General features: G+C 45.9%; 3 protein-coding genes and 1 non-coding gene across 4 annotated transcripts in view; 2 read left to right on the top strand and 2 right to left on the bottom strand.

Annotated features, from left to right (window-relative positions):
* Positions 1-3793: 3793 nt before the first annotated feature.
* myd88 (MYD88 innate immune signal transduction adaptor) lies at positions 3794-26503 on the bottom strand. Its single transcript, XM_041881311.1, has 5 exons — positions 25955-26503; positions 25486-25608; positions 6314-6494; positions 5678-5769; positions 3794-5056 (listed from the first exon to the last, which is right to left on the bottom strand). Exons 1-5 carry the CDS (start codon positions 26265-26267, stop codon positions 4902-4904), a joined length of 864 nt encoding a protein of 287 aa, XP_041737245.1. The 5' UTR covers positions 26268-26503; the 3' UTR covers positions 3794-4901.
* trnaa-agc lies at positions 5240-5315 on the top strand. The gene has a single exon. It is a non-coding gene; the product is annotated as a tRNA-Ala (tRNA).
* A 44270-nt stretch (positions 26504-70773) lies between the features above and the next one.
* LOC121556447 (mitogen-activated protein kinase kinase kinase 3-like) lies at positions 70774-255064 on the bottom strand. Its single transcript, XM_045221430.1, has 17 exons — positions 254749-255064; positions 229868-230145; positions 199084-199202; positions 189368-189405; positions 180704-180803; positions 177392-177496; positions 167169-167283; positions 166249-166382; positions 164843-164916; positions 160854-160918; positions 147422-147493; positions 133869-134036; positions 116263-116411; positions 114535-114666; positions 79902-80031; positions 72710-72887; positions 70774-72485 (listed from the first exon to the last, which is right to left on the bottom strand). Exons 2-17 carry the CDS (start codon positions 229884-229886, stop codon positions 72257-72259), a joined length of 1827 nt encoding a protein of 608 aa, XP_045077365.1. The 5' UTR covers positions 229887-230145; positions 254749-255064; the 3' UTR covers positions 70774-72256.
* Positions 255065-282456: 27392 nt separating this feature from the next.
* Positions 282457-288358, top strand: part of LOC121556450 (1-phosphatidylinositol 4,5-bisphosphate phosphodiesterase delta-1) — a 112655-nt gene continuing 106753 nt past the window's right edge. Inside the window, exon 1 of the mRNA XM_041870348.2 lies at positions 282457-282627. Within this exon, the coding sequence (XP_041726282.1) occupies positions 282597-282627 (31 nt within the window). The 5' untranslated portion in view covers positions 282457-282596. The remainder of the gene's footprint in view (positions 282628-288358) is intronic.

The raw sequence follows: 288358 nt of genomic DNA, 5'->3' as shown, positions 1-288358 counted from the left end.
GGATACTCAGTTATGTATAGAGCCATGTCATCATGGAATGCTCTGCCACCAGAGGATACTCAGTTATGTATAGAGCCATGTCATCATGGAATGCTCTGCCACCAGAGGATACTCAGTTATGTATAGATTCATGTCATCCTGGAATGCTCTGCCACCAGAGGATACTCAGTTATGTATAGAGCCATGTCATCCTGGAATGCTCTGCCACCAGAGGATACTCAGTTATGTATAGAGCCATGTCATCCTGGAATGCTCTGCCACCAGAGGATACTCAGTTATGTACAGAGCCATGTCATCCTGGAATGCTCTGCCACCAGAGGATACTCAGTTATGTATAGAGCCATGTCATCCTGGAATGCTCTGCCACCAGAGGATACTCAGTCATGTATAGAGCCATGTCATCCTGGAATGCTCTGCCACCAGAGGATACTCAGTTATGTATAGAGCCATGTCATCCTGGAATGCTCTGCCACCAGAGGATACTCAGTTATGTATAGAGCCATGTCATCGTGGAATGCTCTGCCACCAGAGGATACTCAGTTATGTATAGAGCCATGTCATCATGGAATGCTCTGCCACCAGAGGATACTCAGTTATGTATAGAGCCATGTCATCCTGGAATGCTCTGCCACCAGAGGATACTCAGTTATGTATAGAGCCATGTCATCATGGAATGCTCTGCCACCAGAGGACACTCAGTTATGTATAGAGCCATGTCATCCTGGAATGCTCTGCCACCAGAGGATACTCAGTTATGTATAGAGCCATGTCATCGTGGAATGCTCTGCCACCAGAGGATACTCAGTTATGTATAGAGCCATGTCATCATGGAATGCTCTGCCACCAGAGGACACTCAGTTATGTATAGAGCCATGTCATCGTGGAATGCTCTGCCACCAGAGGACACTCAGTTATGTATAGAGCCATGTCATCGTGGAATGCTCTGCCACCAGAGGTTATTCCGGCAAAAAGCAGGTTTAGCTTTAAAAAACATGTTGTATCGCAGCGCCTCTCCTCTTTCTAAAGATTTAATTTAACTGTACTGTATATAACATAATATATATTAATAATAATATATATTAATATGTATATATGAATAGTGTGTAAATAGTATTTTAGTTGTCTCTTGGTGTCTTTCCTATTTATAACTCTTATTTTATTTATATATTTTTTATTTTTAATGTATTGTAATATCATATGTTGTTATTGTCTATAACTGTTCTGTGCTTTGTCATGTATTTGTACGTTTTACGTGGACCCCGGGAAGAGTAGCTGCTGCATGTGCAGTATCTAATGGGGATCCATTATAAACCCCAGGAAGAGTAGCTGCTGCCTTGGCAGGAACTAATGGGGATCCATAATAAACCCCAGGAAGAGTAGCTGCTGCCTTGGCAGGAACTAATGGGGATCCATAATAAACCCCAGGAAGAGTAGCTGCTGCCTTGGCAGGAACTAATGGGGATCCATAATAAACCCCAGGAAGAGTAGCTGCTGCCTTGGCAGGAACTAATGGGGATCCATAATAAACCCCAGGAAGAGTAGCTGCTGCCTTGGCAGGAACTAATGGGGATCCATAATAAACCCCAGGAAGAGTACCTGCTGCCTTGACAGGAACTAATGGGGATCCATAATAAACCCCAGGAAGAGTACCTGCTGCCTTGACAGGAACTAATGGGGATCCATAATAAACCCCAGGAAGAGTAGCTGCTGCCTTGGCAGGAACTAATGGGGATCCATAATAAACCCAGGGAAGAGTAGCTGCTGCCTTGACAGGAACTAATGGGGATCCATAATAAACCCCGGGAAGAGTAGCTGCTGCCTTGGCAGGAACTAATGGGGATCCATAATAAACCCCAGGAAGAGTAGCTGCTGCCTTGGCAGGAACTAATGGGGATCCATAATAAACCCAGGGAAGAGTAGCTGCTGCCTTGACAGGAACTAATGGGGATCCATAATAAACCCCGGGAAGAGTAGCTGCTGCCTTGGCAGGAACTAATGGGGATCCATAATAAACCCCCAGGAAGAGTAGCTGCTGCCTTGGCAGGAACTAATGGGGATCCATAATAAACCCTGGGAAGAGTAGCTGCTACCTTGGCAGGAACTAATGGGGATCCATAATAAACCCCAGGAAGAGTACCTGCTGCCTTGACAGGAACTAATGGGGATCCATAATAAACCCTGGGAAGAGTAGCTGCTGCCTTGACAGGAACTAATGGGGATCCATAATAAACCCTGGGAAGAGTAGCTGCTACCTTGGCAGGAACTAATGGGGATCCATAATAAACCCCAGGAAGAGTACCTGCTGCCTTGACAGGAACTAATGGGGATCCATAATAAACCCTGGGAAGAGTAGCTGCTGCCTTGGCAGGAACTAATGGGGATCCATAATAAACCCCAGGAAGAGTAGCTGCTGCCTTGGCAGGAACTAATGGGGATCCATAATAAACCCCAGGAAGAGTAGCTGCTGCCTTGGCAGGAACTAATGGGGATCCATAATAAACCCCAGGAAGAGTACCTGCAGCCTTGACAGGAACTAATGGGGATCCATAATAAACCCCAGGAAGAGTACCTGCTGCCTTGACAGGAACTAATGGGGATCCATAATTAAACCCCAGGAAGAGTAGCTGCTGCCTTGGCAGGAACTAATGGGGATCCATAATAAACCCAGGGAAGAGTAGCTGCTGCCTTGACAGGAACTAATGGGGATCCATAATAAACCCCAGGAAGAGTACCTGCTGCCTTGACAGGAACTAATGGGGATCCATAATTAAACCCCAGGAAGAGTAGCTGCTGCCTTGGCAGGAACTAATGGGGATCCATAATAAACCCAGGGAAGAGTAGCTGCTGCCTTGACAGGAACTAATGGGGATCCATAATAAACCCCAGGGAAGAGTAGCTGCTGCCTTGGCAGGAACTAATGGGGATCCATAATAAACCCCGGGAAGAGTAGCTGCTGCCTTGGCAGGAACTAATGGGGATCCATAATAAACCCCAGGAAGAGTAGCTGCTGCCTTGGCAGGAACTAATGGGGATCCATAATAAACCCTGGGAAGAGTAGCTGCTACCTTGGCAGGAACTAATGGGGATCCATAATAAACCCCAGGAAGAGTACCTGCTGCCTTGACAGGAACTAATGGGGATCCATAATAAACCCTGGGAAGAGTAGCTGCTGCCTTGACAGGAACTAATGGGGATCCATAATAAACCCTGGGAAGAGTAGCTGCTACCTTGGCAGGAACTAATGGGGATCCATAATAAACCCCAGGAAGAGTACCTGCTGCCTTGACAGGAACTAATGGGGATCCATAATAAACCCCAGGAAGAGTAGCTGCTGCCTTGGCAGGAACTTGTGCAGTAGCTACTGTGGATCCATTATAAACTAAAACATGCAGCTCATGTCAAGACAAAATTGGTTACTTGAGCGCAGATTATATTTTCTAATACAGTTTTGAATCCGCATGTGTGAGCGATGAGATTCCTGACTCTGCTATAGTAGGCCTCCATGTCCAAATACTGGGACATCTGCTGCCACCTTGTAGTACTGCTGCATTGACATTCTGTGTGACTCACTAGCTACAATACTGAAAGTAATTGTAATGATAATAATAATAATATGCCATTTAGCAGACGCTTTTATCCAAAGCGACTTACAGTCATGTGTGCATACATTTTTACGTATGGGTGGTCCCGGGGATCGATCCCACTACCCTGGCGTTACAAGCGCCATGCTCTACCAGCTGAGCTACAGAGGACCATTGTCATGCCATATAGGAAGCAAGCTGGTAGACATTAGGAAGCTTAATAAAGATTTTTTAAAATATAAAATCACACAGTGCAGATGAAATGAAGACCAAATATACATACAGTAGTTACGAGAGAGACAGTCACAGTATGCATGAGTAACGCAGTATGCATGAGTAACGCAGTATGAGTCCATTTGGAAATGTCCAGAGTTACATTACTGACAAAGTCCCCTTTTCACTTCCCGTCCTTCTCCAATTTCTTTAAATTTTTTACAGTATTGATAGATTTAGGTTTTGGTGGATTTATACAGCTTCATAAAGTTACACATCAGGGTGAGAAGTGGCTGGTGGCAGTCAGTCTCTCTGCTCCGTACTGAAGGAGACAACATGGCCGCCATGACAGGAGGAAGTCACAGGCCGATATCTCTCATCTGAAGGAGACAACATGGCCGCCATGACAGGAGGAAGTCACAGGCCGATATCTCTCATCTGAAGGAGACAACATGGCCGCCATGACAGGAGGAAGGAGGATGTTGAAACTAAAGAGCTGACACGTCGGATAGGATGAGATTGTAACAGTTTTACATGCTTTGTGCACAGACAACATTTTTCAAAATCACCTCCACCTCAGAGAGATGATGGCTCCACAAACAAATAGCTAAATTATTGTAAAATGTGTTGCCAACCATTTGATATATACAATATTCCTTCCGCTGTTGATATTTGGTCCATATGAGCGATGGGGCTCAGAATAAAATATCATATTAAAAACATATTAAACGCTTACAGTGGAATAAAATATCATATTAAAACCAAATCAATGTATCAGTAATGAGTGAAACAGCCGTCAGTCTCTCAGTGCTGAGGATGAGAGAGGGAGAGTCCCCCAGGAACAATGTCCTCCATCTGTGGTTTCAGAACACTGCAACAAGTCTCATCTTGTCTATTCAAAGTAGTATGTACAATACAGAAACTGTTCTAACCAAGAAATTAATCAATATAAAATATGTCAACTAAACTAAACTCCCACACTGTAGCTATTAGCGGTCCCCCAGCAGAGTACCAGTACCACCAAGCTGAGACTTCCTCTTCCTGTTCCCCGCTGTAGAGGGGCAGGCCCCCTGTGATGATTGGTTGCTGTGAGTCTGTACGATCCAATCAGGGCAGGGAGAGAGCCCTGGCCAGCCGGACCCAGAACCAGGACTGTGTACAGGGTCGTGTGTAGTCGCACACAGTCAGGAACCTCAGGATACTGGGGAAAGGTTTCTTCATAGACCGGTACACCACAGGGATCAGCCGCTTGCTCCGCGCACCTGGGAGGGGTTTCAGAGAGGAGATGGATGCTAAATGGTACTGAGCTACAGATAACACTACAACAACCTGCCATGACATTAAGGAGCTACAGATAACACTACAACAACCTGCCATGACATTAAGGAGCTACAGATAACATGACACTACAACAACAACCTGCCATGACATTCATGACATTTGTAGGCCTCCTGTAGCTCAGTTGGTAGAGCATGGCGCTAGCAACGCCAGGGTTGTGGGTTCGATTCCCACGGGGGGCCAGTATGAAAAATGTATGCACTCACTACATGTAAGTCGCTCTGGATAAGAGCGTCTGCTAAATGAGTAAAATGTAAAATGAGAAAAACCAATACCACAGGAAATGGAAATAGGTCACAGAAAAGTCAGTGGAAGCAGATCTGATCTATCACAAGATTGTAAAACACCTACAGAGCAACAATATGTTACTGAGTGATAGACTTACCAGGACAAAGACTTACCAGGACAGGCTCTTACCAGGGCAGAGACTTACCAGGACAGAGACTTACCAGGGCAGAGACTTACCAGGGCAGAGACTTACCAGGACAGACTCTTACCAGGGCAGAGACTTACCAGGACAGACTCTTACCAGGGCAGAGACTTACCAGGGCAGAGACTGAGGGCGAACTTGGTCTGGAAGTCACAGGCATCACTGTCCAGGTACTCATCAGATATCACCACCACCATCCTCTTACACCTACAGATCAACAACATACAGTTTGATCCAGTCATGACCACCATCCTCTAACACCTACAGATCAACAACATACAGTTTGATCCAGTCATAACCACCATCCTCTAACACCTACAAGATAACAATAAACACATCCAGACATTAGCTGCAGCACGTTTTTGCATAGCAGAACCCATGGCATTAGCATAGCAGAACCCATGGCATTAGCATAGCAGAACCCATGGCATTAGCATAGCAGAACCCATGGCATTAGCATAGCAGAACCCATGGCATTAGCATAGCAGAACCCATGGCATTAGCATAGCAGAACCCATGGCATTAGCATAGCAGAACCCATGGCATTAGCATAGCAGAACCCATGGCATTAGCATAGCAGAACCCATGGCATTAGCATAGCAGAACCCATGGCATTAGCATAGCAGAACCCATGGCTTGAGCTAATAAAATGCGGAAAACATGAGTATGAACAATTATAACAGAAACAGAACACAGCCAATAAGTGGCTGTGGATCTTGAAGATGCCAAAGGGAGCAGGGCCTCAACTTGCCTCTTCTCGATGAGTTCGCTGGTGATGGTCCAAACACAGGATCCAGGCAGGACGTCCCGGTCAAACACACACAGCTTCAACTTGTGGTCCGTCTGCTCCAACTGCTGGATCATCTCATGGACAAAGTCAAAGTCACTTAGACAGTAGCAGATGAAGGCATCAAACAGCTCCGGTACACCCCCTGGAGAGAGGAGGGAGAGGAGAGAGGAGACTCAACATCAGGAGACAGAGGAGAGGGGGGACTCAACATCAGGAGAGAGAGGAGAGAGGAGACTCAACATCAGGAGACAGAGGAGAGAGGAGACTCAACATCAGGAGACAGAGGAGAGAGGAGACTCAACATCAGGAGACAGAGGAGAGAGGAGAGAGGAGAGAGGAGACTCAACATCAGGAGACAGAGGAGAGAGGGGACTCAACATCAGGAGACAGAGGAGAGAGGGAGAGAGGGGGACTCAACATCAGGAGACAGAGGAGAGGGAGGGGGACTCAACATCAGGAGACAGAGGAGAGAGGAGACTCAACATCAGGAGACAGAGGAGAGAGGAGAGAGGGGACTCAACATCAGGAGACAGAGGAGAGAGGAGAGAGGAGAGAGGAGACTCAACATCAGGAGACAGAGGAGAGAGGAGACTCAACATCAGGAGACAGAGGAGAGAGGAGACTCAACATCAGGAGACAGAGGAGAGAGGAGACTCAACATCAGGAGAGAGAGGAGAGAGGAGAGGGGGACTCAACATCAGGAGACAGAGGAGAGAGGAGACTCAACATCAGGAGACAGAGGAGAGAGGGGACTCAACATCAGGAGACAGAGGAGAGAGGAGACTCAACATCAGGAGACAGAGGAGAGAGGGAGACTCCAACATCAGGAGACAGAGGAGAGAGGAGACTCAACATCAGGAGACAGAGGAGAGAGGAGACTCAACATCAGGAGACAGAGGAGAGAGGGGACTCAACATCAGGAGACAGAGGAGAGAGGAGAGAAGGGACTCAACATCAGGAGACAGAGGAGAGGGGGGACTCAACATCAGGAGACAGAGGAGAGAGGAGACTCAACATCAGGAGACAGAGGAGAGAGGAGAGAGGGGACTCAACATCAGGAGACAGAGGAGAGAGGAGACTCAACATCAGGAGACAGAGGAGAGAGGAGAGAGGGGACTCAACATCAGGAGACAGAGGAGAGAGGAGACTCAACATCAGAGACAGAGGAGAGAGGAGAGAGAGGGACTCAACATCAGGAGACAGAGGAGAGGGGGACTCAACATCAGGAGACAGAGGAGAGAGGAGACTCAACATCAGGAGACAGAGGAGAGAGGAGAGAGGGACTCAACATCAGGAGACAGAGGAGAGAGGGAGACTCAACATCAGGAGACAGAGGAGAGAGGAGAGAGGGGACTCAACATCAGGAGACAGAGGAGAGAGGAGAGAGGGGACTCAACATCAGGAGACAGAGGAGAGAGGAGACTCAACATCAGGAGACAGAGGAGAGAGGAGAGAGGGGACTCAACATCAGGAGACAGAGGAGAGAGGAGAGAGAGGGGGACTCAACATCAGGAGACAGAGGAGAGAGGAGACTCAACATCAGGAGACAGAGGAGAGAGGAGACTCAACATCAGGAGACAGAGGAGAGAGGAGAGAGGAGACTCAACATCAGGAGACAGAGGAGAGAGGAGAGAGGAGAGGGGGGACTCAACATCAGGAGACAGAGGAGAGAGGAGACTCAACATCAGGAGACAGAGGAGAGAGGGGACTCAACATCAGGAGACAGAGGAGAGAGGAGAGAAGGGACTCAACATCAGGAGACAGAGGAGAGGGGGGACTCAACATCAGGAGACAGAGGAGAGAGGAGACTCAACATCAGGAGACAGAGGAGAGAGGAGAGAGGGGACTCAACATCAGGAGACAGAGGAGAGAGGAGACTCAACATCAGGAGACAGAGGAGAGAGGAGACTCAACATCAGGAGACAGAGGAGAGAGGAGAGAGGGGACTCAACATCAGGAGACAGAGGAGAGAGGAGAGAGGGGACTCAACATCAGGAGACAGAGGAGAGAGGAGAGAGGGGACTCAACATCAGGAGAGAGAGGAGAGAGGAGAGAGGGGACTCAACATCAGGAGACAGAGGACAGAGGGGACTCAACATCAGGAGACAGAGGAGAGAGGAGAGAGGGGACTCAACATCAGGAGACAGAGGAGAGAGGGAGACTCAACATCAGGAGACAGAGGAGAGAGGAGAGAGGGGACTCAACATCAGGAGAGAGAGGAGAGAGGGACTCAACATCAGGAGACAGAGGAGAGAGGGGACTCAACATCAGGAGACAGAGGAGAGAGGAGAGGGACTCAACATCAGGAGACAGAGGAGAGAGGGAGAGAGGGGACTCAACATCAGGAGACAGAGGAGAGAGGAGACTCAACATCAAGAGACAGAGGAGAGAGGAGAGAGGGGACTCAACATCAGGAGACAGAGGAGAGAGGAGACTCAACATCAGGAGACAGAGGAGAGAGGAGACTCAACATCAAGAGACAGAGGAGAGAGGAGAGAGGGGACTCAACATCAGGAGACAGAGGAGAGAGGGGACTCAACATCAGGAGACAGAGGAGAGAGGGGACTCAACATCAGGAGACAGAGGAGAGAGGGGGGACTCAACATCAGGAGACAGCGGAGAGAGGAGAGAGGGGACTCAACATCAGGAGACAGAGGAGAGAGGGGGGACTCAACATCAGGAGAGAGGAGAGAGGGGACTCAACATCAGGAGACAGAGGAGAGAGGGGACTCAACATCAGGAGAGAAAGGAGAGGGGGGACTCAACATCAGGAGACAGAGGAGAGAGGAGACTCAACATCAGGAGAGAGAGGAGAGAGGAGACTCAACATCAGGAGACAGAGGAGAGAGGAGACTCAACATCAGGAGACAGAGGAGAGAGGAGACTCAACATCAGGAGACAGAGGAGAGAGGAGAGAGGGGACTCAACATCAGGAGACAGAGGAGAGAGGGGGGACTCAACATCAGGAGAGAGGAGAGAGGGGACTCAACATCAGGAGACAGAGGAGAGAGGAGACTCAACATCAGGAGACAGAGGAGAGAGGAGACTCAACATCAGGAGAGAGAGGAGAGAGGAGACTCAACATCAGGAGACAGAGGAGAGAGGAGAGAGGGGACTCAACATCAGGAGACAGAGGAGAGAGGGGACTCAACATCAGGAGACAGAGGAGAGAGGAGAGAGGGGACTCAACATCAGGAGACAGAGGAGAGAGGAGACTCAACATCAGGAGACAGAGGAGAGAGGAGAGAGGGGACTCAACATCAGGAGAGAGAGGAGAGAGGGGACTCAACATCAGGAGACAGAGGAGAGAGGGGGGACTCAACATCAGGAGAGAGGAGAGAGGGGACTCAACATCAGGAGACAGAGGAGAGAGGGGACTCAACATCAGGAGACAGAGGAGAGAGGGGACTCAACATCAGGAGAGAGAGGAGAGAGGGGACTCAACATCAGGAGACAGAGGAGAGAGGAGACTCAACATCAAGAGACAGAGGAGAGAGGAGAGAGGGGACTCAACATCAGGAGACAGAGGAGAGGGGGGACTCAACATCAGGAGACAGAGGAGAGAGGGGACTCAACATCAGGAGACAGAGGAGAGAGGGGACTCAACATCAGGAGACAGAGGAGAGAGGAGAGAGGGGACTCAACATCAGGAGACAGAGGAGAGAGGAGACTCAACATCAGGAGACATAGGAGAGAGGAGAGAGGGACTCAACATCAGGAGACAGAGGAGAGAGGGGACTCAACATCAGGAGACAGAGGAGAGAGGAGACTCAACATCAGGAGACAGAGGAGAGAGGAGACTCAACATCAGGAGACAGAGGAGAGAGGAGACTCAACATCAGGAGACAGAGGAGAGAGGAGAGAGGGACTCAACATCAGGAGACAGAGGAGAGAGGGACTCAACATCAGGAGACAGAGGAGAGAGGAGAGAGGGACTCAACATCAGGAGACAGAGGAGAGAGGGGACTCAACATCAGGAGACAGAGGAGAGAGGAGAGAGGGGACTCAACATCAGGAGACAGAGGAGAGAGGAGAGAGGGGACTCAACATCAGGAGACAGAGGAGAGAGGAGACTCAACATCAGGAGACAGAGGAGAGAGGGGACTCAACATCAGGAGACAGAGGAGAGAGGAGACTCAACATCAGGAGACAGAGGAGAGAGGAGACTCAACATCAGGAGAGAGAGGAGAGAGGGGACTCAACATCAGGAGAGAGAGGAGAGAGGGGACTCAACATCAGGAGACAGAGGAGGGGGGACTCAACATCAGGAGAGAGGAGAGAGGGGACTCAACATCAGGAGACAGAGGAGAGAGGGGACTCAACATCAGGAGACAGAGGAGAGAGGGGACTCAACATCAGGAGAGAGAGGAGAGAGGGGACTCAACATCAGGAGACAGAGGAGAGAGGAGACTCAACATCAAGAGACAGAGGAGAGAGGAGAGAGGGGACTCAACATCAGGAGACAGAGGAGAGGGGGACTCAACATCAGGAGACAGAGGAGAGAGGGGACTCAACATCAGGAGACAGAGGAGAGAGGGGACTCAACATCAGGAGACAGAGGAGAGAGGAGAGAGGGGACTCAACATCAGGAGACAGAGGAGAGAGGAGACTCAACATCAGGAGACAGAGGAGAGAGGAGAGAGGGGACTCAACATCAGGAGACAGAGGAGAGAGGGGACTCAACATCAGGAGACAGAGGAGAGAGGAGACTCAACATCAGGAGACAGAGGAGAGAGGAGACTCAACATCAGGAGACAGAGGAGAGAGGAGACTCAACATCAGGAGACAGAGGAGAGAGAAGAGAGGGGACTCAACATCAGGAGACAGAGGAGAGAGGGGGACTCAACATCAGGAGACAGAGGAGAGAGGAGAGAGAGGGACTCAACATCAGGAGACAGAGGAGAGAGGGGACTCAACATCAGGAGACAGAGGAGAGAGGAGAGAGGGGACTCAACATCAGGAGACAGAGGAGAGAGGAGACTCAACATCAGAAGACAGAGGAGAGAGGGGACTCAACATCAGGAGACAGAGGAGAGAGGAGACTCAACATCAGGAGACAGAGGAGAGAGGAGACTCAACATCAGGAGAGAGAGGAGAGAGGAGACTCAACATCAGGAGACAGAGGAGAGAGGAGAGAGGGGACTCAACATCAGGAGACAGAGGAGAGAGGAGAGAGGGGACTCAACATCATGAGACAGAGGAGAGAGGAGAGAGGGGACTCAACATCAGGAGACAGAGGAGAGAGGAGACTCAACATCAGGAGACAGAGGAGAGAGGGGACTCAACATCAGGAGACAGAGGAGAGAGGAGAGAGGAGACTCAACATCAGGAGACAGAGGAGAGAGGAGACTCAACATCAGAGACAGAGGAGAGAGGAGAGAGGGGACTCAACATCAGGAGACAGAGGAGAGAGGGGACTCAACATCAGGAGAGAGAGGAGAGAGGGGACTCAACATCAGGAGAGAGAGGAGAGAGGAGACTCAACATCAGGAGAAAGAGGAGAGAGAGAGACTCAACATCAGGAGACAGAGGAGAGAGGAGAGAGGGGACTCAACATCAGGAGACAGAGGAGAGAGGAGACTCAACATCAGGAGACAGAGGAGAGAGGGGACTCAACATCAGGAGAAAGAGGAGAGAGGAGACTCAACATCAGGAGACAGAGGAGAGAGGAGACTCAACATCAGGAGAAAGAGGAGAGAGGAGACTCAACATCAGGAGACAGAGGAGAGAGGAGAGAGGGGACTCAACATCAGGAGAGAGAGGAGAGGGGGGACTCAACATCAGGAGAGAGAGGAGAGAGGGGACTCAACATCAGGAGACAGAGGAGAGAGGAGACTCAACATCAGGAGACAGAGGAGAGAGGAGACTCAACATCAGGAGACAGAGGAGAGGGGGGACTCAACATCAGGAGACAGAGGAGAGAGGGAGACTCAACATCAGGAGACAGAGGAGAGAGGAGAGAGGGGACTCAACATCAGGAGACAGAGGAGAGGGGGGACTCAACATCAGGAGACAGAGGAGAGAGGAGACTCAACATCAGGAGAGAGAGGAGAGAGGGGACTCAACATCAGGAGACAGAGGAGAGAGGGAGACTCAACATCAGGAGAGAGGAGAGAGGGGACTCAACATCAGAGACAGAGGAGAGAGGGGGACTCAACATCAGGAGACAGAGGAGAGAGGGGACTCAACATCAGGAGAGAGAGGAGAGAGGGGACTCAACATCAGGAGACAGAGGAGAGAGGAGACTCAACATCAAGAGACAGAGGAGAGAGGAGAGAGGGGACTCAACATCAGGAGACAGAGGAGAGAGGGGGACTCAACATCAGGAGACAGAGGAGAGAGGGGACTCAACATCAGGAGACAGAGGAGAGAGGGGACTCAACATCAGGAGACAGAGGAGAGAGGAGAGAGGGACTCAACATCAGAGACAGAGGAGAGAGGAGACTCAACATCAGAGACAGAGGAGAGAGAGAGAGGGGACTCAACATCAGGAGACAGAGGAGAGAGAGGGGACTCAACATCAGGAGACAGAGGAGAGAGGAGACTCAACATCAGGAGACAGAGGAGAGAGGAGAGAAGGGACTCAACATCAGGAGACAGCGGAGAGAGGAGACTCAACATCAGAGACAGAGGACAGAGGAGAGAGGGGACTCAACATCAGGAGACAGAGGAGAGAGGAGACTCAACATCAGGAGACAGAGGAGAGAGGAGACTCAACATCAGAGACAGAGGAGAGAGGAGACTCAACATCAGAGACAGAGGAGAGAGGAGAGAGGAGACTCAACATCAGAGACAGAGAGAGAGGAGAGAGGAGACTCAACATCAGGAGACAGAGGAGAGAGGAGACTCAACATCAGGAGACAGAGGACAGAGGGGACTCAACATCAGGAGACAGAGGAGAGAGGAGAGAGGGGACTCAACATCAGGAGACAGAGGAGAGAGGAGAGAGGGGACTCAACATCAGGAGACAGAGGAGAGAGGAGAGAGGGGACTCAACATCAGGAGACAGAGGAGAGAGGAGACTCAACATCAGGAGACAGAGGAGAGAGGAGACTCAACATCAGGAGACAGAGGAGAGAGGAGACTCAACATCAGGAGACAGAGGAGAGAGGGGACTCAACATCAGGAGAGAGAGGAGAGAGGGGACTCAACATCAGGAGACAGAGGAGAGAGGAGAGAGGGGACTCAACATCATGAGACAGAGGAGAGAGGAGAGAGGGGACTCAACATCAGGAGACAGAGGAGAGAGGAGACTCAACATCAGGAGACAGAGGAGAGAGGGGACTCAACATCAGGAGAGAGAGGAGAGAGGAGACTCAACATCAGGAGACAGAGGAGAGAGGGGACTCAACATCAGGAGAGAGAGGAGAGAGGGGACTCAACATCAGGAGAGAGAGGAGAGAGGGGACTCAACATCAGGAGAGAGAGGAGAGAGGAGACTCAACATCAGGAGACAGAGGAGAGAGGAGACTCAACATCAGGAGAAAGAGGAGAGAGGAGACTCAACATCAGGAGAAAGAGGAGAGAGGAGACTCAACATCAGGAGAAAGAGGAGAGAGGGGACTCAACATCAGGAGAGAGAGGAGAGAGGGGACTCAACATCAGGAGAGAGAGGAGAGAGGAGACTCAACATCAGGAGACAGAGGAGAGAGGAGACTCAACATCAGGAGAAAGAGGAGAGAGGAGACTCAACATCAGGAGACAGAGGAGAGAGGAGAGAGGGGACTCAACATCAGGAGAGAGAGGAGAGAGGGGACTCAACATCAGGAGACAGAGGAGAGGGGGGACTCAACATCAGGAGACAGAGGAGAGAGGAGAGAGGAGAGAGGAGAGAGGAGAGAGGGGACTCAACATCAGGAGACAGAGGAGAGGGGGGACTCAACATCAGGAGACAGAGGAGAGGGGGGACTCAACATCAGGAGAGAGAGGAGAGGGGGGACTCAACATCAGGAGACAGAGGAGAGAGGAGAGAGGGGACTCAACATCAGGAGACAGAGGAGAGAGGAGACTCAACATCAGGAGACAGAGGAGAGAGGAGACTCAACATCAGGAGACAGAGGAGAGAGGAGACTCAACATCAGGAGACAGAGGAGAGAGGAGAGAGGGGACTCAACATCAGGAGACAGAGGAGAGAGGAGACTCAACATCAGGAGACAGAGGAGAGAGGAGAGAGGGGACTCAACATCAGGAGACAGAGGAGAGGGGGACTCAACATCAGGAGACAGAGGAGAGAGGAGAGAGGGACTCAACATCAGGAGACAGAGGAGAGGGGGACTCAACATCAGGAGACAGAGGAGAGAGGGGACTCAACATCAGGAGACAGAGGAGAGAGGAGAGAGGGGACTCAACATCAGGAGACAGAGGAGAGAGGAGACTCAACATCAGGAGACAGAGGAGAGAGGAGACTCAACATCAGGAGACAGAGGAGAGAGGAGACTCAACATCAGGAGACAGAGGAGAGAGGGGACTCAACATCAGGAGACAGAGGAGAGAGGGACTCAACATCAGGAGACAGAGGAGAGAGGAGACTCAACATCAGAGACAGAGGAGAGAGGAGACTCAACATCAGGAGACAGAGGAGAGAGGGGACTCAACATCAGGAGACAGAGGAGAGAGGAGACTCAACATCAGGAGACAGAGGAGAGAGGGGACTCAACATCAGGAGACAGAGGAGAGAGGAGAGAGGGGACTCAACATCAGGAGACAGAGGAGAGAGGGGACTCAACATCAGGAGACAGAGGAGAGAGGAGACTCAACATCAGGAGACAGAGGAGAGAGGAGCCTCAACATCAGGAGACAGAGGAGAGAGGGGACTCAACATCAGGAGACAGAGGAGAGAGGGGACTCAACATCAGGAGACAGAGGAGACTCAACATCAGGAGACAGAGGAGAGAGGAGACTCAACATCAGGAGACAGAGGAGAGAGGAGACTCAACATCAGGAGACAGAGGAGAGAGGGGACTCAACATCAGGAGACAGAGGAGAGAGGGGACTCAACATCAGGAGACAGAGGAGACTCAACATCAGGAGACAGAGGAGAGAGGAGACTCAACATCAGGAGACAGAGGAGAGAGGAGACTCAACATCAGGAGACAGAGGAGAGAGGAGACTCAACATCAGGAGACAGAGGAGAGAGGGGACTCAACATCAGGAGACAGAGGAGAGAGGAGACTCAACATCAGGAGACAGAGGAGAGAGGAGACTCAACATCAGGAGACAGAGGAGAGAGGGGACTCAACATCAGGAGACAGAGGAGAGAGGAGAGAGGGGACTCAACATCAGGAGACAGAGGAGAGAGGGGACTCAACATCAGGAGACAGAGGAGAGAGGAGAGAAGGGACTCAACATCAGGAGACAGAGGAGAGGGGGGACTCAACATCAGGAGACAGAGGAGAGAGGAGACTCAACATCAGGAGACAGAGGAGAGAGGAGAGAGGGGACTCAACATCAGGAGACAGAGGAGAGAGGAGACTCAACATCAGGAGACAGAGGAGAGAGGAGACTCAACATCAGGAGACAGAGGAGAGAGGAGAGAGGGGACTCAACATCAGGAGACAGAGGAGAGAGGAGAGAGGAGAGAGGGGACTCAACATCAGGAGAGAGAGGAGAGAGGAGAGAGGGGACTCAACATCAGGAGACAGCGGAGAGAGGAGAGAGGGGACTCAACATCAGGAGACAGAGGAGAGAGGAGACTCAACATCAAGAGACAGAGGAGAGAGGAGAGAGGGGACTCAACATCAGGAGACAGAGGAGAGAGGAGACTCAACATCAGGAGACAGAGGAGAGAGGAGACTCAACATCAAGAGACAGAGGAGAGAGGAGAGAGGGGACTCAACATCAGGAGACAGAGGAGAGAGGGGACTCAACATCAGGAGACAGAGGAGAGAGGGGACTCAACATCAGGAGACAGAGGAGAGAGGGGGACTCAACATCAGAGACAGCGGAGAGAGGAGAGAGGGGACTCAACATCAGGAGACAGAGGAGAGAGGGGGGACTCAACATCAGGAGAGAGGAGAGAGGGGACTCAACATCAGGAGACAGAGGAGAGAGGGGACTCAACATCAGGAGAGAAAGGAGAGGGGGGACTCAACATCAGGAGACAGAGGAGAGAGGAGACTCAACATCAGGAGAGAGAGGAGAGAGGAGACTCAACATCAGGAGACAGAGGAGAGAGGAGACTCAACATCAGGAGACAGAGGAGAGAGGAGACTCAACATCAGGAGACAGAGGAGAGAGGAGAGAGGGGACTCAACATCAGGAGACAGAGGAGAGAGGGGGGACTCAACATCAGGAGAGAGGAGAGAGGGGACTCAACATCAGGAGACAGAGGAGAGAGGGGACTCAACATCAGGAGAGAGAGGAGAGGGGGGACTCAACATCAGGAGACAGAGGAGAGAGGAGACTCAACATCAGGAGAGAGAGGAGAGAGGAGACTCAACATCAGAAGACAGAGGAGAGAGGAGACTCAACATCAGGAGACAGAGGAGAGAGGAGACTCAACATCAGGAGACAGAGGAGAGAGGAGACTCAACATCAGGAGACAGAGGAGAGAGGGGACTCAACATCAGGAGACAGAGGAGAGAGGAGAGAGGGGACTCAACATCAGGAGAGAGAGGAGAGAGGAGACTCAACATCAGGAGACAGAGGAGAGAGGAGAGAGGGGACTCAACATCAGGAGACAGAGGAGAGAGGGGACTCAACATCAGGAGACAGAGGAGAGAGGAGAGAGGGGACTCAACATCAGGAGACAGAGGAGAGAGGAGACTCAACATCAGGAGACAGAGGAGAGAGGAGAGAGGGGACTCAACATCAGGAGAGAGAGGAGAGAGGGGACTCAACATCAGGAGACAGAGGAGAGAGGGGGGACTCAACATCAGGAGAGAGGAGAGAGGGGACTCAACATCAGAGACAGAGGAGAGAGGGACTCAACATCAGGAGACAGAGGAGAGAGGGGACTCAACATCAGGAGAGAGAGGAGAGAGGGGACTCAACATCAGGAGACAGAGGAGAGAGGAGACTCAACATCAAGAGACAGAGGAGAGAGGAGAGAGGGGACTCAACATCAGGAGACAGAGGAGAGGGGGACTCAACATCAGGAGACAGAGGAGAGAGGGGACTCAACATCAGGAGACAGAGGAGAGAGGGGACTCAACATCAGGAGACAGAGGAGAGAGGAGAGAGGGGACTCAACATCAGGAGACAGAGGAGAGAGGAGACTCAACATCAGGAGACATAGGAGAGAGGAGAGAGGGGACTCAACATCAGGAGACAGAGGAGAGAGGGGACTCAACATCAGGAGACAGAGGAGAGAGGAGACTCAACATCAGGAGACAGAGGAGAGAGGAGACTCAACATCAGGAGACAGAGGAGAGAGGAGACTCAACATCAGGAGACAGAGGAGAGAGGAGAGAGGGGACTCAACATCAGGAGACAGAGGAGAGAGGGGACTCAACATCAGGAGACAGAGGAGAGAGGAGAGAGGGGACTCAACATCAGGAGACAGAGGAGAGAGGGGACTCAACATCAGGAGACAGAGGAGAGAGGAGAGAGGGGACTCAACATCAGGAGACAGAGGAGAGAGGAGAGAGGGGACTCAACATCAGGAGACAGAGGAGAGAGGAGACTCAACATCAGGAGACAGAGGAGAGAGGGGACTCAACATCAGGAGACAGAGGAGAGAGGAGACTCAACATCAGGAGACAGAGGAGAGAGGAGACTCAACATCAGGAGACAGAGGAGAGAGGGGACTCAACATCAGAGACAGAGGAGAGAGAGACTCAACATCAGGAGAGAGAGGAGAGAGGGGACTCAACATCAGGAGACAGAGGAGGGGGACTCAACATCAGGAGAGAGAGAGAGGGGACTCAACATCAGGAGACAGAGGAGAGAGGGGACTCAACATCAGGAGACAGAGGAGAGAGGGGACTCAACATCAGGAGAGAGAGGAGAGAGGGGACTCAACATCAGGAGACAGAGGAGAGAGGAGACTCAACATCAAGAGACAGAGGAGAGAGGAGAGAGGGGACTCAACATCAGGAGACAGAGGAGAGGGGGACTCAACATCAGGAGACAGAGGAGAGAGGGGACTCAACATCAGGAGACAGAGGAGAGAGGGGACTCAACATCAGGAGACAGAGGAGAGAGGAGAGAGGGGACTCAACATCAGGAGACAGAGGAGAGAGGAGACTCAACATCAGGAGACAGAGGAGAGAGGAGAGAGGGGACTCAACATCAGGAGACAGAGGAGAGAGGGGACTCAACATCAGGAGACAGAGGAGAGAGGAGACTCAACATCAGGAGACAGAGGAGAGAGGAGACTCAACATCAGGAGACAGAGGAGAGAGGAGACTCAACATCAGGAGACAGAGGAGAGAGAAGAGAGGGGACTCAACATCAGGAGACAGAGGAGAGAGGGGACTCAACATCAGGAGACAGAGGAGAGAGGAGAGAGGGGACTCAACATCAGGAGACAGAGGAGAGAGGGGACTCAACATCAGGAGACAGAGGAGAGAGGAGAGAGGGGACTCAACATCAGGAGACAGAGGAGAGAGGAGACTCAACATCAGAAGACAGAGGAGAGAGGGGACTCAACATCAGGAGACAGAGGAGAGAGGAGACTCAACATCAGGAGACAGAGGAGAGAGGAGACTCAACATCAGGAGAGAGAGGAGAGAGGAGACTCAACATCAGGAGACAGAGGAGAGAGGAGAGAGGGGACTCAACATCAGGAGACAGAGGAGAGAGGAGAGAGGGGACTCAACATCATGAGACAGAGGAGAGAGGAGAGAGGGGACTCAACATCAGGAGACAGAGGAGAGAGGAGACTCAACATCAGGAGACAGAGGAGAGAGGGGACTCAACATCAGGAGACAGAGGAGAGAGGGGACTCAACATCAGGAGACAGAGGAGAGAGGGGACTCAACATCAGGAGACAGAGGAGAGAGGAGACTCAACATCAGGAGACAGAGGAGAGAGGAGAGAGGGGACTCAACATCAGGAGAGAGAGGAGAGAGGGGACTCAACATCAGGAGAGAGAGGAGAGAGGGGACTCAACATCAGGAGAGAGAGGAGAGAGGAGACTCAACATCAGGAGAAAGAGGAGAGAGGAGACTCAACATCAGGAGACAGAGGAGAGAGGAGAGAGGGGACTCAACATCAGGAGACAGAGGAGAGAGGAGACTCAACATCAGGAGACAGAGGAGAGAGGGGACTCAACATCAGGAGAAAGAGGAGAGAGGAGACTCAACATCAGGAGACAGAGGAGAGAGGAGACTCAACATCAGGAGAAAGAGGAGAGAGGAGACTCAACATCAGGAGACAGAGGAGAGAGGAGAGAGGGGACTCAACATCAGGAGACAGAGAGAAGGAGACTCAACATCAGGAGAAAGAGGAGAGAGGAGACTCAACATCAGGAGACAGAGGAGAGGAGAGAGGAGACTCAACATCAGGAGACAGAGGAGAGAGAGACTCAACATCAGGAGACAGAGGAGAGAGGAGACTCAACATCAGGAGACAGAGGAGAGGGGGGACTCAACATCAGGAGACAGAGGAGAGAGGAGACTCAACATCAGGAGACAGAGGAGAGAGGAGAGAGGGGACTCAACATCAGGAGACAGAGGAGAGGGGGACTCAACATCAGGAGACAGAGGAGAGAGGAGACTCAACATCAGGAGAGAGAGGAGAGAGGGGACTCAACATCAGGAGACAGAGGAGAGAGGGGGGACTCAACATCAGGAGAGAGGAGAGAGGGGACTCAACATCAGGAGACAGAGGAGAGAGGGGACTCAACATCAGGAGACAGAGGAGAGAGGGGACTCAACATCAGGAGAGAGAGGAGAGAGGGGACTCAACATCAGGAGACAGAGGAGAGAGGAGACTCAACATCAAGAGACAGAGGAGAGAGGAGAGAGGGGACTCAACATCAGGAGACAGAGGAGAGGGGGGACTCAACATCAGGAGACAGAGGAGAGAGGGGACTCAACATCAGGAGACAGAGGAGAGAGGGGACTCAACATCAGGAGACAGAGGAGAGAGGAGAGAGGGGACTCAACATCAGGAGACAGAGGAGAGAGGAGACTCAACATCAGGAGACAGAGGAGAGAGGAGAGAGGGGACTCAACATCAGGAGACAGAGGAGAGAGGGGACTCAACATCAGGAGACAGAGGAGAGAGGAGACTCAACATCAGGAGACAGAGGAGAGAGGAGAGAAGGGACTCAACATCAGGAGACAGCGGAGAGAGGAGACTCAACATCAGGAGACAGAGGACAGAGGGGACTCAACATCAGGAGACAGAGGAGAGAGGAGAGAGGACTCAACATCAGGAGACAGAGGAGAGAGGAGACTCAACATCAGGAGACAGAGGAGAGAGGAGACTCAACATCAGGAGACAGAGGAGAGAGGGGACTCAACATCAGGAGACAGAGGAGAGAGGGGACTCAACATCAGGAGAGAGAGGAGAGAGGGGACTCAACATCAGGAGACAGAGGAGAGAGGAGAGAGGGGACTCAACATCATGAGACAGAGGAGAGAGGAGAGAGGGGACTCAACATCAGGAGACAGAGGAGAGAGGAGACTCAACATCAGGAGACAGAGGGAGAGAGGGACTCAACATCAGGAGAGAGAGGAGAGAGGGGACTCAACATCAGGAGAGAGAGGAGAGAGGGGACTCAACATCAGGAGAGAGAGGAGAGAGGAGACTCAACATCAGGAGACAGAGGAGAGAGGAGAGAACTCAACATCAGGAGACAGAGGAGAGAGGAGACTCAACATCAGGAGAAAGAGGAGAGAGGGGACTCAACATCAGGAGAGAGAGGAGAGAGGGGACTCAACATCAGGAGAGAGAGGAGAGAGGGGACTCAACATCAGGAGACAGAGGAGAGAGGAGAGAGGGGACTCAACATCAGGAGAGAGAGGAGAGAGGGGACTCAACATCAGGAGACAGAGGAGAGAGGAGAGAGGGGACTCAACATCAGGAGAGAGAGGAGAGAGGGGACTCAACATCAGGAGACAGAGGAGAGAGGAGACTCAACATCAGGAGAAAGAGGAGAGAGGGGACTCAACATCAGGAGACAGAGGAGAGAGGAGAGAGGGGACTCAACATCAGGAGACAGAGGAGAGGGGGACTCAACATCAGGAGACAGAGGAGAGAGGAGAGAGGAGAGAGGAGAGAGGAGAGAGGGGACTCAACATCAGGAGACAGAGGAGAGAGGGGACTCAACATCAGGAGACAGAGGAGAGAGGGGGGACTCAACATCAGGAGACAGAGGAGAGAGGAGAGAGGGGACTCAACATCAGGAGACAGAGGAGAGAGGAGACTCAACATCAGGAGACAGAGGAGAGAGGAGACTCAACATCAGGAGACAGAGGAGAGAGGAGACTCAACATCAGGAGACAGAGGAGAGAGAGAGAGGGGACTCAACATCAGGAGACAGAGGAGAGAGGGAGACTCAACATCAGGAGACAGAGGAGAGAGGAGAGAGGGGACTCAACATCAGGAGACAGAGGAGAGGGGGGACTCAACATCAGGAGACAGAGGAGAGAGGGGACTCAACATCAGGAGACAGAGGAGAGAGGAGAGAGGGGACTCAACATCAGGAGACAGAGGAGAGAGGAGACTCAACATCAGGAGACAGAGGAGAGAGGAGACTCAACATCAGGAGACAGAGGAGAGAGGAGACTCAACATCAGGAGACAGAGGAGAGAGGGGACTCAACATCAGGAGACAGAGGAGAGAGGGGACTCAACATCAGGAGACAGAGGAGAGAGGAGACTCAACATCAGGAGACAGAGGAGAGAGGAGACTCAACATCAGGAGACAGAGGAGAGAGGGGACTCAACATCAGGAGACAGAGGAGAGAGGAGACTCAACATCAGGAGACAGAGGAGAGAGGGGACTCAACATCAGGAGACAGAGGAGAGAGGAGAGAGGGGACTCAACATCAGGAGACAGAGGAGAGAGGGGACTCAACATCAGGAGACAGAGGAGAGAGGAGACTCAACATCAGGAGACAGAGGAGAGAGGAGCCTCAACATCAGGAGACAGAGGAGAGAGGAGACTCAACATCAGGAGACAGAGGAGAGAGGGGACTCAACATCAGGAGACAGAGGAGAGAGAGACTCAACATCAGGAGAGAGAGGAGAGAGGAGACTCAACATCAGGAGACAGAGGAGAGAGGAGCCTCAACATCAGGAGACAGAGGAGAGAGGGGACTCAACATCAGGAGACAGAGGAGAGAGGGGACTCAACATCAGGAGACAGAGGAGACTCAACATCAGGAGACAGAGGAGAGAGGAGACTCAACATCAGGAGACAGAGGAGAGAGGGGACTCAACATCAGGAGAGAGAGGAGAGAGGAGACTCAACATCAGGAGACAGAGGAGAGAGGAGACTCAACATCAGGAGACAGAGGAGAGAGGAGACTCAACATCAGGAGACAGAGGAGAGAGGAGACTCAACATCAGGAGACAGAGGAGAGAGGGGACTCAACATCAGGAGACAGAGGAGAGAGGAGACTCAACATCAGGAGACAGAGGAGAGAGGAGACTCAACATCAGGAGACAGAGGAGAGAGGGGACTCAACATCAGGAGAGAGAGGAGAGAGGAGACTCAACATCAGGAGACAGAGGAGAGGGGGACTCAACATCAGGAGACAGAGGAGAGAGGGGACTCAACATCAGGAGACAGAGGAGACTCAACATCAGGAGACAGAGGAGAGAGGAGACTCAACATCAGGAGACAGAGGAGAGAGGAGACTCAACATCAGGAGACAGAGGAGAGAGGAGACTCAACATCAGGAGACAGAGGAGAGAGGGGACTCAACATCAGGAGAGAGAGGAGAGAGGAGACTCAACATCAGGAGAGAGGAGAGAGGGGACTCAACATCAGGAGACAGAGGAGAGAGGAGAGAGGAGACTCAACATCAGGAGACAGAGGAGAGAGGAGACTCAACATCAGGAGACAGAGGATGCCTTTCAGAGGGGGTTGGCATGAAGTGGAAGTCAAATTTCGATTGGACCGTGTGTACATTTGGCAAATAAAGTAATCTCAACTACAGACCAACAGTATGTAACACTAGTGTTATTATTGGATAACAGTGTACTACAGACCAACGGTATGTAACACTAGTGTTATTATTGGATAACAGTGTTCTACAGAATGTAACACTAGTGTTATTATTGGATAACAGTGTTCTACAGACCAACAGTATGTAACACTAGTGTTATTATTGGATAACAGTGTTCTACAGACCAACAGTATGTAACACTAGTGTTATTATTGGATAACAGTGTTCTACAGACCAACAGTATGTAACACTAGTGTTATTATTGGATAACAGTGTTCTACAGACCAACAGTATGTAACACTAGTGTTATTATTGGATAACAGTGTTCTACAGACCAACAGTATGTAACACTAGTGTTATTATTGGATAACAGTGTTCTACAGACCAACAGTATGTAACACTAGTGTTATTATTGGATAACAGTGTACTACAGACCAACAGTATGTAACACTAGTGTTATTATTGGATAACAGTGTTCTACAGACCAACAGTATGTAACACTAGTGTTATTATTGGATAACAGTGTTCTACAGACCAACAGTATGTAACACTAGTGTTATTATTGGATAACAGTGTACTACAGACCAACAGTATGTAACACTAGTGTTATTATTGGATAACAGTGTACTACAGACCAACAGTATGTAACACTAGTGTTATTATTGGATAACAGTGTTCTACAGACCAACAGTATGTAACACTAGTGTTATTATTGGATAACAGTGTACTACAGACCAACAGTATGTAACACTAGTGTTATTATTGGATAACAGTGTTCTACAGACCAACAGTATGTAACACTAGTGTTATTATTGGATAACAGTGTACTACAGACCAACAGTATGTAACACTAGTGTTATTATTGGATAACAGTGTACTACAGACCAACAGTATGTAACACTAGTGTTATTATTGGATAACAGTGTTCTACAGACCAACAGTATGTAACACTAGTGTTATTATTGGATAACAGTGTACTACAGACCAACAGTATGTAACACTAGTGTTATTATTGGATAACAGTGTTCTACAGACCAACAGTATGTAACACTAGTGTTATTATTGGATAACAGTGTACTACAGACCAACAGTATGTAACACTAGTGTTATTATTGGATAACAGTGTTCTACAGACCAACAGTATGTAACACTAGTGTTATTATTGGATAACAGTGTTCTACAGACCAACAGTATGTAACACTAGTGTTATTATTGGATAACAGTGTACTACAGACCAACAGTATGTAACACTAGTGTTATTATTGGATAACAGTGTTCTACAGACCAACAGTATGTAACACTAGTGTTATTATTGGATAACAGTGTACTACAGACCAACAGTATGTAACACTAGTGTTATTATTGGATAACAGTGTACTACAGACCAACAGTATGTAACACTAGTGTTATTATTGGATAACAGTGTTCTACAGACCAACAGTATGTAACACTAGTGTTATTATTGGATAACAGTGTTCTACAGACCAACAGTATGTAACACTAGTGTTATTATTGGATAACAGTGTTCTACAGACCAACAGTATGTAACACTAGTGTTATTATTGGATAACAGTGTACTACAGACCAACAGTATGTAACACTAGTGTTATTATTGGATAACAGTGTTCTACAGACCAACAGTATGTAACACTAGTGTTATTATTGGATAACAGTGTACTACAGACCAACAGTATGTAACACTAGTGTTATTATTGGATAACAGTGTTCTACAGACCAACAGTATGTAACACTAGTGTTATTATTGGATAACAGTGTACTACAGACCAACAGTATGTAACACTAGTGTTATTATTGGATAACAGTGTTCTACAGACCAACAGTATGTAACACTAGTGTTATTATTGGATAACAGTGTACTACAGACCAACAGTATGTAACACTAGTGTTATTATTGGATAACAGTGTTCTACAGACCAACAGTATGTAACACTAGTGTTATTATTGGATAACAGTGTACTACAGACCAACAGTATGTAACACTAGTGTTATTATTGGATAACAGTGTACTACAGACCTATCAGGTGTGACATTATTTGCATTATATTACCTTGTGGGTCATCCTCCAGGGTGATACCTTGTCGCTCTGGGGTTCTGGGGACACAGCTGTCCACCTCAGGCACCTGGACTGGGGGCTCATTCTGTCTCTCTATGTACCTCCTACAGTCCTCCTCTATGCACACAGAGATGTGCATACACCCAGACATACCCAGAAATACACACATAAGCGCGCACGCACGCCCACAAACAAACACACACACAAACACACACACACACACACACACACACACACACAGAGACATTCACACACACACAAACGGGTCAAGTTTCTCAGCAATTATTTCAATATTAGGTCATCATAATTAATGACACTTCAACTAAAGGTTACTTTGTAATTAATGTATAACATGTCTGTAATAACACATTTCAGAATACAAATACAGGTTTCACTCATAATTTATAGATGATTACATGTCATATTATTTATCAATAAAAAGCAGAGTTGACAGTTCACCTACCAATGAGATCTCGAAGATCCTCCACAACATCTTTTCTGTCCACGTTATCCAGAATTGAAACTAACTTTCCAACTTTAGCTCCGGGACAACGTGATTGCCAGTCCTCTAGAATCTTCCGTGTCGGGTCCTGGCAATCCTCGTAATTCTTGATCTCTAAATAAGAGAAGCCCATGTTCTCTGCGACAGACATCCAGTCTGATGCCACAGTGTTTCTCGGATTTAAAAACAGTCCCAATCTTTTTCTCACGTTGATATTCAGCGCTCTCAATGGAATATTCCACAGGTCTAAACTAGACTTCCACAAAGCTGACATATTGAAGGAAATAGTAGTTTCTAGTTCTTAGAAATGCGTAAAATTATACAAACCGAAACCGCTCCTTATTCGAGTCAAATCAAGACATTTGATTTGTCATTCAAGCCGCCAGAAATAGATCTGTCCAAACTAAAATTACTGTTAAATTTCTGAGGTCTTCGGTTGTTGTGAAAGTTTTTGAATGCATGTACTAAAAACGACTGAGACTTCTGTTGAGGCGTGACCAGGGGGGATGGTCCAGGGAGAGACCGCATGGCCCGGTGCCCCGGGGTGAGTGGAGATTTCACTTAAGGACCAATGGAATGTTCTAAAATGAACATACTCCGTAACCGGGATACCCGGCCATGCAAAACGAATTTCCCATTGCCAGAGCATGAGGAAATGATTGATCAAGACCTGCCTGCGTCACACAGGGAAGAGACGTGGTTTATTTACCCAGATTAGAAAAAGACAAATCTAATTTTCGGCACAGGTAATGTGCTAGCCCCACAATTTTAGAGTTGTTTCAGGCCCTGTTACAGCCATTCCCCATCACCTCAGTCGCTAAACTGGTGGCATGGGTGCGATAGTCCCCACTAGTCTATCTAATAATAATAATAATAATAATATGCCATTTAGCAGACGCTTTTATCCAAAGCGATTCACAGTCATGTGTGCATACATTTTTACGTATGGGTGGTCCAGGGGCCATATCTGGTCTTTATTAGAAGTGTTCCCTGTTGCATTTAGTTTGAGCATGGGGTGCTTTTTACCAGTTTAGAAAGTGCTAGAGATACATTAAACTGCATGTATTACAGTGGAAAGGTTTCGCTTCCCTATTCTGATAAACAGCCCTGAAATACAGAGATGGCAGTGGGCCCAGCTGCTGTGCTCCACTTCCTTCCTCCACGACAGGAAACATCAAGACACCTAAGAACACGTTTATTATGAACCGTGATAATGACATGGCTGCTTTTGTAGAGAGTGATATTGGTTTAGTGGTTCTTCCTGCTGTAACAGACACAACAAGATGGCGTGTATAAAACAGTTATACAACACCAAATACAAATAGTCTTGTGAGTATCTTGTTGTGAAGGCTGGTCATTCAGCATGTCTATATCACCACATGACACATTCAGCAGTATATGGTCAACACATTCAGCAGTATATGGTCAACACATTCAGCAGTACATGGTCAACACATTCAGCAGTATATGGTCAACACATTCAGCAGTACATGGTCAACACATTCAGCAGGACATGGTCAACACATTCAGCAGGACATGGTCAACACATTCAGCAGGACATGGTCAACACATTCAGCAGTACATGGTCAACACATTCAGCAGGACATGGTCAACACATTCAGCAGTATATGGTCAACACATTCAGCAGTACATGGTCAACACATTCAGCAGGACATGGTCAACACATTCAGCAGGACATGGTCAACACATTCAGCAGTACATGGTCAACACATTCAGCAGTACATGGCCAACACATTCAGCAGTACATGGTCAACACATTCAGCAGTACATGGTCAACACATTCAGCAGTACATGGTCAACACATTCAGCAGGACATGGTCAACACATTCAGCAGTACATGGTCAACACATTCAGCAGTACACGGTCAACACATTCAGCAGGACATGGTCAACACATTCAGCAGGACATGGTCAACACATTCAGCAGTACATGGTCAACACATTCAGCAGTACATGGCCAACACATTCAGCAGTACATGGTCAACACATTCAGCAGTACATGGTCAACACATTCAGCAGTACATGGTCAACACATTCAGCAGGACATGGTCAACACATTCAGCAGTACATGGTCAACACATTCAGCAGTACATGGCCAACACATTCAGCAGTACATGGCCAACACATTCAGCAGTACATGGTCAACACATTCAGCAGTACATGGTCAACACATTCAGCAGTACATGGTCAACACATTCAGCAGTACTTGGTCAACACGTTCAGCAGTACATGGTCAACACATTCAGCAGGACATGGTCAACACATTCAGCAGTACATGGTCAACACATTCAGCAGTACATGGTCAACACATTCAGCAGTACATGGTCAACACATTCAGCAGTACATGGTCAACACATTCAGCAGTACATGGTCAACACGTTCAGCAGCACATGGTCAACACATTCAGCAGTATATGGTCAACACATTCAGCAGTACATGGTCAACACATTCAGCAGTATATGATCAACACATTCAGCAGTACATGGTCAACACATTCAGCAGTACATGGTCAACACGTTCAGCAGCACATGGTCAACACGTTCAGCAGTACATGGTCAACACGTTCAGCAGTACATGGTCAACACGTTCAGCAGTACATGGTCAACACGTTCAGCAGTACATGGTCAACACGTTCAGCAGTATATGGTCAACACGTTCAGCAGTACATGGTCAACACATTCAGCAGTATATGGTCAACACATTCAGCAGTATATGGTCAACACATTCAGCAGTATATGGTCAACACATTCAGCAGTTTATGGTCAACACATTCAGCAGTATATGGTCAACACATTCAGCAGTACATGGTCAACACATTCAGCAGTATATGGTCAACACATTCAGCAGTATATGGTCAACACATTCAGCAGTATATGGTCAACACATTCAGCAGTATATGGTCAACACATTCAGCAGTATATGGTCAACACATTCAGCAGGACATGGTCAACACATTCAGCAGTATATGGTCAACACATTCAGCAGTACATGGTCAACACATTCAGCAGGACATGGTCAACACATTCAGCAGGACATGGTCAACACATTCAGCAGGACATGGTCAACACATTCAGCAGTACATGGTCAACACATTCAGCAGTACATGGTCAACACATTCAGCAGGACATGGTCAACACATTCAGCAGTACATGGTCAACACATTCAGCAGGACATGGTCAACACATTCAGCAGTACATGGTCAACACATTCAGCAGGACATGGTCAACACATTCAGCAGTATATGGTCAACACATTCAGCAGGACATGGTCAACACATTCAGCAGTATATGGTCAACACATTCAGCAGTACATGGTCAACACATTCAGCAGTACATGGTCAACACATTCAGCAGGACATGGTCAACACATTCAGCAGGACATGGTCAACACATTCAGCAGTACATGGTCAACACATTCAGCAGTACATGGTCAACACATTCAGCAGGACATGGTCAACACATTCAGCAGTATATGGTCAACACATTCAGCAGTACATGGTCAACACATTCAGCAGTACATGGTCAACACATTCAGCAGTACATGGTCAACACATTCAGCAGGACATGGTCAACACATTCAGCAGTACATGGTCAACACATTCAGCAGGACATGGTCAACACATTCAGCAGTATATGGTCAACACATTCAGCAGTACATGGTCAACACATTCAGCAGTACATGGTCAACACATTCAGCAGGACATGGTCAACACATTCAGCAGTACATGGTCAACACATTCAGCAGTACATGGTCAACACATTCAGCAGGACATGGTCAACACATTCAGCAGTACATGTTCAACACATTCAGCAGGACATGGTCAACACATTCAGCAGTACATGGTCAACACATTCAGCAGTACATGGTCAACACATTCAGCAGGACATGGTCAACACATTCAGCAGTACATGGTCAACACATTCAGCAGGACATGGTCAACACATTCAGCAGTACATGGTCAACACATTCAGCAGGACATGGTCAACACATTCAGCAGTACATGGTCAACACATTCAGCAGTATATGGTCAACACATTCAGCAGTACATGGTCAACACATTCAGCAGTATATGGTCAACACATTCAGCAGGACATGGTCAACACATTCAGCAGTACATGGTCAACACATTCAGCAGTACATGGTCAACACATTCAGCAGGACATGGTCAACACATTCAGCAGTACATGGTCAACACATTCAGCAGTATATGGTCAACACGTTCAGCAGTATATGGTCAACACATTCAGCAGGACATGGTCAACACATTCAGCAGTATATGGTCAACACATTCAGCAGTATATGGTCAACACATTCAGCAGTATATGGTCAACACATTCAGCAGTACATGGTCAACACATTCAGCAGTATATATGTGTAGAAACAAAAAGCCAGCCAGTGAATAACCAGTTATCTAATAAAGGGGAAGTTGACCCTCATACAAGGCCCCTTCTAGTGTCAACTCAACTCTTAGACCTAAAATACATGTGTGAAAAGTATTTCATAGAGAATTATCCACATAGTCCCTCAAACGCTTCATCAAACAAACACCTCCAAACACACATCACTCCATCCACCCATCCCTCCATCCACCCATCCCTCCATCCACCCATCCCTCCATCCACCCATCCCTCCATCCACCCATCCCTTCATACTATATGTGTCACCCAGATGGGCAAACTGTCACCCTGTGCCCGCCCAACAGTTCTTTCTGTCCTGTCTTGTCAGTCAGTCAGCCTGCTCTGTCAGAAGTAGAAGTATGTTTCCTTGTCCTTGTTTCCTCTGGCCGAGGGCCCTGCACCAGCCCCAGCACTAATCTTCCTCTGTGTATTGGTTAATACAGACAAGCTCCCTCCCCTTTTTATTGACCTCCTCCTTGTCTGCATGTACAGTACGTGTACATCCTATTCAGAATATTGTTAATGAAGATAATACAATTTTTAAACAATCTGCCCATTCTTAGTTTTTGTTGGCATATAAGTATTCGTATTGCTCATACCAACTGAGCCATATGTTTAAAATTGTCAGCTCTGTCATCCATGGTCCAGATAGAATGACATTTACTCTAATCGTTAATTATAATCTTATAATTCTGGAAGCAGTAGGCATTATTTTTTTTAACCTTTATTTAACTAGGCAAGTCAGTTAAGAACAAATTCTTATTTACAATAACGGCCTACACCGGCCAAACCCGGACGACGCTGGGCCAATTGTGCACCGCCCTGTGGGACTCCCAATCAAGGCCGGTTGTGATACAGCCTGGAATCGAACCAGGGGGTCTGTAGTGACGCCTCAAGCACTGAGATGCAGTGCCTTAGACCGCTGCGCCAATCGGGAGCACACACATGCAATACTACCTTTACTCTGGTCACTGTCCTTATTGTCATTACTCAAAGGGCTGTGAAAACAATGAAAATGTTACAATATATTTAGGGTTAAAACCCAGACACGAATCATGTGTTGATTTATTGCCATGGATGTAGCATCTTCCTTTCCAAATGGCAAATGACTTTAAACTGCATGTTTCTCACATGATGATTTAGGATGTTAGATGAAGATTTACAATATCTGACATCAGATAAAGGGTGAGGTGGAGTGTGATAAAGGGAGAGGTGGAGTGTGATAAAGGGAGAGGTGGAGTGTGATAAAGGGAGAGGTGGAGTGTGATAAAGGGTGAGGTGGAGTGTGATAAAGGGTGAGGTGGAGTGTGATAAAGGGTGAGGTGGAGTGTGCTTCAGTCAATGCCAGAACGGCTCATAGAAGCAGCAGGAAAAATGCCTCTCACTAAATAGTAGAAGCAGATGATTCAGTCAACTTTCCTTCTGGTCCTAGACTATGGAGACATCATCCACATTATAAATATATATACAGTGTGTGCAAATGTAGTAAGTTATGGAGGTAAGGCAACAAATAGGCCCATAGTGCAAAATAATTACAATTTAGTATTAACACTGGAGTGATAGATGTGCAGAAGATGATGTGCAAATAGAGATACTGGGGTGCAAATGAGCAAAATAAATAACAGTATGGGGATGAGGTAGTTGGGTGGACTAATTACAGATGGGCTGTGGACAGGTGCAGTGATCGGTAAGGTGCTCTGACAACTGATGCTTAAAGTTAGTGAGGGAGATAAGAGTCTCCAGCTTCAGAGATTGTTGCAGTTCGTTCCAGTCATTGGCAGCAGAGAACTGGAAGGAATGGCGGCCAAAGGAGGTGTTGGCTTTGGGGATGACCAGTGAGATATACCTGCTGGAGCGCATACTACGGGTGGGTGTTGCTATGGTGACCAATGAGCTAAGATAAGGCGGGGATATGCCTAGCAGTGATTTATAGATGGCCTGGAGCCAGTGGGTTTGACGACGAACATGTAGTGAGGACCAGCCAACAAGAGCGTACAGGTCACAGTGGTGGGTAGTGTATGGGGCTTTGGAGACAAAACGGATGGCACTGTGATAGACTACATCCAATTTGCAGAGTAGAGTGTTGGAGGCTATTTTGTAAATGACATCGCCGAAGTCAAGGATCGGTAGGATAGTCAGTTTTACGAGGGCATGTTTGGCAGCATGAGTGAAGGAGGCTTTTGTTGCGAAATAGGAAGCCGATTCTAGATCTAACTTTTGATTGGAGATGCTTAATGTGAGTCTGGAAGGAGAGTTTACAGTCTAACCAGACACCTAGGTATTTGTAGTTGTCCACATACTCTAGGTCAGACCCGTCGAGAGTGGTGATTCTAGTCAGGTGGGCGGGTGCCAGCAGCGTTCGATTGAAGAGCATGCATTTAGTTTTACTAGTGTTTAAGAGCAGTTGGAGGCTACTGAAGGAGTGTTGTATGGCGTTGAAGCTCGTTTGGAGTTTTGTTAAGCAAGTGTGTATGAATTATTTTGCTGTCTAAAGACATTTCTGCCCATTGCAACACTTTACAATAACACCTTTCTAATACGAGACTTTCCAAATCCAACACTAGTAAGGCCTATCCAACTGTTTCACTCCTATTTACATTTTAGTCATTTTAGCAGATGCTCTTATCCAGAGCAACTTATAGTTAGTGAATACATTTTTATTTAATTTTTTATACTGGCCCCACCGTGGGAATCGAACCCACAACCTGGTGTTGCAAACGCCATACTCTACCAACTGAGCTACATCCCTGCCGGCCATTCCCTCCCCAACCCTGGATGACGCTGGGCCAATTGTGCGCCGCCCCATGGGTCTCCCGGCCCCAGAGCCTATTGAGTGGAATGTTACCCAACATTTACATTTAAGCAGTGCAATGTAGGTACACTTCGCTACACCACCATTTGGAATGGTAGGACATACAGTAGGTATTATAATAATATAATATGGCATTTAGCAGACGCTTTTATCCAAAGCTACTTACAGTCATGCGTGCATACATTTTTGTGTATGGGTGGTCCCGGGGATCGAACCCACTACCCTGGCGTTACAAGCGCCGTGCTCTACCAGCTGAGCTACAGAGGACCACCTCTTTCCATTTGTCCTATTGAAGCTCCCAGAATACAATAGTATTTAGCCTAAAGCAGCATATGATTTTACAGCAGACTACAGATGTAGGCTACTGTATAGGCACATGGTACAATGTTAATTTTAACCACACTTTTGTAAATCATGAATAAATGGACATATCATAACGTAGCTGCACATTAAGGTTCACCAAGGGACAATTACTAAATAATGTCAGCCCCACATTTCAAGCTTGAATTTTCATGTCCGAAAAACACATTTAAAAAAAGTGCACCACTTAAAACATTGAAATGGCATGTGCTGATGTAGTACAGCTTTATTTCGGTATTAATAATATAATAATATGCCATTTAGCAGACGCTTTTATCCAAAGAGACTTACAGTCATGTGTGCATAAATTTTTTCGTATGGGTGGTCCCGGGGATCGAACCCACTACCCTGGCGTTACAAGCGCCATGCTCTACCAATTGAGCTACAGAGGACCACAATGAAGGTGCATGTCATGTTACACGTCAATTGGAATGACATTGGTGAAAATATTGATAAAGAAGATATTTGTAGTTCACAACGCTTCTGGTTTCTGTAACAATGTCAGTTGGGAGCAACAAGATAATTCCGAAAGAATCACAGCTGAGACATAGGCGATAGAAATGTAAAGGTAATTTCAGATTGAGCCGACATATGCAGCATTTACCGTGAATGCAGTCTCTGCGAAAAGCGGTAACATTTGCTTTCGATTTCAATCACGCTGGAAAACCGAACCTCAGTGACACGGTTGAATAGAGCCCTTTAAACCTGTTTCATCCGCAGCAGAGAGGTCAGAGTTCAGAGTTCAGATGGTCATACAGAACTCCCTTCTATCTCAGGCACGCAGCAGTTAGCTTCACGCCTCTGACCTAAAACCTAAAACTCGTATGACATACAACTTGTAGGCCTATGTATGCTGTATGCCGTATATGTGTAGCCTGGCCTATGATGAGTATATTGAACCCTAGCCCATGTAGTGATAACCCCTCTGATCAATCAAATGTGTGCTTATTCTTATCATTAAAAGTCTCTAGTAGTACAATCAAGCTGTTTCCAAAGTTTACTGATGAGTATATTCAACCATAGCTAAAAGCCTGTAGGCCTATTTATAAAAAATAAAGTTCACCACTGTACGAGTCCTAAATTGTAGTGAGAACATTGTGTAATATGTTTAAGGGGTGTTTCATGATTGTGATAACTAAACAAAAACGGCAAAACGTTTCAGTGCTCAGGAACTATAATGTTTAGAATACATCTACACTTTCTGTGAAGAACGACAACTCCCAGTGGCGGCGACCAGCAATGTCAATTTATCAGAAATTCAGAGCCTACAAGGCTTGATCTCTGTAGGCTACTTACTTAACCCTTAAAGCTTGAATCCTTCGTTGCTAAACCCATTTTGGACAGTTAAATGTTGCAGGAGGCAAGAGTTATTCTTTTATCTAAAGATAACAATGGTGATCTAGATGTTCAAATGACAATATTTACAAAATAATCTAAATGTATACTTACAGACTCCACGACTAACCGGTCAATGAAAAGACAACACTTTGGAGGAAGCAAACCTGTCTATTCCATTAGACTCAGGTTGGGGTAAAACATGCAACAATGGCCTGTATCGCATGAAATAATTAAACAGAAATGTCCACAGGTGCTTAGAGTTCTTTTAACCCCAAAAGAGCAATAACACATTTTAAACAAAGGGCAGGAATACAATGACATCCATTACAACAGAATGTAAAAAAAAAACAAGAAACAAACAACAATAAATAGACAAGGCGAACAATTTTTACTATTTTCTACATTGTAGAATAATAGTGAAGACATCAAAACTATGAAATAACACATATGGAATCATGTAGTAACCAAAAAAGTGTTAAACAAATCAAAATATATTTTATATTTTAGATTCTTCAAAGTAGTCACCCTTTGCCTTGATGAAAAAGTATTCCATGTGAAGCTGGTTGAGAGAATGCCAAGAGTGTGCAAAGCTGTCAACAGTCTTGAAGGAGTTCCCACATATGCTGAGCACTTGTTGGCTGCTTTTCCTTCACTCTGCGATCCGACTCATCCCAAACCATCTCAATTGGGTTGAGGTCGGGTGATTGTGGAGGCCAGGTCATCTGATGCAGCACTCCATCACTCTCCTTCTTGGTCAAATAGCCCTTACACAGCCTGGAGGTGTGTTTTGGGTCATTGTCCTGTCGAAAAACAAATGATAGTCCCACATGATTCCATGTGTGTTATTTCATAGTTTTGATGTCTTCACTATTATTCTACAATGTAGAAAATAGTAAAAATAAAGAAAAACCCTTGAATGAGTATGTGTGTCCAAACTTTTGACTGGTACTGTATGTTAGCTCAAAGTTCACTGTAATATACAGGAAACGTGTTTTTCCAATATTTTAGCTGGCAAAATATGAGCATGTTAGTGATCTACTCTTGGCAGACGTGAGAAAATGTTTACCATCCAAGGCAGCATGGTGCATCGTCCAGAAAATCTATTTTCCATAAAACATATGTTCACATTTTCAAACTAGTTGTCTTCGGGAAGGTAGATTTTTATCAAAAGCAATCACTTTTGCGTGTGAAAACACAGAATCCTTCTTTACTCCACGTGCTTAATCTAGCCTAGGCTACGTCACTTTTGTTTTGAGCTGACTTTGCGTTGGGCTTTGAACGGGGCTCATGACCGGGAGGCTGTTCCAAAACGAATGCAATCACTTTTCACCCAGTGCAAACTCCTCCCACCAGGGTTACCCGGGCCAAATAATCTAATCCCCTCAATTCCTGCCTGCATTTTAAGCCCCGCCCATCCAAACTGGTGATTTGTTGGGAGAGTTGTCTTTCTAGAGAGGACCCTCCCCGGATGTCTTGTATTAAGTTGCCAATAGAGTCTCTGCTGTTGCCTTGGTCTGGGTGTCGGAGACTACCAGTTTCAATACTTTAACATTCATTAATAAATTAATTGCTACAAAGCAATAAGTTCCTTTACATCTCAGATTCATAACAAATACCATAGCGAAGCCATTTCCCTCATTAAAATGCAAATCAATTTATAACATTTATGACATGCGTTTTTCTGGATTTCTTTGTTGTTATTCTGTCTCTCACTGTTCAAATAAACCTACCATTAAAATTATAGACTGATCATTTCTTTGTCAGTGGGCAAACGTACAAAATCAAATACTTTTTTCCCTCACTGTATGTAGGGAGAGTGCCAGAACTGAGTTGAACTTTATAATAATCAAATCAAATGTTATTTGTCACGTGCCAAATACAACAGGTGTAGACCTTACCGTGAAATGTGTACTTACAAACCCTTAACCAACAATGCAGTTTTAAGAAAAATAAGAGTTAAGAAAAATATTTACTAAATAAACTAAAGTAAAATATAAAAGAGAGACAATAAAATAACAATAACGAGGCTATATACAGGGGGTACCGGTACCGAGTCAATGTGCGGGGGTACAGGTTAGTCCAGGTAATAATGAGGCTATATACAGGGGGTACCGGTACCGAGTCAATATGCAGGGGGGTACAGGTTAGTCCAGGTAATAATGAGGCTATATACAGGGGGTACCAGTACCGAGTCAATGTAGGGGGTACAGGTTACTAGAGGTAATTGAGGTAATATGTACATGTAGGTAGGGATAAAGGGACTGTGCAGGGGGGGGTCAATGCAAATAGTCCGGGTAGGCATTTGATTAGCTGTTCAGCAGTCTTATGGCTTGGGGGTAGAAGCTGTTAAGAAGCCTTATTGACCTAGACTTGGTGCTCCGGTAAAAGTCTATGACTAGGGTGACAGGAGTCTGACAATTTTTAGGGCCTTCCTCTGACACCGCCTTGTATAGAGGTCCTGGATGGCAGGAAGCTTGGTCCCAGTGATGTACTGGGCCGTACGCATTACCTTCTGTAGTGCCTTGTGGTCGGAGGCCAAGCAGTTGCCATACCAGGCGGTGATGCAACCAGTCAGGATGCTCTCGAAGGTGCAGCTGTAAAACTTTTTGAGGATCTGAGGACCCATGCCAAATCTTTTCAGTCTCCTGAGGGGGAATAGGCGTTGTCGTGCCCTCTTCACGACGGTCTTGGTGTGTTTGGATCATGATAGTTTGTTGGTGATGTGGACACCAAGGAACTTGAAGCTCTCAACCTGCTCCACTACAGCCCCGTCGATGAGAATGGGGGCGTGCTCAGTCCTCTTTTGTCTTGATCACTTTGAGGGAGTTAATGATGGTGTTGGAGTCATGGGTGAACAGGGAGTACAGGAGGGGACTGAGCACGCACCCCTGAGGGGCCCCAGTGTTGAGGATCAGCGTGGCAGATGTGTTGTTACCTACCCTTACCAACTGGGGGCAGCTCGTCAGGAAGTCCAGGATCCAGTTGCAGAGGGAGGTGTTTAGTCCCAGGGTCCTTAGATTAGGTGATGAGCTTTGAGGGTACTATGGTGTTGAATGCTGAGCTGTAGTCAATGAATAGCATTCTCACGTAGGTGTTCCTCTTGTCCAGGTGGGAAAGGGCAGTGTGGAGTGCGATAGAGATTGCATCATCTGTGGATCTGTTGGGGTGGTATGCAAATTGGAGTGGGTCTAGGGTTTCTGGGATGATGGTGTTGATGTGAGCCATGACCAGCCTTTCAAAGCACTTCATGGCTACAGACGTGAGTGCTACAGGTTGGTAGTCATTTAGACAGGTTACCTTGGTGTTCTTGGGCACAGGGACTATGGTGGTCTGCTTGAAACATGTTGGTATTACAGACTCAGACAGGGAGAGGTTGAACATGTCAGTGAAGACACTTGCCAGTTGGTCAGCGCATGCTCGGAGTACACGTCCTGGTAATTCGTCTGGCCCAGCGGCCTTGTGAATGTTGACCTGTTTAAAAGGTCTTGCTCACATTGGCTACGGCGAGAGTGATCACACAGTTGTCAGCTTAATGCACTAAGATTTTCAGGGGTAAATTCAACTTTGGAGAAAGGAAGCGCTCCCCAGGCAACAACAGCCATTCACGCTTGGCTCTGTTCACCTCCTTGCTTGTTCTGCCCACTATGATTAATTTGCTCCAATTGGAAACGACAGGCTGTGGTCTATCTTGGGTTAGTTATACAAATCTTTGGTTATATTGCATCTAAAGTCAATCTGGCAACATCAAAATGATGACTAAAGGTTTTCCTACAAATTATTTGACTCCTTTGGCAATGCCGTATTTCCAAGCCACTGTAATGTACTTTGGATGAAATCAGCGCTCATTGCGTACGCTCGATCAGTCGGACATGCTTCTCAGATAGGGGCTTGCTTGTTCTTGAGAATAGCCATAACTAGCTACCATAGTGATCCCCTCGAGAGTAGATCATTTCAGATATATCATCCAGATATGGCTTGCTAGCTAGCTAGTTGGTTGTGGTAGAAATGATATAATCACGCTAGCTAATTGTTTCAATGCACAAGGACACGTAGGACACTTACCTAAGCTTTAATATACAGTATATTAATATCTATATATATTATATATATTAATATCTCCCAAATCCTCAAACCTAAGAGAAAATAAATGTTGATTAACTCAAGCAAACCTGCCATAATGTCAACCTGTGCATGAGAGGAAGCCAAGCTATGCTAACATTTCAGGATAATGAAGACTATCTCTCATAATAACCTGTAACCAGATAATTTCATAATAATGACATATTTCTCGTCATAATATCTGTCTCGTCATAACATTATCTTTCTTGTTATAACATTATCTTTCTCGTCATAACATTATCTGTCTCGTCATAACATTATCTTTCTCGTTATAACATTATCTTTCTCGTCATAACATTATCTTTCTCGTCATAACATTATCTTTCTCGTCATAACATTATCTTTCTCGTCATAACATAATCTTTCTCGTTATAACATTATCTTTCTCGTCATAACATTATCTTTCTCGTCATAACATTATCTTTCTCGTCATAACATCTTTCTTGTCATAACATTATCTTTCTCGTTATAACATTATCTTTCTCGTCATAACATCTTTCTCGTTATAACATTATCTTTCTCGTCATAACATTATCTTTCTCGTCATAACATTATCTTTCTCGTCATAACATTATCTTTCTCGTTATAACATTATCATTCTCGTTATAACATGATTTTTCTCGTAATAACGACATAATGGATTATTTCCTTATAACCAGTTATTTAATTATTTAGTAATAACGTGATCTTATCAATACCCCACCATAGTAAAGAAACATAGGCTATTAGAGTTTTTAAATAGTGAATAGCCCTAATGATTAAAAACAAAATGTAGAATGGAGCCAAGTGACAAAACAAAATGGTTAATGTGTAAAAACAACTACGCAACAATGTAAGACAGACAGACAGACAGACATCTTGCTCTTAGACATTTGATTTATTAACTTACATGTAAAATGTACAAAATATCGATAACAGGACACATGTTTAATTCCAGGCTTCATCATCAAGGCTAGAAGAATTCCATTCTAAAGAAGCCCCAATCATAAGCCCCGTAAGTCATTACCAACCTCTTACTGCATTCATATAGTCCATACTGCTCCTTGTCATGAGCCACTCCGTCTGGATCACTACAATCTCTATAGCATGGGCATCGAACAGGTATAATGTCATTTCATTTAAAAGTGCAATACAATATGTATTTACAGTACAATCATTTCTTTATTACAAATAATTTATTTATTACAGGAGAATTCCAGCAAAGCCCACATTGTGCTCTCTCTCTACAACACAGCATCTAGACTCTGGCATTCTGCTGTCTGTCTCTCTACAACACAGCATCTAGACTCTGGCATTCTGCTGTCTGTCTCTCTACACCACAGCATCTAGACTCTGGCATTCTGCTGTCTGTCTCTCTACACCACAGCATCTAGACTCTGGCATTCTGCTGTCTGTCTCTCTACACCACAGCATCTAGACTCTGGCATTCTGCTGTCTGTCTCTCTACAACACAGCATCTAGACTCTGGCATTCTGCTGTCTGTCTCTCTACAACACAGCATCTAGACTCTGGCATTCTGCTGTCTGTCTCTCTACAACACAGCATCTAGACTCTGGCATTCTGCTGTCTGTCTCTCTACAACACAGCATCTAGACTCTGGCATTCTGCTGTCTGTCTCTCTACACCACAGCATCTAGACTCTGGCATTCTGCTGTCTGTCTCTCTACAACACAGCATCTAAACTCTGGCATTCTGCTGTCTGTCTCTCTACAACACAGCATCTAGACTCTGGCATTCTGCTGTCTGTCTCTCTACAACACAGCATCTAGACTCTGGCATTCTGCTGTCTGTCTCTCTACAACACAGCATCTAGACTCTGGCATTCTGCTGTCTGTCTCTCTACAACACAGCATCTAGACTCTGGCATTCTGCTGTCTGTCTCTCTACAACACAGCATCTAGACTCTGGCATTCTGCTGTCTGTCTCTCTACAACACAGCATCTAGACTCTGGCATTCTGCTGTCTGTCTCTCTACAACACAGCATCTAGACTCTGGCATTCTGCTGTCTGTCTCTCTACACCACAGCATCTAGACTCTGGCATTCTGCTGTCTGTCTCTCTATAACACAGCATCTAGACTCTGGCATTCTGCTGTCTGTCTCTCTACAACACAGCATCTAGACTCTGGTATTCTGCTGTCTGTCTCTCTACAACACAGCATCTAGACTCTGGCATTCTGCTGTCTGTCTCTCTACAACACAGCATCTAGACTCTGGCATTCTGCTGTCTGTCTCTCTACAACACAGCATCTAGACTCTGGCATTCTGCTGTCTGTCTCTCTACAACACAGCATCTAGACTTTGGCATTCTGCTGTCTGTCTCTCTACAACACAGCATCTAGACTCTGGCATTCTGCTGTCTGTCTCTCTACAACACAGCATCTAGACTCTGGCATTCTGCTGTCTGTCTCTCTACAACACAGCATCTAGACTCTGGCATTCTGCTGTCTGTCTCTCTAAAACACAGCATCTAGACTTTGGCATTCTGCTGTCTGTCTCTCTACAACACAGCATCTAGACTCTGGCATTCTGCTGTCTGTCTCTCTACAACACAGCATCTAGACTCTGGCATTCTGCTTTCTGTCTCTCTACAACACAGCATCTAGACTCTGGCATTCTGCTGTCTGTCTCTCTACAACACAGCATCTAGACTCTGGCATTCTGCTGTCTGTCTCTCTACAACAAAGCATCTAGACTCTGGCATTCTGCTGTCTGTCTCTCTACAACACAGCATCTAGACTCTGGCATTCTGCTGTCTGTCTCTCTACAACACAGCATCTAGACTCTGGCATTCTGCTGTCTGTCTCTCTACAACACAGCATCTAGACTCTGGCATTCTGCTGTCTGTCTCTCTACAACACAGCATCTAGACTCTGGCATTCTGCTGTCTGTCTCTCTACAACACAGCATCTAGACTCTGGCATTCTGCTGTCTGTCTCTCTACAACACAGCATCTAGACTCTGGCATTCTGCTGTCTGTCTCTCTACAACACAGTATCTAGACTCTGGCATTCTGCTGTCTGTCTCTCTACACCACAGCATCTAGACTCTGGCATTCTGCTGTCTGTCTCTCTACACCACAGCATCTAGACTCTGGCATTCTGCTGTCTGTCTCTCTACACCACAGCATCTAGACTCTGGCATTCTGCTGTCTGTCTCTACAACACAGCATCTAGACTCTGGCATTCTGCTGTCTGTCTCTCTACAACACAGCATCTAGACTCTGGCATTCTGCTGTCTGTCTCTCTACAACACAGCATCTAGACTCTGGCATTCTGCTGTCTGTCTCTCTACAACACAGCATCTAGTCTCTGGCATTCTGCTGTCTGTCTCTCTACAACACAGCATCTAGACTCTGGCATTCTGCTGTCTGTCTCTCTACAACACAGCATCTAGACTCTGGCATTCTGCTGTCTGTCTCTCTACAACACAGCATCTAGACTCTGGCATTCTGCTGTCTGTCTCTCTAAAACACAGCATCTAGACTTTGGCATTCTGCTGTCTGTCTCTCTACAACACAGCATCTAGACTCTGGCATTCTGCTGTCTGTCTCTCTACAACACAGCATCTAGACTCTGGCATTCTGCTTTCTGTCTCTCTACAACACAGCATCTAGACTCTGGCATTCTGCTGTCTGTCTCTCTACAACACAGCATCTAGACTCTGGCATTCTGCTGTCTGTCTCTCTACAACACAGCATCTAGACTCTGGCATTCTGCTGTCTGTCTCTCTACAACACAGCATCTAGACTCTGGCATTCTGCTGTCTGTCTCTCTACAACACAGCATCTAGACTCTGGCATTCTGCTGTCTGTCTCTCTACACCACAGCATCTAGACTCTGGCATTCTGCTGTCTGTCTCTCTACACCACAGCATCTAGACTCTGGCATTCTGCTGTCTGTCTCTCTACACCACAGCATCTAGACTCTGGCATTCTGCTGTCTGTCTCTCTACACCACAGCATCTAGACTCTGGCATTCTGCTGTCTGTCTCTCTACAACACAGCATCTTGACTCTGGCATTCTGCTGTCTGTCTCTCTACAACACAGCATCTAGACTCTGGCATTCTGCTGTCTGTCTCTCTACAACACAGCATCTAGACTCTGGCATTCTGCTGTCTGTCTCTCTACAACACAGCATCTAGACTCTGGCATTCTGCTGTCTGTCTCTCTACAACACAGCATCTAGACTCTGGCATTCTGCTGTCTGTCTCTCTACAACACAGCATCTAGACTCTGGCATTCTGCTGTCTGTCTCTCTACACCACAGCATCTAGACTCTGGCATTCTGCTGTCTGTCTCTCTACAACACAGCATCTAGACTCTGGCATTCTGCTGTCTGTCTCTCTACACCACAGCATCTAGACTCTGGCATTCTGCTGTCTGTCTCTCTACAACACAGCATCTAGACTCTGGCATTCTGCTGTCTGTCTCTCTACAACACAGCATCTAGACTCTGGCATTCTGCTGTCTGTCTCTCTACAACACAGCATCTAGACTCTGGCATTCTGCTGTCTGTCTCTCTACAACACAGCATCTAGACTCTGGCATTCTGCTGTCTGTCTCTCTACAACACAGCATCTAGACTCTGGCATTCTGCTGTCTGTCTCTCTACAACACAGCATCTAGACTCTGGCATTCTGCTGTCTGTCTCTCTACAACACAGCATCTAGACTCTGGCATTCTGCTGTCTGTCTCTCTACAACACAGCATCTAGACTCTGGCATTCTGCTGTCTGTCTCTCTACAACACAGCATCTAGACTCTGGCATTCTGCTGTCTGTCTCTCTACAACACAGCATCTAGACTCTGGCATTCTGCTGTCTGTCTCTCTACAACACAGCATCTAGACTCTGGCATTCTGCTGTCTGTCTCTCTACAACACAGCATCTAGACTCTGGCATTCTGCTGTCTGTCTCTCTACAACACAGCATCTAGACTCTGGCATTCTGCTGTCTGTCTCTCTACAACACAGCATCTAGACTCTGGCATTCTGCTGTCTGTCTCTCTACAACACAGCATCTAGACTCTGGCATTCTGCTGTCTGTCTCTCTACACCACAGCATCTAGACTCTGGCATTCTGCTGTCTGTCTCTCTACAACACAGCATCTAGACTCTGGCATTCTGCTGTCTGTCTCTCTACACCACAGCATCTAGACTCTGGCATTCTGCTGTCTGTCTCTCTACAACACAGCATCTTGACTCTGGCATTCTGCTGTCTGTCTCTCTACAACACAGCATCTAGACTCTGGCATTCTGCTGTCTGTCTCTCTACAACACAGCATCTAGACTCTGGCATTCTGCTGTCTGTCTCTCTACAACACAGCATCTAGACTCTGGCATTCTGCTGTCTGTCTCTCTACAACACAGCATCTAGACTCTGGCATTCTGCTGTCTGTCTCTCTACAACACAGCATCTAGACTCTGGCATTCTGCTGTCTGTCTCTCTACAACACAGCATCTAGACTCTGGCATTCTGCTGTCTGTCTCTCTACAACACAGCATCTAGACTCTGGCATTCTGCTGTCTGTCTCTCTACAACACAGCATCTAGACTCTGGCATTCTGCTGTCTGTCTCTCTACAACACAGCATCTAGACTCTGGCATTCTGCTGTCTGTCTCTCTACAACACAGCATCTAGACTCTGGCATTCTGCTGTCTGTCTCTCTACAACACAGCATCTAGACTCTGGCATTCTGCTGTCTGTCTCTCTACAACACAGCATCTAGACTCTGGCATTCTGCTGTCTGTCTCTCTACAACACAGCATCTAGACTCTGGCATTCTGCTGTCTGTCTCTCTACACCACAGCATCTAGACTCTGGCATTCTGCTGTCTGTCTCTCTACAACACAGCATCTTGACTCTGGCATTCTGCTGTCTGTCTCTCTACAACACAGCATCTAGACTCTGGCATTCTGCTGTCTGTCTCTCTACAACACAGCATCTAGACTCTGGCATTCTGCTGTCTGTCTCTCTACAACACAGCATCTAGACTCTGGCATTCTGCTGTCTGTCTCTCTACAACACAGCATCTAGACTCTGGCATTCTGCTGTCTGTCTCTCTACAACACAGCATCTAGACTCTGGCATTCTGCTGTCTGTCTCTCTACAACACAGCATCTAGACTCTGGCATTCTGCTGTCTGTCTCTCTACAACACAGCATCTAGACTCTGGCATTCTGCTGTCTGTCTCTCTACAACACAGCATCTAGACTCTGGCATTCTGCTGTCTGTCTCTCTACAACACAGCATCTAGACTCTGGCATTCTGCTGTCTGTCTCTCTACAACACAGCATCTAGACTCTGGCATTCTGCTGTCTGTCTCTCTACAACACAGCATCTAGACTCTGGCATTCTGCTGTCTGTCTCTCTACAACACAGCATCTAGACTCTGGCATTCTGCTGTCTGTCTCTCTACAACACAGCATCTAGACTCTGGCATTCTGCTGTCTGTCTCTCTACAACACAGCATCTAGACTCTGGCATTCTGCTGTCTGTCTCTCTACAACACAGCATCTAGACTCTGGCATTCTGCTGTCTGTCTCTCTACAACACAGCATCTAGACTCTGGCATTCTGCTGTCTGTCTCTCTACAACACAGCATCTAGACTCTGGCATTCTGCTGTCTGTCTCTCTACACCACAGCATCTAGACTCTGGCATTCTGCTGTCTGTCTCTCTACAACACAGCATCTAGACTCTGGCATTCTGCTGTCTGTCTCTCTACACCACAGCATCTAGACTCTGGCATTCTGCTGTCTGTCTCTCTACAACACAGCATCTTGACTCTGGCATTCTGCTGTCTGTCTCTCTACAACACAGCATCTAGACTCTGGCATTCTGCTGTCTGTCTCTCTACAACACAGCATCTAGACTCTGGCATTCTGCTGTCTGTCTCTCTACAACACAGCATCTAGACTCTGGCATTCTGCTGTCTGTCTCTCTACAACACAGCATCTAGACTCTGGCATTCTGCTGTCTGTCTCTCTACAACACAGCATCTAGACTCTGGCATTCTGCTGTCTGTCTCTCTACAACACAGCATCTAGACTCTGGCATTCTGCTGTCTGTCTCTCTACAACACAGCATCTAGACTCTGGCATTCTGCTGTCTGTCTCTCTACAACACAGCATCTAGACTCTGGCATTCTGCTGTCTGTCTCTCTACAACACAGCATCTAGACTCTGGCATTCTGCTGTCTGTCTCTCTACAACACAGCATCTAGACTCTGGCATTCTGCTGTCTGTCTCTCTACAACACAGCATCTAGACTCTGGCATTCTGCTGTCTGTCTCTCTACAACACAGCATCTAGACTCTGGCATTCTGCTGTCTGTCTCTCTACAACACAGCATCTAGACTCTGGCATTCTGCTGTCTGTCTCTCTACAACACAGCATCTAGACTCTGGCATTCTGCTGTCTGTCTCTCTACAACACAGCATCTAGACTCTGGCATTCTGCTGTCTGTCTCTCTACAACACAGCATCTAGACTCTGGCATTGGGGTAGTACAGGCCTACATTACAATGCACATTCACCACCCGTTTAAATGTGTTCCACCACCAGGTAAAGTTGATTAACTTAATGTGTTCCACCAGGGAGGACAGGGAGGACAGGGTTATAGTTACATGGTTATAAGGACAGGGAGGACATGGAGGACAGGGTTATAGTTACATGGTTATAAGGACAGGGAGGACAGGGAGGACAGGGTTATAGTTACATGGTTATAAGGACAGGGAGGACATGGAGGAGAGGGTTATAGTTACATGGTTATAAGGACAGGGAGGACATGGAGGACAGGGGGGACAGGGTTATAGTTACATGGTTGGGAGGACAGGGAGGACAGGGAGGACAGGGTTATAGTTACATGGTTATAAGGACAGGGAGGACAGGGTTATAGTTACATGGTTATAAGGACAGGGAGGACAGGGTTATAGTTACATGGTTATAAGGACAGGGAGGACAGGGTTATAGTTACATGGTTATAAGGACAGGGAGGACAGGGTTATAGTTACATGGTTATAAGGACAGGGAGGACAGGGAGGACAGGGTTATAGTTACATGGTTATAAGGACAGGGAGGACAGGGAGGACAGGGTTATAGTTACATGGTTATAAGGACAGGGTTATAGTTACATGGTTATAAGGACAGGGAGGACAGGGTTATAGTTACATGGTTATAAGGACAGGGAGGACAGGGTTATAGTTACATGGTTATAAGGACAGGGAGGACAGGGTTATAGTTACATGGTTATAAGGACAGGGAGGACAGGGTTATAGTTACATGGTTATAAGGACAGGGAGGACAGGGTTATAGTTACATGGTTATAAGCAGACAGGGAGGACAGGGTTATAGTTACATGGTTATAAGGACAGGGAGGACAGGGTTATAGTTACATGGATATAAGGACAGGGATTATAGTTACATGGTTATAAGGACAGGGAGGACAGGGTTATAGTTACATGGTTATAAGGACAGGGATGACAGGGGTTATAGTTACATGGTTATAAGGACAGGGGGGACAGGGTTATAGTTACATGGTTATAAGGACAGGGAGGACAGGGTTATAGTTACATGGTTATAAGGACAGGGAGGACAGGGTTATAGTTACATGGTTATAAGGACAGGGAGGACAGGGTTATAGTTACATGGTTATAAGGACAGGGAGGACAGGGGTTATAGTTACATGGTTATAAGGACAGGGAGGACAGGGTTATAGTTACATGGTTATAAGGACAGGGAGGACAGGGTTATAGTTACATGGTTATAAGGACAGGGAGGACAGGGCTTATAGTTACATGGTTATAAGGACAGGGAGGACAGGGTTATAGTTACATGGTTATAAGGACAGGGAGGACAGGGAGACAGTTATAGTTACATGGTTATAAGGACAGGGAGGACAGGGTTATAGTTACATGGTTATAGGACAGGGAGGACAGGGTTATAGTTACATGGTTATAAGGACAGGGAGGACAGGGTTATAGTTACATGGTTATAAGGACAGGGAGGACAGGGTTATAGTTACATGGTTATAAGGACAGGGAGGACAGGGTTATAGTTACATGGTTATAAGGACAGGGAGGACAGGGTTATAGTTACATGGTTATAAGGACAGGGAGGACAGGGAGGACAGGGTTATAGTTACATGGTTATAAGGACAGGGAGGACAGGGTTATAGTTACATGGTTATAAGGACAGGGAGGACAGGGTTATAGTTACATGGTTATAAGGACAGGGAGGACAGGGAGGCAGGTTATAGTTACATGGTTATAAGGACAGGGAGGACAGGGTTATAGTTACATGGTTATAAGGACAGGGAGGACAGGGTTATAGTTACATGGTTATAAGGACAGGGAGGACAGGGTTATAGTTACATGGTTATAAGGACAGGGAGGACAGGGAGGACAGGGTTATAGTTACATGGTTATAAGGACAGGGAGGACAGGGGGACAGGGTTATAGTTACATGGTTATAAGGACAGGGAGGACAGGGTTATAGTTACATGGTTATAAGGACAGGGAGGACAGGGAGGACAGGGTTATAGTTACATGGTTATAAGGACAGGGAGGACAGGGTTATAGTTACATGGTTATAAGGACAGGGAGGACAGGGTTATAGTTACATGGTTATAAGGACAGGGAGGACAGGGTTATAGTTACATGGTTATAAGGACAGGGAGGACAGGGTTATAGTTACATGGTTATAAGGACAGGGAGGACAGGATTATAGTTACATGGTTATAAGGACAGGGAGGACAGGGTTATAGTTACATGGTTATAAGGACAGGGAGGACATGGAGGACAGGGTTATAGTTACATGGTTATAAGGACAGGGAGGACAGGGTTATAGTTACATGGTTATAAGGACAGGGAGGGCAGGGAGGACAGGGTTATAGTTACATGGTTATAAGGACAGGGAGGACAGGGTTATAGTTACATGGTTATAAGGACAGGGAGGACAGGGTTATAGTTACATGGTTATAAGGACAGGGAGGACAGGGAGGACAGGGTTATAGTTACATGGTTATAAGGACAGGGAGGACAGGGTTATAGTTACATGGTTATAAGGACAGGGAGGACAGGGAGGACAGGGTTATAGTTACATGGTTATAAGGACAGGGAGGACAGGGTTATAGTTACATGGTTATAAGGACAGGGAGGACAGGGAGGACAGGGTTATAGTTACATGGTTATAAAGAGGACAGGGAGGACAGGGTTATAGTTACATGGTTATAAGGACAGGGAGGACAGGGTTATAGTTACATGGTTATAAGGACAGGGAGGACAGGGAGGACAGGGTTATAGTTACATGGTTATAAGGACAGGGAGGACAGGGACGGGTTATAGTTACATGGTTATAAGGACAGGGAGGACAGGGTTATAGTTACATGGTTATAAGGACAGGGAGGACAGGGTTATAGTTACATGGTTATAAGGACAGGGAGGACAGGGTTATAGTTACATGGTTATAAGGACAGGGAGGACAGGGTTATAGTTACATGGTTATAAGGACAGGGAGGACAGGGCAGGGTTATAGTTACATGGTTATAAGGACAGGGAGGACAGGGTTATAGTTACATGGTTATAAGGACAGGGAGGACAGGGTTATAGTTACATGGTTATAAGGACAGGGAGGACAGGAGGGGTTATAGTTACATGGTTATAAGGACAGGGAGGACAGGGTTATAGTTACATGGTTATAAGGACAGGGAGGACAGGGTTATAGTTACATGGTTATAAGGACAGGGAGGACAGGGTTATAGTTACATGGTTATAAGGACAGGGAGGACAGGGTTATAGTTACATGGTTATAAGGACAGGGAGGACAGGGTTATAGTTACATGGTTATAAGGACAGGGAGGACAGGGTTATAGTTACATGGTTATAAGGACAGGGAGGACAGGGAGGACAGGGTTATAGTTACATGGTTATAAGGACAGGGAGGACAGGGTTATAGTTACATGGTTATAAGGACAGGGAGGACAGGGTTATAGTTACATGGTTATAAGGACAGGGAGGACAGGGTTATAGTTACATGGTTATAAGGACAGGGAGGACAGGGTTATAGTTACATGGTTATAAGGACAGGGAGGACAGAGGACAGGGTTATAGTTACATGGTTATAAGGACAGGGAGGACAGGGTTATAGTTACATGGTTATAAGGACAGGGAGGACAGGGTTATAGTTACATGGTTATAAGGACAGGGAGGACAGGGTTATAGTTACATGGTTATAAGGACAGGGAGGACAGGGTTATAGTTACATGGTTATAAGGACAGGGAGGACAGGGAGGACAGGGTTATAGTTACATGGTTATAAGGACAGGGAGGACAGGGAGGACAGGGTTATAGTTACATGGTTATAAGGACAGGGAGGACAGGGAGGACAGGGTTATAGTTACATGGTTATAAGGACAGGGAGGACAGGGTTATAGTTACATGGTTATAAGGACAGGGAGGACAGGGTTATAGTTACATGGTTATAAGGACAGGGAGGACAGGGAGGACAGGGTTATAGTTACATGGTTATAAGGACAGGGAGGACAGGGTTATAGTTACATGGTTATAAGGACAGGGAGGACAGGGTTATAGTTACATGGTTATAAGGACAGGGAGGACAGGGTTATAGTTACATGGTTATAAGGACAGGGAGGACAGGGTTATAGTTACATGGTTATAAGGACAGGGAGGACAGGGTTATAGTTACATGGTTATAAGGACAGGGAGGACAGGGTTATAGTTACATGGTTATAAGGACAGGGAGGACAGGGTTATAGTTACATGGTTATAAGGACAGGGAGGACAGGGGGACAGGTTATAGTTACATGGTTATAAGGACAGGGAGGACAGGGTTATAGTTACATGGTTATAAGGACAGGGAGGACAGGGGAGTTATAGTTACATGGTTATAAGGACAGGGAGGACAGGGTTATAGTTACATGGTTATAAGGACAGGGAGGACAGGGAGGACAGGGTTATAGTTACATGGTTATAAGGACAGGGAGGACAGGGTTATAGTTACATGGTTATAAGGACAGGGAGGACAGGGAGGACAGGGTTATAGTTACATGGTTATAAGGACAGGGAGGACAGGGTTATAGTTACATGGTTATAAGGACAGGGAGGACAGGGCAGGTTATAGTTACATGGTTATAAGGACAGGGAGGACAGGGTTATAGTTACATGGTTATAAGGACAGGGAGGACAGGGTTATAGTTACATGGTTATAAGGACAGGGAGGACAGGGTTATAGTTACATGGTTATAAGGACAGGGAGGACAGGGGGGACAGGGTTATAGTTACATGGTTATAAGGACAGGGAGGACAGGGTTATAGTTACATGGTTATAAGGACAGGGAGGACAGGGTTATAGTTACATGGTTATAAGGACAGGGAGGACAGGGTTATAGTTACATGGTTATAAGGACAGGGGGTTATCATGGTTATAAGGACAGGGAGGACAGGGTTATAGTTACATGGTTATAAGGACAGGGAGGACAGGGTTATAGTTACATGGTTATAAGACAGGGGGACAGGGAGGACAGGGTTATAGTTACATGGTTTATAAGGACAGGGAGGACAGGGTTATAGTTACATGGTTATAAGGGACAGGGAGGACAGGGTTATAGTTACATGGTTATAAGGACAGGGAGGACAGGGTTATAGTTACATGGTTATAAGGACAGGGAGGACAGGGTTATAGTTACATGGTTATAAGGACAGGGAGGACAGGGTTATAGTTACATGGTTATAAGGCAGGACAGGGAGGACAGGGTTATAGTTACATGGTTATAAGGACAGGGAGGACAGGGTTATAGTTACATGGTTATAAGGACAGGGAGGACAGGGTTATAGTTACATGGTTATAAGGACAGGGAGGACAGGGGTTATAGTTACATGGTTATAGAGGACAGGGAGGACAGGGTTATAGTTACATGGTTATAAGGACAGGGAGGACAGGGTTATAGTTACATGGTTATAAGGACAGGGAGGACAGGGTTATAGTTACATGGTTATAAGGACAGGGAGGACAGGGTTATAGTTACATGGTTATAAGGACAGGGAGGACAGGGTTATAGTTACATGGTTATAAGGACAGGGAGGACAGGGAGGACAGGGTTATAGTTACATGGTTATAAGGACAGGGAGGACAGGGTTATAGTTACATGGTTATAAGGACAGGGAGGACAGGGTTATAGTTACATGGTTATAAGGACAGGGAGGACAGGGAGGACAGGGTTATAGTTACATGGTTATAAGGACAGGGAGGACAGGGTTATAGTTACATGGTTATAAGGACAGGGCAGGAGGACAGGGTTATAGTTACATGGTTATAAGGACAGGGAGGACAGGGTTATAGTTACATGGTTATAAGGACAGGGAGGACAGGGTTATAGTTACATGGTTATAAGGACAGGGAGGACAGGGAGGACAGGGTTATAGTTACATGGTTATAAGGACAGGGAGGACAGGGTTATAGTTACATGGTTATAAGGACAGGGAGGACAGGGAGGACAGGGTTATAGTTACATGGTTATAAGGACAGGGAGGACAGGGTTATAGTTACATGGTTATAAGGACAGGGAGGACAGGGAGGACAGGGTTATAGTTACATGGTTATAAGGACAGGGAGGACAGGGAGGACAGGGTTATAGTTACATGGTTATAAGGACAGGGAGGACAGGGTTATAGTTACATGGTTATAAGGACAGGGAGGACAGGGTTATAGTTACATGGTTATAAGGACAGGGAGGACAGGGTTATAGTTACATGGTTATAAGGACAGGGAGGACAGGGAGGACAGGGTTATAGTTACATGGTTATAAGGACAGGGAGGACAGGGTTATAGTTACATGGTTATAAGGACAGGGAGGACAGGGTTATAGTTACATGGTTATAAGGACAGGAGGACAGGGAGGACAGGGTTATAGTTACATGGTTATAAGGACAGGGAGGACAGGGTTATAGTTACATGGTTATAAGGACAGGGAGGACAGGGTTATAGTTACATGGTTATAAGGACAGGGAGGACAGGGTTATAGTTACATGGTTATAAGGACAGGGAGGACAGGAGGACAGGGTTATAGTTACATGGTTATAAGGACAGGGAGGACATGGAACAGGGTTATAGTTACATGGTTATAAGGACAGGGAGGACAGGGAACAGGTTATAGTTACATGGTTATAAGGACAGGGAGGACAGGGTTATAGTTACATGGTTATAAGGACAGGGAGGACAGGGTTATAGTTACATGGTTATAAGGACAGGGAGGACAGGGTTATAGTTACATGGTTATAAGGACAGGGAGGACAGGGTTATAGTTACATGGTTATAAGGACAGGGAGGACAGGGTTATAGTTACATGGTTATAAGGACAGGGGGGACAGGGTTATAGTTACATGGTTATAAGGACAGGGAGGACAGGGTTATAGTTACATGGTTATAAGGACAGGGAGGACAGGGTTATAGTTACATGGTTATAAGGACAGGGAGGACAGGGTTATAGTTACATGGTTATAAGGACAGGGAGGACAGGGAGACAGGGTTATAGTTACATGGTTATAAGGACAGGGAGGACAGGGTTATAGTTACATGGTTATAAGGACAGGGAGGACAGGGTTATAGTTACATGGTTATAAGGACAGGGAGGACAGGGTTATAGTTACATGGTTATAAGGACAGGGAGGACAGGGTTATAGTTACATGGTTATAAGGACAGGAACAGGGAGGACAGGGTTATAGTTACATGGTTATAAGGACAGGGAGGACAGGGTTATAGTTACATGGTTATAAGGACAGGGAGGACAGGGTTATAGTTACATGGTTATAAGGACAGGGAGGACAGGGTTATAGTTACATGGTTATAAGGACAGGGAGGACAGGAGGACAGGAGTTATAGTTACATGGTTATAAGGACAGGGAGGACAGGGTTATAGTTACATGGTTATAAGGACAGGGAGGACAGGGCAGGGTTATAGTTACATGGTTATAAGGACAGGGAGGACAGGGTTATAGTTACATGGTTATAAGGACAGGGAGGACAGGGGGACGGTTATAGTTACATGGTTATAAGGACAGGGAGGACAGGGTTATAGTTACATGGTTATAAGGACAGGGAGGACAGGGTTATAGTTACATGGTTATAAGGACAGGGAGGACAGGGTTATAGTTACATGGTTATAAGGACAGGGAGGACAGGGTTATAGTTACATGGTTATAAGGACAGGGAGGACATGGAGGACAGGGGGGACAGGGTTATAGTTACATGGTTATAAGGACAGGGAGGACAGGGTTATAGTTACATGGTTATAAGGACAGGGGCGAAAAGGGTTATAGTTACATGGTTATAAGGACAGGGAGGACAGGGTTATAGTTACATGGTTATAAGGACAGGGAGGACAGGGTTATAGTTACATGGTTATAAGGACAGGGAGGACAGGGTTATAGTTACATGGTTATAGGACAGGGAGGACAGGGTTATAGTTACATGGTTATAAGGACAGGGAGGACAGGGTTATAGTTACATGGTTATAAGAGACAGGGAGGACAGGGTTATAGTTACATGGTTATAAGGACAGGGAGGACAGGGTTATAGTTACATGGTTATAAGGACAGGGAGGACAGGGGGACAGGGTTATAGTTACATGGTTATAAGGACAGGGAGGACAGGGTTATAGTTACATGGTTATAAGGACAGGAGGACAGGGAGGACAGGATTATAGTTACATGGTTATAAGGACAGGGGAGGACAGGGTTATAGTTACATGGTTATAAGGACAGGGAGGACAGGGTTATAGTTACATGGATTTATAAGGACAGGGAGGACAGGAGGTTATAGTTACATGGTTATAAGGACAGGAGGACAGGGAGGACAGGGTTATAGTTACATGGTTATAAGACAGGGAGGACAGGGAGGACAGGGTTATAGTTACATGGTTATAAGGACAGGGAGGACAGGGTTATAGTTACATGTTATAAGGACGGGAGGACAGGGTTATAGTTACATGAGTTATAAGGACAGGGAGGACAGGGAGGACAGGGTTATAGTTACATGGTTATAAGGACAGGAGGACAGGGTTATAGTTACATGGTTATAAGGACAGGGAGACAGGGTTATAGTTACATGGTTATAAGGACAGGGAGGACAGGGTTATAGTTACATGGTTATAAGGACAGGGAGGACAGGGTTATAGTTACATGGTTATAAGGACAGGGAGGACAGGGTTATAGTTACATGGTTATAAGGACAGGGAGGACAGGGTTATAGTTACATGGTTATAGGACAGGGAGACAGGAGGACGGGTTATAGTTACATGGTTATAAGGACAGGGAGGACAGGGTTATAGTTACATGGTTATAAGGACAGGGAGGACAGGGTTATAGTTACATGGTTATAAGGACAGGGAGGACAGGGTTATAGTTACATGGTTATAAGGACAGGGAGGACAGGGTTATAGTTACATGGTTATAAGGACAGGGAGGACAGGGTTATAGTTACATGGTTATAAGGACAGGGAGGACAGGGTTATAGTTACATGGTTATAAGGACAGGGAGGACAGGGTTATAGTTACATGGTTATAAGGACAGGGAGGACAGGGTTATAGTTACATGGTTATAAGGACAGGGAGGACAGGGTTATAGTTACATGGTTATAAGGACAGGGAGGACAGGGTTATAGTTACATGGTTATAAGGACAGGGAGGACAGGGAGGACAGGGTTATAGTTACATGGTTATAAGGACAGGGAGGACAGGGTTATAGTTACATGGTTATAAGGACAGGGAGGACAGGGTTATAGTTACATGGTTATAAGGACAGGGAGGACAGGGTTATAGTTACATGGTTATAAGGACAGGGAGGACAGGGTTATAGTTACATGGTTATAAGGACAGGGAGGACAGGGTTATAGTTACATGGTTATAAGGACAGGGAGGACAGGGTTATAGTTACATGGTTATAAGGACAGGGAGGACAGGGAGGACAGGGTTATAGTTACATGGTTTATAAGGACAGGGAGGACAGGGTTATAGTTACATGGTTATAGAGACAGGGAGGACAGGGTTATAGTTACATGGTTATAAGGACAGGGAGGACAGGGTTATAGTTACATGGTTATAAGGACAGGGAGGACAGGGTTATAGTTACATGGTTATAAGGACAGGGAGGACAGGGTTATAGTTACATGGTTATAAGGACAGGGAGGACAGGGGGCGGTTATAGTTACATGGTTATAAGGACAGGGAGGACAGGGTTATAGTTACATGGTTATAAGGACAGGGAGGACAGGGAGGACAGGGTTATAGTTACATGGTTATAAGGACAGGGAGGACAGGGTTATAGTTACATGGTTATAAGGACAGGGAGGACAGGTTATAGTTACATGGTTATAGTTACATGGTTAAGGACAGGGAGGACAGGGTTATAGTTACATGGTTATAAGGACAGGGAGGACAGGGTTATAGTTACATGGTTATAAGGACAGGGAGGACGAGCAGGGTTATAGTTACATGGTTATAAGGACAGGGAGGACAGGGTTATAGTTACATGGTTATAAGGACAGGGAGGACAGGATTATAGTTACATGGTTATAGAGGACAGGGAGGACGGACAGGGTTATAGTTACATGGTTATAAGGACAGGGAGGACAGGGTTATAGTTACATGGTTATAAGGACAGGGAGGAGACAGGGTTATAGTTACATGGTTATAAGGACAGGGAGGACAGGGTTATAGTTACATGGTTATAAGGACAGGGAGGACAGGGTTATAGTTACATGGTTATAAGGACAGGGAGGACAGGGTTATAGTTACATGGTTATAAGGACAGGGAACAGGGAGGACAGGGTTATAGTTACATGGTTATAAGGACAGGGAGGACAGGGTTATAGTTACATGGTTATAAGGACAGGGAGGACAGGGTTATAGTTACATGGTTATAAGGACAGGGAGGACAGGGAGGACAGGGTTATAGTTACATGGTTATAAGGACAGGGAGGACAGGGTTATAGTTACATGGTTATAAGGACAGGGAGGACAGGGTTATAGTTACATGGTTATAAGGACAGGGAGGACAGGGTTATAGTTACATGGTTATAAGGACAGGGAGGACAGGGTTATAGTTACATGGTTATAAGGACAGGGAGGACAGGGTTATAGTTACATGGTTTATAAGGACAGGGAGGACAGGGTTATAGTTACATGGTTATAAGGACAGGGAGGACAGGGTTATAGTTACATGGTTATAAGGACAGGGAGGACAGGGTTATAGTTACATGGTTATAAGGACAGGGAGGACAGGGTTATAGTTACATGGTTATAAGGACAGGACAGGGAGGACAGGGTTATAGTTACATGGTTATAAGGACAGGGAGGACAGGGTTATAGTTACATGGTTATAAGGACAGGGAGGACAGGGAGGACAGGGTTATAGTTACATGGTTATAAGGACAGGGAGGACAGGGTTATAGTTACATGGTTATAAGGACAGGGAGGACAGGGTTATAGTTACATGGTTATAGAGACAGGGAGGACAGGGTTATAGTTACATGGTTATAGGGACAGGGAGGACAGGGTTATAGTTACATGGTTATAAGGACAGGGAGGACAGGGTTATAGTTACATGGTTATAAGGACAGGGAGGACAGGGTTATAGTTACATGGTTATAAGGACAGGGAGGACAGGGTTATAGTTACATGGTTATAAGGACAGGGAGGACAGGGTTATAGTTACATGGTTATAAGGACAGGGAGGACAGGGTTATAGTTACATGGTTATAGGGACAGGGAGGACAGGGTTATAGTTACATGGTTATAAGGACAGGGAGGACAGGGTTATAGTTACATGGTTATAAGGACAGGGGGACAGGGAGGACAGGGTTATAGTTACATGGTTATAAGGACAGGGAGGACAGGGTTATAGTTACATGGTTATAAGGACAGGGAGGACAGGGTTATAGTTACATGGTTATAAGGACAGGGAGGACAGGGTTATAGTTACATGGTTATAAGGACAGGGGGGACAGGGTTATAGTTACATGGTTATAAGGACAGGGGACAGGAGGACAGGGTTATAGTTACATGGTTATAAGGACAGGGAGGACAGGGTTATAGTTACATGGTTATAGGCAGAGGACAGGGAGGACAGGGTTATAGTTACATGGTTATAAGGACAGGGAGGACAGGGTTATAGTTACATGGTTATAAGGACAGGGAGCAGGACAGGGTTATAGTTACATGGTTATAAGGACAGGGAGGACAGGGTTATAGTTACATGGTTATAAGGACAGGGAGACAGGACATTATAGTTACATGGTTATAAGGACAGGGAGGACAGGGTTATAGTTACATGGTTATAAGGACAGGAGGACAGGGTTATAGTTACATGGTTATAAGGAAGGGAGACAGGGAGGACAGGGTTATAGTTACATGGTTATAAGGACAGGGAGGACAGGGTTATAGTTACATGGTTATAAGGACAGGGAGGACAGGGTTATAGTTACATGGTTATAAGGACAGGGAGGACAGGTTATAGTTACATGGTTATAAGGACAGGGAGGACAGGGTTATAGTTACATGGTTATAAGGACAGGAAAAGACAGGGAGGACAGGGTTATAGTTACATGGTTATAAGGACAGGGAGGACAGGGTTATAGTTACATGGTTATAAGGACAGGGAGGACAGGGTTATAGTTACATGGATTTATAAGGACAGGGAGGACAGGGTTATAGTTACATGGTTATAAGGACGGAAGACAGGGAGGACAGGGTTATAGTTACATGGTTATAAGGACAGGGAGGACAGGGTTATAGTTACATGGTTATAAGGACAGGGAGGACAGGGAGGACAGGTTATAGTTACATGGTTATAAGGACAGGGAGGACAGGGTTATAGTTACATGGTTATAAGGACAGGGAGGACAGGGTTATAGTTACATGGTTATAAGGACAGGGAGGACAGGGTTATAGTTACATGGTTATAAGGACAGGGAGGACAGGGTTATAGTTACATGGTTATAAGGACAGGGAGGACAGGGAGTTATAGTTACATGATTATAAGGACAGGGAGGACAGGGTTATAGTTACATGGTTATAAGGACAGGGAGGACAGGGATTATAGTTACATGGTTATAAGGACGGGAGACAGGGAGGACAGGGTTATAGTTACATGAGTTTATAAGGACAGGAGGACAGGGTTATAGTTACATGGTTATAAGGACAGGGAGGACAGGGTTATAGTTACATGGTTATAAGGACAGGGAGGACAGGGTTATAGTTACATGGTTATAGGACAGGGATACGTAAGGACAGGAGGGACAGGGTTATAGTTACATGGTTATAAGGACAGGGAGGACAGGGTTATAGTTACATGGTTATAAGGACAGGGAGGACAGGGTTATAGTTACATGGTTATAAGGACAGGGAGGACAGGGTTATAGTTACATGGTTATAAACAGGGACAGGGAGGACAGGGTTATAGTTACATGGTTATAAGGACAGGGAGGACAGGGAGGACAGGGTTATAGTTACATGGTTTATAAGGACAGGGAGGACAGGGTTATAGTTACATGGTTATAAGGACAGGGAGGACAGGGTTATAGTTACATGGTTATAAGGACAGGGAGGACAGGGTTATAGTTACATGGTTATAAGGACAGGGAGGACAGGGTTATAGTTACATGGTTATAAGGACAGGGAGGACAGGGTTATAGTTACATGGTTATAAGGACAGGGAGGACAGGGTTATAGTTACATGGTTATAAGGACAGGGAGGACAGGAGTTATAGTTACATGGTTATAAGGACAGGAGGACAGGGAGGACAGGGTTATAGTTACATGGTTATAAGGACAGGGAGGACAGAGACGGGTTATAGTTACATGGTTATAAGGACAGGGAGGACAGGGTTATAGTTACATGGTTATAAGGACAGGGAGGACAGGGTTATAGTTACATGGTTATAAGGACAGGGAGGACAGGGTTATAGTTACATGGTTATAAGGACAGGGAGGACAGGGTTATAGTTACATGGTTATAAGGACAGGGAGGACATGGAGGACAGGGTTATAGTTACATGGTTATAAGGACAGGGAGGACATGGAGGACAGGGTTATAGTTACATGGTTATAAGGACAGGGAGGACAGGGTTATAGTTACATGGTTATAAGGACAGGGAGGACAGGGAGACATTATAGTTACATGGTTATAAGGACAGGGAGGACAGGGTTATAGTTACATGGTTATAAGGACAGAGAGGACAGGGTTATAGTTACATGGTTATAAGGACAGGGAGGACAGGGTTATAGTTACATGGTTATAAGGACAGGGAGGACGGGTTATAGTTACATGGTTATAAGGACAGGGAGGACAGGAACAGTTATGAATTTACATGGTTATAAGGACAGGGAGGACAGGGTTATAGTTACATGGTTATAAGGACAGGGAGGACAGGGTTATAGTTACATGGTTATAAGGACAGGGAGGACAGGGTTATAGTTACATGGTTATAAGGACAGGGAGGACAGGGTTATAGTTACATGGTTATAAGGACAGGGAGGACAGGGTTATAGTTACATGGTTATAAGGACAGGGAGGAGACAGGGTTATAGTTACATGGTTATAAGGACAGGGAGGACAGGGTTATAGTTACATGGATTATAAGGACAGGGAGGACAGGGTTATAGTTACATGGTTATAGGGACAGGGAGGACAGGGGTTATAGTTACATGGATTTATAAGGACAGGGAGGACAGGGAGGACAGGGTTATAGTTACATGGTTATAAGGACAGGGAGGACAGGGTTATAGTTACATGGTTATAAGGACAGGAAGGGCGGGTTATAGTTACATGGTTATAAGAGACAGGAGGACAGGGTTATAGTTACATGGTTATAAGGACAGGGACAGGGAGGACAGGGTTATAGTTACATGGTTATAAGGACAGGGAGGACAGGGAGTTATAGTTACATGGTTATAAGGACAGGGAGGACAGGGGTTATAGTTACATGGTTATAAGGACAGGGAGGACAGGGTTATAGTTACATGGTTATAAGGACAGGGAGGACAGGGTTATAGTTACATGGTTATAAGGACAGGGAGGACAGGGTTATAGTTACATGGTTATAAGGACAGAGACAGGGGACAGGGTTATAGTTACATGGTTATAAGGACAGGGAGGACAGGGTTATAGTTACATGGTTATAAGGACAGGGAGGACAGGGTTATAGTTACATGGTTATAAGGACAGGGAGGACAGGAGATTATAGTTACATGGTTATAAGGACAGGGAGGACAGGGTTATAGTTACATGGTTATAAGGACAGGAGGACAGGGTTATAGTTACATGGTTATAAGGACAGGGAGGACAGGAAGGACAGGGTTATAGTTACATGGATTATAAGGACAGGGAGGACAGGGTTATAGTTACATGGTTATAAGGACAGGGAGGACAGGGTTATAGTTACATGGTTATAAGGACAGGGAGGACAGGAGACAGGGTTATAGTTACATGGTTATAAGGACAGGGAGGACAGGGTTATAGTTACATGGTTATAAGGACAGGGAGGACAGGGTTATAGTTACATGGTTATAAGGACAGGGAGGACAGGGTTATAGTTACATGGTTATAAGGACAGGGAGGACGGAGGACAGGGTTATAGTTACATGGTTATAAGGACAGGAGGACAGGGTTATAGTTACATGGTTATAAGGACAGGGAGGACAGGGTTATAGTTACATGGTTATAAGGACAGGGAGGACAGGGTTATAGTTACATGGTTATAAAACAGGGGAGGACAGGGTTATAGTTACATGGTTATAAGGACAGGGAGGACAGGGTTATAGTTACATGGTTATAAGGACAGGGAGGACAGGGTTATAGTTACATGGTTATAAGGACAGGGAGGACAGGGTTATAGTTACATGGTTATAAGGACAGGGAGGACAGGGTTATAGTTACATGGTTATAAGGACAGGGAGGACAGGGTTATAGTTACATGGTTATAAGGACAGGGAGGACAGGATTATAGTTACATGGTTATAAGGACAGGAGGACAGGGAGACAGGGTTATAGTTACATGGTTATAAGGACAGGGAGGACAGGAATTATAGTTACATGGTTATAAGGACAGGGAGGACAGGGTTATAGTTACATGGTTATAAGGACAGGGAGGACAGGGTTATAGTTCTGGTTATAAGGACAGGGAGGACAGGGTTATAGTTACATGGTTATAAGGACAGGGAGGACAGGGTTATAGTTACATGGTTATAAGACAGGGAGGACAGGAGGACAGGGATTATAGTTACATGGTTATAAGGACAGGGAGGACAGGGTTATAGTTACATGGTTATAAGACAGGGAGGACAGGGATTATAGTTACATGGTTATAGAGGACAGGGAGGACAGGGTTATAGTTACATGGTTATGAGGACAGGAGGACAGGGTTATAGTTACATGGTTATAAGGACAGGGAGGACAGGGTTATAGTTACATGGTTATAAGGACAGGGAGGACAGGGTTATAGTTACATGGTTATAAGGACAGGGAGGACAGGAGGACAGGGTTATAGTTACATGGTTATAAGGACAGGGAGGCAGGGTTATAGTTACATGGTTATAAGGACAGGGAGGACAGGGTTATAGTTACATGGTTATAAGGACAGGGAGGACAGGGTTATAGTTACATGGTTATAAGGACAGGGAGACAGGGAGGACAGGGTTATAGTTACATGGTTATAAGGACAGGGAGGACAGGGTTTAGTTACTGTTATAGCATAGACAGGAGGACAGGGTTATAGTTACATGTTTATGGACAGAGGACAGGGAGGACAGGGTTATAGTTACATGGTTATAAGGACAGGGAGGACAGGGTTATAGTTACATGGTTATAAGGACAGGAGGACAGGGTTATAGTTTACATGGTTATGAGGACAGGGAGGACAGGGTTATAGTTACATGGTTATAAGGACAGGGAGGACAGGGTTATAGTTACATGGTTATAAGGACAGGAGGACAGGGAGACAGGGTTATAGTTACATGAATTTATAAGAGGACAGGGAGGACAGGGTTATAGTTACATGGTTATAAGGACAGGGAGGACAGGGTTATAGTTACATGGTTATAAGGACAGGGAGGACAGGGTTATAGTTACATGGTTATAAGGACAGGGGGACGGTTATAGTTACATGGTTATAAGGACAGGGAACAGGGTTATAGTTACATGGTTATAAGGACAGGGAGGACAGGGTTATAGTTACATGGTTATAAGGACAGGGAGGACAGGAGACAGGGTTATAATTACATGGATTTATAGGGACAGGGAGGACAGGGAGGACAGGGTTATAGTTACATGAGTTATAAGGACAGGAGGACAGGGAGTTATAGTTACATGGTTATAAGGACAGGGAGGACAGGTTATAGTTACATGAGTTATAAGGACAGGGAGGACAGGGTTATAGTTACATGGTTATAAGACAGGGAGGACAGGACAGGGTTATAGTTACATGGATTTATAAGGACAGGGAGGACAGGGTTATAGTTACATGGTTATAAGGACAGGAGGACAGGGTTATAGTTACATGGATTTATAAGGACAGGGAGGACAGGGTTATAGTTACATGGTTATAAGGACAGGGAGGACAGGGTTATAGTTACATGGTTATAAGGACAGGGAGGACAGGGTTATAGTTACATGGTTATAAGACAGGGAGGACATGGAGGACAGGGTTATAGTTACATGGTTATAAGGACAGGGAGGACAGGGTTATAGTTACATGGTTATAAGGACAGGGAGGACAGGGTTATAGTTACATGGTTATAAGGACAGGGAGGACAGGGTTATAGTTACATGGTTATAAGGACAGGGAGGACAGGGTTATAGTTACATGGTTATAAGGACAGGGAGGACAGGGTTATAGTTACATGGTTATAAGGACAGGGAGGACAGGGAGGCTAGTTACTCCCTTCTATGGGTGCTCAGGATCACATGCTCCCTCAACATTATCAGGACAGAAAAATCTGAGATGTGCTCATTGCTCACATTGAGCAGTCCATACAGAAGTCTATGAAAAAATCGACAAATCTCATAACTGATGGTTATGAAATAAACCAAAAGTTGTTTCTGACAAGTGTTCCTTTTTTAATTATTTTTTTATTTAGCAGACTCTCTTATCCAGAGCGACTTATAGTCAGTGAGTGCATATATGTCTAGTGAACCATCAGTCTAGTGAACCATCAGTCTAGTGAACCATCAGATACAGTCTAGTGAACCATCAGATACAGTCTCTTATCCAGAGCGTCTTACAGTTAGTGAATACATATTTTTTCATACTGGCCCCCCGTGGGAATCGAACCCACAACCCTGGCGTTGCAAACGCCATGCTCTATCAACTGAGCTACATCCCTGCCGGCCATTGCCTCCCCTACCCTGGACGACGCTGGGCCAATTGTGCGCCGCCCATGAGTCTCCCGGTCGCGGCCGGCTGCGACAGAGCCTGGATTCGAACCAGGATCTCTAGTGGCACAGTTAGCACTGCGATGCAGTGCCTTAGACCACTGAACCATCAGATACAGTCTATTGAACCATCAGATACATTCTAATGAACCATCAGATACAGTCTAGTGAACCATCAGTCTAGTGAACCATCAGATACAGTCTAATGAACCATCAGATACAGTCTAGTGAACCATCAGATACAGTCTAGTGAACCATCAGATACAGTCTAATGAACCATCAGATACAGTCTAGTGAACCATCAGATACAGTCTAATGAACCATCAGTCTAGCGAACCATCAGATACAGTCTAGTGAACCATCAGATACAGTCTAGTGAACCATCAGATACAGTCTAATGAACCATCAGATACAGTCTAGTGAACCATCAGATACAGTCTAGTGAACCATCAGATACAGTCTAGTGAACCATCAGATACAGTCTAGTGAACCATCAGATACAGTCTAGTGAACCATCAGATACAGTCTAGTGAACCATCAGATACATTCTAGTGAACCATCAGATACAGTCTATTGAACCATCAGTCTAGTGAACCATCAGTCTAATGAACCATCAGATACATTCTAGTGAACCATCAGATACACTCTAGTGAACCATCAGATACAGTCTCTTATCCAGAGCGTCTTACAGTTAGTGAATACATATTTTTTCATACTGGCCCCCCGTGGGGAATCGAACCCACAACCCTGGCGTTGCAAACGCCATGCTCTATCAACTGAGCTACATCCCCGCCGCCATTGCCTCCCCTACCCTGGGCACGCTGGGCCAGTATGCGCGCCCATGAGTCTCCCGGTCGCGCGCGGCTCGGCAGAGCCTGGATTCGAACCAGGATCTCTAGTGGCTACAGTTAGCACTGCGATGCAGTGCCTTAGACCACTGAACCATCAGATACATTCTAATGAACCATCAGATACAGTCTAGTGAACCATCAGTCTAGTGAACCATCAGATACAGTCTAGTGAACCATCAGTCTAGTGAACCATCAGATACAGTCTAATGAACCATCAGATACAGTCTAATGAACCATCAGATACAGTCTAATGAACCATCAGATACAGTCTAATGAACCATCAGATACAGTCTAATGAACCATCAGATACAGTCTAGTGAACCATCAAGATACAGTCTAGTGAACCATCAGATACAGTCTAATGAACCATCAGTCTAGTGAACCATCAGATACAGTCTAATGAACCATCAGATACAGTCTAATGAACCATCAGATACAGTCTAATGAACCATCAGATACAGTCTAATGAACCATCAGATACAGTCTAATGAACCATCAGATGCAGTCTAATGAACCATCAGATCAGTCTCAATGAACCATCAGATACAGTCTAATGAACCATCAGATACGAGTCTAATGAACCATCAGATACAGTCTAGTGAACCATCAGATACAGTCTAATGAACCATCAGTCTAGTGAACCATCAGATACAGTCTAGCGAACCATCAGATACAGTCTAGCGAACCATCAGATACAGTCTAGTGAACCATCAGATACAGTCTAATGAACCATCAGATACAGTCTAGTGAACCATCAGATACAGTCTAGTGAACCATCAGATACAGTCTAGTGAACCATCAGATACATTCTAGTGAACCATCAGTCTAGTGAACCATCAGATACAGTCTAGTGAACCATCAGATACAGTCTAGTGAACCATCAGATACATTCTAGTGAACCATCAGTCTAGTGAACCATCAGATACAGTCTAGTGAACCATCAGATACAGTCTAGTGAACCATCAGATACAGTCTAGTGAACCATCAGATACAGTCTAATGAACCATCAGTCTAGTGAACCATCAGATACAGTCTAGTGAACCATCAGATACATTCTAATGAACCATCAGATACAGTCTAATGAACCATCAGTCTAGTGAACCATCAGATACAGTCTAGTGAACCATCAGATACAGTCTAGTGAACCATCAGATACAGTCTAATGAACCATCAGATACAGTCTAGTGAACCATCAGATACAGTCTAATGAACCATCAGATACAGTCTAATGAACCATCAGATACAGTCTAGTGAACCATCAGATACAGTCTAATGAACCATCAGATACAGTCTAATGAACCATCAGATACAGTCTAGTGAACCATCAGATACAGTCTAATGAACCATCAGATACAGTCTAGTGAACCATCAGATACAGTCTAGTGAACCATCAGATACAGTCTAGTGAACCATCAGATACAGTCTAGTGAACCATCAGATACAGTCTAGTGAACCATCAGATACATTCCTAGTGAACCATCAGATACAGTCTATTGAACCATCAGTCTAGTGAACCATCAGTCTAATGAACCATCAGATACATTCTAGTGAACCATCAGATACACTCTAGTGAACCATCAGATACAGTCTCTTATCCAGAGCGTCTTACAGTTAGTGAATACATATTTTTTCATACTGGCCCCCCGTGGGAATCGAACCCACAACCCTGGCGTTGCAAACGCCATGCTCTATCAACTGAGCTACATCCCTGCCGGCCATTGCCTCCCCTACCCTGGACGACGCTGGGCCAATTGTGCGCCGCCCATGAGTCTCCCGGTCGCGGCCGGCTGCGACAGAGCCTGGATTCGAACCAGGATCTCTAGTGGCACAGTTAGCACTGCGATGCAGTGCCTTAGACCACTGAACCATCAGATACATTCTAATGAACCATCAGATACAGTCTAGTGAACCATCAGTCTAGTGAACCATCAGATACAGTCTAGTGAACCATCAGTCTAGTGAACCATCAGATACAGTCTAATGAACCATCAGATACAGTCTAATGAACCATCAGATACAGTCTAATGAACCATCAGATACAGTCTAATGAACCATCAGATACAGTCTAATGAACCATCAGATACAGTCTAGTGAACCATCAGATACAGTCTAGTGAACCATCAGATACAGTCTAATGAACCATCAGTCTAGTGAACCATCAGATACAGTCTAATGAACCATCAGATACAGTCTAATGAACCATCAGATACAGTCTAATGAACCATCAGATACAGTCTAATGAACCATCAGATACAGTCTAATGAACCATCAGATACAGTCTAATGAACCATCAGATACAGTCTAATGAACCATCAGATACAGTCTAATGAACCATCAGATACAGTCTAATGAACCATCAGATACAGTCTAGTGAACCATCAGATACAGTCTAATGAACCATCAGTCTAGTGAACCATCAGATACAGTCTAGCGAACCATCAGATACAGTCTAGCGAACCATCAGATACAGTCTAGTGAACCATCAGATACAGTCTAATGAACCATCAGATACAGTCTAGTGAACCATCAGATACAGTCTAGTGAACCATCAGATACAGTCTAGTGAACCATCAGATACATTCTAGTGAACCATCAGTCTAGTGAACCATCAGATACAGTCTAGTGAACCATCAGATACAGTCTAGTGAACCATCAGATACATTCTAGTGAACCATCAGTCTAGTGAACCATCAGATACAGTCTAGTGAACCATCAGATACAGTCTAGTGAACCATCAGATACAGTCTAGTGAACCATCAGATACAGTCTAATGAACCATCAGTCTAGTGAACCATCAGATACAGTCTAGTGAACCATCAGATACATTCTAATGAACCATCAGATACAGTCTAATGAACCATCAGTCTAGTGAACCATCAGATACAGTCTAGTGAACCATCAGATACAGTCTAGTGAACCATCAGATACAGTCTAATGAACCATCAGATACAGTCTAGTGAACCATCAGATACAGTCTAATGAACCATCAGATACAGTCTAATGAACCATCAGATACAGTCTAGTGAACCATCAGATACAGTCTAATGAACCATCAGATACAGTCTAATGAACCATCAGATACAGTCTAGTGAACCATCAGATACAGTCTAATGAACCATCAGATACAGTCTAGTGAACCATCAGATACAGTCTAGTGAACCATCAGTCTAGCGAACCATCAGATACAGTCTAGTGAACCATCAGATACAGTCTATTGAACCATCAGATACAGTCTAATGAACCATCAGATACAGTCTAGTGAACCATCAGATACAGTCTAATGAACCATCAGATACAGTCTAGTGAACCATCAGTCTAGTGAACCATCAGATACAGTCTAATGAACCATCAGTCTAGTGAACCATCAGATACAGTCTAGCGAACCATCAGATACAGTCTAGTGAACCATCAGATACAGTCTAGTGAACCATCAGATACAGTCTAGTGAACCATCAGATACAGTCTAGTGAACCATCAGATACATTCTAGTGAACCATCAGTCTAGTGAACCATCAGTCTAGTGAACCATCAGATACAGTCTAGTGAACCATCAGATACAGTCTAGTGAACCATCAGATACAGTCTAATGAACCATCAGATACAGTCTAATGAACCATCAGATACAGTCTAATGAACCATCAGATACAGTCTAGTGAACCATCAGATACAGTCTAATGAACCATCAGATACAGTCTAGTGAACCATCAGATACAGTCTAATGAACCATCAGTCTAGTGAACCATCAGATACAGTCTAGCGAACCATCAGATACAGTCTAGTGAACCATCAGATACAGTCTAGTGAACCATCAGATACAGTCTAGTGAACCATCAGATACATTCTAGTGAACCATCAGTCTAGTGAACCATCAGTCTAGTGAACCATCAGATACAGTCTAGTGAACCATCAGATACATTCTAGTGAACCATCAGTCTAGTGAACCATCAGTCTAGTGAACCATCAGATACAGTCTAGTGAACCATCAGATACAGTCTAGTGAACCATCAGATACAGTCTAATGAACCATCAGTCTAGTGAACCATCAGATACAGTCTAATGAACCATCAGATACAGTCTAATGAACCATCAGATACAGTCTAATGAACCATCAGATACAGTCTAGTGAACCATCAGATACAGTCTAATGAACCATCAGTCTAGTGAACCATCAGATACAGTCTAATGAACCATCAGATACAGTCTAGTGAACCATCAGATACAGTCTAATGAACCATCAGATACAGTCTAATGAACCATCAGTCTAGTGAACCATCAGATACAGTCTAGTGAACCATCAGATACAGTCTAGTGAACCATCAGATACAGTCTAATGAACCATCAGATACAGTCTAATGAACCATCAGATACAGTCTAATGAACCATCAGATACAGTCTAATGAACCATCAGATACAGTCTAATGAACCATCAGATACAGTCTAATGAACCATCAGATACAGTCTAATGAACCATCAGATACAGTCTAATGAACCATCAGATACAGTCTAATGAACCATCAGATACAGTCTAATGAACCATCAGATAGTGTCTAATGAACCATCAGATACAGTCTAATGAACCATCAGATAGTGTCTAATGAACCATCAGATACAGTCTAGTGAATCATGCTGAAGACTGAATCATGCTGAGGACTGAATCATGCTGAGGACTGAGGACTGAATCATGTTTAGGACTGAATCATGTTTAGGACTGAATAATTCTGAGGACTGATGACAATCATGCTGAGCACTGAATCATTCTGAGGACAATCATGCTGAGGACTGAATCATGCAACTCAAGGCAATATGGTGATAGTATTGATTCATGTTTGGTTTGATATGATGTAACGCCTGGACCTGTGGGATGTTGCTGTTCAATCAGACTAGTTATTAAAACATTGAGAACAGTCTTTCCATTAGATTCCCATTAGGTCCCATGCAGTAGCAAGTGTACAGGTTGCACCACGCTGCCAGTAGACGTGAGGACAGCCTACAGCAGGGCCATGTACAGATCTTTCAGGGGCAGCTGCTCAAAATGAAAAAAGCACATCAACTTGGGGGCAGTGGGTTCAGAACAACAACAGAAATTATAATTATTATACCACCAGTGAAAACGCCACTTGGCGAGTGGGAGGGCAAAGGGGCAGGTGCTCGGTACAGGTAGACCCCTATCTACAGCAGGCAAGGGCACTGGAGTGATACACTGGCTGAGAAATCCAAGTTCTATTTGTGCTAATGTAAAGGACGTCACGCTGCTTGCTTAACGAGTACCACTTCCTCCCGATTCGGCCCATACCTGGCAGGAACTCAGGACCTCTGTCTTGCTAGCACACGTGACTGCACTCCTGAAGCATCTTACCAGTCGGCGCCACGCGAAAAGCTAGCTCTTCACTGGCGCAAGCGGGGACACTTCAGGCTGAAGAGTACGTTTCACACATCCCCATGGGCTACACCAACGTTCCACTCCTTGTCATCCCAAACAGCACGGAGTACATGGAGTGGAAAGTTGTCACAGAACAGCTTCTGGATTTCAGGCTACTGGAGAGATTCACTGGCTGAGAAATCCAAGTTCTAGATGGGGGTTATTTTTGTTTCCAACTCTGGGAAGAGCAAGGAGTATTACTGAACTCTCTCTGGACAGTTCTGTGCTGATGAACAATACACTGGGATAGAACGAAACATGGCACAAACATGGATTTGAACAGACTGGTCAGCGTAGGAGTATTGCTTGCTTATACACGTTGAGTAACCATTCACAACAATACAAATGTTTGGTATTTTTCTCCAAACAGTGGAATAACCAACATTTCTCTCATTCAAATACAGTATTTATTTTTCTCTGTTGATTATCCTGCATTGGGGCACCTACTGAATACATGGTATAAAAAGTGCAATGGTCTCTTTCCGAATTAGAAGGAGTGCTATGTTGTAGAAACAGGGTCATTCTGTAAATGTACAAAAAGGCTATTTTACAACTTGTCATTGTAAGGCGTTTGGCAAAGAAAAAACTACATTTACATATCTCAGGTCAAAATATAGACATCAACTGTTAAGGTGACTGTTCATCTCGAATGTATTACAACAAATAGTTCACAATCCCCCTTTTTGAAGCAGAATATTACTCAAAGGCAACAGGGACATTAGCTGACTACCTTACAGCCCTGGGATGGATTTTCATCGTTTGCTCTTAACCTAACAGTTAGAATATAAAGGGTGATCAGTGATCACAATGCAGGTGGAATATAAAAGGTGATCAGTGTAAAAGGAAGTGTCAGACTAGTTGTGGATGCTGATTGTATTTCATGGCAGGTCTGAGACCAGAGTTCTGCCTGCAGCTCAGAGACTATAATCCTCCCTTCTGATCTGAGACCAGAGTTCTGCCTGCAGCTCAGAGACTATAATCCTCCCTTCTGATCTGAGACCAGAGTTCTGCCTGCAGCTCAGAGACTATAATCCTCCCTTCTGGTTTTGCTGCTGCCTCTTCGGACCATGTAGAAAACACACCAACACTAGCTAAGTAGCTAGCTGACACCCCCTCCAACAAGGCATTCAAAGCTGCATGGGAGAGAGTGGAGGGCTATGAGTGGTCTGCCCTCCCTTTATGGGTGGTCTGCTATTGACCAGCTTTTGATCAGGTCTGGGGTCAGTTAGCTGGTGGAGGAGAGAGACTGGGGTCAGGTTATGATCAGGTCTGGGGTCAGCTGTCTGGTGGAGGAGAGAGACTGGGCCTCAGGTTATGATCAGGCCTGGGGTCAGTTGGCTAATGAGAGAGACTAGGGCACATCATGCCCTCTGAAGGCAGAGACTGGTGAGGGTCTATGGGGCAGGACTGGAGGACTGGAGGACTGGAGCTGTGGGGGGTCCTCTGGCCCCTGGAGGCCTGGAAGGCAGGGTGGCCCTGGGGAGGGGTCAAAGGTCAAGGGTCAGGGTCAGAACCCCCCCTGGACGAAGGGGTGTGAGAGGAGGTTCTCGGCCGTGGGACGCCACTTCTCCTCTATGAACACCTGGCGCACAAAGTCCCGGGCGGACTCGGACACGCCCTCAGGGAGGAGGGGATTGGTGGGCTGCGTGGCAATCTTAAAGATGGCTGCCATGGCCTCGTATTCTGCCCAGGGAGGCTTCTGGGTAAGCATTTCCACCACCGTGCATGCCACAGACCTGACAGACAGAAAAACCTTTAAGGAGACAGACCAACTTCATCGACTACATCAGGAAACAAACAATAAATAAATCAACTTTAACATCAGTGTATATTCTTCAACAAGGCAATAAAAACAGGTATTTCTTTAACAAAAAAACATTGATATCGCAAAATGTTTTTGTAAAAGTGTGAATGGCACTAAAAAAGGTCTGACTGTATCATGAGTCCTAAGCTTCTTTACCAGACATCAGCTTTGCGTCCGTATCCTTCTCCGTTGATGACTTCTGGACTCATCCAGTAAGGTGTGCCGGTGACTGATTTGATGCCAGTTCCTGACATACAGATGGTCTGGATGCGTTTACTGGCACCAAAGTCCCCCAGCTTTATGTTGCCAGTAGAGTCTCTCAGGATGTTGGCACCTAGAGGACAACAGAGTTAGTATGAAGGGAAATACTACCACTAGTCTCTTGACACATGGACCATATAGTTCCACTTTTTCACACACAGTAGAGAAAGTAGCTACAAATAGTTATCTGCCATCGACACTGGACTTATCATGGGCTTAGAGGCCCCCCCTCCCAGTGGCAGGCAGGCAGACAGGGGACCTATCACGGGCTTAGAGGCCCCCCCTCCCAGTGACAGGCAGACAGGGGACCTATCACAGGCTTAGAGGCCCCCCTGCAGGCAGGCAGAAGGGCTTGGCTTAGAGGCCCCCCCTCCCAGTGACAGGCAGACAGGGGACCTATCACGGGCTTAGAGGCCCCCCCTCCCAGTGACAGGCAGACAGGGGACCTATCACGGGCTTAGAGGCCCCCCCTCCCAGTGACAGGCAGACAGGGGACCTATCACGGGCTTAGAGGCCCCCCTCCCAGGACAGCAGGCAGAGGCTCACGGGCTTAGAGGCCCCCCCTCCCAGTGACAGGCAGGCAGACAGGGGACCTATCACGGGCTTAGAGGCCCCCCCTCCCAGTGACCAAACAACGGGCTTAGAGGCCCCCCCTCCCAGTGACAGGCAGACAGGGGACCTATCACGGGCTCTTGTGGAAGGGTGAAGGGGGTCAGACAGTAAAGTTAGGATAGCTCTGGTGGAAGGGTGAAGGGGGTCAGACAGTAAAGTTAGGATAGCTCTGGTGGAAGGGTGAAGGGGGTCAGGACAGTAAAGTTAGGATAGCTCTGGTGGAAGGGTGAAGGGGGTCAGACAGTAAAGTTAGGATAGCTCTGGTGGAAGGGTGAAGGGGGTCGTGGAAGGGTGAAGGGGGTCAGGAGAGTAAAGTTAGGATAGCTCTGGTGGAAGGGTGAAGGGGGTCAGGACAGTAAAGTTAGGATAGCTCTTGTGGAAGGGTGAAGGGGGTCAGACAGTAAAGTTAGGATAGCTCTGGTGGAAGGGTGAAAGGGGTCAGACAGTAAAGTTAGGATAGCTCTGGTGGAAGGGTGAAGGGGGTCAGACAGAAAAATTAGGATAGCTTTGGTGGAAGGGTGAAGGGGGTCAGACAGTAAAGTTAGGATAGCTCTGGTGGAAGGGTGAAGGGGGTCAGACAGTAAAGTTAGGATAGCTCTGGTGGAAGGGTGAAGGGGTCAGACAGTAAAGTTAGGATAGCTCTGGTGGAAGGGTGAAGGGGTCAGACAGTAAAGTTATGATAGCTCTGGTGGAAGGGTGAAGGGGTCAGACAGTAAAGTTAGGATAGCTCTGGTGGAAGGGTGAAGGGGGTCAGACAGTAAAGTTAGGATACTGTAGCTCTGGTGGAAGGGTGAAGGGGTCAGACAGTAAAGTTAGGATAGCTCTGGTGGAAGGGTGAAGGGGGTCAGACAGTAAAGTTAGGATAGCTCTGGTGGAAGGGTGAAGGGGGTCAGACAGTAAAGTTAGGATACTGTAGCTCTGGTGGAAGGGTGAAGGGGGTCAGGACAGTAAAGTTAGGATACTGTAGCTCTGGTGGAAGGGTGAAGGGGGTCAGACAGTAAAGTTAGGATAGCTCTGGTGGAAGGGTGAAGGGGGTCAGACAGTAAAGTTAGGATAGCTCTGGTGGAAGGGTGAAGGGGGTCAGACAGTAAAGTAAGGATAGCTCTGGTGGAAGGGTGAAGGGGGTCAGGACAGTAAAGTTAGGATACTGTAGCTCTGGTGGAAGGGTGAAGGGGGTCAGACAGTAAAGTTAGGATAGCTCTGGTGGAAGGGTGAAGGGGGTCAGACAGTAAAGTTAGGATAGCTCTGGTGGAAGGGTGAAGGGGGTCAGGACAGTAAAGTTACGATTAGCTCTGGTGGAAGGGTGAAGGGGGTCAGACAGTAAAGTTAGGATAGCTCTGGTGGAAGGGTGAAGGGGGTCAGACAGTAAAGTTATGATAGCTCTGGTGGAAGGGTGAAGGGGGTCAGACAGTAAAGTTAGGATAGCTCTGGTGGAAGGGTGAAGGGGGTCAGACAGTAAAGTTAGGATACTGTAGCTCTGGTGGAAGGGTGAAGGGGGTCAGACAGTAAAGTTAGGATAGCTCTGGTGGACGGGTGAAGGGGGTCAGACAGTAAAGTTAGGATACTGTTGCTCTGGTGGAAGGGTGAAGGGGGTCAGACAGTAAAGTTAGGATACTGTAGCTCTTGTGGAAGGGTGAAGGGGGTCAGACAGTAAAGTTAGGATACTGTAGCTCTGGTGGAAGGGTGAAGGGGGTCAGACAGTAAAGTTAGGATAGCTCTGGTGGAAGGGTGAAGGGGGTCAGACAGTAAAGTTAGGATAGCTCTGGTGGAAGGGGTGAAGGGGGTCAGAGAGTAAAGTTAGGATAGCTCTGGTGGAAGGGTGAAGGGGGTCAGACAGTAAAGTTAGGATAGCTCTGGTGGAAGGGTGAAGGGGGTCAGACAGTAAAGTTAGGATAGCTCTGGTGGAAGGGTGAAGGGGGTCAGACAGTAAAGTTATGATAGCTCTGGTGGAAGGGTGAAGGGGGTCAGGACAGTAAAGTTAGGATACTGTAGCTCTGGTGGAAGGGTGAAGGGGGTCGGACAGTAAAGTTAGGATACTGTAGCTCTGGTGGAAGGGTGAAGGGGTCAGACAGTAAAGTTAGGATAGCTCTGGTGGAAGGGTGAAGGGGGTCAGGACAGTAAAGTTAGGATACTGTAGCTCTGGTGGAAGGGTGAAGGGGGTCAGACAGTAAAGTTAGGATAGCTCTGGTGGAAGGGTGAAGGGGGTCAGGACAGTAAAGTTAGGATAGCTCTGGTGGAAGGGTGAAGGGGGTCAGACAGTAAAGTTAGGATAGCTCTGGTGGAAGGGTGAAGGGGGTCAGGACAGTAAAGTTAGGATACTGTAGCTCTGGTGGAAGGGTGAAGGGGGTCAGACAGTAAAGTTAGGATAGCTCTGGTGGAAGGGTGAAGGGGGTCAGAGAGTAAAGTTAGGATAGCTCTGGTGGAAGGGTGAAGGGGGTCAGACAGTAAAGTTAGGATAGCTCTGGTGGAAGGGTGAAGGGGGTCAGAGAGTAAAGTTAGGATAGCTCTGGTGGAAGGGTGAAGGGGGTCAGGACAGTAAAGTTAGGATAGCTCTGTAGCTCTGGTGGAAGGGTGAAGGGGGTCAGAGAGTAAAGTTAGGATAGCTCTGGTGGAAGGGTGAAGGGGGTCAGACAGTAAAGTTAGGATAGCTCTGGTGGAAGGGTGAAGGGGGTCAGGACAGTAAAGTTAGGATAGCTCTGGTGGAAGGGTGAAGGGGGTCAGACAGTAAAGTATGCCTGACCGATGTAGTGTAGTTACCTCATGTTGCTGTACACCCCCCCAACATATTCACAGCTCAAGCAATCTCTATTGCACTCCACACTGCCCTTTCCAACCTGGACAAGAGGAACACCTATGTGAGAATGCTGTTCATTGACTACAGCTCAGCGTTCAACACCATAGTGCCCTCAAAGCTCATCACTAAGCTAAGGATCCTGGGACTAAACACCTCCCTCTGCAACTGGATCCTGGATTTCCTGACGGGCCGCCCCCAGGTGGTAAGGGTAGGTAACAACACATCTGCCACGCTGATCCTCAACACGGGGACCCCTCAGGGGTGCGTGCTCAGTCCCCTCCTGTACTCCCTGTTCACCCACGACTGCGTGGCCAGGCACGACTCCAACACCATCATCATATTTGCTGACGACACAACAGTGGCAGGCCTGATCATCGACAACGATGAGACAGCCTGTAGGGAGGAGGTCAGAGACCTGGCAGTGTGGTATCAGGACAACAACCTCTCCCTCAACGTCAGTAAGACAAAGAGATGATTGTGGACTACAGGAAACGGAGGGCCGAGCACGCCCCCATTCACATCGACGGGGCTGCAGTGGAGAAGGTTGAGAGCTTCAAGTTCCTCAATTTCCACATTACTAAGGATCTATCATGGTCCACACACACCAACACAGTCGTGAAGAGGGCACGACAATGCCTATTCCCCCTCTGGTGGCTGAAAAGATTGGGCATGGGCCCTCAGATCCTCAAAATGTTCTACAGCTGCACCAGAGAGCATCTTGACTGGCTGCATCACAGCTTGGTATCAGGGGCGGCAGGTAGCTTAGTGGTTAAGAGCGTTGTGCCAGTAACCGAAAGGTCGCTGGTTCTAATCCCCGAGCTGACTAGGTGAAAAATGTGTCGATATGCCCTTGAGCAAGGCACTTAACCCTAATTGCTCCTGTAAGTCGCTCTGGATAAGAGCGTCTGCTAAATGACTGAAATGTAAATGTAAAAATGATATGGCAACTGCTCGGCATCCGGGTAGAGGGTAGTGTGTATGGCCCAGTACATCACTGTGGCCGAGCTTCCTGCCATCCAGGACCTCTATACCAGGCGGTGTCAGAGGAAGGCCCAGAAAATAGCTACCAGGACTATCTGCATTTACCCTTTTTGCACTAACATTTTTGACTCATCACATACGCTGCTGCTACTGTATCTATCCTGTTGCCTAGTCACTTCATTCCTAGTTATATGTGCATACATTATATATACAAAAGTAAGTGGACACAACTTCAAATCGATGGATTCGGCTATTTCAGCCACACCCGTTGCTGACAGGTTTATAAAATCGAGCACACAGCCATGCAATCTCCATAGACAAACATTTGCAGTAGAATGGCCACAAAAGCTCACAGAACGGGACCGCCGAGTGCTGAAGTGCGTAGCGCGTAAAATTTGTCTGTCCTCGGTTGCAACACTCACTACTGAGTATCAAACTGCCTCTGGAAGCAACGTCAGCACAATAACTTTGTCAGGACCTTCATGAAATGCGTTTCCATGGCTGAGCAGTCGCACACAAGCCTAAGATCACCATGCACAATGCCAAGCGTTGGCTGGAGCGGTGTAAAGCTCGCCGCCATTGGACTCTGGAGCAGTGGAAATGTGTTCTCTGGAGTGATGAATCACGCTATACCATCTGACAGTCCGACGGACAAATCTGGGTTTGGCAGATGCCAGGAGAACGCTACCTGCCCCAATGCATAGTGCCAACTGTAAAGTTTGGTAGAGGAGGAATAATGGTCTGGGGCTGTTTTTCATGGTTCGGGCTAGGCCCCTTAGTTCCAGTGAAGGGAAATCTTAACACTACAGCATACAATGACATTCTAGACGACTCTGTGCTTCCAACTTTGTAGCATCCGTTTGGGGAAGGCCCTTTCCTGTTTCAGCATGACAATGCCCCTGTGCACAAAGCGAGGTCCATACAGAAATGGTTTGTCAAGATCGGTGTGGAAGAACTTGACTGGCCTGCACAGAGCCCTGACCTCAACCCCATTGAACACCTTTGGGATGAATTGGAACGCCGACTGCAAGCCTGGCCTAATCGCCCAACATCAGTGCCCGACCTCACTAATGCTCTTGTGGCTGAATGGAAGCAAGTCCCTGTAGCAATGTTCCAACATCTAGTGGAAAGCCTTCCCAGAAGAGTGGAGGCTGTTATAGCAGCAAAGGGGGGACCAACTCCATATTAATGCCCATGATTTTGGAATGAGATGTTGGACGAGGAGATGTCCACATACTGTTGGTCATGTAGCGTATTATAGATGTGACGATAGGTATTGGTTGAAGCTCAATGTTAAATTCAAATCTCCCTACCATCATACCTAATCCAATATGACACAAATCTCGATGAAAATTCGCACATCAACTTGATTGGAGGTACACAACACACTCCACGCCTCTCGTCATGAGCCGTCCGGTTATTACCGAGAACCACATACCGGATTTCTTAACATAGTTGTTAGCGATTCATTTTTAAGAGTATTTCTTGTGCCTACCTAGCTCAAATTCTAGATGTCGGATTAAAACGATACTATAGGGTCCATACAGTGACCACTGGATAAAAAAAAATTGCAACAGTTTTTATTAAATGTATTATTTATCGCTCTCACGTGCTCATGTCTTTCCTTTTAAGAACCAACGACGTGCTAACGTTACCTTCTTGTAGCATTTCTGATAATGCTAACCTATTTTTTAGCCGAAGGTCAGAGTTCTAACGCCAGGTCGGTTGTGCGGCAACTAGCTGCTTGCACTGTATATCGCTAGCTATATGGAGGTATTCAAGCCTACCTCAAATACCTCGTACCCCTGCACATCGACTCGATACTTGTACCCCATGTAGCCAAGTTATCGCTACTCATTAAAGTATTTATTATTACTTATATTATTATGTGTTTACTTTTCTACACAGAACTAAAATATAAACGCAACATGTGAAGTGTTGGTCCCAGGTTTCATGAGCTGAAATAAAAGATCCCAGAAATGTTCCATACACACAAAAAGCTTATTTCTCTCAGATTTTGTGCACAAATTTGTTTACATCCCTGTTAGTCAGCATTTCTCCTTTGTCAAGATAATCCATCCACCTGACAGGTGTGTCATATCAAGAAGCTGATTAAAAGGCATGATTAAAAGGCACGCCTTGTGCTGGGGACAATAAAAGGCCACTCTAAAATGTGCAGTTTTGTCACACAACACAATGCCACAGATGTCTCAAGTTTTGAGGAGTGTGCAATTGGCATGCTGACTGCAGCAATGTCCACCATAGCTGTTGCCAGAATATTGAATGTTCATTTCTCTACCATAAGCCACCGCCAACATTGTTTTAAAGAATTTGGCAGTACGTCCAACCGGCCTCACAACCGCAGACCACGTGTATGGCGTCGTGTGGGCGAGTGGTTTGCTGATGTCAAAGCTGTGAACAGAGTGCCTCCTGGTGGTGACGGCATAAACTACAGACAATGAACACAATTGCATTTTATCGATGGAAATTTGAATGCACAGAGATACTGTGATAAGATCCGGAGGCCCATTGTCCTGCCAGTCATTTTGTTCAATATATTGTTCCTCAGTTTTCTCTCTGCTTTGTTGGGAAGGGACCTTAAGTAATCACTTCACTTGCTGTTTAGGAATAAAATGGGATTTGACTTGACACAGAATTGATTTGACACACCATCCTGTAAGTCTGTCAGTGTGACTGGACCTTTGATATCTCTGTGTACGATCATGTTGCTGTGCAGGTAGAAGACACCCTGGAGGATCTGTCTGGTGTAACGCCGTGTCACCTTCTCTGTCAGCGCCCCGTATGCCTTCAACTGGTCCTTAATGGAGCCCTGAGATAGACAGACAGACAGAGAGAGACAGGTCAGACAGGTTAGATAGACAGACAGGTCAGACAGACAGACAGGTCAGACAGACAGGTCAGACAGACAGACAGGTCAGACAGACAGACAGGTCAGACAGACAGGTCAGACAGACAGACAGGACAGACAGACAGACAGGTCAGACAGACAGACAGGTCAGACAGACAGACAGGTCAGACAGACAGACAGGTCAACAAGCCAAAAAGGTCAACAAGCCAGGTCAGGAACTGTATGGTCCATATTTGTTTTACAGGGTCAGCCATAGTAGTATGATAGGTCCAGTGTAATGTGTTGTTTTACAGGGTCAGCCATAGTAGTATGATAGGTCCAGTGTAATGTGTTGTTTTACAGGGTCAGCCATAGTAGTATGATAGGTGCAGTGTAATGTGTTGTTTTACAGGGTCAGCCATAGTAGTATGATATGTCCAGTGTAATGTGTTGTTTTACAGGGTCAGCCATAGTAGTATGATATGTCCAATGTAATGTGTTGTTTTACAGGGTCAGCCATAGTAGTATGATATGTCCAGTGTAATGTGTTGTTTTACAGGGTCAGCCATAGTAGTATGATAGGTGCAGTGTAATGTGTTGTTTTACAGGGTCAGCCATAGTAGTATGATAGGTCCAGTGTAATGTGTTGTTTTACAGGGTCAGCCATAGTAGTATGATAGGTGCAGTGTAATGTGTTGTTTTACAGGGTCAGCCATAGTAGTATGATAGGTGCAGTGTAATGTGTTGTTTTACAGGGTCAGCCATAGTAGTATGATAGGTCCAGTGTAATGTGTTGTTTTACAGGGTCAGCCATAGTAGTATGATAGGTGCAGTGTAATGTGTTGTTTTACAGGGTCAGCCATAGTAGTATGATAGGTGCAGTGTAATGTGTTGTTTTACAGGGTCAGCCATAGTAGTATGATAGGTCCAGTGTAATGTGTTGTTTTACAGGGTCAGCCATAGTAGTATGATAGGTCCAGTGTAATGTGTTGTTTTACAGGGTCAGCCATAGTAGTATGATAGGTCCAGTGTAATGTGTTGTTTTACAGGGTCAGCCATAGTAGTATGATAGGTCCAGTGTAATGTGTTGTTTTACAGGGTCAGCCATAGTAGTATGATAGGTCCAGTGTAATGTGTTGTTTTACAGGGTCAGCCATAGTAGTATGATAGGTCCAGTGTAATGTGTTGTTTTACAGGGTCAGCCATAGTAGTATGATAGGTCCAGTGTAATGTGTTGTTTTACAGGGTCAGCCATAGTAGTATGATAGGTCCAGTGTAATGTGTTGTTTTACAGGGTCAGCCATAGTAGTATGATAGGTCCAGTGTAATGTGTTGTTTTACAGGGTCAGCCATAGTAGTATGATAGGTGCAGTGTAATGTGTTGTTTTACAGGGTCAGCCATAGTAGTATGATAGGTGCAGTGTAATGTGTTGTTTTACAGGGTCAGCCATAGTAGTATGATAGGTCCAGTGTAATGTGTTGTTTTACAGGGTCAGCCATAGTAGTATGATAGGTCCAGTGTAATGTGTTGTTTTACAGGGTCAGCCATAGTAGTATGATAGGTCCAGTGTAATGTGTTGTTTTACAGGGTCAGCCATAGTAGTATGATAGGTCCAGTGTAATGTGTTGTTTTACAGGGTCAGCCATAGTAGTATGATAGGTCCAGTGTAATGTGTTGTTTTACAGGGTCAGCCATAGTAGTATGATAGGTCCAGTGTAATGTGTTGTTTTACAGGGTCAGCCATAGTAGTATGATAGGTGCAGTGTAATGTGTTGTTTTACAGGGTCAGCCATAGTAGTATGATAGGTCCAGTGTAATGTGTTGTTTTACAGGGTCAGCCATAGTAGTATGATAGGTGCAGTGTAATGTGTTGTTTTACAGGGTCAGCCATAGTAGTATGATAGGTCCAGTGTAATGTGTTGTTTTACAGGGTCAGCCATAGTAGTATGAAAGGTCCAGTGTAATGTGTTGTTTTACAGGGTCAGCCATAGTAGTATGATAGGTGCAGTGTAATGTGTTGTTTTACAGGGTCAGCCATAGTAGTATGATAGGTCCAGTGTAATGTGTTGTTTTACAGGGTCAGCCATAGTAGTATGATAGGTCCAGTGTAATGTGTTGTTTTACAGGGTCAGCCATAGTAGTATGATAGGTGCAGTGTAATGTGTTGTTTTACAGGGTCAGCCATAGTAGTATGATAGGTGCAGTGTAATGTGTTGTTTTACAGGGTCAGCCATAGTAGTATGATAGGTCCAGTGTAATGTGTTGTTTTACAGGGTCAGCCATAGTAGTATGATAGGTCCAGTGTAATGTGTTGTTTTACAGGGTCAGCCATAGTAGTATGATAGGTGCAGTGTAATGTGTTGTTTTACAGGGTCAGCCATAGTAGTATGATAGGTCCAGTGTAATGTGTTGTTTTACAGGGTCAGCCATAGTAGTATGATAGGTGCAGTGTAATGTGTTGTTTTACAGGGTCAGCCATAGTAGTATGATAGGTGCAGTGTAATGTGTTGTTTTACAGGGTCAGCCATAGTAGTATGATAGGTCCAGTGTAATGTGTTGTTTTACAGGGTCAGCCATAGTAGTATGATAGGTCCAGTGTAATGTGTTGTTTTACAGGGTCAGCCATAGTAGTATGATAGGTCCAGTGTAATGTGTTGTTTTACAGGGTCAGCCATAGTAGTATGATAGGTCCAGTGTAATGTGTTGTTTTACAGGGTCAGCCATAGTAGTATGATAGGTGCAGTGTAATGTGTTGTTTTACAGGGTCAGCCATAGTAGTATGATAGGTCCAGTGTAATGTGTTGTTTTACAGGGTCAGCCATAGTAGTATGATAGGTCCAGTGTAATGTGTTGTTTTACAGGGTCAGCCATAGTAGTATGATAGGTCCAGTGTAATGTGTTGTTTTACAGGGTCAGCCATAGTAGTATGATAGGTCCAGTGTAATGTGTTGTTTTACAGGGTCAGCCATAGTAGTATGATAGGTCCAGTGTAATGTGTTGTTTTACAGGGTCAGCCATAGTAGTATGATAGGTCCAGTGTAATGTGTTGTTTTACAGGGTCAGCCATAGTAGTATGATAGGTCCAGTGTAATGTGTTGTTTTACAGGGTCAGCCATAGTAGTATGATAGGTCCAGTGTAATGTGTTGTTTTACAGGGTCAGCCATAGTAGTATGATAGGTCCAGTGTAATGTGTTGTTTTACAGGGTCAGCCATAGTAGTATGATAGGTCCAGTGTAATGTGTTGTTTTACAGGGTCAGCCATAGTAGTATGATAGGTCCAGTGTAATGTGTTGTTTTACAGGGTCAGCCATAGTAGTATGATAGGTGCAGTGTAATGTGTTGTTTTACAGGGTCAGCCATAGTAGTATGATAGGTCCAGTGTAATGTGTTGTTTTACAGGGTCAGCCATAGTAGTATGATAGGTGCAGTGTAATGTGTTGTTTTACAGGGTCAGCCATAGTAGTATGATAGGTCCAGTGTAATGTGTTGTTTTACAGGGTCAGCCATAGTAGTATGATAGGTGCAGTGTAATGTGTTGTTTTACAGGGTCAGCCATAGTAGTATGATAGGTGCAGTGTAATGTGTTGTTTTACAGGGTCAGCCATAGTAGTATGATAGGTCCAGTGTAATGTGTTGTTTTACAGGGTCAGCCATAGTAGTATGATAGGTCCAGTGTAATGTGTTGTTTTACAGGGTCAGCCATAGTAGTATGATAGGTCCAGTGTAATGTGTTGTTTTACAGGGTCAGCCATAGTAGTATGATAGGTCCAGTGTAATGTGTTGTTTTACAGGGTCAGCCATAGTAGTATGATAGGTCCAGTGTAATGTGTTGTTTTACAGGGTCAGCCATAGTAGTATGATAGGTCCAGTGTAATGTGTTGTTTTACAGGGTCAGCCATAGTAGTATGATAGGTCCAGTGTAATGTGTTGTTTTACAGGGTCAGCCATAGTAGTATGATAGGTGCAGTGTAATGTGTTGTTTTACAGGGTCAGCCATAGTAGTATGATAGGTCCAGTGTAATGTGTTGTTTTACAGGGTCAGCCATAGTAGTATGATAGGTCCAGTGTAATGTGTTGTTTTACAGGGTCAGCCATAGTAGTATGATAGGTCCAGTGTAATGTGTTGTTTTACAGGGTCAGCCATAGTAGTATGATAGGTCCAGTGTAATGTGTTGTTTTACAGGGTCAGCCATAGTAGTATGATAGGTGCAGTGTAATGTGTTGTTTTACAGGGTCAGCCATAGTAGTATGATAGGTCCAGTGTAATGTGTTGTTTTACAGGGTCAGCCATAGTAGTATGATAGGTCCAGTGTAATGTGTTGTTTTACAGGGTCAGCCATAGTAGTATGATAGGTCCAGTGTAATGTGTTGTTTTACAGGGTCAGCCATAGTAGTATGATAGGTGCAGTGTAATGTGTTGTTTTACAGGGTCAGCCATAGTAGTATGATAGGTCCAGTGTAATGTGTTGTTTTACAGGGTCAGCCATAGTAGTATGATAGGTCCAGTGTAATGTGTTGTTTTACAGGGTCAGCCATAGTAGTATGATAGGTCCAGTGTAATGTGTTGTTTTACAGGGTCAGCCATAGTAGTATGATAGGTCCAGTGTAATGTGTTGTTTTACAGGGTCAGCCATAGTAGTATGATAGGTCCAGTGTAATGTGTTGTTTTACAGGGTCAGCCATAGTAGTATGATAGGTCCAGTGTAATGTGTTGTTTTACAGGGTCAGCCATAGTAGTATGATAGGTCCAGTGTAATGTGTTGTTTTACAGGGTCAGCCATAGTAGTATGATAGGTCCAGTGTAATGTGTTGTTTTACAGGGTCAGCCATAGTAGTATGATAGGTGCAGTGTAATGTGTTTTTGTACAGGGTCAGCAATAGTAGTATGATAGGTCCAGTGTAATGTGTTGTTTTACAGGGTCAGCCATAGTAGTATGATAGGTGCAGTGTAATGTGTTGTTTTACAGGGTCAACCATAGTAGTATGATAGGTCCAGTGTAATGTGTTGTTTTACAGGGTCAGCCATAGTAGTATGATAGGTCCAGTGTAATGTGTTGTTTTACAGGGTCAGCCATAGTAGTATGATAGGTGCAGTGTAATGTGTTGTTTTACAGGGTCAGCCATAGTAGTATGATAGGTCCAGTGTAATGTGTTGTTTTACAGGGTCAGCCATAGTAGTATGATAGGTCCAGTGTAATGTGTTGTTTTACAGGGTCAGCCATAGTAGTATGATAGGTCCAGTGTAATGTGTTGTTTTACAGGGTCAGCCATAGTAGTATGATAGGTCCAGTGTAATGTGTTGTTTTACAGGGTCAGCCATAGTAGTATGATAGGTCCAGTGTAATGTGTTGTTTTACAGGGTCAGCCATAGTAGTATGATAGGTGCAGTGTAATGTGTTGTTTTACAGGGTCAGCCATAGTAGTATGATAGGTCCAGTGTAATGTGTTGTTTTACAGGGTCAGCCATAGTAGTATGATAGGTGCAGTGTAATGTGTTGTTTTACAGGGTCAGCCATAGTAGTATGATAGGTCCAGTGTAATGTGTTGTTTTACAGGGTCAGCCATGTAGTATGATAGGTCCAGTGTAATGTGTTGTTTTACAGGGTCAGCCATAGTAGTATGATAGGTCCAGTGTAATGTGTTGTTTTACAGGGTCAGCCATAGTAGTATGATAGGTCCAGTGTAATGTGTTGTTTTACAGGGTCAGCCATAGTAGTATGATAGGTCCAGTGTAATGTGTTGTTTTACAGGGTCAGCCATAGTAGTATGATAGGTCCAGTGTAATGTGTTGTTTTACAGGGTCAGCCATAGTAGTATGATAGGTCCAGTGTAATGTGTTGTTTTACAGGGTCAGCCATAGTAGTATGATAGGTCCAGTGTAATGTGTTGTTTTACAGGGTCAGCCATAGTAGTATGATAGGTCCAGTGTAATGTGTTGTTTTACAGGGTCAGCCATGATAGGTCCAGTGTAATGTGTTGTTTTACAGGGTCAGCCATAGTAGTATGATAGGTGCAGTGTAATGTGTTGTTTTACAGGGTCAGCCATAGTAGTATGATAGGTCCAGTGTAATGTGTTGTTTTACAGGGTCAGCCATAGTAGTATGATAGGTCCAGTGTAATGTGTTGTTTTACAGGGTCAGCCATAGTAGTATGATAGGTCCAGTGTAATGTGTTGTTTTACAGGGTCAGCCATAGTAGTATGATAGGTCCAGTGTAATGTGTTGTTTTACAGGGTCAGCCATAGTAGTATGATAGGTCCAGTGTAATGTGTTGTTTTACAGGGTCAGCCATAGTAGTATGATAGGTCCAGTGTAATGTGTTGTTTTACAGGGTCAGCCATAGTAGTATGATAGGTCCAGTGTAATGTGTTGTTTTACAGGGTCAGCCATAGTAGTATGATAGGTCCAGTGTAATGTGTTGTTTTACAGGGTCAGCCATAGTAGTATGATAGGTCCAGTGTAATGTGTTGTTTTACAGGGTCAGCCATAGTAGTATGATAGGTCCAGTGTAATGTGTTGTTTTACAGGGTCAGCCATAGTAGTATGATAGGTCCAGTGTAATGTGTTGTTTTACAGGGTCAGCCATAGTAGTATGATAGGTCCAGTGTAATGTGTTGTTTTACAGGGTCAGCCATAGTAGTATGATAGGTCCAGTGTAATGTGTTGTTTTACAGGGTCAGCCATAGTAGTATGATAGGTCCAGTGTAATGTGTTGTTTTACAGGGTCAGCCATAGTAGTATGATAGGTCCAGTGTAATGTGTTGTTTTACAGGGTCAGCCATAGTAGTATGATAGGTCCAGTGTAATGTGTTGTTTTACAGGGTCAGCCATAGTAGTATGATAGGTCCAGTGTAATGTGTTGTTTTACAGGGTCAGCCATAGTAGTATGATAGGTCCAGTGTAATGTGTTGTTTTACAGGGTCAGCCATAGTAGTATGATAGGTCCAGTGTAATGTGTTGTTTTACAGGGTCAGCCATAGTAGTATGATAGGTCCAGTGTAATGTGTTGTTTTACAGGGTCAGCCATAGTAGTATGATAGGTCCAGTGTAATGTGTTGTTTTACAGGGTCAGCCATAGTAGTATGATAGGTCCAGTGTAATGTGTTGTTTTACAGGGTCAGCCATAGTAGTATGATAGGTGCAGTGTAATGTGTTGTTTTACAGGGTCAGCCATAGTAGTATGATAGGTCCAGTGTAATGTGTTGTTTTACAGGGTCAGCCATAGTAGTATGATAGGTCCAGTGTAATGTGTTGTTTTACAGGGTCAGCCATAGTAGTATGATAGGTCCAGTGTAATGTGTTGTTTTACAGGGTCAGCCATAGTAGTATGATAGGTCCAGTGTAATGTGTTGTTTTACAGGGTCAGCCATAGTAGTATGATAGGTCCAGTGTAATGTGTTGTTTTACAGGGTCAGCCATAGTAGTATGATAGGTCCAGTGTAATGTGTTGTTTTACAGGGTCAGCCATAGTAGTATGATAGGTGCAGTGTAATGTGTTGTTTTACAGGGTCAGCCATAGTAGTATGATAGGTCCAGTGTAATGTGTTGTTTTACAGGGTCAGCCATAGTAGTATGATAGGTCCAGTGTAATGTGTTGTTTTACAGGGTCAGCCATAGTAGTATGATAGGTCCAGTGTAATGTGTTGTTTTACAGGGTCAGCCATAGTAGTATGATAGGTCCAGTGTAATGTGTTGTTTTACAGGGTCAGCCATAGTAGTATGATAGGTGCAGTGTAATGTGTTGTTTTACAGGGTCAGCCATAGTAGTATGATAGGTGCAGTGTAATGTGTTGTTTTACAGGGTCAGCCATAGTAGTATGATAGGTCCAGTGTAATGTGTTGTTTTACAGGGTCAGCCATAGTAGTATGATAGGTCCAGTGTAATGTGTTGTTTTACAGGGTCAGCCATAGTAGTATGATAGGTCCAGTGTAATGTGTTGTTTTACAGGGTCAGCCATAGTAGTATGATAGGTCCAGTGTAATGTGTTGTTTTACAGGGTCAGCCATAGTAGTATGATAGGTCCAGTGTAATGTGTTGTTTTACAGGGTCAGCCATAGTAGTATGATAGGTCCAGTGTAATGTGTTGTTTTACAGGGTCAGCCATAGTAGTATGATAGGTCCAGTGTAATGTGTTGTTTTACAGGGTCAGCCATAGTAGTATGATAGGTCCAGTGTAATGTGTTGTTTTACAGGGTCAGCCATAGTAGTATGATAGGTCCAGTGTAATGTGTTGTTTTACAGGGTCAGCCATAGTAGTATGATAGGTGCAGTGTAATGTGTTGTTTTACAGGGTCAGCCATAGTAGTATGATAGGTCCAGTGTAATGTGTTGTTTTACAGGGTCAGCCATAGTAGTATGATAGGTCCAGTGTAATGTGTTGTTTTACAGGGTCAGCCATAGTAGTATGATAGGTCCAGTGTAATGTGTTGTTTTACAGGGTCAGCCATAGTAGTATGATAGGTCCAGTGTAATGTGTTGTTTTACAGGGTCAGCCATAGTAGTATGATAGGTGCAGTGTAATGTGTTGTTTTACAGGGTCAGCCATAGTAGTATGATAGGTCCAGTGTAATGTGTTGTTTTACAGGGTCAGCCATAGTAGTATGATAGGTCCAGTGTAATGTGTTGTTTTACAGGGTCAGCCATAGTAGTATGATAGGTCCAGTGTAATGTGTTGTTTTACAGGGTCAGCCATAGTAGTATGATAGGTCCAGTGTAATGTGTTGTTTTACAGGGTCAGCCATAGTAGTATGATAGGTCCAGTGTAATGTGTTGTTTTACAGGGTCAGCCATAGTAGTATGATAGGTCCAGTGTAATGTGTTGTTTTACAGGGTCAGCCATAGTAGTATGATAGGTCCAGTGTAATGTGTTGTTTTACAGGGTCAGCCATAGTAGTATGATAGGTGCAGTGTAATGTGTTGTTTTACAGGGTCAGCCATAGTAGTATGATAGGTCCAGTGTAATGTGTTGTTTTACAGGGTCAGCCATAGTAGTATGATAGGTGCAGTGTAATGTGTTGTTTTACAGGGTCAGCCATAGTAGTATGATAGGTCCAGTGTAATGTGTTGTTTTACAGGGTCAGCCATAGTAGTATGATAGGTCCAGTGTAATGTGTTGTTTTACAGGGTCAGCCATAGTAGTATGATAGGTGCAGTGTAATGTGTTGTTTTACAGGGTCAGCCATAGTAGTATGATAGGTCCAGTGTAATGTGTTGTTTTACAGGGTCAGCCATAGTAGTATGATAGGTCCAGTGTAATGTGTTGTTTTACAGGGTCAGCCATAGTAGTATGATAGGTCCAGTGTAATGTGTTGTTTTACAGGGTCAGCCATAGTAGTATGATAGGTCCAGTGTAATGTGTTGTTTTACAGGGTCAGCCATAGTAGTATGATAGGTCCAGTGTAATGTGTTGTTTTACAGGGTCAGCCATAGTAGTATGATAGGTCCAGTGTAATGTGTTGTTTTACAGGGTCAGCCATAGTAGTATGATAGGTCCAGTGTAATGTGTTGTTTTACAGGGTCAGCCATAGTAGTATGATAGGTCCAGTGTAATGTGTTGTTTTACAGGGTCAGCCATAGTAGTATGATAGGTGCAGTGTAATGTGTTGTTTTACAGGGTCAGCCATAGTAGTATGATAGGTCCAGTGTAATGTGTTGTTTTACAGGGTCAGCCATAGTAGTATGATAGGTCCAGTGTAATGTGTTGTTTTACAGGGTCAGCCATAGTAGTATGATAGGTGCAGTGTAATGTGTTGTTTTACAGGGTCAGCCATAGTAGTATGATAGGTGCAGTGTAATGTGTTGTTTTACAGGGTCAGCCATAGTAGTATGATAGGTGCAGTGTAATGTGTTGTTTTACAGGGTCAGCCATAGTAGTATGATAGGTCCAGTGTAATGTGTTGTTTTACAGGGTCAGCCATAGTAGTATGATAGGTCCAGTGTAATGTGTTGTTTTACAGGGTCAGCCATAGTAGTATGATAGGTCCAGTGTAATGTGTTGTTTTACAGGGTCAGCCATAGTAGTATGATAGGTCCAGTGTAATGTGTTGTTTTACAGGGTCAGCCATAGTAGTATGATAGGTGCAGTGTAATGTGTTGTTTTACAGGGTCAGCCATAGTAGTATGATAGGTCCAGTGTAATGTGTTGTTTTACAGGGTCAGCCATAGTAGTATGATAGGTCCAGTGTAATGTGTTGTTTTACAGGGTCAGCCATAGTATATGATAGGTGCAGTGTAATGTGTTGTTTTACAGGGTCAGCCATAGTAGTATGATAGGTGCAGTGTAATGTGTTGTTTTACAGGGTCAGCCATAGTAGTATGATAGGTGCAGTGTAATGTGTTGTTTTACAGGGTCAGCCATAGTAGTATGATAGGTCCAGTGAAATGTGTTGTTTTACAGGGTCAGCCATAGTAGTATGATAGGTGCAGTGTAATGTGTTGTTTTACAGGGTCAGCCATAGTAGTATGATAGGTCCAGTGAAATGTGTTGTTTTACAGGGTCAGCCATAGTAGTATGATAGGTCCAGTGAAATGTGTTATTTTACAGGGTCAGCCATAGTAGTATGATAGGTCCAGTGTAATGTGTTGTTTTACAGGGTCAGCCATAGTAGTATGATAGGTCCAGTGTAATGTGTTGTTTTACAGGGTCAGCCATAGTAGTATGATAGGTCCAGTGAAATGTGTTGTTTTACAGGGTCAGCCATAGTAGTATGATAGGTCCAGTGAAATGTGTTATTTTACAGGGTCAGCCATAGTATGAAATGTGTTGTTTTACAGGGTCAGCCATAGTAGTATGATAGGTCCAGTGTAATGTGTTGTTTTACAGGGTCAGCCATAGTAGTATGATAGGTCCAGTGTAATGTGTTGTTTTACAGGGTCAGCCATAGTAGTATGATAGGTCCAGTGTAATGTGTTGTTTTACAGGGTCAGCCATAGTAGTATGATAGGTCCAGTGTAATGTGTTGTTTTACAGGGTCAGCCATAGTAGTATGATAGGTGCAGTGTAATGTGTTGTTTTACAGGGTCAGCCATAGTAGTATGATAGGTCCAGTGAAATGTGTTGTTTTACAGGGTCAGCCATAGTAGTATGATAGGTCCAGTGTAATGTGTTGTTTTACAGGGTCAGCCATAGTAGTATGATAGGTCCAGTGTAATGTGTTGTTTTACAGGGTCAGCCATAGTAGTATGATAGGTGCAGTGTAATGTGTTGTTTTACAGGGTCAACCATAGTAGTATGATAGGTCCAGTGTAATGTGTTGTTTTACAGGGTCAGCCATAGTAGTATGATAGGTCCAGTGTAATGTGTTGTTTTACAGGGTCAGCCATAGTAGTATGATAGGTGCAGTGTAATGTGTTGTTTTACAGGGTCAGCCATAGTAGTATGATAGGTCCAGTGTAATGTGTTGTTTTACAGGGTCAGCCATAGTAGTATGATAGGTCCAGTGTAATGTGTTGTTTTACAGGGTCAGCCATAGTAGTATGATAGGTGCAGTGTAATGTGTTGTTTTACAGGGTCAGCCATAGTAGTATGATAGGTCCAGTGTAATGTGTTGTTTTACAGGGTCAGCCATAGTAGTATGATAGGTCCAGTGTAATGTGTTGTTTTACAGGGTCAGCCATAGTAGTATGATAGGTCCAGTGTAATGTGTTGTTTTACAGGGTCAGCCATAGTAGTATGATAGGTCCAGTGTAATGTGTTGTTTTACAGGGTCAGCCATAGTAGTATGATAGGTGCAGTGTAATGTGTTGTTTTACAGGGTCAGCCATAGTAGTATGATAGGTCCAGTGTAATGTGTTGTTTTACAGGGTCAGCCATAGTAGTATGATAGGTCCAGTGTAATGTGTTGTTTTACAGGGTCAGCCATAGTAGTATGATAGGTCCAGTGTAATGTGTTGTTTTACAGGGTCAGCCATAGTAGTATGATAGGTCCAGTGTAATGTGTTGTTTTACAGGGTCAGCCATAGTAGTATGATAGGTCCAGTGTAATGTGTTGTTTTACAGGGTCAGCCATAGTAGTATGATAGGTCCAGTGTAATGTGTTGTTTTACAGGGTCAGCCATAGTAGTATGATAGGTGCAGTGTAATGTGTTGTTTTACAGGGTCAGCCATAGTAGTATGATAGGTCCAGTGTAATGTGTTGTTTTACAGGGTCAGCCATAGTAGTATGATAGGTGCAGTGTAATGTGTTGTTTTACAGGGTCAGCCATAGTAGTATGATAGGTCCAGTGTAATGTGTTGTTTTACAGGGTCAGCCATAGTAGTATGATAGGTCCAGTGTAATGTGTTGTTTTACAGGGTCAGCCATAGTAGTATGATAGGTCCAGTGTAATGTGTTGTTTTACAGGGTCAGCCATAGTAGTATGATAGGTCCAGTGTAATGTGTTGTTTTACAGGGTCAGCCATAGTAGTATGATAGGTCCAGTGTAATGTGTTGTTTTACAGGGTCAGCCATAGTAGTATGATAGGTCCAGTGTAATGTGTTGTTTTACAGGGTCAGCCATAGTAGTATGATAGGTCCAGTGTAATGTGTTGTTTTACAGGGTCAGCCATAGTAGTATGATAGGTGCAGTGTAATGTGTTGTTTTACAGGGTCAGCCATAGTAGTATGATAGGTCCAGTGTAATGTGTTGTTTTACAGGGTCAGCCATAGTAGTATGATAGGTGCAGTGTAATGTGTTGTTTTACAGGGTCAGCCATAGTAGTATGATAGGTCCAGTGTAATGTGTTGTTTTACAGGGTCAGCCATAGTAGTATGATAGGTCCAGTGTAATGTGTTGTTTTACAGGGTCAGCCATAGTAGTATGATAGGTCCAGTGTAATGTGTTGTTTTACAGGGTCAGCCATAGTAGTATGATAGGTCCAGTGTAATGTGTTGTTTTACAGGGTCAGCCATAGTAGTATGATAGGTCCAGTGTAATGTGTTGTTTTACAGGGTCAGCCATAGTAGTATGATAGGTCCAGTGTAATGTGTTGTTTTACAGGGTCAGCCATAGTAGTATGATAGGTGCAGTGTAATGTGTTGTTTTACAGGGTCAGCCATAGTAGTATGATAGGTCCAGTGTAATGTGTTGTTTTACAGGGTCAGCCATAGTAGTATGATAGGTCCAGTGTAATGTGTTGTTTTACAGGGTCAGCCATAGTAGTATGATAGGTCCAGTGTAATGTGTTGTTTTACAGGGTCAGCCATAGTAGTATGATAGGTCCAGTGTAATGTGTTGTTTTACAGGGTCAGCCATAGTAGTATGATAGGTCCAGTGTAATGTGTTGTTTTACAGGGTCAGCCATAGTAGTATGATAGGTCCAGTGTAATGTGTTGTTTTACAGGGTCAGCCATAGTAGTATGATAGGTCCAGTGTAATGTGTTGTTTTACAGGGTCAGCCATAGTAGTATGATAGGTCCAGTGTAATGTGTTGTTTTACAGGGTCAGCCATAGTAGTATGATAGGTGCAGTGTAATGTGTTGTTTTACAGGGTCAGCCATAGTAGTATGATAGGTCCAGTGTAATGTGTTGTTTTACAGGGTCAGCCATAGTAGTATGATAGGTGCAGTGTAATGTGTTGTTTTACAGGGTCAGCCATAGTAGTATGATAGGTCCAGTGTAATGTGTTGTTTTACAGGGTCAGCCATAGTAGTATGATAGGTCCAGTGTAATGTGTTGTTTTACAGGGTCAGCCATAGTAGTATGATAGGTGCAGTGTAATGTGTTGTTTTACAGGGTCAGCCATAGTAGTATGATAGGTGCAGTGTAATGTGTTGTTTTACAGGGTCAGCCATAGTAGTATGATAGGTCCAGTGTAATGTGTTGTTTTACAGGGTCAGCCATAGTAGTATGATAGGTCCAGTGTAATGTGTTGTTTTACAGGGTCAGCCATAGTAGTATGATAGGTCCAGTGTAATGTGTTGTTTTACAGGGTCAGCCATAGTAGTATGATAGGTGCAGTGTAATGTGTTGTTTTTACAGGGTCAGCCATAGTAGTATGATAGGTCCAGTGTAATGTGTTGTTTTACAGGGTCAGCCATAGTAGTATGATAGGTCCAGTGTAATGTGTTGTTTTACAGGGTCAGCCATAGTAGTATGATAGGTGCAGTGTAATGTGTTGTTTTACAGGGTCAGCCATAGTAGTATGATAGGTCAGTGTAATGTGTTGTTTTACAGGGTCAGCCATAGTAGTATGATAGGTCCAGTGTAATGTGTTGTTTTACAGGGTCAGCCATAGTAGTATGATAGGTCCAGTGTAATGTGTTGTTTTACAGGGTCAGCCATAGTAGTATGATAGGTGCAGTGTAATGTGTTGTTTTACAGGGTCAGCCATAGTAGTATGATAGGTCCAGTGTAATGTGTTGTTTTACAGGGTCAGCCATAGTAGTATGATAGGTGCAGTGTAATGTGTTGTTTTACAGGGTCAGCCATATGTATGATAGGTCCAGTGTAATGTGTTGTTTTACAGGGTCAGCCATAGTAGTATGATAGGTCCAGTGTAATGTGTTGTTTTACAGGGTCAGCCATGTTATGATAGGTCCAGTGTAATGTGTTGTTTTACAGGGTCAGCCATAGTAGTATGATAGGTCCAGTGTAATGTGTTGTTTTACAGGGTCAGCCATAGTAGTATGATAGGTCCAGTGTAATGTGTTGTTTTACAGGGTCAGCCATAGTAGTATGATAGGTCCAGTGTAATGTGTTGTTTTACAGGGTCAGCCATAGTAGTATGATAGGTCCAGTGTAATGTGTTGTTTTACAGGGTCAGCCATAGTAGTATGATAGGTCCAGTGTAATGTGTTGTTTTACAGGGTCAGCCATAGTAGTATGATAGGTCCAGTGTAATGTGTTGTTTTACAGGGTCAGCCATAGTAGTATGATAGGTCCAGTGTAATGTGTTGTTTTACAGGGTCAGCCATAGTAGTATGATAGGTCCAGTGTAATGTGTTGTTTTACAGGGTCAGCCATAGTAGTATGATAGGTCCAGTGTAATGTGTTGTTTTACAGGGTCAGCCATAGTAGTATGATAGGTCCAGTGTAATGTGTTGTTTTACAGGGTCAGCCATAGTAGTATGATAGGTCCAGTGTAATGTGTTGTTTTACAGGGTCAGCCATAGTAGTATGATAGGTCCAGTGTAATGTGTTGTTTTACAGGGTCAGCCATAGTAGTATGATAGGTGCAGTGTAATGTGTTGTTTTACAGGGTCAGCCATAGTAGTATGATAGGTCCAGTGTAATGTGTTGTTTTACAGGGTCAGCCATAGTAGTATGATAGGTCCAGTGTAATGTGTTGTTTTACAGGGTCAGCCATAGTAGTATGATAGGTCCAGTGTAATGTGTTGTTTTACAGGGTCAGCCATAGTAGTATGATAGGTCCAGTGTAATGTGTTGTTTTACAGGGTCAGCCATAGTAGTATGATAGGTCCAGTGTAATGTGTTGTTTTACAGGGTCAGCCATAGTAGTATGATAGGTCCAGTGTAATGTGTTGTTTTACAGGGTCAGCCATAGTAGTATGATAGGTCCAGTGTAATGTGTTGTTTTACAGGGTCAGCCATAGTAGTATGATAGGTCCAGTGTAATGTGTTGTTTTACAGGGTCAGCCATAGTAGTATGATAGGTCCAGTGTAATGTGTTGTTTTACAGGGTCAGCCATAGTAGTATGATAGGTGCAGTGTAATGTGTTGTTTTACAGGGTCAGCCATAGTAGTATGATAGGTCCAGTGTAATGTGTTGTTTTACAGGGTCAGCCATAGTAGTATGATAGGTGCAGTGTAATGTGTTGTTTTACAGGGTCAGCCATAGTAGTATGATAGGTCCAGTGTAATGTGTTGTTTTACAGGGTCAGCCATAGTAGTATGATAGGTCCAGTGTAATGTGTTGTTTTACAGGGTCAGCCATAGTAGTATGATAGGTCCAGTGTAATGTGTTGTTTTACAGGGTCAGCCATAGTAGTATGATAGGTCCAGTGTAATGTGTTGTTTTACAGGGTCAGCCATAGTAGTATGATAGGTCCAGTGTAATGTGTTGTTTTACAGGGTCAGCCATAGTAGTATGATAGGTCCAGTGTAATGTGTTGTTTTACAGGGTCAGCCATAGTAGTATGATAGGTCCAGTGTAATGTGTTGTTTTACAGGGTCAGCCATAGTAGTATGATAGGTGCAGTGTAATGTGTTGTTTTACAGGGTCAGCCATAGTAGTATGATAGGTCCAGTGTAATGTGTTGTTTTACAGGGTCAGCCATAGTAGTATGATAGGTCCAGTGTAATGTGTTGTTTTACAGGGTCAGCCATAGTAGTATGATAGGTCCAGTGTAATGTGTTGTTTTACAGGGTCAGCCATAGTAGTATGATAGGTGCAGTGTAATGTGTTGTTTTACAGGGTCAGCCATAGTAGTATGATAGGTCCAGTGTAATGTGTTGTTTTACAGGGTCAGCCATAGTAGTATGATAGGTCCAGTGTAATGTGTTGTTTTACAGGGTCAGCCATATTGATAGGTCCAGTGTAATGTGTTGTTTTACAGGGTCAGCCATAGTAGTTGATAGGTCCAGTGTAATGTGTTGTTTTACAGGGTCAGCCATAGTAGTATGATAGGTCCAGTGTAATGTTTGTTTTACAGGGTCAGCCATAGTAGTATGATAGGTCCAGTGTAATGTGTTGTTTTACAGGGTCAGCCATAGTAGTATGATAGGTCCAGTGTAATGTGTTGTTTTACAGGGTCAGCCATAGTAGTATGATAGGTGCAGTGTAATGTGTTGTTTTACAGGGTCAGCCATAGTAGTATGATAGGTCCAGTGTAATGTGTTGTTTTACAGGGTCAGCCATAGTAGTATGATAGGTCCAGTGTAATGTGTTGTTTTACAGGGTCAACCATAGTAGTATGATAGGTCCAGTGTAATGTGTTGTTTTACAGGGTCAGCCATAGTAGTATGATAGGTCCAGTGTAATGTGTTGTTTTACAGGGTCAGCCATAGTAGTATGATAGGTGCAGTGTAATGTGTTGTTTTACAGGGTCAGCCATAGTAGTATGATAGGTCCAGTGTAATGTGTTGTTTTACAGGGTCAGCCATAGTAGTATGATAGGTGCAGTGTAATGTGTTGTTTTACAGGGTCAGCCATAGTAGTATGATAGGTCCAGTGTAATGTGTTGTTTTACAGGGTCAGCCATAGTAGTATGATAGGTCCAGTGTAATGTGTTGTTTTACAGGGTCAGCCATAGTAGTATGATAGGTCCAGTGTAATGTGTTGTTTTACAGGGTCAGCCATAGTAGTATGATAGGTCCAGTGTAATGTGTTGTTTTACAGGGTCAGCCATAGTAGTATGATAGGTCCAGTGTAATGTGTTGTTTTACAGGGTCAGCCATAGTAGTATGATAGGTCCAGTGTAATGTGTTGTTTTACAGGGTCAGCCATAGTAGTATGATAGGTGCAGTGTAATGTGTTGTTTTACAGGGTCAGCCATAGTAGTATGATAGGTCCAGTGTAATGTGTTGTTTTACAGGGTCAGCCATAGTAGTATGATAGGTGCAGTGTAATGTGTTGTTTTACAGGGTCAGCCATAGTAGTATGATAGGTCCAGTGTATGTGTTGTTTTACAGGGTCAGCCATAGTAGTATGATAGGTCCAGTGTAATGTGTTGTTTTACAGGGTCAGCCATAGTAGTATGATAGGTCCAGTGTAATGTGTTGTTTTACAGGGTCAGCCATAGTAGTATGATAGGTCCAGTGTAATGTGTTGTTTTACAGGGTCAGCCATAGTAGTATGATAGGTCAGTGTAATGTGTTGTTTTACAGGGTCAACCATAGTAGTATGATAGGTGCAGTGTAATGTGTTGTTTTACAGGGTCAGCCATAGTAGTATGATAGGTCCAGTGTAATGTGTTGTTTTACAGGGTCAGCCATAGTAGTATGATAGGTCCAGTGTAATGTGTTGTTTTACAGGGTCAGCCATAGTAGTATGATAGGTCCAGTGTAATGTGTTGTTTTACAGGGTCAGCCATAGTAGTATGATAGGTCCAGTGTAATGTGTTGTTTTACAGGGTCAGCCATAGTAGTATGATAGGTCCAGTGTAATGTGTTGTTTTACAGGGTCAGCCATAGTAGTATGATAGGTCCAGTGTAATGTGTTGTTTTACAGGGTCAGCCATAGTAGTATGATAGGTGCCAGTGTAATGTGTTGTTTTACAGGGTCAGCCATAGTAGTATGATAGGTCCAGTGTAATGTGTTGTTTTACAGGGTCAGCCATAGTAGTATGATAGGTCCAGTGTAATGTGTTGTTTTACAGGGTCAGCCATAGTAGTATGATAGGTCCAGTGTAATGTGTTGTTTTACAGGGTCAGCCATAGTAGTATGATAGGTCCAGTGTAATGTGTTGTTTTACAGGGTCAGCCATAGTAGTATGATAGGTCCAGTGTAATGTGTTGTTTTACAGGGTCAGCCATAGTAGTATGATAGGTCAGTGTAATGTGTTGTTTTACAGGGTCAGCCATAGTAGTATGATAGGTCCAGTGTAATGTGTTGTTTTACAGGGTCAGCCATAGTAGTATGATAGGTGCAGTGTAATGTGTTGTTTTACAGGGTCAGCCATAGTAGTATGATAGGTCCAGTGTAATGTGTTGTTTTACAGGGTCAGCCATAGTAGTATGATAGGTCCAGTGTAATGTGTTGTTTTACAGGGTCAGCCATAGTAGTATGATAGGTCCAGTGTAATGTGTTGTTTTACAGGGTCAGCCATAGTAGTATGATAGGTCCAGTGTAATGTGTTGTTTTACAGGGTCAGCCATAGTAGTATGATAGGTCCAGTGTAATGTGTTGTTTTACAGGGTCAGCCATAGTAGTATGATAGGTGCAGTGTAATGTGTTGTTTTACAGGGTCAGCCATAGTAGTATGATAGGTGCAGTGTAATGTGTTGTTTTACAGGGTCAGCCATAGTAGTATGATAGGTCCAGTGTAATGTGTTGTTTTACAGGGTCAGCCATAGTAGTATGATAGGTCCAGTGTAATGTGTTGTTTTACAGGGTCAGCCATAGTAGTATGATAGGTCCAGTGTAATGTGTTGTTTTACAGGGTCAGCCATAGTAGTATGATAGGTCCAGTGTAATGTGTTGTTTTACAGGGTCAGCCATAGTAGTATGATAGGTGCAGTGTAATGTGTTGTTTTACAGGGTCAGCCATAGTAGTATGATAGGTGCAGTGTAATGTGTTGTTTTACAGGGTCAGCCATAGTAGTATGATAGGTCCAGTGTAATGTGTTGTTTTACAGGGTCAGCCATAGTAGTATGATAGGTCCAGTGTAATGTGTTGTTTTACAGGGTCAGCCATAGTAGTATGATAGGTCCAGTGTAATGTGTTGTTTTACAGGGTCAGCCATAGTAGTATGATAGGTCAGTGTAATGTGTTGTTTTACAGGGTCAGCCATAGTAGTATGATAGGTGCAGTGTAATGTGTTGTTTTACAGGGTCAGCCATGTAGTTGATAGGTCCAGTGTAATGTGTTGTTTTACAGGGTCAGCCATAGTAGTATGATAGGTGCAGTGTAATGTGTTGTTTTACAGGGTCAGCCATAGTAGTATGATAGGTCCAGTGTAATGTGTTGTTTTACAGGGTCAGCCATAGTAGTATGATAGGTCCAGTGTAATGTGTTGTTTTACAGGGTCAGCCATAGTAGTATGATAGGTCCAGTGTAATGTGTTGTTTTACAGGGTCAGCCATAGTAGTATGATAGGTGCAGTGTAATGTGTTGTTTTACAGGGTCAGCCATAGTAGTATGATAGGTCCAGTGTAATGTGTTGTTTTACAGGGTCAGCCATAGTAGTATGATAGGTGCAGTGTAATGTGTTGTTTTACAGGGTCAGCCATAGTAGTATGATAGGTCCAGTGTAATGTGTTGTTTTACAGGGTCAGCCATAGTAGTATGATAGGTCCAGTGTAATGTGTTGTTTTACAGGGTCAGCCATAGTAGTATGATAGGTCCAGTGTAATGTGTTGTTTTACAGGGTCAGCCATAGTAGTATGATAGGTGCAGTGTAATGTGTTGTTTTACAGGGTCAGCCATAGTAGTATGATAGGTCCAGTGTAATGTGTTGTTTTACAGGGTCAGCCATTATATGATAGGTCCAGTGTAATGTGTTGTTTTACAGGGTCAGCCATAGTAGTATGATAGGTCCAGTGTAATGTGTTGTTTTACAGGGTCAGCCATAGTAGTATGATAGGTCCAGTGTAATGTGTTGTTTTACAGGGTCAGCCATAGTAGTATGATAGGTCCAGTGTAATGTGTTGTTTTACAGGGTCAGCCATAGTAGTATGATAGGTGCAGTGTAATGTGTTGTTTTACAGGGTCAGCCATAGTAGTATGATAGGTCCAGTGTAATGTGTTGTTTTACAGGGTCAGCCATAGTAGTATGATAGGTCCAGTGTAATGTGTTGTTTTACAGGGTCAGCCATAGTAGTATGATAGGTCCAGTGTAATGTGTTGTTTTACAGGGTCAGCCATAGTAGTATGATAGGTCCAGTGTAATGTGTTGTTTTACAGGGTCAGCCATAGTAGTATGATAGGTCCAGTGTAATGTGTTGTTTTACAGGGTCAGCCATAGTAGTATGATAGGTGCAGTGTAATGTGTTGTTTTACAGGGTCAGCCATAGTAGTATGATAGGTCCAGTGTAATGTGTTGTTTTACAGGGTCAGCCATAGTAGTATGATAGGTCCAGTGTAATGTGTTGTTTTACAGGGTCAGCCATAGTAGTATGATAGGTCCAGTGTAATGTGTTGTTTTACAGGGTCAGCCATAGTAGTATGATAGGTCCAGTGTAATGTGTTGTTTTACAGGGTCAGCCATAGTAGTATGATAGGTGCAGTGTAATGTGTTGTTTTACAGGGTCAGCCATAGTAGTATGATAGGTCCAGTGTAATGTGTTGTTTTACAGGGTCAGCCATAGTAGTATGATAGGTGCAGTGTAATGTGTTGTTTTACAGGGTCAGCCATAGTAGTATGATAGGTGCAGTGTAATGTGTTGTTTTACAGGGTCAACCATAGTAGTATGATAGGTGCAGTGTAATGTGTTGTTTTACAGGGTCAGCCATAGTAGTATGATAGGTCCAGTGTAATGTGTTGTTTTACAGGGTCAGCCATAGTAGTATGATAGGTGCAGTGTAATGTGTTGTTTTACAGGGTCAGCCATAGTAGTATGATAGGTCCAGTGTAATGTGTTGTTTTACAGGGTCAGCCATAGTAGTATGATAGGTCCAGTGTAATGTGTTGTTTTACAGGGTCAGCCATAGTAGTATGATAGGTCCAGTGTAATGTGTTGTTTTACAGGGTCAGCCATAGTAGTATGATAGGTCCAGTGTAATGTGTTGTTTTACAGGGTCAGCCATAGTAGTATGATAGGTCCAGTGTAATGTGTTGTTTTACAGGGTCAGCCATAGTAGTATGATAGGTGCAGTGTAATGTGTTGTTTTACAGGGTCAGCCATAGTAGTATGATAGGTCCAGTGTAATGTGTTGTTTTACAGGGTCAGCCATAGTAGTATGATAGGTCCAGTGTAATGTGTTGTTTTACAGGGTCAGCCATAGTAGTATGATAGGTGCAGTGTAATGTGTTGTTTTACAGGGTCAGCCATGATAGGTCCAGTGTAATGTGTTGTTTTACAGGGTCAGCCATAGTAGTATGATAGGTCCAGTGTAATGTGTTGTTTTACAGGGTCAGCCATAGTAGTATGATAGGTCCAGTGTAATGTGTTGTTTTACAGGGTCAGCCATAGTAGTATGATAGGTCCAGTGTAATGTGTTGTTTTACAGGGTCAGCCATAGTAGTATGATAGGTCCAGTGTAATGTGTTGTTTTACAGGGTCAGCCATAGTAGTATGATAGGTGCAGTGTAATGTGTTGTTTTACAGGGTCAGCCATAGTAGTATGATAGGTCCAGTGTAATGTGTTGTTTTACAGGGTCAGCCATAGTAGTATGATATGTCCAGTGTAATGTGTTGTTTTACAGGGTCAGCCATATAGTATGATAGGTGCAGTGTAATGTGTTGTTTTACAGGGTCAGCCATAGTAGTATGATAGGTCCAGTGCAATGTGTTGTTTTACAGGGTCAGCCATAGTAGTATGATAGGTCCAGTGTAATGTGTTGTTTTACAGGGTCAGCCATAGTAGTATGATAGGTGCAGTGTAATGTGTTGTTTTACAGGGTCAGCCATAGTAGTATGATAGGTCCAGTGTAATGTGTTGTTTTACAGGGTCAGCCATAGTAGTATGATAGGTCCAGTGTAATGTGTTGTTTTACAGGGTCAGCCATAGTAGTATGATAGGTGCAGTGTAATGTGTTGTTTTACAGGGTCAGCCATAGTAGTATGATAGGTCCAGTGTAATGTGTTGTTTTACAGGGTCAGCCATAGTAGTATGATAGGTCCAGTGTAATGTGTTGTTTTACAGGGTCAGCCATAGTAGTATGATAGGTGCAGTGTAATGTGTTGTTTCTACAGGGTCAGCCATAGTAGTATGATAGGTCCAGTGTAATGTGTTGTTTTACAGGGTCAGCCATAGTAGTATGATAGGTCCAGTGTAAGTGTTGTTTTACAGGGTCAGCCATAGTAGTATGATAGGTCCAGTGTAATGTGTTGTTTTACAGGGTCAGCCATAGTAGTATGATAGGTGCAGTGTAATGTGTTGTTTTACAGGGTCAGCCATAGTAGTATGATAGGTCCAGTGTAATGTGTTGTTTTACAGGGTCAGCCGTAGTAGTATGATAGGTGCAGTGTAATGTGTTGTTTTACAGGGTCAGCCATAGTAGTATGATAGGTCCAGTGTAATGTGTTGTTTTACAGGGTCAGCCATAGTAGTATGATAGGTCCAGTGTAATGTGTTGTTTTACAGGGTCAGCCATAGTAGTATGATAGGTGCAGTGTAATGTGTTGTTTTACAGGGTCAGCCATGATAGGTCCAGTGTAATGTGTTGTTTTACAGGGTCAGCCATAGTAGTATGATAGGTCCAGTGTAATGTGTTGTTTTACAGGGTCAGCCATAGTAGTATGATAGGTCCAGTGTAATGTGTTGTTTTACAGGGTCAGCCATAGTAGTATGATAGGTGCAGTGTAATGTGTTGTTTTACAGGGTCAGCCATAGTAGTATGATAGGTCCAGTGTAATGTGTTGTTTTACAGGGTCAGCCATAGTAGTATGATAGGTGCAGTGTAATGTGTTGTTTTACAGGGTCAGCCATAGTAGTATGATAGGTCCAGTGTAATGTGTTGTTTTACAGGGTCAGCCATAGTAGTATGATATGTGCAGTGTAATGTGTTGTTTTACAGGGTCAGCCATGATAGGTCCAGTGTAATGTGTTGTTTTACAGGGTCAGCCATAGTAGTATGATAGGTCCAGTGTAATGTGTTGTTTTACAGGGTCAGCCATGATAGGTCCAGTGTAATGTGTTGTTTTACAGGGTCAGCCATAGTAGTATGATATGTCCAGTGCAGTGTGTTGTTATACAGGGTCAGCCATAGTAGTATGATAGGTGCAGTGTGTTGTTATACAGGGTCAGCCATAGTAGTATGATAGGTGCAGTGTAATGTGTTGTTTTACAGGGTCAGCCATAGTAGTATGATAGGTCCAGTGTAATGTGTTGTTTTACAGGGTCAGCCATAGTAGTATGAAAGGTCCAGTGTAATGTGTTGTCTTACAGGGTCAGCCATAGTAGTATGATAGGTGCAGTGTGTTGTTATACAGGGTCAGCCATAGTAGTATGATAGGTAGAGTGTGTTGTTTTACAGGGTCAGCCATAGTAGTATGATAGGTGCAGTGTAATGTGTTGTTTTACAGGGTCAGCCATAGTAGTATGATAGGTCCAGTGTAATGTGTTGTTTTACAGGGTCAGCCATAGTAGTATGATAGGTGCAGTGTAATGTGTTGTTTTACAGGGTCAGCCATAGTAGTATGATAGGTGCAGTGTGTGTTGTTTTACAGGGTCAGCCATAGTAGTATGATAGGTGCAGTGTAATGTGTTGTTTTACAGGGTCAGCCATAGTAGTATGATAGGTCCAGTGTAATGTGTTGTTTTACAGGGTCAGCCATAGTAGTATGATAGGTCCAGTGTAATGTGTTGTTTTACAGGGTCAGCCATAGTAGTATGATAGGTCCAGTGTAAAGTGTTGTTTTACAGGGTCAGCCATAGTAGTATGATAGGTCCAGTGTAATGTGTTGTTTTACAGGGTCAGCCATAGTAGTATGATAGGTGCAGTGTAATGTGTTGTTTTACAGGGTCAGCCATAGTAGTATGATAGGTCCAGTGTAATGTGTTGTTTTACAGGGTCAGCCATAGTAGTATGATAGGTGCAGTGTAATGTGTTGTTTTACAGGGTCAGCCATGATAGGTCCAGTGTAATGTGTTGTTTTACAGGGTCAGCCATAGTAGTATGATAGGTCCAGTGTAATGTGTTGTTTTACAGGGTCAGCCATGATAGGTCCAGTGTAATGTGTTGTTTTACAGGGTCAGCCATAGTAGTATGATATGTCCAGTGTAATGTGTTGTTTTACAGGGTCAGCCATAGTAGTATGATATGTCCAGTGTAATGTGTTGTTTTACAGGGTCAGCCATAGTAGTATGATATGTCCAGTGTAATGTGTTGTTTTACAGGGTCAGCCATAGTAGTATGATAGGTCCAGTGTAATGTGTTGTTTTACAGGGTCAGCCATAGTAGTATGATAGGTGCAGTGTAATGTGTTGTTTTACAGGGTCAGCCATAGTAGTATGATAGGTCCAGTGTAATGTGTTGTTTTACAGGGTCAGCCATAGTAGTATGATAGGTCCAGTGTAATGTGTTGTTTTACAGGGTCAGCCATAGTAGTATGATAGGTCCAGTGTAATGTGTTGTTTTACAGGGTCAGCCATAGTAGTATGATAGGTCCAGTGTAATGTGTTGTTTTACAGGGTCAGCCATAGTAGTATGATAGGTCCAGTGTAATGGTTGTTTTACAGGGTCAGCCATAGTAGTATGATAGGTGCAGTGTTGTTGTTTTACAGGGTCAGCCATAGTAGTATGATAGGTGCAGTGTAATGTGTTGTTTTACAGGGTCAGCCATAGTAGTATGATAGGTCCAGTGTAATGTGTTGTTTTACAGGGTCAGCCATAGTAGTATGATAGGTCCAGTGTAATGTGTTGTTTTACAGGGTCAGCCATAGTAGTATGATAGGTGCAGTGTGTTGTTATACAGGGTCAGCCATAGTAGTATGATAGGTGAGTGTGTTGTTATACAGGGTCAGCCATAGTAGTATGATAGGTGCAGTGTAATGTGTTGTTTTACAGGGTCAGCCATAGTAGTATGATAGGTCCAGTGTAATGTGTTGTTTTACAGGGTCAGCCATAGTAGTATGATAGGTGCAGTGTAATGTGTTGTTTTACAGGGTCAGCCATAGTAGTATGATAGGTGCAGTGTGTGTTGTTTTACAGGGTCAGCCATAGTAGTATGATAGGTCAGAGTAGTGTTGTTATACAGGGTCAGCCATAGTAGTATGATAGGTGCAGTGTAATGTGTTGTTTTACAGGGTCAGCCATAGTAGTATGATAGGTCCAGTGTAATGTGTTGTTTTACAGGGTCAGCCATAGTAGTATGATAGGTGCAGTGTAATGTGTTGTTTTACAGGGTCAGCCATAGTAGTATGATAGGTGCAGTGTGTTGTTATACAGGGTCAGCCATAGTAGTATGATAGGTGCAGTGCAATGTGTTGTTTTACAGGGTCAGCCATAGTAGTATGATAGGTCCAGTGTAATGTGTTGTTTTACAGGGTCAGCCATAGTAGTATGATAGGTGCAGTGTAATGTGTTGTTTTACAGGGTCAGCCATAGTAGTATGATAGGTCCAGTGTAATGTGTTGTTTTACAGGGTCAGCCATAGTAGTATGATAGGTCCAGTGTAAAGTGTTGTTTTACAGGGTCAGCCATAGTAGTATGATAGGTCCAGTGTAATGTGTTGTTTTACAGGGTCAGCCATAGTAGTATGATAGGTGCAGTGTAATGTGTTGTTTTACAGGGTCAGCCATAGTAGTATGATAGGTCCAGTGTAATGTGTTGTTTTACAGGGTCAGCCATAGTAGTATGATAGGTGCAGTGTAATGTGTTGTTTTTACAGGGTCAGTCATAGTAGTACGATAGGTGCAGTGTAATGTGTTGTTTTACAGGGTCAGCCATGAGTATGGTCCAGTGTAATGTGTTGTTTTACAGGGTCAGCCATAGTAGTATGATAGGTCCAGTGTAATGTGTTGTTTTACAGGGTCAGCCATAGTAGTATGATAGGTGCAGTGTAATGTGTTGTTTTACAGGGTCAGCCATAGTAGTATGATAGGTCCAGTGTAATGTGTTGTTTTACAGGGTCAGCCATAGTAGTATGATAGGTCCAGTGTAATGTGTTGTTTTACAGGGTCAGCCATAGTAGTATGATAGGTGCAGTGTAATGTGTTGTTTTACAGGGTCAGCCATAGTAGTATGATAGGTCCAGTGTAATGTGTTGTTTTACAGGGTCAGCCATAGTAGTATGATAGGTGCAGTGTAAGTGTTGTTTTACAGGGTCAGCCATAGTAGTATGATAGGTCCAGTGTAATGTGTTGTTTTACAGGGTCAGCCATAGTAGTATGATAGGTGCAGTGTAATGTGTTGTTTTACAGGGTCAGCCATAGTAGTATGATAGGTCCAGTGTAATGTGTTGTTTTACAGGGTCAGCCGTAGTAGTATGATAGGTGCAGTGTAATGTGTTGTTTTACAGGGTCAGCCATAGTAGTATGATAGGTCCAGTGTAATGTGTTGTTTTACAGGGTCAGCCATAGTAGTATGATAGGTCCAGTGTAAAGTGTTGTTTTACAGGGTCAGCCATAGTAGTATTATAGGTCCAGTGTAATGTGTTGTTTTACAGGGTCAGCCATAGTAGTATGATAGGTCCAGTGTAATGTGTTGTTTTACAGGGTCAGCCATAGTAGTATGAAAGGTCCAGTGTAATGTGTTGTTTTACAGGGTCAGCCATAGTAGTATGATAGGTGCAGTGTGTTGTTATACAGGGTCAGCCATAGTAGTATGATAGGTGCAGTGTGTTGTTATACAGGGTCAGCCATAGTAGTATGATAGGTGCAGTGTAATGTGTTGTTTTACAGGGTCAGCCATAGTAGTATGATAGGTCCAGTGTAATGTGTTGTTTTACAGGGTCAGCCATAGTAGTATGAAAGGTCCAGTGTAATGTGTTGTTTTACAGGGTCAGCCATAGTAGTATGATAGGTGCAGTGTGTTGTTATACAGGGTCAGCCATAGTAGTATGATAGGTAGAGTGTGTTGTTATACAGGGTCAGCCATAGTAGTATGATAGGTGCAGTGTAATGTGTTGTTTTACAGGGTCAGCCATAGTAGTATGATAGGTCCAGTGTAATGTGTTGTTTTACAGGGTCAGCCATAGTAGTATGATAGGTGCAGTGTAATGTGTTGTTTTACAGGGTCAGCCATAGTAGTATGATAGGTCCAGTGTAATGTGTTGTTTTACAGGGTCAGCCATAGTAGTATGATAGGTGCAGTGTAATGTGTTGTTTTACAGGGTCAGCCATAGTAGTATGATAGGTGCAGTGTGTTGTTATACAGGGTCAGCCATAGTAGTATGATAGGTGCAGTGCAATGTGTTGTTTTACAGGGTCAGCCATAGTAGTATGATAGGTCCAGTGTAATGTGTTGTTTTACAGGGTCAGCCATAGTAGTATGATAGGTGCAGTGTAATGTGTTGTTCTACAGGGTCAGCCATAGTAGTATGATAGGTCCAGTGTAATGTGTTGTTTTACAGGGTCAGCCATAGTAGTATGATAGGTGCAGTGTAAAGTGTTGTTTTACAGGGTCAGCCATAGTAGTATGATAGGTCCAGTGTAATGTGTTGTTTTACAGGGTCAGCCATAGTAGTATGATAGGTGCAGTGTAATGTGTTGTTTTACAGGGTCAGCCATAGTAGTATGATAGGTCCAGTGTAATGTGTTGTTTTACAGGGTCAGCCGTAGTAGTATGATAGGTGCAGTGTAATGTGTTGTTTTACAGGGTCAGCCATAGTAGTATGATAGGTGCAGTGTAATGTGTTGTTTTACAGGGTCAGCCATGATAGGTCCAGTGTAATGTGTTGTTTTACAGGGTCAGCCATAGTAGTATGATAGGTCCAGTGTAATGTGTTGTTTTACAGGGTCAGCCATAGTAGTATGATAGGTGCAGTGTAATGTGTTGTTTTACAGGGTCAGCCATAGTAGTATGATAGGTCCAGTGTAATGTGTTGTTTTACAGGGTCAGCCATAGTAGTATGATAGGTCCAGTGTAATGTGTTGTTTTACAGGGTCAGCCATAGTAGTATGATAGGTGCAGTGTAATGTGTTGTTCTACAGGGTCAGCCATAGTAGTATGATAGGTCCAGTGTAATGTGTTGTTTTACAGGGTCAGCCATAGTAGTATGATAGGTGCAGTGTAAAGTGTTGTTTTACAGGGTCAGCCATAGTAGTATGATAGGTCCAGTGTAATGTGTTGTTTTACAGGGTCAGCCATAGTAGTATGATAGGTGCAGTGTAATGTGTTGTTTTACAGGGTCAGCCATAGTAGTATGATAGGTCCAGTGTAATGTGTTGTTTTACAGGGTCAGCCGTAGTAGTATGATAGGTGCAGTGTAATGTGTTGTTTTACAGGGTCAGCCATAGTAGTATGATAGGTCCAGTGTAATGTGTTGTTTTACAGGGTCAGCCATAGTAGTATGATAGGTCCAGTGTAATGTGTTGTTTTACAGGGTCAGCCATAGTAGTATGATAGGTGCAGTGTAATGTGTTGTTTTACAGGGTCAGCCATGATAGGTCCAGTGTAATGTGTTGTTTTACAGGGTCAGCCATAGTAGTATGATAGGTCCAGTGTAATGTGTTGTTTTACAGGGTCAGCCATAGTAGTATGATAGGTCCAGTGTAATGTGTTGTTCTACAGGGTCAGCCATAGTTATCCCTCTAGTGGTGCGGGGGCTGTGCTTTGGCAGAGTGGGTGGAGTATGATAGGTGCAGTGTAATGTGTTGTTTTACAGGGTCAGCCATAGTAGTATGATAGGTCCAGTGTAATGTGTTGTTTTACAGGGTCAGCCATAGTAGTATGATAGGTGCAGTGTAATGTGTTGTTTTACAGGGTCAGCCATGATAGGTCCAGTGTAATGTGTTGTTTTACAGGGTCAGCCATAGTAGTATGATAGGTCCAGTGTAATGTGTTGTTTTACAGGGTCAGCCATGATAGGTCCAGTGTAATGTGTTGTTTTACAGGGTCAGCCATAGTAGTATGATAGGTGCAGTGTAATGTGTTGTTTTATAGGGTCAGCCATAGTAGTATGATAGGTCCAGTGTAATGTGTTGTTTTACAGGGTCAGCCATAGTAGTATGATAGGTGCAGTGTAATGTGTTGTTTTACAGGGTCAGCCATAGTAGTATGATAGGTCCAGTGTAATGTGTTGTTTTACAGGGTCAGCCATAGTAGTATGATAGGTCCAGTGTAATGTGTTGTTTTACAGGGTCAGCCATAGTAGTATGATAGGTCCAGTGTAATGTGTTGTTTTACAGGGTCAGCCGTAGTAGTATGATAGGTCCAGTGTAATGTGTTGTTTTACAGGGTCAGCCATAGTAGTATGATAGGTCCAGTGTCATGTGTTGTTTTACAGGGTCAGCCATAGTAGTATGATAGGTCCAGTGTAATGTGTTGTTTTACAGGGTCAGCCATAGTAGTATGATAGGTCCAGTGTAATGTGTTGTTTTACAGGGTCAGCCATAGTAGTATGATAGGTCCAGTGTAATGTGTTGTTTTACAGGGTCAGCCATGATAGGTCCAGTGTAATGTGTTGTTTTACAGGGTCAGCCATAGTAGTATGATAGGTGCAGTGTAATGTGTTGTTTTACAGGGTCAGCCATAGTAGTATGAAAGGTCCAGTGTAATGTGTTGTTTTACAGGGTCAGCCATAGTAGTATGATAGGTGCAGTGTAATGTGTTGTTTTACAGGGTCAGCCATAGTAGTATGATAGGTGCAGTGTAATGTGTTGTTTTATAGGGTCAGCCATAGTAGTATGATAGGTCCAGTGTAATGTGTTGTTTTACAGGGTCAGCCATAGTAGTATGATAGGTCCAGTGTAATGTGTTGTTTTACAGGGTCAGCCATAGTAGTATGATAGGTGCAGTGTAATGTGTTGTTTTACAGGGTCAGCCATAGTAGTATGATAGGTCCAGTGTAATGTGTTGTTTTACAGGGTCAGCCATAGTAGTATGATAGGTCCAGTGTAATGTGTTGTTTTACAGGGTCAGCCATAGTAGTATGATAGGTCCAGTGTAATGTGTTGTTTTACAGGGTCAGCCATAGTAGTATGATAGGTCCAGTGTAATGTGTTGTTTTACAGGGTCAGCCATAGTAGTACGGTGCCCCTGGAACTAGTTAGGGGCACATAGCTCACATCTACAGATTCTTAACCTTGTCGGCTCGGGGATTCGAACCAGCGACCTTTCGTTTACTGGCCCAACGCTCTAACCACTAGGCTAGCTGCCTGCCACCCTAATTTAGGGTGAGATCATTTCAGAGAACAATATAATATATCTCATGCAGTCCTGCCGTAAACTACACAGCTGGATGTTGATCTGTTTCTGAGGAGAGCTGGAGTACTTTGTCTGTGCATTGCTTCATTAGGACCCATATGTTGAATTGCTTGGACATTAGGACCCATTATGTTTTCAAAAGAATGTTTTTCGGAACTAAGAGCAGTTTTAAGTTTCAAAACAGAATACCCTCAGAGCGCTCACACCATTTCTTCCATTTTCAGTCCGAAACACCTTTGCCTGGCCGCATTCCCTTCACTTCCTGTTTTCAGTCCTCTGAGGGGAAACGAGATCTGCTCAGTCACACCTGTGACGCACGCCAGATAGACCCTCACCAGGGAAACCAAGGAGCCGGCCCCTTCCTTCTCTCCTCTCCACTCTCCTCTCCACTCCTCTTCACACTTTTGGTAAGACAGATCAATTACTCCCTGGCTGGCTCGTGCCGGTACAACAGATAACCCTCTATCCCTCCACTCCAACCCTCTATCCCTCCACTCCACCCCTCTATCCCTCCACTCCAACCCTCTATCCCTCCACTCCAACCCTCTATCCCTCCACTCCAACCCTCTATCCCTCCACTCCAACCCTCTCTCCCTCCAACCCTCTCTCCCTCCCTCCACTCCAACCCTCTATCCCTCCACTCCAACCCTCTCTCACTCCAACCCTCTCTCCCTCCAACCCTCTCTCCCTCCACTCCAACCCTCTCTCCCTCCACTCCACCCCTCTATCCCTCCAACCCTCTATCCCTCCACTCCAACTCTCTATCCCTCCACTCCAACTCTCTATCCCTCCACTCCAACTCTCTATCCCTCCACTCCAACCCTCTATCCCTCCACTCCAACCCTCTATCCCTCCACTCCAACCCAACCCTCTATCCCTCCACTCCAACCCTCTATCCCTCCACTCCAACTCTCTATCCCTCCCCTCCAACCCTCTATCCCTCCACTCCAACCCTCTCTCCCTCCAACCCTCTCTCCCTCCAACCCTCTCTCCCTCCAACCCTCTATCCCTCCAACCCTCTCTCCCTCCAACCCTCTCTCCCTCCAACCCTCTCTCCCTCCACTCCAACCCTCTCTCCCTCCACTCCAACCCTCTATCCCTCCACTCCAACCCTCTATCCCTCCCACTCCAACCCTCTATCCCTCCACTCCAACCCTCTATCCCTCCACTCCAACCCTCTATCCCTCCACTCCAACCCTCTATCCCTCCACTCCAACCCTCTATCCCTCCACTCCAACCCTCTATCCCTCCACTCCAACCCTCTATCCCTCCAACCCTATATCCCTCCACTCCAACCCTCTATCCCTCCACTCCAACCCTCTATCCCTCCACTCCAACCCTCTATCCCTCCACTCCAACCCTCTATCCCTCCCCTCCAACCCTCTATCACTCCACTCCACCCCTCTATCCCTCCCCTCCAACCCTCTATCCCTCCAACCCTCTATCCCTCCACTCCAACCCTCTATCCCTCCCCTCCAACCCTCTATCCCTCCACCCCTCTATCCCTCCACTCCAACCCTCTATCCCTCCAACCCTCTATCACTCCACTCCACCCTCTATCCCTCCAAACCAACCCTCTATCCCTCCATCCCTCCCCTCCAACCCTCTATCCCTCCACTCCAACCCTCTATCCCTCCAAACCAACCCTCTATCCCTCCACTCCAACCCTCTATCCCTCCCCTCCAACCCTCTCTCCCTCCAACCCTCTCTCCCTCCAACCCTCTATCCCTCCACTCCAACCCTCTATCCCTCCACTCCAACCCTCTATCCCTCCACTCCAACCCTCTATCCCTCCACTCCAACCCTCTATCCCTCCACTCCAACCCTCTATCCCTCCACTCCAACCCTCTATCCCTCCACTCCAACCCTCTATCCCTCCACTCCAACCCTCTATCCCTCCACTCCAACCCTCTATCCCTCCACTCCAACCCTCTATCCCTCCACTCCAACCCTCTATCCCTCCACTCCAACCCTCTATCCCTCCACTCCAACCCTCTATCCCTCCACTCCAACTCTCTATCCCTCCACTCCAACCCTCTATCCTTCCACTCCAACCCTCTATCCCTCCCCACTGACTTGGCCCCAGGCCACTGAACATTTTTACATTTACATTTTAGTCATTTAGCAGACGCTCTTATCCAGAGCGACTTACAGTTAGTGAATACATATTTTTTTTTATACTGGCCCCCCATGGGAAACGAACCCACAACCCTGGCATTGCAAACGCCATGCTCTATCAACTGAGCTACATCCCTGCCGGCCATTCCCTCCCCTACCCTGGACGACGCTGGGCCAATTGTGCACCGCCCATGAGTCTCCCGGTCGCGGCCGGCTGCGACAGAGCCTGGATTCGAACCAGGATCTAGTGGCACAGTTAGCACTGCGATGCAGTGCCTTAGACCACTGCGCCACTCAGGAGTATCATGAACATCACCACCCCCCCCTCCTCTCCCTGCCAGCTAACCTCAGAGAAGTATAAACATGTCCCACTTCCAGACAATGTGTGACTAAGACACTCAACACTGCCTCGACACCACCTTAATAACAGCTGGGATATTAATAACAGGGGCCACTAGGGTAGAAAGGACTGGGGTAGAAAGGACTGGGACTGGGGTTAAGAGGAGGGGGGGTAGAAAGGACTGGGACTGGGGTAGAAAGGACTGGGACTGGGGTAGAAAGGACTGGGACTGGGGTAGAAAGGACTGGGACTGGGGTAGAAAGGACTGGGACTGGGGTAGAAAGGAGGTGGGGTAGAAAGGACTGGGACTGGGGTAGAAAGGACTGGGACTGGGGTAGAAAGGACTGGGACTGGGGTAGAAAGGAGGTGGGGTAGAAAGGACTGGGACTGGGGTAGAAAGGACTGGGACTGGGGTTAAGAGGAGGGGGGGTAGAAAGGACTGGGACTGGGGTAGAAAGGACTGGGACTGGGGTAGAAAGGAGGGGGAGATGGGGAGATGACTGCTACTCATTAAGTTCCCTGGTTTACAGATAACTCATAAACCATAGTGTTCTGCTGACAGGACTGATGGTGACATTTCTACATTGTTCTATGCTGCAGTGGGTTGATTTGGGTTTGGCAGATAAAACTGTCTGAAAGGCTGCCTGTCTCTGATGCTGGCCTGAAGGAAAGGCTGTCTGTCTCTGATGCTGGCCTGAAGGAAAGGCTGTCTGTCTCTGATGCTGGCCTGAAGGAAAGGCTGTCTGTCTCTGATGCTGGCCTGAAGGAAAGGCTGTCTGTCTCTGATGCTGGCCTGAAGGAAAGGCTGTCTGTCTCTGATGCTGGCCTGAAGGAAAGGCTGTCTGTCTCTGATGCTGGCCTGAAGGAAAGGCTGTCTGTCTCTGATGCTGGCCTGAAGGAAAGGCTGTCTGTCTCCGATGCTGGCCTGAAGGAAAGGCTGTCTGTCTCTGATGCTGGCCTGAAGGAAAGGCTGTCTGTCTCTGATGCTGGCCTGAAGGAAAGGCTGTCTGTCTCTGATGCTGGCCTGAAGGAAAGGCTGTCTGTCTCTGATGCTGGCCTGAAGGAAAGGCTGTCTGTCTCTGATGCTGGCCTGAAGGAAAGGCTGTCTGTCTCTGATGCTGGCCTGAAGGAAAGGCTGTCTGTCTCTGATGCTGGCCTGAAGGAAAGGCTGTCTGTCTCTGATGCTGGCCTGAAGGAAAGGCTGTCTGTCTCCGATGCTGGCCTGAAGGAAAGGCTGTCTGTCTCTGATGCTGGCCTGAAGGAAAGGCTGTCTGTCTCTGATGCTGGCCTGAAAGGCCCCATCTGCTTATATTCTAGTCAATGTTCAGATGGTAAACCAATCTGATTTAAAGTCCGCTGATCTTCATCATGATGCCTTTTGATAACCAATGCTAAGATTACGCACCACATCAACGGTCCACATTTAACAGACACACACACACACCTACCCACCCCAGGCATGAACTCCACAAAGATGGTGAGTTTCCTCTGCTCCAGGTCCCTCGTAGAGCCGTAGTACTGAACGATCCGCTCATGATGCAGGTTCTTCAACAACTGGACCTCACACTCCAGAGCATTCACCTCCTAGAGGGGGGAGATCAAGATGGACAGAGAGGGGGGGAGAAAGAGAGGGGAGAGAGAGGGGGGAGATCAAGATGGACAGAGAGGGGGAGAAAGAGAGGGAGATCAAGATGGACAGAGGGGGGAGAAAGAGAGGGGAGAGAGAGGGGGGAGATCAAGATGGACAGAGAGGGGGGGAGAAAGAGAGGGGAGAGAGAGGGGGAGATCAAGATGGACAGAGAGGGGGAGAAAGAGAGGGGAGAGAGAGGGGGGAGATCAAGATGGACAGAGAGGGGGGGAGAAAGAGAGGGGAGAGAGAGGGGGGAGATCAAGATGGACAGAGAGGGGGGGAGAAAGAGAGGGGAGAGAGAGGGGGGAGATCAAGACGGACAGAGAGGGGGGGAGAAAGAGAGGGGAGAGAGAGGGGGGAGATCAAGATGGACAGAGAGGGGGGGAGAAAGAGAGGGGAGATCAAGATGGACAGAGAGGGGGGGAGAAAGAGAGGGGAGAGAGAGGGGGGAGATCAAGATGGACAGAGAGGGGGGAGAAAGAGAGGGGAGAGAGAGGGGGAGATCAAGATGGACAGAGAGGGGGAGAAAGAGAGGGGAGAGAGAGGGGGAGATCAAGATGGACAGAGAGGGGGAGAAAGAGAGGGAGAGAGAGGGGGAGATCAAGACGGACAGAGAGGGGGGAGAAAGAGAGGGGAGAGAGAGGGGGAGATCAAGATGGACAGAGAGGGGGGAGAAAGAGAGGGAGAGAGAGGGGGGAGATCAAGACGGACAGAGAGGGGGAGAAAGAGAGGGGAGAGAGAGGGGGAGATCAAGATGGACAGAGAGGGGGGAGAAAGAGAGGGGAGAGAGAGAGGGGGGAAATCAAGATGGACAGAGAGGGGGGAAAAGAGAGGGAGAGAGAGGGGGAGAGTCAAGATGGACAGAGAGGGGGGAGAAAGAGAGGGGAGAGAGAGGGGGAGATCAAGATGGACAGAGAGGGGGAGAAAGAGAGGGGAGAGAGAGGGGGAGATCAAGACGGACAGAGAGGGGGAGAAAGAGAGGGAGAGAGAGGGGGAGATCAAGACGGACAGAGAGGGGGGGAGAAAGAGAGGGGAGAGAGAGGGGGGAGATCAAGACGGACAGAGAGGGGGGGAGAAAGAGAGGGGAGAGAGAGGGGGGGGAAAGAGAGGGGAGAGAGAGGGGGGAGATCAAGATGGACAGAGAGGGGGGGAGAAAAAGAGGGGAGAGAGAGAAAGAGGAGGAGAGAGGAGGAGGAGAGAGAAGGGGGAGAGAGAGAAGGGGGAGAGTGAAAGAGGGGGAGCAAGAGAGGGGGAGCGAGAGGAGGAGAGAGAGAGAGAAGGGGGAGAGAGAAAGAGGGGGCGCGAGACAGAAGGGGGGAGAGAGGGGGAGAAAGAGAGAAGGAGGAGAGAGAAGGGGAGAGAGGGGGAGAGTGAAAGAGGGGGAGCGAGAGAGAGAGGGAGCAAGAGGGGGAGAGAGAGAGAGAAGGGGGAGAGAGAGCGAGAGAGCGCGGTAAATCTGTGTTCTCAGGCGTCTCTGTGTTCTGACAGGTAAATCTGTGTTCTCAGGTGTCTCTGTGTTCTGACAGGTAAATCTGATCCCTCCCACTCACCTTGCTGGTTTCCTGACAGTCGGGGTCAAAGGGCACCTGTTTGGCGGCCAGCTCCCGTCCGGTGTCAGCGTCGTAACAGAGGTAGACCTCCCCAAACGCCCCGCGCCCCAGCAGCTTCCCCTGACGCCAGTTCACCGGCGCCCGCGGAGCTACGAGACAGAACACGTCATAAACTAGGAGAATACACGCTACACGCTACAGCCCAACCGATATCAGATTCTGGGGTCGAATAACGATTACCGATATATCTGCCGATATGAAAAACATACATTTCCTTCACAAATTAAATCAAAGCTCCAAATGACTAACAGATACTCTAAATGATGATTTTTTAAACTAAATATATAAATTAACATTATTTTCTCCCCAATTTCGTGATATCCAATTGGTAGTTACGGACTCGGGAGAGGCGAAGGTCGAGAGCCATGCGTCCACAGAAACACGACCCTGCCAAACCGCACTGCTTCTTGACACACTGCTCGCTTAACCCGGAAGCCAGCCGCACCAATGTGTCGGAGGAAACACTGTATAACTGGCGAGCGTGTCAGCGTGCATGAGTCGCTAGAGCGCGATGGGACAAGCCCTCCCCTAACCAGGACGACGCTGGGCCAATTGGGCGTCGCCTCATGGGTCTCCCGGTCGCGGCCGGCTGCGACACAGCCCGGGATCGAACCCGGATCTGTAGTGACGCCTCAAGCACTGCAGTGCCTTAGACCGCTGCACCACTCGGGAGTCCCACCATTTTTTTTCCTTAATGAAACCATAATGCAAATTACACTGTTATTCAATACACAATGTATTGGCTATATATTTAAACTGCAAATGGCATGCGCTGATGACTGAAAATGTTAATGTAGGAAAATGCTTTCTGCACTGGTTTTAGTCAAACATGTTCCAATTGAGATAGCTAGCTAGCTAACAATCTTAGCTCATCATGGCCTAAATCAGTGTTTCCCAACTCCACTCCTCCAGTATCCCCAACAGCCCAACTCCAGTCCTCCAGTCCCCCCCAACAGCCCAACTCCAGTCCTCCAGTATCCCCAACAGCCCAACTCCCCCCAACAGCCCAACTCCAGTCCTCCAGTCCCCCCCAACAGCCCAACTCCAGTCCTCCAGTATCCCAACAGCCCAACTCCAGTCCTCCAGTCCCCCCCAACAGCCCAACTCCAGTCCTCCAGTATCCCCAACAGCCCAACTCCCCCCAACAGCCCAACTCCAGTCCTCCAGTCCCCCCAACAGCCCAACTCCAGTCCTCCAGTACCCCCCAACAGCCCAACTCCAGTCCTCCAGTATCCCCAACAGCCCAACTCCAGTCCTCCAGTATCCCCAACAGCCCAACTCCCCCCAACAGCCCAACTCCAGTCCTCCAGTACCCCCAACAGCCCAACTCCAGTCCTCCAGTCCCCCCAACAGCCCAACTCCAGTCCTCCAGTATCCCCAACAGCCCAACTCCAGTCCTCCAGTATCCCCAACAGCCCAACTCCAGTCCTCCAGTCCCCCAACAGCCCAACTCCAGTCCTCCAGTACCCCCAACAGCCCAACTCCAGTCCTCCAGTATCCCCAACAGCCCAACTCCAGTCCTCCAGTCCCCCCAACAGCCCAACTCCAGTCCTCCAGTATCCCCAACAGCCCAACTCCAGTCCTCCAGTATCCCCAACAGCCCAACTCCAGTCCTCCAGTACCCCCAACAGCCCAACTCCAGTCCTCCAGTACCCCCAACAGCCCAACTCCAGTCCTCCAGTATCCCCAACAGCCCAACTCCAGTCCTCCAGTACCCCCAACAGCCCAACTCCAGTACCCCCAACAGCCCAACTCCAGTACCCCCCAACAGCCCAACTCCAGTACCCCCCAACAGCCCAACTCCAGTACCCCCCAACAGCCCAACAGCCCAACTCCAGTACCCCCCAACAGCCCAACTCCAGTACCCCCAACAGCCCAACTCCAGTACCCCCAACAGCCCAACTCCAGTACCCCCAACAGCCCAACTCCAGTACCCCCCAACAGCCCAACTCCAGTACCCCCAACAGCCCAACAGCCCAACTCCAGTACCCCCCAACAGCCCAACTCCAGTCCTCCAGTACCCCCCAACAGCCCAACTCCAGTACCCCCAACAGCCCAACTCCAGTACCCCCCAACAGCCCAACTCCAGTACCCCCCAACAGCCCAACTCCAGTACCCCCAACAGCCCAACTCCAGTACCCCCAACAGCCCAACTCCAGTACCCCCAACAGCCCAACTCCAGTACCCCCCAACAGCCCAACTCCAGTACCCCCAACAGCCCAACTCCAGTACCCCCAACAGCCCAACTCCAGTCCTCCAGTACCCCCAACAGCCCAACTCCAGTCCTCCAGTATCCCCAACAGCCCAACTCCAGTCCTCCAGTCCCCCAACAGCCCAACTCCAGTACCCCCAACAGCCCAACTCCAGTACCCCCCAACAGCCCAACTCCAGTACCCCCCAACAGCCCAACTCCAGTCCTCCAGTACCCCCAACAGCCCAACTCCAGTCCTCCAGTATCCCCAACAGCCCAACTCCAGTCCTCCAGTATCCCCAACAGCCCAACTCCAGTCCTCCAGTACCCCCAACAGCCCAACTCCAGTCCTCCAGTACCCCCCAACAGCCCAACTCCAGTACCCCCCAACAGCCCAACTCCAGTAACCCCAACAGCCCAACTCCAGTCCTCCAGTATCCCCAACAGCCCAACTCCAGTCCTCCAGTACCCCAACAGTCCAACTCCAGTCCTCCAGTATCCCCAACAGCCCAACTCCAGTCCTCCAGTACCCCCAACAGCCCAACTCCAGTCCTCCAGTCCCCCCCAACAGCCCAACTCCAGTACCCCCCAACAGCCCAACTCCAGTACCCCCAACAGCCCAACTCCAGTACCCCCAACAGCCCAACTCCAGTACCCCCAACAGCCCAACTGCCAGTACCCCCAACAGCCCAACTCCAGTACCCCCCAACAGCCCAACTCCAGTACCCCCCCAACAGCCCAACTCCAGTACCCCCAACAGCCCAACTCCAGTACCCCCAACAGCCCAACTCCAGTCCTCCAGTACCCCCAACAGCCCAACTCCAGTACCCCCAACAGCCCAACTCCAGTACCCCCAACAGCCCAACTCCAGTACCCCCAACAGCCCAACTCCAGTACCCCCAACAGCCCAACTCCAGTCCTCCTGTACCCCCAACAGCCCAACTCCAGTCCTCCAGTACCCCCCAACAGCCCAACTCCAGTCCTCCAGTACCCCCCAACAGCCCAACTCCAGTCCTCCAGTACCCCAACAGCCCAACTCCAGTACCCCCAACAGCCCAACTCCAGTACCCCCCAACAGCCCAACTCCAGTACCCCCCAACAGCCCAACTCCAGTACCCCCCAACAGCCCAACTCCAGTACCCCCAACAGCCCAACTCCAGTCCTCCAGTACCCCCAACAGCCCAACTCCAGTATCCCCAACAGCCCAACTCCAGTCCTCCAGTACCCCCAACAGCCCAACTCCAGTCCTCCAGTACCCCCCAACAGCCCAACTCCAGTCCTCCAGTACCCCCAACAGCCCAACTCCAGTAACCCCAACAGCCCAACTCCAGTCCTCCAGTACCCCCCAACAGCCCAACTCCAGTACCCCCAACAGCCCAACTCCAGTCCTCCAGTAACCCAACAGCCCAACTCCAGTCCTCCAGTACCCCCCAACAGCCCAACTCCAGTACCCCCCAACAGCCCAACTCCAGTCCTCCAGTACCCCCCAACAGCCCAACTCCAGTACCCCCAACAGCCCAACTCCAGTACCCCCAACAGCCCAACTCCAGTCCTCCAGTACCCCCAACAGCCCAACTCCAGTCCTCCAGTATCCCCAACAGCCCAACTCCAGTCCTCCAGTACCCCCAACAGCCCAACTCCAGTCCTCCTGTACCCCCCAACAGCCCAACTCCAGTCCTCCAGTACCCCCCAACAGCCCAACTCCAGTCCTCCTGTACCCCCAACAGCCCAACTCCAGTCCTCCAGTACCCCCAACAGCCCAACTCCAGTCCTCCAGTACCCCCAACAGCCCAACTCCAGTACCCCCAACAGCCCAACTCCAGTCCTCCAGTACCCCCCAACAGCCCAACTCCAGTCCTCCAGTACCCCCCAACAGCCCAACTCCAGTCCTCCAGTACCCCAACAGCCCAACTCCAGTACCCCCCAACAGCCCAACTCCAGTACCCCCAACAGCCCAACTCCAGTACCCCCCAACAGCCCAACTCCAGTACCCCCAACAGCCCAACTCCAGTACCCCCCAACAGCCCAACTCCAGTACCCCCAACAGCCCAACTCCAGTCCTCCAGTACCCCCAACAGCCCAACTCCAGTATCCCCAACAGCCCAACTCCAGTCCTCCAGTACCCCCAACAGCCCAACTCCAGTCCTCCAGTACCCCCCAACAGCCCAACTCCAGTCCTCCAGTACCCCCAACAGCCCAACTCCAGTAACCCCAACAGCCCAACTCCAGTCCTCCAGTACCCCCCAACAGCCCAACTCCAGTACCCCAACAGCCCAACTCCAGTCCTCCAGTAACCCAACAGCCCAACTCCAGTCCTCCAGTACCCCCCAACAGCCCAACTCCAGTACCCCCAACAGCCCAACTCCAGTCCTCCAGTACCCCCCAACAGCCCAACTCCAGTACCCCCAACAGCCCAACTCCAGTACCCCCAACAGCCCAACTCCAGTCCTCCAGTACCCCCAACAGCCCAACTCCAGTCCTCCAGTATCCCCAACAGCCCAACTCCAGTCCTCCAGTACCCCCAACAGCCCAACTCCAGTCCTCCTGTACCCCCAACAGCCCAACTCCAGTCCTCCAGTACCCCCAACAGCCCAACTCCAGTCCTCCAGTACCCCCAACAGCCCAACTCCAGTCCTCCAATACCCCCAACAGCCCAACTCCTGTCCTCCAGTCCTCAACAGCCCAACTCCAGTACCCCCAACAGCCCAACTCCAGTCCTCCAGTACCCCCAACAGCCCAACTCCAGTCCTCCAGTACCCCAACAGCCCATCTCCAGTCCTCCAGTAACCCCAACAGCCCAACTCCAGTCCTCCAGTCCCCCCAACAGCCCAACTCCAGTACCCCCCAACAGCCCAACTCCAGTAACCCCAACAGCCCAACTCCAGTCCTCCAGTAACCCCAACAGCCCAACTCCAGTCCTCCTGTACCCCCAACAGCCCAACTCCAGTCCTCCAACAGCCCAACTCCAGTAACCCCAACAGCCCAACTCCAGTCCTCCAGTAACCCCAACAGCCCAACTCCAGTCCTCCTGTACCCCCAACAGCCCAACTCCAGTCCCCAACAGCCCAACTCCAGTAACCCCAACAGCCCAACTCCAGTCCTCCAGTAACCCCAACAGCCCAACTCCAGTCCTCCAGTACCCCCAACAGCCCAACTCCAGTCCCCCAACAGCCCAACTCCAGTAACCCCAACAGCCCAACTCCAGTCCTCCAGTAACCCCAACAGCCCAACTCCAGTCCTCCAGTAACCCCAACAGCCCAACTCCAGTCCTCCAGTAACCCCAACAGCCCAACTCCAGTACCCCCCAACAGCCCAACTCCAGTAACCCCAACAGCCCAACTCCAGTCCTCCAGTAACCCCAACAGCCCAACTCCAGTCCTCCAGTCCCCCCAACAGCCCAACTCCAGTCCTCCTGCTACCCCCAACAGCCCAACTCCAGTCCTCCAGTAACCCCAACAGCCCAACTCCAGTCCTCCAGTCCCCCCAACAGCCCAACTCCAGTACCCCCAACAGCCCAACTCCAGTAACCCCAACAGCCCAACTCCAGTCCTCCAGTAACCCCAACAGCCCAACTCCAGTCCTCCTGTACCCCCAACAGCCCAACTCCAGTCCTCCAACAGCCCAACTCCAGTAACCCCAACAGCCCAACTCCAGTCCTCCAGTAACCCCAACAGCCCAACTCCAGTCCTCCTGTACCCCCAACAGCCCAACTCCAGTCCCCCAACAGCCCAACTCCAGTAACCCCAACAGCCCAACTCCAGTCCTCCAGTAACCCCAACAGCCCAACTCCAGTCCTCCAGTACCCCCAACAGCCCAACTCCAGTCCCCCAACAGCCCAACTCCAGTAACCCCAACAGCCCAACTCCAGTCCTCCAGTAACCCCAACAGCCCAACTCCAGTCCTCCAGTAACCCCAACAGCCCAACTCCAGTCCTCCAGTAACCCCAACAGCCCAACTCCAGTACCCCCCAACAGCCCAACTCCAGTAACCCCAACAGCCCAACTCCAGTCCTCCAGTAACCCCAACAGCCCAACTCCAGTCCTCCAGTCCCCCCAACAGCCCAACTCCAGTCCTCCTGTACCCCCCAACAGCCCAACTACAGTCCTCCAGTAACCCCAACAGCCCAACTCCAGTCCTCCAGTCCCCCCAACAGCCCAACTCCAGTCCTCCAGTATCCCCCAACAGCCCAACTCCAGTACCCCCAACAGCCCAACTCCAGTCCTCCAGTCCCCCCAACAGCCCAACTCCAGTCCTCCAGTACCCCCCAACAGCCCAACTCCAGTCCTCCTGTACCCCCCAACAGCCCAACTCCAGTCCTCCAGTCCCCCCAACAGCCCAACTCCAGTCCTCCAGTACCCCCAACAGCCCAACTCCAGTCCTCCAGTATCCCCAACAGCCCAACTCCAGTCCTCCAGTATCCCCAACAGCCCAACTCCAGTCCTCCAGTATCCCCCAACAGCCCAACTCCAGTACCCCCAACAGCCCAACTCCAGTCCTCCAGTATCCCCCAACAGCCCAACTCCAGTATCCCCAACAGCCCAACTCCAGTCCTCCAGTATCCCCCAACAGCCCAACTCCAGTACCCCCAACAGCCCAACTCCAGTCCTCCAGTATCCCCCAACAGCCCAACTCCAGTACCCCCAACAGCCCAACTCCAGTCCTCCAACAGCCCAACTCCAGTACCCCCCACAGCCCAACTCCAGTCCTCCAACAGTACACATTTTTGGATGTAGTTTCTTGAAATATGCAATCTGCAAAAAGCAAGACTGTTGGCACAGATCATTTAGGCCAGTGTTTCCCAACCCTGGTCCTCCAGTACCCCCAACAGTACACATTCCTATTGTAACCCAGTCCACTATAACTGAACCCAGACTGACTGTATGTCAGTAACCCAGTCCACTATAACTGAACCCAGACTGACTGTATGTCAGTAACCCAGTCCACTATAACTGAACCCAGACTGACTGTATGTCAGTAACCCAGTCCACTATAACTGAACCCAGACTGACTGTATGTCAGTAACCCAGTCCACTATAACTGAACCCAGACTGACTGTATGTCGTAACCCAGTCCACTATAACAGAACCCAGACTGACTGTATGTCAGTAACCCAGTCCACTATAACTGAACCCAGACTGACTGTATGTCAGTAACCCAGTCCACTATAACTGAACCCAGACTGACTGTATGTCAGTAACCCAGTCCACTATAACAGAACCCAGACTGACTGTATGTCAGTAACCCAGTCCACTATAACTGAACCCAGACTGACTGTATGTCAGTAACCCAGTCCACTATAACTGAACCCAGACTGACTGTATGTCAGTAACCCAGTCCACTATAACTGAACCCAGGCTGACTGTATGTCACCACTATAACTGAACCCAGACTGACTGTATGTCAGTAACCCAGTCCACTATAACTGAACCCAGACTGACTGTATGTCAGTAACCCAGTCCACTATAACTGAACCCAGACTGACTGTATGTCAGTAACCCAGTCCACTATAACTGAACCCAGACTGACTGTATGTCAGTAACCCAGTCCACTATAACTGAACCCAGACTGACTGTATGTCAGTAACCCAGTCCACTATAACTGAACCCAGACTGACTGTATGTCAGTAACCCAGTCCACTATAACTGAACCCAGACTGACTGTATGTCAGTAACCCAGTCCACTATAACTGAACCCAGACTGACTGTATGTCAGTAACCCAGTCCACTATAACAGAACCCAGACTGACTGTATGTCAGTAACCCAGTCCACTATAACTGAACCCAGACTGACTGTATGTCAGTAACCCAGTCCACTATAACTGAACCCAGACTGACTGTATGTCAGTAACTCCAGTCCACTATAACAGAACCCAGACTGACTGTATGTCAGTAACCCAGTCCACTATAACAGAACCCAGACTGACTGTATGTCAGTAACCCAGTCCACTATAACAGAACCCAGACTGACTGTATGTCAGTAACCCAGTCCACTATAACTGAACCCAGACTGACTGTATGTCAGTAACCCAGTCCACTATAACAGAACCCAGACTGACTGTATGTCAGTAACCCAGTCCACTATAACTGAACCCAGACTGACTGTATGTCAGTAACCCAGTCCACTATAACTGAACCCAGACTGACTGTATGTCAGTAACCCAGTCCACTATAACTGAACCCAGACTGACTGTATGTCAGTAACCCAGTCCACTATAACTGAACCCAGACTGACTGTATGTCAGTAACCCAGTCCACTATAACTGAACCCAGACTGACTGTATGTCAGTAACCCAGTCCACTATAACTGAACCCAGACTGACTGTATGTCAGTAACCCAGTCCACTATAACTGAACCCAGACTGACTGTATGTCAGTAACCCAGTCCACTATAACTGAACCCAGACTGACTGTATGTCAGTAACCCAGTCCACTATAACTGAACCCAGACTGACTGTATGTCAGTAACCCAGTCCACTATAACTGCACCCAGACTGACTGTATGTCAGTAACCCAGTCCACTATAACTGAACCCAGACTGACTGTATGTCAGTAACCCAGTCCACTATAACTGAACCCAGACTGACTGTATGTCAGTAACCCAGTCCACTATAACTGAACCCAGACTGACTGTATGTCAGTAACCCAGTCCACTATAACTGAACCCAGACTGACTGTATGTCAGTAACCCAGTCCACTATAACTGAACCCAGACTGACTGTATGTCAGTAACCCAGTCCACTATAACTGAACCCAGACTGACTGTATGTCAGTAACCCAGTCCACTATAACTGAACCCAGACTGACTGTATGTCAGTAACCCAGTCCACTATAACTGAACCCAGACTGACTGTATGTCAGTAACCCAGTCCACTATAACTGAACCCAGGCTGACTGTATGTCAGTAACCCAGTCCACTATAACTGAACCCAGACTGACTGTATGTCAGTAACCCAGTCCACTATAACTGAACCCAGACTGACTGTATGTCAGTAACCCAGTCCACTATAACTGAACCCAGACTGACTGTATGTCAGTAACCCAGTCCACTATAACTGAACCCAGACTGACTGTATGTCAGTAACCCAGTCCACTATAACTGAACCCAGACTGACTGTATGTCAGTAACCCAGTCCACTATAACTGAACCCAGACTAACTGTATGTCAGTAACCCAGTCCACTATAACTGAACCCAGACTGACTGTATGTCAGTAACCCAATACACTATAACTGAACCCAGACTGACTGTATGTCAGTAACCCAGTCCACTATAACTGAACCCAGACTGACTGTATGTCAGTAACCCAGTCCACTATAACTGAACCCAGACTGACTGTATGTCAGTAACCCAGTCCACTATAACTGAACCCAGACTGACTGTATGTCAGTAACCCAGTCCACTATAACTGAACCCAGACTGACTGTATGTCAGTAACCCAGTCCACTATAACAGAACCCAGACTGACTGTATGTCAGTAACCCAGTCCACTATAACTGAACCCAGACTGACTGTATGTCAGTAACCCAGTCCACTATAACTGAACCCAGACTGACTGTATGTCAGTAACCCAGTCCACTATAACTGAACCCAGACTGACTGTATGTCAGTAACCCAGTCCACTATAACTGAACCCAGACTGACTGTATGTCAGTAACCCAGTCCACTATAACTGAACCCAGACTGACTGTATGTCAGTAACCCAGTCCACTATAACTGAACCCAGACTGACTGTATGTCAGTAACCCAGTCCACTATAACTGAACCCAGACTGACTGTATGTCAGTAACCCAGTCCACTATAAACTGAACCCAGACTGACTGTATGTCAGTAACCCAGTCCACTATAACTGAACCCAGACTGACTGTATGTCAGTAACCCAGTCCACTATAACTGAACCCAGACTGACTGTATGTCAGTAACCCAGTCCACTATAACTGAACCCAGACTGACTGTATGTCAGTAACCCAGTCCACTATAACTGCACCCAGACTGACTGTATGTCAGTAACCCAGTCCACTATAACTGAACCCAGACTGACTGTATGTCAGTAACCCAGTCCACTATAACTGAACCCAGACTGACTGTATGTCAGTAACCCAGTCCACTATAACTGAACCCAGACTGACTGTATGTCAGTAACCCAGTCCACTATAACTGAACCCAGACTGACTGTATGTCAGTAACCCAGTCCACTATAACTGAACCCAGACTGACTGTATGTCAGTAACCCAGTCCACTATAACTGAACCCAGACTGACTGTATGTCAGTAACCCAGTCCACTATAACTGAACCCAGACTGACTGTATGTCAGTAACCCAGTCCACTATAACTGAACCCAGACTGACTGTATGTCAGTAACCCAGTCCACTATAACTGAACCCAGGCTGACTGTATGTCAGTAACCCAGTCCACTATAACTGAACCCAGACTGACTGTATGTCAGTAACCCAGTCCACTATAACTGAACCCAGACTGACTGTATGTCAGTAACCCAGTCCACTATAACTGAACCCAGACTGACTGTATGTCAGTAACCCAGTCCACTATAACTGAACCCAGACTGACTGTATGTCAGTAACCCAGTCCACTATAACTGAACCCAGACTGACTGTATGTCAGTAACCCAGTCCACTATAACTGAACCCAGACTGACTGTATGTCAGTAACCCAGTCCACTATAACTGAACCCAGACTGACTGTATGTCAGTAACCCAGTCCACTATAACTGAACCCAGACTGACTGTATGTCAGTAACCCAGTCCACTATAACTGAACCCAGGCTGACTGTATGTCAGTAACCCAGTCCACTATAACTGAACCCAGACTGACTGTATGTCAGTAACCCAGTCCACTATAACTGAACCCAGACTGACTGTATGTCAGTAACCCAGTCCACTATAACTGCACCCAGACTGACTGTATGTCAGTAACCCAGTCCACTATAACTGAACCCAGACTGACTGTATGTCAGTAACCCAGTCCACTATAACTGAACCCAGACTGACTGTATGTCAGTAACCCAGTCCACTATAACTGAACCCAGACTGACTGTATGTCAGTAACCCAGTCCACTATAACTGAACCCAGACTGACTGTATGTCAGTAACCCAGTCCACTATAACTGAACCCAGACTGACTGTATGTCAGTAACCCAGTCCACTATAACTGAACCCAGACTGACTGTATGTCAGTAACCCAGTCCACTATAACTGAACCCAGACTGACTGTATGTCAGTAACCCAGTCCACTATAACTGAACCCAGACTGACTGTATGTCAGTAACCCAGTCCACTATAACTGAACCCAGACTGACTGTATGTCAGTAACCCAGTCCACTATAACTGAACCCAGGCTGACTGTATGTCAGTAACCCAGTCCACTATAACTGAACCCAGACTGACTTATGTCAGTAACCCAGTCCACTATAACTGAACCCAGACTGACTGTATGTCAGTAACCCAGTCCACTATAACTGAACCCAGACTGACTGTATGTCAGTAACCCAGTCCACTATAACTGAACCCAGACTGACTGTATGTCAGTAACCCAGTCCACTATAACTGAACCCAGACTGACTGTATGTCAGTAACCCAGTCCACTATAACTGAACCCAGACTGACTGTATGTCAGTAACCCAGTCCACTATAACTGAACCCAGACTGACTGTATGTCAGTAACCCCAGTCCACTATAACTGAACCCAGACTGACTGTATGTCAGTAACCCAGTCCACTATAACTGAACCCAGACTGACTGTATGTCAGTAACCCAGTCCACTATAACTGAACCCAGACTGACTGTATGTCAGTAACCCAGTCCACTATAACTGAACCCAGACTGACTGTATGTCAGTAACCCAGTCCACTATAACAGAACCCAGACTGACTGTATGTCAGTAACCCAGTCCACTATAACTGATCCCAGACTGACTGTATGTCAGTAACCCAGTCCACTATAACTGAACCCAGACTGACTGTATGTCAGTAACCCAGTCCACTATAACTGAACCCAGACTGACTGTATGTCAGTAACCCAGTCCACTATAACTGAACCCAGACTGACTGTATGTCACCACTATAACTGAACCCAGACTGACTGTATGTCAGTAACCCAGTCCACTATAACTGAACCCAGACTGACTGTATGTCAGTAACCCAGTCCACTATAACTGAACCCAGACTGACTGTATGTCAGTAACCCAGTCCACTATAACTGAACCCAGACTGACTGTATGTCAGTAACCCAGTACACTATAACTGCATAACTTAGATAAACCCCCAGAGATGCTCGGACTCTGAGAATCTCCCAAATCAAATATTTTTTTAATACTTTTTTGATTTATCGTCTCTTAGTCATCTGTCAGAGAACCATCAGTCATCTGTCAGAGAACCATCAGTCATCTGTCAGAGAACCAACAGTCATCTGTCAGAGAACCAACAGTCATCTGTCAGAGAACCAACAGTCATCTGTCAGAGAACCATCAGTCATCTGTCAGAGAACCATCAGTCATCAGTCAGAGAACCATCAGTCATCAGTCAGAGAACCATCAGTCATCTGTCAGAGAACCAACAGTCATCAGTCAGAGAGCCAACAGTCATCAGTCAGAGAGCCAACAGTCATCAGTCAGAGAGCCAACAGTCATCAGTCAGAGAGCCAACAGTCATCAGTCAGAGAGCCAACAGTCATCTGTCAGAGAACCATCATCCTGGGGTTGCAAAGCTACTGGTAATTTACCAGTTACCGGAATCTTCAGTCATTTTGGTAATGAATAGAAAATATATGGCAATCTAGTGTAACTTTAGTAATTTATACTAATACATTTTTTTATTCATATATAATATAAAAAATGTATACCTGTGTCCATTCTGAGTTTCTAGCTGATACACCATGTGGTTCAAGCGAAAATAGCCTAATTAATGAAAAAAGCATCTAATCATCAATGGCATTATTTGCAATTAGCTCTGCAACTCTTCCAACTATTGAGTTTTCACCATTGCCATCAGTTTGACGCCAAAACATTGACAACAACTACACAGACATAGTAAAATAAATAGAAGTGTGTAAACTAACAGGACATTTCATTGCTGAAACCATCATATTAAACATCATATTCACTAAGCTGATGGTTTATATTTAGGATCATGTTTTACAGCTTTGTCATTCTATTTCTTATTTGAAAATCATATTATTTCATATATTTTACGTGATGAGGCCACACAGAGGGACAGAGATAATTACAGACACCTGTGATAATCCGAAGTACCCAAAAAGGGCCACTATATGTCTTGTGACAGACTACATAAAATACTTAAAAGATACCACAATTCTGGTAGTTTACTGGTGAATTTAGAAAGTTTCCAGTAATATACCCTCCCTTTGAAACCCTAATCCTAACTCAATCTACCAGCTGATGCCAGAGTAAAGAGACTGACTGACTGTCACACTGTGTGGTCTGGACGGAGGAGCACAGACAGGGAGCACAACTACCGGTCACCCTGGTCCTGATGACACGGCAACTAAGCTTCCCAACAGTAGGGGGCAGTATAGATGGACTCTGATTTGTATTTATTATGGATCCCCATTAGTTCCTGCCAAGGCAGCAGCTACTCTTCCTGGGGTTTATTATGGATCCCCATTAGTTCCTGCCGAGGCAGCAGCTACTCTTCCTGGGGTTTATTATGGATCCCCATTAGTTCCTGCCAAGGCAGCAGCTACTCTTCCTGGGGTTTATTATGGATCTCCATTAGTTCCTGCCAAGGCAGCAGCTACTCTTCCTGGGGTTTATTATGGATCCCCATTAGTTCCTGCCGAGGCAGCAGCTACTCTTCCTGGGGTTTATTATGGATCCCCATTAGTTCCTGCCAAGGCAGCAGCTACTCTTCCTGGAGTTTATTATGGATCCCCATTAGTTCCTGCCAAGGCAGCAGCTACTCTTCCTGGGGTTTATTATGGATCCCCATTAGTTCCTGCCGAGGCAGCAGCTACTCTTCCTGGGGTTTATTATGGATCCCCATTAGTTCCTGCCAAGGCAGCAGCTACTCTTCCTGGGGTTTATTATGGATCCCCATTAGTTCCTGCCAAGGCAGCAGCTACTCTTCCTGGGATTTATTATGGATCCCCATTAGTTCCTGCCAAGGCAGCAGCTACTCTTCCTGGGGTTTATTATGGATCCCCATTAGTTCCCTGCCAAGGCAGCAGCTACTCTTCCTGGGGTTTATTATGGATCTCCATTAGTTCCTGCCAAGGCAGCAGCTACTCTTCCTGGGGTTTATTATGGATCCCCATTAGTTCCTGCCAAGGCAGCAGCTACTCTTCCTGGGATTTATTATGGATCCCCATTAGTTCCCTGCCAAGGCAGCAGCTACTCTTCCTGGGGTTTATTATGGATCCCCATTAGTTCCTGCCAAGGCAGCAGCTACTCTTCCTGGGGTTTATTATGGATCTCCATTAGTTCCTGCCAAGGCAGCAGCTACTCTTCCTGGGGTTTATTATGGATCCCCATTAGTTCCTGCCAAGGCAGCAGCTACTCTTCCTGGGGTTTATTATGGATCCCCATTAGTTCCTGCCAAGGCAGCAGCTACTCTTCCTGGGGTTTATTATGGATCCCCATTAGTTCCTGCCAAGGCAGCAGCTACTCTTCCCAGGGTTTATGATGGATCCCCATTAGTTCCTGCCAAGGCAGCAGCTACTCTTCCTGGGGTTTATTATGGATCCCCATTAGTTCCTGCCAAGGCAGCAGCTACTCTTCCTGGGGGTTTATTATGGATCCCCATTAGTTCCTGCCAAGGCAGCAGCTACTCTTCCTGGGGTTTATTATGGATCCCCATTAGTTCCTGCCAAGGCAGCAGCTACTCTTCCCAGGGTTTATGATGGATCCCCATTAGTTCCTGCCAAGGCAGCAGCTACTCTTCCTGGGGTTTATTATGGATCCCCATTAGTTCCTGCCAAGGCAGCAGCTACTCTTCCTGGGGTTTATTATGGATCCCCATTAGTTCCTGCCAAGGCAGCAGCTACTCTTCCTGGGGTTTATTATGGATCCCCATTAGTTCCTGCCAAGGCAGCAGCTACTCTTCCTGGGGTTTATTATGGATCCCCATTAGTTCCTGCCAAGGCAGCAGCTACTCTTCCCAGGGTTTATGATGGATCCCCATTAGTTCCTGCCAAGGCAGCAGCTACTCTTCCTGGGGTTTATTATGGATCCCCATTAGTTCCTGCCAAGGCAGCAGCTACTCTTCCTGGGGTTTATTATGGATCCCCATTAGTTCCTGCCAAGGCAGCAGCTACTCTTCCTGGGGTCCAAACACATTAAGGCACTTACATTACATCTAAAACAAAAGATAAAACAGTACATCATATAACATTATTACACCACTACATATCTACAATAAAAAATGTATACTACCACCATAAAACATTTACATTTTAGTCATTTAGCAGACGCTCTTATCCAGAACGACTTACAAATTGGTGCATTCACCTTATGATAGCCAGTGGGATAACCACTTTACAATATTATTTTTTTTTTTTTTTGGGTGGGATAAGGGGGGGTAGAAGGATTACTTTATCCTATCCCAGGTGTTCCTTAAAGAGGTGGGGTTTCAAATGTCTCCGGAAGGTGGTGAGTGACTCCGCTGTCCTGGCGTCGTGAGGGAGCTTGTTCCACCATTGGGGTGCCAGAGCAGCGAACAGTTTTGACTGGGCTGAGCGGGAACTGTGCTTCCGCAGAGGTAGTGGGGCCAGCAGGCCAGAGGTGGATGAACGCAATGCCCTCGTTTGGGTGTAGGGACTGATCAGAGCCCGAAGGTACAGAGGTGCCGTTCCCCTCACAGCTCCGTAGGCAAGCACCAGTGTCTTGTAGCAGATGCGAGCTTCAACTGGAAGCCAGTGGAGTGTTCGGAGGAGCGGGGTGACGTGAGAGAACTTGGGAAGGTCGAACACCAGACGGGCTGCGCAATTCTGGATAAGTTGTAGGGGTTTAATGGCACAAGCAGGGAGCCCAGCCAACAGCGAGTTGCAGAAATCCAATATCACAATGTGTGCGTATGCTTGTGTCTGTACCTGTGTGTGTGTCTCTTCACAGTCCCCGCTGTTCCACAAGGTGTATTTTTAAAATCTAATTTTACTGCTTGCATCAGTTACTTGATGTGGAATAGAGTTCCATGTAGTCATGGCTCTATGTAGTACTGTGCGCCTCCCATAGTCTGTTCTGGACTTGGGGACTGTGAAGAGACCTCTGGTGGCATGTCTTGTGGGGTACGAATGGGTGTCGGAGCTGTGTGTCAGTCGTTCAAACAGACAGCTCGGTGCATTCAACATGTCAATACCTCTCACAAATACAAGTAGTGATGAAGTGAATCTCTCCTCCACTTTGAGCCATGAGAGATTTACATGAATATTATTCATGTTAGCTCTGTGTAAATTTAAGGGCCAGCCGTGCTGCTCTGTTCTGAGCCAATTGTCTTTGTGGCACCTGACCACATGACTGAACAGTAGTCCAGGTGCAACAAAACTAGGGCCTGTAGGACCTGCCTTGTTGATAGTGCTGTTAAGAATGCAGAGCAGCACTTTATTATGGACAGACTTCTCCCCATTTTAGCTACTGTTGTATCACCATGTTTTGACCATGACAGTTTACAATCCAGGGTTACTAGATATGTCGTCCGCTATTATCCTCAGTAATTTTCCATCCAAGTTGTCAGACCCCGGTGGCTTACATTTACATTTTAGTCATTTAGCAGACGCTCTTATCCAGAGCGACTTACAGTTAGTGAATACATATATATATTTTTTTTTATCATTTTGTCATTGTTGATAGACAACAATCATTTTTTCACCTCTTCCACACTCATTTTACGGAATTCAAAATTACAATGCTTCTCTTTCATAATTTGGACAGATATACCTGGATGTGTAGTGTCAGCGTTTGTTGCTGGCATGTCATGCCTAAGTTTGCTAATCTTGCCAATGAAAAAATCATTAAAGTACTTTGCAATATCAGTTGGTTTTGTGATGAATGAGCCATCTGATTCAATGAATGATGGAGCTGAGTTTGCCTTTTTCCCAAAAATTTCATTTAAGGTGCTCCAAAGCTTTTTACTATCATTCTTTATGTCATTTATCTTTGTTTCATAGTGTAGTTACTTCTTCTTTATATTCAGTTTAGTCACATGATTTCTCAACGTGCAATATGTTTGCCAATCGGTTGTGCAGCCAGACTTATTTGCCATTCCTTTCGCCTCATCCCTCTCAACCATACCATTTTTTATTAATCCAAGGGGATTTATCTGGGGATCTACTGGGGTCAGTCTCACTGTAACTAGGGGGTCGTTAGAGGCTCTATATTGGGCTGTAACTCACATTTGGGTGCTTCCCAGCGGGGGCAGCTGTTCTCTGTGACTCGTCCCAGTGATCTGAGGTCGCTGTACTGCAGAGTGCTGTCTCCGTTGTAACTCCTGGTCTGACTAGACGGAACCAGCTGAAACAGGTTCTCCTGAGGCATGAAGCTCCGAGGGAACGTCCTCCGACCTGGGGACACACACACAAAACACACGTTAATTTTTATGGACCAGTGGGAGGCCTGGACATATAGCGGGCATATGCTATCCTGCTACTCATGTGCCCGTGAAAGGTTCAACTAATTGTGTGATTTCTCCATCCCGTTGTATTGGGCAGTTCAATGGTGAGAAATGTCTTAGTCCCTGGAACAAAAACGTTGTGCTACCCAGGAACACGAGTACAGGACATCAATAATCTGCTCCCAAACATTATAAACCTGCATCAGGAAATTGAGTCTATCATAGTTAATGTGGGATTCATTATGACATTATGAAGGGCAGCTCAGAACAGCTGAAGTCTGCTTGACACCAACAAACACCCCATAATATCTGGCACTCCCTAATTTGTGGCATTGAACGTTTCAGCAGACTTTTAGCCCTCCATAACTGGCTATGAGACTATTGCAGCTCTGTGGATGTAACATTTATTGCAGCTCTGTGGATGTAACATTTATTGACCATTTTGATACCTTCTGGAAACAAAGCTTGTTTCATAAGGAGGATAGGGTCCACCCAAATCATTTGGGTTCCTGGATCCTTTCACAGGATTATAAGGCTGTGTTGAGACAATGACTTATCAATGACCCAAGCCCAGCTCAGTTGATCCCTACCATTGTGTCGCTGAGTTGTCATAATGCTTCAGCAAATGTACATTATCCCAGGGGCGTTGGAAGACACAATATAAGTAACCTAATTTATGTTCCTCTAACTGCCCTGAATGCCTCTGCTGATCCTACAGCTATTGTATGCAGTAATCATGTGCCTATGAACCAGAGTTATACTGTTAACACTGAGGCAGTGTGCTGTAGTAGGAAGCACGTGCCTATGAACCAGAGTGCTGCTCAGTCTACACAAACATAAAAAAACATGAGCATGTGTACTTCTGATAATCTTCCCAGTAAAGCAATGAAAACAATCAAGCATCGCAGAAAAGTGCTAAAAATAGCCCATGTTAACATATGCAGCTTAAGAAACAAGGTTCATGAAATCAATAATTTGCTAGTAACAGATGACATTCATATTCTGACAATCTCTGAAACTCACTTAGATAATACCTTTGATGATACAATGGTGGCAATACATGGTTATAAGATCTACATAAAATACAGAAATGCCAAAGGTGGAGGTGTGGCTGTTTATATTCAGAAGCACATTCCTGTGAAGATTAGAGAGGATCTCATGTTAAATACTGTTGAAGTAATATGGCTACAGGTTCATCTGCCTCACCTAAAGCCCATTCTGGTGGGAAGCTGCTATAGACCACCAAGTGCTAACAGTCTTAATCAACATCCACGTCATCGGCACTCGGGGAACAGTGGGTTAACTGCCTTGCTCAGGGGCAGAACGACAGATTATTACAATACGTTTTGTAGTGATTCCTATGTTGTTGATGTAAAGAATATTTGTTGGTCTGTGGTGTGTCATGAGGAGCAACCAGACGCTGCACTTTTATGAAATTGCTTATTCCAGTTCCTAATAAGCATGCACCAATTAAGCAAATGACTGTAAATCGCCGTGGATTGATGAGGAATTGAAACATTATATGGTTGAGAGGGATGAGGCAAAAGGAATGGCAAATAGGTCTGGCTGCACAACCGATTGGCAAACATATTGCAAATTGAGAAATCATGTGACTAAACTGAATAAAAAGAAAATAAAAAGAAAGAAGAAAAAATAAGAAACTACACTATGAAACAAGGATAAATGACATAAATAAATGATAGTAAAAAGCTTTGGAGCACCTTAAATTACATTTTGGGCAAAAAGGCAAACTCAGCTGCATCATTCATTGAATTAGATGGCTCATTCATCACAAAACCCACTGATATTGCCAACTACTTTAATGATTTTTTCATTGGCAAGATGAGCAAACTTAGGCATGACATGCCAGCAAGAAATGCTGACAGTACACATCCAAGTATAACTGACAAAATTATGAAAGACAAGCGTTGTAATTTTGAATTCTGTAAAGTGAGCGTGGAAGAGGTGATTTTTTGTTGTTGTTGTCTATCAACAATGACAAGCCACCGGGGTCTGACAACTTGGATGGAAAATGACTGAGAATAATAGCGGACGATATTGCCACTCCTATTTGCCACATCTTCAATTTAAGCCTACTAGAAAGTGTGTGCCCTCAGGCTTGGAGGGAAGCTAAAGTTATTCTCCTACCTAAGAATAGTAAAGCCCCCTTTTCTGGCTCAAACAGCCAACCAATCAGCCTGTTACCAACCTTTAGTAATCTTTTGGAAAATATTGTGTTTGACCAGATACAATGCTATTTTACTTTAAACAAATTGACAGACTTTCAGCATGCTTATAGAGAAGGACATTCAACACTTACACAAATGACTGATGATTGGCTGAGAGAAATTGATGATAAAAATATTGTGGGGGCTGTTTTGTTAGACTTCAGTGCGGCTTTTGACATTATCGATCACAGTCTGCTGATGGAAAAACTTATGTGTTATGGCTTTACACCCCCTGCTATATTGTGGATAAAGAGTTACCTGTCTAACAGAACACAGAGGGTGTTCTTTAATGGAAGCCTCTCCAACATAATCCAGGTAGAATCAGGAATTCCCCAGGGCAGCTGTCCAGGCCCCTTACTTTTTTCAATCTTTACTAATGACATGCCACTGGCTTTGAGTAAAGCCAGAGTGTCTATGTATGCGGATGACTCAACACTATACACGTCAGCTACTACAGCGAGTGAAATCCCTGCAACACTTAACAAATAACTGCAGTTAGTTTCAGAATGGGTGGCAAGGAATAAGTTAGTCCTAAATATTTCAAAAACTAAAAGCATTGTATTTGAAACAAATCATTCATTAAATCCTAAACCTCAACTACATCTTGTAATGAATAATGTGGAAATTGAGCAAGTTGAGGTGACTAAACTGCTTGGAGTTACCCTGGATTGTAAAACGTCATGGTCAAAACATGTTGATACAACAGTAGCTAAGATGGGGAGAAGTCTGTCCATAATAAAGCGCTGCTCTGCCTTCTTAACAGCACTATCAACAAGGCAGGTCTTACAGGCCCTAGTTTTGTCTCACGGAGACTACTGTTCAGTCGTGTGGTAAGGAGCCACAAAGAGGGACTTAGTAAAATTGCAATTGGCTCAGAACAGGGCAGCACGGCTGGCCCTTGGATGTACACAGAGAACTAACAATAATAATATGCATGTCAATCTCTCCTGGCTCAAAGTGGAGGAGAGATTGACTTCATCACTACTTGTATTTGTGAGAAGTATTGAAATGTTGAATGCACTGAGCTGTCTGTTTGAACAACTAGCACACAGCTCAGACACCCATGCATACCCCACAAGACATGCCACCAGAGGTCTCTTCACAGTCCCCAAGTCCAGAACAGACTATGGGAGGCACACAGTACTACATAGAGCCATGACTACATGGAACTCTATTCCACATCAGGTAACTGATGCAAGCAGTAGAATCAGATTTTAAAAAACAGATAAAAATACACCTTGTGGAACAGCAGGGACTGTGAAGAGACACACACACAGGTACATACACACATACACATTATAAGAAATATGAGATAGTGGAGTAGTGGCCTGAGGGAACACACTAAATGTATTGGGTAAAGTGTTATGAAATGTAATGTCATGTAATATTTTAAATTGTATATAAATGCCTTAATGTTGCTGGACCCCAGGAAGAGTAGATGCTGCCTTGGCAGGAACTAATGGGGATCCATAATAAACCCCAGGAAGAGTAGCTGCTGCCTTGGCAGGAACTAATGGGGATCCATAATAAGCCCCAGGAAGAGTAGCTGCTGCCTTGGCAGGAACTAATGGGGATCCATAATAAACCCCAGGAAGAGTAGCTGCTGCCTTGGCAGGAACTAATGGGGATCCATAATAAACCCCAGGAAGAGTAGCTGCTGCCTTGACCTGAACTAAATGGGGATCCATCATAAACCCCAGGAAGAGTAGCTGCTGCCTTGGCAGGAACTAATGGGGACCCTTAATAAACCCCAGGAAGAGTAGCTGCTGCCTTGGCAGGAACTAATGGGGATCCATAATAAACCCCAGGAAGAGTAGCTGCTGCCTTGGCAGGAACTAATGGGGAAACCCCAGGAAGAGTAGCTGCTGCCTTGGCAGGAACTAATGGGGATCCATAATAAATACAAAATACAAATACTCATGACAAACTATGGTTGGCAATTGATTCTTTTCGGATGGGGAAAACCCCTGGTCTCAATGGCATTCCAATAGAGATATATCCAATACCCAATCAATGGCATTCCAATGGCATTCCAATAGAGATATATCCAATACCCAATCAATGGCATTCCAATGGCATTCCAATAGAGATATATCCAATACCCAATCAATGGCATTCCAATAGAGATATATCCAATACCCAATCAATGGCATTCCAATAGAGATATATCCAATACCCAATCAATGGCATTCCAATAGAGATATATCCAATACCCAATCAATGGCATTCCAATAGAGATATATCCAATACCCAATCAATGGCATTCCAATAGAGATATATCCAATACCCAATCAATGGCATTCCAATAGAGATATATCCAATACCCAATCAATGGCATTCCAATAGAGATATATCCAATACCCAACCAATGGCATTCCAATGGCATTCCAATAGAGATATATCCAATACCCAATCAATGGCATTCCAATAGAGATATATCCAATACCCAACCAATGGCATTCCAATAGAGATATATCCAATACCCAATCAATGGCATTCCAATGGCATTCCAATAGAGATATATCCAATACCCAATCAATGGCATTCCAATAGAGATATATCCAATACCCAATCAATGGCATTCCAATGGCATTCCAATAGAGATATATCCAATACCCAATCAATGGCATTCCAATGGCATTCCAATAGAGATATATCCAATACCCAATCAATGGCATTCCAATGGCATTCCAATAGAGATATATCCAATACCCAATCAATGGCATTCCAATAGAGATATATCCAATACCCAATCAATGGCATTCCAATAGAGATATATCCAATACCCAACCAATGGCATTCCAATGGCATTCCAATAGAGATATATCCAATACCCAACCAATGGCATTCCAATAGAGATATATCCAATACCCAACCAATGGCATTCCAATAGAGATATATCCAATACCCAATCAATGGCATTCCAATGGCATTCCAATAGAGATATATCCAATACCCAATCAATGGCATTCCAATGGCATTCCAATAGAGATATATCCAATACCCAATGAATGGCATTCCAATGGCATTCCAATAGAGATATATCCAATACCCAATCAATGGCATTCCAATGGCATTCCAATAGAGATATATCCAATACCCAATCAATGGCATTCCAATGGCATTCCAATAGAGATATATCCAATACCCAACCAATGGCATTCCAATAGAGATATATCCAATACCCAATCAATGGCATTCCAATAGAGATATATCCAATACCCAATCAATGGCATTCCAATAGAGATATATCCAATACCCAATCAATGGCATTCCAATGGAGATATATCCAATACCCAACCAATGGCATTCCAATGGAGATATATCCAATACCCAACCAATGGCATTCCAATAGAGATATATCCAATACCCAACCAATGGCATTCCAATAGAGATATATCCAATACCCAACCAATGGCATTCCAATAGAGATATATCCAATACCCAACCAATGGCATTCCAATAGAGATATATCCAATACCCAACCAATGGCATTCCAATAGAGATATATCCAATACCCAACCAATGGCATTCCAATAGAGATATATCCAATACCCAACCAATGGCATTCCAATAGAGATATATACAATACCCAACCAATGGCATTCCAATAGAGATATATCCAATACCCAACCAATGGCATTCCAATAGAGATATATCCAATACCCAATCAATGGCATTCCAATGGCATTCCAATAGAGATATATCCAATACCCAATCAATGGCATTCCAATAGAGATATATCCAATACCCAATCAATGGCATTCCAATGGCATTCCAATAGATATATATCCAATACCCAATCAATGGCATTCCAATGGCATTCCAATAGAGATATATCCAATACCCAATCAATGACATTCCAATGGCATTCCAATAGAGATATATCCAATACCCAATCAATGGCATTCCAATAGAGATATATCCAATACCCAATCAATGGCATTCCAATAGAGATATATCCAATACCCAACCAATGGCATTCCAATGGCATTCCAATAGAGATATATCCAATACCCAATCAATGGCATTCCAATAGAGATATATCCAATACCCAACCAATGGCATTCCAATAGAGATATATCCAATACCCAATCAATGGCATTCCAATGGCATTCCAATAGAGATATATCCAATACCCAATCAATGGCATTCCAATAGAGATATATCCAATACCCAATCAATGGCATTCCAATAGAGATATATCCAATACCCAATCAATGGCATTCCAATGGCATTCCAATAGAGATATATCCAATACCCAATCAATGGCATTCCAATAGAGATATATCCAATACCCAATCAATGGCATTCCAATGGAGATATATCCAATACCCAACCAATGGCATTCCAATGGAGATATATCCAATACCCAACCAATGGCATTCCAATAGAGATATATCCAATACCCAACCAATGGCATTCCAATAGAGATATATCCAATACCCAACCAATGGCATTCCAATAGAGATATATCCAATACCCAACCAATGGCATTCCAATAGAGATATATCCAATACCCAACCAATGGCATTCCAATAGAGATATATCCAATACCCAACCAATGGCATTCCAATAGAGATATATCCAATACCCAACCAATGGCATTCCAATAGAGATATATACAATACCCAACCAATGGCATTCCAATAGAGATATATCCAATACCCAACCAATGGCATTCCAATAGAGATATATCCAATACCCAATCAATGGCATTCCAATGGCATTCCAATAGAGATATATCCAATACCCAATCAATGGCATTCCAATAGAGATATATCCAATACCCAATCAATGGCATTCCAATGGCATTCCAATAGATATATATCCAATACCCAATCAATGGCATTCCAATGGCATTCCAATAGAGATATATCCAATACCCAATCAATGACATTCCAATGGCATTCCAATAGAGATATATCCAATACCCAATCAATGGCATTCCAATAGAGATATATCCAATACCCAATCAATGGCATTCCAATAGAGATATATCCAATACCCAACCAATGGCATTCCAATGGCATTCCAATAGAGATATATCCAATACCCAATCAATGGCATTCCAATAGAGATATATCCAATACCCAACCAATGGCATTCCAATAGAGATATATCCAATACCCAATCAATGGCATTCCAATGGCATTCCAATAGAGATATATCCAATACCCAATCAATGGCATTCCAATAGAGATATATCCAATACCCAATCAATGGCATTCCAATAGAGATATATCCAATACCCAATCAATGGCATTCCAATGGCATTCCAATAGAGATATATCCAATACCCAACCAATGGCATTCCAATAGAGATATATCCAATACCCAACCAATGGCATTCCAATAGAGATATATCCAATACCCAATCAATGGCATTCCAATGGCATTCCAATAGAGATATATCCAATACCCAATCAATGGCATTCCAATGGCATTCCAATAGAGATATATCCAATACCCAATCAATGACATTCCAATGGCATTCCAATAGAGATATATCCAATACCCAATCAATGGCATTCCAATAGAGATATATCCAATACCCAACCAATGGCATTCCAATAGAGATATATCCAATACCCAATCAATGGCATTCCAATGGCATTCCAATAGAGATATATCCAATACCCAATCAATGGCATTCCAATGGCATTCCAATAGAGATATATCCAATACCCAATCAATGGCATTCCAATAGAGATATATCCAATACCCAATCAATGGCATTCCAATGGCATTCCAATAGAGATATATCCAATACCCAACCAATGGCATTCCAATAGAGATATATCCAATACCCAACCAATGGCATTCCAATAGAGATATATCCAATACCCAATCAATGGCATTCCAATGGCATTCCAATAGAGATATATCCAATACCCAACCAATGGCATTCCAATAGAGATATATCCAATACCCAATCAATGGCATTCCAATGGCATTCCAATAGAGATATATCCAATACCCAATCAATGGCATTCCAATAGAGATATATCCAATACCCAATCAATGGCATTCCAATAAAGATATATCCAATACCCAATCAATGGCATTCCAATGGCATTCCAATAGAGATATATCCAATACCCAATCAATGGCATTCCAATGGCATTCCAATAGAGATATATCCAATACCCAATCAATGGCATTCCAATAGAGATATATCCAATACCCAATCAATGGCATTCCAATGGCATTCCAATAGAGATATATCCAATACCCAACCAATGGCATTCCAATAGAGATATATCCAATACCCAATCAATGGCATTCCAATAGAGATATATCCAATACCCAACCAATGGCATTCCAATAGAGATATATCCAATACCCAACCAATGGCATTCCAATAAAAATATATCCAATACCCAACCAATGGCATTCCAATAGAGATATATCCAATACCCAACCAATGGCATTCCAATAGAGATATATCCAATACCCAATCAATGGCATTCCAATAGAGATATATCCAATACCCAACCAATGGCATTCCAATAGAGATATATCCAATACCCAACCAATGGCATTCCAATAGAGATATATCCAATACCCAACCAATGGCATTCCAATAGAGATATATCCAATACCCAACCAATGGCATTCCAATAGAGATATATCCAATACCCAATCAATGGCATTCCAATAGAGATATATCCAATACCCAACCAATGGCATTCCAATGGCATTCCAATAGAGATATATCCAATACCCAATCAATGGCATTCCAATAGAGATATATCCAATACCCAATCAATGGCATTCCAATAGAGATATATCCAATACCCAACCAATGGCATTCCAATAGAGATATATCCAATACCCAACCAATGGCATTCCAATAGAGATATATCCAATACCCAACCAATGGCATTCCAATAGAGATATATCCAATACCCAATCAATGGCATTCCAATAGAGATATATCCAATACCCAATCAATGGCATTCCAATAGAGATATATCCAATACCCAATCAATGGCATTCCAATAGAGATATATCCAATACCCAACCAATGGCATTCCAATAGAGATATATCCAATACCCAACCAATGGCATTCCAATAGAGATATATCCAATACCCAATCAATGGCATTCCAATAGAGATATATCCAATACCCAACCAATGGCATTCCAATAGTTATATCCAACTTGTTATGTTACTGAAATATCCATTACTATCATGTTTGAATTACTCATATATAAATTGGCAAACTGTCGGCCACACAAGTAGAGGGATTCATCTCTCTCCTAGTGAAGCAGGAGCCAGGGGGGCAATACAAAGATCCAGTGATTTAAAAAATTGAGGCCCCTCACCCTTCAATGTTGTGATGCAAAAATATTGGCAAAATGTATTGCTCATAGAAGAAAAAAAAGCTCCTACGGGATCAGACGGGATTCTTAAAAGGAATATACACTACATGACCAACAGTATGTGGACACCTGCTCGTCGAACATATCATTCCAAAATCATGGGCATTAATATGGAGTTGGTCCCCCCTTTGCTGCTATAACAGCCTCCACTCTTCTGGGAAGGCTTTCCACTAGATGTTGGAACATTGCTGCGGGGACTTGCTTTCATTCAGCCACAAGAGCATTAGTGAGGTCAGGCACTGATGTTGGGCGACTAGGCCTGGCTCGCAGTCGGCGTTCCAATTCATCCCAAAGGTGTTCAATGGGGTTGAGGTCAGGGCTCTGTGCAGGCCAGTCATGTCCTTCACACCTGCTCGGCCATGGAAACCCATTTCATGAAGCTCCCGACGAACAGTTATTGTGCTGAGTTGCTTCCAGAGGCAGTTTGGATCTCGGTAATGAGTGTTGCAACCGAGGACAGACAATTTTTACGCGTTACGCTCTTCAGAACTCAGCGGTCCCGTCCTGTGAGCTTGTGTGGCCTAACACTTCGCGGCTGAGCCGTTGTTGCTCCTAGACATTACCGCTTTACAATAACAGCACTTACAGTTGACCGGGGCAGCTCTAGCAGGGCAGAAATTTGATGAACTGACTTGTTGGAAAGGTGGCATCCTATGACGGTGCCACGTTGAAAGTCACTGAGCTCTTCAGTAAGGCCATTCTACTGCCAATGTTTGTCTACTGAGATTGCATGGATGTGTGCTCGATTTTATAAACCTGTCAGCAACGAGTGTGGATAAAATAGCCAAATCCACTAATTTGAAGGGGTGTCCACATACCTTTGGTATATATAGTGTATATTGGAGACAACATTAGACTATTACAAATAATGGAAAACTATGAGAAATCAGGTATAATCTTTACAGCAGATTTTGAGAAAGCATTTGAAACTGTATGGATTTCTTCAACTCTGGAGAATATCTCATAAGATGAGTAAAAGTCATTTGCAAGAATCCTTTGTGTAAAATAATGAACAACGGTTACTTCTGAGAACTTTGAATTGTCAAGAGGCGTAAATCAAGGTTGCCCTCTGTCACCATACCTATTTATTAGGGCCATTGAATTGTTAACTTTAAAAATCAGATCTAATGATCAGATCTAATGAGGCAAGAAATTAAGGGATCAGAGACAAAAGTGTCAATGTACGTCGATGATTCAAGTTCTCGAGTCATCAATCTTCAACCTTGAAGGGCCTCACTGAGGACCTGGATAATTTCTCCAGTTTCTCTGGAATAAAACCCAACTATGATAAGTCTACTACTATATTATGGTTTGGGTCTCTAAAATATAAAAACTTTAAATTGCCATTTGGTCTCCTGAATAAATGGCGGATGATGAAGTTGATGTGCTTGGTGTGCATCATGCCGGAAAAGTTGAGCAACTATTAAATTTGATCGAAAATGTAGCAAAATATATATACTTTTTTTTTCCGTAGAGAGGGAAGCACCTATCAATTTACGGGAATATTACCCTGATTAATTCTCGAGTGATATCAGTTTACATATTTATTCATGGTTCTACCGACTCCAGGAGAATCCTTTTTAAAATCATGCGAGAAAAAAACATTTAACTTTATTTGGAATGGCAAACTAGAAAAAGTTAAACGAGCATATTTAGATAACGAACATGCGTTTAGAGGGTTAAAACTATTAAATATTAAGGCATTAAACCTCTCTCTTAAAGCCTCCATTGTACCGAAATCCAAATTGGTTTTCCAGCAAGCTACTGAGAGAGTGCCATCCTATGTTTAGGAGTGGAAGAAGAAATTAAATAATTAGTCTGTCTGCCACCCATTAACAATCATAGTATAAATTGAGAAATGTATCAGTTTCACTTAAAGTCAAAAGGTTTGACAGCAATACTGTATAGAATTCAATCAAGTTGGGAACAGGTTTTTGATGTCCCAAAACCATGGCATCGGCGTTATGAACTGATATACTGTATAAAACAACAATTGACACATCAATCTGTCCGTTTAAATTTAAGCCGTTATATAAAATACTTGCTACAAAAAGAATGATCAATAAATGGGGCAATCTCTCCCTCCCCTTCCGATCTCTCCCTCCCCTCCCGCTCTCTCCCTCCCCTCCCTCCCTCCTCCCGCTCTCTCTCAATTCAATTTCAATTTAAGGGCTTTATTGGCATGGGAAACGTGTGTTAACATTGCCAAAGCAAGTGAAGTAGATAGTAAACAAAAGTGAAATAAACAATAATTATTAACAGTAAACATTACACTCAGAAGTTCCAAAAGAATAAAGACATTTCAAATGTCATATTATGTATATATACAGTGTTGTGATGATGTGCAAATAGTTAAAGTACATAAATATGGGTTGTATTTACAATGGTGTTTGTTCTTCACTGGTTGCCCTTTTCTTGAGGCAACAGGTCACAAATATTGCTGCTGTGATGGCACACTGTGGTTTTTCACCCAGTAGATATAGGAGTTTATCAAAATTGGGTTTGTTTTCAAATTCTTTGTGGATCGCTGTAATCTGAGGGAAATATGTGTCTCTAATATGGTCATACATTTGGCAGGAGGTTAGGAAGTGCAGCTCAGTTTCCACCTCATTTTGTGGGCAGTGTGCACATAGCCTGTCTTCTCTTGAGAGCCAGGTCTGCCTACGGCGGCCTTTCTCAATAGCAAGGCTATGCTCACTGAGTCTGTACATAGTCAAAGCTTTCCTTAATTTTGGGTCAGTCACAGTGGTCAGGTATTCTGCCACTGTGTACTCTCTGTTTAGGGCCAAATAGCATTCTAGTTTGCTCTGTTTTTTTGTTAATTCTTTCCAATGTGTCAAGTAATTCTCTTTTTGTTTTCTCATGATTTGGTTGGGTCTAATTGTGTTGTTGTCCTGGGGCTCTGTGGGGTCTGTTTGTGATTGTGAACAGAGCCCCAGGACCAGCTTACTTAGGTGACTCTTCTCCAAGTTCATCTCTCTGTAACCAAAGTACAGCTGAAGTTTACTGTTCGTGGAGTTACAGCAACATGAGTGATTAATCAGTAGTGTGATAGAAAGCCCTCTTACCATCACTGTATAATGATAGCGCATCATTGTTCAGGAGAAAGCCCTCTTACCATCACTGTATAATGATAGCGCATCATTGTTCAGGAGAAAGCCCTCTTACCATCACTGTATAATGATAGCGCATCATTGTTCAGGAGAAAGCCCTCTTACCATCACTGTATAATGATAGTGCAACATTGTTCAGGAGAAAGCCCTCTTACCATCACTGTATAATGATAGCGCATCATTGTTCAGGAGAAAGCCCTCTTACCATCACTGTATAATGATAGTGCAACATTGTTCAGGAGAAAGCCCTCTTACCATCACTGTATAATGATAGAGCAACATTGTTCAGGAGAAAGCCCTCTTACCATCACTGTATAATGACAGTGCATCATTGTTCAGAAGAAAGCCCTCTTACCATCACTGTATAATGATAGTGCAACATTGTTCAGGAGAAAGCCCTCTTACCATCACTGTATAATGATAGTGCAACATTGTTCAGGAGAAAGCCCTCTTACCATCACTGTATAATGACAGTGCATCATTGTTCAGAAGAAAGCCCTCTTACCATCACTGTATAATGATAGTGCAACATTGTTCAGGAGAAAGCCCTCTTACCATCACTGTATAATTATAGAGCAACATTGTTCAGGAGAAAGCCCTCTTACCATCACTGTAGTCTTTGCTGCCATTGGACAAGTGGAACTGACGAGGGAAAGTTCCTCCTTTACTGTGGCGCCCTGCAGGGGGAGCAGAGACACAGAGAGTCAGGGGGAGCAGAGAGCCAGGGGGAGCAGAGAGTCAGGGGGAGCAGAGAGTCAGGGGGAGCAGAGAGCCAGGGGGAGCAGAGAGCCAGGGGGAGCAGAGAGCCAGGGGGAGCAGAGAGCCAGGGGGAGCAGAGAGCCAGGGGGAGCAGAGAGTCAGGGGGAGCAGAGAGCCAGGGGGAGCAGAGACACAGAGAGTCAGGGGGAGCAGAGACACAGAGAGTCAGGGGGAGCAGAGACACAGAGAGTCAGGGGGAAGCAGAGAGTCAGGGGGAGCAGAGAGTCAGGGGGAGCAGAGACACAGAGAGTCAGGGGGAGCAGAGACACAGAGAGTCAGGGGGAGCAGAGACACAGAGAGTCAGGGGGAGCAGAGACACAGAGAGTCAGGGGGAGCAGAGAGTCAGGGGGAGCAGAGAGTCAGGGGGAGCAGAGACACAGAGAGTCAGGGGGAGCAGAGACACAGAGAGTCAGGGGGAGCAGAGACACAGAGACACAGAGAGTCAGGGGAGCAGAGACACAGAGAGTCAGGGGGAGCAGAGAGCCAGGGGGAGCAGAGAGCCAGGGGGAGCAGAGAGTCAGGGGGAGCAGAGAGTCAGGGGGAGCAGAGAGTCAGGGGGAGCAGAGAGTCAGGGGGAGCAGAGACACAGAGACACAGAGAGTCAGGGGAGCAGAGACACAGAGACACAGAGAGTCAGGGGGAGAAAATAAAGTTAATTTATTTTCCACATTTTTTTGCAGTGTTACTTTAGTGCCTTATTGCAAACAGGATGCATGTTTTGTAATATTTGTTATTCTGTACAGGCTTCCTTCTTTTCACACTGTCATTTAGGTTACAATGGTGGAGGAACTACAATGTTGTTGATCCATCCTCAGTTTTCTCACATCACAGCCATTAAATAGTATTAAGATGGTCTGGTCTGGTCCATTAAATAGTATTAAGATGGTCTGGTCTGGTCCATTAAATAGTATTAAGATGGTCTGGTCTGGTCCATTAAATAGTATTAAGATGGTCTGGTCTGGTCCATTAAATAGTATTAAGATGGTCTGGTCTGGTCTGGTCCATTAAATAATATTAAGATGGTTTGGTCTGGTCTGGTCCATTAAATAGTACCTCCCCCTCTCCCTTGACTCCCCCTCTCCTGACTCCCCCTCTCCTGACTCCCCCTCTCCTGACTCTAGTTCACCAGGACTCCCCCTCTCCTGACTCCCCCTCTCCTGACTCTAGTTCACCAGGACTCCCCCTCTCCTGACTCCCCCTCTCCTGACTCTAGTTCACCAGGACTCCCCCTCTCCTGACTCCCCCTCTCCTGACTCTAGTTCACCAGGACTCCCCCTCTCCTGACTCCCCCTCTCCTGTCTCTAGTTCACCAGGACTCCCCCTCTCCTGACTCCCCCTCTCCTGTCTCTAGTTCACCAGGACTCCCCCTCTCCTGACTCCCCCTCTCCTGCCTCTAGTTCACCAGGACTCCCCCTCTCCTGCCTCTAGTTCACCAGGACTCCCCCTCTCCTGCCTCTTCTTCACCAGGACTCCCCCTCTCCTGCCTCTAGTTCACCAGGACTCCCCCTCTCCTGCCTCTTCTTCACCAGGACTCCCCCTCTCCTGCCTCTAGTTCACCAGGACTCCCCCTCTCCTGTCTCTAGTTCACCAGGACTCCCCCTCTCCTGTCTCTAGTTCACCAGGACTCCCCCTCTCCTGCCTCTAGTTCACCAGGACTCCCCCTCTCCTGCCTCTTCTTCACCAGGACACCCCCTCTCCTGACTCCCCCTCTCCTGCCTCTAGTTCACCAGGACTCCCCCTCTCCTGCCTCTTCTTCACCAGGACACCTCCTCTCCTGACTCCCCCTCTCCTGCCTCTAGTTCACCAGGACTCCCCCTCTCCTGCCTCTAGTTCACCAGGACTCCCCCTCTCCTGCCTCTACTTCACCAGGACTCCCCCTCTCCTGACTCCCCCTCTCCTGCCTCTATTTCACCAGGACTCCCCCTCTCCTGCCTCTACTTCACCAGGACTCCCCCTCTCCTGCCTCCCCCTCTCCTGACTCCCCCTCTAGTTCACCAGGACTCCCCCTCTCCTGCCTCTTCTTCACCAGGACTCCCCCTCTCCTGCCTCTAGTTCACCAGGACTCCCCCTCTCCTGCCTCTAGTTCACCAGGACTCCCCCTCTCCTGCCTCTAGTTCACCAGGACTCCCCCTCTCCTGCCTCTAGTTCACCAGGACTCCCCCTCTCCTGTCTCTAGTTCACCAGGACTCCCCCTCTCCTGTCTCTAGTTCACCAGGACTCCCCCTCTCCTGCCTCTTCTTCACCAGGACTCCCCCTCTCCTGCCTCTAGTTCACCAGGACTCCCCCTCTCCTGCCTCTAGTTCACCAGGACACCCCCTCTCCTGCCTCTAGTTCACCAGGACACCCCCTCTCCTGCCTCTAGTTCACCAGGACTCCCCCTCTCCTGCCTCTAGTTCACCAGGACTCCCCCTCTCCTGCCTCTAGTTCACCTGGACACCCCCTCTCCTGCCTCTAGTTCACCAGGACACCCCCTCTCCTGCCTCTAGTTCACCAGGACACCCCCTCTCCTGCCTCTTCTTCACCAGGACTCCCCTTCTCCTGCCTCTTCTTCACCAGGACTCCCCCTCTCCTGCCTCTAGTTCACCTGGACACCCCCTCTCCTGCCTCTTCTTCACCAGGACTCCCCCTCTCCTGCCTCTTCTTCACCAGGACTCCCCCTCTCCTGCCTCTAGTTCACCAGGACTCCCCCTCTCCTGCCTCTTCTTCACCAGGACTCCCCCTCTCCTGCCTCTTCTTCACCAGGACTCCCCCTCTCCTGTCTCTAGTTCACCAGGACTCCCCCTCTCCTGTCTCTAGTTCACCAGGACTCCCCCTCTCCTGCCTCTTCTTCACCAGGACTCCCCCTCTCCTGCCTCTTCTTCACCAGGACTCCCCCTCTCCTGTCTCTAGTTCACCAGGACTCCCCCTCTCCTGCCTCTAGTTCACCAGGACTCCCCCTCTCCTGCCTCTAGTTCACCAGGACTCCCCCTCTCCTGACTCCCCCTCTCCTGCCTCTAGTTCACCAGGACACCCCCTCTCCTGCCTCTTCTTCACCAGGACACCCCCTCTCCTGACTCCCCCTCTCCTTCACCAGGACTCCCCCTCTCCTGACTCCCCTCTCCTTCACCAGGACACCCCCTCTCCTGACTCCCCCTCTCCTTCACCAGGACACCCCCTCTCCTGACTCCCCCTCTCCTTCACCAGGACACCCCCTCTCCTGACTCCCCCTCTCCTTCACCAGGACACCCCTCTCCTGACACCCCCTCTCCTGACTCCCCTCTCCTTCACCAGGACTCCCCCTCTCCTGCCTCTTCTTCACCAGGACTCCCCCTCTCCTGCCTTTACTTCACCAGGACTCCCCCTCTCCTGCCTCTACTTCACCAGGACTCCCCCTCTCCTGCCTCTACTTCACCAGGACTCCCCCTCTCCTGCCTCCCCTCTCCTGACACCCCCTCTTCTTCACCAGGACTCCCCCTCTCCTGCCTCTAGTTCACCAGGACTCCCCCTCTCCTGCCTCTAGTTCACCAGGACTCCCCCTCTCCTGTCTCTAGTTCACCAGGACTCCCCCTCTCCTGCCTCTAGTTCACCAGGACTCCCCCTCTCCTGCCTCTAGTTCACCTGGACACCCCCTCTCCTGCCTCTAGTTCACCAGGACACCCCTCTACAGACTCCCCTTCACTAGGAATCCCCCTCTCCTGACACCCCCTCTTCTTCACCAGGACACCCCCTCTCCAGACTCCCCCTCTCCTGACTCCCCCTCTCCTTCACCAGGACTCCCCCTCTCCTGCCTCTAGTTCACCAGGACTCCCCCTCTCCTGACTCCCCCTCTCCTGCCTCTTCTTCACCGGGACACCCCCTCTCCTGACTCCCCCTCTAGTTCACCAGGACTCCCCCTCTCCTGCCTCTAGTTCACCAGGACTCCCCCTCTCCTGCCTCTAGTTCACCAGGACACCCCCTCTCCTGTCTCTAGTTCACCAGGACTCCCCCTCTCCTGCCTCTAGTTCACCAGGACTCCCCCTCTCCTGCCTCTAGTTCACCAGGACTCCCCCTCTCCTGCCTCTAGTTCACCAGGACACCCCCTCTCCTGTCTCTAGTTCACCAGGACTCCCCCTCTCCTGCCTCTTCTTCACCAGGACTCCCCCTCTCCTGCCTCTAGTTCACCAGGACACCCCCTCTCCTGCCTCTTCTTCACCAGGACTCCCCCTCTCCTGCCTCTTCTTCACCAGGACTCCCCCTCTCCTGTATCTAGTTCACCAGGACTCCCCCTCTCCTGTCTCTAGTTCACCAGGACTCCCCCTCTCCTGTCTCTAGTTCACCAGGACCCCCCCTCTCCTGCCTCTTCTTCACCAGGACTCCCCCTCTCCTGCCTCTTCTTCACCAGGACTCCCCCTCTCCTGTCTCTAGTTCACCAGGACTCCCCCTCTCCTGCCTCTAGTTCACCAGGACTCCCCCTCTCCTGCCTCTAGTTCACCAGGACTCCCCCTCTCCTGACTCCCCTCTCCTGCCTCTAGTTCACCAGGACACCCCCTCTCCTGCCTCTTCTTCACCAGGACACCCCCTCTCCTGACTCCCCCTCTCCTTCACCAGGACTCCCCCTCTCCTGACTCCCCCTCTCCTTCACCAGGACACCCCCTCTCCTGACTCCCCCTCTCCTTCACCAGGACACCCCCTCTCCTGACTCCCCCTCTCCTTCACCAGGACACCCCCTCTCCTGACTCCCCCTCTTCTTCACCAGGACACCCCCCTCTCCTGACTCCCCCTCTCCTTCACCAGGACACCCCCTCTCCTGACACCCCCTCTCCTGACTCCCCCTCTCCTTCACCAGGACTCCCCCTCTCCTGCCTCTTCTTCACCAGGACTCCCCCTCTCCTGCCTCTACTTCACCAGGACTCCCCTCTCCTGCCTCTACTTCACCAGGACTCCCCCTCTCCTGCCTCCCCCTCTCCTGACTCCCCCTCTAGTTCACCAGGACTCCCCCTCTCCTGTCTCTAGTTCACCAGGACTCCCCCTCTCCTGCCTCTAGTTCACCAGGACTCCCCCTCTCCTGTCTCTAGTTCACCTGGACACCCCCTCTCCTGCCTCTAGTTCACCAGGACACCCCCTCTACAGACTCCCCTTCACTAGGAATCCCCCTCTCCTGACACCCCCTCTTCTTCACCAGGACTCCCCCTCTCCTGCCTCTAGTTCACCAGGACTCCCCCTCTCCTGCCTCTAGTTCACCTGGACACCCCCTCTCCTGCCTCTAGTTCACCAGGACACCCCCTCTACAGACTCCCCTTCACTAGGAATCCCCCTCTCCTGACACCCCCTCTTCTTCACCAGGACACCCCCTCTCCTGACTCCCCCTCTCCTGACTCCCCCTCTCCTTCACCAGGACTCCCCCTCCCCCTGCCTCCTAGTTCACCAGGACTCCCCCTCTCCTGACTCCCCCTCTCCTGCCTCTTCTTCACCGGGACACCCCCTCTCCTGACTCCCCCTCTAGTTCACCAGGACTCCCCCTCTCCTGCCTCTAGTTCACCAGGACTCCCCCTCTCCTGCCTCTAGTTCACCAGGACACCCCCTCTCCTGTCTCTAGTTCACCAGGACTCCCCCTCTCCTGCCTCTAGTTCACCAGGACTCCCCCTCTCCTGCCTCTAGTTCACCAGGACTCCCCTCTCCTGCCTCTAGTTCACCAGGACACCCCCTCTCCTGTCTCTAGTTCACCAGGACTCCCCCTCTCCTGCCTCTTCTTCACCAGGACTCCCCCTCTCCTGCCTCTAGTTCACCAGCACACCCCCTCTCCTGCCTCTTCTTCACCAGGACTCCCCCTCTCCTGCCTCTTCTTCACCAGGACTCCCCCTCTCCTGTCTCTAGTTCACCAGGACTCCCCCTCTCCTGTCTCTAGTTCACCAGGACTCCCCCTCTCCTGACTCCCCCTCTCCTGCCTCTTCTTCACCAGGACACCCCCTCTCCTGACTCCCCCTCTCCTTCACCAGGACTCCCCCTCTCCTGACTCCCCCTCTCCTTCACCAGGACACCCCCTCTCCTGACTCCCCCTCTCCTTCACCAGGACACCCCCTCTCCTGACTCCCCCTCTCCTTCACCAGGACACCCCCTCTCCTGACACCCCCTCTCCTGACTCCCCCTCTCCTTCACCAGGACTCCCCCTCTCCTGCCTCTTCTTCACCAGGACTCCCCCTCTCCTGCCTCTTCTTCACCAGGACTCCCCCTCTCCTGCCTCTACTTCACCAGGACTCCCCCTCTTCTGCCTCCCCCTCTCCTGACTCCCCATCTAGTTCACCAGGACTCCCCCTATCCTGTCTCTAGTTCACCAGGACTCCCCCTCTCCTGCCTCTAGTTCACCAGGACTCCCCCTCTCCTGTCTCTAGTTCACCTGGACACCCCCTCTCCTGCCTCTAGTTCACCAGGACACCCCCTCTACAGACTCCCCTTCACTAGGAATCCCCCTCTCCTGACACCCCCTCTTCTTCACCAGGACTCCCCCTCTCCTGCCTCTAGTTCACCAGGACTCCCCCTCTCCTGCCTCTAGTTCACCTGGACACCCCCTCTCCTGCCTCTAGTTCACCAGGACACCCCCTCTACAGACTCCCCTTCACTAGGAATCCCCCTCTCCTGACACCCCCTCTTCTTCACCAGGACACCCCCTCTCCTGACTTCCCCTCTCCTGACTCCCCCTCTCCTTCACCAGGACTCCCCCTCTCCTGCCTCTAGTTCACCAGGACTCCCCTCTCCTGACTCGTTCACCAGGACTCCCCCTCTCCTGCCTCTAGTTCACCAGGACTCCCCCTCTCCTGCCTCTAGTTCACCAGGACTCCCCCTCTCCTGCCTCTAGTTCACCTGGACACCCCCTCTCCTGCCTCTAGTTCACCAGGACACCCCCTCTACAGACTCCCCTTCACTAGGAATCCCCTCTCCTGACACCCCCTCTTCTTCACCAGGACACCCCCTCTCCTGACTCCCCCTCTCCTGACTCCCCCTCTCCTTCACCAGGACTCCCCCCTCTCCTGCCTCTAGTTCACCAGGACTCCCCCTCTCCTGACTCCCCCTCTCCTGCCTCTTCTTCACCGGGACACCCCCTCTCCTGACTCCCCCTCTAGTTCACCAGGACTCCCCCTCTCCTGCCTCTAGTTCACCAGGACTCCCCCTCTCCTGCCTCTAGTTCACCAGGACTCCCCCTCTCCTGCCTCTAGTTCACCAGGACACCCCTCTACTGTCTCTAGTTCACCAGGACTCCCCCTCTCCTGCCTCTAGTTCACCAGGACTCCCCTCTCCTGCCTCTAGTTCACCAGGACACCCCCTCTCCTGTCTCTAGTTCACCAGGACTCCCCCTCTCCTGCCTCTAGTTCACCAGGACTCCCCCTCTCCTGCCTCTAGTTCACCAGGACTCCCCCTCTCCTGCCTCTAGTTCACCAGGACACCCCCTCTCCTGTCTCTAGTTCACCAGGACTCCCCCTCTCCTGCCTCTTCTTCACCAGGACTCCCCCTCTCCTGCCTCTAGTTCACCAGGACACCCCTCTCCTGCCTCTTCTTCACCAGGACTCCCCTCTCCTGCCTCTTCTTCACCAGGACTCCCCCTCTCCTGTCTCTAGTTCACCAGGACTCCCCCCTCTCCTGTCTCTAGTTCACCAGGACTCCCCCCCTCTCCTGACTCCCCTCTCCTGCCTCTTCTTCACCAGGACACCCCCTCTCCTGACTCCCCCTCTCCTTCACCAGGACTCCCCCTCTCCTGACTCCCCCCTCTCCTTCACCAGGACACACCCTCTCCTGACTCCCCCTCTCCTTCACCAGGACACCCCCTCTCCTGACTCCCCCTCTCCTTCACCAGGACACCCCCTCTCCTGACTCCCCCTCTTCTTCACCAGGACACCCCCTCTCCTGACTCCCCCTCTCCTTCACCAGGACACCCCCTCTCCTGACACCCCCTCTCCTGACTCCCCCTCTCCTTCACCAGGACTCCCCCTCTCCTGCCTCTTCTTCACCAGGACTCCCCCTCTCCTGCCTCTACTTCACCAGGACTCCCCCTCTCCTGCCTCTACTTCACCAGGACTCCCCCTCTCCTGCCTCCCCCTCTCCTGACTCCCCCTCTAGTTCACCAGGACTCCCCCTCTCCTGTCTCTAGTTCACCAGGACTCCCCCTCTCCTGCCTCTAGTTCACCAGGACTCCCCCTCTCCTGTCTCGTTCACCAGGACTCCCCCTCTCCTGCCTCTAGTTCACCAGGACTCCCCCTCTCCTGCCTCTAGTTCACCAGGACTCCCCCTCTCCTGCCTCTAGTTCACTTGGACACCCCCTCTCCTGCCTCTAGTTCACCAGGACACCCCCTCTACAGACTCCCCTTCACTAGGAATCCCCCTCTCCTGACACCCCCTCTTCTTCACCAGGACACCCCCTCTCCTGACTCCCCTCTCCTGACTCCCCCTCTCCTTCACCAGGACTCCCCCTCTCCTGCCTCTAGTTCACCAGGACTCCCCTCTCCTGACTCCCCCTCTCTTGCCTCTTCTTCACCGGGACACCCCCTCTCCTGACTCCCCCTCTCCTGACTCCCCCTCTAGTTCACCGGGACACCCCTCTCCTGACTCCCCCTCTCCTGACTCCCCCCTCTAGTTCACCAGGACTCCCCCTCTCCTGACTCCCCCCTCTCCTGCCTCCTAGTTCACCAGGACTCCCCCTCTCCTGCCTCTAGTTCACCAGGACACCCCCTCTCCTGTCTCCCCCTCTCCTGCCTCTAGTTCACCAGGACACCCCCTCTCCTGCCTCTTCTTCACCAGGACTCCCCCTCTCCTGCCTCTTCTTCACCAGGACTCCCCCTCTCCTGTCTCTAGTTCACCAGGACTCCCCCTCTCCTGTCTCTAGTTCACCAGGACTCCCCCTCTCCTGTCTCTAGTTCACCAGGACTCCCCCTCTCCTGCCTCTTCTTCACCAGGACTCCCCCTCTCCTGCCTCTTCTTCACCAGGACTCCCCCTCTCCTGTCTCTAGTTCACCAGGACTCCCCCTCTCCTGCCTCTAGTTCACCAGGACTCCCCCTCTCCTGCCTCTAGTTCACCAGGACTCCCCCTCTCCTGACTCCCCCTCTCCTGCCTCTAGTTCACCAGGACTCCCCCTCTCCTGACTCCCCCTCTCCTGCCTCTAGTTCACCAGGACTCCCCCTCTCCTGCCTCTAGTTCACCAGGACTCCCCCTCTCCTGTCTCCCCCTCTCCTGTCTCTAGTTCACCAGGACACCCCCTCTCCTGCCTCTTCTTCACCAGGACTCCCCCTCTCCTGACTCCCCCTCTCCTTCACCAGGACACCCCCTCTCCTGACTCCCCCTCTCCTTCACCAGGACACCCCCTCTCCTGACTCCCCCTCTTCTTCACCAGGACACCCCCTCTCCTGACTCTCCTCTCCTTCACCAGGACACCCCCTCTCCTGACACCCCCTCTCCTGACTCCCCCTCTCCTTCACCAGGACTCCCCCTCTCCTGCCTCTTCTTCACCAGGACTCCCCCTCAAAAGTACTTGTCGATCAAAAGCAATGATAGGGGATACATTTTGTTGCAAAAAATAAAAAATAAAAAACACACCAAAAGAATCACAAAATAGCTAAGTTGGGTCAGAGCTTGCAAGACGGCAGCCATACAGTACGGCGCCATCTTGGGTCCCTAAGCCTGTTATCCTTAGTGAGACTGGCTGCATTAGCATTAGCTTGTTAGCCTTTTAGCCTTGGTGGAGCAGTGAGACTGGCTGTCGTTAGCATTAGCTTGTTAGCCTTTTAGCCTTGGTGGAGCAGTGAGACTGGCTGTCGTTAGCATTAGCTTGTTAGCCTTATAGCCTTGGTGGAGCAGTGAGACTGGCTGTCGTTAGCATTAGCTTGTTAGCCTTTTAGCCTTGGTGGAGCAGTGAGACTGGCTGTCGTTAGCATTAGCTTGTTAGCCTTTTAGCCTTGGTGGAGCAGTGAGACTGGCTGTCATTAGCATTAGCTTGTTAGCCTTATAGCCTTGGTGGAGCAGTGAGACTGGCTGTTGGGTAGAAGGGAGACAGGGGGAGGTAGAGGGGAGACAGGGGGAGGTAGAGGGGAGAGGTAGAGGGGAGGTAGAGGGGAGACGGGGGAGGTAGAGGGGAGACGGGGAGGTAGAGGGGAGACGGGAGGAGGTAGAGGGGAGACGGGAGGAGGTAGAGGGGAGACAGGGGGGAGGTAGAGGGGAGACAGGGGGGAGGTAGAGGGGAGACAGGGGGAGGTAGAGGGGAGACGGGGGAGGTAGAGGGGAGACAGGGGGGAGGTAGAGGGGGACAGGGGAGGTAGAGGGAGACAGGGGGAGGTAGAGGGGAGACAGGGGGAGGTAGAGGGGAGACGGGGGGAGGTAGAGGGGAGACAGGGGGGAGGTAGAGGGAGAGACAGGGGGGAGGTAGAGGGGAGACAGGGGGAGGTAGAGGGGAGACAGGGGGAGGTAGAGGGGAGACAGGGGGAGGTAGAGGGGAGACAGGGGGGAGGTAGAGGGAGACAGGGGGGAGGTAGAGGGAGACAGGGGGAGGTAGAGGGGAGACAGGGGGAGGTAGAGGGGGAGACGGGGAGGTAGAGGGAGAGGGGGAGGTAGAGGGGAGACGGGGGGAGGTAGAGGGAGACAGGGGGGAGGTAGAGGGGAGACGGGGAGGTAGAGGGGAGACAGGGGGAGGTAGAGGGGAGACAGGGGGAGGTAGAGGGGAGACAGGGGGAGGTAGAGGGGAGACAGGGGGAGGTAGAGGGGAGACGGGGGGAGGTAGAGGGAGACAGGGGGAGGTAGAGGGGAGACAGGGGAGGTAGAGGGGAGACAGGGGAGGTAGAGGGGAGACAGGGGGAGGTAGAGGGGAGACAGGGGGAGGTAGAGGGGAGACAGGGGGAGGTAGAGGGGAGACGGGGAGGTAGAGGGGAGACAGGGGGGAGGTAGAGGGGAGACAGGGGGAGGTAGAGGGGAGACGGGGGAGGTAGAGGGGAGACGGGGGAGGTAGAGGGGAGACAGGGGGGAGGTAGAGGGGAGACAGGGGGGAGGTAGAGGGGAGACAGGGGGAGGTAGAGGGGAGACGGGGGAGGTAGAGGGAGACAGGGGGAGGTAGAGGGGAGACGGGGGAGGTAGAGGGGAGACAGGGGGGAGGTAGAGGGGAGACAGGGGGAGGTAGAGGGGAGACAGGGGGAGGTAGAGGGGAGACAGGGGGAGGTAGAGGGGAGACAGGGGGAGGTAGAGGGGAGACGGGGAGGTAGAGGGGAGACAGGGGGAGGTAGAGGGGAGACAGGGGGAGGTAGAGGGGAGACAGGGGGAGGTAGAGGGGAGACAGGGGGGAGGTAGAGGGGAGACAGGGGGAGGTAGAGGGGAGACAGGGGGAGGTAGAGGGGAGACAGGGGGGGAGGTAGAGGGAGACAGGGGGAGGTAGAGGGGAGACAGGGGGGAGGTAGAGGGGAGACAGGGGGGAGGTAGAGGGGAGACAGGGGGAGGTAGAGGGGAGACAGGGGGAGGTAGAGGGGAGACAGGGGGGGAGGTAGAGGGGAGACAGGGGGAGGTAGAGGGGAGACGGGGGAGGTAGAGGGGAGACAGGGGGAGGTAGAGGGGAGACAGGGGGAGGTAGAGGGGAGACAGGGGGGAGGTAGAGGGGAGACAGGGGGAGGTAGAGGGAGACGGGGGAGGTAGAGGGGAGACGGGGGAGGTAGAGGGAGACAGGGGGAGGTAGAGGGGAGACAGGGGGAGGTAGAGGGGAGACAGGGGGGAGGTAGAGGGGAGACAGGGAGGTAGAGGGGGAGACAGGGGGAGGTAGAGGGGAGACGGGGGGAGGTAGAGGGGAGACAGGGGGAGGTAGAGGGGAGACAGGGGGAGGTAGAGGGGAGACAGGGGGAGGTAGAGGGGAGACAGGGGGGAGGTAGAGGGGAGACAGGGGAGGTAGAGGGGAGACAGGGGGAGGTAGAGGGGAGACAGGGGGAGGTAGAGGGGAGACAGGGGAGGTAGAGGGGAGACGGGGAGGTAGAGGGGAGACAGGGGGAGGTAGAGGGGAGACGGGGGGAGGTAGAGGGGAGACGGGGGAGGTAGAGGGGAGACAGGGGGGAGGTAGAGGGGAGACGGGGAGGTAGAGGGGAGACGGGGGGAGGTAGAGGGGAGACGGGGGAGGTAGAGGGGAGACAGGGGGAGGTAGAGGGGAGACAGGGGGAGGTAGAGGGGAGACAGGGGAGGTAGAGGGGAGACAGGGGGAGGGAGAGGGGAGACAGGGGGAGGTAGAGGGGAGAAAGGGGAGGTAGAGGGGAGACGGGGAGGTAGAGGGGAGACAGGGGGAGGTAGAGGGGAGACAGGGGGAGGTAGAGGGGAGACAGGGGGAGGTAGAGGGGAGACAGGGGGGAGGTAGAGGGGAGACAGGGGGAGGTAGAGGGGAGACGGGGGAGGTAGAGGGGAGACAGGGGGAGGTAGAGGGGAGACAGGGGGAGGTAGAGGGGAGACGGGGGGAGGTAGAGGGGAGACAGGGGGAGGTAGAGGGGAGACAGGGGGGAGGTAGAGGGGAGACAGGGGGAGGTAGAGGGGAGACAGGGGGAGGTAGAGGGGAGACAGGGGGGAGGTAGAGGAGACGGGGGGAGGTAGAGGGGAGACAGGGGGAGGTAGAGGGAGACGGGGGGAGGTAGAGGGGAGACGGGGGGAGGTAGAGGGGAGACAGGGGGGAGGTAGAGGGGAGACAGGGGGAGGTAGAGGGGAGACAGGGGGGAGGTAGAGGGGAGACGGGGGAGGTAGAGGGGAGACAGGGGGAGGTAGAGGGGAGACAGGGGGAGGTAGAGGGGAGACAGGGGGAGGTAGAGGGGAGACAGGGGGAGGTAGAGGGGAGACAGGGGGAGGTAGAGGGGAGACGGGGAGGTAGAGGGGAGACGGGGGAGGTAGAGGGGAGACGGGGAGGTAGAGGGGAGACAGGGGGAGGTAGAGGGGAGACAGGGGGGAGGTAGAGGGGAGACAGGGGGGAGGTAGAGGGGAGACGGGGAGGTAGAGGGGAGACAGGGGGAGGTAGAGGGGAGACGGGGGGGAGGTAGAGGGGAGACAGGGGGAGGTAGAGGGGAGACAGGGGGAGGTAGAGGGGAGACAGGGGGAGGTAGAGGGGAGACGGGGGAGGTAGAGGGGAGACAGGGGAGGTAGAGGGGAGACAGGGGGAGGTAGAGGGGAGACAGGGGGGAGGTAGAGGGGAGACGGGGGGAGGTAGAGGGGAGACAGGGGGGAGGTAGAGGGGAGACAGGGGGGAGGTAGAGGGGAGACAGGGGGAGGTGGTAATATAATCTGAATTTACAGGTAAGAAGGTAAGAAGCAATACATACAGTATAAACCCATACCTCTGTGTCCTTCATGGTTGAGGCTCAGATAGTCGTTGTCTCGGTTGTTCTGGGAAAAAGTAGGGCTGAGAAAAAAGAGAGTAGAGAAAGAAATGAGAGGGAGAGAGAGAGAGAAAAGTTGGGTTATTTTAGTCTGCAGTAATTCCCTGTTCTCTACCCAGCAAACCAAAATGAGGTATATGAAAGTTCCCAGAACATTCATTACGTCGCAGCAAAGGTTCTCATGACAAAAAAACTGTAGTGCTGATGATTCTAGAATGTTTGTATAACACATTCACCTGATGTTGCAAGAACATTCCTAGAACACTTGTCATCTGTTCTTTAAAAGGTTCCCAGAATGTTTCATAAGGTAGCGGGAACAGTCTGGTGGGAACATTGTGGGGACATCACAAAATATATGTTCTCAAAACACAAAAACTGTCCAGTTCTGCGCTGGGCAAAACATTTTCTGTCATCAGTTATATGAAATGGTGCCAATTTTGTACTGTCACTAAGTATGATCATATTTATTTCATACTTTAAAGAAAGGTGAAATCGTATACTAAGTTGTTTATCATTTGATTGCTACTATATTCAGAAAGCATTTAAATCATTTCAAATTCCACTTTTGTTGAATATTTTAAAAATCAGAATGTATTCACACCCCTTGACTTTTTCCACATTGTTTTTTTTACATCCTGAATTTAAAATGGATTAAATTGAGAATTTGTTTGTCACCAGCCTACACAAAATACCCCATAATGTCAAAGTGGAATTATATTTTTAGACATTTTTTTAATTAATTAAAAATGAAAAGTATTCACTTAACAAGTCACATAATACGTTGCATGTACCCACTCTGTGTGCAATAACAGTGTTTAACATGATTTTTGAATGACTACCTCATCTCTGTACCCCACACATACAAGTATCTGTAAGGTCCCTCAGTCGAGCACTGAATTTCAAACACAGATTCAACCACAAAGACCAGGGAGGTTTTCGAATGCGTCGCAAAGAAGGGCACCGATTGGTAGATGGGTAAAAATAAAACTGAGTAGACATTGACTATCCCTTTGAGCATGGTGAAGTTATTAATTAGACTTTGGATGGTGTATCAATACACCCAGTCACTACAAAGATACAGGCATCCTTCCTAACTCAGTTACCGAAGAGGAAGGAAACTGCTCAGGGATTTCACCATGAGGCCAATGGTGACATTAAAACAGTTACAGAGTTTAATGACTGTTGTGTCGTCTGCAAACTTGATGATTGAGTTGGAGGTGTGCGTGGCCACGCAGTCATGGGTGAACAGGGAGTACAGGAGGGGTCTGAGCACGCACCTTTGTGGGGCCCCAGTGTTGAGGATCAGCGAAGTGGAAGTGTTATTTCCTACCTTCACCACCTGGGGGCGGCCCGTCAGGGCAGGGGAGACCCAGCAGGGGAGACCCAGGTTGACATGGCGCCCACTGGAAGGCTTCCTGTCATTGTTCCCCAGTCCACAGTCTAGATAACACTGGTGTAGGTAGAGCAGTTTCCCGGTCTTGCGTTCTCCCCCTCTCTCAACAACATCAGGAATTCTCTTCAGGTATTCAACCTGAACATCCGTCGTCACCCCTGACATGCTGACCACACCGCAACTCACTCACTCTCTCACTAATCTAATGGTCCTGCTAAGCATTCCCCCGCCCATTCATTGTCACTTTCTGTTGAACGCGGCACGAGGGTGAGCTCGGTTTGTTGTTTTGAAAGTGTATTGGAAAGTTTCTTAGTAGGTAGCTAACTTTTGAGTTTGGATCCCGCGACGCAGTTGGCATCAGTTGCTGGGACTGCTACTCACTGTCCAGTGATCCTGCCGACCAAGGCTGGGTCTGAGGAGCTATTTGGCGTAGTAGCTAGCCTAGCTGCTAGCTAGCTGCCTATCAAGATAGCAGGGTTTTCTTGAGGGCTTGAACGCAGCCCGCGACGTGGTTAGCCATTGAAGATGGACCACAGGAAGATTGAGGTTGAGCGGGCCCACAGGACTGGAAAACCCACCACCACTGGCCCAGGTGACAGGCCCGATAGTGGTCAAGTTCCTGAGGTTCAAGGACAAGGTAGCTGTTCTTGAAAGAGCCAATAACTAGAGAGGAACGTATATCTTCCTCAACGAGGACTATCCTGAAGCTGTGCACCAGAAGAGTAAAGAACTGATCCCTGCCATGAAAGCTGCCAGAGCGCGTGGGGACATTGCTTACATCCGCTATGACAGGCTCATTGTCCATCCTCCCTCCAAACAGGCTGGAAGGGATGAGAGAGCCAAGCCTATGGGTTCATAGCTTCAACCCCACAGCACACACACACACACACACTTACACACACCAACTGATTAATGGACTGCTGAATGTATATTATTTTCTCCTGCTTTGTTTGCTCTTTTCCATATTATGTCTATCTCTGATAAGCTACCCAGGAAAGGAATGAAAATAGCCCATATTAATATATGTACCTTAGAAATAAGGTTAATGAAATCAATAACTTGCTAACATCAGATAACATTCATATATTAGCCATTTCTGAGAGTCACTTATATAAGTTTGATGATATAGCAATATAAAGGATATAACATCTATAGAAGAGACAGGAATGCTTATGGGGGAGGTGTTGCTGTATATATTCAGAGCCATATCCCTGTAATGCTTCGAGAATATCTTATTTCAAGTGTTATTGAAGTGTTGTGGTTGCAGGTTCACTTGGCACATCTAAAGCCTTTTCTTTAGGGGTGTTGCTATAGTCCACCAAGTGCTAACAGTCAGTATCTAAATAATATGTGTGAAATGCTTGATAGTGTATGTGATGTAAACAGAGAGGTCTACTTTCTTGGAAACCTGAAAATTGACTGCTTTTCATCAAGCTGTCCACTCAAGAGGAAGCTTCTCACAGTAACCAGTGAATGTAATCTGGTTCAGGTCAATAATCAACCTACCAGTGTTTACAAACACTACAGGAACAAGATCATCCACATGTCTGCTAAATGACTAAAATGTAAATGTATCAATCACATTTTTACTAATACTGTAGAACTTTGTTCTAAAGCTGTATCTATACCCATTGGGTAAAAGCCATATCTCAGACTGCCCATAATAATATTTTCTTTTTATTGGCCAGTCTGAGATATGGCTTTTTCTTTGCAACTCTGCCTAGAAGGTCAGCATCCCGGAGTCGCTTCTTCACTGTTGACATTGAGACTGGTGTTTTGCGGGTACTATTTAATGAAGCTGCCAGTTCAGGACCTGTGAGGCATCTGTTTCTCAAACTAGACACTAATGTATTTGTCCTCTTGCTCAGTTGTGCACCGGGGCCTCCCACTCCTCTTTCTATTCTGGTTAGAGACAGTTTGCGCTGTTCTGTGAAGGGAGTAGTACACAGCGTTGTACGAGATCTTCAGTTTCTTGGCAATTTCTCGCATGGAATAACCTTAATTTCTCAGAACAAGAAAAGACTGACGAGTTTCAGAAGAAAGTTATTCGTTTCTGGCCATTTTGAGCCTGTAATCGAACCCAAAGTTGCTGATGCTCCAGATACTCAACTAGTCTCAAGAAGGCCAGTTGTATTGCTTCTTTAATCAGCAAGACAGTTTTCAGCTATGCTAACATAATTGCATAAGGGTTTTCTAATGATCAATTAGCCTTTTAAAATGATAAACTTGGATTAGCAAACACAACGTGCCATTGGAACACAGGACTGATGGTTGCTGATAATGGGCCTCTGTACGCCTATGTAGATATTCCATAAAAAATCAGCCGTTTCCAGCTACAATAGCCATTTACAACATTAACAATGTCTACACTGTATTTCTGATCAATTTGATGTTATTTTAATGGACACATTTTATTATTTTTTTCTTTCGAAAACAAGGACATTTCTAAGTGACCCCAAACTTTTGAATGGTAGTGTAATATATATATATATAAATATAGGAGCAAATACACATCACAGATGTTTCATATCGCACAGCAGTAACAGTGTCTCACCTGTCCAATGCTTGGTCTATTGATTGACAGCTGCTAGACAGAGCGTTGTCTGCACTCCCAAAGGGCTCCAGCAACTGAAGAACACAACAGAATAATCACATTACTAGCCTTACCATGCCACTCAGACACATCTGACTGAGACAGAGACGTACGAGAGAACAGACACATTTTGACTGAGACAGAGATGTACGAGGGAACAGACACATTTTGACTGAGACAGAGATGTACGAGGGAACAGACACATTTTGACTGAGACAGAGATGTACGAGGGAACAGACACATTTTGACTGAGACAGAGATGTACGAGGGAACAGACACATTTTGACTGAGACAGAGATGTACGAGGGAACAGACACATTTTGACTGAGACAGAGATGTACGAGGGAACAGACACATTTGACTGAGACAGAGATGTACGAGGGAACAGACACATTTGACTGAGACAGAGATGTACGAGGGAACAGACACATTTGACTGAGACAGAGATGTACGAGGGAACAGACATCTGACTGAGACAGAGACGTACGAGGGAACAGACATTTGACTGAGACCGAGATGTACGAGGGAACAGACACATTTGACTGAGACAGAGATGTACGAGGGAACAGACACATTTGACTGAGACAGAGATGTACGAGGGAACAGACATCTGACTGAGACAGAGACGTACGAGGGAACAGACATCTGACTGAGACAGAGATGTACGAGGGAACAGACACATTTGACTGAGACAGAGACGTACGAGGGAACATACATCTGACTGAGACAAAGATGTACGAGGGAACAGACACATTTGACTGAGACAGAGATGTACGAGGGAACAGACACATTTGACTGAGACAGAGATGTACGAGGGAACAGACACATTTGACTGAGACAGAGATGTACGAGGGAACAGACACATTTGGGGTTCTTTGGCACAGGGACTATGGTGGTCTGCTTGAAACATGTAGGTACTACAGACAGGGTCAGGGAGAGGTTGAACAGGTCAGTGAAGAGACTTGCCAGCTGGTCAGCGCATGCTCTGAGTAGGCACCCTGGTAATCTGTCTGTCTGGCCCTGCGTCCTTGTGAATGTTGACCTGCTTAAAAGTCTTACTCACATCGGCTACGGAGAGCGTGATCAAATAGTCATCCGGAATAGCTGGTGCTCTCACGCATGGTTAAGTGTTGCTTTCCTCAAAGTGAGCATAGAAGGTATTTAGCTTGTCTGGTAGGCTCGCGTCACTGGGCAGCTCGCGAGGGAGTGAGAGTACTGTGTTTCTTACCTTCTGGTCCCTCAGGTATAAACTCTCCCTCAGCAACAGAGACAGAGACTACTATGTTCTCTCTTACCTTCTGGTCCAGGCCCTCAGGTATAAACTCTCCCTCAGCAACAGAGACAGAGACTACTATGTTCTATCTTACCTTCTGGTCCAGGCCCTCAGGTATAAACTCTCCCTCAGTGTGAATAGAGGTGTAGGAGCCGTGCCTGGCGATCTGCTGCTGCTCCTCTGGGACCGAGCCTGGAGGGGGCGACCTACGACCTGTATGGAGGGAACCTGGTGGAGGAGGGGGGGGGGGAGAGAAGGATGAAGAAGAAGAGAGACAGGAGAAGAGATAGGGGGTTGGAAAAGAGAGAGAGGAATAGAGAAAAGAGTGGGAATGGAGGAGGAGAGAGAGCGAGAGAGAAGGGGTAAAGTGTCAGGGAGAGGATGTGAGAGAGATGATGGAGGCGGAGGATAGTGGTGATATAGGCCAGAAGACATTGTGTTATTCATGGTTCAGCACTTTAAATCCTAAAGGAGGATTTCTCTTCTAGATTAGTATGAGAACAGGTACTTGTCCTTGCTTTGTTCTGTATGTCTGCATCATTTGTAGTAATCATACATTAACAATGAGTTCATTAACACTACATTAACACTGAGTTCACTAACACTGTGTACATTAACAGAGACAAGCCATTATGATTGACAAGCTCTCAGGTGATTTCACATCTAGGCAAAAGAAAGCTTGATGTCAATTAAACTCTTTCACGCTCTCTTTTCATTCATGTGGATGTGAGTAAAGGAAGTCATAGAAATTGAGTGTAATGACATTTTGATAGATCTGTAATGACGTTTTGATAGATCTGTAATGACGTTTTGATAGAGCTGTAATGACGTTTTGATAGATCTGTAATGACGTTTTGATAGATCTGTAATGACGTTTTGATAGATCTGTAATGACGTTTTGATAGATCTGTAATGACGTTTTGCTTGGCACTGAAACTGTACAGAGCAGGGTAGTGCGAGGTGTGTGTGTGTGTGCGCGTGTGCGTGCGTGTGTGTGTGTGTGCGTTGACTAACCTGTGGAGTGTTTGCGGACCCTCTCTGAGCTCTTGAGTATACAACCCTTCAGATCCCCTAGAGAACGGGACGACCTCATCTCGCTCTGTTTGTCCCTGCTGCCCACCTGTAGGAACTAGACACACAGCACGTGGATGGGAGAGGAAGTGAAGAAGGACAACTAAGGAAGTGACTGATGTCAGGAGCAGATTTCATCACACAGTATTTGTATTTATTATCGATCCCCATTAGATCCTGCCAAGGCAGCAGCTACTCTTCCTGGGGTTTAATATGGATCCTCATTAGTTCCTGCAAAAGACAGCAGCTACTCTTCCTGGGGTCCAGCAAAATTAAGGCAGTTATATATTTTAAAAACATTACAATACATTCATAACAGATTTCACAACATATTAAGTGTGTGCCCTCAAGCCACTACTACCACATATCTATAACACAAAATCCATGTGTACGTGTGTGTATAGTGTGTATGTTATTGTGTGTTTGTATACATGTGTCTATGTCTATGTTTGTGTTGCTTCACAGTCCCCGCTGTTCCATAAGGTATATTTTTATCTGTATTTTTAAAATCTAATTTTACTGCTTGCATCAGTTACCTGATGTGGAATAGAGTTCCATGTAGTCATGGCTCTATGTAGTACTGTGTGCCTCCCATAGTCTGTTCTGGACTTGGGGACTGTGAAGAGACCTCTGGTGGCATGTCTTGTGGGGTATGCATGGGTGTCTGAGCTGTGTGCCAGTCGTTCAAACAGACAGCTCGTTGGATTCAACATGTCAATACTTCTCACAAACACAAGCAGTGATGAAGTCAATCTCTCCTCCACTTTGAGCCAGGAGAGATTGACATGCATATTATTCATGTTAGCTCTCTGTGTACATCCAAGGTCCAGCCGTGCTGCCCTGTTCTGAGCCAATTGCAATTTTCCTAAGTCCCTCTTTGTGGCACCTGACCACACGACTGAACAGTAGTCCAGGTGCGACAAAACTAGGGCCTGTATGACCTGCCTTGTTGATAGTGCTGTTAAGAAGGCAGAGCAGCGCTTTATTATGGACAGACTTCTCCCCATCTTAGCTACTGTTGTAGCAATATGTTTTGACCATGACAGTTTACAATCCAGGGTTACTCCAAGCAGTTTAGTCACCTCAACTTGCTCAATTTCCACATTATTCATTACAAGATTTAGTTGAGGTTTAGGGTTTAGTAAATGATTTGTTCCAAATACAATGCTTCTAGTTTTTGAAATATTTAGGACTAACTTATTCCTTGCCACCCATTCTGAAACTAACTCCAGCTCTTTGTTAAGTGTTGCAGTCATTTCAGTCGCTGTAGTAGCTGACGTGTATAGTGTTGAGTCATCAGTATACATAGACACTAGCTTTACTCAGAGCCAGTGGCAGGTCATTAGTAAAGATGGAAAAAGGTAATGGGCCTAGACAGCTGCCCTGGGGAATTCCTGTTTCTACCTGGATTTTGTTGGAGAGGCTTCCATTAAAGAACACCCTCTGTGTTCTGTTAGACAGGTAACTCTTTATCCACAATATAGCAGGGGGTGTAAAGCCATAACACATATGCTTTTCCAGCAGCAGACTATGATCGATAATGTCAAAGTCACACTGAAGTCTAACAAAACAGCCCCCACAATCTTTTTATCATCAATTTCTCTCAGCAAATCATCAGTAACTGGTGTAAGTGCTGTGCTTGTTGAATGTCCTTCCCTACAAGCGTGCTGAAAGTCTGTTGTCAATTTGATTACAGTAAAATAGCATTGTATCTGGTCAAACACAATATTTTCCAAATGTTTACTAAAGGTTGGTAACAGGCTGATTGGTTGGCTGTTTGAGCCAGTAAAGGGGGCTTTACTATTCTTTGGTAGGATAATGACTTTAGTTTCCCTCCAGGCCTGAGGGCACACACTTTCTAGTAGGCTTAAATTGAAGATGTGGCAAATAGGAGTGGCAATATCGTCCGCTATTATCCTCAGTAATTTTCCATCCAAGTTGTCAGACCCCGGTGGTTTGTGATTGTTGATCGACAATAATATTTTTTTCACCTCTTCCACACTCACTTTACGGAATTCAAAATTACAATGCTTCTCTTTCATAATTTGGTCTGATATACTTGGATGTGTAGTGACAGCGTTTGTTGCTGGTATGTCATGCCTAAGTTTGCTAATGTTGCCGTCTCGCTTCCGCATTGTCTCCGTGCTGCTGTGCTGTTTGTTGCTACTTGGCTACCTGCCAAACTATTCACGTTTTACTTTTAATAAACATTTAATCAATCTCTGTGTTCAACAAATTTACCAACTTTTTAGTTTTGTCCTCACTCATCTTTTTCGTTAAACTTTTTTTCACCCCGGACGTTTTATCCCGAGACAGAAGAGTCATTTTCCTGTGCGTTTTAGCTGCCAATTTTACTTTATTTTCCTTTTTTCCATCGCAACTTTTTTCCCTTATTCAACTTTTTTCACTCCGGACGCTTTATCTGGACATGGTTCGTCAACATCTTCAACAGCCGAAGCTAAGTAGTAACATTAACATGATGTCTTCTAATTGCAGTCGCTGTACTCATAATATACAGGAGAACGATCGCCTTACGGCGAGAATAGCTGTGCTACAAGCCCAGCTTCAGACGCAATCGTTAGGCAAGGGTAATTTCAGTGTAGGAAAGGAAGAAACAGCGTCTGTGCCACCAGTAAGTACAGACAGTAACGTTAGTATAAATCCCCCGCACAGTCCCCGCAGCCGGACAACTTTCTCATGGCTTCTGGAGGGAAATACTGTTGGAATGCTCAACCGGTGTCGCTCATTCAGCCGACAGAAACCTTCAACCGGTTTTCCCCATTATGTAGCGAGTCGGAGTCTGAGTCTGAGTCTTCTCTTGTCTCTACTCCTCCCGTTACGGGGTCTGAGACGCCGAAGGCTCCCACCATTAGCTCTGACAAATTGAAAACCCTAGTCATTGGCGACTCCATTACCCGCAGTATTAGACTTAAAACGAATCACCCAGCGATCATACACTGTTTACCAGGGGCAGGGCTACCGACGTTAAGGCTAATCTAAAGATGGTGCTGGCTAAAGCTAAAACTGGCGAGTGTAGAGAGTATAGAGATATTGTTATCCACGTCGGCACCAACGATGTTAGGATGAAACAGTCAGAGGTCACCAAGTGCAACATAGCTTCAGCTTGTAAATCAGCTAGAAAGATGTGTCGGCATCGAGTAATTGTCTCTGGCCCCCTCCCAGTTAGGGGAAGTGACGAGCTCTACAGCAGAGTCTCAGCACTCAATCGCTGGTTGAAAACTGTTTTCTGCCCCTCCCAAAAGATAACATTTGTGGATAATTGGCCCTCTTTCTGGGACTCACCCACAAACAGGACCAAGCCTGACCTGCTGAGGAGTGACGGACTCCATCCTAGCTGGAGGGGTGCTCTCCTCTTATCTACCAACATAGATAGGGCTCTAACTCCTCTAGCCCCACAGTGAAATAGGGTGCAGGCCAGGCAGCAGGCTGTTAGCCAACCTGCCAGCTTAGTGGAGTCTGCCAATAGCATAGTCAGTGTAGTCAGCTCAGCCATACCCATTGAGACTGTGTCTGTGCCTCGACCTAGGTTGGGCAAAACTAAACATGGCGGTGTTCACCCTAGCAATCTTATTAGGATAAAGACCTCCTCCATTCCTGCCATTATTGAAAGAGATCGTGATACCTCACATCTCAAAATAGGGTTACTTAATGTTAGATCCCTCACTTCAAAGGCAGTCATAGTCAATGAACTAATCACTGATCATAATCTTGATGTGATTGGCCTGACTGAAACATGGCTTAAGCCTGATGAATTTGCTGTGTTAAATGAGGCCTCACCTCCTGGTTACACTAGTGACCATATTCCCCGTGCATCCCGCAAAGGCGGAGGTGTTGCTAACATTTACAATAGCACATTTCAATTTACAAAAAAAAAAATGGCGTTTTCATCTTTTGAGCTTCTAGTCATGAAATCTATGCAGCCTACTCAATCACTTTTTATAGCTACTGTTTACAGGCCTCCTGGGCCATATACAGCGTTCCTCTCTGAGTTTCCTGAATTCCTATCAGACCTTGTAGTCATAGCAGATCATATTCTAATTTTTGGTGATTTTAATATTCACATGGAGAAGTCCACAGACCCACTCCAAAAGTCTTTCGGAGCCTCATCGACTCAGTGGGTTTTGTCCAACATGTCTCTGGACCTACTCACTGCCACAGTCATACTCTGGACCTAGTTTTGTCCCATGGAATAAATGTTGTAGATCTTAATGTTTTTCCACAAAATCCTGGACTATCGGACCACCATTTTATTACGTTTGCAATCGCAACAAATAATCTGCTCAGACCCCAACCAAGGAGCATCAAAAGTTGTGCTATAAATTCTCAGACAACACAAAAATTCCTTGATGCCCTTCCAGACTCCTTCTGCCTACCCAAGGACGTCAGAGGACAAAAATCAGTTAACCACTTAACTGAGGAACTCAATTTAACCTTGCGCAATACCCTAGATGCAGTTGCACCCCTAAAAACGAAAAACATTTGTCATAAGAAACTAGCTCCCTGGTATACAGAAAATACCCGAGCTTTGAAGCAAGCTTCCAGGAAATTGGAACGGAAATGGCGCCACACCAAACTGGAAGTCTTCCGACTAGCTTGGAAAGACAGTACCGTGCAGTACCGAAGAGCCCTCACTGCTGCTCGATCATCCTACTTTTCCAACTTAATCGAGGAAAATAAGAACAATCCAAAATTTCTTTTTGATACTGTTGCAAAGCTAACTAAAAAGCAGCATTCCCCAAGAGAGGATGGCTTTCACTTCAGCAGTAATAAATTCATGAACTTCTTTGAGGAAAAGATCATGACCATTAGAAAGCAAATTATGGACTCCTCTTTGAATCTGCGTATTCCTCCAGGGCTTAGCTGTCCTGGATCTGCACAGCTCTGCGAGGGCCTGGGATCGGGAGAGACACTTAAGTGTTTTAGTACTATATCTCTTGACACAATGATGAAAATAATCATGGCCTCTAAACCTTCAAGCTGCATACTGGATCCTATTCCTACTAAACTGCTGAAGGAGCTGCTTCCTGTGCTTGGCCCTCCTATGTTGAACATAATAAACAGCTCTCTATCCACCGGATGTGTACCAAACTCACTAAAAGTGGCAGTGATAAAGCCTCTCTTGAAAAAGCCAAACCTTGACCCGGAAAATATAAAAAACTATCGGCCTATATCGAATCTTCCATTCCTCTCAAAAATTTTAGAAAAAGCTGTTGCGCAGCAACTCACTGCCTTTCTGAAGACAAACAATGTATACGAAATGCTTCAGTCTGGTTTTAGACCCCATCATAGCACTGAGACTGCACTTGTGAAGGTGGTAAATGACCTTTTAATGGCGTCAGACCGAGGCTCTGCATCTGTCCTCGTGCTACTAGACCTTAGTGCTGCCTTTGACACCATCGATCACCACATTCTTTTGGAGAGACTGGAAACCCAAATTGGTCTACACGGACAAGTTCTGGCCTGGTTTAGATCTTACCTGTCGGAAAGATATCAGTTTGTCTCTGTGAATGGTCTGTCCTCCGACAAATCAACTGTACATTTCGGTGTTCCTCAAGGTTCCGTTTTAGGACCACTATTGTTTTCACTATATATTTTACCTCTTGGGGATGTTATTCGAAAACATAATGTTAACTTTCACTGCTATGCGGATGACACACAGCTGTACATTTCAATGAAACATGGTGAAGCCCCAAAATTGCCCTCGCTAGAAGCCTGTGTTTCAGACATAAGGAAGTGGATGGCTGAAAACTTTTTACTTTTAAACTCGGACAAAACAGAGATGCTTGTTCTAGGTCCCAAGAAACAAAGAGATCTTCTGTTAAATCTGACAATTCATCTTGATGGTTGTAAAGTCGTCTCAAATAAAACTGTGAAGGACCTCGGCGTTACTCTTGACCCTGATCTCTCTTTTGACGAACATATCAAGACTGTTTCAAGGACAGCTTTTTTCCATCTACGTAACATTGCAAAAATCAGAAATTTTCTGTCCAAAAATGATGCAGAAAAATTAATCCATGCATTTGTTACTTCTAGGTTAGACTACTGCAATGCTCTATTTTCCGGCTACCCGGATAAAGCACTAAATAAACTTCAGTTAGTGCTAAATACGGCTGCTAGAATCCTGACTAGAACCAAGAAATTTGATCATATTACTCCAGTGCTAGCTTCCCTACACTGGCTTCCTGTTAAGGCAAGGGCTGATTTCAAGGTTTTACTGTTAACCTATAAAGCGTTACATGGGCTTGCTCCTACCTATCTTTCCGAGTTGGTCCTGCCGTACATACCAATACGTACGCTACGGTCACAAGACGCAGGCCTCCTAATTGTCCCTAGAATTTCTAAGCAAACAGCGGGAGGCAGGGCTTTCTCCTATAGATCTCCATTTTTATGGAACAGTCTGCCTACCCATGTGAGAGACGCAGACTCGGTCTCAACCTTTAAGTCTTTACTGAAGACTTATCTCTTCAGTAGGTCATATGATTGAGTGTAGTCTGGCCCAGGAGTGTGAAGGTGAACGGAAAGGCTCTGGAGCAACGAACAGCCCTTGCTGTCTCTGCCGGGCCGGTTCCCCTCTCCACTGGGGTTCTCTGCCTCTAACCCTGTTGCAGGGGCTGAGTCACTGGCTTGCTGGTGCTCTTTCATGCCGTCCCTGGGAGGGGTGCGTCACTTGAGTGGGTTGAGTTACTGACGTGATCTTCCTGTCTGGGTTGGCGCCCCCTTGGTTTGTGCTGTGGTGGAGACCTCTGTGGGCTATACTCGGCCTTGTCTCAGGATTGTAAGTTGGTGGTTGAGGATATCCCTCTAGTGGTGCGGGGGCTGTGCTTTGGCAGAGTGGGTGGGGTTATATCCTTCCTGTTTGGCCCTGTCCGGGGTTTCTTCGGATGGGGCCACAGTGTCTCCGGACCGCTCCTGTCTCAGCCTCCAGTATTTATGCTGCAGTAGTTTATGTGTCGGGGGGCTGGGGTTAGTTGGTTATACCTGGAGTACTTCTCCTGTCTTATCCAGTGTCCTGTGTGAATTTAAGTATGCTCTCTCTAATTCTCTCGTTCTCTCTTTCTCTCTGAGAACCTGAGCCCTAGGACCATACGTCAGGACTACCGGGCATGATGACACCTTGCTGTCCCCAGTCCGCCTGGCCTTGCTGCTATTCCAGTTTCAACTGTTCTGCCTGCGGTTATGGAACCCCTACCTGTCCCAGACCTGCTGTTTTCAACTCTTAATGATCGGCTATGAAAAGCCAACTGAGATTTATTCCTGATTATTATTTGACCATGCTTGTCACTTATGAACATTTTTGAACATCTTGGCATGGTTCTGTTATAATCTTCACCCGGCACAGCCAGAAGAGGACTGGCCACCCCTCATAGCCTGGTTCCTCTCTAGGTTTCTTCCTAGGTTTTCGCCTTTCTAGGGAGTTTTTCCTAGCCACCGTGCTTCTACACCTGCATTACTAGCTGTTTGGGGTTTTAGGCTGGGTTTCTGTACAGCACTTCGAGATATTAGCTGATGTAAGAAGGGCTATATAAAATAAAATTGATTGATTGATTAAAGTAGTTGGCAATATCAGTGGGTTTTGTGATGAATGAGCCATCTGATTCAATGAATGATGGAGCAGAGTTTGCCTTTTTGCCCAAAATTTAATTTAACGTGCTCCAAAACTTTTTACCATCATTCTTTATGTCATTTATCTTTGTTTCATAGTGTAGTTTCTTCTTTTTATTCAGTTTAGTCACATGATTTCTCAATTTGCAATACGTTTGCCAATCGGTTGTGCAGCCAGACCTATTTGCCATTTATTTTGCCTTATCCCTCTCAACCATACCATTTTTTAATTCCTCATCAATCCATGGGGATTTAACAGTTTTTACAGTCATTTTCTTAATGGGTGCATGCTTATTAGTAACTGGAATAAGTAATTTCATAAAATGTGTCAAGTGCAGCATCTGGTTGCTCGTCAGCCATACATCCATACGTTATCATTTTCATCAATTTCTGCACTTTTATTATCATGTCCACACTGTTGCCACACATCATGATATGGACAAACAAATCTAGGTCTAGTTTATTGAACTGTTGGAATCATGGAAATATAATGATTAGTCAGTAGCACTATATTACAAACTCTGCCTTCCCGGCGGGCAAAGCAAGTGCACTATAGGCCCACCGCTGGCCAATCGGATGGCTCAGATGACCTGCAGTAACATTGTAAAAGAAAGCTACAGCAAAGTTGATACTGAGATTTCAAAACGTTTAAAACCGTGACTAGAGAGAGACTGTTTTTAATGAGTGAGTTCATGTTTAAGTTCTTACTCAGCGCTGTCAACACTTTGTATTCAACACTTTTATATGCCGTAAAATGCACGTTCTTCCTATTTCCACTCAGCGCTACAACAAGCACTGCAGCAGTAATGAATGAGTAGGAAAGTGTATCTATAGGCTTGAGTTGTTGTTATTAGCGGCTTGGGTCTTTTTTAATATAACAACATGAATTTGTGCACGAGGCAGAAATAATGCGGTGAGACTCGAGTTTCGCCATCAGCTGGAAGACGGTGTCCCTTTTTGGTCGGTGTCAGTGGAGGAAAGGGAGAGAGGAGGGATGTTGAGAGGCGGTGTCAGTGGAGGAAAGGGAGAGAGGAGGGATGTTGAGAGGCGGTGTCAGTGGAGGAAAGGGAGAGAGGAGGGATGTTGAGAGGCGGTGTCAGTGGAGGAAAGGGAGAGAGGAGGGATGTTGAGAGGCGGTGTCAGTGGAGGAAAGGGAGAGAGGAGGGATGTTGAGAGGCGGTGGAGGAAAGGGAGAGTGGAGGGATGTTGAGAGGCGGTGTCAGTGGAGGAAAGGGAGAGAGGAGGGCTGTTGAGAGGCAGTGGAGGAAAGGGAGAGCGGAGGGATGTTGAGAGGCGGTGTCAGTGGAGGAAAGGGAGAGAGGAGGGATGTTGAGAGGCGGTGTCAGTGGAGGAAAGGGAGAGAGGAGGGATGTTGAGAGGCAGTGGAGGAAAGGGAGAGAGGAGGGATGTTGAGAGGCGGTGTCAGTGGAGGAAAGGGAGAGAGGAGGGATGTTGAGAGGCAGTGGAGGAAAGGGAGAGTGGAGGGATGTTGAGAGGCGGTGTCAGTGGAGGAAAGGGAGAGAGGAGGGATGTTGAGAGGCGGTGTCAGTGGAGGAAAGGGAGAGAGGAGGGGAGTTGAGAGGCGGTGTCAGTGGAGGAAAGGGAGAGAGGAGGGATGTTGAGAGGCGGTGTCAGTGGAGGAAAGGGAGAGAGGAGGGATGTTGAGAGGCGGTGTCAGTGGAGGAAAGGGAGAGCGGAGGGATGTTGAGAGGCGGTGTCAGTGGAGGAAAGGGAGAGAGGAGGGATGTTGAGAGGCAGTGGAGGAAAGGGAGAGAGGAGGGATGTTGAGAGGCAGTGGAGGAAAGGGAGAGAGGAGGGATGTTGAGAGGCGGTGGAGGAAAGGGAGAGAGGAGGGATGTTGAGAGGCGGTGTCAGTGGAGGAAAGGGAGAGCGGAGGGATGTTGAGAGGCGGTGTCAGTGGAGGAAAGGGAGAGCGGAGGGGAGTTGAGAGGCGGTGTCAGTGGAGGAAAGGGAGAGAGGAGGGATGTTGAGAGGCGGTGTCAGTGGAGGAAAGGGAGAGCGGAGGGATGTTGAGAGGCGGTGTCAGTGGAGGAAAGGGAGAGCGGAGGGATGTTGAGAGGCGGTGTCAGTGGAGGAAAGGGAGAGAGGAGGGATGTTGAGAGGCGGTCTGTGGAGGAAAGGGAGAGTGGAGGGATGTTGAGAGGCGGTGTCAGTGGAGGAAAGGGAGAGTGGAGGGATGTTGAGAGGCGGTGGAGGAAAGGGAGAGTGGAGGGATGTTGAGAGGCGTGTGTGTGTGTGTCTGTGTGTCTGTCTGTGTGTGTGTGTCTGTGTGTCTGTGTCTGTGTGTCTCTGTCTGTGTGTGTGTGTGTGTGTGTGTGTGTGTGTGTGCTGTCTGTGTGTGTGTGTGTGTGTCTGTGTGTGTGTCTGTGTGTGTGTGTGTGTGTGTGTGTGTGTGTCTGTGTGTGTGTGTGTGTGTCTGTGTGTGTCTGTGTGTGTCTGTGTGTGTGTGTGTGTCTGTGTGTCTGTGTGTCTGTGTGTCTGTGTGTCTGTGTGTCTGTGTGTCTGTGTGTCTGTGGACTCACAGGGTTGTTGGTGGGTGTTTTCAGCAGTAGTCTGAGCAGGCTGGTAGAGCCCACGTTGAGCACCGCTCTGTCAACATCCTCCTGGCTCTTTAGAGGAACCAGCCGCTGCAGGGAGACGTTTACATTACATTTAGTCTTATCCAGAGTCACTTACAGTCATTACGTCTGAGACAAGATACTTACAGTTATTAAGTCAGAGACGAGATACTTTCAGCAGCACTAGTTGTTTCTAAACACACACTCATACATGCAGAGAACACTGAGGCTATAACAGCTGGTGGAAGCCAATCAACATAGATACAGAGGTGTGAAAAAGTGTTTTCCCCCTTCCTGATTTCTTATTTGTCACACTTAAATGTTTCAGATCATCAAACAAATTAAAATATTAGTCAAAGATAACACAAATAAACACAAAATGCAGTTTTGAAATGAAGGTTGTTATTATTAAGGGAAAACAAAATCCAAACCCACATGGCCCTGTGTGAAAAAGTGAAAAGTATTCCAGGTCCTGAAGCAGCAAAACAGGCCCAGACCATCACACTACCACCACCATATTTTACTGTTGGTATGATGTTCTTTTTCTGAAATGCGGTGTTACTTTTACGCCAGATGTAATGGGACACACACCTTCCAAAAAGTTCAACTTTTGTCTCGTCAGTCCACAGAGTATTTTCCCAAAGGTCTTGGGGATCATCAAGATATTTTCTGGCAAAAAATGAGACGAGCCTTAATGTTCTTTTTGCTCAGCAGTGGTTTTCGTCTTGGAACTCTGCCATGCAGGCCATTTTTGCCCAGTCTCTTTCTTATGGTAGAGTCATGAACACTGACCTTAACTGAGGCAAGTGAGGCCTGCAGCTCTTTGGATGTTGTTGTGGGGTCTTTTGTGACCTCTTGGATGAGTCGTCACTGCCCTCTTGGGGTCATTTTGGTCGGCCGGCCACTCCTGGGAAGGTTCACCACTGTTCCATGTTTTCGCCATTTGTGGATAATGGCTCTCACTGTGGTTCGCTGGAGTCCCAAAGCTTTAGAAATGGCTTTATAACCTTTTCCAGACTGATGGATCTCAATTACTTTCTTTCTCATTTGTTCCTGAATTTCTTTGGATCTCGGCATGATGTCTAGCTTGTGAGGATCTTTTGGTCTACTTCACTTTGTCAGGCAGGTCCTAGTTAAGTGATTCCTTGATTGAGAACAGGTGAGGCAGTAATCAGGCCTGGGTGTGGCTAGAGGAATTGAACTCAAACCACAGTTGAGTTCTGTTATAACAGGGGGGGGGCAAACACTTTTTCACACAGGGCCATGTGGGTTTGGATTTTGTTTCCCTTAATAATAACAACCTTCATTTCAAAAATGCATTTTATAAATTGATTTGCATTTTAATGAGGGAAATAAGTATTTGACCCCTCTGCAAAACATGACTTAGTACTTGGTGGCAAAACCCTTGTTGGCAATCACAGAGGTCAGACGTTTCTTGTAGTTGGCCACCAGGTTTGCACACATCTCAGGAGGGATTTTGTCCCACTCCTCTTTGCAGATCTTCTCCAAGTCATTAAGGTTTCGAGGCTGACGTTTGGCAACTCGAACCTTCAGCTCCCTCCACAGATTTTCTATGGGATTAAGGTCTGGAGACTGGCTAGGCCACTCCAGGACCTTAATGTGCTTCTTCTTGAGCCACTCCTTTGTTGCCTTGGCCGTGTGTTTTGGGTCATTGTCATGCTGGAATACCCATCCACGACCCATTTTCAATGCCCTGGCTGAGGGAAGGAGGTTCTCACCCTAGATTTGACGGTACATGGCCCCGTCCATCGTCCCTTTGATGCGATGAAGTTGTCCTGTCCTCTTAGCAGAAAAACACCCCCAAAGCATAATGTTTCCACCTCCATGTTTTTTGACGGTGGGGATGGTGTTCTTGGGGTCATAGGCAGCATTCCTCCTCCTCCAAACACGGCGAGTTGAGTTGATGCCAAAGAGCTCGATTTTGGTCTCATCTGACCACAACACTTTCACCCAGTTCTCCTCTGAATCATTCAGATGTTCATTGGCAAACTTCAGACGGCCCTGTATATGTGCTTTCTTGAGCAGGGGGACCTTGCGGGCGCTGCAGGATTTCAGTCCTTCACGGCGTAGTGTGTTACCAATTGTTTTCTTGGTGACTATGGTCCCAGCTGCCTTGAGATCATTGACAAGATCCTCCTGTGTAGTTTTGGGCTGATTCCTCACCGTTCTCATGATCATTGCAACTCCACGAGGTGAGATCTTGCATGGAGCCCCAGGCTGAGGGAGATTGACAGTTATTTTGTGTTTCTTCCATTTGCGAATAATCGCACCAACTGTTGTCACCTTCTCACCAAGCTGCTTGGCGATGGTCTTGTAGCCCATTCCAGCCTTGCGTAGGTCTACAATCTTGTCCCTGACATCCTTGGAGAGCTCTTTGGTCTTGGCCATGGTGGAGAGTTTGGAATCTGATTGATTGATTGCTTCTGTGGACAGGTGTCTTTTATAGAGGTCACAAACTGAGATTAGGAGCACTCCCTTTAAGAGTGTGCTCCTAATCTCAGCTCGTTACCTGTATAAAAGACACCTGGGAGCCAGAAATCTTTCTGATTGAGAGGGGGTCAAATACTTATTTCCCTCATTAAAATGCAAATCAATTTATAACATTTTTGACATGCGTTTTTCTGGATTTTTTTGTTGTTATTCTGTCTCTCACTGTTCAAATAAACCTACCATTAAAATTATAGACTGATCATTTCTTTGTCAGTGGGCAAACATACAAAATCAGCAGGGGATCAAATACTTTTTTCCCTCACTGTATGTTGTGGTGTGATGTGATACCATTATGCTATGTTGTGGTGTGATACCATTATGTTATGATCTGATACCATTATGTTATATTGTGGTGTGATACCATTATGTTATGTTGTGGTGTGATACCATTATGTTATGTTGTGGTGTGATACCATTATGTTATGTTGTGGTGTGATACCATTGTGTTATGATCTGATACCATTATGTTATATTGTGGTGTGATACCATTATGTTATGTTGTGGTGTGATACCATTATGTTATGTTGTGGTGTGATACCATTATGTTGTGGTGTAATGTGATACCATTATGCTATGTTGTGGTGTGATACCATTATGTTATGTTGTGGTGTGATACCGGTGTGATACCATTATGTTATGTTAGGATCTGATACCATTATGTTATGTTGTGGTGTAATGTGATACCATTATGTTATGTTGTGGTGTGATACCAATATGTGATATTGTGTTCTGTTGTGTTATTGTGTTGTGTTATCTGGTCTCTACCTCCTTGTCTGTGTAGAAGAGGTCCATCTGTTGTCCGAAGGCCTCTGTGACCTTCTGGAGCAGCTCCTTGATCTTCAGAGGTCGCTGGAACAGGATGATGCTACGGAACAGTGGTCAGAGGTCAGAGGTAATCATGTGGGTTCAGACAGCGGACACCACAGAGATCCCAGCTCAGTGCCATGTCTATCAGAGGGTTAACGTTCTGTTTCCAACTCTACAATCTTTAGTCAGTCATCTCTGGAGTTGTCATGGTAACAGACTGCTACAGCTGAGAGGCAGTGTTGTCATGGTAACAGACTGCTACAGCTGAGAGGCAGTGTTGTCATGGTAACAGACTGCTACAGCTGAGAGGCAGTGTTGTCATGGTAACAGACTGCTACAGCTGAGAGGCTGTGTTTGTCTACTGCTTCTCTGTTTATGTCACTTGTTCCACCACAATTACTGTATAACCACATCCTACTATTAGGACTGCCACAATTACTGTATAACCACGTCCTACTATTAGGACTGCCACAATTACTGTATAACCACATACTACTATTAGGACTGCCACAATTACTGTATAACCATTTCCTACTATTAGGACTGCCACAATTACTGTATAACCATTTCCTACTATTAGGACTGCCACAATTACTGTATAACCAAATACTACTATTAGGACTGCCACAATTACTGTATAACCAAATACTACTATTAGGACTGCCACAATTACTGTATAACCATTTCCTACTATTAGGACTGCCACAATTACTGTATAACCATTTCCTACTATTAGGACTGCCACAATTACTGTATAACCAAATACTACTATTAGGACTGCCACAATTACTGTATAACCATTTCCTACTATTAGGACTGCCACAATTACTGTATAACCACGTCCTACTATTAGGACTGCCACAATTACTGTATAACCAAATAAAGAGAGTCTCTATGTATCTATGTACAAACTATGTATCACACTCTACGTATCACGCTCTATGTATCACACTCTACGTATCACGCTCTACGTATCACGCTCTACGTATCACACTCTACGTATCACACTCTACGTATCACACTCTACGTATCACACTCTACGTATCACACTCTACGTATCACACTCTACGTATCACACTCTACGTATCACACTCTACGTATCACATCACACTCTACGTATCACACTCTACGTATCACATCACACTCTACGTATCACACTCTACGTATCACACTCTACGTATCACATCACACTCTACGTATCACATCACACTCTACGTATCGTATCACACTCTACGTATCACACTCTACGTATCACACTCTACGTATCACACTCTACGTATCACACTCTACGTATCACACTCTACGTATCACACTCTACGTATCACACTCTACGTATCACTGTGCCTTCTTCAGGGTCATGTCATGAATTCTTGAACCTGGTTATGTAGAAAAACAGTGCAATTAGTGCAGCCAATGACAATAGTGAGGGGTGTGTCGTAATTGCTAGGTTAATCAGAATGAATTAGGCGAAACTGTTAAAAGACAACAGCCAACAGCATATTGCATATATTATCCCATTGTTAGCATTAGCATTAGCATCAACATACACGGTTTCATTTAATTTCACATATATATTTAAATATTTCCAATTTCATTAAATGTTTTTGTTACATCAAATCACATTGTCTTTGTCACATACACGTGTTTAGCAGATGTTATAGCGGGTGTAGCGAAATGCTTGTGCTTCTAGCTCCGACAGTGCAGTAATATCTAACAAGTAATATCTAACAATTTCACAACATATACCCAATACACACAAATCTAGTAAGGAATGGAATTTAAGAATATATACATATATGGACAAGCAATGACAGAGCGGCATGGACTAAGATACAGTAGAATATTATAGAATAGAATGCAGTATATACATATGAGATGAGTAGTGCAAGATATGGAAACATTATTAAAGTGACTAGTGTTCCATTTCTTAAAGTGGCCAGTGATTTCAACAGGCAGCAGCAGCCTCTAATGTGCTAGTGATGGCTATTTAACAGTCTGATGGCCTTGAGATAGAAGCTGTTTTTCATTCTCTCGGTCCCAGCTTTGATGCACCTGTACTGACCTCGCCTTCTGGATGATAGCGGGGTGAACAGGCAGAGGCTCGGTGGTTGATGTCCTTGATTATCTTTTTGGCCTTCCTGTGACATTGGGTGCTGTATGTGTCTTGGAGGGCGGGTAGTTTGCCCCCGGTAATGCGTTGGGCAGACCGCACCACCCTCTGGAGAGCCCTGCGGTTGCGGGCGGTGCAGTTGCCGTACCAGGCGGTGATACAGCCCGACAGGATGCTCTCAATTGTGCATCTGTAAAAGTTTGTGAGGGTTTTAGGTGCCAAGCCACATTTCTTCAGCCTCCTGAGGTTGAAGAGGCTCTGTTGCGCCTTCTTCACCACACTGTCTGCGTGGGTGGACCATTTCAGTTTGTCGGTGATGTGCACGCCAAGGAACTTGAAGCTTTTCACCTCTGTAGCTCAGCTGGTAGAGCACGGCGCTTGTAACGCCAAGGTAGTGGGTTCGATCCCCGGGACCACCCATACACAAAAAAAAAAATGTATGCACGCATGACTGTAAGTCGCTTTGGATAAAAGCGTCTGCTAAATGGCATATTATTATTATTATTATTATTCTCCACTGCGGTCCCGTCGATGTGAATAGGGGGGTGCACCCTCTGCTGTTTCCTGAAGTCTACAATCATCTCCTTTGTTTTGTTGACGTTGAGTGAGAGGTTATTTTCCTGGCACCAGACTCCCAGAGCCCTCACCTCCTCCCTGTAGGCGGTCTTGTCATTGTTGGTAATCAAGCCTACTACCTTTGTGTCATCTGCAAACTTGATGATTGAGTGGGAGGCGTGCTTGGCCACACAGTCATGGGTGAACAGGGAGTACAGGAGGGGGCTGAGCACGCACCCTTGTGGGGCCCCAGTGTTGAGGATCAGCGAAGTGGAGATGTTGTTTCCTACCTTCACCACCTGGGGGCAGCCCGTCAGGAAGTCCAGGACCCAGTTGCACAGGGCGGGGTTCAGACCCAGGGCCTCGAGCTTAATGATGAGCTTGGAGGGTACTATGGTGTTGAATGCTGAGCTATAGTCAATGAACAGCATTCTTACATAGGTATTCCTCTTGTCCAGATGGGATAGGGCAGTGTGCAGTGTGATAGGCGATTGCATCGTCTGTGGATCTATTGGGGCGGTAAGCAAATTGAAGTGGGTCTAGGGTGACAGGTAAGGTGGAGGTGATATGATCCTTGACTAGTCTCTCAAAGCACTTCATGATGACAGAGGTGAGTGCTACGGGTCGATAGTCATTTAGTTCAGTTACCTTTGCTTTCTTGGGTACAGGACAAATGGTGGCCATCTTGAAGCATGTGGGAACAGCAGACTGGGAAAGGGAGAGATTGAATATGTCCGTAAACACACCAGCCAGCTGGTCTGCGCATGCTCTGAGGACGCGGCTAGGGATGCCGTCTGGGCCGGCAGCCTTGCAGGGGTTAACATGCTTAAACATCTTAATCACGTCGGCCATGGAGAAGGAGAGGCCACAGTCCTTGGTAGTGGGCCTCGTCAGTGGCACTGTGTTATCCTCAAAGCGGGTGAAGAAGGTGTTTAGCTTGTCTGGAAGCGAGACGTCGGTGTCCGCGACGTGGCTGGTTTTCCCTTTGTAGTCCGTGATTGTCTGTAGACCCTGCCACATACGTCTCGTCTCTGAGCCGTTGAATTGCGTCTCCACTTTGTCTCTATACTGACGTTTTGCCAGTTTAATTGCCTTGCGGAGTGAATAGCTACACTGTTTGTAATCAATCATATTCCCAGTCACCTTGCCATGGTTAAATGTGGTGGTTCGCACTTTCAGTTTTGCACAAATGCTGCTGTCTATCCACGGTTTCTGGTTAGGGTAGGTTTTAATAGTCACAGTGGGCACAACATCACCTATACACTTCCTGATGAACTCAGTCACCGTTTCAGTGTATTCATCTAAATTATTTTCGCAAGCTATCCGGAACATATCCCAGTCCTCGTGATCAAAACAATCTTGAAGCGTGGATTCCAATTGGTCAGACCAGCGTTGAATAGTCCTTAGCACAGGTACTTCCTGTTTGAGTTTCTGCCTATAGGAAGGGAGGAGCAAAATGGAGTCGTGGTCAGATTTGCCGAAAGGAGGGCGGGGGAGGGCCTTATAACCATCCCGGAAGTTCGAATAGCAATGGTCGAGGATTTTAGCAGCGAGAGTACAACTCTTGGGCACAGGGACTATGGTGGTCTGCTTGAAACATGTTGGTATTACAGACTCAGAGTCCACGCAGACACTCTTGACACCTATTCCAAATGGGAACAGAAAGTTGCAATTTAACTACTTAAAAATCATATAATGTGATTTTCTGGATTTTTATTACAGACCTCTACATGCCTTGTAAGTAGGAAAACCTGCAAAATCGGCAGTGTATCAAATACTTGTTCTAACCCACTGTATGTGGTAGTGGAGTATGGGCCTGAGGGGGCACACTTAGTGTGTTGGGAAATCTGTTGTGAATGTATTGTAATGTTTTTAAAATGTATAACTGCCTTAATTTTGCTGGAAGAAGTTTGGAACCCCCAAGACTCTTCCTAGAGCTGGCTGCCCGGCCAACGGAGCAATCGGGGGAGAAGGGCCTTGGTCGGGGAAGTGACCAAGAACCCAACAGTCACTCTGACAGAGCTCCAGAGTTCCTCTGTGGAGATGGGAGAACCTTCCAGAAAGACAACAATCACTGCAGCACTCCAACAATCAGGCCTTTATGGTAGAGTGGCCATATGGAAGCCACTCCTCAGTAAAATGCACATGTCAGCCCACTTGGAGTTTGCCAAAAGGCACCTAAAGGACTCTCAAACCATGAGAAACAAGATTCTCTCTTTGGCCTGAATGCCAAGCATCACATCTGGAGGAAACCTGGCACCAACCCTACAGAGAAGCATGGTGGTGGCAGCCTCCATGTGGGGATGTTTTTCAGCGGCAGGGACTGGGAGACTAGTCAGATGAACGAAGCAAAGTACAGAGAGATCCTTGATGAAAACCTGCTCCAGAGCGGTCAGGACATCAGACTGGGGCGAAGGTTCACCTTCCAACAGGACAATGACCCTAAGCACACAGCCAAGACAACGCAGGTGTGGCTTCGGGACAAGTCTCTGAATGTCCTTGAGTGGCCCAGCCAGAGCCCGTACTCTAACACGATTGAACATCTCTGGAGAGACCTGAAAATAATCTGCAAAGAATGGAAGGAACTCCCCAAATACAGGTGTGCCAAGCTTGTAGCGTCATACCCAAGAAGACTCGAGGCTGTAATCGCTGCCAAAGGTCCTTCAACAAAGTACTGAGTAAAGGGTCTGAATACTTATGTACATTTAATATTTCATTTTTTTTTGTACTGAAATATTAAAAACTCTAAAAAATGGTTTTTGCTTCGTCATTATGGGGTATTGTGTTTAGATTGATGAGGGGGAAAAAAACAATTTAATCCATTTTTGAATAAGGCTGTAACGTAACAAAATGTGGAAAAAATCAAGGGGTCTGAATATTTTCTGAATGAACTTTATATGTGTATCAGCAACCACAGATAATGAAGTCACTGAAACCCTTAACAAGGAGTTGCAGTCAGTTTTGGAATGGAGACTAAATTACTTGGTGTTACATTGGACCGTAAACTGTCATGGTCAAAACATATAGATTCAATGGTTGTAAAGATGGGGGGGAGGTACACTACATGACCAAAAGTATGTGGACACCTGCTCGTCGAACATCTCATTCCAAAATCATGGGCATTAATATGGTGTTGGTCCCCCCTTTGCTGCTACAACAGCCTCCAGTCTTCTGGGAAGGCTTTCCACTAGATGTTGGAACATTGCTGCGGGGACTTGCTTTCATTCAGCCACAAGAGCATTAGTGAGGTCGGGCACTGATGTTGGGCGATTAGGCCTGGCTCGCAGTCGGCGTTCCAATTCATCCCAAATGTGTTCGATGGGGTTGAGGTCAGGGCTCTGTGCAGGCCAGTCAAGTTCTTTCACACCGATCTCGACAAACCATTTCTGTATGGACCTTGTTTTGTGCAAGGGGGCATTGTCATGCTGAAACAGGAAAGGGCGTACCCCAAACTGTTGCCACAAAGTTGGAAGCACAGAATCGTCTAGAATGTCATTGTATGCTGTAGCGTTAAGATTTCCCTTCACTGGAACTAAGGGGCCTAGCCTGAACCATGAAAACCAACCCCAGACCATTATTCCTCCTCCACCAAGCTTTACAGTTGGCACTATGCATTCGGGCAGGTAGCGTTCTCCTGGCACCGACAAACCCAGATTCATCTGTCGGACTGCCAGATGGTGAAGTGTGATTCATCATTCCAGATAACGCGTTTCCACTGCTCCAGAGTCCAATGGCGGCGAGTTTACACCACTCCAGCTGACGCTTGGCATTGCACATGGTGATCTTAGGCTTGTGTGCAGCTGCTCGGCCATGGAAACCCATTTCATGAAGCTCCCGACAAACATTTATTGTGCTGACGATGCTTCCAGAGGCAGTTTAGAACTTGGTAGTGAGTGTTGCAACTGAGGTCAAACTAGTTTTATGCGCTCCTATAGTTGACCGGGGCAGCTCTAGCAGGGCAGAAATATGACGAACTGTCTTGGAAAGGTGGCATCCTATGACGGTGCCACGTTGAAAGTCACTGAGCTCTTCAGTAAGGCCATTCTACTGCCAATGTTTGTCTATGGAGATTGCATGGCTGTGTGCTCAATTTTATACACCTGTCAGCAACGGGTGTGGCTGAAATAGCTGAATCCACCAATTTGAAGGGGTGTCCATATACTTTTGTATATATAGTGCATGTCCACAATAAAGAGATGCTCAAAAAAGCAAGTCCTGCAGGAGTAGTTAGTTAGTTTTGTCTTATCTTGATTATTTTCCAGTCATATGGTCAAGTGCTGCACAAAACGACCTAGTTAAGCTGCAGCTGGCCCAGAACAGAGCAGCACGTCTTGCTCTTCATTGTAATCAGAGGGCTGATATAAATACTATGCATGCCAGTCTCTCTTGGCTAAGAGTTGAGGAGAGACTGACTGCATCACTTCTTCTTTTTATAAGAAACATTCATGTGTTGAAAATTCCAAATTGTTTGCATAGTCAACTTACACACAGCTCTGACACACACACTTACCCCACCAGACATGCCACCAGGGGTCTTTTCACAGAACAAATTCAAGAAAGCTTAGTCTTATATAGAGCCATGATTGCATGAAACTCTTCCATCTCATATTGCTCAAGTGAACAGAAAACCTGGTTTCAAAAAACAGATAAAGCAACACCTCACGGCACAACACCTCTCCCCTATTTGACCTAGATAGTTTGTGTGTATGTATTGATATGTAGGCTTGGTGTCCCATTTCTTTTATTGATGTAGTTCTGTCCTTGAGCTGTTCTTGTCTATTAATGTTCTGTATTATGTCATGTTTCATGTTTTGTGTTCTGGACCCCAGGAAGAGTAGCTGATGCTTTCACAACAGCTAATGGGGATCCTAATAAAATACCCAAATACCTACGTATGGGGTCCACTCTCTAATAATGAATTTACCAAATGGGACAAACATCCAATCAAAATACTGCATGCAGAGTTGGCCCAATATAGAGCAGAATTGGGCCAATACCCCCTACTTATTCATTTTTTTTTTTTTGTTAACAAGCGACCCCCAACCATTTCATCCAAAGAGAAGAGTCCCTTCAGCCAACTCGTTCTGAGGCTCAGTTCACTAACCCAAACCAACCCCTCAGGACAGTGTACCCCAACCTGGGCTTGAACCAGGGACCCTCTGAACACATCGACAACAGTCACCCTCGAAGCATCGTTACCTATGGCACCACAACAGCCGCGGGCCTGGCAAAGCCCAAGGGAAACAACTACTTTAAGGTCTGAGTGAGTGACGTTACCGATTGAAACGCTACACACCGCTGCAAAAGCGCCCACCGCTAACTAGCTAGCCATTTGACACAGTACTCAGAAAGTACTCAGAAATTCTGGGCCAACCAAATTATCACAAAGCAACAATACAAATATATCAGCTATTGGAAAGACACCACAAAAAAAATCTAAGTAAACTTTAATGCTATTTGTCTCTAAACAGACAGTACATGGTGGCAGACTATCTGACCACTATGACTGATAGAAAACTGAGGAAAACACTTACTAGGTACAGACTCAGTGAGCACAGTCTGGCTATAGAGACCGGTCGTCACAGGCAAACCTGGCTGCCCAGAGAGGACAGGCTGTGCTCACTCTGCCCCTGGGGAGAGAGGTAGAGACAGAGCTGCATTTCCTATTACACTGTGACAAATACTCAGACCTAAGAGAATCTTTCTTTCCAAAATTAGGCTTCATTACCAGGGCCTGGTAGACTGGACATCTCTCTCTAGAACTGTTGACGTGTGTCTGTAACACCAGCTGAATGTCAGGGCAAGAGTTTTCCCCTCTTCTTTCACAGCGGTTTGTTTGCCATGTTTCTCTACTTTCCCCTTGACATGTGACCCCAGTCATGGTATAACATGACTGGGGTCACCCCGCCCCCTCCCCTGGAAAGAGGACTAGAAAAACAAGAGATGCTCCAACTCACCGTTTCTCTCTCTCATGCACCAGCTTGACTCTTAAATCCTGTGGAAAGGAAAACGCCAACAGACAGGATTATAAGGTTGGAAAGTTCAAGTGAAAGAAATCTGACGGTATCTGGGTTGTTCATCCCTGGACAGAGACATAAAGTGGGAGAAATACAATACTATACTCTCTTTATTTGTCCATTTGCACGGATATTCTTTATTTTTTTTCTGTCACAATACCCAACCTGACACACAACACACCCATCAGGCTGGGAGCAGCACAGAAGTGCCTTGCTCAAGGGCACAACGAGATGAGATCTGAAACATATGGATCTTATTCACTATGATATTATTATTGACCTTCTGTTGTTCACAGTTGATTATTACATTATACTGTGTAAAGAAACAATCATGAGAAAGCCAATTAACCCATAACAGTCTAAGCCCTGTCTAACCCAGGGGAAGGGGGTTCTACTAAATTATATGGAATTGTTTTAAGAAGGTCATACCAAGGATCATTTTGCTATTTGATCTTGAATTTTAAGACCCTTTAAAGGAAGTTTGTACTGAAGTGTTTGTCCGAGTCTGAGAGATAAGAAAGATCAGGAAACTTTTCTTATTTCTATCTGACATGTATTTAAGCTCTTATTTTTGGCACTAAACAGTCTCCATATACTGTATACTTCCAATAATTTTTTCAACTGCTAACGGGGTATCTTCAGGCGAGTCAACCTACATGTACGTGTTCGTGAGAGGCTTACCTTTGCACAGAGGGGTCATACTAGGGTGTAGCCGAAACTGTTCGGATGCTACAGACAATTTTGTGAAAAGACCGACTTTAGGGAGCGGCTCTAGCTCTGTCCCCTTTCACTGCAGATGCAGAATTGCGACATCAGCGGATACGGTGGATTGCGACGCGTCCAGTGTAAAAAAAAACAGATATCTCTAGCTTAAACTGACAGATTTGTATGGGGATTGTTTTATTCTGCTAATTAGATTTTCGCGAGGGAAGGAACTCGACTATAGTTAAAGCAGATCAACATTATTGGAGACTGACAACAGGCTGTATTCATAAACTGAGACTGACAACAGGCTGTATTCATAAAGCTGAGACTGACAACAGGCTGTATTCATGAAGCTGAGACTGACAACAGGCTGTATTCATGAAGCTGAGACTGACAACAGGCTGTATTCATGAAGCTGAGACTGACAACAGGCTGTATTCATGAAGCTGAGACTGACAACAGGCTGTATTCATAAAGCTGAGACTGACAACAGGCTGTATTCATAAAGCTGAGACTGACAACAGGCTGTATTCATGAAGCTGAGACTGACAACAGGCTGTATTCATAAAGCTGAGACTGACAACAGGCTGTATTCATAAAGCTGAGACTGACAACAGGCTGTATTCATAAAGCTGAGACTGACAACAGGCTGTATTCATAAAGCTGAGACTGACAACAGGCTGTATTCATGAAGCTGAGACTGACAACAGGCTCTATTCATGAAGCTGAGACTGACAACAGGCTGTATTCATGAAGCTGAGACTGACAACAGGCTGTATTCATGAAGCTGAGACTGACAACAGGCTGTATTCATGAAGCTGAGACTGACAACAGGCTGTATTCATAAAGCTGAGACTGACAACAGGCTGTATTCATGAAGCTGAGACTGACAACAGGCTGTATTCATAAACTGAGACTGACAACAGGCTGTATTCATAAACTGAGACTGACAACAGGCTGTATTCATAAAGCTGAGACTGACAACAGGCTGTATTCATGAAGCTGAGACTGACAACAGGCTGTATTCATAAACTGAGACTGACAACAGGCTGTATTCATAAACTGAGACTGACAACAGGCTGTATTCATAAACTGAGACTGACAACAGGCTGTATTCATAAAGCTGAGACTGACAACAGGCTGTATTCATAAAGCTGAGACTGACAACAGGCTGTATTCATGAAGCTGAGACTGACAACAGGCTGTATTCATGAAGCTGAGACTGACAACAGGCTGTATTCATGAAGCTGAGACTGACAACAGGCTGTATTCATGAAGCTGAGACTGACAACAGGCTGTATTCATAAAGCTGAGACTGACAACAGGCTGTATTCATAAAGCTGAGACTGACAACAGGCTGTATTCATAAAGCTGAGACTGACAACAGCAGGGACTGTATTCATAAACTGAGACTGACAACAGGCTGTATTCATAAACTGAGACTGACAACAGGCTGTATTCATGAAGCTGAGACTGACAACAGGCTGTATTCATAAACTGAGATTGACAACAGGCTGTATTCATGAAGCTGAGACTGACAACAGGCTGTATTCATGAAGCTGAGACTGACAACAGGCTGTATTCATGAAGCTGAGACTGACAACAGGCTGTATTCATAAAGCTGAGACTGACAACAGGCTGTATTCATAAAGCTGAGACTGACAACAGGCTGTATTCATAAACTGAGACTGACAACAGGCTGTATTCATAAACTGAGACTGACAACAGGCTGTATTCATGAAGCTGAGACTGACAACAGGCTGTATTCATGAAGCTGAGACTGACAACAGGCTGTATTCATGAAGCTGAGACTGACAACAGGCTGTATTCATAAAGCTGAGACTGACAACAGGCTGTATTCATAAAGCTGAGACTGACAACAGGCTGTATTCATAAAGCTGAGACTGACAACAGGCTGTATTCATAAAGCTGAGACTGACAACAGCAGGGACTGTATTCATAAACTGAGACTGACAACAGGCTGTATTCATAAACTGAGACTGACAACAGGCTGTATTCATGAAGCTGAGACTGACAACAGGCTGTATTCATAAACTGAGACTGACAACAGGCTGTATTCATAAAGCTGAGACTGACAACAGCAGGGACTGTATTCATAAACTGAGACTGACAACAGGCTGTATTCATAAACTGAGACTGACAACAGGCTGTATTCATAAAGCTGAGACTGACAACAGGCTGTATTCATGAAGCTGAGACTGACAACAGGCTATATTCATAAAGCTGAGACTGACAACAGGCTGTATTCATGAAGCTGAGACTGACAACAGGCTGTATTCATGAAGCTGAGACTGACAACAGGCTGTATTCATAAAGCTGAGACTGACAACAGGCTGTATTCATAAAGCTGAGACTGACAACAGGCTTTATTCATAAAGCTGAGACTGACAACAGGCTGTATTCATAAAGCTGAGACTGACAACAGGCTGTATTCATGAAGCTGAGACTGACAACAGGCTGTATTCATAAAGCTGAGACTGACAACAGGCTGTATTCATAAAGCTGAGACTGACAACAGGCTGTATTCATAAAGCTGAGACTGACAACAGGCTGTATTCATAAAGCTGAGACTGACAACAGGCTGTATTCATAAAGCTGAGACTGACAACAGGCTGTATTCATGAAGCTGAGACTGACAACAGGCTGTATTCATGAAGCTGAGACTGACAACAGGCTGTATTCATGAAGCTGAGACTGACAACAGGCTGTATTCATGAAGCTGAGACTGACAACAGGCTGTATTCATGAAGCTGAGACTGACAACAGGCTGTATTCATAAAGCTGAGACTGACAACAGGCTGTATTCATGAAGCTGAGACTGACAACAGGCTATATTCATGAAGCTAAGACTGACAACAGGCTGTATTCATAAACTGAGACTGACAACAGGCTGTATTCATAAACTGAGACTGACAACAGGCTGTATTCATGAAGCTGAGACTGACAACAGGCTGTATTCATGAAGCTGAGACTGACAACAGGCTGTATTCATAAAGCTGAGACTGACAACAGGCTGTATTCATAAAGCTGAGACTGACAACAGGCTGTATTCATGAAGCTGAGACTGACAACAGGCTGTATTCATAAAGCTGAGATTGACAACAGGCTGTATTCATAAAGCTGAGATTGACAACAGGCTGTATTCATAAAGCTGAGACTGACAACAGGCTGTATTCATGAAGCTGAGACTGACAACAGGCTGTATTCATAAAGCTGAGACTGACAACAGGCTGTATTCATAAAGCTGAGACTGACAACAGGCTGTATTCATAAAGCTGAGACTGACAACAGGCTGTATTCATAAAGCTGAGACTGACAACAGGCTGTATTCATGAAGCTGAGACTGACAACAGGCTGTATTCATAAAGCTGAGACTGACAACAGGCTGTATTCATAAACTGAGACTGACAACAGGCTGTATTCATAAAGCTGAGACTGACAACAGGCTGTATTCATAAAGCTGAGACTGACAACAGGCTGTATTCATAAAGCTGAGACTGACAACAGGCTGTATTCATAAAGCTGAGACTGACAACAGGCTGTATTCATGAAGCTGAGACTGACAACAGGCTGTATTCATAAAGCTGAGACTGACAACAGGCTGTATTCATAAACTGAGACTGACAACAGGCTGTATTCATAAAGCTGAGACTGACAACAGGCTGTATTCATAAAGCTGAGACTGACAACAGGCTGTATTCATAAAGCTGAGTGAAAAAGTTACAGCCGCACTAATATCATACCCCAGAGACATGCTAACCTCTCACCATTATAATAACAGGGGAGGTTGGCAATTTCAGGGGGGTAATAAAAAATAAAAACGTTGGATATTCCCACCTGTAATATCTCTACTACTACCATTACCACTAGTAGCATTTCTACCTGTAATATCTCTACTACTACCATTACCACTAGTAGCATTTCTACCTGTAATATCTCTACTGCTACCATTACCACTAGTAGCATTTCTACCTGTAATATCTCTACTACTACCATTACCACTAGTAGCATTTCTACCTGTAATATCTCTACTGCTACCATTACCACTAGTAGCATTTCTACCTGTAATATCTCTACTACTACCATTACCACTAGTAGCATTTCTACCTGTAATATCTCTACTGCTACCATTACCACTAGTAGCATTTCTACCTCTAATATCTCTACTGCTACCATTACCACTAGTAGCATTTCTACCTCTAATATCTCTACTACCACCATTACCACTAGTAGCATTTCTACCTGTAATATCTCTACTGCTACCATTACCACTAGTAGCATTTCTACCTGTAATATCTCTACTGCTACCATTACCACTAGTAGCATTTCTACCTGTAATATCTCTACTGCTACCATTACCACTAGTAGCATTTCTACCTGTAATATCTCTACTACTACCATTACCACTAGTAGCATTTCTACCTCTAATATCTCAACTACTACCATTACCACTAGTAGCATTTCTACCTGTAATATCTCTACTGCTACCATTACCACTAGTAGCATTTCTACCTGTAATATCTCTACTAGTACCATTACCACTAGTAGCATTTCTACCTCTAATATCTCAACTACTACCATTACCACTAGTAGCATTTCTACCTGTAATATCTCTACTACTACCATTACCACTAGTAGCATTTCTACCTGTAATATCTCTACTACTACCATGACCACTAGTAGCATTTCTACCTCTAATATCTCTACTACTACCATTACCACTAGTAGCATTTCTACCTGTAATATCTCTACTACTACCATTACCACTAGTAGCATTTCTACCTGTAATATCTCTACTACTACCATTACCACTAGTAGCATTTCTACCTCTAATATCTCTACTACTACCATTACCACTAGTAGCATTTCTACCTCTAATATCTCTACTACTACCATTACCACTAGTAGCATTTCTACCTGTAATATCTCTACTACTACCATTACCACTAGTAGCATTTCTACCTCTAATATCATTACTACTACCATTACCACTAGTAGCATTTCTACCTGTAATATCTCTACTACTACCATTACCACTAGTAGCATTTCTACCTCTAATATCTCTACTACTACCATTACCACTAGTAGCATTTCTACCTGTAATATCTCTACTACTACCATTACCACTAGTAGCATTTCTACCTCTAATATCTCTACTACTACCATTACCACTAGTAGCATTTCTACCTGTAATATCTCTACTACTACCATGACCACTAGTAGCATTTCTACCTCTAATATCTCTACTAGTACCATTACCACTAGTAGCATTTCTACCTCTAATATCTCTACTACTACCATTACCACTAGTAGCATTTCTACCTCTAATATCTCTACTACTACCATTACCACTAGTAGCATTTCTACCTCTAATATCTCTACTACTACCATTACCACTAGTAGCATTTCTACCTGTAATATCTCTACTACTACCATTACCACTAGTAGCATTTCTACCTGTAATATCTCTACTGCTACCATTACCACTAGTAGCATTTCTACCTGTAATATCTCTACTGCTACCATTACCACTAGTAGCATTTCTACCTGTAATATCTCTACTGCTACCATTACCACTAGTAGCATTTCTACCTGTAATATCTCTACTACTACCATTACCACTAGTAGCATTTCTACCTCTAATATCTCAACTACTACCATTACCACTAGTAGCATTTCTACCTGTAATATCTCTACTACTACCATTACCACTAGTAGCATTTCTACCTGTAATATCTCTACTACTACCATGACCACTAGTAGCATTTCTACCTCTAATATCTCTACTACTACCATTACCACTAGTAGCATTTCTACCTGTAATATCTCTACTACTACCATTACCACTAGTAGCATTTCTACCTGTAATATCTCTACTACTACCATTACCACTAGTAGCATTTCTACCTCTAATATCTCTACTACTACCATTACCACTAGTAGCATTTCTACCTCTAATATCTCTACTACTACCATTACCACTAGTAGCATTTCTACCTGTAATATCTCTACTACTACCATTACCACTAGTAGCATTTCTACCTCTAATATCATTACTACTACCATTACCACTAGTAGCATTTCTACCTGTAATATCTCTACTACTACCATTACCACTAGTAGCATTTCTACCTCTAATATCTCTACTACTACCATTACCACTAGTAGCATTTCTACCTGTAATATCTCTACTACTACCATTACCACTAGTAGCATTTCTACCTCTAATATCTCTACTACTACCATTACCACTAGTAGCATTTCTACCTGTAATATCTCTACTACTACCATGACCACTAGTAGCATTTCTACCTCTAATATCTCTACTAGTACCATTACCACTAGTAGCATTTCTACCTCTAATATCTCTACTACTACCATTACCACTAGTAGCATTTCTACCTCTAATATCTCTACTACTACCATTACCACTAGTAACATTTCTACCTCTAATATCTCTACCTACTACCATTACCACTAGTAGCATTTCTACCTCTAATATCTCTACTACTACCATTACCACTAGTAGCATTTCTACCTGTAATATCTCTACTACTACCATGACCACTAGTAGCATTTCTACCTCTAATATCTCTACTACTACCATTACCACTAGTAGCATTTCTACCTCTAATATCTCTACTACTACCATTACCACTAGTAGCATTTCTACCTCTAATATCTCTACTACTACCATTACCACTAGTAACATTTCTACCTCTAATATCTCTACCTACTATAACTAACAGTCATCCTCACCATTACGTCAGTACTAAAACTACCATCATCATTACTACTACCACCACCATCATTAAACTGCTATCATTACCATCACCCCTACTACCATCATCATTACTACTACCACCACCATCATTAAACTGATATCATTACCTCACCCCTACTACCATCATCATTACTACTACTACCACCACCACCACCATCACTAAACTGCTATCATTACCATCACCCCTACTACCATCATCATTACTACTACTACTACTACCACCACCATTAAACTGCTATCATTACCATCACCCCTACTACATCATCATTACTACTACTACTACCACCACCATCATTAAACTGATATCAATACCATCACCCCTACTATCCGTACCACTACTATTTGGAATAATAATAACAGTAATACTAATAATAAGTAAGTTACTATTTACTATGCAGATGTTATTCTTCAGTGTCCCTCAGGCTATGGCAGGCTACTACATATTTGGCTGCAAGAGGAGCCATTGCTCCTTCGCCCATTGAGTATTTTTAGTTTTTCCTCTGGGTTTAATAAGTTAACATTTTGAATAAATGTAGTAATTTCTGTGAATAATGAATCTCTTTGTGAGGAATATTGATCACAGTAAAGGAGAAAGTGCATCTCTGTTTCTACCTCCCCTGTCGTGCAGTGACCACATACACGCTCCTCTTTGGGTAGCCATGTCTTTTAATGTCATTTAGCATGTACAGACAATAAAATCAAATCAAATTGTATTTGTCACATGCTTAGTAAACAACAGGTGTAGACTAACAGTGAAATGCTTATTTACAGTCCCGAGTGGATGTGCAGAGGTACGAAGTAAGTCAGGTAGATATGTACATATAGGTAGGGGTAAAGTAACTAGGCAACAGGATAGATTATAAAACAGTAACAGCAGTGTATGTGATGAGTCAAAATAGTGAATGTAAAAAGGGGTCAACGCACATAGTCCAGGTAGCTATTTGGTTAACATAGCTTGGGAGTAGAAGCTGTTCAGGGTCCTGTTGATTCCAGACGTGGGGCGTCTGTACCGCTTGCCGTGCGGTAGCAGAGAAAACAGACTTGGGTGGCTGGATGCATGAACTCCTTCCCGTTTTGGTTGATTGTCCAGGGGAGCCATACTACTAGTTTCACTGCTCCTGTCTCGTTCTCTCAGTGTAACATGGTAAACAGAGATGCTTCAGGAACAGAATTGGCCATTTATCATTCCACAGACGTGAAGGAGTGAACGAGAGGAAGAGACTAGAGGGGAGGAGACGGTGACAGACCCATGTCTACCGTCCGTACCCGAGTCCTTCAAAAAGGCTAGCGGCAGTTTGAAATGTAATCCGTAGTTACAGACAGAAAACAACTTAATGAGTCTACTGGTGTATTTAAAATGGTTGTACAGTACAGTATATTGTTGAGGCCAGGCCACAACACAGAGTTGTTGCCATGTATTAGATCTGGGATTGTGACAGTAACAGTTCATTAAACACCCCCATGTAGTGCTTAGTGACGAACACACGACCTTCCCTCAGATGGATGGTGGTAAAACTTCTCAGGTTCACCAAGGTAAAGGAGCATATAGCAGAGTCCTTCTCAGGTTCACCAAGGTAAAGGAGCATATAGCAGAGTCCTTCTCAGGTTCACCAAGGTAAAGGAGCATATAGCAGAGTCCTTAAGGCTTGAGCTTGTGACTGTTGTTCTCTTCACCCCACGGCGAAATGGGTAGAATTGCAGGAATTGTGGTGGAGGGTCTGTTGTAAGACTACAGGGTCTTAGGGTAGGGCAGTAAGATATGTACCTGTTTGTATAGCAGGGTCTTAGGGTAGGGCAGTAAGATATGTACCTGTTTGTATAGCAGGGTCTTAGGGTAGGGCAGTAAGATATGTACCTGTTTGTATAGCAGGGTCCTGGGCTTATGGCTGTTGTAAGACTACAGGGTCTTAGGGTAGGGCAGTAAGATATGTACCTGTTTGTATAGCAGGGTCTTAGGGTAGGGCAGTAAGATATGTACCTGTTTGTATAGCAGGGTCCTGGGCTTATGGTTGTTGTAAGACTACAGGGTCTTAGGGTAGGGCAGTAAGATATGTACCTGTTTGTATAGCAGGGTCCTGGGGTAGGGCAGTAAGATATGTACCTGTTTGTATAGCAGGGTCTTAGGGTAGGGCAGTAAGATATGTACCTGTTTGTATAGCAGGGTCCTGGGCTTGGGTTTGTGGCTGCTGCTGTCGTGCTGCTGGGCGTAGCAGCGACCCAGAGCCGCCAGGTCCTTCATGATAGAGTTCAGAGCCTCCTCGTCATCTAGAGGAACACAGAGAGACATCACAACATCAGAGCAGGGAACACTGTACTGGGTCAGCCCTACTACAGAGGAACATACATTTACATTTACATTTTAGTCATTTAGCAGACGCTCTTATCCAGAGCGACTTACAGTTAGTGAGTGCATACATTTTTCATACTGGTCCCCCGTGGGAAACGAACCCACAACCCTGGCGTTGCAAGCGCCATGCTCTACCAACTGAGCTACAGGGGACATCAATGACAGAGATCTTATAGAGATGAGAGATGTTATAACTCTACGGACAAAGCTGTTACAGTAATACACCATAGAGTCACAGAGAGAGAGAGAGAGAGAGAGGTTATACTGATGTTATACTACACACAGTGCATTCGGAAAGTATTCAGACCCTTTGCTATGAGACTTCAAATTGAGGTCAGGTCCATCCTGTTTCCATTGATCATCCTTGAAATGTTTCTACAACTTGATTGGAAAGGCACACTCCTGTCTATATAAGGTCCCACAGTTGACAGTGCATGTCAGAGCACAAACCAAGTCATGAGGTCGAAGGAATTGTCTGTAGAGCTCCGAGACAGGATTGTGTCAAGGCACAGATCTGGGGAAGGGTACCAAAAAATGTCTGCAACATTGAAGGTCCCCAAGAATCAATCAATCAATTTTATTTTATATAGCCCTTCGTACATCAGCTAATATCTCGAAGTGCTGTACAGAAACCCAGCCTAAAACCCCAAACAGCTAGTAATGCAGGTGTAGAAGCACGGTGGCTAGGAAAAACTCCCTAGAAAGGCGAAAACCTAGGAAGAAACCTAGAGAGGAACCAGGCTATGAGGGGTGGCCAGTCCTCTTCTGGCTGTGCCGGGTGAAGATTATAACAGAACCATGCCAAGATGTTCAAAAATGTTCATAAGTGACAAGCATGGTCAAATAATAATCAGGAATAAATCTCAGTTGGCTTTTCATAGCCGATCATTAAGAGTTGAAAACAGCAGGTCTGGGACAGGTAGGGGTTCCATAACCGCAGGCAGAACAGTTGAAACTGGAATAGCAGCAAGGCCAGGCGGACTGGGGACAGCAAGGAGTCACCACGGCCGGTAGTCCCGACGTATGGTCCTAGGGCTCAGGTCTCTCAGTTGGCTTTTCATAGCCGATCATTAAGAGTTGAAAACAGCAGGTCTGGGACAGGTAGGGGTTTCGTAGCCGCAGGCAGAACAGTTGAAACTGGAATAGCAGCAAGGCCAGGCGGACTGGGGACAGCAAGGTGTCATCATGCCCGGTAGTCCTGACGTATGGTCCTAGGGCTCAGGTTCTCAGAGAGAAAGAGAGAACGAGAGAATTAGAGAGAGCATACTTAAATTCACACAGGACACTAGATAAGACAGGAGAAGTACTCCAGGTATAACCAACTAACCCCAGCCCCCCGACACATAAACTACTGCAGCATAAATACTGGAGGCTGAGACAGGAGCGGTCCGGAGACACTGTGGCCCCATCCGAAGACACTGTGGCCCCCATGGCCTCCATCATTCTTAAATGGAAGAAGTTTGGAACCACCAAGACTCTTCCTAGAGCTGGCCGCCAGGCCAAACTGAGCAATCAGGAGAGAAGGACCTTGGTCAGGGAGGTGACCAAGAACCCGATGGTCACTCTGACAGAGCTCCAGAGTTCCTCTGTGGATATTGGAGAACCTTCCAGAAGGACAACCATCTCTGCAGCCCTTCACCAATCAGGCCTTTATGGTAGAGTGGCCAGACTAAAGCCACTCCTCAGTAAAAGACCCATGACAGCCCGCTTGGAGTTTGCCAAAAGGCACCTAAAGGACTCTCAGACCATGAGAAACAAAATTCTCTAGTCTGATGAAACCTGGCCTGAATGCCAAGCGTCACATCTGGAGGAACTTGGCACCACCCCTACGGTGAAGCATGGTGGTGGCAGCATCACGCTGTGAGGATGTTTTCAGCGGTAGGGACTGGGAGACTAGTCAGGATCGAGGGAAAGATGAACAGAGCAAAGTACAGAGAGATCCTTGATGAAAGCCTGCTCCAGAGCGCTCAGGACCTCAGACTGGGGCGAAGGTTCACCTTCCAACAGGACAATGACCCTAAGCACACAGCCAAGACAACGCAGAAGTGGCATCAGGACAAGTCTCTGAATGTCCTTGAGTGGCCCAGCCAGAGCCCAGACTTGAACCCGATCTAACATTTCTGGAGATACCTGAAAATAATCTGCAAAGAATGGAAGGAACTCCCCAAATACAGGTGTGCCAAGCTTGTAGCGTCATACCCAAGAAGACTCGAGGCTGTAATCGCTGCCAAAGGTGATTCAACAAAGTACTGAGTAAAGGGTCTGAATACTTACACTACCGGTCAAAAGTTTTACAACACCTACTCATACAAGGGTTTTTCTTTTTTTTGTTAACCTATTTTCTACTATGAATGAAATAACACATATGGAATCATGTAATAACCAAAGAAAGTGTTAAACAAATCAAAATATATTTTATATTTGACATTCTTCAAATAGCCCTTTCAAGGGGTCTGAATACTTTCCGAATGCACTGTATAGAGATGTTGTACTACAGATAGAGATGTTGTACTACAGATAGAGATGTTGTACTACAGATAGAGATGTTGTACTACAGATAGAGATGTTGTACTACAGATAGAGATGTTGTACAACAGATAGAGATGTTATACTACAGATAGAGATGTTGTACTACAGATAGAGATGTTGTACTACAGATAGAGATGTTGTATTACAGATAGAGATGTTACACTACAGATTCTCACATTATTAACCTAAATAGTGATGCCGTACAAGATAATCTAGGCAGAGTAAATTGTTACAGAAAACATAACTAGCTGATTTGAGATAAACGCTAGCCGTCTATGTCCAAACATAGGTCCATCATGTTAATAATATTTTGGTGTCCTGTTCATCTACCAGCTCAGAAAGTAGTGAGGTACCACCTGACCCAGTAGTGTTCCCTGCTCTGATCCCACCTGACCCAGTAGTGTTCCCTGCTCTGATCCCTCCTGACCCAGTACAGTGTTCCCTGCTCTGATCCCACCTGACCCAGTAGTGTTCCCTGCTCTGATCCCACCTGACCCAGTAGTGTTCCCTGCTCTGATCCCACCTGACCCAGTAGTGTTCCCTGCTCTGATCCCACCTGACCCAGTAGTGTTCCCTGCTCTGATCCCACCTGACCCAGTAGTGTTCCCTGCTCTGATCCCACCTGACCCAGTAGTGTTCCCTGCTCTGATCCCACCTGACCCAGTAGTGTTCCCTGCTCTGATCCCACCTGACCCAGTAGTGTTCCCTGCTCTGATCCCACCTGACCCAGTAGTGTTCCCTGCTCTGATCCCACCTGACCCAGTAGTGTTCCCTGCTCTGATCCCACCTGACCCAGTACAGTGTTCCCTGCTCTGATCCCACCTGACCCAGTAGTGTTCCCTGCTCTGATCCCATCTGACCCAGTACAGTGTTCCCTGCTCTGATCCCACCTGACCCAGTACAGTGTTCCCTGCTCTGATCCCACCTGACCCAGTAGTGTTCCCTGCTCTGATCCCACCTGACCCAGTAATGTTCCCTGCTCTGATCCCACCTGACCCAGTAGTGTTCCCTGCTCTGATCCCACCTGACCCAGTAGTGTTCCCTGCTCTGATCCCACCTGACCCAGTACAGTGTTCCCTGCTCTGATCCCACCTGACCCAGTAGTGTTCCCTGCTCTGATCCCATCTGACCCAGTACAGTGTTCCCTGCTCTGATCCCACCTGACCCAGTACAGTGTTCCCTGCTCTGATCCCACCTGACCCAGTACTGTGTTCCCTGCTCTGATCCCACCTGACCCAGTACTGTGTTCCCTGCTCTGATCCCACCTGACCCAGTACTGTGTTCCCTGCTCTGATCCCACTGCTGAAAGAATCCAGTGGGTCAGCTATGACATCATCATCACCACACTGTCACTAGAGACTGCATGGAGTGATCAATCAATCAATCAATCAATTTTATTTTATATAGCCCTTCGTACATCAGCTAATATCTCGAAGTGCTGTACAGAAACCCAGCCTAAAACCCCAAACAGCTAGTAATGCAGGTGTAGAAGCACGGTGGCTAGGAAAAACTCCCTAGAAAGGCCAAAACCTAGGAAGAAACCTAGAGAGGAACCAGGCTATGAGGGGTGGCCAGTCCTCTTCTGGCTGTGCCGGGTGGAGATTATAACAGAACCATGCCAAGATGTTCAAAAATGTTCATAAGTGACAAGCATGGTCAAATAATAATCAGGAATAAATCTCAGTTGGCTTTTCATAGCCGATCATTAAGAGTTGAAAACAGCAGGTCTGGGACAGGTAGGGGGTTCCATAACCGCAGGCAGAACAGTTGAAACTGGAATAGCAGCAAGGCCAGGCGGACTGGGGACAGCAAGGTGTCATCATGCCCGGTAGTCCTGACGTATGGTCCTAGGGCTCAGGTTCTCAGAGAGAAAGAGAGAACGAGAGAATTAGAGAGAGCATACTTAAATTCACACAGGACACTGGATAAGACAGGAGAAGTACTCCAGGTATAACCAACTAACCCCAGCCCCCCGACACATAAACTACTGCAGCATAAATACTGGAGGCTGAGACAGGAGCGGTCCGGAGACACTGTGGCCCCATCCGAAGAAACCCCGGACAGGGCCAAACAGGAAGGATATAACCCCACCCACTCTGCCAAAGCACAGCCCCCGCACCACTAGAGGGGATATCCTCAACCACCAACTTACAATCCTGAGACAAGGCCGAGTATAGCCCACAGAGGTCTCCACCACAGCACAAACCAAGGGGGGCGCCAACCCAGACAGGAAGATCACGTCAGTAACTCAACCCACTCAAGTGACGCACCCCCTCCTAGGGACGGCATGAAAGAGCACCAGCAAGCCAGTGACTCAGCCCCTGTAACAGGGTTAGAGGCAGAGAACCCCAGTGGAGAGAGGGGAACCGGCCTGGCAGAGACAGCAAGGGCTGTTCGTTGCTCCAGAGCCTTTCCGTTCACCTTCACACTCCTGGGCCAGACTACACTCAATCATATGACCTACTGAAGAGATAAGTCTTCAGTAAAGACTTAAAGGTTGAGACCGAGTCTGCGTCTCTCACATGGGTAGGCAGACTGTTCCATAAAAATGGAGATCTATAGGAGAAAGCCCTGCCTCCCGCTGTTTGCTTAGAAATTCTAGGGACAATTAGGAGGCCTGCGTCTTGTGACCGTAGCGTACTGTGATGTCACGAGAGGCTACACAGCTTTCAGCGGGATTGCTCAAGTAGTGCAAGGAGACCAGGTTCAACCAAAACAAGGATTTTATTAAAGGTCTTGGGAAACTAACGAAAGTATAACACAATACTGTTCTCTGGTGGCTCTTAAGGGTTAACAGTTCAGGGATGTCTCTTCCACATCCAAAATCATAACTCTCCCTCGCTCAAATAACTTTTCCCCAGTCTTACTGTCTTCCACGTTGCAGCTAGGGGCCAACCCAGCAAAACGTCCTTCCAAATGTCCCACACGTATTTCCACAGGTGCATATATCCAAAGGTGAGTATTTCCCAAAGGTAAGTATCTCCAAATCCTTATATTCCTCATGGAAGTGGACGTGCAGCACTCTTGTCCTCCAGAGAGCCCAGCTTGGAGACTGTGTCTCTCCCCTTCCCAAACCTTCAGCTCATCAGCTCCTCATTTGTTTCAGCTGCGTGGGAAGATTGGCCATAGAGGGGTGGAGTTCCCGACCATACCAGCAGATGGAGCCATAGCTGTCTGGGTTTGCAGCCACCTCAGGGGGATGTAACGTCCCTCCAGGACACAGCCTCTCGTGACATCACACATCCCCCTCCTCGGGACCGACGTCCTCGTCGGGTAAAGGCAGCGAAGAAGGCATCACGCCGGGAGAGGGCGTCCGCATTGCCGTGGTGCTTGCCAGCCTGCTCTCTCTTCAACTCCTCCACCTCTAGGACCAGGGACTCAGCCTCCTGTTGTCTCTCCTTGAGTTTCTTACTGAACGCATCAGCCTTGGTTTTAGCAGAGTTTAGCTTCTGTTGAGCAGCTTTCAGTTCCTTCTCTCTCTCTGCCTCCGCATTCTTCATCTTGTTCTCCAACACCTTGTACTTCTCCTCTGCCTTCTTCTGGACCTCCTTACTACTGCGCAGGGTCTCCTCACACTCCTCGATGGTCCTGCGCAGCCTCTCCAGCTCCTCCTGTTGCTTATGGAAGGAGCTCTGTTGGAGTTTAGCCTGGAGGATATCTAACTCTTCTGTCTTCATGTCTAACTGTTGCTTTAACAAACGATACCTCTCAGCGGTCCCCTTCAGACCAGACAGTTCTTTGTCCAGATTCTGTAGCTCCGTCTCTGTGTCGGTCTGGGCACCTGCCATCCCTATCAGAGCCCGGGCGGGAGGGAGTAACTCGGAGGATTGCACCGGAGCCTTCCCAGGATGAGTCTTGCCTCTCCGTTTCCGAGGTACTCGGGTTATCCTCTCCTGAGACTCTCTCCAGAGTGGGTAAAAGGCTGGGCAGTCTCGTCCAATTAGGACAGGGACGGGGAGGGAATCAACCACCCCCGCCGTCGTGTGTATGGTTCCCCGTGTGCTGGTCATTGTAAGTTCAGTAATGGGGTATTCTCTGGTGTCCCCATGGACACAGGAAACTGGGAGGACTTTCCCCGGGGTCAGACACGTTGGGCCCACCAAATCCTTACGCACCAGGGTGGCCCGGCTACCAGAATCCAGTAAGGCCTCCACATCATGGTGATTCACAGTTACCGGGCAGGTGGGGGGGTCGATCTGGGCCGCCATCTACGACTCCCAAGAGCGAGGCAAAACGGTGTGTGGGTGCTGAGCTGGAGGACTCCGCAGTGGGCATAGGTTCATCGGCTGGTTTCCCACACTGCCAGGAGATATGTCCCATCTCCCCACACCGGTAACACTGTCGAGTTTCCCCCTCCTGGTGTACTCTTCTTGGACCCGCCTGGTTTCTGGCTCCCCCTGGAGCCGGGATAAGTCCTGACGTGGCTGGGTTCGAGACCTTGGGGTCCTTTGGACGGGTTCTTCCCATTTGTGGTGGGGCCGCCCTCCTGGGGTCTTTTCGGGAAGCATTCAGCATCTCCGCTGTGGCCTGGTACTTTTCCACAGCTTCCACGGTCAGATCAGCCGTGGTCAAGGCCTGTTGACTGATGAACCGTTTTGCCTCATAAGGCAGGGCGCGTAGGTAACGATCCACCACAACGGCCTCCACCACCGCCGCTGCTGTATTCCTCTGCGGATCCAGCCATTTCCCTTGCGATTCGGACAAGTTCATGCATCTGCGCCCGAGGAGGTTGGTCTGGTTGGAAGGTCCAACTGTGAAAGCGCTGGGCCATACCAAACTTTGTGAGTCCATATCTGCTGAGGATCTCAGACTTCAGGGCATCATAGTCAGTAACCTGGTCAGGGCCCAGGTCCCGGACAGCATTCAGCGCTTCCCCGGTTAGAAAGGGGGCTAACAGCCCAACCCACTGTTGCTTGGGCCAGGCTTCCCTAGTGGCCGTGGCCTCAAATGCATGCAGGTATGCCTCAATGTCATCGGTAGCTCCCATCTTAGATATAAAGTCACTTGCCTTTATTGGGCGGGTATTTTGGACCACCCTCTGTCTCTGCAACTGCAATTCCTCTGCCTTCAGAAGGTTGGCTTTCTTTTGCTCCTCCAAGAGAGCCACGTTTGCTTGCATCTGGGCTTGCTGGCCAGCAACAAGGGCTTTCAATATGTCCTCCATTTCAGTCGGCGGGGAGCCTACGGCCAACTTGGAAAACTGGGTGATCAAACCTCGGTATCCTCCTCTGACATGCACTATTAACGCTTGAGCGTGCCTGTATTCTCCACCATCTGTGATGTCACGAGAGGCTACACAGCTTTCAGCGGGATTGCTCAAGTAGTGCAAGGAGACCAGGTTCAACCAAAACAAGGATTTTATTAAAGGTCTTGGGAAACTAACGAAAGTATAACACAATACTGTTCTCTGGTGGCTCTTAAGGGTTAACAGTTCAGGGATGTCTCTTCCACATCCAAAATCATAACTCTCCCTCGCTCAAATAACTTTTCCCCAGTCTTACTGTCTTCCACGTTGCAGCTAGGGGCCAACCCAGCAAAACGTCCTTCCAAATGTCCCACACGTATTTCCACAGGTGCATATATCCAAAGGTGAGTATTTCCCAAAGGTAAGTATCTCCAAATCCTTATATTCCTCATGGAAGTGGACGTGCAGCACTCTTGTCCTCCAGAGAGCCCAGCTTGGAGACTGTGTCTCTCCCCTTCCCAAACCTTCAGCTCATCAGCTCCTCATTTGTTTCAGCTGCGTGGGAAGATTGGCCATAGAGGGGTGGAGTTCCCGACCATACCAGCAGATGGAGCCATAGCTGTCTGGGTTTGCAGCCACCTCAGGGGGATGTAACGTCCCTCCAGGACACAGCCTCTCGTGACATCACAGTACGTATTGGTATGTACGGCAGGACCAACTCGGAAAGATAGGTAGGAGCAAGCCCATGTAACGCTTTATAGGTTAACAGTAAAACCTTGAAATCAGCCCTTGCCTTAACAGGAAGCCAGTGTAGGGAAGCTAGCACTGGAGTAATATGATCAAATTTCTTGGTTCTAGTCAGGATTCTAGCAGCCGTATTTAGCACTAACTGAAGTTTATTTAGTGCTTTATCCGGGTAGCCGGAAAGTAGAGCATTGCAGTAGTCTAACCTAGAAGTAACAAATGCATGGATTAATTTTTCTGCATCATTTTTGGACAGAAAATTTCTGATTTTTGCAATGTTACGTAGATGGAAAAAAGCTGTCCTTGAAACAGTCTTGATATGTTCGTCAAAAGAGAGATCAGGGTCAAGAGTAACGCCGAGGTCCTTCACAGTTTTATTTGAGACGACTTTACAACCATCAAGATGAATTGTCAGATTTAACAGAAGATCTCTTTGTTTCTTGGGACCTAGAACAAGCATCTCTGTTTTGTCCGAGTTTAAAAGTAGAAAGTTTTCAGCCATCCACTTCCTTATGTCTGAAACACAGGCTTCTAGCGAGGGCAATTTTGGGGCTTCACCATGTTTCATTGAAATGTACAGCTGTGTGTCATCCGCATAGCAGTGAAAGTTAACATTATGTTTTCGAATAACATCCCCAAGAGGTAAAATATATAGTGAAAACAATAGTGGTCCTAAAACGGAACCTTGAGGAACACCGAAATGTACAGTTGATTTGTCGGAGGACAGACCATTCACAGAGACAAACTGATATCTTTCCGACAGGTAAGATCTAAACCAGGCCAGAACTTGTCCGTGTAGACCAATTTGGGTTTCCAGTCTCTCCAAAAGAATGTGGTGATCGATGGTGTCAAAGGCAGCACTAAGGTCTAGTAGCACGAGGACAGATGCAGAGCCTCGGTCTGACGCCATTAAAAGGTCATTTACCACCTTCACAAGTGCAGTCTCAGTGCTATGATGGGGTCTAAAACCAGACTGAAGCATTTCGTATACATTGTTTGTCTTCAGAAAGGCAGTGAGTTGCTGCGCAACAGCTTTTTCTAAAATTTTTTGAGAGGAATGGAAGATTCGATATAGGCCGATAGTTTTTTATATTTTCCGGGTCAAGGTTTGGCTTTTTCAAGAGAGGCTTTATCACTGCCACTTTTAGTGAGTTTGGTACACATCCGGTGGATAGAGAGCTGTTTATTATGTTCAACATAGGAGGGCCAAGCACAGGAAGCAGCTCCTTCAGCAGTTTAGTAGGAATAGGATCCAGTATGCAGCTTGAAGGTTTAGAGGCCATGATTATTTTCATCATTGTGTCAAGAGATATAGTACTAAAACACTTAAGTGTCTCTCCCGATCCCAGGCCCTCGCAGAGCTGTGCAGATCCAGGACAGCTAAGCCCTGGAGGAATACGCAGATTCAGCATAGCTCCCGCTCAGCCCAGTCAAAACTGTTCGCTGCTCTGGCACCCCAATGGTGGAACAAGCTCCCTCACGACGCCAGGACAGCGGAGTCACTCACCACCTTCCGGAGACATTTGAAACCCCACCTCTTTAAGGAATACCTGGGATAGGATAAAGTGTTCCTTCTAACCCCCCCCAAATTGTAAAGTGGTTATCCCACTGGCTATAGGGTGAACGCACCAATTTGTGAGTCGCTCTGGCTAAGAGCGTCTGCTAAATGATGTTAATGTGCCCTTGAGCAAGGCACTTAACCCTAATTGCTCCTGTAAGTCGCTCTGGATAAAAGCGTCTGCTAAATGACTAAAATGTAAATGTAATTCAAAGAGGAGTCCGTAATTTGCTTTCTAATGGTCATGATCTTTTCCTCAAAGAAGTTCATGAATTTATTACTGCTGAAGTGAAAGCCATCCTCTCTTGGGGAATGCTGCTTTTTAGTTAGCTTTGCAACAGTATCAAAAATAAATTTTGGATTGTTCTTATTTTCCTCGATTAAGTTGGAAAAGTAGGATGATCGAGCAGCAGTGAGGGCTCTTCGGTACTGCACGGTACTGTCTTTCCAAGCTAGTCGGAAGACTTCCAGTTTGGTGTGGCGCCATTTCCGTTCCAATTTCCTGGAAGCTTGCTTCAAAGCTCGGGTATTTTCTGTATACCAGGGAGCTAGTTTCTTATGACAAATGTTTTTTCGTTTTTAGGGGTGCAACTGCATCTAGGGTATTGCGCAAGGTTAAATTGAGTTCCTCAGTTAAGTGGTTAACTGATTTTTGTCCTCTGACGTCTTTGGGTAGGCAGAAGGAGTCTGGAAGGGCATCAAGGAATTTTTGTGTTGTCTGAGAATTTATAGCACGACTTTTGATGCTCCTTGGTTGGGGTCTGAGCAGATTATTTGTTGCGATTGCAAACGTAATAAAATGGTGGTCCGATAGTCCAGGATTTTGTGGAAAAACATTAAGATCTACAACATTTATTCCATGGGACAAAACTAGGTCCAGAGTATGACTGTGGCAGTGAGTAGGTCCAGAGACATGTTGGACAAAACCCACTGAGTCGATGATGGCTCCGAAAGACTTTTGGAGTGGGTCTGTGGACTTCTCCATGTGAATATTAAAATCACCAAAAATTAGAATATGATCTGCTATGACTACAAGGTCTGATAGGAATTCAGGAAACTCAGAGAGGAACGCTGTATATGGCCCAGGAGGCCTGTAAACAGTAGCTATAAAAAGTGATTGAGTAGGCTGCATAGATTTCATGACTAGAAGCTCAAAAGACGAAAACGCCATTTTTTTTTTGTAAATTGAAATTTGCTATCGTAAATGTTAGCAACACCTCCGCCTTTGCGGGATGCACGGGGAATATGGTCACTAGTGTAACCAGGAGGTGAGGCCTCATTTAACACAGCAAATTCATCAGGCTTAAGCCATGTTTCAGTCAGGCCAATCACATCAAGATTATGATCAGTGATTAGTTCATTGACTATGACTGCCTTTGAAGTGAGGGATCTAACATTAAGTAACCCTATTTTGAGATGTGAGGTATCACGATCTCTTTCAATAATGGCAGGAATGGAGGAGGTCTTTATCCTAATAAGATTGCTAGGGTGAACACCGCCATGTTTAGTTTTGCCCAACCTAGGTCGAGGCACAGACACAGTCTCAATGGGTATGGCTGAGCTGACTACACTGACTGTGCTATTGGCAGACTCCACTAAGCTGGCAGGTTGGCTAACAGCCTGCTGCCTGGCCTGCACCCTATTTCACTGTGGGGCTAGAGGAGTTAGAGCCCTATCTATGTTGGTAGATAAGATGAGAGCACCCCTCCAGCTAGGATGGAGTCCGTCACTCCTCAGCAGGTCAGGCTTGGTCCTGTTTGTGGGTGAGTCCCAGAAAGAGGGCCAATTATCTACAAATTCTATCTTTTGGGAGGGGCAGAAAACAGTTTTCAACCAGCGATTGAGTGCTGAGACTCTGCTGTAGAGCTCGTCACTCCCCCTAACTGGGAGGGGGCCAGAGACAATTACTCGATGCCGACACATCTTTCTAGCTGATTTACACGCTGAAGCTATGTTGCACTTGGTGACCTCTGACTGTTTCATCCTAACATCGTTGGTGCCGACGTGGATAACAATATCTCTATACTCTCTACACTCGCCAGTTTTAGCTTTAGCCAGCACCATCTTTAGATTAGCCTTAACGTCGGTAGCCCTGCCCCCTGGTAAACAGTGTATGATCGCTGGGTGATTCGTTTTAAGTCTAATACTGCGGGTAATGGAGTCGCCAATGACTAAGGTTTTCAATTTGTCAGAGCTAATGGTGGGAGCCTTCGGCGTCTCAGACCCCGTAACGGGAGGAGTAGAGACAAGAGAAGACTCAGACTCAGACTCCGACTCGCTACATAATGGGGAAAACCGGTTGAAAGTTTCTGTCGGCTGAATGAGCAACACCGGTTGAGCATTCCGACAGTATTTCCCTCCAGAAGCCATGAGAAAGTTGTCCGGCTGCGGGGACTGTGCGGGGGGATTTATACTAACGTTACTATCTGTACTTACTGGTGGCACAGACGCTGTTTCTTCCTTTCCTACACTGAAATTACCCTTGCCTAACGATTGCGTCTGAAGCTGGGCTTGTAGCACAGCTATTCTCGCCGTAAGGCGATCGTTCTCCTGTATATTATGAGTACAGCGACTGCAATTAGAAGACATCATGTTAATGTTACTACTTAGCTTCGGCTGTTGAAGATGTTGACGAACCATGTCCAGATAAAGCGTCCGGAGTGAAAAAGTTGAATGAGGGAAAAAAGTTGCGATGGAAAAAGGAAAATAAAGTAAAGTTGGCAGCAAAAACGCACAGGAAAATGACTCTTCTGTCTCGGGATAAAACGTCCGGGGTGAAAAAGTTTAACGAAAAAAGATGAGTGAGGACAAAACTAAAAAGTTGGTAAATTTGTTGAACACAGAGATTGATTAAACGTTTATTAAAAGTAAAACGTGAATAGTTTGGCAGGTAGCCAAGTAGCAACAAACAGCACAGCAGCACGGAGACAATGCGGAAGCGAGACGGAAGTTGTTCCCAACCAGCTTTGCAACAGTCAAACAAACTGATGTCATGCCCTTGGGGCTCAGGGTCTAAAGCTGTACTGTAGCTCTGTTTTTGATCACGAACTGGCTCCACAAATATCGGATGGGGTTTTGTAGACCAAGGATCAAACACTGCATGTAAAACAGAAAGCAAGAGCTTTGAATACAGCATGTAGCTTTATGGTTAAGCTATTCAAAGGGAAATAGAAATCGATGTACCTTTAAAACCAACAGACAGATTTCAAGAACATAGTGATTTAGTTCAGATTATCTCTAACAGATAAAGGTTTCTTTTTACTCTGATTAACTGAACCAAAGTGCCTGTGGCGATTGAGGGGGGGGAGGGGGGGGCAGGGGGGGGTAAAGTCACAGCATACTCCAGCCCCACCCACACTGTTGCTGTTATTAACAGCCCTGCACTGACAGAAACAGACAGGCAGGGTTGAGGTTGAGTTGATGTCTGTCTACAGGCCTAGTACAGATGCAAAGTTTGGTAGCAGAATGATGTTTTGTGCTGTTGGTGCCGTCATTCTGTTACCAAACTTTGCATCTGTACTAGGCCTGTAGACAGACATCAACTCAACCTCAACCCTGCCTGTCTGTTTATTAATCTTTTATTTTTATTGGCCAGTCTGAGATATGGCTTTTTCTTTGCAACTCTGCCTAGAAGGTCAGCATCCCGGAGTCGCCTCTTCACTGTTGACGTTGAGACTGGTGTTTTGCGGGTACTATTTAATGAAGCTGCCAGTTGAGGACCTGTGAGGCGCCTGTTTCTCAAACTAGACACTAATGTATTTGTCCTCTTGATCAGTTGTGCACCGGGGCCTCCCACTCCTCTTTCTATTCTGGTTAGAGACAGTTTGCGCTGTTCTGTGAAGGGAGTAGTACACAGCGTTGTACGAGATCTTCAGTTTCTTGACAATTTCTCGCATGGAATAGCCTTCATTTCTCAGAACAAGAATAGACTGACGAGTTTCAGAAGAAAGTTATTCGTTTCTGGCCATTTTGAGCCTGTAATCGAACCCGCAATTGCTGATGCTCCAGATACTCAACTAGTCTCAAGAAGGCCAGTTGTATTGCTTCTTTAATCAGCACAACAGTTTTCAGCTGTGCTAACATAATTGCAAAAGGGTTTTAGAATGATCAATTAGCCTTTTAAAATGATAAACTTGGATTAGCAAACACAATGTGCCATTGGAACACAGGACTGATGGTTGCTGATAATGGGCCTCTGTACGCCTATGTACAGTGAGGGAAAAAGTATTTGATCCCCTGCTGATTTTGTACGTTTGCCCACTGACAAAGAAATGATCAGTCTATAATTTTAATGGTAAGTTTATTTGAACAGTGAGAGACAGAATAACAACAAAAGAATCCAGAAAAATGCATGTAAAAAATGTTATAAATTGATTTGCATTTTAATGAGGGAAATAAGTATTTGACCCCTCTGCAAAACATGACTTAGTACTTGGTGGCAAAACCCTTGTTGGCAATCACAGAGGTCAGACGTTTCTTGTAGTTGGCCACCAGGTTTGCACACATCTCAGGAGGGATTTTGTCCCACTCCTCTTTGCAGATCTTCTCCAAGTCATTAAGGTTTCGAGGCTGACGTTTGGCAACTCGAACCTTCAGCTCCCTCCACAGATTTTCTATGGGATTAAGGTCTGGAGACTGGCTAGGCCACTCCAGGACCTTAATGTGCTTCTTCTTGAGCCACTCCTTTGTGTCCTTGGCCATATGTTTTGGGTCATTGTCATGCTGGAATACCCATCCATGACCCATCTTAAATGCCCTGGCTGAGGGAAGGAGGTTCTCACCCTAGATTTGACGGTACATGGCCCCGTCCATCGTCCCTTTGATGCGATGAAGTTGTCCTGTCCCCTTAGCAGAAAAACACCCCCAAAGCATAATGTTTCCACCTCCATGTTTGACGGTGGGGATGGTGTTCTTGGGGTCATAGGTAGCATTCCTCCTCCTCCAAACACGGCGAGTTGAGTTGATGCCAAAGAGCTCGATTTTGGTCTCATCTGACCACAACACTTTCACCCAGTTCTCCTCTGAATCATTCAGATGTTCATTGGCAAACTTCAGACGGGCCTGTATATGTGCTTTCTTGAGCAGGGGGGACCTTGCGGGCGCTGCAGGATTTCAGTCCTTCACGGCGTAGTGTGTTACCAATTGTTTTCTTGGTGACTATGGTCCCAGCTGCCTTGAGATCATTGACAAGATCCTCCCGTGTAGTTCTGGGCTGATTCCTCACCGTTCTCATGATCATTGCAACTCCACGAGGTGAGATCTTGCATGGAGCCCCAGGCCGAGGGAGATTGACAGTTATTTTGTGTTTCTTCAATTTGCGAATAATCGCACCAACTGATGTCACCTTCTCACCAAGCTGCTTGGCGATGGTCTTGTAGCCCATTTCAGCCTTGTGTAGGTCTACAATCTTGTCCCTGACATCCTTGGAGAACTCGTTGGTCTTGGCCACGGTGGAGAGTTTGGAATCTGATTGATTGATTACTTCTGTGGACAGGTTTCTTTTATACAGGTAACAAACTGAGATTAGGAGCACTCCCTTTAAGAGTGTGCTCCTAATCTCAGCTCGTTACCTGTATAAAAGACACCTGGGAGCCAGAAATCTTTCTGATTGAGAGGGGGTCAAATACTTATTTCCCTCATTAAAATGCAAATCAATTGATAACATTTTTGACATGCGTTTTTCTGGATTTTTTTGTTGTTATTCTGTCTCTCACTGTTCAAATAAACCTACCATTAAAATTATAGACTGATCATGTCTTTGTTAGTGGGCAAACGTACAAAATCAGCAGGGGATCAAATACTTTTTTCACCTCACTGTAGATATTCCATAAAAAATCTGCTGTTTCCAGCTACAATAGCCATTTACAACATTAACAATGTCTACACTGTATTTCTGATCAATTTGATGTTATTTTAATAGACAAAAAAACTGATTTTCTTTCGAAAACAAGGACATTTCTAAGTGAGCCCAAACTTTTGAACGGTAGTATAGCTAAATATCTACTGCATATTTGACTGCTAAGTAACATAGCTAGATATCTACTGCTATGCTACTGGGTAGACTAGTAACATAGCTAGATATCTACTGCTATGCTACTGGGTACATTAGTAATATAGCTAGATATCTACTGCTATGCTACTGGGTAGACTATAGTAATATAGCTAGATATCTACTGCTATGCTACTGGGTAGACTATAGTAATATAGCTAGATATCTACTGCTATGCTACTGGGTAGACTATAGTAATATAGCTAGATATCTACTGCTATGCTACTGGGTAGACTATAGTAATACAGCTAGATATCTACTGCTATGCTACTGGGTAGACTATAGTAATATAGCTAGATATCTACTGCTATGCTACTGGGTAGACTATAGTAATATAGCTAGATATCTACTGCTATGCTACTGGGTAGATTAGTAATATAGCTAGATATCTACTGCTATGCTACTGGGTAGATTAGTAATATAGCTAGATATCTACTGCTATGCTACTGGGTAGATTAGTAATATAGCTAGATATCTACTGCTATGCTACTGGGTAGACTATAGTAATATAGCTAGATATCTACTGCTATGCTACTGGGTAAACTATAGTAATATAGCTAGATATCTACTGCTATGCTACTGGATAGATTAGTAATATAGCTAGATATCTACTGCTATGCTACTGGGTAGATTAGTAATATAGCTAGATATCTACTGCTATGCTACTGGGTAGACTATAGTAATATAGCTAGATATCTACTGCTATGCTACTGGATAGATTAGTAATATAGCTAGATATCTACTGCTATGCTACTGGGTAGATTAGTAATATAGCTAGATATCTACTGCTATGCTACTGGGTAGACTATAGTAATATAGCTAGATATCTACTGCTATGCTACTGGATAGATTAGTAATATAGCTAGATATCTACTGCTATGCTACTGGGTAGATTAGTAATATAGCTAGATATATATCTACTGCTATGCTACTGGGTAGACTATAGTAATATAGCTAGATATCTACTGCTATGCTACTGGGTAGATTAGTAATATAGCTAGATATCTACTGCTATGCTACTGGGTAGATTAGTAATATAGCTAGATATCTACTGCTATGCTACTGGGTAGATTAGTAATATAGCTAGATATCTACTGCTATGCTACTGGGTAGATTAGTAATATAGCTAGATATCTACTGCTATGCTACTGGGTAGATTAGTAATATAGCTAGATATCTACTGCTATGCTACTGGGTAGACTATAGTAATACAGCTAGAAAACTACTGCTATGCTACTGGGTAGACTATAGTAATACAGCTAGATATCTACTGCTATGCTACTGGGTAGAATAGTAATATAGCTAGATATCTACTGCTATGCTACTGGGTAGACTATAGTAATATAGCTAGATATCTACTGCTATGCTACTTGGTAGATTAGTAATATAGCTAGATATCTACTGCTATGCTACTGGGTAGACTATAGTAATATAGCTAGATATCTACTGCTATGCTACTGGGTAGATTAGTAATATAGCTAGATATCTACTGCTATGCTACTGGGTAGACTATAGTAATATAGCTAGATATCTACTGCTATGCTACTGGGTAGATTAGTAATATAGCTAGATATCTACTGCTATGCTACTGGGTAGATTAGTAATATAGCTAGATATCTACTGCTATGCTACTGGGTAGACTATAGTAATATAGCTAGATATCTACTGCTATGCTACTGGGTAGACTATAGTAATATAGCTAGATATCTACTGCTATGCTACTGGGTAGACTATAGTAATATAGCTAGATATCTACTGCTATGCTACTGGGTAGATTAGTAATATAGCTAGATATCTACTGCTATGCTACTGGGTAGACTATAGTAATATAGCTAGATATCTACTGCTATGCTACTGGGTAGACTATAGTAATATAGCTAGATATCTACTGCTATGCTACTGGGTAGATTAGTAATATAGCTAGATATCTACTGCTATGCTACTGGGTAGACTATAGTAATATAGCTAGATATCTACTGCTATGCTACTGGGTAGACTATAGTAATATAGCTAGATATCTACTGCTATGCTACTGGGTAGACTATAGTAATATAGCTAGATATCTACTGCTATGCTACTGGGTAGATTAGTAATATAGCTAGATATCTACTGCTATGCTACTGGGTAGATTAGTAATATAGCTAGATATCTACTGCTATGCTACTGGGTAGACTATAGTAATATAGCTAGATATCTACTGCTATGCTACTGGGTAGATTAGTAATATAGCTAGATATCTACTGCTATGCTACTGGGTAGATTAGTAATATAGCTAGATATCTACTGCTATGCTACTGGGTAGACTATAGTAATATAGCTAGATATCTACTGCTATGCTACTGGGTAGACTATAGTAATATAGCTAGATATCTACTGCTATGCTACTGGGTAGACTATAGTAATATAGCTAGATATCTACTGCTATGCTACTGGGTAGACTATAGTAATATAGCTAGATATCTACTGCTATGCTACTGGGTAGATTAGTAATATAGCTAGATATCTACTGCTATGCTACTGGGTAGATTAGTAATATAGCTAGATATCTACTGCTATGCTACTGGGTAGACTATAGTAATATAGCTAGATATCTACTGCTATGCTACTGGGTAGACTATAGTAATATAGCTAGATATCTACTGCTATGCTACTGGGTAGATTAGTAATATAGCTAGATATCTACTGCTATGCTACTGGGTAGATTAGTAATATAGCTAGATATCTACTGCTATGCTACTGGGTAGACTATAGTAATATAGCTAGATATCTACTGCTATGCTACTGGGTAGACTATAGTAATATAGCTAGATATCTACTGCTATGCTACTGGGTAGATTAGTAATATAGCTAGATATCTACTGCTATGCTACTGGGTAGACTATAGTAATATAGCTAGATATCTACTGCTATGCTACTGGGTAGACTATAGTAATATAGCTAGATATCTACTGCTATGCTACTGGGTAGATTAGTAATATAGCTAGATATCTACTGCTATGCTACTGGGTAGATTAGTAATATAGCTAGAAAACTACTGCTATGCTACTGGGTAGACAATAGTAATATAGCTAGATATCTACTGCTATGCTACTGGGTAGACTATAGTAATATAGCTAGATATCTACTGCTATGCTACTGGGTAGATTAGTAATATTGCTAGATATCTACTGCTATGCTACTGGGTAGACTATAGTAATATAGCTAGATATCTACTGCTATGCTACTGGGTAGACTATAGTAATATAGCTAGATATCTACTGCTATGCTACTGGGTAGACTATAGTAATATAGCTAGATATCTACTGCTATGCTACTGGGTAGATTAGTAATATTGCTAGATATCTACTGCTATGCTACTGGGTAGACTATAGTAATATAGCTAGATATCTACTGCTATGCTACTGGGTAGACTATAGTAATATAGCTAGATATCTACTGCTATGCTACTGGGTAGACTATAGTAATACAGCTAGAAAACTACTGCTATGCTACTGGGTAGACTATAGTAATACAGCTAGATATCTACTGCTATGCTACTGGGTAGAATAGTAATATAGCTAGATATCTACTGCTATGCTACTGGGTAGACTATAGTAATATAGCTAGATATCTACTGCTATGCTACTTGGTAGATTAGTAATATAGCTAGATATCTACTGCTATGCTACTGGGTAGACTATAGTAATATAGCTAGATATCTACTGCTATGCTACTGGGTAGATTAGTAATATAGCTAGATATCTACTGCTATGCTACTGGGTAGACTATAGTAATATAGCTAGATATCTACTGCTATGCTACTGGGTAGATTAGTAATATAGCTAGATATCTACTGCTATGCTACTGGGTAGATTAGTAATATAGCTAGATATCTACTGCTATGCTACTGGGTAGACTATAGTAATATAGCTAGATATCTACTGCTATGCTACTGGGTAGATTAGTAATATAGCTAGATATCTACTGCTATGCTACTGGGTAGATTAGTAATATAGCTAGATATCTACTGCTATGCTACTGGGTAGACTATAGTAATATAGCTAGATATCTACTGCTATGCTACTGGGTAGACTATAGTAATATAGCTAGATATCTACTGCTATGCTACTGGGTAGACTATAGTAATATAGCTAGATATCTACTGCTATGCTACTGGGTAGATTAGTAATATAGCTAGATATCTACTGCTATGCTACTGGGTAGACTATAGTAATATAGCTAGATATCTACTGCTATGCTACTGGGTAGACTATAGTAATATAGCTAGATATCTACTGCTATGCTACTGGGTAGATTAGTAATATAGCTAGATATCTACTGCTATGCTACTGGGTAGATTAGTAATATAGCTAGATATCTACTGCTATGCTACTGGGTAGATTAGTAATATAGCTAGATATCTACTGCTATGCTACTGGGTAGACTATAGTAATATAGCTAGATATCTACTGCTATGCTACTGGGTAGACTATAGTAATATAGCTAGATATCTACTGCTATGCTACTGGGTAGACTATAGTAATATAGCTAGATATCTACTGCTATGCTACTGGGTAGATTAGTAATATAGCTAGATATCTACTGCTATGCTACTGGGTAGATTAGTAATATAGCTAGATATCTACTGCTATGCTACTGGGTAGACTATAGTAATATAGCTAGATATCTACTGCTATGCTACTGGGTAGATTAGTAATATAGCTAGATATCTACTGCTATGCTACTGGGTAGATTAGTAATATAGCTAGATATCTACTGCTATGCTACTGGGTAGATTAGTAATATAGCTAGATATCTACTGCTATGCTACTGGGTAGACTATAGTAATATAGCTAGATATCTACTGCTATGCTACTGGGTAGACTATAGTAATATAGCTAGATATCTACTGCTATGCTACTGGGTAGACTATAGTAATATAGCTAGATATCTACTGCTATGCTACTGGGTAGATTAGTAATATAGCTAGATATCTACTGCTATGCTACTGGGTAGATTAGTAATATAGCTAGATATCTACTGCTATGCTACTGGGTAGACTATAGTAATATAGCTAGATATCTACTGCTATGCTACTGGGTAGATTAGTAATATAGCTAGATATCTACTGCTATGCTACTGGGTAGATTAGTAATATAGCTAGATATCTACTGCTATGCTACTGGGTAGACTATAGTAATATAGCTAGATATCTACTGCTATGCTACTGGGTAGATTAGTAATATAGCTAGATATCTACTGCTATGCTACTGGGTAGATTAGTAATATAGCTAGATATCTACTGCTATGCTACTGGGTAGACTATAGTAATATAGCTAGATATCTACTGCTATGCTACTGGGTAGACTATAGTAATATAGCTAGATATCTACTGCTATGCTACTGGGTAGATTAGTAATATAGCTAGATATCTACTGCTATGCTACTGGGTAGATTAGTAATATAGCTAGATATCTACTGCTATGCTACTGGGTAGACTATAGTAATATAGCTAGATATCTACTGCTATGCTACTGGGTAGATTAGTAATATAGCTAGATATCTACTGCTATGCTACTGGGTAGATTAGTAATATAGCTAGATATCTACTGCTATGCTACTGGGTAGATTAGTAATATAGCTAGATATCTACTGCTATGCTACTGGGTAGACTATAGTAATATAGCTAGATATCTACTGCTATGCTACTGGGTAGACTATAGTAATATAGCTAGATATCTACTGCTATGCTACTGGGTAGATTAGTAATACAGCTAGATATCTACTGCTATGCTACTGGGTAGATTAGTAATATAGCTAGATATCTACTGCTATGCTACTGGGTAGATTAGTAATATAGCTAGATATCTACTGCTATGCTACTGGGTAGACTATAGTAATATAGCTAGATATCTACTGCTATGCTACTGGGTAGACTATAGTAATATAGCTAGATATCTACTGCTATGCTACTGGGTAGACTATAGTAATATAGCTAGATATCTACTGCTATGCTACTGGGTAGATTAGTAATATAGCTAGATATCTACTGCTATGCTACTGGGTAGACTATAGTAATATAGCTAGATATCTACTGCTATGCTACTGGGTAGACTATAGTAATATAGCTAGATATCTACTGCTATGCTACTGGGTAGATTAGTAATATAGCTAGATATCTACTGCTATGCTACTGGGTAGACTATAGTAATATAGCTAGATATCTACTGCTATGCTACTGGGTAGATTAGTAATATAGCTAGATATCTACTGCTATGCTACTGGGTAGACTATAGTAATATAGCTAGATATCTACTGCTATGCTACTGGGTAGATTAGTAATATAGCTAGATATCTACTGCTATGCTACTGGGTAGATTAGTAATATAGCTAGAAAACTACTGCTATGCTACTGGGTAGACAATAGTAATATAGCTAGATATCTACTGCTATGCTACTGGGTAGACTATAGTAATATAGCTAGATATCTACTGCTATGCTACTGGGTAGATTAGTAATATTGCTAGATATCTACTGCTATGCTACTGGGTAGACTATAGTAATATAGCTAGATATCTACTGCTATGCTACTGGGTAGACTATAGTAATATAGCTAGATATCTACTGCTATGCTACTGGGTAGACTATAGTAATATAGCTAGATATCTACTGCTATGCTACTGGGTAGATTAGTAATATTGCTAGATATCTACTGCTATGCTACTGGGTAGACTATAGTAATATAGCTAGATATCTACTGCTATGCTACTGGGTAGATTAGTAATATAGCTAGATATCTACTGCTATGCTACTGGGTAGATTAGTAATATAGCTAGAAAACTACTGCTATGCTACTGGGTAGACAATAGTAATATAGCTAGATATCTACTGCTATGCTACTGGGTAGACTATAGTAATATAGCTAGATATCTACTGCTATGCTACTGGGTAGATTAGTAATATTGCTAGATATCTACTGCTATGCTACTGGGTAGACTATAGTAATATAGCTAGATATCTACTGCTATGCTACTGGGTAGACTATAGTAATATAGCTAGATATCTACTGCTATGCTACTGGGTAGACTATAGTAATATAGCTAGATATCTACTGCTATGCTACTGGGTAGATTAGTAATATTGCTAGATATCTACTGCTATGCTACTGGGTAGACTATAGTAATATAGCTAGATATCTACTGCTATGCTACTGGGTAGACTATAGTAATATAGCTAGATATCTACTGCTATGCTACTGGGTAGACTATAGTAATACAGCTAGAAAACTACTGCTATGCTACTGGGTAGACTATAGTAATACAGCTAGATATCTACTGCTATGCTACTGGGTAGAATAGTAATATAGCTAGATATCTACTGCTATGCTACTGGGTAGACTATAGTAATATAGCTAGATATCTACTGCTATGCTACTTGGTAGATTAGTAATATAGCTAGATATCTACTGCTATGCTACTGGGTAGACTATAGTAATATAGCTAGATATCTACTGCTATGCTACTGGGTAGATTAGTAATATAGCTAGATATCTACTGCTATGCTACTGGGTAGACTATAGTAATATAGCTAGATATCTACTGCTATGCTACTGGGTAGATTAGTAATATAGCTAGATATCTACTGCTATGCTACTGGGTAGATTAGTAATATAGCTAGATATCTACTGCTATGCTACTGGGTAGACTATAGTAATATAGCTAGATATCTACTGCTATGCTACTGGGTAGATTAGTAATATAGCTAGATATCTACTGCTATGCTACTGGGTAGATTAGTAATATAGCTAGATATCTACTGCTATGCTACTGGGTAGACTATAGTAATATAGCTAGATATCTACTGCTATGCTACTGGGTAGACTATAGTAATATAGCTAGATATCTACTGCTATGCTACTGGGTAGACTATAGTAATATAGCTAGATATCTACTGCTATGCTACTGGGTAGATTAGTAATATAGCTAGATATCTACTGCTATGCTACTGGGTAGACTATAGTAATATAGCTAGATATCTACTGCTATGCTACTGGGTAGACTATAGTAATATAGCTAGATATCTACTGCTATGCTACTGGGTAGATTAGTAATATAGCTAGATATCTACTGCTATGCTACTGGGTAGATTAGTAATATAGCTAGATATCTACTGCTATGCTACTGGGTAGATTAGTAATATAGCTAGATATCTACTGCTATGCTACTGGGTAGACTATAGTAATATAGCTAGATATCTACTGCTATGCTACTGGGTAGACTATAGTAATATAGCTAGATATCTACTGCTATGCTACTGGGTAGACTATAGTAATATAGCTAGATATCTACTGCTATGCTACTGGGTAGATTAGTAATATAGCTAGATATCTACTGCTATGCTACTGGGTAGATTAGTAATATAGCTAGATATCTACTGCTATGCTACTGGGTAGACTATAGTAATATAGCTAGATATCTACTGCTATGCTACTGGGTAGATTAGTAATATAGCTAGATATCTACTGCTATGCTACTGGGTAGATTAGTAATATAGCTAGATATCTACTGCTATGCTACTGGGTAGACTATAGTAATATAGCTAGATATCTACTGCTATGCTACTGGGTAGACTATAGTAATATAGCTAGATATCTACTGCTATGCTACTGGGTAGACTATAGTAATATAGCTAGATATCTACTGCTATGCTACTGGGTAGATTAGTAATATAGCTAGATATCTACTGCTATGCTACTGGGTAGATTAGTAATATAGCTAGATATCTACTGCTATGCTACTGGGTAGACTATAGTAATATAGCTAGATATCTACTGCTATGCTACTGGGTAGACTATAGTAATATAGCTAGATATCTACTGCTATGCTACTGGGTAGATTAGTAATATAGCTAGATATCTACTGCTATGCTACTGGGTAGACTATAGTAATATAGCTAGATATCTACTGCTATGCTACTGGGTAGACTATAGTAATATAGCTAGATATCTACTGCTATGCTACTGGGTAGATTAGTAATATAGCTAGATATCTACTGCTATGCTACTGGGTAGACTATAGTAATATAGCTAGATATCTACTGCTATGCTACTGGGTAGATTAGTAATATAGCTAGATATCTACTGCTATGCTACTGGGTAGACTATAGTAATATAGCTAGATATCTACTGCTATGCTACTGGGTAGATTAGTAATATAGCTAGATATCTACTGCTATGCTACTGGGTAGATTAGTAATATAGCTAGAAAACTACTGCTATGCTACTGGGTAGACAATAGTAATATAGCTAGATATCTACTGCTATGCTACTGGGTAGACTATAGTAATATAGCTAGATATCTACTGCTATGCTACTGGGTAGATTAGTAATATTGCTAGATATCTACTGCTATGCTACTGGGTAGACTATAGTAATATAGCTAGATATCTACTGCTATGCTACTGGGTAGACTATAGTAATATAGCTAGATATCTACTGCTATGCTACTGGGTAGACTATAGTAATATAGCTAGATATCTACTGCTATGCTACTGGGTAGATTAGTAATATTGCTAGATATCTACTGCTATGCTACTGGGTAGACTATAGTAATATAGCTAGATATCTACTGCTATGCTACTGGGTAGACTATAGTAATATAGCTAGATATCTACTGCTATGCTACTGGGTAGACTATAGTAATATAGCTAGATATCTACTGCTATGCTACTGGGTAGACTATAGTAATATAGCTAGATATCTACTGCTATGCTACTGGGTAGATTAGTAATATTGCTAGATATCTACTGCTATGCTACTGGGTAGACTATAGTAATATAGCTAGATATCTACTGCTATGCTACTGGGTAGACTATAGTAATATAGCTAGATATCTACTGCTATGCTACTGGGTAGATTAGTAATATAGCTAGATATCTACTGCTATGCTACTGGGTAGACTATAGTAATATAGCTAGATATCTACTGCTATGCTACTGGGTAGATTAGTAATATAGCTAGATATCTACTGCTATGCTACTGGGTAGATTAGTAATATAGCTAGAAAACTACTGCTATGCTACTGGGTAGACTATAGTAATATAGCTAGATATCTACTGCTATGCTACTGGGTAGACTATAGTAATATAGCTAGATATCTACTGCTATGCTACTGGGTAGATTAGTAATATATCTAGATATCTACTGCTATGCTACTGGGTAGACTATATTCAATTCAATTCAATTCAATTTTATTTTATATAGCCCTTCTTACATCAGCTAATATCTCGAAGTGCTGTACAGAAACCCAGCCTAAAACCCCAAACAGCTAGTAATGCAGGTGTAGAAGCACGGTGGCTAGGAAAAACTCCCTAGAAAGGCGAAAACCTAGGAAGAAACCTAGAGAGGAACCAGGCTATGAGGGGTGGCCAGTCCTCTTCTGGCTGTGCCGGGTGAAGATTATAACAGAACCATGCCAAGATGTTCAAAAATGTTCATAAGTGACAAGCATGGTCAAATAATAAATCAGGAATAAATCTCAGTTGGCTTTTCATAGCCGATCATTAAGAGTTGAAAACAGCAGGTCTGGGACAGGTAGGGGTTCCATAACCGCAGGCAGAACAGTTGAAACTGGAATAGCAGCAAGGCCAGGCGAACTGGGGACAGCAAGGAGTCACCACGGCCGGTAGTCCCGACGTATGGTCCTAGGGCTCAGGTCTCTCAGTTGGCTTTTCATAGCCGATCATTAAGAGTTGAAAACAGCAGGTCTGGGACAGGTAGGGGTTTCGTAACCGCAGGCAGAACAGTTGAAACTGGAATAGCAGCAAGGCCAGGCGGACTGGGGACAGCAAGGTGTCATCATGCCCGGTAGTCCTGACGTATGGTCCTAGGGCTCAGGTTCTCAGAGAGAAAGAGAGAACGAGAGAATTAGAGAGAGCATACTTAAATTCACACAGGACACTGGATAAGACAGGAGAAGTACTCCAGGTATAACCAACTAACCCCAGCCCCCCGACACATAAACTACTGCAGCATAAATACTGGAGGCTGAGACAGGAGCGGTCCGGAGACACTGTGGCCCCATCCGAAGAAACCCCGGACAGGGCCAAACAGGAAGGATATAACCCCACCCACTCTGCCAAAGCACAGCCCCCGCACCACTAGAGGGATATCCTCAACCACCAACTTACAATCCTGAGACAAGGCCGAGTATAGCCCACAGAGGTCTCCACCACAGCACAAACCAAGGGGGGGCGCCAACCCAGACAGGAAGATCACGTCAGTAACTCAACCCACTCAAGTGACGCACCCCTCCCAGGGACGGCATGAAAGAGCACCAGCAAGCCAGTGACTCAGCCCCTGCAACAGGGTTAGAGGCAGAGAACCCCAGTGGAGAGGGGAACCGGCCCGGCAGAGACAGCAAGGGCTGTTCGTTGCTCCAGAGCCTTTCCGTTCACCTTCACACTCCTGGGCCAGACTACACTCAATCATATGACCTACTGAAGAGATAAGTCTTCAGTAAAGACTTAAAGGTTGAGACCGAGTCTGCGTCTCTCACATGGGTAGGCAGACTGATCCATAATAGTAATATAGCTAGATATCTACTGCTATGCTACTGGGTAGACTATAGTAAAATAGCTAGATATCTACTGCTATACTACTGGGTAGACTATAGTAATATAGTTAGATATCTACTGCTATGCTACTGGGTAGACTATAGTAATATAGCTAGATATCTACTGCTATGCTACTGGGTAGACTATAGTAATATAGCTAGATATCTACTGCTATGCTACTGGGTAGATTAGTAATATAGCTAGATATCTACTGCTATGCTACTGGGTAGACTATAGTAATATAGCTAGATATCTACTGCTATGCTACTGGGTAGACTATAGTAATATAGCTAGATATCTACTGCTATGCTACTGGGTAGATTAGTAATATAGCTAGATATCTACTGCTATGCTACTGGGTAGACTATAGTAATATAGCTAGATATCTACTGCTATGCTACTGTGTAGACTATAGTAATATAGCTAGATATCTACTGCTATGCTACTGGGTAGACTATAGTAATATAGCTAGATATCTACTGCTATGCTACTGGGTAGATTAGTAATATTGCTAGATATCTACTGCTATGCTACTGGGTAGACTATAGTAATATAGCTAGATATCTACTGCTATGCTACTGGGTAGATTAGTAATATAGCTAGATATCTACTGCTATGCTACTGGGTAGATTAGTAATATAGCTAGATATCTTAGCCTCCCGAGTGGCGCAGTGGTCTAAGGCACTGCATCGCAGTATAGGCTCTGTCGTAGCCGGCCGTGACCGGGAGACCCATGGGGCGGCGCACAATTGGCCCAGCGTCGTCCAGGGTAGGGGAGGGAATGGCCGGCAGGGATGTTGGTAGATCATGGCGTTTGCAACGCCAGGGTTGTGGGTTCGATTCCCACGGGGGGCCAGTATGAAAAAATATAATATAATATATGCACTCACTAACTGTAATTCGCTCTGGATAAATGACAAAAAAAAAATGTATATATATATATATTTTTTTTTTGTCATTTATCCAGAGCGATTTACAGTTAGTGAGTGCATACATTATATTTTATTTATTCATACTGGCCCCCCATATATATATCTAGTGCTATGTTACTGGGTAGATTAGTAACATAGCTAGATATCTACTGCTATGCTACTGGGTAGACTATAGTAACATAGCTAGATATCTACTGCTATGCTACTGGGAAGACTATAGTAATATAGCTAGATATCTACTGCTATGCTACTGGGTAGATTAGTAATATAGCTAGATATCTACTGCTATGCTACTGGGTAGACTATAGTAATATAGCTAGATATCTACTGCTATGCTACTGGGTAGACAATAGTAATATAGCTAGATATCTACTGCTATGCTACTGGGTAGATTAGTAATATTGCTAGATATCTACTGCTATGCTACTGGGTAGACTATAGTAATATAGCTAGATATCTACTGCTATGCTACTGGGTAGACTATAGTAATATAGCTAGATATCTACTGCTATGCTACTGGGTAGACTATAGTAATATAGCTAGATATCTACTGCTATGCTACTGGGTAGATTAGTAATATTGCTAGATATCTACTGCTATGCTACTGGGTAGACTATAGTAATATAGCTAGATATCTACTGCTATCCTACTGGGTAGACTATAGTAATATAGCTAGATATCTACTGCTATGCTACTGGGTAGACTATAGTAATATAGCTAGATATCTACTGCTATGCTACTGAGTAGACTATAGTAATATAGCTAGATATCTACTGCTATGCTACTGGGTAGATTAGTAATATTGCTAGATATCTACTGCTATGCTACTGGGTAGACTATAGTAATATAGCTAGATATCTACTGCTATCCTACTGGGTAGACTATAGTAATATAGCTAGATATCTACTGCTATGCTACTGGGTAGACTATAGTAATATAGCTAGATATCTACTGCTATGCTACTGGGTAGATTAGTAATATTGCTAGATATCTACTGCTATGCTACTGGGTAGACTATAGTAATATAGCTAGATATCTACTGCTATGCTACTGGGTAGACTATAGTAATATAGCTAGATATCTACTGCTATGCTACTGGGTAGATTAGTAATATAGCTAGATATCTACTGCTATGCTACTGGGTAGATTAGTAATATAGCTAGAAAACTACTGCTATGCTACTGGGTAGACTATAGTAATATAGCTAGATATCTACTGCTATGCTACTGGGTAGACTATAGTAATATAGCTAGATATCTACTGCTATGCTACTGGGTAGATTAGTAATATTGCTAGATATCTACTGCTATGCTACTGGGTAGACTATAGTAATATAGCTAGATATCTACTGCTATGCTACTGGGTAGACTATAGTAATATAGCTAGATATCTACTGCTATGCTACTGGGTAGACTATAGTAATATAGCTAGATATCTACTGCTATGCTACTGGGTAGATTAGTAATATAGCTAGATATCTACTGCTATGCTACTGGGTAGACTATAGTAATATAGCTAGATATCTACTGCTATGCTACTGGGTAGACTATAGTAATATAGCTAGATATCTACTGCTATGCTACTGGGTAGATTAGTAATATTGCTAGATATCTACTGCTATGCTACTGGGTAGACTATAGTAATATAGCTAGATATCTACTGCTATGCTACTGGGTAGATAAGTAACATAGATCTATATGCTATAATGCTATGTTACTGGGTAGACTATGGGCCTGTGTACATAACACTGTAAGCTATTTAAGAGTCCAAACTACATATTGTCAGTGTCATCACACAGGAATGCCACAGAGGCCAGATATGCATCAGCCAGTTTATGATCCTTTCTCTGCAGGTCACTCTAATGTACACTAAGGTCAGCTTCCCCTGGACTGGCCTGGTGGTTGGGAGGCATAAGGCTGATTAAATGCTGCTGCATGGTGTAACATGGGAAACAGGCTGAGTGTGTGTGTGCTGTAAGTTCTCATGCTACTCACCCATGTTTACTGTCATCATCAGGAAGTGATCTTGTTGAACTCAGAGCTCAACTCCTCTGGTCTGGCGGCTTTGAGCTCAACTCCTCTGGTCTGGCTGCTCTGAGCTCAACTCCTCTGGCCTGGCGACTCTGAGCTCAACTCCTCTGGCCTGGCGACTCTGAGCTCAACTCCTCTGGCCTGGCGACTCTGAGCTCAACTCCTCTGGCCTGGCGACTCTGAGCTCAAATCCTCTGTTCTGACTCTGAGCTCAACTCCTCTGGTCTGGTAAAGTCTTCACCCTGAGAGAAAGAACAAAAACACAGGTTAAAGTACATACTACATGGTCCACATTTCAATACAAGGGATTTGCTGATTTGATATCAATTGGAGTTGCTCATCTCATGTCCTCACATCAATGTTCTGGACCTCTACACTGTGTTACTAAGCCGTCAAGCACTTCCATCCATTCCTACAGGGCCAACATGTCCTGGTCAGGTTGGACAATATGTCAAGGAGGAACGCGCTCCCGTCAACTTCACTCTGGCGAGAGACATCTTGCTATAGAGCAGCGAACATATGTTGTCTCTCAGAGCAACGCGTGCCAGGCAGATTTAACTCAGTTCCGGATTTACTGTTGCGAGGGAACCCTCTGCCAGGGGAGTGGCGATTTCATCCCAAAATCATCGAGGAGGTGTGGGGGCGTTGCGGCAGGGCTGCCGTCGACCTGTACGCGTCGCAGGACAACGCCCACTGTCGCCTGCTCTTCACGATGAGAGATCACAACGCTCATCTAGGCGTGGATGCGCTGCCCAACAAGTGGCCAGACATGCTTCTGTATGTGGGCCTGATCCCCACTACTCTGGACAGAGTGAGAGCGAACAGTCTATCCCTCATCCTGATAGCCCCGCATTGGCCCGGGAAGCCATGACTGGCGGAGATTGTACCTGCTCCTGTACGCACAACCATGGCGCCTCCCACAGCGCAGGGATCTGCTATCCCAAGCGCTGGGCGAAATATTCCACCCTCATCCCGAGCCGATGAGGCTCTGGAGCCAACTTAGACTCTGTTGGCTCCAGAGCCTCTTCTACAAGAGGTCCTTACAACCTGAAGTGTATTCGAGAGGTGGTGTGAGAGACGCGAGTTGGTCCTCTTTCAACGTTCCATCCATGCCGTTCTCTCCTTCCTACAGCAATAGCTCGACAAGGGTAAAGCCTTTTCCACCGTTAAGGTCTACCTGGCCACAATCACCCCGTTAGGGTCTACCTGGCCACAATCACCCCGTTAAGGTCTACCTGGCCACAATCACCCCGTTAAGGTCTACCTGGCCACAATCACCCTGTTAAGGTCTACCTGGCCACAATCACCCCGTTAAGGTCTACCTGGCCACAATCACCCCGTTAGGGTCTACCTGGCCACAATCACCCCGTTAAGGTCTACCTGGCCACAATCACCCTGTTAAGGTCTACCTGACGACAATCACCCTGTTAAGGTCTACCTGGCCAGAATCACCCTGTTAAGGTCTACCTGACGACAATCACCCCTGGTTTGTTGTTTTAATGTCTCCATCCGGCTCACCCCCTGGTTCGTTGTTTTAATGTCTCCGTCCGGCTCACCCCCTGGTTCGTTGTTTAATGTCTCCGTCCGGCTCACCCCCTGGTTCGTTGTTTAATGTCTCCGTCCGGCTCACCCCCTGGTTTGTTGTTTAATGTCTCCATCCGGCTCACCCCCTGGTTTGTTGTTTAATGTCTCCATCCGGCTCACCCCCTGGTTCGTTGTTTAATGTCTCCGTCCGGCTCACCCCCTGGTTTGTTGTTTAATGTCTCCATCCGGCTCACCCCCTGGTTTGTTGTTTAATGTCTCCATCCGGCTCACCCCCTGGTTTGTTGTTTAATGTCTCCATCCGGCTCACCCCCTGGTTTGTTGTTTTATGAAGGGAGCGCGCCGTCTCCGTCCGGCTCACCCCCTGGTTTGTTGTTTTATGAAGGGAGCGCGCCGTCTCCGTCCGGCTCACCCCCTGGTTTGTTGTTTAATGTCTCCGTCCGGCTCACCCCCTGGTTCGCTGTTTTATGAAGGGAGCGCGCCGTCTCCGTCCGGCTCACCCCCTGGTTTGTTGTTTTATGAAGGGAGCGCGCCGTCTCCGTCCGGCTCACCCCCTGGTTCGTTGTTTAATGTCTCCGTCCGGCTCACCCCCTGGTTCGTTGTTTAATGTCTCCGTCCGGCTCACCCCCTGGTTCGTTGTTTAATGTCTCCGTCCGGCTCACCCCCTGGTTCGCTGTTTTATGAAGGGAGCGCGCCGTCTCCGTCCGGCTCACCCCCTGGTTCGTTGTTTAATGTCTCCATCCGGCTCACCCCCTGGTTCGTTGTTTTAATGTCTCCATCCGGCTCACCCCCTGGTTTGTTGTTTTATGAAGGGAGCGCGCCGTCTCCGTCCGGCTCACCCCCTGGTTCGCTGTTTTATGAAGGGAGCGCGCCGTCTCCGTCCGGCTCACCCCCTGGTTCGTTGTTTAATGTCTCCATCCGGCTCACCCCCTGGTTCGTTGTTTTAATGTCTCCATCCGGCTCACCCCCTGGTTCGTTGTTTTAATGTCTCTGTCCAGCTCACCCCCTGGTTCGTTGTTTTAATGTCTCCATCCGGCTCACCCCCTGGATCGTTGTTTAATGTCCCTGTCCGGCTCACCCCCTGGTTCGTTGTTTAATGTCTCCGTCCGGCTCACCCCCTGGTTCGTTGTTTAATGTCTCCATCTGGCTCACCCCCTGGATCGTTGTTTAATGTCTCCATCCGGCTCACCCCCTGGTTCGTTGTTTTAATGTCTCTGTCCAGCTCACCCCCTGGTTCGTTGTTTAATGTCTCCGTCCGGCTCACCCCCTGGTTCGTTGTTTTAATGTCTCCATCCAGCTAACCCCTTGGATCGTTGTTTAATGTCCCTGTCCGGCTCACCCCCTGGTTCGTTGTTTAATGTCTCCGTCCGGCTCACCCCCTGGTTCGTTGTTTAATGTCTCCGTCCGGCTCACCCCCGGTTCGTTGTTTAATGTCCCTGTCCGGCTCACCCCCTGGTTCGTTGTTTAATGTCTCCATCCGGCTCACCCCCTGGTTCGTTGTTTTAATGTCTCCATCCGGCTCACCCCCTGGTTCGTTGTTTAATGTCTCCGTCCGGCTCACCCCCTGGTTCGTTGTTTAATGTCTCCATCCGGCTCACCCCCTGGTTCGTTGTTTAATGTCTCCATCTGGCTCACCCCCTGGATCGTTGTTTAATGTCTCCATCCGGCTCACCCCCTGGTTCGTTGTTTAATGTCTCTGTCCAGCTCACCCCCAGGTTCGTTGTTTAATGTCTCCATCCGGCTCACCCCCTGGTTCGTTGTTTAATGTCTCCGTCCGGCTCACCCCCTGGTTCGTTGTTTAATGTCTCCATCTGGCTCACCCCCTGGTTCGTTGTTTAATGTCTCCATCTGGCTCACCCCCTGGATCGTTGTTTTAATGTCTCCATCCGGCTCACCCCCTGGTTCGTTGTTTTATGAAGGGAGCGCGCCGTCTCCGTCCGGCTCACCCCCTGGTTTGTTGTTTAATGTCTCTGTCCGGCTCACCCCCTGGTTTGTTGTTTAATGTCTCCATCCGGCTCACCCCCTGGTTCGTTGTTTTATGAAGGGAGCGCGCCGTCTCCGTCCGGCTCACCCCCTGGTTTGTTGTTTTATGAAGGGAGCGCGCCGTCTCCGTCCGGCTCACCCCCTGGTTCGTTGTTTAATGTCTCCATCCGGCTCACCCCCTGGTTTGTTGTTTTATGAAGGGAGCGCGCCGTCTCCGTCCGGCTCACCCCCTGGTTCGTTGTTTAATGTCTCCATCCGGCTCACCCCCTGGTTCGTTGTTTTAATGTCTCTGTCCAGCTCACCCCCTGGTTCGTTGTTTTAATGTCTCCATCCGGCTCACCCCCTGGATCGTTGTTTAATGTCCCTGTCCGGCTCACCCCCTGGTTCGTTGTTTAATGTCTCCGTCCGGCTCACCCCCTGGTTCGTTGTTTAATGTCTCCATCTGGCTCACCCCCTGGATCGTTGTTTAATGTCTCCATCCGGCTCACCCCCTGGTTCGTTGTTTTAATGTCTCTGTCCAGCTCACCCCCTGGTTCGTTGTTTTAATGTCTCCATCCGGCTCACCCCCTGGATCGTTGTTTAATGTCCCTGTCCGGCTCACCCCCTGGTTCGTTGTTTAATGTCTCCGTCCGGCTCACCCCCTGGTTCGTTGTTTAATGTCTCCGTCCGGCTCACCCCCGGTTCGTTGTTTAATGTCCCTGTCCGGCTCACCCCCTGGTTCGTTGTTTAATGTCTCCATCTGGCTCACCCCCTGGTTCGTTGTTTAATGTCTCCATCTGGCTGACCCCCTGGATCGTTGTTTTAATGTCTCCATCCGGCTCACCCCCTGGTTCGTTGTTTAATGTCTCCGTCCGGCTCACCCCCTGGTTCGTTGTTTTATGAAGGGAGCGCGCCGTCTCCGTCCGGCTCACCCCCTGGTTTGTTGTTTAATGTCTCTGTCCGGCTCACCCCCTGGTTTGTTGTTTAATGTCTCCATCCGGCTCACCCCCTGGTTCGTTGTTTTATGAAGGGAGCGCGCCGTCTCCGTCCGGCTCACCCCCTGGTTTGTTGTTTTATGAAGGGAGCGCGCCGTCTCCGTCCCGGCTCACCCCTGGTTCGTTGTTTAATGTCTCCATCCGGCTCACCCCCTGGTTTGTTGTTTTATGAAGGGGAGCGCGCCGTCTCCGTCCGGCTCACCCCCTGGTTCGTTGTTTAATGTCTCCATCCGGCTCACCCCCTGGTTCGTTGTTTTAATGTCTCTGTCCAGCTCACCCCCTGGTTCGTTGTTTTAATGTCTCCATCCGGCTCACCCCCTGGATCGTTGTTTAATGTCCCTGTCCGGCTCACCCCCTGGTTCGTTGTTTAATGTCTCCGTCCGGCTCACCCCCTGGTTCGTTGTTTAATGTCTCCATTTGGCTCACCCCCTGGATCGTTGTTTAATGTCTCCATCCGGCTCACCCCCTGGTTCGTTGTTTTAATGTCTCTGTCCAGCTCACCCCCCTGGTTCGTTGTTTTAATGTCTCCATCCGGCTCACCCCTGGATCGTTGTTTAATGTCCCTGTCCGGCTCACCCTGGTTCGTTGTTTAATGTCTCCGTCCGGCTCACCCCCTGGTTCGTTGTTTAATGTCTCCGTCCGGCTCACCCCCGGATCGTTGTTTAATGTCCCTGTCCGGCTCACCCCCTGGTTCGTTGTTTAATGTCTCCCATCCGGCTCACCCCCTGGTTCGTTGTTTAATGTCTCCATCCGGCTCACCCCCTGGTTCGTTGTTTAATGTCTCCATCTGGCTCACCCCCTGGGTCGTTGTTTAATGTCTCCATCTGGCTCACCCCCTGGATCGTTGTTTTAATGTCTCCATCCGGCTCACCCCCTGGTTCGTTGTTTAATGTCTCCGTCCGGCTCACCCCCTGGTTCGTTGTTTTATGAAGGGAGCGCGCCGTCTCCATCCGGCTCACCCCCTGGTTTGTTGTTTAATGTCTCCATCCGGCTCACCCCCTGGTTCGTTGTTTAATGTCTCCATCCGGCTCACCCCCTGGTTTGTTGTTTTATGAAGGGAGCGCGCCGTCTCCGTCCGGCTCACCCCCTGGTTCGTTGTTTTAATGTCTCCATCCGGCTCACCCCCTGGATCGTTGTTTTAATGTCTCCATCCGGCTCACCCCCTGGTTCGTTGTTTAATGTCTCCGTCCGGCTCACCCCCTGGTTCGTTGTTTTATGAAGGGAGCGCGCCGTCTCCATCCGGCTCACCCCCTGGTTTGTTGTTTAATGTCTCCATCTGGCTCACCCCCTGGTTCGTTGTTTAATGTCTCCATCTGGCTCACCCCCTGGATCGTTGTTTTAATGTCTCCATCCGGCTCACCCCCTGGTTCGTTGTTTAATGTCTCCGTCCGGCTCACCCCCTGGTTCGTTGTTTTATGAAGGGAGCGCGCCGTCTCCGTCCGGCTCACCCCCTGGTTTGTTGTTTAATGTCTCTGTCCGGCTCACCCCCTGGTTTGTTGTTTAATGTCTCCATCCGGCTCACCCCCTGGTTCGTTGTTTTATGAAGGGAGCGCGCCGTCTCCGTCCGGCTCACCCCCTGGTTTGTTGTTTTATGAAGGGAGCGCGCCGTCTCCGTCCGGCTCACCCCCTGGTTCGTTGTTTAATGTCTCCATCCGGCTCACCCCCCTGGTTTGTTGTTTTATGAAGGGAGCGCGCCGTCTCCGTCCGGCTCACCCCCTGGTTCGTTGTTTAATGTCTCCATCCGGCTCACCCCCTGGTTCGTTGTTTTAATGTCTCTGTCCAGCTCACCCCCTGGTTCGTTGTTTTAATGTCTCCATCCGGCTCACCCCCTGGATCGTTGTTTAATGTCCCTGTCCGGCTCACCCCCTGGTTCGTTGTTTAATGTCTCCGTCCGGCTCACCCCCTGGTTCGTTGTTTAATGTCTCCATCTGGCTCACCCCCTGGATCGTTGTTTAATGTCTCCATCCGGCTCACCCCCTGGTTCGTTGTTTTAATGTCTCTGTCCAGCTCACCCCCTGGTTCGTTGTTTTAATGTCTCCATCCGGCTCACCCCCTGGATCGTTGTTTAATGTCCCTGTCCGGCTCACCCCCTGGTTCGTTGTTTAATGTCTCCGTCCGGCTCACCCCCTGGTTCGTTGTTTAATGTCTCCGTCCGGCTCACCCCCGGTTCGTTGTTTAATGTCCCTGTCCGGCTCACCCCCTGGTTCGTTGTTTAATGTCTCCATCCGGCTCACCCCCTGGTTCGTTGTTTAATGTCTCCATCCGGCTCACCCCCTGGTTCGTTGTTTAATGTCTCCATCTGGCTCACCCCCTGGTTCGTTGTTTAATGTCTCCATCTGGCTCACCCCCTGGATCGTTGTTTTAATGTCTCCATCCGGCTCACCCCCTGGTTCGTTGTTTAATGTCTCCGTCCGGCTCACCCCCTGGTTTGTTGTTTAATGTCTCCATCCGGCTCACCCCCTGGTTCGTTGTTTAATGTCTCCATCCGGCTCACCCCCTGGTTTGTTGTTTTATGAAGGGAGCGCGCCGTCTCCGTCCGGCTCACCCCCTGGTTCGTTGTTTTAATGTCTCCATCCGGCTCACCCCCTGGATCGTTGTTTTAATGTCTCCATCCGGCTCACCCCCTGGTTCGTTGTTTAATGTCTCCGTCCGGCTCACCCCCTGGTTCGTTGTTTTATGAAGGGAGCGCGCCGTCTCCATCCGGCTCACCCCCTGGTTTGTTGTTTAATGTCTCCATCCGGCTCACCCCCTGGATCGTTGTTTTAATGTCTCCATCCGGCTCACCCCCTGGTTCGTTGTTTAATGTCTCCGTCCGGCTCACCCCCTGGTTCGTTGTTTAATGTCTCCATCCGGCTCACCCCCTGGTTCGTTGTTTAATGTCTCCGTCCGGCTCACCCCCTGGTTTGTTGTTTAATGTCTCCGTCCGGCTCACCCCCTGGTTCGCTGTTTTATGAAGGGAGCGTGCCGTCTCCGTCCAGCTCACCCCCTGGTTTGTTGTTTAATGTCTCCGTCCGGCTCACCCCCTGGTTCGTTGTTTAATGTCTCCGTCCGGCTCACCCCCTGGTTTGTTGTTTTATGAAGGAAGCGCGCCGTCTCCGTCCGGCTCACCCCCTGGTTCGTTGTTTAATGTCTCCGTCCGGCTCACCCCCTGGTTTGTTGTTTTATGAAGGAAGCGCGCCGTCTCCGTCCGGCTCACCCCCTGGTTTGTTGTTTTAATGTCTCTGTCCGGCTCACCCCCTGGTTTGTTGTTTTAATGTCTCCATCCGGCTCACCCCCTGGATCGTTGTTTTAATGTCTCCGTCTGGCTCATCCCCTGGTTCGTTGTTTAATGTCTCCATCCGGCTCACCCCCTGGATCGTTGTTTTAATGTCTCCGTCTGGCTCATCCCCTGGTTCGTTGTTTAATGTCTCCATTTGGCTCACCCCCTGGTTCGTTGTTTTATGAAGGGAGCGCGCCGTCTCCATCCGGCTCACCCCCTGGTTCGTTGTTTTAATTTCTCTGTCCGGCTCACCCCCTGGTTTGTTGTTTAATGTCTCCGTCCGGCTCACCCCCTGGTTTGTTGTTTTATGAAGGCAGGCTGAGTGGGCTGAGCAGGCTGAGTGGGCTGAGCGGGCTGAGTGGGCTGAGTGGGCTGAGTGGGCTGAGTGGGCTGAGTGGGCTGAGTGGGCTGAGAGGGCTGAGTGGGCTGAGAGGGCTGAGAGGGCTGAGAGGGCTGAGCGGGCTGAGCGGGCTGAGCGGGCTGAGCGGGCTGAGTGGGCTGAGTTGCCGTGAGTTTCTAGAACTGCAGCCAAACCCTCCCTGGCATGTTCCCTTCCCTTCTATCACATCAACACCATACTACTATTGTGCTGTTTAAAGGGATGACTCCTCTCCTCCTCTCCTCCCCTATCGCCTCCTCTCTTCTCCTCCCCTATTCTCTCCTCCTCCTCTCCTCCCCTATTCTCTCCTCTCCTCCTCTCCTATTCTCTCCTCCTCTCTTCTCTCCTCCTCCTCTCCTCCTCCCCTATTCTCTCCTCTCCTATTCTCTCCTCCTCTCCTCTCCTCCTCTCCTCTCCTATTCTCTCCTTCTCTCCTCCTCTCCTCCCCTATTCTCTCCTCTCCTCCTCTCCTATTCTCTCCTTCTCTCCTCCCCTATTCTCTCCTCCTCTCCTCCCCTATTCTCTCCTCCTCTCCTCTCCTATTCTCTCCTCCTCTCCTCTCCTATTCTCTCCTTCTCTCCTCCTCTCCTATTCTCTCCTTCTCTCCTCCTCTCCTATTCTCTCCTTCTCTCCTCCTCTCCTATTCTCTCCTTCTCTCCTCCTCTCCTATTCTCTCCTTCTCTCCTCCTCTCCGCCAGCCCAACTCTCCTCCACTCTTCTCCTCGCCCTGTAGATGGGCGATTCCACAGCCAGTGGAAGAAGAAAATATTTATAGTATGTCAGATTGTTCTTGCAATTCTCACATAGGAACTTCATTGGGAAGAAGAATGTTTAACTGGGCAATTCCACGATAATGGAATTGCGCTGAGACTCAGAATATTCACTTAAAATGTATGCCAACAAAAAAACGTTGTTTAAAATTTTTTTTAAACCATCCAACTCTTTGCACAATGACACATTTTAACAATTTACACTGAAAATGACTAAAAACACATTTACTGGAAAAACGGTGCAGATGCTAGATTTGGTTTCAGTTAAATCTCCCTGTTTATAGTGTCCACGTTTTCCCCAAAACTCCCAAAAATATCTGTTATGAATTGAGTCAACGATGTCTGCAGAAAGAATGGGCTGTCAGTAATGACAAGACACCTTGACTTTGAAAAAATCTCTTTTGGTTATTGAACTACAGAAAGTGGATTTACACCCGGTAACGGAATTCCGATAACGGATTTACATCATGGGTCCCTGATCTGTACTATACAGAAATACATCATGATGATATGAATGTCGTGCTCTTCATGGTGAGAATAGGAACACAAAAGGTAGAAATATACAATATCCTCCATTACATATTTGGGTGTTATTCTACACACTGTTATTTTAATGATCTCTGCCTCCAAACATGACCAAATTTGGTTGGTCCGGACCAGACCAAATCTGAACCAATCATAGACATCTATGTTTCATAAGTTTGGACATCAAAGTATAGTACAGTCCAGTGTAGTTCAGTATAATACAGTAGAGGGCAGTCCAGTGTAGTTCAGTATAATACAGTAGAGGGCAGTCCAGTGTAGTTCAGTATAATACAGTAGAGGGCAGTCCAGTGTAGTTCAGTATAATACAGTAGAGGGCAGTCCAGTCCAGTGTAGTTCAGTATAATACAGTAGAGGGCAGTCCAGTGTAGTTCAGTATAATACAGTAGAGGGCAGTCCAGTGTAGTTCAGTATAATACAGTAGAGGGCAGTCCAGTGTAGTTCAGTATAATACAGTAGAGGGCAGTACAGTGTAGTTCAGTATAATACAGTAGATGGCAGTCCAGTCCAGTGTAGTTCAGTATAATACAGTAGATGGCAGTCCAGTCCAGTGTAGTTCAGTATAATACAGTAGAGGGCAGTCCAGTGTAGTTCAGTATAATACAGTAGAGGGCAGTCCAGTGTAGTTCAGTATAATACAGTAGAGGGCAGTACAGTGTAGTTCAGTATAATACAGTAGAGGGCAGTCCAGTGTAGTTCAGTATAATACAGTAGAGGGCAGTCCAGTGTAGTTCAGTATAATACAGTAGAGGGCAGTCCAGTGTAGTTCAGTATAATACAGTAGAGGGCAGTCCAGTGTAGTTCAGTATAATACAGTAGAGGGCAGTCCAGTGTAGTTCAGTATAATACAGTAGAGGGCAGTCCAGTGTAGTTCAGTATAATACAGTAGAGGGCAGTACAGTGTAGTGTAGTTCAGTATAATACAGTAGAGGGCAGTACAGTGTAGTTCAGTATAATACAGTAGAGGGCAGTCCAGTGTAGTTCAGTATAATACAGTAGAGGGCAGTCCAGTGTAGTTCAGTATAATACAGTAGAGGGCAGTCCAGTGTAGTTCAGTATAATACAGTAGAGGGCAGTCCAGTGTAGTTCAGTATAATACAGTAGAGGGCAGTCCAGTGTAGTTCAGTATAATACAGTAGAGGGCAGTCCAGTGTAGTTCAGTATAATACAGTAGAGGGCAGTCCAGTGTAGTTCAGTATAATACAGTAGAGGGCAGTCCAGTGTAGTTCAGTATAATACAGTAGAGGGCAGTACAGTGTAGTTCAGTATAATAAAGTAGAGGGCAGTACAGTGTAGTTCAGTATAATACAGTAGAGGGCAGTACAGTGTAGTTCAGTATAATACAGTAGAGGGCAGTCCAGTGTAGTTCAGTATAATACAGTAGAGGGCAGTACAGTGTAGTTCAGTATAATACAGTAGAGGGCAGTCCAGTGTAGTTCAGTATAATACAGTAGAGGGCAGTCCAGTGTAGTTCAGTATAATCCAGTAGAGGGCAGTACAGTGTAGTTCAGTATAATACAGTAGAGGGCAGTCCAGTGTAGTTCAGTATAATACAGTAGAGGGCAGTCCAGTGTAGTTCAGTATAATCCAGTAGAGGGCAGTCCAGTGTAGTTCAGTATAATACAGTAGAGGGCAGTCCAGTGTAGTTCAGTATAATACAGTAGAGGGCAGTCCAGTGTAGTTCAGTATAATACAGTAGAGGGCAGTCCAGTGTAGTTCAGTATAATCCAGTAGAGGGCAGTCCAGTGTAGTTCAGTATAATCCAGTAGAGGGCAGTACAGTGTAGTTCAGTATAATACAGTAGAGGGCAGTCCAGTGTAGTTCAGTATAATACAGTAGAGGGCAGTCCAGTGTAGTTCAGTATAATACAGTAGAGGGCAGTCCAGTGTAGTTCAGTATAATACAGTAGAGGGCAGTCCAGTGTAGTTCAGTATAATACAGTAGAGGGCAGTCCAGTGTAGTTCAGTATAATACAGTAGAGGGCAGTCCAGTGTAGTTCAGTATAATACAGTAGAGGGCAGTACAGTGTAGTTCAGTATAATACAGTAGAGGGCAGTCCAGTGTAGTTCAGTATAATCCAGTAGAGGGCAGTCCAGTGTAGTTCAGTATAATCCAGTAGAGGGCAGTCCAGTGTAGTTCAGTATAATACAGTAGAGGGCAGTCCAGTGTAGTTCAGTATAATACAGTAGAGGGCAGTCCAGTCCAGTGTAGTTCAGTATAATACAGTAGAGGGCAGTACAGTGTAGTTCAGTATAATACAGTAGATGGCAGTCCAGTCCAGTGTAGTTCAGTATAATACAGTAGAGGGCAGTCCAGTGTAGTTCAGTATAATACAGTAGAGGGCAGTCCAGTGTAGTTCAGTATAATACAGTAGAGGGCAGTCCAGTGTAGTTCAGTATAATACAGTAGAGGGCAGTCCAGTGTAGTTCAGTATAATACAGTAGAGGGCAGTCCAGTGTAGTTCAGTATAATACAGTAGAGGGCAGTCCAGTGTAGTTCAGTATAATACAGTAGAGGGCAGTACAGTGTAGTTCAGTATAATACAGTAGAGGGCAGTCCAGTGTAGTTCAGTATAATACAGTAGAGGGCAGTCCAGTGTAGTTCAGTATAATACAGTAGAGGGCAGTCCAGTGTAGTTCAGTATAATACAGTAGAGGGCAGTACAGTGTAGTTCAGTATAATACAGTAGAGGGCAGTCCAGTGTAGTTCAGTATAATCCAGTAGAGGGCAGTCCAGTGTAGTTCAGTATAATCCAGTAGAGGGCAGTCCAGTGTAGTTCAGTATAATCCAGTAGAGGGCAGTCCAGTGTAGTTCAGTATAATACAGTAGAGGGCAGTCCAGTGTAGTTCAGTATAATACAGTAGAGGGCAGTCCAGTGTAGTTCAGTATAATACAGTAGAGGGCAGTCCAGTGTAGTTCAGTATAATACAGTAGAGGGCAGTCCAGTGTAGTTCAGTATAATACAGTAGAGGGCAGTACAGTGTAGTTCAGTATAATACAGTAGAGGGCAGTACAGTGTAGTTCAGTATAATACAGTAGAGGGCAGTACAGTGTAGTTCAGTATAATACAGTAGAGGGCAGTCCAGTGTAGTTCAGTATAATCCAGTAGAGGGCAGTCCAGTGTAGTTCAGTATAATACAGTAGAGGGCAGTCCAGTGTAGTTCAGTATAATCCAGTAGAGGGCAGTCCAGTGTAGTTCAGTATAATCCAGTAGAGGGCAGTACAGTACATTATAGAGTACTGAACTCGTGTGCTCTACTGTGTACTGTACTGAACTACACTAAACTTTTCTTCTTTACTGTACTGAACTCTACCTTTCTTTACTCTACCTTTCTTTACTGTACCTTTCTTTACTGTACTCTACTGCACTGTACTGTCCAAACTTGTGAACCCAACTGTGGTTTGTGACTACTATGATTTCCCATTGTAGCCAATTAAATTGCAGAAATTCCGATACCAATTCTTCAGAAATTCCGTTACCGATTTGGTAACGGAATTTTGAGTTTTAAATCACTTTTAAAAAATCATAAACAAATTTGATATCAGTAAAAACACTATAACTAATTGATAGGTCTACCTTCACTTGTTACTTCTGTGAACTTTCTTTATCCTCCCTCCTCATGAGGGAGAGAATTTAGAAAATATCTTAAAGGTATGTTGGTTTTTGGGAACAGGGCAATGTTTCTTAAACTTACAGAACGCATAAACATTTCTCCCAAAAAGAAATCTAAGTGTTGATATTAGTTGGCTGTCTTTACTTCAACATTATTGTGTTTTGATGTATTTCTGATATCTTTTAAAGACTTTCTGGTAATAATATAATAATAATATGCCATTTAGCAGACGCTTTTATCCAAAGCGACTTACAGTCATGCGTGCATAAATTTTTTGTGTATGGGTGGTCCCGGGGATCGAACCCACTACCCTGGCGTTACAAGCGCCGTGCTCTACCAGCTGAGCTACAGAGGACCACGGAATGTTTTCTAAGAACCCTTTTTCCACCATCTGTTTGACTAGAAATCAAAGCCTTTGCGTATTCAACATTTTTACAATGGAAAATGGTTGGAAAATGTATTTCTCAAAAATATAGACTCTTAGCTTTCATTTTGACACCCAATTTGACATGCTCCTATGAACTTGCCATTGGTGATCATGGGTCCTTTCACATGGAAACGGCCACATGCGTTTTACATTTGTATCAAACAATTTTTGAGAAAATCAAGATGAAATTGGCCATTTTAGACCCTTTGTAGATCTATACATGCGTCCTGTAAGACCCTATGGTCTGTGAACCGTACATGATTCAGACAACACCTTGGTTTATATGAATATCTCAAAACTGCTCTTTTTGGATTTGCTTATTTTTAGACATATTGTTTGTAACAATATACTCTTCAAACACGTCAAATTTCCAAAGTGGTCTCTTTGGTACTTTTAATAATATGACCCATTATATACATAGAAATTGACATTATAGGTCATTAGCCAATCACATCCCTCCTTTAAGATTGCACATTCAGTAAGTCACCAGCAGAAGGAGTTCCCTTTGAATCAATTTTCCCCCATTCACTGTGTTGGTGGTGCCCTTAAAATGGATCATACCTTCAGAATGAGCAGAGCCCAATCTGGAAATGTGATGTACTTGTGGAGTACATTGTTCCAAACAATGTCTTAAAATTAACAAAATCAAAAAGGATAGGCTGGTTTTCAGATATTCATATTTTAATGTTGAATAAATCAATGTGAAATGTATTCTTTCAGAATGTAGACCTACTCCTTTTGTTAGAGCTCTATAGGGAGTATACGGGCAGCAAGGTGTTGCCTGGATCAGGTACGGTTCACAGATCACAGGGTCACAGGTCACAGGGTCTTACGGTTCATAGATCACAGGGTCTTACGGTTCACAGATCACAGGGTCTTACGGTTCACAGATCACAGGGTCTTACGGTTCACAGATCACAGGGTCTTACGGTTCACAGATCACAGGGTCTTATGGTTCACAGATCACAGGGTCTTACAGGACGCATGTACAGGTCTAAAAAGGCCACTTTCATCATGATTTTCAAAAAAATGGTTTGTGATACAAATGTAAAAAAGCATTTCAAACCCCCCCTTCAAACATTCTCCCCCCCCAAAACACCCCCCACCCAATGAAGTTTCTGTGAGATACCAGACATATTTTCATCTCCCGCTGGCGTGGAATAGCCCAGATGCTAATCTGTATATGTAGCAGTGTGGGCTTGACTTCCTGGAACTGGGGAATGTCATGGAAACATTAGTAAGGGGTGTGGCTAGAACTCTAATATGCACGGCTGCTATCCACTACCTCACACACTGACGTATGCCTCTTCCTACTGCGCTGCCCTCTGCCATGGATAACGTCACCACTTGGAAAGAGTTTTCATTTGAAGAAAAGCTTTTTTTTTGCTAGGGGACATCAGAGCCTCTAAAGGACTGAGAAAGTTCATTAAAAAGTGAATAGAGTCAGATGGGATTGATTGAGGGGAAATCAAAGGCTTTACACACACACACACACACGTCCCCTCGCACTCACACAGCGCGCACATACACAAATGCATGGACTCACGCATGCGCACACTGACCAACACACATACGTTCTTTCAGCTCGATTACATCACTCTTATTAAATAAACATTTATTTATCTGTTTCTCAGGGTATTTCCCCACTCCTCTCATCAAAGCAGAACAGAGGAGAAAGAGGCAGAGAGAGAGAGAGAGAGCGAGAGAGCGAGAGAGAGAGAGAGAGAGAGACAGAGAGACAGAGAGAGAGAGAGACAGAGAGCGACAGAGACAGAGAGAGAGAGAGAGAGAGAGAGAGACAGAGAGACAGAGAGACAGAGAGACAGAGAGACAGAGAGACAGAGAGACAGAGAGACAGAGAGACAGAGAGAGAGAGAGACAGAGAGAGAGAGAGAGAGAGAGAGAGAGAGAGATTTCTCTTTCACTCTAAATGCATCCCCCCACCAACTCTGAACACCATGACATCATGTTTACATAATTCCTCTCAGATGGAGCCAGGAGAAACTCTCCCCCTCTCTCTCCCTCTCCTCCCTCTCCTCTCTCCCCTCTCCCTCTCCCTGTCCTTCTCCTCCCTCTCCCTCTCCTCCCTCTCCCTCTCCTCCTCCTCTCCTCCCTCTCCCTCTATCCTCTCCTCCAGAGCCAAGACAACACACATCTCTTCTCTCTGATTGAAGTTTTGCAACATGTTTGTCACAACTCCAGAACACTCAGTTTCCATTCCCCAATTTGGCAGCCTGTCAGAAAACTAAGAGAGAGAGAGAGAGTTGTAAAAGGCTAATCAATCCAGCCAGGGCTCTGTTGGGCGTGCCAGTAGAGAGTAGTGATGGCAGAGTGTTTTGGGTTTAAGACATTACATACAGATGACTGATCATTGAAGAGACTGAGTCGAAATGCTATATTAGGAGACTGAAGTCTAAATACAATATTAAAGACTGAAGTCTAAATACTATATTAGAGACTGAAGTCTAAATACTATATTAGAGACTGACGTCTAAATACTATATTAGAGACTGACGTCTAAATACTATATTAGAGACTGACGTCTAAATACTATATTAGAGACTGAAGTCTAAATACTATATTAGAGACTGAAGTCTAAATACTATATTAGAGACTGAAGTCTAAATACTATATTAGAGACTGAAGTCTAAATACTATATTAGAGACTGAAGTCTAAATACTATATTAGAGACTGAAGTCTAAATACTATATTAGAGACTGAAGTCTAAATACTATATTAGAGACTGAAGTCTAAATACTATATTAGAGACTGAAGTCTAAATACTATATTAGAGACTGAAGTCTAAATACTATATTAGAGACTGAAGTCTAAATACTATATTAGAGACTGAAGTCTAAATACTATATTAGAGACTGAAGTCTAAATACTATATTAGAGACTGAAGTCTAAATACTATATTAGAGACTGAAGTCTAAATACTATATTAGAGACTGAAGTCTAAATACTATATTAGAGACTGAAGTCTAAATACTATATTAGAGACTGAAGTCTAAATACTATATTAGAGACTGAAGTCTAAATACTATATTAGAGACTGAAGTCTAAATACTATATTAGAGACTGAAGTCTAAATATTAGATGACCAATGAAGCTGCATGAGACAATAGTTCATACTAAGATACAAAACTCAGACTGGAGTCAAGAGGCAGACAGAACACTCAGACTGGAGTCAAGAGGCAGACAGAACACTCAGACTGGAGTCAAGAGGCAGACAGAACACTCAGACTGGAGTCAAGAGGCAGACAGACAGAACACTCAGACTGGAGTCAAGAGGCAGACAGAACACTCAGACTGGAGTCAAGAGGCAGACAGAACACTCAGACTGGAGTCAAGAGGCAGACAGACAGAACACTCAGACTGGAGTCAAGAGGCAGACAGACAGAACACTCAGACTGGAGTCAAGAGGCAGACAGACAGAACACTCAGACTGGAGTCAAGAGGCAGACAGAACACTCAGACTGGAGTCAAGAGGCAGACAGACAGAACACTCAGACTGGAGTCAAGAGGCAGACAGAACACTCAGACTGGAGTCAAGAGGCAGACAGAACACTCAGACTGGAGTCAAGAGGCAGACAGACAGAACACTCAGACTGGAGTCAAGAGGCAGACAGACAGAACACTCAGACTGGAGTCAAGAGGCAGACAGACAGAACACTCAGACTGGAGTCAAGAGGCAGACAGAACACTGAAGGAAGGAAAAGTAGTAGGTTATTAAATCATCTTAGTAACAGACACATTGAGAATAATGATGCAGAGATGTAAGCAGACGTTATCCAGGTGTTCATCAGCCTTCTACCATAAGAACCCTGATAGAACCCTGCTGTCTGCCTTCTCCCATCTCCCTGGCTGAGATCAAGCTAACAGGCCATCTATAGAGTCCAGCTGTTCTTTCCATTACGCTAGGATGTTGATGACATGTTATCACAAACGCATTCATTCATTCGTGTTTTTCCTCTCATATGAAGCTATGCAGAGCAGGGTTGGGGAAAATTTGAGGGACCAGAGTTAGCAACGGCACATTGTCCAATGAATCGTTGTATTTTCGAAAGCTTCCACATGAAATCATAACTTGTCCTAACCTGGGTATTTTCATCCTAGAGTCATTTCAGGAAGGTTAACAGAAACTCAAAATAAATATTTGAATAAATGCCATATTTTTTTCAATGACTTTTCAATAAACTTAAATTGAAAAGCTATTTAAAGTTTTTCCATTTATAAAGTTTAAATTCAAACCACTTCCTGAATTGACAAGCTTCAATTCAAATTGACTCCAACCCTACTGCAGAGTCCAGGCCTATATGATCAGGACAAATGTATGTTATTTTTCCCCCTGTATTTTCCCCCCTTTTTCGGTCTTGTCTCATCGCTGCAACTCCCCAACGGGCTCGGGAGAGGCGAAGGTCGAGTCATGCGTCAACCGAAACATGCCCCGCCAAACCGCGCTTCTTAACACACGCCCGCTTAACCCGGAAGCCAGCTGCACCAATGTGTCGGAGGAAAAACTGCTCAACTGACGACCGAAGTCAGCCTGCAGTCGCCCGGCCCACCACAAGGAGTCGCTAGAGCGCGATGAGCTAAGTAAAGCCCCGCCAGCCAAACCCTCCCCTAACCCGGACGGCGCTGGGCCAATTGTGCGCCGCCCTATGGGACTCCCGGGCACGGCCGGTTGTGACACAGCCTGGGATCGAACCTGGGTCTGTAGTGCCATGAAAACATCCCCCACACCACCACCACCAGCCTGCAACATTGACACGCGGCATGATGGATGCATTTACACTTGGTTTTCTCCATACCCAAGTCCTCCCACCAGCGTGAAACAGCAGGAACTTAGACCACTGAAACAGCAGTTTCTTGTTTTTTGCTGAAAGAAGTGGAACTCTGTAAGATCGTCGGCTGCCATACCCCATTCGTGTCAAGGTACGACAAGTTGTGCATTCTTTTATGGGTCTTTGGGCACCAACGTTGTACTGGACTGTCAGTTGACTAACTGTAGCCCGTCTGCTGCTCTGCACTATTAGTATCAGCCTCCTTTGTCCTCTTTCATCAATGACCCGTTTTCCACCACTGGCCTGCCGTTGGCTGGATGTCCTTTGGGTGGACATACGGGAAACTGTTGAGCGTGAAATACCCAGCAGCGTTGCAGTTCTCGACACACGATAAACCAGTGCACCTGGCACCTACTACCATACACCATTCAAAGGCACTTAAATCTTTTGTCTTGACCATTCACCCTCTGAATGGCACACATACACAATCAATTGCCTCAAGGCTTAAAAATCCTTCTTTAACCTGTCTCCTCCCCTTCATCTAAACTGATTGAAGTGGATTTAACAAGTGACATCAATAAGGGATCATAGCTTTCACCTGGATTCACCTGGTCAGTCTGTTATGGAAAGAGCAGGTGTTCTTAATGTTTTGTACACTCCGTGTATAGCACAACTTTGGATTTCACCCTCGCCAATGACATGCAGCCAACACCATGCTTGAAAATATGAAGAGTGAAGAGTGGTACACGATGTGTTGGATTTACCCCAAATATAAAAAAGTTAATTTCTTTGCCACATTTTTTGCAGTATTACTTTAGTGCCTTGTTGCAAACAGGATGGATGTTTTGGAATATTTTTATTCTGTACAGGCTTCCTTCTTTTTACTATGTAATTTAGGTTAGTATTGTGGAGTAACTACAATGTTGTTGAAGCATCCATCTCAGTTCTCATATCACAACCATTCAACTCTGTAATTGTTTTAAAATCACCTTTGGCCACATGGTGAAATCCCTGAGCAGTTTCCTTCCTCTACGGCAACCGAGTTAGGAAGGAAGCCTGTATCTTTGTAGTGACTGGGTGTATTGATACACCATCCAAAGCCTAATTAATAACTTCACCATGCTTAAAGAGATATTCAGTGTCTGCTTTTTTAAATATTTACCCATCTACCAATAGGTGCCCTTCTTTGTGAGACATTGAAATAAATCCATTGGAAAACCTCCCTGGTCTTTGTGGTTGAATCTGTGCTCGAAATGTCGACTCGATTGAGGGACCTTACAGATACAGTTGAAGTCGGAAGTTTACATACATCTAGGTTGGAGTCATTAAAACTCGTTTTTCAACCACTCCACAAATTTCTTGTTAACAAACTATAGTTTTGGCAAGTCGGTTAGGACATCTACTTTGTTCATGACACAAGTAATTTTTCCAACAATTGTTTACAGACAGATTATTTCACTTATAATTCACTGTATCACAATTCCAGTGGGTCAGAAGTTTACATACACTTAGTTGACTGTGCCTTTAAACAGCTTGGAAAATTCCAGAAAATTATGTCATGGCTTTAGAAGCTTCTGATAGGCTAATTGACATCAATTGAGTCAATTGGAGGTGTACCTGCGGATGTATTTCAAGGCCTACCTTCAAACTCAGTGCCTCATTGCTTGACATCATGGGAAAATGAAAACAAATCATCCAAGACCTCAGAAAAAAAAAAACTGTAGACCTCAACAAGTCTGGTTCATCCTTGGGAACAATTTCTAAACGCCTGAAGGTACCACGTTAATCTGTACAAACAATAGTACGCAAGTATAAACTCCATGGGACCACGCAGCCGTCATACGCTCAGGAAGGAGATGCGTTCTGTCTCCTAGAGATTAACATACTTTGGTGCGAAAAGTGCAAATCAATCCCAGTGTCTAGTTTGAGAAACAGACGCCTCACAGGTCCTCAACTGGCAGCTTCATTAAATAGTACCCACAAAACACCAGTCTCAACGAAAAAATTAAAAGCCATATCTCAGACCGCCCATCTTAATCTTTTCTTTTTATTGGCCAGTCTGAGATATGGCTTTTTCTTTGCAACTCTGCCTAAAAGGTCAGCATCCCGGAGTCGCCTCTTCACTGTTGACGTTGAGACTGGTGTTTTGCGGGTACTACTTAATGAAGCTGCCAGTTGAGGACCTGTGAGGCGCCTGTTTCTCAAACTAGACACTCTAATGTATTTGTCTTCTTGCTCAGTTGTGCACCGGGGCCTCCCACTCCTCTTTCTATTCTGGTTAGAGCCAGTTTGCGCTGTTCTGTGAAGGGAGTAATACACAGCGTTGTACGAGATCTTCTTAGCAATTTCTCGCATGGAATAGCTTTCATTTCTCAGAACAAGAATAGACTGATGAGTTTCAGAAGAAAGTAATTCATTTCTGGCCATTTTGAGCCTGTAATCGAACCCACAATTGCTGATGCTCCAGATACTCAACTAGTCTCAAGAAGGCCAGTTGTATTGCTTCTTTAATCAGTACAACAGTTTTCAGCTGTGCTAACATAATTGCAAAAGGGTTTTCTAATGATCAATTAAGGAGAGGAGACAGTTGGGAAAGGGTTAGACAGTTCTCCGTAAGGAGAGGAGACAGTTGGGAAAGGGTTAGACAGTTCTCAGTAAGGATAGGAGACAGTTGGGAAAGGGTTAGACAGTTCTCCGTAAGGAGAGGAGACAGTTGGGAAAATGCCTTAGACAATTCCTGAGTGGCGCAGTGGTCTAAAGCTCTGCATCGCAGTGCTAACTGTGCCACTAGATCCTGGTTCGAATCCAGGCTCTGTCGCAGCCGGCCGCGACCAGGAGACAGTTGGGAAAGGGTTAGACAGTTCTCCGTAAGGAGAGGAGACAGTTGGGAAAGGGTTAGACAGTTCTCAGTAAGGAGAGAAGTAGGTTGGGAAAGGGTTAGACAGTTCTCAGCAAGGAGAGGAGACAGTTGGGAAAGGGTTAGACAGCTCTCAGTAAGGATAGGAGACAGTTGGGAAAGGGTTAGACAGTTCTCAGCAAGGAGAGGAGACAGTTGGGAAAGGGTTAGACAGCTCTCAGTAAGGATAGGAGACAGTTGGGAAAGGGTTAGACAGTTCTCAGTAAGGATAGGAGACAGTTGGGAAAGGGTTAGACAGTTCTCCGTAAGGAGAGGAGACAGTTGGGAAAGGGTTAGACAGTTCTCCGTAAGGAGAGGAGACAGTTGGGAAAGGGTTAGACAGTTCTCCGTAAGGATAGGAGACAGTTGGGAAAGGGTTAGACAGCTCTCAGTAAGGATAGGAGACAGTTGGGAAAGGGTTAGACAGCTCTCAGTAAGGATAGGAGACAGTTGGGAAAGGGTTAGACAGTTCTCAGTAAGGATAGGAGACAGTTGGGAAAGGGTTAGACAGTTCTCCGTAAGGATAGGAGACAGTTGGGAAAGGGTTAGACAGTTCTCCGTAAGGAGAGGAGGCAGTTGGGAAAGGGTTAGACAGTTCTCCGTAAGGAGAGGAGACAGTTGGGAAAGGGTTAGACAGTTCTCAGTAAGGAGAGGAGACAGTTGGGAAAGGGTTAGACAGCTCTCAGTAAGGATAGGAGACAGTTGGGAAAGGGTTAGACAGTTCTCCATAAGGAGAGGAGACAGTTGGGAAAGGGTTAGACAGTTCTCAGTAAGGAGAGGAGACAGTTGGGAAAGGGTTAGACAGTTCTCCGTAAGGAGAGGAGACAGTTGGGAAAGGGTTAGAGTTAGACAGTTCTCAGTAAGGATAGGAGACAGTTGGGAAAGGGTTAGACAGTTCTCAGTAAGGATAGGAGACAGTTGGGAAAGGGTTAGACAGTTCTCCATAAGGAGAGGAGACAGTTGGAAAAGGGTTAGACAGTTCTCAGTAAGGAGAGGAGACAGTTGGGAAAGGGTTAGACAGTTCTCAGTAAGGAGAGGAGACAGTTGGGAAAGGGTTAGACAGTTCTCCGTAAGGAGAGAAGACAGTTGGGAAAGGGTTAGAGTTAGACAGTTCTCCGTAAGGAGAGGAGACAGTTGGGAAAGGGTTAGACAGTTCTCCGTAAGGAGAGGAGACAGTTGGGAAAGGGTTAGACAGTTCTCCGTAAGGAGAGGAGACAGTTGGGAAAGGGTTAGAGTTAGACAGTTCTCCGTAAGGAGAGGAGACAGTTGGGAAAGGGTTAGACAGTTCTCAGTAAGGAGAGGAGACAGTTGGGAAAGGGTTAGACAGTTCTCCGTAAGGAGAGGAGACAGTTGGGAAAGGGTTAGACAGTTCTCAGCAAGGATAGGAGACAGTTGGGAAAGGGTTAGACAGCTCTCCGTAAGGAGAGGAGACAGTTGGGAAAGGGTTAGACAGTTCTCAGTAAGGAGAGGAGACAGTTGGGAAAGGGTTAGACAGTTCTCAGTAAGGAGAGGAGACAGTTGGGAAAGGGTTAGACAGTTCTCAGTAAGGAGAGGAGACAGTTGGGAAAGGGTTAGACAGTTCTCCATAAGGAGAGGAGACAGTTGGGAAAGGGTTAGACAGTTCTCCGTAAGGAGAGGAGACAGTTGGGAAAGGGTTAGACAGTTCTCCGTAAGGATAGGAGACAGTTGGGAAAGGGTTAGACAGTTCTCCGTAAGGAGAGGAGACAGTTGGGAAAGGGTTAGACAGTTCTCCGTAAGGATAGGAGACAGTTGGGAAAGGGTTAGACAGTTCTCAGTAAGGATAGGAGACAGTTGGGAAAGGGTTAGACAGTTCTCCGTAAGGATAGGAGACAGTTGGGAAAGGGTTAGACAGTTCTCCGTAAGGAGAGGAGACAGTTGGGAAAGGGTTAGACAGTTCTCCGTAAGGAGAGGAGACAGTTGGGAAAGGGTTAGACAGTTCTCCATAAGGAGAGGAGACAGTTGGGAAAGGGTTAGACAGTTCTCCATAAGGAGAGGAGACAGTTGGGAAAGGGTTAGACAGTTCTCCGTAAGGAGAGGAGACAGTTGGGAAAGGGTTAGACAGTTCTCCGTAAGGAGAGGAGACAGTTGGAAAAGGGTTAGACAGTTCTCAGTAAGCAGAGGAGACAGTTGGGAAAGGGTTAGACAGTTCTCCGTAAGGAGAGGAGACAGTTGGAAAAGGGTTAGACAGTTCTCAGTAAGCAGAGGAGACAGTTGGGAAAGGGTTAGACAGTTCTCCGTAAGGAGAGGAGACAGTTGGGAAAGGGTTAGACAGTTCTCCGTAAGGAGAGGAGACAGTTGGAAAAGGGTTAGACAGTTCTCAGTAAGCAGAGGAGACAGTTGGGAAAGGGTTAGACAGTTCTCCGTAAGGAGAGGAGACAGTTGGGAAAGGGTTAGACAGTTCTCCGTAAGGAGAGGAGACAGTTGGGAAAGGGTTAGACAGTTCTCCGTAAGGATAGGAGACAGTTGGGAAAGGGTTAGACAGTTCTCCGTAAGCAGAGGAGACAGTTGGGAAAGGGTTAGGGTTAGACTAGCCCTTGATCATGACTCACAGTTCCATTCCATTACACATAAGTGTCATTGGAGGAAGGCATCTTCCTTAGGGGGGAGTTTTGTTAAGAGCCCCAACATTCAATCTGAACATTAACACGCATCACCTGCAGTACGGTTTGGAAGCATAAGGACCTTATCTTCCATATCAGCGAGAACCAATAATAATATTAATAAAAAACTAAAAGTGAAATTGATACACACCTTTATAGGGTTAGTGTTCCCACACTGCCATCTCTCCACACTACAGCACTTGTTTATGGAAAACAGATGGAAGACAGGTGACCACCTGCGCTAATGATCTCTCTAGCGTATGCCAACACTGCGTCCAAGCCTAACTCGGGAAGTGTAGGTTCTAGGAGGGAGGCCCCATAGCTGTATGGATCTGGAACTGCTACAGTAAGTATATTTTTTTCGTTGAAGGATTCTTTCTGATGAAAGATAAGGGACATATGTTTCGAAAGCCATATCCGAAAGCGATGATTGACGTTTCTAAACGTTAAAACATAGCGTCCGGATTGTAGTTCACAGGAGCCTGTCATAGATGAAGCTGACAGCTGAAAACTGTAGGGAGAAGGCAGAATGATGCCTGGAGTTTTTCGAGAGCTATGGTTAGACAGTTCTCAGTAAGACAGTTGGAAAAGAAAAAAAGACTACAGGACAGGGGATGACCCTACAGGGCAGGTGTTGATTGGTTGGGGAACCCAGCAGCCAATGACAACAAAGATGAACCGAACCACAGCCAATGACAACAGTTAACTGGTCCACAGTTTGTGGAGGAGAGAGGGCAATCTAACCCTCCACACTGGGGCGGCAGGTGGCTTAGTGGATAAGAGCGTTGTGCCAGTAACCGAAAGGTCGCTGGTTCTAATCCCCGAGCTGACTAGGTGAAAAATCTGTCGATGTGCCCTTGAGCAAGGCACTTAACCCTAATTGCTCCTGTAAGTCGCTCTGGATAAGAGCGTCTGCTAAATGACTAAAATGTAAATGTAATGTTCATCCTGACTCACTAAACCATGACAATATAAACACATAGGCGACATAGAAGATGGATATTGCAGACTGTCAAAGGCTAGTCTGTTTATTCAGCATGGATTCTCACCTTGTTACCTGGGTGGCTTCATTCTTCTGAAAACAGGTATCGAATAAACCAGTGAAGTTATCAAACACCAGACGGGAAGAGTGGAGAAATACTGAAGAGGACCCAAACCATAAACAGTTACATCCGGAAGCTGCACTCAGTTCGTGAACAGTTGGCGAGTACAAGTGCAAAATAAAAAACGTATATTCACCCTGGTAAAACCTTGCATATAATGTGCTCTCTCCCAGGTAAAGAAATAATCCACTGGTGACATATGGACGTCCCTCGAAAGTTTGCAAAAGATCAGCTCTCTTTAAGAGGAACGTTTCTGTCTCTCTCCCCGCTTGTCCTCTCTTCTTCGTCTTCTTCTTCGTTAAGGTTTTATTGGCGGACTACATCCAACACGGTATATTGCCGCCACCTACCGGGTGGGGTAAAAACGGAGATAACTCTTGTCTTCGCTTCTTTTCCCCACAAGTCAGAGCAGCGAGTCTTGCCGCGTTCACATGCTAGTTGGAACTAGGACATTTGGAAAATTCCGAGTGGATGATTCTTTAAACAGTTTCAGTAATGAATACACACCTGATGTCCGCAAGAACATAAACTTCGGGAAATGAGATACTAAATCCACGAACTGTAGTGTGTGCTGCCCTCCAGTGGATGCATTGCAGACCCCAGACAGAGTAGAGACTGACAAACATTTGAATTCAAAGTTCAAGCTTAGACTAACAAGTCATTTGATAACTTTATATTATTTATTTGATATGCTATAAATTATTGGACTTGTCCATTTACATTTGGGATTGATCAAATCAAATCAAATCAAACCTTACCGTGAAAGGTCAACTAGCCGGTGCCCCCGCACATTGACTCTGCACCGGTACCCCCCCTGTATATATAGCCTCCCTACTGTTATTTTATTTTACTGCTGCTCTTTTTTTCTCAACACTTTTTTGTTGTTTTATTTTACTTTTTTGATTAAAAATAAATGCACTGTTGGTTAAGGGCTGTAAGTAAGCATTTCACTGTAATGTCTGCACCTGTTGTATTCGGCGCATGTGGCCAATAAAATTTAATTTGATTTGATTTTATTTGAAATGCTTACTTACAAGCCCTTAACCAACAATGCAGTTCAAGAAAGAGTTAAGAAAATATTTACCAAATAAACTGAAGTAAAAAATTATATAAAAAGTAACACAATAAAATAACAATAATGAGGCTATATACAGGGGGTACCGGTACCGAGTCAATGTGGGGGTACAGGTTAGTCCAGGTAATAATGAGGCTATATACAGGGGGTACCGGTACCGAGTCAATGTGTGGGGGTACAGGTTAGTCGAGGTAATTGGTACATGTAGGTAGGGGTAAAGTGACTATACATAGACAATAGACAGCGGGTACCAGCAGTGTAAAAACATGTAAATAGTTTGGGTGGCCATTTGATTAATTGTTCAGCAGTCTTATGGCTTGGGGGTAGAAGCTGTTTAGAAGCCTCTTGGTCCTAGACTTGGCGCTCCGGTACCGCTTGCCGTGCGGTAGCAGGGAGAACAGTCTATGACTAGGGTTGCTGGAGTCTTTGACACATTTTGAGGGCCTTCCTCTGACACTGCCTGGTATAGAGGTCCTGGATGGCAGGAAGCTTGGCCCCAGTGATGTACTGTGCCGTACACACTACCCTCTGTAGCGCTTTACGGTCAGATGCCAAGCAGTTGCCATACCAGGCGGTGATGCAACTGGTCAGGATGCTCTTGATGGTGCAGCTGTATAACTTTTTGAGGATCTGGGGACCCATGCCAAATATTTTCAGTCTCCTGAGGAGGAAAAGGTGTTGTCGTGCCCTCTTCACAACTGTCTTGGTGTGTTTGGACCATGATAGTTTGTTGGTGATGTGGACACCAAGGAACATGAAGCTCTCAACCTGCTCCACTACAGCCCTGTCGATGTGAATGGGGGCGTGCTCGGCCCTCCTTTTCCTGTAGTCCACGATCATCTCCTTTGTCTTGATCACGTTGAGGGAGAGGTTGTTATCCTGGCACCACACGGCCAGTTCTATTGTATTTGAAGCTGTTTTGAAGCTGGTGTACAAAACCCAAAGTAAAAGACGCAAAAAAACGAAACTTAGGAATGGGAAGCAGAATAGCCCACATAGAACAGACCTACCTACTGCTTCTTAGACTGGCTTTCAATCCGGGGTTTATATACGTCATCGATCACCACCGAACACGTATAAATCCGACAGTGATCCTGTTGTGTCCGGGGCAGAATGCAGTGCTTTAGCATATTTCCATGTTAAAGGACCCATGAGCACCAACGGGAAGTTCATAAGAGCATGTCAAATTGGGTGTCAAATGAAAGCTAAGAGTCAATTTGTTGTTGTTGAAATTAAGGCATACATACATTTTTCAACCATTTTCCATCCTAAAAATTAGGAATAAGCAAAGGCTTTTATTTCTGGTCAAACAGATGGAAAAGGGGTCTCAGATAACATCTACCAGAAAAACTCTTAAAAGGTATTAGAATTACATCAAAACACAATCATGCTGAAGTAAAGACCCCTGCCAACACTTAAATTTTGTTTGCGATAAATTATTTGCCTTCTGGAAGTTTAAACGCCCGCACCAGTAGAAATCTACTTTTTCTAGCTGAAAGACGATGGCCAGAGCTTACCCATGATGTTGCACAACGATTTACGGCAATAAGGCATCGTTTTAGTCAAAGTATGATATATTTGGGCTTGCAGAGACAAATCCGAACTGCCCACTTCGTGGGTCTTTTCCTATGATATGATATACAGTGGGGAAAAAAAGTATTTAGTCAGCCACCAATTGTGCAAGTTCTCCCACTTAAAAATATGAGAGAGGCCTGTAATTTTCATCATAGGTACACGTCAACTATGACAGACAAATTGAGGAAAAAATATCCAGAAAATCACATTGTAGGATTTTTTATGAATTTATTTGCAAATTATGGTGGAAAATAAGTATTTATTTATTTACCAGACAGTTCTGCTACGTATGTTGAAATGTATAAAACACATTCATCTCGACTGTCTGAATCATGTCAAGAAAACAGACCATCAGAGACTAGTGACACCATGGTGGTCTGGAGAAGAAAACAGACCATCAGAGACTAGTGAGAGCGATGTGTCTGGGGTTTGTCATCAGCTCTCATGTCTAATGAGTGACTGGACACTTCGCTCAGCAACAGGACAGGGTTTTCTGCTCTGCTAAACCTTCCTTTGACACTGAGCATAGTCAGAAACACACATATAAGTCCATGTATTTAGTGGTTGTTGAATAATGAACCACATCATAATGATGTCCTGACTCAGGCAGCTGAACCATAACTAAAGGCTGAGGATAACTAGACCATAACTAAAGGTTAACTAGACCATAACTAAAGGTTGAGGATAACTAGACCATAACTAAAGGCTGAGGATAACTAGACCATAACTAAAGGTTAACTAGACCATAACTAAAGGTTAACTAGAACATAACTAAAGGTTAAGGATAACTAGACCATAACTAAAGGCTGAGGATAACTAGACCATAACTAAAGGTTAAGGATAACTAGACCATAACTAAAGGCTGAGGATAACTAGACCATAACTAAAGGTTAACTAGACCATAACTAAAGGCTGAGGATAACTAGACCATAACTAAAGGTTAACTAGACCATAACTAAAGGTTAACTAGACCATAACTAAAGGTTAACTAGACCATAACTAAAGGTTAACTAGACCATAACTAAAGGTTAACTAGACCATAACTAAAGGCTGATGATAACTAGACCATAACTAAAGGTTGAGGATAACTAGACCATAACTAAAGGTTAAGGATAACTAGACCATAACTAAAGGCTGAGGATAACTAGACCATAACTAAAGGTTAACTAGACCATAACTAAAGGTTAACTAGACCATAACTAAAGGCTGAGGATAACTAGACCATAACTAAAGGTTAACTAGAACATAACTAAAGGTTAAGGATAACTAGACCATAACTAAAGGCTGAGGATAACTAGACCATAACTAAAGGTTAAGGATAACTAGACCATAACTAAAGGTTAAGGATAACTAGACCATAACTAAAGGTTAACTAGACCATAACTAAAGGTTAAGGATAACTAGACCATAACTAAAGGCTGAGGATAACTAGACCATAACTAAAGGCTGAGGATAACTAGACCATAACTAAAGGCTGAGGATAACTAGACCATAACTAAAGGTTGAGGATAACTAGACCATAACTAAAGGTTAACTAGACCATAACTAAAGGTTAAGGATAACTAGACCATAACTAAAGGCTGAGGATAACTAGACCATAACTAAAGGCTGAGGATAACTAGACCATAACTAAAGGCTGAGGATAACTAGACCATAACTAAAGGTTAAGGATAACTAGACCATAACTAAAGGCTGAGGATAACTAGACCATAACTAAAGGCTGAGGATAACTAGACCATAACTAAAGGCTGAGGATAACTAGACCATAACTAAAGGTTGAGGATAACTAGACCATAACTAAAGGTTGAGGATAACTAGACCATAACTAAAGGTTAACTAGACCATAACTAAAGGTTGAGGATAACTAGACCATAACTAAAGGTTAACTAGACCATAACTAAAGGTTAAGGATAACTAGACCATAACTAAAGGCTGAGGATAACTAGACCATAACTAAAGGTTGAGGTTAACTAGACCATAACTAAAGGTTAAGGATAACTAGACCATAACTAAAGGTTGAGGATAACTAGACCATAACTAAAGGTTGAGGATAACTAGACCATAACTAAAGGTTAAGGATAACTAGACCATAACTAAAGGTTAACTAGACCATAACTAAAGGCTGAGGATAACTAGACCATAACTAAAGGTTAAGGATAACTAGACCATAACTAAAGGTTAACTAGACCATAACTAAAGGCTGAGGATAACTAGACCATAACTAAAGGTTAACTAGACCATAACTAAAGGTTAAGGATAACTAGACCATAACTAAAGGTTAAGGATAACTAGACCATAACTAAAGGATAACTAGACCATAACTAAAGGTTAACTAGACCATAACTAAAGGTTAAGGATAACTAGACCATAACTAAAGGCTGAGGATAACTAGACCATAACTAAAGGTTGAGGTTAACTAGACCATAACTAAAGGTTAAGGATAACTAGACCATAACTAAAGGTTGAGGATAACTAGACCATAACTAAAGGTTGAGGATAACTAGACCATAACTAAAGGTTAAGGATAACTAGACCATAACTAAAGGTTAACTAGACCATAACTAAAGGCTGAGGATAACTAGACCATAACTAAAGGTTAAGGATAACTAGACCATAACTAAAGGTTAACTAGACCATAACTAAAGGCTGAGGATAACTAGACCATAACTAAAGGTTAACTAGACCATAACTAAAGGTTAAGGATAACTAGACCATAACTAAAGGTTAACTAGACCATAACTAAAGGCTGAGGATAACTAGACCATAACTAAAGGTTAACTAGACCATAACTAAAGGTTAAGGATAACTAGACCATAACTAAAGGATAACTAGACCATAACTAAAGGTTAAGGATAACTAGACCATAACTAAAGGTTGAGGATAACTAGACCATAACTAAAGGTTGAGGATAACTAGACCATAACTAAAGGTTAAGGATAACTAGACCATAACTAAAGGTTAACTAGACCATAACTAAAGGCTGAGGATAACTAGACCATAACTAAAGGTTAACTAGACCATAACTAAAGGTTAAGGATAACTAGACCATAACTAAAGGTTAACTAGACCATAACTAAAGGTTGAGGATAACTAGACCATAACTAAAGGCTGAGGATAACTAGACCATAACTAAAGGTTGAGGATAACTAGACCATAACTAAAGGTTAACTAGACCATAACTAAAGGTTAACTAGACCATAACTAAAGGCTGAGGATAACTAGACCATAACTAAAGGTTAACTAGACCATAACTAAAGGTTAAGGATAACTAGACCATAACTAAAGGTTGAGGATAACTAGACCATAACTAAAGGCTAAGGATAACTAGACCATAACTAAAGGATAACTAGACCATAACTAAAGGTTAACTAGACCATAACTAAAGGTTAAGGATAACTAGACCATAACTAAAGGTTAAGGTTAACTAGACCATAACTAAAGGTTGAGGATAACTAGACCATAACTAAAGGTTGAGGATAACTAGACCATAACTAAAGGTTAAGGATAACTAGACCATAACTAAAGGATAACTAGACCATAACTAAAGGTTAACTAGACCATAACTAAAGGTTAAGGCTAACTAGACCATAACTAAAGGTTGAGGATAACTAGACCATAACTAAAGGCTGAGGATAACTAGACCATAACTAAAGGTTGAGGATAACTAGACCATAACTAAAGGCTGAGGATAACTAGACCATAACTAAAGGCTGAGGATAACTAGACCGTAACTAAAGGCTGAGGATAACTAGACCATAACTAAAGGTTGAGGATAACTAGACCATAACTAAAGGTTAAGGATAACTAGACCATAACTAAAGGCTGAGGATAACTAGACCATAACTAAAGGTTGAGGATAACTAGACCATAACTAAAGGTTAACTAGACCATAACTAAAGGCTGAGGATAACTAGACCATAACTAAAGGCTGAGGATAACTAGACCATAACTAAAGGCTGAGGATAACTAGACCATAACTAAAGGCTGAGGATAACTAGGTCATAACTAAAGGTTGAGGATAACTAGACCATAACTAAAGGTTGAGGATAACTAGACCATAACTAAAGGCTGAGGATAACTAGACCATAACTAAAGGCTGAGGATAACTAGACCATAACTAAAGGCTGAGGATAACTAGACCATAACTAAAGGTTGAGGATAACTAGACCATAACTAAAGGCTGAGGATAACTAGACCATAACTAAAGGTTGAGGATAACTAGACCATAACTAAAGGCTGAGGATAACTAGACCATAACTAAAGGTTGAGGATAACTAGACCATAACTAAAGGTTGAGGATAACTAGACCATAACTAAAGGCTGAGGATAACTAGACCATAACTAAAGGCTGAGGATAACTAGACCATAACATTTACATTACATTTTAGTCATTTAGCAGACGCTCTTATCCAGAGCGACTTACAGTTAGTGAATACATAAATATATATTTTTGTAAAAAAGAATATTTTTCAAACTGGTCCCCCGTGGGAATCGAACCCACAACCCTGGCGTTGCAAACGCCATGCTCTATCAACTGAGCTACATCCCTGCCGGCCATTCCCTCCCCTACCCTGGACCAATTGTGCGCCGCCCATGAGTCTCCCGGTCGCAGCCGGCTACGACAGAGCCTGGATTCGAACCAGGATCTCTAGTGGCACAGCTAGCACTGCGATGCAGTGCCTTAGACCACTGCGCCACTCAGGAGACTCAGGAGACCATAACTAAAGGTTGAGGATAACTAGACCATACCTAAAGGATAAGGATAACTAGGTCATAACTAAAGGTTGAGGATAACTAGACCATAACTAAAGGTTGAGGATAACTAGACCATAACTAAAGGTTAACTAGAACATAACTAAAGGTTAAGGATAACTAGACCATAACTAAAGGCTGAGGATAACTAGACCATAACTAAAGGTTGAGGATAACTAGACCATAACTAAAGGCTGAGGATAACTAGACCATAACTAAAGGTTGAGGATAACTAGACCATAACTAAAGGCTGAGGATAACTAGACCATAACTAAAGGTTGAGGATAACTAGACCATAACTAAAGGTTGAGGATAACTAGACCATAACTAAAGGTTGAGGATAACTAGACCATAACTAAAGGTTGAGGATAACTAGACCATAACTAAAGGTTGAGGATAACTAGACCATAACTAAAGGTTGAGGATAACTAGACCATAACTAAAGGTTGAGGATAACTAGACCATAACTAAAGGTTGAGGATAACTAGACCATAACTAAAGGTTAACTAGAACATAACTAAAAGTTGAGGATAACTAGACCATAACTAAAGGTTAACTAGACCATAACTAAAGGTTGAGGATAACTAGACCATAACTAAAGGTTGAGGATAACTAGACCATAACTAAAGGTTGAGGATAACTAGACCATAACTAAAAGCCTTATGACATGTCTAATATGTGGTCATAAATGGTTTACTTTTAATTGAAAAACATTCACTTAGACAGTCACTTGGTGAAGGCTTCAGGAATATAAGTTTTTGAATGCAACAACCATGTCGCTATCATTAACAAACACAGTCATGGGTGGGTATCTCTCACATTTACTCGAAAAGCATGCTGGGAAATATGCAAATACAGATTTACACCCTACAGTGTGTCACTAAACCGATGTGGATGTGGTGGAAGAGTCAAGCGCAGGAAACAGAGGTTAGTCCAACAAGACTTTAATAGTCTAAATGCCACGAGTGGAAAACCCCGACCTCGAAAATACACGAAGTGTCGAGGGAAAATTACGCACACGCGTAAAACACTAAACATGAAACAAAATGGAAAACAAGCACGTAGCATAGACAAGGTGGCAACAAAATAACAACACACAAATACCCTAGAGCAAAACAAGGAACTTATAGGACACGTAATCAACACCCAAACAGACACAGGTGTGACAGACAGACAAAAGCAATCAAATACAGAAACATAGAGCGGTGGCAGCTAGTACTCCGGGGACGGCGAACGCCGAAGCCTGCCCGAACCAGGAGGAGGAGCAGCCTCGGCCGAAACCGTGACAGTACCCCCCCCTTGACGAGCCGCGCGCCGACCCCGGCCTGGGGGACGGCCAGGAGGACGCGGACCCGGGCGCGTGGGATGCCCACGGTGAAACTCAGTCAGGAGGGATGGATCGAGTATGTCCCTCCTGGGCACCCAGCACCGTTCCTCCGGACCGTACCCCTCCCACTCCACGAGATACTGGAGACCACTCCTCCGGCGCCTCGAGTCCAAGATGGTCCGGACCCTGTACGCCGGGGCCCCCTCGATGTCCAAAGGGGGCGGAGGGGTCTCTCCTATCTCATTTTCTTGGAGTGGGCCAGCTACCACCGGCCTGAGAAGAGACACATGGAACGAGGGGTTAATATTTTTATACTCAATTGGCAGTTGTAACCTGTAACACACCTCGTTCAATCTTCTCAGGACTTTGAAGGGCCCCACAAACCGCCGACCCAGCTTCCGGCAGGGCAGGCGGAGGGGCAGGTTTCGAGTCGAGAGCCAGACTCGATCTCCCGGTGCGTACACCGGTCCCTCACTGCGGTGGCGATCGGCGCTCGCCTTTTGTTGACGGATGGCACGCTGCAGATGGACATGAGCAGCGTCCCACGTCTCCTCCGAGCGCCGAATCCACTCGTCCACCGCAGGGGCCTCGATCTGGCTCTCGTGCCACGGTGCCAGGACCGGCTGATAACCTAAAACACACTGGAAAGGTGTTAAGTTGGTGGAGGAGTGGCGGAGAGAGTTCTGGGCCATCTCTGCCCAGGGGATGAACCTCGACCACTCCTCCGGCCGGTCCCGGCAATAGGACCTCAAAAACCTACCCACATCCTGGTTGACACGTTCCACCTGCCCATTACTCTCTGGGTGGTACCCCGAGGTAAGGCTTACCGAGACCCCCAACCGTTCCATGAACGCTCCCCAAACTCTGGAAGTGAACTGGGGACCTCGGTCAGACACAATATCCTCGGGGACCCCATAGTGCCGGAACACATGGGTAAAGAGGGCCTCAGCGGTTTGTAGGGCAGTAGGGAGACCCGGCATGGGAAGGAGACGACAGGCCTTGGAAAACCGATCCACAATGACCAATATGGTGGTATTCCCCTGGGAGGGGGGTAGGTCTGTTACGAAATCCACCGATAGGTGGGACCATGGTCGTTGTGGAACGGGCAGGGGATGTAGCTTACCCCTGGGCAAATGTCTAGGCGCCTTACACTGGGCACACACCGAGCAGGAGGAGACATAAACCCTCACATCCCTAGCTAACGTTGGCCACCAGTATTTCATGCTAAGACAGTGCACGGTCCGGCCAATACCTGGATGTCCAGAGGAGGGTGATGTATGAGCCCAATAAATAAGACGATCATGGACCTCGAGCGGAACGTACGTCCGCCCCACAGGACACTCGGGGGGAGTAGGGTCGGTACGCAGTGCCCGCTCGATTTCCGTATCGACCTCCCATACCACCGGAGCCACCAAACAAGATTCCGGCAATATGGAAGTAGGCTCGTTGGACCTCTCCTCCGTGTCATACCGCCGGGACAGGGCGTCTGCCTTACCATTCTGGGACCCTGGGATGTATGTGATCTTAAAAACAAACCGGGTTAGGAACATATTCCACCTAGCCTGACGAGGGTTCAATCTCCTAGCTGCCCGGATGTACTCCAGGTTACGGTGATCAGTCAGAATGAGGAAAGGGTGTTGAGCCCCCTCAAGCCAATGCCTCCACACCTTTAGGGCTTGGACTACGGCTAACAGCTCCCTGTCCCCAACATCATAGTTGCGCTCCGCCGAGCTGAGCTTCTTAGAGTAGAAAGCACAGGGGCGGAGTTTAGGTGGCGCGCCGGACCGTTGTGACAGGACTGCCCCAATACCGGTCTCGGACGCGTCTACCTCAACCTGGAATGGTAAAGAGGGATCCGGATGCGCCAGCACCGGAGCCGAGGTGAACAGGTTCTTCAGTTTGACAAATGCCCTGTCCGCCTCAGCCGACCACTGCAACGAACCGGACCCCCCTTTAGCAGGGACGTAATGGGAGCTGCAACCTGTCCAAAACCCCGAATAAACCTCCGGTAGTAATTAGCAAAACCCAAGAACTGCTGCACCTCTTTTACAGTGGTTGGAGTTTGCCAATTACGCACGGCCGATACCCGGTCTACCTCTATCTCCACACCAGACGCGGACAACCGATAACCCAAAAAGGAGACGGACTCCTGGAAGAACAGGCATTTCTCTGCCTTGACATACAAGTCATGCTCCAACAGTCTTCTCAACACTCTGCGCACCTGGGCTACATGCTCGGCTCGAGTAGCAGAGTACACTAGGATGTCGTCGATGTAAACTACTACCCCCTGCCCATGCATGTCCCGGAAAATCTCGTCAACAAAGGATTGGAAGACTGAAGGAGCATTCATTAACCCGTATGGCATGACGAGATACTCGTAATGACCCGAGGTGGTGCTAAATGCTGTCTTCCATTCATCCCCCTCCCTAATGCGCACCAGATTGTACGCGCTCCTGAGATCCAACTTTGTGAAGAACCGCCGCCCGCGTAATGATTCCGTCATCGTCGCAATCAGTGGAAGTGGGTAGCTGTATTTAACTGTGATCTGATTGAGACTACGATAATCAATACACGGGCGCAATCCCCCGTCCTTCTTCTTCACAAAGAAGAAACTCGAGGAGACCGGGGAAGTAGAGGACCGTATGTATCCCTGTGCCAAGGACTCGGCTATGTATGTCTCCATAGCCGCTGTTTCCTCTTGAGACAGGGGATACACATGACTCCGTGGAAGAGCCGCTCCTGTTTGGTGATTTATCGCACAGTCCCCCTGTCTATGAGGAGGTAGCCGTGTTGCCCTCGATTTGCTAAACACGAGTGCTAAATCCTCATACTCGGGGGGAATGCGCAGTGCGGGCACTTGGTTCGGACTCTCTACCGAGGTCGCCCCTACGGAAACACCTAGACATCTCCCTACACACTGGGCAGACCACTCCATAAGAGCCCTCTGTTGCCACGCTATGGTAGGATCATGGGTGCTTAACCAGGGAAGGCCCAACACCACGGGGTACGCAGGAGAGTCAATCAGATAAAACTGAATGATCTCCTCATGACCCCCCTGCGTCGTCATCGTCAGTGGTGCTGTGACCTCCCTGATCAGGCCTGACCCCAACGGCCGGCTGTCTAAGGCGTGGACAGGAAATGGAGCTTCTACCGGCCGAAGGGGAATTCCTAACCTACTACAAAATGCCCGATCAATAAAGTTCCCAGCTGCGCCTGAATCTACTAACGCCTTATGCTGGGAATGAGGTGCCACCTGTGGAAACCTCACAGGAATACTCATGTGACCAACAGAGAGCTCTGGGTAAGTGGGGCGCCTACTCACCTGAAATGACTCCCCAGTGCGTGGCCTGTTGTCACCTCTCCCAGGAGACCCTCCCCAGCACCTGGCTGCAGTGTGTCCTCCACGACCGCAGGTGGTGCAGGGATGGCCCCCTCGGGTTCCCTCTCCTCCTCTCTCTAGCGCCCAGCACCCCCGAGCTCCATGGGAATCGGCTCGGGGGTGCTGGAGGGTGGACTGGACGACCCCCACTCGGGACGTCCGCGGGTAGCCAGCAGGGTGTCCAGACGGATGGAAATGTCCACCAACTGGTCAAACGACAGGTTGGTGTCCCTGCAGGCCAGCTCCCGACGAACGTCCTCTCGTAGACTACACCGGTACTGGTCGATGAGGGCCCTCTCATTCCACCCCGCATCCGCCGCTAGTGTCCGGAACTCCAGTGCGAACTCCTGTGCGCTCCTCTTCCCCTGTCGGAGGTGGAATAGACGCTCTCCCGCCGCTTTCCCCTCAGGTGGATGATCGAAGACAGCCCTGAAGCGGCGGGAAAACTCCGCGTAGGTGATGGTAGCGGCGTCTATTCCCCTCCATTCGGCGTTGGCCCACTCCAACGCCTTGCCGGAGAGACAGGAGATGAGGGCGGAGACGCTCTCGTATCCCGAGGGCGCCGGGTGTATGGTGGCAAGGTAAAGTTCCACCTGCAGGAGGAATCCCTGACACCCGGATGCAGAACCGTCATATGCCCTCGGGAGTGAGAGCCGAATGCCACTGGGTTCCGGTGCTGAGAGAGGAGGACTGGCCGTTGGTGATGAGTTGTTGTAAGGGTCCTTGGCCACCTCTTGATTCACCAATCGGCACAGAGTGTTGGACACCTCGTCCATGGCGGTCCCGAGTTGCCGGATCATGGCGTCCTGGAAGTTGATCCGGTCCAGCAGGGATTCGGGTGCCGCCGCTGTTACTGCTGACTCCATGATGGTGTGTTGTTCTGTCACTAAACCGATGTGGATGTGGTGGAGGAGTCAAGCGCAGGAAACAGAGGTTAGTCCAACAAGACTTTAATAGTCTAAATGCCACGAGTGGAAAACCCCGACCTCGAAAATACACGAAGTGTCGAGGGAAAATTACGCACACGCGTAAAACACTAAACATGAAACAAAACGGAAAACAAGCACGTAGCATAGACAAGGTGGCAACAAAATAACAACACACAAATACCCTAGAGCAAAACAAGGAACTTATAAGACACGTAATCAACACCCAAACAGACACAGGTGTGACAGACAGACAAAAGCAATCAAATACAGAAACATAGAGCGGTGGCAGCTAGTACTCCGGGGACGGCGAACGCCGAAGCCTGCCCGAACCAGGAGGAGGAGCAGCCTCGGCCGAAACCGTGACACAGTGTTAAAACAACCCCCCCAGTGTTTAGCGCTGACGTCATCTACGTATTCCTATGGAAAACTCGTGACGGCGCATGAAGCCGGAAGTATTTGAATTTGAAGCACGACATATTGCTGAATGGGGCTGAATGGCACCAAAAAATCTCTAGGGATCATGGTGAAAGTGGCCGTAACTAGCAAAGGATAATGGTCGATGTAGTCATTTTCATCCTGTCTGAGCGAGTCAAACGGGAGCCTCGTCATAGCCTGCCGGCCCGTGATTGGTCTGTGTCAGCGCGTGGCCCTGTCATAGCCTGCCGGCCCGTGATTGGTCTGTGTCAGCACGTGGCCCTGTCATAGCCTGCCGGCCCGTGATTGGTCTGTGTCAGCACGTGGCCCTGTCATAGCCTGCCGGCCCGTGATTGGTCTGTGTCAGCGCGTGGCCCTGTCATAGCCTGCCGGCCCGTGATTGGTCTGTGTCAGCGCGTGGCCCTGTCATAGCCTGTCGGCCCGTGATTGGTCTGTGTCAGCGCGTGGCCCGTGATTGGTCAGCACGTGGCCCTGTGTGACGACAAATGTAGTAGTCAGACTGGATCACTCTTTAATTAAATATCTTGATTTGTACGAAATTTAAAATAATTCTTCATTGGGATTGAACTTGATCATATTAAACTAATTTTAGAGGCCAAAACGGCCCAAAACGGCCCTTCTGGCAATCGTAAATTACATATATTTATTTACATATAGGCTTTCTAGGGCAGACCAGGCCTTTTGGCACCACTAGGCAGTAGCTGACCAGCAGAGCTCGTGACTTCATCCTCCAGACCAGACTCTGGGGGACCCCAGCAGAGCTCGTGACCTCACCCTCCAGACCAGACACTGGGGGACCCCAGCAGAGCTCGTGACTTCATCCTCCAGACCAGACACTGGGGGACCCCAGCAGAGCTCGTGACTTCATCCTCCAGACCAGACTCTGGGGCACCCCAGCAGAGCTCGTGACTTCATCCTCCAGACCAGACTCTGGGGCACCCCAGCAGAGCTCGTGACTTCATCCTCCAGACCAGACACTGGGGGACCCCAGCAGAGCTCGTGACTTCACCCTCCAGACCAGACTCTGGGGGACACACAGTCACGAATGGTCACTACAGTGACTGTACAATCAAAAATAAATCAACATATTTGTTTCTTTGTAATGTGATGTAAAAAACAATATTATCCCAAAGTTTTTTTTTGCTGTGTCTCAGGGAGGATATTTCAAAAAGAACACCTATCGGTTCAGTAACCAATCACAATGGGATATGACATGCTGTGATTGGTAAATGAGTTGCAAAAACCTGACCAATAGGAGGTGATCTTGAAACATAAAATCCTCCTTAATTTTCTGTAATTGTCACTGAAGAAGGTCAACACATACACACACACACACACACGCACACACACACACACACACACACACACACACACACACACACACACACACACACACACACACACACACGCACACGCATGCGCGCACACACGCACGCGCACACACACGCGCACGCACACGCACACACATACACACACATACACACACACACACACACACGCACACACACACACACACACACACACACACACACACACACACACACACACACACACACACACACACACACACACACACACACACACACACACACACACACACACACACACACGCACACACACTCCCACTCCCATTCACATTCACACACAGGGCAGTGAGGGCACATAGCTAGCTAGCTCTGTTTTGTAGTTGTTGAATGGGTAGCTACCTGTTGAAGATCCTCATATTGGTCATGGTAGTTGCTGCATCCCCTTCTTGCCTTGGTGAGAATGGCATCTTTCCCAATAATCTCTGTCGTGTAGAGATCCTTGAAGATGATCTATAATAAATGTGAAATGTCCTGTATTAAAACATGTTGCATTAGGCTTATAATGTTAACGTTAGTCTGTTAATCTTCTTGAATGAAACACACTTACAGTGGGGAGAACAAGTATTTGATACACTGCCGATTTTGCAGGTTTTCCTACTTACAAAGCATGCAGAGGTCTGTAATTTTTTATCATAGGTACACTTCAACTGTGAGAGACGGAATCTAAAAAAATAAAAATCCAGAAAATCACATTGTATGATTTTTAAGTAATTAATTTGCATTTTATTGCATGACATAAGTATTTGATACATCAGAAAAGCAGAACTTAATATTTGGTACAGAAACCTTTGTTTGCAATTACAGAGATCATACGTTTCCTGTAGGTCTTGACCAGGTTTGCACACACTGCAGCAGGGATTTTGGCCCACTCCTCCATACAGACCTTCTCCAGATCCTTCAGGTTTCGGGGCTGTCGCTGGGCAATACGGACTTTCAGCTCCCTCCAAATATTTTTTATTGGGTTCAGGTCTGGAGACTGGCTAGGCCACTCCAGGACCTTGAGATGCTTCTTATGGAGCCACTCCTTAGTTGCCCTGGCTGTGTGTTTCGGGTCGTTGTCATGCTGGAAGACCCAGCCACGACCCATCTTCAATGCTCTTACTGAGGGAAGGAGGTTGTTGGCCAAGATCTCGCGATACATGGCCCCATCCATCCTCCCCTCAATACGGTGCAGTCGTCCTGTCCCCTTTGCAGAAAAGCATCCCCAAAGAATGATGTTTCCACTTCCATGCTTCACGGTTGGGATGGTGTTCTTGGGGTTGTACTCATCCTTCTTCTTCCTCCAAACACGGCGAGTGGAGTTTAGACCAAAAAGCTCTATTTTTGTCTCATCAGACCACATGACCTTCTCCCATTCCTCCTCTGGATCATCCAGATGGTCATTGGCAAACTTCAGACGGGCCTGGACATGCGCTGGCTTGAGCAAGCGGACCTTGCGTGCGCTGCAGGATTTTAATCCATGACGGCGTAGTGTGTTACTAATGGTTTTCTTTGTGACTGTGGTCCCAGCTCTCTTCAGGTCATTGACCAGGTCCTGCCGTGTAGTTTTGGGCTGATCCCTCACCTTCCTCATGATCATTGATGCCCCACAAGGTGAGATCTTGCATGGAGCCCCAGACCGAGGGTGATTGACCGTCATCTTGAACTTCTTCCATTTTCTAATAATTGCGCCAACAGTTGTTGCCTTCTCACCAAGCTGCTTGCTTATTGTCCTGTAGCCCATCCCAGCCTTGTGCAGGTCTACAATTTTATCCCTGATGTCCTTACACAGCTCTCTGGTCTTGGCCATTGTGGAGAGGTTGGAGTCTGTTTGATTGAGTGTGTGGACAGCTGTCTTTTATACAGGTAACGAGTTCAAACAGGTGCAGTTAATACAGGTAATGAATGGAGAACAGGAGGGCTTCTTAAAGAAAAACTAACAGGTCTGTGAGAGCCGGAATTCTTACTGGTTGGTAGGTGATCAAATACTTATGTCATGCAATAAAATGCAAATGAATTACTTAAAAATCATACAATGTGATTTTCTGGATTTTTGTTTTAGATTCCGTCTCTCACAGTTGAAGTGTGGTTAGCTGTTTCCAATGTTATTTCACGCTTAAGAGTACCTGTAATTGAGCCAGCTAGCTGCCACCTTCAGCTGTTTTTCTAACCTCATTATCATTAACGTTAGGTGGTTGGTAGCTGCTGTACTTAATTTCGGCTACTGATTGCAGTCTGCCAGTTTGGCTTTATACATAGCTTGGGCTTTGTCGAGTAAGGCTTAAACTATGTATTTAGATTGTAGTTAGGTACTATAGGTAGGCATCGTGGGCTGTATATTATTAAGTAGTATAGGTAGGCATCGTGGGCTGTTGTGGGTAGCTGTTGTGTAGTTATTGTAGGTTACTTTTGTATTCGGCGGTGCCGGATGTAGCACAGCTAGCTAGCTAACTCACCTCCTGGATTAGCTGGCGAGTTGCTATTAGCAACGGTTGCAACTAAAAACAATATCCTTTTAGCCAGCTACATTCGTTCGCAGCGACGCCGTTTTTCAAACAAAGTCAACACAGTAGCCATTGCTAGCCAGCCAACACTACCAGCAGGCTGTGGTAGCTAAATACAATATCTTTGTGCTAGCTACCCAACGTTTAATCGTTGCTGCGTTATGAAAGGTAAGCTTGGCTTCTTATATGGTGTTGAGTTAAGCTTAAACCATGTATTTAGATTGTAGGTAGGTATTGTAGTTTGGTATTATAGGTAGATTACTCAGGTAGTTATTGAAGGTTATTGTAGGTAATTATTGTAGGTAAGGACTGTATTCGGCGGACTCCGGCGAAGCACGAGGCTAGCCTACCCACTACTTGGACCAACAAAGCTAGCTAGCTAGCGGGTAGCTACCGGTAACTTTTTGCAACTGTGGTTAATTGTTTCCAATGTTATTTCATGCTTAAGAGTACCTGTGATTGAGCCAGCTAGCTGCTACCATTCAGCTGTTTTTCTAACCTCATCCGAGGCATTAACGTTAGGTGGTTGGTAGCTGCTGTACTTAATTACAGCTACTGATAACAGTCTGCTGTAGTTTACAACAATTCTAATTTCTAAAGTGGAAGTTGGGAGAGTTTTACTCGGGTGGTTCAGTGAAACAATTATAGTTTCTGAGGTGGAAGTTGGGAGAGTTATATATATTTATTTTTTTTGGTGAGGGAGGCCTGCTCTCTCCTTTCCCTGATGTTTAGTTCATTTCATCCCGATCTCCTCTGCATTATTGTAGCCATCTGCTGCAGCCTGTCAACTATGCCTCTGCCTATCCCTGTTCTCTCCTCTCCGCACAGGCTACACAAACGCCTCACACCGCGTGGCTGCTGCCTCTCTAACCTGGTGGTCCCTGCACGCACCACACACCTGGAGTTCCAGGTCTCAGGCAGCCTCTGGAACTGCCGTTCTGCCGCCAACAAGGCTGACTTCATCCCAGCCTATGCCACCCTCCAGTCCCTCGACTTCCTGGCACTGACGGAAACATGGATTACCACTGAAAACACTGCTACTCCTACTGCTCTCTCCTCGTCTGACCATGTGTTCTCGCATACCCCGAGAGCATCTGGTCAGAGGGGTGGTGGCACAGGAATCCTCATCTCTCCCAAGTGGTCATTCTCAATTTTTCCCCTAACCCATCTGTCTATCTCCTCATTTGAATTCCACGCTGTCACAGTCACTAGCCCATTTAAGCTTAATATCCTTGTCATCTATCGCCCTCCAGGTTCCCTTGGAGAGTTCATCAATGAGCTTGACGCCTTGATAAGTTCCTTTCCTGAGGATGGCTCACCCTTCACAGTCTTGGGGGATTTCAACCTCCCCACGTCTACATTTGACTCATTTCTCTCTGCCTCCTTCTTTCCACTCCTCTCCTCTTTTGACCTCACCCTCTCACCATCCCCCCCACTCACAAGGCAGGCAATACGCTTGACTTCATCTTTACTAGATGTTGCTCTTCTACTAATCTCACTGCAACTCCCCTCCATGTCTCCGACCACTACTTTGTATCCTTTTCTCTCTCGCTCTCCTCCAACACTACTCACTCTGCCCCTACACAGATGGTAACGCGCCGCCGCAACCTTCGCTCTCTCTCTCCCACTACTCTCTCCTCTTCCATCCTATCATCTCTTCCCTCTGCTCAATCCTTCTCCCTCCAATCTCCTGATTCTGCCTCCTCAACCCTCCTCTCCTCCCTTTCTGCATCCTTTGACTCCCTGTGTCCCCTATCCTCCCGGCCGGCTCGGTCCTCCCCCTCCAGCTCTGTGGCTTGATGACTCATTGCGAGCTCACAGAACAGAGCTCCGGGCAGCTGAGCGGAAATGGAAGAAAACTAAACTCCCTGCCGACCTGGCATCTTTTCCTCCCTCCTCTCTACATTTTCTTCATCTGTTTCTGCTGCTAAGGCCACTTTCTACCACTCTAAATTCCAAGCATCTGCCTCTAACCCTAGGAAGCTCTTTGCCACATTCTCCTCACTGCTGAATCCCCCCCCCCTCCTCCCTCTCTGTGGATGACTTTGTCAACCACTTTGAAAAGAAGGTTGACGACATCCGATCCTCGTTTGTTAAGTCTAATGACACTGCTGGTCCTGCTCACACTGCCCTACCCTATGCTTTGACTTCTTTCTCCCCTCTCTCTCCAGATAAAATCTTGCGACTAGTGACTGCAGGCCGCCCAACAACCTGCCCGCTTGACCCCATCCCCTCCTCTCTTCTCCAGACCATCTCCGGTGACCTTCTCCCCTACCTCACCTCGCTGATCAACTCATCCTTGACCGCTGGCCATGTCCCTTCCGTCTTCAAGAGAGCGAGAGTTGCACCCCTTCTCAAAAAACCAACACTCGATCCCACTGATGTCAACAACTACAGACCAGTATCCCTTCTTTCTTTTCTTTCCAAAACTATTGAGCGTGCCATCTTTAGCCAACTCTCTTGCTATCTCTCTCAGAATGACCTTCTTGATCCAAACCAGTCAGGTTTCAGGACTGGTCATTCAACTGAGACTGCTCTTCTCTGTGTCACGGAGGCTCTCCGCACTGCTAAAGCTAACTCTCTCTCCTCTGCTCTTGTCCTTCTAGACCTGTCTGCTGCCTTTGATACAGTGAACCATCAGATCCTCCTCTCCACCCTCTCCGAGCTGGGCATCTCCGGCGCGGCTCACTCCTGGATTGCGTCCTACCTGACCGGTCGCTCCTACCAAGTGGCGTGGCGAGAAGCTGTCTCCGCACCACGTGCTCTCACCACTGGTGTCCCCCAGGGCTCAGTTCTAGGCCCTCTCCTTTTCTCCCTATACACCAAGTCACTTGGCTCTGTCATATCCTCACATGGCCTCTCCTATCATTGCTACGCTGACGATACACAACTAATCTTCTCCTTTCCCCCTTCTGATAACCAGGTGGCGAATCGCATCTCTGCATGTCTGGCCGACATATCAGTATGGATGACGGATCACCACCTCAAGCTGAACCCTGGCAAGACGGAGCTGCTCTTCCTCCCGGGGAAGGACTGCCCGTTCCATGATCTCGCCATCACGGTTGACAACTCCGTTGTGTCCTCCTCCCAGAGTGCGAAGAGCCTTGGCGTGACCCTGGACAACACCCTGTCGTTCTCCGCCAACATCAAGGCGGTGACCCGATCCTGCAGGTTCATGCTCTACAACATTCGGAGAGTACGACCCTGCCTTACACAGGAAGCGGCACAGGTCCTAATCCAGGCACTTGTCATCTCCCGTCTGGATTACTGCAACTCGCTGTTGGCTGGGCTCCCTGCCTGTGCCATTAAACCCCTACAACTCATCCAGAATGCCGCAGCCCGTCTGGTGTTCAACCTTCCCAAGTTCTCTCACGTCACCCCCCTCCTCCGCACACTCCACTGGCTTCCAGTTGAAGCTCGCATCCGTTACAAGACCATGGTGCTTGCCTATGGAGCAGTGAGGGGAACGGCACCTCCGTACCTTCAGGCTCTGATCAGTCCCTACACCCAGGCGAGGGCATTGCGTTCATCCACCTCTGGCCTGCTGGCTCCCTTCCTCTGCGGAAGCATAGTTCCCGCTCAGCCCAGTCAAAGCTGTTCGCTGCTCTGGCACCCCAATGGTGGAACAAGCTCCCTCACGACGCCAGGACAGCGGAGTCACTCACCACCTTCCGGAGACATTTGAAACCCCACCTCGTTAAGGAACACCTGGGATAGGATAAAGTAATCCCTCTACCCCCCAAAAAAAAAAAAAAAAAAGTATAATTGTAAAGTGGTTATCCCACTGGCTATAGGGTGAATGCACCAATTTGTAGTCGCTCTGGATAAGAGCGTCTGCTAAATGACGTAAATGTGCCCTTGAGCAAGGCACTTAACCCTAATTGCTCCTGTAAGTCGCTCTGGATAAGAGCGTCTGCTAAATGACTAAAATGTAAAAAATGTAAGTGTACCTATGATAAAAATGACAGACCTCTACATGCTTTGTAAGTAGGAAAACCTGCAAAATCGGCAGGGTATCAAATACTTGTTCTCCCCACTGTATATTACCACTAATTAGCTACTGTAAGTATCAAAATGGCATGTAATATGTGATAATATGTGATCAAATCGTTAGCTAGATAGTGTTAACCTGTGTTTTTTCTGATGCGGGTCAATGACGGTTCATGGATGGGTCAAACCCTGTTCTGGGTCTTGGTTGCAGTCTATCTGGCCAAACAGCTGTGAGGTTATTAAGTCAATACACAAGTGTTTCATTGTGTGCAGGCAGGGCCGGACTACCACATTTGGCACCGACCTCCAGCCCCCCTCCCCCTCAGCTAACTTCCTTTATTCCAGCACATTTCTGTGTAACATTTTGTGCAATTCTAAACTTTTTTCCACGGGTCAGAAGGAAAATTGTGCTATTGTTCACATTTTGCCATGAGGCTGAGAGAAAATGTGGCACTTTTAAAGCTAATATCCCGGTATTCTACACATAATATTTTTTTTGTCATTTAGCAGCCGCTCTTATTCAGAGCGACTTACAGGACCAATCAGGGTTAAGTGCCTTGCTCAAGGGCACATCGACAGATTTTTCACCTAGTCAGCTCGGGGATTAGAACCAGCGACCTTTCGGTTACTGGCAAAACGCTCTTAACCACTAAGCCACCTGCCGCCCCGATGCTGTCATATACTATCTGGGGGACCCCCGACCTCCACAAACCGCCGTGTGTACCCGTTCGGTAATCCAGCCCTGATTGGTTTATAAACCTGGCAAGGTGTATGAGTAGCACCTTCCTCCTCTGTCTCAGGCAGCCAGCTAGTAGTAACTATAGAAACGGTCTGGGTTTCTTAAAGGGGCCAAGTTTTTTTTTAACCAAGTGCTGCTGAACATTTTTCTTTGTTACCCAAACATCTTTCATTGTTCAGCCATAAGGAAGTCAATAATGCGTTTAAAAAATGTGCACGAAAATTGTACAAATACTGTTGCTGTCATATTTTCACCTGTCAAAAATGACAATCATTTGCCAACCTAGTAAGTCCAGTGCCACTGATCAGGCAATCTATTTGCTTGATTAAAAGTGCAGGAATTTAGCAGGAATCAACTATTGCAGAATCAAGACAAACTTGAGAGCATGCTCTCTGCTGCAGTTGTGGTTTCATTTGACATTTTAGTCATTTAGCAGGCACTCTTTTCCAGAGCGACTAGGATTAAGTGCCTTGCTCAAGGGCACATCGACAGATTTCTCACCTAGTCGGCTCGGGGATTAGAACCAGCAACCTTTCAGTTACTGGCACAACGCTCTTAACCACTAAGCCACCTGCCGTTTCCAATGTGGTCCTGCACACCTGCTACACGGTAACAGTCCTCACCCACTCTAGCTGCTACCCTGTGATGAAACATAGGGCCTCTTACTTCATTATAGGACAGAGTGTCATTAACCCTTTATGAACCTTGTGACTTAATGAGAATAAAAACTCTGTAGGCGTCAGGCTGCAGGCTGTGGAAGGTCTGTAGGCGTCAGGCTGTAAGGCTGTGGAAGCTCTGTAGGCGTCAGGCTGTAAGGCTGTGGAAGCTCTGTAGGCGTCAGGCTGTAAGGCTGTGGAAGCTCTGTAGGCGTCAGGCTGCAGGCTGTGGAAGCTCTGTAGGCGTCAGGCTGTAAGGCTGTGGAAGCTCTGTAGGCGTCAGGCTGTAAGGCTGTGGAAGCTCTGTAGGCGTCAGGCTGTAAGGCTGTGGAAGCTCTGTAGGTGTCAGGCTGCAGGCTGTGGAAGCTCTGTAGGCGTCAGGCTGCAGGCTGTGGAAGCTCTGTAGGTGTCAGGCTGCAGGCTGTGGAAGCTCTGTAGGCATCAGGCTGCAGGCTGTGGAAGCTCTGTAGGCATCAGGCTGCAGGCTGTGGAAGCTCTGTAGGCGTCAGGCTGCAGGCTGTGGAAGCTCTGTAGGTGTCAGGCTGCAGGCTGTGGAAGCTCTGTAGGCGTCAGGCTGCAGGCTGTGGAAGCTCTGTAGGCGTCAGGCTGCAGGCTGTGGAAGCTCTGTAGGCATCAGGCTGCAGGCTGTGGAAGCTCTGTAGGAGTCAGGCTGTAAGGCTGTGGAAGCTCTGTAGGAGTCAGGCTGTAAGGCTGTGGAAGCTCTGTAGGTGTCAGGCTGCAGGCTGTGGAAGCTCTGTAGGTGTCAGGCTGTAAGGCTGTGGAAGCTCTGTAGGTGTCAGGCTGTGGAAGCTCTATAGGTGTCAGGCTGTAAGGCTGTGGAAGCTCTGTAGGTGTCAGGCTGCAGGCTGTGGAAGCTCTGTAGGTGTCAGGCTGTAAGGCTGTGGAAGCTCTGTAGGTGTCAGGCTGTGGAAGCTCTGTAGGCGTCAGGCTGCAGGCTGTGGAAGCTCTGTAGGTGTCAGGCTGTAAGGCTGTGGAAGCTCTGTAGGTGTCAGGCTGTGGAAGCTCTGTAGGTGTCAGGCTGCAGGCTGTGGAAGCTCTGTAGGCGTCAGGCTGCAGGCTGTGGAAGCTCTGTAGGCGTCAGGCTGCAGGCTGTGGAAGCTCTGTAGGCGTCAGGCTGCAGGCTGTGGAAGCTCTGTAGGCATCAGGCTGCAGGCTGTGGAAGCTCTGTAGGAGTCAGGCTGTAAGGCTGTGGAAGCTCTGTAGGTGTCAGGCTGCAGGCTGTGGAAGCTCTATAGGTGTCAGGCTGTAAGGCTTTGGAAGCTCTGTAGGTGTCAGGCTGCAGGCTGTGGAAGCTCTGTAGGCGTCAGGCTGTAAGGCTGTGGAAGCTCTGTAGGCGTCAGGCTGTAAGGCTGTGGAAGCTCTGTAGGCGTCAGGCTGCAGGCTGTGGAAGCTCTGTAGGCGTCAGGCTGTAAGGCTGTGGAAGCTCTGTAGGTGTCAGGCTGCAGGCTGTGGAAGCTCTGTAGGCGTCAGGCTGCAGGCTGTGGAAGCTCTGTAGGCGTCAGGCTGTAAGGCTGTGGAAGCTCTGTAGGCGTCAGGCTGCAGGCTGTGGAAGCTCTGTAGGCATCAGGCTGCAGGCTGTGGAAGCTCTGTAGGTGTCAGGCTGCAGGCTGTGGAAGCTCTGTAGGCATCAGGCTGCAGGCTGTGGAAGCTCTGTAGGCATCAGGCTGCAGGCTGTGGAAGCTCTGTAGGTGTCAGGCTGTGGAAGCTCTGTAGGCGTCAGGCTGCAGGCTGTGGAAGCCCTGTAGGTGTCAGGCTGCAGGCTGTGGAAGCTCTGTAGGTGTGATAGATTAATTATTAATGACTAATTATTACACCCTGAAACTGTGTATAATGTGTTAGAAATGTGTGAGTGTAGGACCAGTAAAGGCTATGGCATTGAGCCACTATTTAGCAATGTGAGTAAGAGTCAGGCCAGACAACAAAGACAACTGAGAAACTAAGATAAAGCGGCCTCCCAATTTAGGGAGGGGAGAAACTGTTATGAAAACATGGTGCAGAATATTGTGAGAACGGCAATAACTGAGTAAAGCAGGGAGTAGGATATGTGTGTGTGTGTGTGTATGTATGTGTGTATGCATGTGTGTATATGTGTGTGTGTGTGAACTGAAGGTCAGTAGAGCAGTTTTAGAGTGGAAAACTACAGCCCGCCTACAGAGGGAAGGGATTTCTTTTTGTATGACGTATGAGTATAAAAGATGGACTCTGAAATTGTGATGGCAGAATTCTCAATGAATAAATACCTCTGACTATGCAGACCGGGACTCTGGCCGTTACTTAAATCCCAAAAGACTTACAACCTTTTGGGAGACGCACAGAGAAACTGAAATAGTTTGTTAAATAATTCACATAACAAGGTGTCAGGCTGCAGGCTGTGGAAGCTCTGTAGGCATCAGGCTGCAGGCTGTGGAAGTCGGGAGTATATGCAGTGTACACCTAAAGCATTTTCAGACTTTTCCCCGTTGGGTGGACTGGTGTGTCTGAAACAGGGTGTGTCAGCCATGTGTCACAGACTTTCAGATAACTTTCTATTGTGACTGTTGTGAAACAGATTTTCCTCTACAGAGGAGGGCGAGGTGGAGGATGTCAGTGACCAGCAACAGCTCAGCCAGGCTGGTCTCATAGGCTAGACGTAACATAGTAAACAAAAATCAGGGACACTCAGATTAGCATGAGAGGACACGTTTAGTTACGTAAGACAGAAGGTTACTTAAGGCAAAATTAAAGGAGGATGACTAGCAACCATAGCAACCCGAATCTCATCACGGACAACTTTAGCATGTTAGCTAACCCTTCCCCTAACACTTTAACCTAACTCCTAACCTTAACCCTAACCCCAACCCCTAGCCTAGCTAACGTTAGCCACCTAGCTAACATTAGCTTTAGAAACAACAAATTGTAATTCATAACATATCATACGTATTGCAAATTCGTAACATATTGTACGAAGTGCAATCGTAATATATCATACAAATTGCAATTCGTAATATATGATACGAATAGTAATGATTGGACATCCACAAATTAATAACATACAAAACGAACATATCATACTAATTTCAGTGTCCCAGATTTCCGTTGACTATCTTACGTCTACCCCTGAGACCAGGTTAGCGCAGAACAGTGAGCACATCACAGTGACCTGTTAGACTGGATGTGGTATTCTGCAACTCCCGTTTAAATAAACAACTAATCAGTCTACTCTCAATAGACTGGCCTACACTCTATCATGTGCTGTGGGACACTCAAAGTGGTGACTGATGAAACACAGTGTAGCTCCCTGAGGCCAAACAGACTGTCGTTTCACACCCTGAGCAGAAGAGACAGAGCTGCCTTCTGCTGGAAACAATAGAGCACTGAGGCCTCTGTCTCTATGGCATATCTCACTAACCAGGACCACAGGCCTCTGTCTCTGGGCCATATCTCACTAACCAGGACCACAGACCTCTGTCTCTGGGCCATATCTCACTAACCAGGACCACAGACCTCTGTCTCTGGGCCATATCTCACTAACCAGGACCACAGACCTCTGTCTCTGGGCCACATCTCACTAACCAGGACCACAGGCCTCTGTCTCTGGGCCATATCTCACTAACCAGGACCACAGGCCTCTGTCTCTGGGCCATATCTCACTAACCAGGACCACAGGCCTCTGTCTCTGGGCCATATCTCACTAACCAGGACCACAGGCCTCTGTCTCTATGGCATATCTCACTAACCAGGACCACAGGCCTCTGTCTCTGGGCCATATCTCACTAACCAGGACCACAGGCCTCTGTCTCTATGGCATATCTCACTAACCAGGACCACAGGCCTCTGTCTCTCTGCCATATCTCACTAACCAGGACCACAGGCCTCTGTCTCTGGGCCATATCTTACTAACCAGGACCACAGGCCTCTGTCTCTGGGCCATATCTTACTAACCAGGACAACAGGCCTCTGTCTCTATGGTATATCTGACTAACCAGGACCACAAAGATATGGCCCAGAGACAGAGGCCTGTGGTCCTGGTTAGTAAGATATGGCAGAGAGACAGAGGCCTGTGGTCCTGGTTGTAAGGTATACCACAGAGACAGAGGCCTGTGGTCTGTCGATACACACTATTGCCCAATTGTCTGTTTCTCAACAATATTTTGATGTATGACTAATGTAGCAATAAATTATTGGTGTCCCAATGGAGAACAGCTGTAACACACTGAAAGATTTACCCATAGTGCCTCTATAATTTATATAAGGAGTTAAATTCCAACCACCCAGCTTGGACAAGGTTGGACAAACTCGTCACTGCAGCTGAGACATGCATGCCTTGTCATTTGACTGGAGATGGAGTCTGATGGCCGAGGCATGCATGAGGTCAAACAACTGCTGTTTTTATCTGTTGCTTTAGCACATATTTCTGCTCAGTTCTACTCAGTATGTAAACATGGGTGCTAGAATACATCCACTCTGTCAGACAGACCAGGCCTATGGGTTAGGATCATAGACTCTTCCTTAAGACTGGCTTGTGTTTTAATGATAAAATGAGGATTAATTCTCCATCAGATACTTCATTAGAAGTATTCAAAATGAATACATTTGAGAAGTTTAATAACTAAGGTTATATAGTAGAAAAATACATATACTCTATGTTACTGCATTAAGCTATTATTCATGACCTCCAACAGCTCAGCCAATCATCATTGTCAGACACACAGAGTCAGTATAAATATGTATGGGACAACATATCAGAATGTTCCCTGCATCAGGAACTCCATGTAGACCAGGCTTCAGAGTCAATAAGAGGACCGACACCGGGCTTAGAGGACCCGTCAGACCGGTGTGGCTGTGCTGTTGTTGTGGACTGACTGGGAGGCAGGGCTTGATACTGGCTGTAGGCGACTGACAGCGCTGCTGCACTGTCTGGATCTCATCAGCAGCCTGAAGCGGACTGAAGGCGCACCACTTTTAAATCACCGCTCTGCTATTCGCATTTATCCACAGAGACCCTTGGACTTGGACGTTTGCGTAATTTCGGACAGGTGGAGGGATTTTAAGCAACTGCAACTTTGGACTGATCTGATCAAATTGGGATGGAATCAAACGGCAAAGTGGGAAAACATGGTAGGTTGAACTGCAGATGTATGGAATGTGGTGTGATGTCGGTTCATATGGTTGAACTGCAGATGTATGGAATGTGGTGTGATGTCTGTTCATATTGTTGAGAGAACCTTCACAATCTGTTAGATGCACCTCTAGGATGACTCAAGTGCGCAATTTCAAACATTTTTTTTTTTAGAAATGAGATTGTTGTCTAGTGTCCTGTCTCTAGAGCACATACTAAACCAAAAGGAAGTGAGCTCAGCTTGTTAGAAGACATTCTGCCTGAAGGTCATTATTGAAAGAACAAACTAAAGAAAGGCTTTCTCCTGTGGGATGAACAATGTGTGTTATTATACAACATGTTTGTGTGCAGCCAGATCAGATATTAGTGTCTTGAGGACAGGTAGAGAAAGGCAGCCAACCAGGGAGGATACATCCCAACTCCTTCCTTCACACCTTCACTATCCTTCACCTCACCCTAGTTACCTGATCACCCAATCACGTCACTGTACCATCAAAATGCTAGTTTACCCGTTGCACAGGTAGCCTGTCGATCCCAGTTAACAATCAGGTGGATTTAATGTGATAGATATAGCTGTGGAAATGTAGTTGAAGTGAAATGCTGTTGGCCACACCAATACAAGACACTAGCTTGTTACCTCTTGGCTCTTCACTGAGTTGATACCCTCTTATCAATATAAACATTCAGTTAGCCTAGATATGGCCCCTATGATAGGGGCCATATCTAGGCTAACTACCTAGTCAGTGATAGGGGCCATATCTAGGCTAACTACCTAGTCAGTGATAGGGGCCATATCTAGGCTAACTACCTAGTCAGTGACAGGGGCCATATCTAGGCTAACTACCTAGTCAGTGACAGGGGCCATATCTAGGCTAACTACCTAGTCAGTGATAGGGGCCATATCTAGGCTAACTACCTAGTCAGTGATAGGGGCCATATCTAGGCTAACTACCTAGTCAGTGATAGGGGCCATATCTAGGCTAACTACCTAGTCAGTGATAGGGGCCATATCTAGGCTAACTACCTAGTCAGTGATAGGGGCCATATCTAGGCTAACTACCTAGTCAGTGATAGGGGCCATATCTAGGCTAACTACCTAGTCAGTGACAGGGGCCATATCTAGGCTAACTACCTAGTCAGTGATAGGGGCCATATCTAGGCTAACTACCTAGTCAGTGATAGGGGCCATATCTAGGCTAACTACCTAGTCAGTGATAGGGGCCATATCTAGGCTAACTACCTAGTCAGTGACAGGGGCCATATCTAGGCTAACTACCTAGTCAGTGATAGGGGCCATATCTAGGCTAACTACCTAGTCAGTGATAGGGACCAGCCTTTCAAAGCACTTCATGGCTACTGACGTGAGTGCTATGGGGCGGTAGTCATTTAGGCAGCTTGAAACATATACAGTGGGGAGAACAAGTATTTGATACACTGCCGACTTTGCAGGTTTTCCTACTTACAAAGCATGTAGAGGTCTGTAATTTTTATCATAGGTACACTTCAACTGTGAGAGACGGAATCTAAAACAAAAATCCAGAAAATCACATTGTATGATTTTTAAGTAATTCATTTGCATTTTATTGCATGACATAAGTATTTGATACATCAGAAAAGCAGAACTTAATATTTGGTACAGAAACCTTTGTTTGCAATTACAGAGATCATACGTTTCCTGTAGGTCTTGACCAGGTTTGCACACACTGCAGCAGGGATTTTGGCCCACTCCTCCATACAGACCTTCTCCAGATCCTTCAGGTTTCGGGGCTGTCGCTGGGCAATACGGACTTTCAGCTCCCTCCAAAGATTTTCTATTGGGTTCAGGTCTGGAGACTGGCTAGGCCACTCCAGGACCATGAGATGCTTCTTACAGAGCCACTCCTTAGTTGCCCTGGCTGTGTGTTTCGGGTCGTTGGCCAAGATCTCGCGATACATGGCCCCATCCATCCTCCCCTCAATACGGTGCAGTCGTCCTGTCCCCTTTGCAGAAAAGCATCCCCAAAGAATGATGTTTCCACCTCCATGCTTCACGGTTGGGATGGTGTTCTTGGGGTTGTACTCATCCTTCTTCTTCCTCCAAACACGGCGAGTGGAGTTTAGACCAAAAAGCTCTATTTTTGTCTCATCAGACCATATGACCTTCTCCCATTCCTCCTCTGGATCATCCAGATGGTCATTGGCAAACTTCAGATGGGCCTGGACATGCGCTGCCTTGAGCAGGGTGACCTTGCGTACGCTGCAGGATTTTAATCCATGACGGCGTAGTGTGTTACTAATGGTTTTCTTTGAGACTGTGGTCCCAGTTCTCTTCAGGTCATTGACCAGGTCCTGCCGTGTAGTTCTGGGCTGATCCCTCACCTTCCTCATGATCATTGATGCCCCACAAGGTGAGATCTTGCATGGAGCCCCAGACCGAGGGTGATTGACCGTCATCTTGAACTTCTTCCATTTTCTAATAATTGCGCCAACAGTTGCTGCCTTCTCACCAAGCTGCTTGCCTATTGTCCTGTAGCCCATCCCAGCCTTGTGCAGGTCTTGGCCATTGTGAAGAGGTTGGAGTCTGTTTGATTGAGTGTGTGGACAGGTGTCTTTTATACAGGTAACGAGTTCAAACAGGTGCAGTTAACACAGGTAATGAGTGGAGAACAGGAGGGCTTCTTTTTTTTTTTATAATATGTTTATTATTTTCCAATAAAAATAAAGTAAAAGAGACAGCAATACAAACAATGACATTCATTGTACTGTTGGATGGGATGGCCAGTTTAGAGGACAAAACAAAAGTTAACTCACACATACACAAAATAAAACAAAATCCTATTAGGTGGTACGTGTATAAGAAGACAGCATATAGTCATTACAAGCAGTGTAGTTCAGCCAAAAATAAATATTGAGTGGAGTACAGCACAGAGTAGCAGCAGATCGTCAGCCCAGTTATGAAGCGGGACTAGACCATTTATCCAGTATCGGCTGCCATATTTTGTAAAACAATGGACTTCTATTGGAGGTGTTGTATCGAATCTTTTCCATATGGATTACATTCCCTAAATCCCGTAACCACATTTCAAAGGTAGGTACAGTCTCCAATTTCCAAAATTGCAATATGAGCCTTTTGGCTAATAGAGTACAAAGAGAGACAGCTTTCCCCTCCTGGTTATTCCCATCAACTGTACCAAACAGAGCGATCAATGGGTCTGGGGCTAGAACTCTATCAAAGGCCTTAGATAAGTAATCAAAAATGAGAGCCCAGTAAGCCTGTAATTTAGGGCATGTCCAGAATAAGTGGGACAACGTCCCCTCCTCCTGCTTGCACCTCTCACACAGTGGTGAGGTGTCCGGGAATATTTTATGCAGTTTTACTTTTGAGTAGTGTAACCTGTGTATCACCTTAAACTGTACAAGGTTGTGTCTGGCATTCACTGAACTGTGGTTTATATTCCTGAGAGCTTCTATCCAGTCCTCATTTGAGATTTCTGAACCAAGTTCTTGTTCCCAAGCCCTTTTAATGGTGTCTGTGGATACCTCTATGTGGGCCTGTAGCACATCATACAGTCTGGAGACCGACCCTTTTGAATGGGGTTTGACAAGGATCAAGCTATCTAATGTAGGACTATTTGGCTTCATGCCATACTGTGGGATGTGTGTCCTTAAGAAATTCCTGATTTGGAGGTATCTGAAAAAATGTGATGTTGGCATGTTGAACTTTGCCTGTAGTTGTTGAAATGAAGCTAACTGACCATCTATGTATAGATTACCAATTGTTGTGAGCCCCTTCTCCCTCCACTGTGAAAACACCACATCATCCATTGCAGGGTGGAAAGCATGATTCCGGCTAATCGGGCTGTCTATGTACACAGTGGGTATGTTAAGAAAATCCCTAATCTGTTTCCAGATCCTAAGAGTATGACAAATGACTGGATTGGAGTCATAAGTGGCTTTTTCACATATGATGGGCTATTAACAAGTGCAGGGAGTGAGGAACGTTGACAGGAGGCCTGCTCAATCAAAAGCCATGAAGGCATATCCTTCCGTCTCATCTCAGGTAAACTTTCCCTCCAGAAAGACACAATGTTCAGATTAGCAGCCCAATAATACAGTTTGAAGTGAGGAAGGCCAAAGCCCCCTCTATCTTGTACTTGCATAAATGCTTCTTTGCAATTCTGGCTGCCTTGTTATCCCATAAAAATGGAGTTACTATTGAATCCAGTTTCTTAAAATAGCTTTGTGGTATGAAATTGGGTAGACATTGGAAGAGGTAAAGAAACCTGGGTAGGACAACCATTTTAATAGTGTTTATACGACCAACCAAGGAAATAGGCAGAGTTTTCCAGAAATCTATATTTTGTTTAAGCTGATATATTTTCATGTCCCAATTCACTTTCAATAGCTGGTCAAGGTCTCTTGTCACTACAATGCCAAGGCTTGTGAACTTGTCCCTCACTGTTCTAAACGGGGTAGATTGCAGAAATTGCATATCCACAGGCCGTGATATTGGCATCATCTCACTTTTTTGCCAGTTTATCTTGTAGCCAGAGAAGGAGCCGAATGTGTTTATCAAGTTAAGTAATGGTGGAATAGACGTTTTAGGCTTGGACAAAAACAAAAGAACATCGTCTGCATATAGGGAAATTTTGTGCTGTGTGTCTTTTATTTTAACAGAGGCTATATCGGCACATGCCCGAATGCGCGTAGCAAGGGGGTTCCATGGCTATAGCGAAGAGAGCAGGCGAAATAGGGCACCCCTGTCGGCACCCCTTGAACAGGCGGAATGACTGCGACATTTCCTGATTGGTCACCATGGACGCCATTGGGTGTGCATAAATAATTCTTATCCAATTAATAAATTCCTTTCCAAATCCGAAATGCTCCAGAACCGACATCATATACTTCCACTCAATCTGATCAAACGCCTTCTCTGCATCAAGAGCTATTACCACTGCCTCAACTTTATGATCATGATACATTACGTTGAAAAGGCGTCTCAAATTGTAGTATATATGTCGGCCCGGGATAAAACCTGTCTGGTCAGGGTGTATGATGTCGGAAATATATTTTTTCAATCGGTTTGCCAATATCTTTGTCAACACCTTGTTTTCTATGGGGAGTAACGACACGGGGCGATACGACGACATCTCCATGGAATCTCTATCTTTTTTCAAGATCAGGGCTATTGTAGCCTCATACAGTGTTTGTGGGAGTTTGGTATTTTCTTTGGATTGTTGAAACATTCGCAGCATAAGTGGAGATAGACTAGCGCAGTACTTCTTATAGAATTCTATTACATATCCATCGGGCCCAGGGGCCTTGCTGTTTGGAAATTGTGCTATCGCTGTGTTAATTTCATCTAAGGTTATCCCCTAACTCTCTTTCAATTTCTCTCAGCCTAGTATTGGCACGTTTCTTCCTCTCTGATGTATAAGAAATAATGTAACCTCTAATCACAGCCTTTAGAGATTCCCAAAGGGTGGAGTCGTCAACATCCCCCGTGTCGTTAGTACTGAGGAAAAAGGCAATCTGCTCCTCCAAATACTGACAAAAAGCCTCATCTTTCAACAGGTATGCGTCTAAGCGCCACGGTCGCCGACCTGTCGACATATTGTCGAGTTTCAGCACCATGGACAGAGGAGAGTGGTCCGTAATTAGAATGGGGTGATAGGTAACCGACTCAGCTGCTGAGATTAGTTTGGAGTCCAACAAAAAATAGTCAATTCTGGAATATGATTTATGAACTGA

This window comes from Coregonus clupeaformis, chromosome 7 (assembly GCF_020615455.1).
Source record: "Coregonus clupeaformis isolate EN_2021a chromosome 7, ASM2061545v1, whole genome shotgun sequence".
Classification (NCBI taxonomy): Eukaryota; Metazoa; Chordata; class Actinopteri; order Salmoniformes; family Salmonidae; genus Coregonus; species Coregonus clupeaformis.
This window is presented reverse-complemented; position numbering and strand designations above follow the sequence as displayed.

What these genes read in the sequence shown, in the direction of transcription:
- LOC121556447 (XM_045221430.1), bottom strand. An exon ending in CCGCTGGGAAGCACCCAAAT is followed by an intron (nt 116,412 to 133,868) that starts GTGAGTTACAGC and finishes TCTGTCTCGTAG; the next exon opens with CTCCGCGGGCGCCGGTGAAC. An exon ending in CGTACACAGAGATATCAAAG is followed by an intron (nt 72,888 to 79,901) that starts GTCCAGTCACAC and finishes GTTGTCCTCTAG; the next exon opens with GTGCCAACATCCTGAGAGAC.
- myd88 (XM_041881311.1), bottom strand. Translation starts at nt 26,267, where the DNA reads ATGTCAGCTTTGTGGAAGTCTAGTTTAGACCTGTGGAATATTCCATTG. An exon ending in GGATCTTCGAGATCTCATTG is followed by an intron (nt 25,609 to 25,954) that starts GTAGGTGAACTG and finishes CTGTGTGCATAG; the next exon opens with AGGAGGACTGTAGGAGGTAC. An exon ending in AGCGAACTCATCGAGAAGAG is followed by an intron (nt 5,770 to 6,313) that starts GCAAGTTGAGGC and finishes GTTGATCTGTAG; the next exon opens with GTGTAAGAGGATGGTGGTGG.